Here is a 279,115-nt window from a genome sequence, read left to right on the forward strand (position 1 = left end):
GTAGTCCCAAAGCAAGGGCAGACGATAAAGTAAGGTATTTTTGGGGGGGACAAAACAGAAATCTTTTCGGGATTAATTAAAGAAGCGAATATTAATGCTATTTTAGATGAAAAACAGCAAAGAAACGCTACGGTTTATCAAAAATTACAAAAGAAAACTTATACGACCCCTGGTAACCCTAAAGTAAAAATCAAGTTTGAACCCCTAACCCTAATGTAAAAGCCTAGTTTGAAACACCAACCCTAATTTGAAACCCTAGTTTGAAACCCTAACCCTAATTTGAAACCCTAACCCTAATGTAAAACCCTAGTTTGAAACCCTAACCCTAATTTGAAACCCTAGTTTGAAATCCTAACACTAATTTGAAACCCTAGTTTGAAACCCTAACCCTAATTTGAAACCCTAGTTTGAAACCCTAACCCTAATTTGAAACCCAAGTTTGAAACCCTAACCCTAATGTAAAACCCTAGTTTGAAACACCAATCCTAATTTGGAACCCTAGTTTGAAACACCAACCCTAATTTGAAACCCTAACCCTAATTTAAAACCATAGTTTGAAACCCTAACCCTAGTGAAAAACCCTAGTTTGAAACCCTAACCCTAATTTGAAACCCTAGTTTGAAACCCTAACCCTAATGTAAAACCCTAGTTTGAAACACCATCCCTAATTTGAAAACCTAGTTTGAAACACCAACCCTAATTTGAAACCCTAGTTTGAAACCCTAACCCTAATTTGAAACCCTAGTTTGAAACCCTAACCCTAATGTAAAAACCTAGTTTGAAACACCATCCCTAATTTGAAACCCTAGTTTGAAACACCAACCCTAATTTGAAACACCAACCCTAATTTGAAACACCAACCCTAATTTGAAACCATAGTTTGAAACCCTAACCCTAGTGAAAAACCCTAGTTTGAAACCCTAACCCTATTGTGAAACCCAAGTTTGAAACCCTAACCCTAGTGAAAAACCCTAGTTTGAAACACTAACTCTAATGTGAAACCCTAGTTTGAAACCCTAACCCTAATATTAAACCCTAGTTTGAAACCCTAACCCTAATATAAAACCCTAATTTGAAACCCTAATGTAAAACCCTAGTTTGAAACCCTAACCCTAGTTTGAAACCCTAGTTTGAAACTCTAACCCTAAAGTAAAAATCCTAGTTTGAACCCCTAATCCTAATGTAAAAGCCTAGTTTGAAAAACCAACCCTAATTTCAAACCATAGTTTGAAACCCTAATTTCAAACCCTAGTTTGAAACCCTAATCCTAATGTAAAACCCTAGTTTGAAACCCTAATTTCAAACCCTAGTTTGAAAACCTAATTTCAAACCCTAGTTTGAAAACCTAATCCTAATGTAAAACCCTAGTTTGAAACACCAAGCCTAATTTGAAACCCAAGTTTGAAACACCAACCCTAGTTTGAAACCCTAACCCTGATTTGAAAAACTTGTTTGAAACCCTAACCCTAATGTAAAACCCTAATTTGAAACCCTAGTTTGAAACCCTAACCCTAATATAAAACTCTAGTTTGAAACCCTAACCCTAATTTGAAACCCTAGTTTGAAACCCTAACCCTAAAGTAAAATCCTAGTTTGAACCCCTAATCCAAATGTAAAAGCCTAGTTTGAAAAACCAACCCTAATTTCAAACCCTAGTTTGAAACCCTAATCCTAATGTAAAACCCTAGTTTGAAACCCTAATTTCAAACCCTAGTTTGAAACCCTAATCCTAATGTAAAACCCTAGTTTGAAACACCAAGCCTAATTTGAAACCCAAGTTTGAAACACCAACCCTAGTTTGAAACCCTAACCCTGATTTGAAAAACTTGTTTGAAACCCTAACCCTAATGTAAAACCCTAATTTGAAACCCTAGTTTGAAACCCTAACCCTAATATAAAACTCTAGTTTGAAACCCTAACCCTAATTTGAAACCCTAGTTTGAAACCCTAACCCTAAAGTAAAATCCTAGTTTGAACCCCTAACCCAAATGTAAAAGCCTAGTTTGAAAAAACCAACCCTAATTTGAAACCCTAGTTTGAAAAACCAACCCTAATTTCAAACCCTAGTTTGAAATCCTAACCCTAATTTGAAACCCTAGTTTGAAACCCTAACCCTAATATAAAACCCGAGTTTGAAACCCTGACCCTAATGTAAAACCCTAGTTTGAAACCCTAACCCTAAAGTAAAATCCTAGTTTGAACACCTAACCCTAATGTAAAACCCTAGTTTGAAACCTTAACCCCAATGTAAAACCCTAGTTTGAAACCCTAACCCTAATGTAAAACCCTAGTTTGAAACCCTAACCCTAATTTGAAAAACAAGTTTGAAACCCTAACCCTACTGTAAAACCCTAGTTTGAAACCCTAACCCTAATTTGAAACCAAAGTTTGAAACCCTAACCCTAAAGTAAAAATCCTAGTTTGAACCCATAACCCTAATGTAAAAGCCTAGTTTGAAAAACCAACCCTAATTTGAAACCCTAGTTTGAAACCCTAACCCTAATTTGAAACCCTAGTTTGAAACCCTAACCCTAATGTAAAACCCTAGTTTGAAACCCTAACCCTAATTTGAAACCCTAGTTTGAAACCCTAACCCTAATTTGAAACCCTAGTTTGAAACCCTAACCCTAAAGTAAAAATCCTAGTTTGAACCCATAACCCTAATGTAAAAGCCTAGTTTGAAAAACCAACCCTAATTTGAAACCCTAGTTTGAAACCCTAACCCTAATTTGAAACCCTAGTTTGAAACCCTAACCCTAATGTAAAACCCTAGTTTGAAACCCTAACCCTAATTTGAAACCCTAGTTTGAAACCCTAACCCTAATTTGAAACCCTAGTTTGAAACCCTAACCCTAATGTAAAACCCTAATTTGAAACCCTAACCCTAATTTGAAACCCTAACCCTAATGTAAAACCCTCATTTGAAATCCCAACCCTAATATTAAACCCTAATTTGAAACCTTAACCCTAATTTGAAACTCTAACCCTAATTTGAAACCCTAGTTTGAAACCCTAACCCTAATGTAAAACCCTAGTTTGAAACCCTAACCCTAATTTGAAACCCTAGTTTGAAACCCTAATCCTAATTTGAAACCCTAGTTTGAAACCCTAACCCTAATGTAAAACCCTAGTTTGAAACCCTAACCCTAATTTGAAACCCTAGTTTGAAACCCTAACCCTAATTTGAAACCCTAGTTTGAAACCCTAACCCTAAAGTAAAATCCTAGTTTGAACCCCAAACCCTAATGTAAAACCCAAGTTTGAAACCCTAACCCTAATGTAAAACCCTAGTTTGAAACCCTAACCCCAATGTAAAACCCTAGTTGGAAACCCTAACCCTAATTTGAAAAACTAGTTTGAAACCCTAACCCTAATGTAAAACCCTAGTTTGAAACCCTAACCCTAATTTGAAACCAAAGTTTGAAACCCTAACCCTAAAGTAAAAATCCTAGTTTGAACCCCTAACCCTAATGTAAAAGCCTAGTTTGAAAAACCAACCCTAATTTCAAACCCAGTTTGAAACACTAACCCTAATTTGAAACCCTAGTTTGAAACCCTAACCCTAATTTGAAACCCTAGTTTGAAACCCTAACCCTAGTGAAAAACCCTAGTTTGAAACCCTAACCCTAATGTGAAACCCTAGTTTGAAACCCTAACCCTAATTTGAAACCATAGTTTGAAACACTAACCCTAATGTGAAACCCTAGTTTGAAACCCTAACCCTAATATTAAAGCCTAGTTTGAAACCCTAACCCTAATATAAAACCCTAATTTGAAACACTAACACTAATGTAAAACCCTAGTTTGAAATCCTAACCCTAATGTAAAACCCTAGTTTGAAACCCTAACCCTAATGTAAAACCCTAGTTTGAAACCCTAACCCTAATGTAAAACCCTAATTTGAAACCCCAACCCTAATATTAAACCCTAATTTGAAACCCTAGTTTGAAACCCTAACCCTAATGTAAAACCCTAGTTTGAAACCCTAATCCTAATTTGAAACCCTAGTTTGAAACCCTAACCCTAATTTGAAACCCTAGTTTGAAACCCTAATTTCAAACCCTAGTTTGAAACCCTAATCCTAATGTAAAACCCTAGTTTGAAACCCTAATTTCAAACCCTAGTTTGAAACCCTAATCCTAATGTAAAACCCTAGTTTGAAACCCTAACCCTAATGTAAAACCCTAGTTTGAAACCCTAAACCTAATGTAAAACCCTAATTTGAAACCCCAACCCTAATGTAAAACCCTAATTTGAAACCCCAACCCTAATATTAAACCCTAATTTGAAACCCTAGTTTGAAATCCTAACACTAATTTGAAACCCTAGTTTGAAACCCTAACCCTAATTTGAAACCCTAGTTTGAAACCCTAACCCTAATTTGAAACCCAAGTTTGAAACCCTAACCCTAATGTAAAACCCTAGTTTGAAACACCAATCCTAATTTGGAACCCTAGTTTGAAACACCAACCCTAATTTGAAACCCTAACCCTAATTTAAAACCATAGTTTGAAACCCTAACCCTAGTGAAAAACCCTAGTTTGAAACCCTAACCCTAATTTGAAACCCTAGTTTGAAACCCTAACCCTAATGTAAAACCCTAGTTTGAAACACCATCCCTAATTTGAAAACCTAGTTTGAAACACCAACCCTAATTTGAAACCCTAGTTTGAAACCCTAACCCTAATTTGAAACCCTAGTTTGAAACCCTAACCCTAATGTAAAAACCTAGTTTGAAACACCATCCCTAATTTGAAACCCTAGTTTGAAACACCAACCCTAATTTGAAACACCAACCCTAATTTGAAACACCAACCCTAATTTGAAACCATAGTTTGAAACCCTAACCCTAGTGAAAAACCCTAGTTTGAAACCCTAACCCTATTGTGAAACCCAAGTTTGAAACCCTAACCCTAGTGAAAAACCCTAGTTTGAAACACTAACTCTAATGTGAAACCCTAGTTTGAAACCCTAACCCTAATATTAAACCCTAGTTTGAAACCCTAACCCTAATATAAAACCCTAATTTGAAACCCTAATGTAAAACCCTAGTTTGAAACCCTAGTTTGAAACTCTAACCCTAAAGTAAAAATCCTAGTTTGAACCCCTAATCCTAATGTAAAAGCCTAGTTTGAAAAACCAACCCTAATTTCAAACCATAGTTTGAAACCCTAATTTCAAACCCTAGTTTGAAACCCTAATCCTAATGTAAAACCCTAGTTTGAAACCCTAATTTCAAACCCTAGTTTGAAAACCTAATTTCAAACCCTAGTTTGAAAACCTAATCCTAATGTAAAACCCTAGTTTGAAACACCAAGCCTAATTTGAAACCCAAGTTTGAAACACCAACCCTAGTTTGAAACCCTAACCCTGATTTGAAAAACTTGTTTGAAACCCTAACCCTAATGTAAAACCCTAATTTGAAACCCTAGTTTGAAACCCTAACCCTAATATAAAACTCTAGTTTGAAACCCTAACCCTAATTTGAAACCCTAGTTTGAAACCCTAACCCTAAAGTAAAATCCTAGTTTGAACCCCTAATCCTAATGTAAAAGCCTAGTTTGAAAAACCAACCCTAATTTCAAACCCTAGTTTGAAACCCTAATCCTAATGTAAAACCCTAGTTTGAAACCCTAATTTCAAACCCTAGTTTGAAACCCTAATCCTAATGTAAAACCCTAGTTTGAAACACCAAGCCTAATTTGAAACCCAAGTTTGAAACACCAACCCTAGTTTGAAACCCTAACCCTGATTTGAAAAACTTGTTTGAAACCCTAACCCTAATGTAAAACCCTAATTTGAAACCCTAGTTTGAAACCCTAACCCTAATATAAAACTCTAGTTTGAAACCCTAACCCTAATTTGAAACCCTAGTTTGAAACCCTAACCCTAAAGTAAAATCCTAGTTTGAACCCCTAACCCAAATGTAAAAGCCTAGTTTGAAAAAACCAACCCTAATTTGAAACCCTAGTTTGAAAAACCAACCCTAATTTCAAACCCTAGTTTGAAATCCTAACCCTAATTTGAAACCCTAGTTTGAAACCCTAACCCTAATATAAAACCCGAGTTTGAAACCCTGACCCTAATGTAAAACCCTAGTTTGAAACCCTAACCCTAAAGTAAAATCCTAGTTTGAACACCTAACCCTAATGTAAAACCCTAGTTTGAAACCTTAACCCCAATGTAAAACCCTAGTTTGAAACCCTAACCCTAATGTAAAACCCTAGTTTGAAACCCTAACCCTAATTTGAAAAACAAGTTTGAAACCCTAACCCTACTGTAAAACCCTAGTTTGAAACCCTAACCCTAATTTGAAACCAAAGTTTGAAACCCTAACCCTAAAGTAAAAATCCTAGTTTGAACCCATAACCCTAATGTAAAAGCCTAGTTTGAAAAACCAACCCTAATTTGAAACCCTAGTTTGAAACCCTAACCCTAATTTGAAACCCTAGTTTGAAACCCTAACCCTAATGTAAAACCCTAGTTTGAAACCCTAACCCTAATTTGAAACCCTAGTTTGAAACCCTAACCCTAATTTGAAACCCTAGTTTGAAACCCTAACCCTAATGTAAAACCCTAATTTGAAACCCTAACCCTAATTTGAAACCCTAACCCTAATGTAAAACCCTCATTTGAAATCCCAACCCTAATATTAAACCCTAATTTGAAACCTTAACCCTAATTTGAAACTCTAACCCTAATTTGAAACCCTAGTTTGAAACCCTAACCCTAATGTAAAACCCTAGTTTGAAACCCTAACCCTAATTTGAAACCCTAGTTTGAAACCCTAATCCTAATTTGAAACCCTAGTTTGAAACCCTAACCCTAATGTAAAACCCTAGTTTGAAACCCTAACCCTAATTTGAAACCCTAGTTTGAAACCCTAACCCTAATTTGAAACCCTAGTTTGAAACCCTAACCCTAAAGTAAAATCCTAGTTTGAACCCCAAACCCTAATGTAAAACCCAAGTTTGAAACCCTAACCCTAATGTAAAACCCTAGTTTGAAACCCTAACCCCAATGTAAAACCCTAGTTGGAAACCCTAACCCTAATTTGAAAAACTAGTTTGAAACCCTAACCCTAATGTAAAACCCTAGTTTGAAACCCTAACCCTAATTTGAAACCAAAGTTTGAAACCCTAACCCTAAAGTAAAAATCCTAGTTTGAACCCCTAACCCTAATGTAAAAGCCTAGTTTGAAAAACCAACCCTAATTTCAAACCCAGTTTGAAACACTAACCCTAATTTGAAACCCTAGTTTGAAACCCTAACCCTAATTTGAAACCCTAGTTTGAAACCCTAACCCTAGTGAAAAACCCTAGTTTGAAACCCTAACCCTAATGTGAAACCCTAGTTTGAAACCCTAACCCTAATTTGAAACCATAGTTTGAAACACTAACCCTAATGTGAAACCCTAGTTTGAAACCCTAACCCTAATATTAAAGCCTAGTTTGAAACCCTAACCCTAATATAAAACCCTAATTTGAAACACTAACACTAATGTAAAACCCTAGTTTGAAATCCTAACCCTAATGTAAAACCCTAGTTTGAAACCCTAACCCTAATGTAAAACCCTAGTTTGAAACCCTAACCCTAATGTAAAACCCTAATTTGAAACCCCAACCCTAATATTAAACCCTAATTTGAAACCCTAGTTTGAAACCCTAACCCTAATGTAAAACCCTAGTTTGAAACCCTAATCCTAATTTGAAACCCTAGTTTGAAACCCTAACCCTAATTTGAAACCCTAGTTTGAAACCCTAATTTCAAACCCTAGTTTGAAACCCTAATCCTAATGTAAAACCCTAGTTTGAAACCCTAATTTCAAACCCTAGTTTGAAACCCTAATCCTAATGTAAAACCCTAGTTTGAAACCCTAACCCTAATGTAAAACCCTAGTTTGAAACCCTAAACCTAATGTAAAACCCTAATTTGAAACCCCAACCCTAATGTAAAACCCTAATTTGAAACCCCAACCCTAATATTAAACCCTAATTTGAAACCCTAGTTTGAAACCCTAGCCCTAATGTAAAACCCTAGTTTGAAACCCTAACCCTAATGTAAAACCCTAATTTGAAACCCCAACCCTAATATTAAACCCTAATTTGAAACCCTAGTTTGAAACCCTAACCCTAATGTAAAACCCTAGTTTGAAACCCTAACCCTAATTTGAAACCCTAGTTTGAAACCCTAACCCTAATTTGAAACCCTAGTTTGAAACCCTAATTTCAAACCCTAGTTTGAAACCCTAATCCTAATGTAAAACCCTAGTTTGAAACCCTAATTTCAAACCCTAGTTTGAAACCCTAATCCTAATGTAAAACCCTAGTTTGAAACCCTAATCCTAATGTAAAACCCTAGTTTGAAACCCTAGTTTGAAACCCTAATTTCAAACCCTAGTTTGAAACCCTAATCCTAATTTGAAAAACTTGTTTGAAACCCTAACCCTAATGTAAAACCCTAATTTGAAACCCTAGTTTGAAACCCTAACCCTAATATAAAACTCTAGTTTGAAACCCTAACCCTAATTTGAAACCCTAGTTTGAAACCCTAACCCTAATTTGAAACCCTAGTTTGAAAGCCTTACCCTGAAGTAAAATCCTAGTTTGAACCCCTAACCTTAATGTAAAAACCTAGTTTGAAACCCTAGTTTGAAAGCCTTACCCTAAAGTAAAATCCTAGCTTGAACCCCTAACCCTAATGTAGAAACCTAGTTTGAAACCCTAACCCTAATGTAAAACCCTAGTTTGAAACCCTAACCCTAGTGTAAAACCCTAGTTTGAAACCCTAACCCTAATGTAAAAGCCTAGTTTGAAAAACCAACCCTAATTTGAAACCCTAGTTTGAAAAACCAACCCTAATTTCAAACCCTAGTTTGAAATCCTAACCCTAATTTGAAACCCTAGTTTGAAACCCTAACCCTAATATAAAACCCGAGTTTGAAACCCTAACCCTAATGTAAAACCCTAGTTTGAAACCCTAACCCTAAAGTAAAATCCTAGTTTGAACCCCTAACCCTAATGTAAAACCCTAGTTTGAAACCCTAACCCTAATGTTAAACCCTAGTTTGAAACCTTAACCCTAATGTAAAACCCTAGTTTGAAACCCTAACCCTAATGTAAAACCCTAGTTTGAAACCCTAACCCTAATTTGAAAAACTAGTTTGAAACCCTAACCCTACTGTAAAACCCTAGTTTGAAAAACCAACCCTAATTTGAAACCCTAGTTTGAAACCCTAACCCTAATTTGAAACCCTAGTTTGAAACCCTAACCCTAATGTAAAACCCTAGTTTGAAACCCTAACCCTAATTTGAAACCCTAGTTTGAAACCCTAACCCTAATTTGAAACCCTAGTTTGAAACCCTAACCCTAATGTAAAACCCTAATTTGAAACCCTAACCCTAATTTGAAACCCTAACCCTAATGTAAAACCCTCATTTGAAATCCCAACCCTAATATTAAACCCTAATTTGAAACCTTAACCCTAATTTGAAACTCTAACCCTAATTTGAAACCCTAGTTTGAAACCCTAACCCTAATGTAAAACCCTAGTTTGAAACCCTAACCCTAATTTGAAACCCTAGTTTGAAACCCTAATCCTAATTTGAAACCCTAGTTTGAAACCCTAACCCTAATGTAAAACCCTAGTTTGAAACCCTAACCCTAATTTGAAACCCTAGTTTGAAACCCTAACCCTAAAGTAAAATCCTAGTTTGAACCCCAAACCCTAATGTAAAACCCAAGTTTGAAACCCTAACCCTAATGTAAAACCCTAGTTTGAAACCCTAACCCCAATGTAAAACCCTAGTTGGAAACCCTAACCCTAATTTGAAAAACTAGTTTGAAACCCTAACCCTAATGTAAAACCCTAGTTTGAAACCCTAACCCTAATTTGAAACCAAAGTTTGAAACCCTAACCCTAAAGTAAAAATCCTAGTTTGAACCCCTAACCCTAATGTAAAAGCCTAGTTTGAAAAACCAACCCTAATTTCAAACCCAGTTTGAAACACTAACCCTAATTTGAAACCCTAGTTTGAAACCCTAACCCTAATTTGAAACCCTAGTTTGAAACCCTAACCCTAGTGAAAAACCCTAGTTTGAAACCCTAACCCTAATGTGAAACCCTAGTTTGAAACCCTAACCCTAATTTGAAACCATAGTTTGAAACACTAACCCTAATGTGAAACCCTAGTTTGAAACCCTAACCCTAATATTAAAGCCTAGTTTGAAACCCTAACCCTAATATAAAACCCTAATTTGAAACACTAACACTAATGTAAAACCCTAGTTTGAAATCCTAACCCTAATGTAAAACCCTAGTTTGAAACCCTAACCCTAATGTAAAACCCTAGTTTGAAACCCTAACCCTAATGTAAAACCCTAATTTGAAACCCCAACCCTAATATTAAACCCTAATTTGAAACCCTAGTTTGAAACCCTAACCCTAATGTAAAACCCTAGTTTGAAACCCTAATCCTAATTTGAAACCCTAGTTTGAAACCCTAACCCTAATTTGAAACCCTAGTTTGAAACCCTAATTTCAAACCCTAGTTTGAAACCCTAATCCTAATGTAAAACCCTAGTTTGAAACCCTAATTTCAAACCCTAGTTTGAAACCCTAATCCTAATGTAAAACCCTAGTTTGAAACCCTAACCCTAATGTAAAACCCTAGTTTGAAACCCTAACCCTAATGTAAAACCCTAATTTGAAACCCCAACCCTAATGTAAAACCCTCATTTGAAACCCCAACCCTAATATTAAACCCTAATTTGAAACCCTAGTTTGAAACCCTAGCCCTAATGTAAAACCCTAGTTTGAAACCCTAACCCTAATGTAAAACCCTAATTTGAAACCCCAACCCTAATATTAAACCCTAATTTGAAACCCTAGTTTGAAACCCTAACCCTAATGTAAAACCCTAGTTTGAAACCCTAACCCTAATTTGAAACCCTAGTTTGAAACCCTAACCCTAATTTGAAACCCTAGTTTGAAACCCTAATTTCAAACCCTAGTTTGAAACCCTAATCCTAATGTAAAACCCTAGTTTGAAACCCTAATTTCAAACCCTAGTTTGAAACCCTAATCCTAATGTAAAACCCTAGTTTGAAACCCTAGTTTGAAACCCTAATTTCAAACCCTAGTTTGAAACCCTAATCCTAATTTGAAAAACTTGTTTGAAACCCTAACCCTAATGTAAAACCCTAATTTGAAACCCTAGTTTGAAACCCTAACCCTAATATAAAACTCTAGTTTGAAACCCTAACCCTAATTTGAAACCCTAGTTTGAAACCCTAACCCTAATTTGAAACCCTAGTTTGAAAGCCTTACCCTGAAGTAAAATCCTAGTTTGAACCCCTAACCTTAATGTAAAAACCTAGTTTGAAACCCTAGTTTGAAAGCCTTACCCTAAAGTAAAATCCTAGCTTGAACCCCTAACTCTAATGTAGAAACCTAGTTTGAAACCCTAACCCTAATGTAAAACCCTAGTTTGAAACCCTAACCCTAGTGTAAAACCCTAGTTTGAAACCCTAACCCTAATGTAAAAGCCTAGTTTGAAAAACCAACCCTAATTTGAAACCCTAGTTTGAAAAACCAACCCTAATTTCAAACCCTAGTTTGAAATCCTAACCCTAATTTGAAACCCTAGTTTGAAACCCTAATATAAAACCCGAGTTTGAAACCCTAACCCTAATGTAAAACCCTAGTTTGAAACCCTAACCCTAAAGTAAAATCCTAGTTTGAACCCCTAACCCTAATGTAAAACCCTAGTTTGAAACCCTAACCCTAATGTTAAACCCTAGTTTGAAACCTTAACCCTAATGTAAAACCCTAGTTTGAAACCCTAACCCTAATGTAAAACCCTAACCCTAATTTGAAAAACTAGTTTGAAACCCTAACCCTACTGTAAAACCCTAGTTTGAAACCCTAACCCTAATTTGAAACCAGTTTGAAACCCTAACCCTAAAGTAAAAATCCTAGTTTGAACCCATAACCCTAATAAAAAAGCCTAGTTTGAAAAACCAACCCTAATTTGAAACCCTAGTTTGAAACCCTAACCCTAATTTGAAACCCTAGTTTGAAACCCTAACCCTAATGTAAAACCCTAGTTTGAAACCCTAACCCTAATTTGAAACCCTAGTTTGAAACCCTAACCCTAATTTGAAACCTAACCCTAATTTGAAACCCTAGTTTGAAACCCTAACCCTAATGTAAAACCCTAGTTTGAAACCCTAACCCTAATGTAAAACCCTAGTTTGAAACCCTAAACCTAATGTAAAACCCTAGTTTGGAACACCAACCCTAATTTGAAACCCTAGTTTGAAACACCAACCCTAATTTGAAACCCTAGTTTGAAACCCTAACCCTAGTGAAAAACCCTAGTTTGAAACCCTAACCCTAATGTAAAACCCTAGTTTGAAATTCTTACCCTAATGATATTTTAGGGTTAGGGTTTCAAATTAGGGTTAGGGTTTCAAACTAGGGTTTCAAACTAGGGTTTTTCACTAGGGTTAGGGTTTCAAAATAGTGTTTCAAATTAAGGTTAGGGTTTCAAACTAGGGTTTTACATTAGGGTTAGGTTTTCAAACTACGGTTTCAAATTAGGGTTGGTGTTTCAAACTAGGGTTTTACATTAGGGTTAAGGTTTCAAACTAGGGTTTAACATTAGGGTTAGGGTTTCAAACTATTTTTTCAAATTAGGGATGGGGTTTCAAAGTAAGGTTTTACATTAGGGCTAGGGTTTAAAACTACGGTTTCAAATTAGGGTTGGGGTTTCAAACTAGGGTTTCAAATTAGTGTTGGGGTTTCAAACTAGGGTTTTACATTAGGGTAAGGGTTTCAAACTAGGGTTTCAAATTAGGGTAAGGGTGTCAAACTAGGGTTTTACTTTAGGGTTAGGGTTTTCAAACAAGGGTTTTGCTTTAGGGTTAGGGTTTCAAACTAGGGTTTTACATTAGGGTTAGGGTTCCAAACTCGGGTTTCAAATTAGGTTTAGGGTTTCAAACTAGGGTTTTACATTAGAGTTAGGGTTTCAAACTAGTGATTTACATTAGGGTTAGGGTTACAAATTAGGGTTTCAAATTAGTTTTAGGGTTTCAAACCAGGGTTTTACATTAGGGTTAGGGTTTCAAACTAGGGTTTTATATTATGGTTTGAATTTCAAACTAGGATTTCAAATTAGGGTTAGGGTTTCAAATTAGGGTTTTACATTAGGGTTAGGGTTTCAAATTAGGGTTGGGGTTTCAAACTAGGGTTATACATTAGGGTTAGGGTTTCAAACTAGGGTTTCAAATTAGGGTTAGGGTTTCAAACTAGGGTTTCAAATTAGTGTTAGGGTTTTAAATGAGGGTTTTACATTAGGGTTTTAAACTAGGCTTTCAAAATAGGGTTAGGGTTTCAAACTAGGGTTTTACACTAGGGTTAGGGTTTCAAATTAGGGTTTAACATTAGGGTTAGGGTTTCAAACTACAGTTTCAAATTAGGGTTGGGGTTTCAAACAAGGGTTTTACATTAGAGTTAGGGTTTCAAACTAGGGTTTCAAATTAGGGTTAGGGTTTCAAACTAGGGTTTTACATTAGGGTTAGGGTTTCAATCTAGGTTTTTACATTAGGGTAAGGGTTTCAAACTACGGTTTTATATTAGGGTTAGGTTTTCAAACTAGGGATTTACATTAGGGTTAGGGTTTCAAACTAGGGTTTCAAATTAGGGTTGGGGTTTCAAACTAGGGTTTCAAATTAGGGTAAGGGTGTCAAACTAGGGTTTTACTTTAGGGTTGGGTTTTCAAACAAGGGTTTTGCTTTAGGGTTAGGGTTTCAAACTAGGGTTTTACATTAGGGTTAGGGTTCCAAACTCGGGTTTCAAATTAGGTTTAGGGTTTCAAACTAGGGTTTTACATTAGAGTTAGGGTTTCAAACTAGTGATTTACATTAGGGTTAGGGTTACAAATTAGGGTTTCAAATTAGTTTTAGGGTTTCAAACTAGGGTTTTACATTAGGGTTAGGGTTTCAAACTATGGTTTTATATTATGGTTTGAATTTCAAACTAGGGTTTCAAATTAGGGTTAGGGTTTCAAATTAGGGTTTTACATTAGGGTTAGGGTTTCAAATTAGGGTTGGGGTTTCAAACTAGGGTTATACATTAGGGTTAGGGTTTCAAACTAGGGTTTCAAATTAGGGTTAGGGTTTCAAACTAGGGTTTCAAATTAGTGTTAGGGTTTTAAATGAGGGTTTTACATTAGGGTTTTACATTAGGGTTTTAAACTAGGCTTTCAAAATAGGGTTAGGGTTTCAAACTAGGGTTTTACACTAGGGTTAGGGTTTCAAATTCGGGTTTAACATTAGGGTTAGGGTTTCAAAATACAGTTTCAAATTAGGGTTGGGGTTTCAAACAAGGGTTTTACATTAGGGTTAGGGTTTCAAACAAGGGTTTTACTTTAGGGTTAGGGTTTCAAACTAGGGTTTCAAACTAGGGTTTTATATTAGGGTTAGGTTTTCAAAATAGGGATTTACATTAGGGTTAGGGTTTCAAACTAGGGTTTCAAATTAGGGTTGGGGTTTCAAGGTCAGGTTTTACATAAGGGTTAGAGTTTCAAACTACGGTTTCAAATTAGGGTTTTACATTAGGGCTATGGTTTCAAACAAGTTTTTCAAATAAGGTTTGGGGTTTCAAACTAGGGTTTTACTTTAGGGTTAGGGTTTCAAACTAGGGTTTTGCTTTAGGTTTGGGGTTTCAAACTAGGGCTTTATAAAAGGGGTTTCCAAATAGGATTAGGATTTCAAATTAGGGTTTTACTTTAGGGTAAGGGTTTCAAACTAGGTAAATTGAAACCCTAACCTAAAGTAAAACCCTAGTTTGAAACCCTAGTTTGAAACCCTAATGTAAAAACCCTCATTTGAAACCCCAACCCTTATTTTAAACACTAGTTTGAAACCCCAACCCTTACATTAAACCCTAGTTTGAAACCCTAACTCTAATTTGAAACCCTAACCCTAATTTGAAACTTTTGTTTGAAACCATATCCCTAATGTAAAAGCCCTTGTTTGAAACCCTGACCATAATTTGGAACCCTATTTTGAAACCCTAACTCTAATGTAATACCCTAGTTTGAAACCCTAACCCTAATTTGAAACCCTTACCCTAATGTAAAACTCTAGTTTAAAACCCTAACCCTAATTTGAAACCCGAGTTTGAAACCCTAACCCTAATGTAAAACCCTCGTTTGAAACCTTTACCCTAATTTGAAAAACTAGTTGGAAACCCCATCCCTAATGTAAAACCCTAGTTTGAAACCTTAACCCTAATTTGAAACCCGAGTTTGCAACCCTAACCCTAATGTAAAACCCTAGTTTGAAACCCTTACCCTAATGTAAAACCCTAGTTTGAAACCCTAACCCTAATTTGAAACCCTAACTCTTAGGTAAAACCCTAGTTTGAAACCCTAACCCTAATGTAAAACCCTAGTTTGAAACCCTAACCCTAATGTAAAACCCTAGTTTGAAACCCCAACCCTAATTTGAAACCCTAGTTTGAAAACCTAAGGCGAACTTAAAACCCTAGTTTGAAACCCTAAACCTAATTTAAAACCCTAGTTTGAAACCCTTACCCTAATGTAAAACCCTAGTTTGAAACCCTAACCCTAATTTGAAACCCTAACCCTAATGTAAAACCCTCATTTGAAACTCTAACCCTAATGTAATACACTAGTTTGAAACCCTAATCCTAATTTGAAACCCTTAATTTGTAACCCTAACCCTACTGTAAAACCCTAGTTTGAAACCCTAACCCTAATTTTAAACCCTAGTTTGAAACCCTAACTCTAATGTAAAACCCTAGTTTGAAATACTAACCTTTAATTTGAAACCTGACTTTGGAAACCTAACCGTAATTTAAAACCCTCAGTTGAAACCCTAACTCTAAGGTAAAATCCTAGTTTGGAACCCTAACCCTAATTTGAAACCCTATTTTGAAACCCCAACCCTACTGTAAAACCCTAGTTTGAAACCCTAACCCTAATTTGAAACCTTAATTTGAAACCCTTACACTAATATCAAACCCTAGTTTCAAACCCTTACCCTAATTTGAAACCCTAACCCTAATGTAAACCTCTAGTTTGAAACCCTAGCCCTACTGTAAAAACCCTAGTTTGAAACCCTAACCCTAATTTGAAACCCTAATTTGAAACCCTTACACTAATATCAAACCCTAGTTTCAAACCCTTACCCTAATTTGAAACCCTAACCCCAATGTAAAACTCTAGTTTGAAACCCTAACCCTAATGTAAAACCCTAGTTTAAAACCCTAACCCTAATTTGAAACACTAGTTTGAAACCCTAACCCTAATTTGAAACCCTAGTTTGAAACCCTAACCCTTATGTAAAACCCTAGTTTAAGACCCTAACCCTAATTTGAAATCCGAGTTTGGAACCCTAACCCTAATGTAAAACCCTAGTTTGAAAACCTAACCCTAATTTTAAACTCTAGTTTGAAACCCTAACCCTAATGTAAAACCCTAGTTTGAAACCCTTACTCTAATTTGAAACCCTAGTTTGAAACCCTAACCCTAATTTAAAACCCTAACCCTAATGTAAAACCCTAGTTTGAAACCCTAACCCTAATTTTAAACCCTAGTTTGAAACCCTAACTCTAATGTAAAACCCTTGTTTGAAACCCTAACCCTAATTTGAAACCCGAGTTTGGAACCCTAACCCTAATGTAAAACCCTAATTTGAAACCCTAACCCTAATTTGAAACCCTAGTTTGAAACCCTAACCCTAATTTTAAACCCTAGTTTGAAACCCTAACTCTAATGTAAAACCCTAGTTTGAAACCCTAACCCTAATTTGAAACCCGAGTTTGGAACCCTAACCCTAATATAAAACCCTAGTTTGAAACCCGAACCCTAATTTGAAACCTTAGTTTGAAACCCTAACCCTAGTGTAAATTCCTAGTTTGAAACACTTAACCTAATTTGAAACCCTAGTTTGAAACCCTAACCCTAATGTAAAACCCTAGTTTGAAACCCTAACCCAAATGTAAAACCCTAGTTTGAAATCCTAACCCTAATGTAAAACCCTCGTTTGAAACCTTTACCCTAATTTGAAAAACTAGTTGGAAACCCTATCCCTAATGTAAAACCCTAGTTTGAAACCCTAACCCTAATTTGAAACCCGAGTTTGCAACCCTAACCCTAATGTAAAACCCTAGTTTGAAACCCTAACCCTAATGTAAAACCCTAGTTTGAAACCCTAACCCTAATTTGAAACCCTAACCCAAATGTAAAACCCTAGTTTGAAACCCTAATCCTAATGTAAAATCCTAGTTTGAAACCCTAACCCTAATGTAAAACTCGAGTTTAAAACCCTTACCCTAATTTGAAAACCGAGTTTGGAACCCTAACCCTAATGTAAAACCCTAGTTTGAATCCCTAACCCTAATTTTAAAACCGAGTTTGGAACCCTTTTCCTAATGCAAAACCCTAGTTTGAAACCCTAACCCTAATTTGAAACCCTAGTTTGAAACCCTAACCCTAATTTAAAACCCTCATTTCAAACTCTAACCCTAATGTAATACCCTAGTTTGAAACCCTGGTCCTAATTTGAAACCCTTAATTTGTAACCCTAACCCTACTGTAAAACCCTAGTTTGAACCCTAACCCGAATTTAAAACCCTATTTTGAAACCCTAACCCTAATATCAAACCCTAGTTTGAAACCCTTACCCTAATTTGAAACCCTTACCCTAATGTAAAACCCTAGTTTGAAACCCTAACCCTAATGTAAAACTCTAGTTTAAAACCCTAACCCTAATTTGAAACCCGAGTTTGGAACCCTAACCCTAATGTAAAACCCTAGTTTGAAACCCTAACCCCTAATTTGAAACCCGAGTTTGGAAACCTATCCTTATGTAAAACACTAGTTTGAAAACCTAACCCTAATTTATAACCCTAGTTTGAAACCCTAACCCTAATTTGAAACCCGAGTTTGGAACCCTAACCCTAATTTAAAACCCTCGTTTGAAACTCTAAGGTAAAACCCTAGTTTGGAACCCTAACCCTAATTTAAAACCCTAGTTTGAAACCCTAACCCTAATTTGAAACCCTATTTTGAAACCCTAACCCTAATTTGAAACCCTAACCTTAATGTAAAACTCTAGTTTGAAACCCTAACCCTAATGTAATACCCTAGTTTGAAACCCTAATCCTAATTTGAAATTCTAATTTGTAACCCTTACCCTACTGTAAAACCCTAGTTTGAAACCCTAACCCTAATTTGAAACCCTATTTTGAAACCCCAACCCTACTGTAAAACCCTAGTTTGAAACCCTATCCCTAATGTAAAACCCTAGTTTGAAACCCTAACTCTAATTTGAAACCCGAGTTTGGAACCCTTACCCTACTGTAAAACCCTAGTTTGAAACCCTAACCCTAATTTGAAACCCTATTTTGAAACCCCAACCCTACTGTAAAACCCTAGTTTGAAACCCTAACCCTAATTTGAAACCCTATTTTGAAACCCCAACCCTACTGTAAAACCCTAGTTTGAAACCCTAACCCTAATTTGAAACCCTTACACTAATATCAAACCCTAGTTTCAAACTCTTACCCTAATTTGAAACCCTAACCCTAATGTAAAACCCTAGTTTGAAACCCTAACCCTACTGTAAAACCCTAGTTTGAAACCCTAACCCGAATTTAAAACCCTATTTTGAAACCCTAACCCTAATTTGAAACCCTAACCCTAATGTAAAACCATAGTTTAAAACCCTCACCCCAATATAAAACCCTAGTTTAAAACCCTAGTTTGAAACCCTAACCCTAATTTTAAAACCGAGTTTGGAACCCTTTTCCTAATGTAAAACCCTAGTTTGAAACCCTAACCCTAATTTAAAACCCGAGTTTGGAACCCTAACCCTAATGTCAAACCCTAGTTTGAAACCCTTACCCTAATATGAATCCCTAGTTTGAAACCCTAACCCTAATTTGAAACCCTAACCCTAATGTAAAACCATAGTTTAAAACTCTCACCCCAATATAAAACCCTAGTTTGAAACCCTAACCCTAATGTAAAACCCTAGTTTGAAACCCTAACCCTAATTTGAAACCCGAGTTTGGAACCCTAACCCTAATATAAAACCCTAGTTTGAAACCCTAACCCTAATAAAAAACCCTAGTTTGAAACACTAAACCTAATGTAAAACCCTCGTTTGAAACCCTAACCCTAATTTGAAACTTTAGTTTGAAACCCTTACCCTAATGTAAAACCCTAGTTTGAAACCCCAACCCTAATTTGAAACCTTAGTTTGAAACCCTAACCCTTATTTGAAAGCCTAATTTGAAACCCTAGTTTAAAAACCCTAACCTTAATGTAAAACCCTAGTTGAAACCCTAACCCTAGTGTAAAACCCTAGTTTGAAACCCTAACCCTAATTTGAAAGCCTAGTTTGAAACCCTAACCCTAATGTAAAACCCTCGTTTAAAACCCTAACCCTAATTTGAAACCCGAGTTTGGAACCCTAACCCTAATGTAAAACCCTAGTTTGAAACCCTAACCCCTAATTTGAAACCCGAGTTTGGAAACCTATCCTTATGTAAAACACTAGTTTGAAAACCTAACCCTAATTTATAACCCTAGTTTGAAACCCTAACCCTAATTTGAAACCCGAGTTTGGAACCCTAACCCTAATTTAAAACCCTCGTTTGAAACTCTAAGGTAAAACCCTAGTTTGGAACCCTAACCCTAATTTAAAACCCTAGTTTGAAACCCTAACCCTAATTTGAAACCCTATTTTGAAACCCTAACCCTAATTTGAAACCCTAACCTTAATGTAAAACTCTAGTTTGAAACCCTAACCCTAATGTAATACCCTAGTTTGAAACCCTAATCCTAATTTGAAATTCTAATTTGTAACCCTTACCCTACTGTAAAACCCTAGTTTGAAACCCTAACCCTAATTTGAAACCCTATTTTGAAACCCCAACCCTACTGTAAAACCCTAGTTTGAAACCCTATCCCTAATGTAAAACCCTAGTTTGAAACCCTAACTCTAATTTGAAACCCGAGTTTGAAACCCCAACCCTACTGTAAAACCCTAGTTTGAAACCCTAACCCTAATTTGAAACCCTATTTTGAAACCCCAACCCTACTGTAAAACCCTAGTTTGAAACCCTAACCCTAATTTGAAACCCTTACACTAATATCAAACCCTAGTTTCAAACTCTTACCCTAATTTGAAACCCTAACCCTAATGTAAAACCCTAGTTTGAAACCCTAACCCTACTGTAAAACCCTAGTTTGAAACCCTAACCCGAATTTAAAACCCTATTTTGAAACCCTAACCCTAATTTGAAACCCTAACCCTAATGTAAAACCATAGTTTAAAACCCTCACCCCAATATAAAACCCTAGTTTAAAACCCTAGTTTGAAACCCTAACCCTAATTTTAAAACCGAGTTTGGAACCCTTTTCCTAATGTAAAACCCTAGTTTGAAACCCTAACCCTAATTTAAAACCCGAGTTTGGAACCCTAACCCTAATGTCAAACCCTAGTTTGAAACCCTTACCCTAATATGAATCCCTAGTTTGAAACCCTAACCCTAATTTGAAACCCTAACCCTAATGTAAAACCATAGTTTAAAACTCTCACCCCAATATAAAACCCTAGTTTGAAACCCTAACCCTAATGTAAAACCCTAGTTTGAAACCCTAACCCTAATTTGAAACCCGAGTTTGGAACCCTAACCCTAATATAAAACCCTAGTTTGAAACCCTAACCCTAATAAAAAACCCTAGTTTGAAACACTAAACCTAATGTAAAACCCTCGTTTGAAACCCTAACCCTAATTTGAAACTTTAGTTTGAAACCCTTACCCTAATGTAAAACCCTAGTTTGAAACCCCAACCCTAATTTGAAACCTTAGTTTGAAACCCTAACCCTTATTTGAAAGCCTAATTTGAAACCCTAGTTTAAAAACCCTAACCTTAATGTAAAACCCTAGTTGAAACCCTAACCCTAGTGTAAAACCCTAGTTTGAAACCCTAACCCTAATTTGAAAGCCTAGTTTGAAACCCTAACCCTAATGTAAAACCCTCGTTTAAAACCCTAACCCTAATTTGAAACCCTAGTTTGAAACCCTAACCCTAATATAAAACCCGTTTTAAACCCTTACCCTAATGTAAAACCCAAGATTGAAACCCTATTCCTAATGTAAAACCCTAACGCTAATTTAAAACCCCAGTTTGAAACCCTAACCCTAATTTGAAACCGGGGTTTCAAACTAGGGTTTCAAATTAGGGTTAGGGTTTCAAACTAGGGTTAGGGTTTTAAACTAGGGATTTACATTAGGGTTAGGGTTTCAAACTAGGGTTTTACATTAAGGTTAGGGTTTCAAACTAGGATTTTACTTTAGGGTTAGGGTTTCAAACTAGGGTTTTTATATTAAGGTTTACAAATAGGATTAGGGTTTCAAACTAGGGTTTCAAATTAGGGTTAGGGTTTCAAACTAGGGTGTTACTTTAGGGTTAGGGTTTCAAACTAGGGTATTACTTTAGGGTTAGGGTTTCAAACTAGGGTTTTACTTTAGGGTTAGGGTTTCAAACTAGGTTTTTACTTTAGGGTTAGGGGTTTCAAACTAGGGTTTTATATTAAGGTTTCCAAATAGGATTAGGGTTTCAAACTGGGGTTTTACTTTAGGGTTAGGGACTCAAACTAGGGTTTTACATTAGGGTTAGGGTTTCAAACTAGGGTTTCAAATTAGGGTTAGGGTTTCAAACTAGGGTTTTACATTTGGGTAAGGGTTTCCAACTAGGGTTTTACATTAGGGTAAGGGTTTCAAACTAGGGTTTCAAATTAGGGTTAGGGTTTCAAACTAGGGTTTCAAATTAGGGTTTCAAACTAGGGTTTCAAATTAGGGTTAGGGTTTCAAACTAGGGTTTCAAATTAGGGTTTCAAACTAGGGTTTTACATTAGGGTTAGGGTTTATATTAGGGTTAGGGTTTCAAACTATGGTTTTAAATCAGTGTTAGGGTTTCAAACTAGGGTTTTACATTTGGGTTAGGGTTTCAAACTAGGGTTTTACATTAGGGTTAGGGTTTCAAACTAGGGTTTCAAATTAGGGTTTCAAACTAGGGTTTTACATTAGGGTTAGGGTTTCAAACTAGGGTTTTAAATCAGTGTTAGGGTTTCAAACTAGGGTTTTACATTAGGGTTAAGTTTTCAAACTACGGTTTCAAATTAGGGTTGGTGTTTCAAACTAGGGTTTTACATTAGTGTTAGGGTTTCAAACAAGGGTTTTACTTTAGGGTTAGGGTTTCAACCTAGGGTTTTACATTAGGGTTAGGGTTTCAAACTAGTTTTTCAAATTAGGGATGGGGTTTCAAAGTAAGGTTTTACATTAGGGTTAGGGTTTCAAACAAGGGTTTTACTTAAGGGTTAGGGTTTCAAACTAGGGTTTTACATTAGGGTTAGGGTTTCAAACTAGGGTTTTACATTAGGGTTAGGGTTTCAAACTAGAGTTTTACATTAGGGTTAGGGTTTCAAACTAGGGTTTCAAATTAGGGTTTCAAATTAGGGTTAGGGTTTTATATTAGGGTTAGGGTTTCAAACTAGGGTTTTAAATCAGTGTTAGGGTTTCAAACTAGGGTTTTACATTAGGGTTAGGGTTTCAAACAAGGGTTTTACATTAGGGTTAGGGTTTCAAACTAGGGTTTTACATTAGGGTTAGGTTTTCAAACTACGGTTTTACATTAGGGTTAGGGGTTCAAACTAGGGTTTTACATTAGGGTTAGGGTTTCAAACTAGGGTTTTACATTAGGGTAAGGGTTTCAAACTAGGGTTTTAAATTAGGGTTTCAAATTAGGGTTTCAAACTAGGGTTTTACATTAGGGTTAGGGTTTTATATTAGGGTTAGGGTTTCAAACTAGGGTTTTAAATCAGTGTTAGGGTTTCAAACTAGGGTTTTACATTAGGGTTAAGTTTTCAAACTACGGTTTCAAATTAGGGTTGGTGTTTCAAACTAGGGTTTTACATTAGTGTTAGGGTTTCAAACAAGGGTTTTACTTTAGGGTTAGGGTTTCAAACTAGGGTTTTACATTAGGGTTAGGGTTTCAAACTAGTTTTTCAAATTAGGGATGGGGTTTCAAAGTAAGGTTTTACATTAGGGTTAGGGTTTCAAACAAGGGTTTTACTTAAGGGTTAGGGTTTCAAACTAGGGTTTTACATTAGGGTTAGGGTTTCAAACTAGGGTTTTACATTAGGGTTAGGGTTTCAAACTAGAGTTTTACATTAGGGTTAGGGTTTCAAACTAGAGTTTCAAATTAGGGTTAGGGTTTTATATTAGGGTTAGGGTTTATATTAGGGTTAGGGTTTCAAACTAGGGTTTTAAATCAGTGTTAGAGTTTCAAACTAGGGTTTTACATTAGGGTTTCAAACTAGAGTTTCAAATTAGGGTTAGGGTTTCAAACAAGGGTTTTACATTAGGGTTAGGGTTTCAAACTAGGGTTTTAAATCAGTGTTAGGGTTTCAAACTAGGGTTTTACATTAGGGTTAGGGTTTCAAACAAGGGTTTTACATTAGGGTTAGGGTTTCAAACTAGGGTTTTACATTAGGGTTAGGTTTTCAAACTACGGTTTTACATTAGGGTTAGGGGTTCAAACTAGGGTTTTACATTAGGGTAAGGGTTTCCAACTAGGGTTTTACATTAGGGTAAGGGTTTCCAACTAGGGTTTTAAATTAGGGTTTCAAACTAGGGTTTCAAATTAGGGTTTCAAACTAGCGTTTCAAATTAGGGTTAGAGTTTCAAAATAGGGTTTTACATTAGGGTTAGGGTTTCAAACTAGAGTTTCAAATTAGGGTTGGGTTTCAAACAAGGGTTTTACATTAGGGTTAGGGTTTCAAACTAGGGTTTTACATTAGGGTTAGGATTTCAAAATAGGATTTCAAATTAGGGTTGTGGTTTCAAACTAGGGTTTGGAACACAAATTAGGGTTAATACTAGAAAGATTAAAAAGCACAATTGGGGACACTCATACTGCAAGAGTTTGTTGACCTCTATGAAAAGGAAGTGAAACTTTTGTGTTTCGTAGCGCAAAACCTTGTATATGCACTATTAAACATGTTTTAAGGAACCCTTAACCCTTCTCAAATGTAAATGATTCCACTTAATTTTAAACAGGTATTTGCATAGATTCCCTTATTTTATATTAGTTTCAATGTTACATTCGAGATTTATTGTTCGGTATTTGCAATGCATGATGATGGATTCATATAATCACAGCATACATTTACTTTTTTACTTTTATTTATAACTATTTTATTATATACAGCACTTTGTTTGGAATAATTTATGTGTTGTTAGATGTCTAGTCAATATAAATGCAACCAACATAACATTTTTAAATAATTAAAAAAATAAATACATTAAAACATGTTTAATAGCGACATTCTATGGCCATGGGCGGCTATTGCACCACGTCGAAGTTTCAGTGACGTGTGACGTTCGACTTGTGTCGACGTAAACTTTACTAATCAGGAAGTCAGGGCTTCCCTCTCTTCGTTTGCTGAAACACAAAAATATAAGTGAATACTCCTGATTTACCGCGATATTAAAACAAAAACAAAACAACGAGTACGACCTTTTTGGGTAGGAACTTAATGCCGAACTTAGTTTAGCGACCACTGGTATTTTACCGGAACGCCTGTATTTTTTTTTGAGTGTGTACTTTTTTTAAATCGTCGCGAGGATGGATGTCCCTCAAATCACTGAAGATGAGATGGTGGAGATTAAAAAAGACGTGAGTACGCCTTCTCACTAGCCCAAACGCTCGACGTAAAGTTGAGCATTAGCCAAAACACATCGAAAATGGCCTATTTTTTTCCCTCTCTCTCTCTCTCTCTCTCTCTCTCACTCTTTTCTTGAGTAAAGTGTACGAAGTGGATAGTTTGCCGTTTCCCGTAACTCACTACCGTGCGCTAGTTTGCCGTGAATCGGGAACCCTTACCGAAAATTCTGTCCATAAAAGCTATGAATAGAAACGGTCATCCGGGGCTTTACCACAGAGTGCTCACGGAGGAGAATACTCACGATATTATATAAAATAAAAAAAAACGAATTTGGCATACATAAACAAAATACATACACATACATACATAAACATACATAAAAATTGACATACATAAACAACCTACAATCACTACTAAAACTTGATATTGAGGCACTCGCTAGTGCACACACACATTGTCAATCGAAGGATCTCAAACGTGTTGTGTTCCCTTTCTGGTAATTAATGTGGGTCTAAAAAAAAAAGTGGTCATAGAGTGCCCAATTCAAATTAAACTACACTAATAATTAACCACCAGAGGGTGCTGGAACTGCACAAATGAAATACAACCTAACTTTTTTAACAGATGTGTTGCTTTTAATATCATGACATAATGATGATAACGATATTGTATCAATTTTAAAGGAGCATTGTGGACGATCCCTTTTTTACTCATGACTGCTACTTATGGCCTAAAGCATAACTGCAGCCTCTGTGTAAAGCTAGTGCTACTCATGAATATTTAGAGACATAAAACAAATAAAAATAATAATCCCAATGAGATTTATGACTGCATCTTAATAGAGTTTAATTGGTGATAAGATTATGAGGGGTCCTTGGAAAAGGGTCCCTAAACCCAAAAAGTTTGAGAAACCCCGTTCAAATGATTACCAGAAGAGTACATCCAATCATTTAAAAATGATCTCCCTCAACACCATCCTCCAGGTCCTGACGCGCATGCGGCACTACCTCTGCGAGAAGATCCGGGCCCGGTGCCACCTGGACTACCTACGCTCCCGCCGTGTTCTGACCCGGGACGACGCCGAGGAGATCAACAGCAAGAGCACGCAGACCAGCAGGACGGGGTGGCTGCTGGACATCCTCACCGAGAACCCCCGTGGCCTCGACGTCCTGGTCGACTCCATCCGGGAGCTGCGCTCGCAAAACTTCATCATCCACAAGATCACAGATGAGGTGCAGAAGGCCAAGAATGAGAAGCTGGAGACTCTTAGAGGTTCGGAGGCCATATCTTTCTTGCTGTATTACTTTAGCTAACAAATAAAAAAAAATATATATATATATATATACATGTAATCCAATTTGGGACTGAGTCTGTCTGCTACAAAGGGGCGCAAATTCCCCATACAAAGAATATTCTATTCATTTTTAAAATAAACTAATCTACAATATTCACATTTATTGAGATGCAACGGTCTTTGTTTCTTGTTCTTCTGCAGCCGCAGCTTCCGGTTCCTCACCCAAGAACAGTCCCACCCCTCCATGTTCCACCCAGGATCTCTCCAGTACGTTCTTAAATGACTCCACCTTGGTCTGCTACTTGATTGGACAACAAAGCCCCTCCACATTGGAATTCGGCATCCGCCCCAGCGCGCCGTCACTGCCGAATGGCAGCATTCCGACGTCTGTGGCCTCCTCCTCCACCACAACCTCCTCCAGCCTCCCCAGGCCAGGAGACCCGGGAGCTCCCGCGCTGCCCGAGGAGGAGGAGCAGGAGCAGCTGATGGGGTCGCACTCCAGCATAGACGCGGGGTCCACTGGCAGTGGAGCGAACCCCAACTTTCAACCCCTCCGCTCACGTTGTCTCACTCCTGCGTCGCATCGGAGCAACTTTTAATAAATAGGGTTAGTATTTTTGCATTTAAGGAACCACCAGATACACTGCTGCTTTTTTTTATTACAGTATAAAATAGGGCTGAACAATATTGAAAAGTAATGTAATTGCGATTTTTTTTTCCACCCTTAATATTGCAATTGCAATTTTATATGCAATATTCACCCGTGTTTTTTAAAAACAATTGAAAGCATTAAATTAATCTCTATCACAATAAACAATATCTGATTTATTGTACTGTACATAAAAGTTTCTGTTTTATAGTTGACAGTTTATCTACTTCAACTCTTTGACTTGTAGTCTTTTAAAGTCAACCCCCCCCAAAAAATTATTCACAATAATATGTTCTATGCAGCCCTACTACTAGTCTAAATCCGGTATTCTGGATAATATTGCATTAGTGGAATATGAGTTAAGCAGTAAAATCCAGCAGTTTTTATCAGTATCAGAAGGCGGCCCTTTTGCCACTAGCTGTCGAGTGAAAATGACATCATAGTTGCTGAGGTCTCAGACAACAACCAACCACAGCTCAGCTTCAGAAAACACGTGAGCTGTAATTGGTCATTGCCTGAGCCCTGAGCAACTGTGATGTCATCAGTCGTCAGCAAGTAGCAAAATGGCCGCCCCCTGAGATGGATAAAAACGGCTTGATTTTGCCGCCTAACTCGTATTTCACAAATGTAATATTAATCAGAATGTCATGTTTAGACTGGTGAGGTCACATATTGTCAAGAAAAGTTGACTTCCTTTTTAAGAGTTCACTAACTTCACTCAATTCTACTGAACAAGTGTGGCGTAAACACAAACCAGGAAGTCATAAATCAGACATTACTTCAACATTTCTTGTTTCATGAAACAATGATATGTAAACGTGGACTGCTCCTTTTTTTAAAATCTAGGATATATATCAATAAATTATGCACATTGTAAATATCTATTTATTAAAAGAAGCCTACTGACCGACCAAAAATAAACTCTTTTTTTTCCAAATTGTAGCCTTTGAGATTTGAAGATTGCATTCTATTACTTTACAATGTTGATTTGAATTTGTTTAATTGTTCAGCCCTAGTATAAACATGATGTAGTCACTACACTGTACAATACACCAAAGCACGTACAAATAATCTCTGTGGGGAATTTTTTTTAAAATTATAATCACATTTTGTTTAGTAATGTCTATCTAATCCCAAAAGGACAAGCATAGTGCATTTTTTGCACTTGTTTGCATACTTATTTTTTGGGACACAAAAGACATTGGAGTGAGACATAATGAAAAGATCTCAGAACTGTGAGGCAGACGTGCTAACCACTAGATCACCATGCTGCCCCGAGTCAAAGACTCATTGGCTAATATTAATACTGTATTAATATATACTCACCCAACTTGAATGTATCCAAATGAGCCTGCTTGTTTTATCTTGTGATAATGACTCAAAATCATCACCTCTTAAAATGTTTTTATTCTCTATGTAGAAAATACTTTGTAGGAAATAGGAAATTAGTATAATTTCATCTAGCCATCGTATCAGACTTTGTGCAAGAGGCGGAGTACACCATGGACTGGTTGCCAGCCGGGGCACGTTCACAGTAATGACCATTCACACTCACTGTCAGTCTGTCACACATATGGACAATTTGGGGACTACAATGAATTGAACATAACGTGCATGTTTTTAGAATATGTGGAAGATGGCGTGCATGGAGAAAACCCACATAAGAGGCATTTATTAACTGTTGCAGCTGTTTCTCATATGTCTACTCAGAAATGTTCAATAAAACACAAGACAAATAATACAGTACAGTTATTGAACTCATTATTTACATTAATACAAATCAATAGATAAAAAAAAAATACAAACACTTACTAGGTATCTTTTCTGTCACACTCTTTATTTAAAAAATACGGAAAGGATCAGGAATTATATGACACTTTACACAACCTATTTTTAACCTCGTGCAACGTTTTAAGGGGATGTTGACGTCTCATGCAAATGAGACACAGTGGAACCAATGTCGCATATGGCTTTAATTAGACTACTGTGACGACTGGTGGGGTACACCTAAAAGAAAGTGGTTGTATTTTTCTTGGACACAGCACTTCATGATCATGTCACTGAATTACCGTAGCACTATAGGGGGTCATGGTTGTAGCTCATACTACAGTACTGTATTAGTAAAAATGAATTTAGTCGTGTGGTCCTAAAATTGGTTAATTAAATATTAAACTCATTCATCTATCCAATTTTTAAACCGCTTATTCCTGTCAAGGGTCACAGGGGCGCCTATCCAAGCCTGCTTTGGGCAGTAGGATTAAACTAATTAAAATGCTATAAAATATTTTCAATTTTATTTAATAAAAAATATTTTAGTGCTAATTTAATTAATTAGAGTTGGTTATGTTAAAGTGAATATTAATTTAAGAAACTCTTTATACATTTGATATTTTTAGTATTTTTTTTAAAAGATTTGGTTAGTTGTAATGCAACTATTTATAAATAACACCAAATATTTTTTGAATATTAATTAAAAAGAGAATTCTGTAGATTGGTATTTTCGGAGCAATGCATATGTAAAAAGAATTGATAAAAATGCAAAGCTAGATATAAATCCATTTGGTAGACAGAAGTTGACATCGAGTTTTTTTTTTTCCTTTCCAAACATTGTTTTGGAAATTCCATAACTGGAAAGCATGACATCTAATATGAGTGTCATCGTCGAGGCACTCAGAGCCGATTGTCGTGTAAGCAGCTCCATCGATGCACAGCCATTTTTCATAGGTAAGTCCTATATTATTATTAGTGTTATCATTATTATTGTGTGTTGTGTGTATTGTGTATATTCGCCAACTTCTGGTGGGCAAATTATTGGTATCTTTATTGATTGTCATCATGTGTGATTTTTCTTTTATTATTTTTGCTGTGCAACGCTCGTTAAAGTTTTATTTTTGTATGTCACATTTGTTTACCCTCACTTCTTGTAGTTTAATTAGGCAACATGTTGATACAATTCACACAATGAATATCAGTAATCTAGAGATGACTTTATTGTCAGATGTAATGTTTCTGGTACATTCTTAGGCAGCTACATTACTATTTTTGTCTTTTTTTCTTTTTTTTAAATGCAGATCTGTGATACTTTAATTCAAAATTTTAAAATGCTCATATTTAAGTAAATTTTGCATTGTCTGAAAGCTGGTAAAAGGCTATGTAGGCAAACCAGTTTGATTAACATCAGAATGACTGGAATGATGGCGCCGTTCGTTAACTTGAAGTGCATTTTGTCTGATGCGTGTTGAAGCTTTGGCAGCGTCTGACTGTGCTCGGTCCCATGGACGAGTCCGAGCCCCTTTTGGGTGGCCGCTTGGAGGAGAGGAGAGCCAATAGCCGCTGCAGATGGAGCCTTTGCACCCCCAACATGGACCCCAGGGTGGTTGAGGACCTGAGGCGGAGGCTCAAGTACTTCTTCATGAACCCCTGCCAGAAGTACAAAGCCCGAGGACGCAAACCGTGGAAGTTGATGCTACAAATATTAAAAATCGCCCTCATCACCGCTCAGGTACAAAACCCGGGCTGCTTATGATGAAGCACAAAACATTTTCTCATCTTTGTGATTTCTTTTTCAGCTGGTCTCGTTCGGACTGAGCAATGAGATGATGGTCACCTTCAAAGATGAAAACCTGATGACGTTCCGACATCTATTCCTCAAAGGATACCAAGACCACCAGCTAGGGGGCCACGTTTTGCACACTAAATCCGACGTGTACGACCACATCTGCTACATCATTGACCGGGTAAGTTCAGTGAAACCTTACGAGAATTTGCGTCATGGTAAAGTTTCAGTTTTTGTTGGTATTCTCTTCTCGCAGTATATCAATCTGCAAAACCTGACAGTAGGCAATCTGGCTTATGAGAGGGTTGATGGCGAGTACACGCCTCTGTTGGTCTGCCAAGAGTTTTACAGGAACAGCAATATTGACCCTGGAAATGAGACCTTCTACATCGATCCGCACATTGAAACAGGTAACATATCATTTACTACACACTGTTGCAAAAAATATAAATATATCGTAGTTTGTCGAGTGCATAACAAATGATTAAACCCTGAACAATATGGATTTTTTTTTAAGGCTGACTGAGATTCCAATATTTGGCAGAATAAAATTCCGATAACTTAATTGGGTGATTAATTACAAAAAATTGTAAAGAATAAAATAACTTTTTTTTCTCTTTTTTTTCCATCCAGGCAGAACATTTGACTCTTTTACAATATTTTGTCTTATAGTGTTTAGTAAGAGAGAGAAACTTTTTTTTTTTAAGAGCTAATGCTGGCCAACTAATCAGTCGGGCCCTAGAAATGATTGACACTTTGTCAAGTCACACTTTTGGTCTCTGTTTGATTGCTTTTGTTATGGGTGCGGTGGTTTCTCAAAACTCAAATTAGCTGTTAAAGGTGGGGCCAGAGAGGGCCGGTGTTTTTTTAATAATTTTTTTTTAACACATATGGTTTTAGTCATGCACTACTGTCAGGTTATACGGACAGTTTTATCGAATATGACATTTAAAAAAATATATAATTATAAAAAATATATATAATTTTAGAAAATGTTATAATTTCAATACCACACACCGAATCTACCAAATAACAGAATGGACTTTCTCCTTACTGCCTTTCCCCGTTCTTTTATAATCAACAGTAGGTAAAAAAAAAAAAAAAGTAGGTTGCTCAAAATGCAGCAATTTCTCCCATGGACTCTCAAATTGTGTTGATCTCATGTCTAAAATGGGGCAATGATGTCATCTACTGGTGGCTGTGCATCAGTAAAGTTATTTCCAAGTTTGAAATCTACAGTGGAGCAGAATCAGATGCTCCCACACCGTCCCCATTGAACCCCCCATTATTTGACAAGGATACCAGTCAATGGCAATGAATGAGTAAGTAATAACTGAGTAGAGGTCTCCAACTTTTAAGAAACTGAGAGCTACTTCTTGAGTACTGATTAATGGAAAGGGTTACAAACTTCTTTCAATCATTTCACACTTCACAAGAATGACGGATTATTATGTGTTTTTATTATTAATTATAATATGCAATATTTTATTTATACAAATCTTTGCATGTGTTTCCATTCCTAGGAAGTCACAATGTCTCATTACTGCTGATCTAATTTTAGAACAGGCCCACAAGATGACTGATGTGGTCCTTTTGTGCATGTCGTTGTTGACCCCCGATATCTCCAGAATGCAATCGCCAGAGAAACTGCAGTTAACGTCCCAATATTTCTGAAACAAAAAGTGTTTCGGCTGACAAAAGTAATAGCTCATCCATCCTCAACAAGACATACATTCCATTATTGATTGAGTTTGAATCTCTAGAAAGATGATGCTTTTATTAAACGAAGAAATAAATGACTTGAATGCTAAGAGTCTTGTTTCATTTTGAAGAACAAAATGTTGAATCCAGTCATGCTTTTATATTTATGGAATCTGAGTCAGTGCGACACTGGAAAATAATCACAAAGAGGATTAAAGTGTGGCTTCTGTAAAAACAACAACAATGTTTATCAGAAGAAGGAATGCAGCTGATATCACGATTTCATACTCAGATTGCTTTTCCATCTACCCTGTGCTATCATTGGACAATGGCACTCTGGCGACGCCCCTGAACTTCTCTTTGGATTTTAGGAGGTGATTATGAGTATAGCACATGCCTTCAAGAATGTTAAAATGCCTGCTTACTCATGTGTTCTTTTTGTGTCCAGGCTGCTGTCAGTCAACATTTACTTTACCTTAAAAACCATCAATCTGCAGACCGTCAGGCACCACGAGCTTCCCGACTGCTACGTCTTCCACGTTGTTGTCAGTTCCCACCCACGCCCTTGTAGGATCGCTAACAAAATGCCGCCGACTCACCTGCTTTGCTTTTTGCTACAGATCACATTTGATAACCATGCTCACAGCGGAGGTATAAAGGTGGGGGTCGGTAACGACGTCACCATCAACGAATGCAGAGACTGGAACGTGGAGGGCACTTGTAAGATCACAACCAGTTATGTTGTGAATTTCAACGCAGCTACCATTAACTCGAAGGTCTGTGTTTATAGCCGGGAAAAACGACTATCTCCTGCTCTTCTTCGATTCTGTGGTCATCCTCGCCTGCTTCACCTCGCTGATCCTCTGCGTGCGTTCCGTCATCAATGGCATCCACCTCCAGTTTGTGAGTAACGCAATTCAACAATGATATTCGGGAGGGGCCAAATTTGGTTATTATTGAAACAAAATTTGTCATAATAAATGCCACACGCACTTCGATATTAGGCAGTAGTACCATCTGATTTCTCTTTGCCAATCAGTGCTGAATCTTAATAACAACAATGGAGGAGTTAGAAGTGATAATACTGCACTTCCTCTAGATAGATACCCCTACTCAAATACACTCATTAGTCCTCTTAAAAAAATATATAAATAAATAAATAAACTTTTTCTAAATCTACTCAACAAAAATATATGTGCCATACCAAGATGCTTATTAGACACCATGATCAGTGCACAGGTGTGCCCCACAATAAAAGGCCACTCTGGAAGGTGCAGTTTTGTTTTATTGGGGGGGGTCTGGGGACTCAAAACAGTCAGTTCGACTGTGAGGTGGGATGGATTATCTGGGCAAAGGAGACGTGCTCACTATCACAGATTTAGACTGTTTTGTGAACAATATTTGAAAGAACTGGTGATATTGTGTATGTGGAAAAACTTACATCTTTGAGCTCATCTCGTAAAAAATGGGAGCAAAAACAGAAGTGTTGCGTTTATATTTTTGTTGAGTATAAATGTGTCCTTTGTTTCCATTCAGATATGAAAAGACAATTTTAGTATCTATAAATTATGTAGTTCATAGACAGTATCTTTTAAAAAGTTAATTGCTGATCTAATTGAAACTCTGTTGCTAACCAAAACAGCAGAACCAAAGCAAGTAAATGTATTTTAAGAGAAACTCTGTTGCTAACCAAAACAGCAGCACCAAAGCAAGTAAATGTCTTTTAAGAGAGTCTATCAGCCATTTTAGCTGTTCTACGACTATTTCAAAATTGTAGATTTGGTCCACTTTTAGGTTCAGGTTCTAGTGAATTTTCCACAAGCACACCTGCGAGACTAGAAAGGACAAACAAAACGGTATTTATTCCAGGGGATCTTTTTTCATTCCTTTTGACAGGGCTGCAGCTGTTGCCAAATAGCGGTTTCAACTTGCTAAAAAAAAATAATAATTCAGAAAAGCAAATCAAGAGTTCAAGCTCTATTAGCGGTAGGAAAGCCTATTATACACTGACATAAATGCCAAAAAAACAAAACAATCTAATTTCTTGGGGGGTTGATTTTTGACCATTTTGGCAGATTCATGTTTGTCAGTAAAAGTTTAAAGTTACTCGGAAAAAAAAACTTTTAGATCCAGGAGTGTGTTGAAAGGGCACCCAAGAGCCCTTGGATGAACCCCAAAATGATAAAATAAATAAATGATAAAATTCCGAATTACATTCAGATATGTGGTCGGTCGGTTCATAATCTTCTCATTCTCTCTGGCCTACATCTCTGTAATCTATATTGTTTTAAATGTCACTTTAAATTAGCATAAACTGTAATATACCGTTACTTACAATATTCCACTGAGCATTTCTATTGTTGTTTTTGTTAATGTTTTTAATGCAGATCCTTACCCTTGTATACAGTATGTAAATAATAATCATATTTGTTTATGGCCCTAAATCATCATCATCATAGTAAGTCTTTCTCTGTTTTCCCTGCAGGAGTTCAACACATTCTTCCACGCCTACTACAATAAAATTGTGACCATGTCGGACCGCATGGAGTTTGTGAATGGCTGGTACATCCTCATAATTTTCAGCGATACTCTGACCATCGCCGGCTCAACTTTGAAGATCGGAATACAGACTAAAGTGTGTTTTCATTCATAGACATTTGTTAGTTAGCATCCAGAAATGTCTCCACTGTTGTACTTTTTTTCCCTTTTCTTTCAGTTCATGACGAGTTACGATGAGTGCAGCATCTTGCTGGGTACGGCGACCATGATGGTGTGGGTGGGCGTGATTCGGTACCTCGGTTTTTTCAAGAAGTACAATGTAAGAGCGTTCACTTTTAGACAAAATGCAAGCATGTGTGAGGAGAAGGGGAATTTGTATATTTATTTATTTTTAACAGATCCTAATCTTGACTTTGAGAGCAGCTTTCCCAAACGTGATCCGATTCTGCTGTTGCGCTGCCATGATCTACCTCGGCTACTGTTTCTGCGGCTGGATCGTGCTTGGGCCTTACCACGACAAAGTATGTCCCTGAGTCGTATCATTTCACCTAAGTGGGGTACACGCGCACTGATTAAAAAAAAATAAATCTCAACCAACAAGAGACTCCATACACAATGAGGAAATTTATCAGCATGTGTTCTTCAGGTCTAAAAGAGTGGTGTGGTGTACTCGTGTCTCAAAACCAACACAGCACATCACACAGAGCAATATCTACATTAACAATCCTGCGTCTCCTCCCCTAACAATTTCTGCTGTAGTACCAGCACTGACCTGTGAGGGGCAGTGGGAGGCCACACGGCATCCAGACTATGGCAAAATACAAAGTGGAAAGTGTGTTCGTAGGTAATTGCCAAAATGTTAACAAGAAACAAAAACAAAAAAAATAATGTATAATAAATTTAAAAAAAAAACACTCAACTAATATGAATTGAAAAAAATAAATGAAAAATAATTGTGACTATCAAAATATTAAAAATCACTTAATCACTACAATATATGTTAAAAATGAAAAATGTTCTAAGAAATATGTTTAAAAAAATGCTATAGTAAAGTAATGATTCAAAATTTTGTAAACAATGATAACTAAATGGTTAAGAAAAGTAGGTTGAAATCACTTAGTCACTATTAATCAATGCAGAAATGTAAGAAAATTACTAAAGAAAATTAAATATGTGAATAAAAAATGTATGTCAGGAGTGAAATAACCACAAAACATAGCAAATCGTGAAAATGTTGACGAAAGTGGAGGCAAATAATACATTTACACACACTACATTTTTAAATTTATTAATTAAAAATCAATGCCATTTTGGAAAAAAAGTATATTAAATTATTTGTATTTTATATTTTTTTATTGACAAAACTTAAAAAGAAATTAGTAAAAAACTAAAAGTGTGAAACAACAAAAAATGAAAAAAAAATCTTAATCAAACAATTTGTAAATAATGATAACTAAATGGTCAAGAAAAGTAGGTTGAAATCACTTAGTCACTATTAATCAATGCAGAAATGTAAGAAAATTACTAAAGAAAAAATGTATGTCAGGAGTGAAATAACTGACAACGAAAGCGCCAATAAAACATAGCAAATTGTCAAAATGTTGACAAAAGTGGGGGGAAAATACATTTACAGTACATTTTCTTAACGTATAAATTAAAATAAATGTCATTCGTAAAAAATAAAAAGTATATATTAAAAAATATTTTTTATGTAATCAATACAATATGTATTTTTTGCAAATATAGATAAAAAGAATTGAGTAAGATAACTAACTAGCGCGAAACAACAACAATGAAAAAAATTAATTCAATCTAAGTTAATACAATTATGTGATAACAAAATGTACTGTACTGTATACATAAACAACAAATGGCCATGATAAAATAATTGTAAGTAAATTTTGACCGAAAGTGACTGTCATAAAACATAGTGTAAAAGAAAGAGTAAGAAGTAGATGAACATTTATAAAAAGCTAGGCAACGTGTTGGCTTACCTACCACATTCCAGTTCTACTTTTCATTTTGACGGAAAAAAATCACACGGATAATCACTCAGGATAAATAAATATTCAAGCTTTCTCTAACTGATCAGAAGCGGCTTGAAATGCTCAAATTTGGCCCGACTGTCAGTATGTGTCCCCCGCCTCAAACAACCGCCGTCACAGATCCTCACCAAGCTAACGCCCTGTCCCAGTTCCGAACGTTCGACAAAGTGACCGAGTGCCTCTTCTCGCTGATCAACGGCGACGACATGTACGCGACCTTCCTGAAGATGCCCGACAACGGCTACATGGTGTGGCTCTTCAGCCGCCTCTACCTCTACTCCTTCATCTCCCTCTTCATCTACATGGTGCTCAGCCTCTTCATCGCCCTCATCACGGACACATACGAGACTATCAAGGTCAGACTTCCCGGTTGGCTCGAATGTAATGAAAAAAGAAAAAAGTTACTAAGCACAAGTGAATCCTTTCCATGTTCATTTAACGTAAATCTCACCGAATTAGATGATTACTATTTAAACTCTTAAGTTCTGTTTGTCAAATTCAATTTTGTACTGAACTTTGGAGTTTTTTTTTGAATGACTACAACCTGGTTTTCAAACTGATTCTATTGCAGCATCACCAGCAGGAAAAAGTGCTCGTGTCCGAGCTCCAGGCCTTCATAGCCGAGTGCAGAGACGAGCCCGAGTCCGGACGCTACCAAACGGACGAGGAGCCTCTTTCGTGCTTCCTCTTGTCTTGCTTTTGCTGTAGATGCAGGAAGAAGATTTGACACCTGTTGTAGTAATCATACTACTGTATTTTGGAATCAAATTGTCTATATGAAGAATGTTTTTGTTTTTTTCTCACACTATGTTCATTCATTTACACTACTAGCTATATCTAACTAGTTTTTCTGATATTAATGTATTATTAAATTAGCGAATTATTATATATTATAATTACTCATTTAGTTAGCTAGTGACGATTACTTAAAAAATATATATATATTTTACCTTTATTTATCCAGGTAAGGCAATGAGGCAATTTGCATATTATGTTAAACAATACACATTACATGAGCTGTAAACATGTACAATAAAAAAAAAGAAAGCACAGTACACTGAGCCATAAAAATTTGCATATGACTCGAAAATACTTTTTTTTTTGTAGGTTGCGGACTGTTACATATGCCTCCAATTTCTCGTACTGTAGATCTTGGTGAAATGTATAACCAGGGCTGATTTGTTCCAACTTTCTAGGTGGCACTACAGGGCCATTTTTATAAAACTGCACAATAATCTAATAAAATAATTATTTTTGCAACATCTGATGTGTGTGTAAAGTTTAATGAATTTTCAACCAAGTTAAGACCCTCAAAAACGGCATTAATTTTCATTGCAAACAGCTCATCGTTACAGCAACAGCCTGAGATGAAATAAAAAGTCAGCATTAAGTTTTAATCTTAAACATTTTTAATCTGAAGAAGGTTGGATAAATTCCGTAGAAATAGTTTGTTAAAATATGACCTATAAAAGTCAACAAAGGCGATAAATTCAAAGTGCTACACTTCTTTTTAGGTTTAGCATATGGCTCCGAAATACTTTTTCATAGGTCGCGGACTGTTACATATGCTTCCCAATTCTCATAGGTCTAAGCGAAACATACAATCAAGAATACTTCATTAAGAAGGCATTTTAAAAAAACTAAATTTTATTCCCCAGACCCGACACATAGTATCAAGAATTTCCAGATAAATAAGTAGAAATGATTTTTTAAACATATTTTTAAGTTGTCAGAAATTGAGAAATGAAAGGTAGAAGAAAACGTTTTTAAAAAGTACCTAAAAATGTCAAAAACGTGACCCGACCCTAAACAGTCTATAGGAGGAAAAGCAGAAATCTATCATAAAATGTCCATGAAATTGCCCAAAATGTTCAAAGAGTAACCTAAAATGTCCACAAAAAGAAAAGCAGAAAATTACCATCAAATATTTTTGTGAATTGGCCAAAAAAGTTATATATATATATATATATATATATATTAGGGGTGTGAATTGCTTAGTACCTGGCGATTCAATTCGTATCACGATTCATAGGTCACGTTTCGATTCGATTATTTCCCGATACGAATCTATAAATTGATTATTGTGATTTTTTTAAAACTCAAATTTAGAAAATACTACTCAGTAAACATGTACATGTACACTGTAAGATTTGTATGAAAATGTATTTATCTGAAAATTCAGGCCTATAACTGAGCCACTGCATTAAACAAACAGGTTGCAGTCTGTTTTATGTTTGAAAAGCACTGAAATCAAATATTAAGGCTTAATGTTCCATTAATAACGTTAACATTCTTCCATGCTTAATGTGTGAATCCTAACCCTAAGTAAGACGTTTTGTTGAATATTCCCATAAAAAATTGATGTTTAAAAATCGATTCTGCCGCATATCGAATCAATTCGAGAATTGCGTGCTGTAATATCGCGATATATTGCAGAATCGATTTTTTCTAACCCCTAATATATATATATATATATAAGGTATACAATAATTCCCAAAAATTACAATGTAACGTCCACAAAAATGTTAGGAAATTTCTAGCAAAAATAAAGACAGAAAAAATGTCACAGAGAGAGAGACAGAAAATGACCATATGGCCATAAAGTTGCCCAAAATGTCAGAAATTTAACACAATGGCAGAAAAGTCTAAAATTGTATGAAAAACGAAGTATGAAAAATTACCCCATAAAATACAAAAATGGAAGACGAAAGATAGAAGAAAATGACTATCAAAGCATGGTTGCTGCATATTTCTTATGTTATGGTGCAGCTCTAATTAGTACATTACAAACACACAGTTCTTTGTTCATCACAATGTCCAAATGTCTTGTGGCTCCAGTCAGATTTTGTTATTTATTTGGCCTAAAATGGCTGTTCTGACAGTAAAGGTTGCTGACCCCTGTCCTAGGTCAAACGTACCAGGATCGGGCTCTGATAAACCTCTATAGGGGGCGTTATGACAATTTGTAAATGGATCACATTTTTCGCCAGGTCCTGTTCATATTTAGGCCTTTAAAAATGCAATTCTTTGCTGCCAATAATAATAATAATTTCTACAGTAACAATCAAGACCTTGCGGTGGTCACTGCATTGGCCCTAATAAAAAAGTATTTATGACTATACGACTGTCAATTACAACAATCTCTTGATAGGATGCAACTACCATTATGTTGTCAATGGTGGTAGTCGAATGTTCAATTTTACTGCTTCTTAGAGCTTTGTCTACATATATTGCGACACCCCCCTTCTATTTTTCCTATTTGTTGCAAACAATTCATATCCTTCCAGTCCCATGTCGCTAATTTTTTCATTATCAAGCCATGTTTCTGATACGGCAATTATTTAGAATTGATTTAATATATTCAGGTAATCTTTGATTTTTGTAAAATTTCTGTAGAGACGTCTACTATTGAAATGTATAATTCAAAGTGCATTTTACATTTTTGTTGAATTGATCATCCATATAATAGTTGCAAGCAAAACTGCAGTAATCATTTTTGTAGAAGTGATTGTCTGGGTCCAAATTTTTCTCAGGGTCAAAGGTTTTCAAGTTCATATTATTTGTGTTCATCATGTTCATCTTTCCTTGTGTCACTGTGCTGCTGTTGATATGTACTTGTGGTATATTTTTGTCATCTACAGGGAGTTTATTGTATTGAACGCCCTAGAGATTGTTTATTTCTCATGCTTTTTGTGGTTTATTTGCCTTTACTAAGTTTTGGTGTACTGGTGCGAGCATGAGTAATCAACTTGTCATGTCTTTGCAAATTACCAGTAAAAAAAAAAAAACACATCTGAGATTGTGTTATTTCCCTTGGAATGTAAGAACCAATGTAGAACTGAATCTTTGGGCTTTTAAACCACTTTAGATTTTCAACACATTCATGGATGTAAAAAAAATATTCACCATAAGTAGCAATAGAGTGGAACTACAACGATCTGAACATAAATTGTGACAACAATGAAAAAGTTTTGCAAGTTGAACATTTATTTATTTCGGTAGAGAGCTCATTAAAAAAAATAGGAAAGGTGAAAATCTGAGATTAACAGTACAGTACTGGCAAAAATGGTTGTTCGCTTAATCTTATTGATTCGACATTCTACATTCCCAATTTCTCTTTACAAAATGTTAAGTATATATATATATTTTTTTTTTTGTTTAAAGGGGGAAAAAAAGCAGTAACTTATATAAAAACAGTGCCATGATTATTACACAATGTTCTGTAACCTGTACTGTATATTGGATAAAGAAATGTACTTTGCAAAAATTAATAAGTTTAGAGGGATGTTGGTCTGACATAATGATTGAGTGGAGCAGAAGTAAAGGAGCAAAAAATCCATAGATAATAAAAGTAAAAAGTGATGAGGCCCGTTTGCTCTGAGGCCTGACACTTCTCATGTAATTTTTCACAAAGGTATTGACTAAATAAAAAGGTCTATGGGGGAGGTTTCTTTGCGTGTACTTTAAATGGAATTATAATCAAAAAAGTTATTGCTGTGCCCAGCTGGCAGTGCTTTTTTGTGGATTTATGTTTGGTCCATTTTGCGTCTATTTCAATCATTAGCTCATGTCATGATCGCTGACACTCTGCCGCAGATACTCTTCATACATCTTTTTCTGCAAGGCAAAAGTATCAAACATTTTACTTACATAAATGCTGTTGTTTTTTTCAGTTTTATTAAAAACAATCACTACTTCACACATGCGCTACCTTTTTGGTCTTCGCCACCTCCTGAACAAAGTCCAACTTCTCCTGCAACTGTCTTTTCTGCTTTCCTGACAGAGTTGGTTGAGTCCTGCAAAGAGTAAACCCCAAGAATTACATCAACCACTAAAATGTAAACATGCAGCAAATCCTTAGAGATTCAACTTAATTCACGGTCTTTACTTGCTCCTTGAGGGCAACTTGAGAGCTACACTGGCTGGTCTCTGGTGTGCCATGGATAATTATCCAATTTTATTTATATGGTCTGAATTTTTTTTTCATTTTATTTAGTACAAATTGTAAAAATAAATAAATAAATAGATTTTAAAAAAATAACAAGGATTGTGCTTTGTGATATTATGGTTTCTTAATATAAGAACTGGAATTGAGATGTTAATTGTGGTACCTGAAAGAGAATCGCGCAATGAGGAGCAGCAGGAACGAAGCAAGGACCATCCCGCCACAGCTGTAGAGCTGCTGCTCTGTAGACATGGACTCAAATATACGTACTGCAGGAACCTGGGGGTTCAAAAGGAAACAGCCGGGACTGCTCAGTAAACAAAAACATTGCAAGAAAGAAGACAGACAGTTAATATAGTGAGTAAACTAACCAGATAAAGTGAGAGGGCTTCAATGCCTTGGCGGCCCAAAGCAATCTCCAGAATCTCCTTGGATAAAGTGCCCAATAGCAGTACGGCCACAAGTGTCATGGGGATGCTGAAACCCAGTAGTGTCAGAAAGCAGCTCTTGCAGCGAGCCCGTCGGTTCTCAATACTGATCTGCCTTTCAGATGGAAGGTGGATGTCATTTTCTTTGGCCAAAAATAACAATGTGACAGTTGACATAAAAGATTTGTATTGTCATTTCTCCCTTTTTTTTGTGTAAGTGTGGTACCTGTCATTGCTTATTTTATCAGTGATGGCTTCACTAATGACGTCACAGTCTTTCTCCAGAGAGTTGAGTGTATTCTGGACAGTTTGATTGATGGTCTTCTCAATGGTGCGACACACTTCCTCAATTTGATTGACACAGCGGCTCGGCTTAAAAAAATAATAATAATAAAAAAAACATCAGGCATTTCTAATTATGGAACATTTGGTTGGGTGGACATACAAAGCTAAAAGGTGGACAGCCATCCAAATGTACCTTGTTAGGGTTAGGAATGTAGATGGTGGGCATGTCAAAACCACATTTGTTAAGTCCTGGTCGTTTGCAAAGCTCCTGGACAATCTGCATCATTACTCTCTGGAAGAATAAACATGACAGATACACTGTATGGTGAGATGGCGCACAATGATGTCATTTTTTTAAAATTACTATTTATAGAGAACCATTTGCTTAATCCTTTAATTCTTACATACTGTAACTATTTGAATATGTATAAAAAAAATGATATTGCTGTTTAGACGTGCGTTTGTACCATTAGGGTTCATTTTACTCTATGCGCCTGCCTTTATTAAAAAAAAAAAAAAGAGCAACGAGCAAGAGTTCATGTCATGGCATCAAGAGTCTAGTCCAGTGTTATAAGATTTGGCAATCCAAGCTCTAGTACCCATGTCCTACCCTAAACATAAAGTCCGATGGACCTCAGAAATGGAGGCCCATCTCATGGAGCTGCGGGACATCACCACCAAAAAGTCGGTTTTCACACTGACTTCAGGATTTTTGCCACAGACAGTTTTTTTCTTTTAAGTTTGGGATATTTCCTTCAAAAATACAAAAAATAGTCCCAAGACCATTATGTGTCTTGTGTCACCCATTTGTTGCTACGTTTCTTATTTGGGGTTTTTTTCGATGACATTTAATCAAGTGAGATTTCTGTCTTGAAGACCAGATTGTAGATTTGTGGTAGAAGAAAATATTTTGTTTGTGGTGTGCTGTGCTCATATTATCTGAGCACACTGCACACAGAACAATCACACCTGTAAATATTAGGGATAGACTGATAATCGGCGCCAATATCCAGTATTTTATGAAAATCGGCCTCTTTTTTGGGGGGGGATGGCCGATATATTAAAAACTGTTATTTTTGCTCTGACAGGCACTTTTCTCCTCCGTCTGCTCTGAGTCAGCGGCTGTTGACTCCCTGCAGCATTGGCCCGCCCATAGCACCATCTGATTGGTTGCTCGTGCAGTGCTAACAGCCCATAAGCAGCAATTAGCGGCTATTAGCCTGCGAGCTAACCGGCTAGCTCGCAAATTAACGGCCGTTTTTTTAGCGGTTATTTGGGAGTTATCCCGGTGTTAGCGTGTGGGTGAATGGTTAGCCTGCGAAAATTAGCAGCTATTTGGGAGTTAGTGTGCGGAGGCCACATTATAGTTGGTGCCAAACCTGATGGCAAACAAAAAACCTTTAACATGTTGCAAATCACAAAAGCTGTTTAATAAACATGTACCTGGAGGCATTTAAACAGTAAAGTGCTGGAGTTTTTATTATTATTTTATCATTAAATAAATGATCTTCAAGTGGGAGGTCCATAACACAAAAATAGCTCTTACGATTAAAAAAAGAAAAGAGAAAGAAAGAAAAAAAAGAAATCCTTAATGTGTTTAACTGGCCTAATAGTCAAGGGAGGCCAACCATAGGCTTAAAGAAATATTGTAGACTGGGCCACTTTGATATGTAGGAACTGAGTCAGGTACTGGTAGCCACATTGGCTCTCACAAGTGCGAATTCCCACATTTGAACAGTTACCCAATTAAATGAGGAACCTTTCAATACTCATGTTTGGGATTTTAGGAAAAACAACAGTCAACAAACACATGGCCAATGTCAGTTGTAGAATGAGCCACTAAGATGAAACACATAGCGCATCGGTAAAAACACAAGATTTTCCCACAAGATGCAAGGCCTAATTAAAAGTTTTTTTTATCAACAGCGCTGTGTAAAATGCAAGCAAAATACAAGATCCCATTCATTCAGACTGGTCGGAAAACAAGTCGTGGCATGTCAGTTCTACCAGGACTGACCAATCAGAGGGGGGTATTTTCCCCAAATAACATGATTTTAGGTATAGTACAGCATGTATGGTAAGTGTCTGTATGCTTCAGTATTCTCCCGGGAGATGTTCAAAATTTAATGTGTGATAAAAAAAAAAAATTGTGTGCACAAAAAAATGCTTGATGTCCTTCGTCTCTATATCTTGGTTGGACTGACTTAGACGTTTTCAGCTGAAAAGACTTTTCAAAAATAAACTTTTGACACAATAAAATGTATAGAAGCTTTACAGCCTTGATTAAGATGCTGCATGCAGAAGACCCTGATCTCATCTGGATCTAACTGAGATCCCAGATCATCTGAGATCAGCATTTCTCGCATCAGCTTCAAAGTATTTCTATTGAGCTGAACCCAGGGCAGGGAAAGGCCCGTCTACTTTGCACCTACCTGTCTGTCAGATTCCCCCCCGGCCTCATCCGCCTTACTGAGGTAGAAATGTAGTCGATCCCCGTGTTTGTCATTCAGGGCCTCCACAATGTTGAGGGTACGCTTGCACAACGCCTGACCCATCGGGTCAAAGAAGACCAAAAGCAGGTCACAGACATCACCTGAGTGGATATGGAGAAGGCTATTATTGTACCACACTATACCCAGGGCCTACACTAACTTTTGCACAGGTAGCATCTTTTTGAGGGAGATACAGCAGGACCGTATTTGCTGAAGTATAGTTGCCTCAATTTGCATAGCGTAGTTTCAGAGGACGTAAATATTAACAGCGACTCAACAATATAGCTCCAAAATATTTTACTAGAACAAGATTTGTCTGCAATAAAACTGGTCAATTATTTGATATTACTTTAAAAGAAATGAGGAAAAAATGCTTTGCTTTAGTGAACATTAGTTTGTTCAATGCAGCTGGGCCAGCTCTTATAGCGAGGCCTCCAAACCCTCATACCCTTGGAAAAACCAAAGCTTCACAGCCTGCCTAGTATCATGATCAGTCAAACCTGGCCCTTCAACACCACTTTGGATTAGGTTGTCCGATGCAGTGTTATATAAACCAGGAGTATGTGAGCACTTAGCAGGGGATTATATAGAAACTCAGATGACTGGTTAAAATAAAATTGTTATACTATGACTGAATGAGTATTTATTTTTCAATGTTTTGTTTAATGTCTGTTTAAAGGGGACTATTGTAAAGGTGCTCCTGTTTTTTTATGGTAAATATATATATATATATATATATATATATATATATACACATACACATACATACAGTATATATACATATATATATATACACACACATATACATATATACACACACATATACATATATATATATATATATATATATATACACACATATACATGTATATATATACACACATATACATATACATATATATACATATACATATATACACTGTATATATGCCCTGAAGAAAGATACTGTATGTTACGGGGTCTTGTCCCACCTAGCCAGAGGACAACTTCATCCACGTCAAAGGGATACTTCATATCCCCATCCACCAATCCAGGCGAATCCACAAAAGTCACCAGGCTAAAACGTTTCTGACGCGACGTGCAGATTTCTGTCCTCAAATATTCTGATACACCTAGAGCAGACAAAGTGAAAAATCCAATACAATTCAAATACAAATATCTTATTTTGATCATGTACATAAAATACACAAACAAGATCTAATACAAGAACTGTTAAAAACGTGAATTTAATCTTGTTAATAACATGGAGAGACTGTCTTTGGAAGCTCACCTTTGAACTCTTGCAGAGGCTTGAAATGGGGATATAGATGAAGCGTTGCATTTCCCTAAAAGAACACAGAAAATGGATGTTATTGTTTAAATGTAATTATTTATTGGAACTTGGAACCACTCAGAGTTGCACAGTGAACTGTGCTCCAAAGCGGGTTTGCTTATTTTTGGTCTCATATCAAAACTTTAAAAAATCATTCTTACCGTGAGGGATTCTCTCTTGCGCCCACTTGTAACAAAACTGAATCCCTGGGTCTCGATAGCAACACCAGTGCGCTGAATGTGCTCTTCAACATACCTGGAAGCAAAAAAGACTAAATTGTCACTAATAGAATTAGGAAAAAAACGCACGCACGCACATACAGATACTCACCCACATACAAAAAAAAAAAAAAATTAGAAAAAAAAGTATAAAATAAGTAATGTTATCGTGGGATCAATTTTAGTTTGGAATACCGGGATGATCAAACTAAAAACGCAATAAAATAAAGGGGAAAAAATGTAGCCTGTTTTGTTTGCGCACACAAAAAATAAGATAAATATACCAGTTTATGAAAGAGCTTTTCCCAGCAGAGTGGTTGCCCATTAGCATCACAGTGATCTTCTTCCTGGGGGGCAGCAACTTTACACCCACAGATTCAGCCACTGCAATCAAACCTGAAGACATTCATAAATATGTTAAATTATAAAAGTGACTGACAGTCATAAGAGAATTTGCACAATCACAATTATTTTTTGGAGGAAACATATCCGCGTTATACGCTGAAAATCCATTTGATGTTAAATTTAGCCTATAATCTGTTACATTTATTATTTTGTGTAGAGCGCTAATGTGCACATTTGTTTGTCCATATGTGACGTCACGTCAATCTTTTGACATCTATGCGCACCAAGAAACTCTTGTTAGGGGTGGCTTACTATACCCATGTGAATATCAGGGCAAACTAGTTCTCACTCTTGATTTTCAAATCATTTTCGACAACTATTTCTACTAAACAGTTGATGGTAACAATGAACAGGAGACAGCTGAGGCAGGTACAGGTGATGCTGAGATTCTCTTTGTGAGTGACGAGAACGGACAGGATCAGAAATGAGCTTATCAGAGGGGACAACTGTATGGTCTGGAGACAGAAGCGTCAGACTGTGATGTTTTGATCATGTGCATGTGCAGAGGGGGGGACAGAGCTGCCAGGAAGGTGCAAAGAAGATGAGTAAAGAGAAGAAAAGGGGATCTTGTGAGGAAAGACTTGCAGAAAGCTGGAGTAGAGGACAAAAAGAGATGGAGGATGACGTCACTGTGGCAACTCCTGAAAAGGATCAAGTCAAATGGGAAAACATAGACAACACCACCCCACACAGATTCTTGATCAAGGTTGCAAGGGACAGTTTCCTTTTCCATTCACTAAAGTATTTGTTCATGTTCTTTCTTTTGTTGGTCTGTGTGTTTGTTTTTGTCTCTTAAATGTATAAGGCAACGTGGCCCTGCACCACCGAAATGCAGTAAACTCACTTTTATTGTAATTGTAATTGTAATTATAAAATATATTAAGTGTATAGTTGTGTTAGCGCCTGTCTGCACTCTCCAGATATGCACGTAAGCTTGGACAAAGTATAGCTTCAACAAAGGAGGAGATGTCTCCGATATCTCTTAAATAGCACTTTATACATAGAGATGCAGTTGGTTTTAATAAGGCAGGGTAAACCCGTAATCATAGTTTTACGCCGGCAACCCACATTTTTTACGACGGCTAGCTGTGACAAACTAGCCGGTATTTCGAATTTAACAAACACACAAGAAAATGTTTGCTCATGGGCCCAAACGCGACAAATTACGATAACGATCCCAAAAGAACTGCGGCTTACATTAGCGAGTTAGCCAATTAGCCGACAGCTTTAGGGAACAGCCAACCGGTTTGCTAGCTTGTCAGCCGGCTAACTTTTCACTAAGCGCGATGCTCACTCCGCCAACTCACCACTGTCGGGTTCCGTGTACAGTTGATGACAATCCCGCAAAATTCGCTCATCGCAGTTTACACTGCCAGATATTGAGTGCGCGTTCGCTGCGCTTCTGCTTTTGCTTTTTCCAGACATTGTTCCTTACAAATACTGACGTTTACGAAATATTTTTAATAAACCATATGTAGCAGCAGTTCCAACTTGAAATGTCCGGAGGCTTCTTGCCTAGTTTGAATTGCCCCGGTACGCTGAAACGCAGAAAAGCGACGCACATTAGGCCACGTCGTCTACTTTAGCGGCTTTTTGTCACAATGGCTTGTGGGTAATGTATTTCTTTTTCTTTTCTTTTTTACAGTTGTATAAAGGGTTAGTGTTTGATGAATTAAAGTCAATTCATTTATCCTTAAAAAAATGATGATGATGATAATAATAATAATACATTGACATATTTAAGATATGGAATCGCACAATACATTGTACATAAATTTAAACATGAAATGCTAATTGGTCGACAAAAACATGTAAACTCCAAGAGAAGAAAATTTTATTTTACCTGCGTATATATTGAAAAGGTATGAAATACAAACAAATAATCTTGATACACAGAGTAAAATTCAACAGCAGAAATGTTACATATGAAGTACAGTAATATAATGGTCAAACTTAACAGTGAATAATAAATAACAAGGTGTGTCAAAAGTTCCAGGGCTGGTGTCACAAAAGATATATTCAAACCCAAACAACAAATGCAAGTTTTCCCGTCAACATGAGTAAAGAGATTTTGCACATTTACGTACTTCAGTGTGTGAGAAGAAGCTGGAATTGTAGCAGGATAGCTCATGGCGGTTTCACTATATAACACACCTGGGTGACTACTACTTTGAAGGGTACAACTTGTAGTTTGGGTTTGAACTATGCCTTTTTTTGTGACAACAATTGAGGAACTTTTTGATACACCTTGTTAACTACAGTGTTTTTCCAAGCATTCTCATACATTGAAATGAGTTGTATAAAAACGATCTGCAAACTACAGAACAAATATATTTCTGCTGTGGAATATTGGAAGGTCTTGTATACATATATTTTCTTTGTGAATAAACATTTTCTTCTTTTCAAAATAAAACTGAGACCATACCGTGCAATTCATTCAACAGATACCATCTTTAGATGTGTGTTTAAGGGTTTAATTTCAGATACTTAAAAAAAACACAGTAGTGCACACTGTATAAATTATTTGATTAATGTCCACATTAAAATTTAGGCACAGCTAGAAAAGTAATTACAGGAATACAGTAAGGGATTACTCGTTAATACAATTAATGAATCGCTGGGTTAGGTTACATTGATTAACATTAGAGAATGATGAACAATCCAGATATATTGTACTGTACATGCATATTATGTACATGCATGCATACTAGTATACTACTGTCACTTATTGTATTGGTGAAGATGAAAACATGGCCACTTATTTCTATTTACATGTAAAGATCAACCTGAAAAAGTTAATTGTGATTGTACTCTTATCACATTTAAATTAATGAAGCTAATTGTGTTGTTCTCACATGACCACATTGGGTTAATGTGATCCTTGTACACAATGAATATATTAGCATAATTTTCTGCAACAGAAATAATGTTTGCCTTGTTTTCTGTCGCATGTTAAGCTTCCCCCGGATCAGATGTTGTTGTACAGTTTGTGCGTGTCATGGACACACAGGAGAAAGGTAGACAAACGTAACGTTGTTTGTTGTCAAAGAAGAAATCTATACTTGAGATCAAGTCTTTTATTGTAAGTATACACCTCGAGATGTCAGTGCACAAATGCTTCCTACATTGTTATGTCAGCCCTTTGTCTGTGGCTACCAGTGGGATTTCCTCTCTTTGGCAACCAGCTCCAGTAAATGAGAATGGCTTGCATAGAGTGGGAAGGACGAGTCCACATCAACCCACTGTACTTGGCCTGCGTCATCGCCAGCTTGCAACGGCAGCTCACTCACACTGTTGCCTGTGTATGACCAAAGACGGAAAGATGTATTCACCAAAGATGTCAATTGCTTAAGTATCCTGCAAATTGTTGATATGAAATAATATAGCACTGCATTTGTCATATCATCCATACCATTTTCATCGTGGAAGTTGACTGCAACAGTCTCCATCCAAGCGTTATCAGTGTTTCTAGGATCATCTACATATCCTGTAAAGACCTGCAGAAAAAATGTGTACTTTTTTTTCAGATAAATCACATCCAAGCTGAAAACAGTTTATCACATTGACTATATCTTATTTCTCTTATATCATTAATGTATATTTATTTGAAACTCATATCCACATTTTTCATTTAACAAACATGTTGATAAAATATTGCCCTCTGCCTTTATCAGTTGCAGACCTCAAAACCGGGTGATTTGAAGAGTTGGGTGATACGCTCGTGAATTTTAGATTTCTCTAATGGCGGTACTGCCAGGGAATTCAATGCCTCTTCCGAAAACTCTCGCTGAAGCGTGAGAGAAACCTGCTCCCCTGGATCTACCATCCCCTACAAAAGAGACACAAGGATATAAGTTCCATCCCTGAGAATGTGGCAGAAGTAATGTGGAAAGGAAAAGTGAACAAGACGTATTAATAAAATGTGGAAAAAGCCACCCACGCCTGGAATGGCCCACTCCCCGCAATCTTTTCTCTTGATGGATACAAATTGCAGGATGGGCTTTTTGGAGACATGGTGAAGAATCTTTTCTCCTTTAGCATCTACTTTCCATCTGCCAGACAATAACATACATAGTACAGTACATCCAAGTTGTACCAGGCAGAAGTAGATTCAAACTTTGAAGAGGAGCAATCTAAAAATGTGATGTAAGTAATACTATGTTATGTAAAGGTAGTACAGCAATGGAAAAAAAAAAGTGTTACCTTGTGACAATAGGATCTGCGGCATGATTGGGTCCCCATCGCCCCAGCAAACCTCTACCCATCAGCCCTGTGCGACCATGAGGATTTCTAAAGAAAATGTTGACAAAACACATTACATCTGTGATCAACCGACGACCAGCCAGATCCTAACCAGTCCTATGTCTACAATGATAGGCTCCAGATACTTGTGACCCTATTGAGGACATGCAACATAAAAAATGGATTCATGGATAATATTACACTTCCCAAAGTAATCCAAACTAGTGGTGGGGATTAAAAAAAAGAAAAGAAAAAGTTTTGAATGTTTTCCTTGATCATATTTGTTTTTTGTTGCTTTTTGACAAGGGTGTGTAAACTTTTTGTATCTAATGTCCATATATAGAAACAGACAAATATCCACACTTGCATTTGCACAGTCAGTGAGTGGAAACTGAACCCACACTACCAGCACAAAAGTGAGGAGAGTGACCCATTGCATTATCAGTGACTTTCTTCTAATCATGTTTATCATACATATTTAGCACATTCATACCTTCATTTTCACTCAAAGTGTGCTGTTCTTCAATCTTTTATATATTTTTGCATGTTTCTCTTTTTGTCCTTTTCATGATATGAATAGCATTGGATAGCATTTTAGTGTGTCTTGCCTTGCAAACATTCATAAACCATAATATAGGTACTAATAATATAAACAACAATATATGTAATAGCAAGATTGCACATTTATAATTTGCTTTATATTGATAATATTTGTGTATATTAACTATTTATTACTTGTTAAAAGTGATATTGGACACGGTCCATTAGGGGTCAACTTACAATGGTTTTCCATTTTCCACTTTGTAGCTGCCCTCAAAGCTTCTTCTGTCCACAGCATCATCCAAAGTATTGAACTGTGGAGTGAATGAGCTGCAATAAAAGCAAGAATAAATCATTCCCACCACCCCACACACAAATTTGATAGAAAACTATAGTCACAACTGTTAAAGTCAACTTTAACTTGCATATCTGTCGTAATTTGCAAATATTAATAAATTTAAGAGTCAACATTAACTGGTGATGTATTTTATTTAATTATTTCATATGCTTGGATAAATATTGATTCTGAACAGCTCTATTACATGAGGTATGCGACCCAGGTAGCAAATGCATGGCCTGCCACTGCTCAAAATACACATACGATACACACCCAATTTCAGGATCTGCCCATGTTGGTTTCTTTGCCACTGAAGGATGAGTGTAGTTGACGGGCTCATAACCTGGGAAGCTCTGACTCCAGTCCACCTGTAAATCACTCACTGAGAAGCGCTTGGTTTTGGAGGCTGGGTACGCGGGGCATCTGGACTTAATGTGTGCTGAAGATCTCATTGTGCAGACACTCTTGGAGAAGTTGGACCAACTTGAACTGATGAAGGCAATAGATGGATTGACTCTGAAAGGATGGCCAACTGTGACAGCCCTGCGGGAAAGAAAAATCGCTGAATAAATTGAAAATCCTCCAGGACTACATACACCGCTTTTAGGTAACAAAAAGCCATAAACTGACTAATGGTCATGGTAACTGTAGCAAAAACATTACCCTCCCAATTACACTATTAATATCTGTAATTTATGCATAGTGTATCTCCAGCGGTTTCCATTACTCAAGGCAGCTTTAAGTATTTATGACTACAATACAAACCTGAGTCCGTAAGCGTTGACTGTATATCGGAAGTCCAAAAGAGTGAGCACTACACGAAACGGGTTGAACCAGTTTTGTCGCAATACAAAACATATCATTCCTAGAGCCAAGGATTCAATTAATAAATAGTGAGAGATCCATAAAAAAAACAATGTCACGTACCATTCGCGACGTGACCAGGAAGTGCACTCACTGATTGCGTCATGACGCAACCAAGGGGCGCGGTCACAGTCACTGATCTGGTCACAGTACAACAGTACACTCGTTTCCATAGAGATTTTTGTTATTATATTATCTTCTTTCTTTTTTTAATTCAATGTTTTTATTACAAATGTTTATTGGGATCAAATTTGTCATTTTATTAAATTTTACTCATTCATCTAATGTTTAATATGTAAATAATGTGGATAACTATAGACTTGGTTGATGTAAGTGATTAAATTAATTTGGAAAACTGTTTTCGTTTCTTCCTTAGTCCTCAGTTTCCCAGTTTTAATGTTTGTAGAATTTCAAAATTAAGTGTTTGAATATGTAAACATGAGCGACTGCTATACTTCCCACTGACTGCATACATATTTATTTGTTTGTTTGTTTCTTTCTTTCTTTATTTCTTTCACACACACACACACACACACACACACACACGCACACACACACACACACAGACACACACACACACACACACACACACACACACACACACACACACACACACACACAGACACACACACACACACACACACACACACAGATGTCCGAACGGATTCAGGTCTGGATTCTGGCCGGGCCATTCCAAATCCTTAATCTTCTTCTAGTGCAACCATTCTTTTGTTGGTTTTGACCTTTGCTTTGGGCTATTGTTCTGCTGTAAGATAATGTTCCTCTTTTTCTTCAGCTTCCTATCAGGAGCATGAAGGTTTTATGGTAAATCTGCCTGACTGGTATTTCGAAATGTTCATAATTTCTTCCCTCATCATGAGTAAGGCCCCAGTTCCAGCTTTAAAAAAAGAAATAAAATAAAAAAATCAGTCCAAGATGATGCTGTCAAATGTGTCAATGCTATGTTTCATTTGTCAGTACAAGGTATGATGTTCTTTTGTTGATGAACTTGGATATATTTGTGGCAAACTTAACAATTGTCATTATGGCCAAAAAGTCTAACATTGGTTTCAGCAGATCATATGAAACTTCTCCACATGTTTGGAAAATTTAAAGTGTGTGCTTTTCATCTAGCCATCAGACATACAAAGAAGATGGAAGATTGTTCTCACATGCACTTATTAACCAGCCTTTACTTGCCAGAAATTTGTGCAGCTCCTTTAAGGCTCCTGTTGGCACCTTGAAAGACTCCCTCTCCAGTTCTCTTGAGGACTTTTCATCAATTTTGGAGGGATGTCCAGTTCTCGGTAATGTTAGAGTTGTGTCATATTTTCAGCACTTGATGATGACATGTCTGTCTTCACTGTCTACAATGGTATATTGCCGCCCTGGTATATTTATGACTTTGAAATTCTTTTGCTTCCTTCTCATGCTTTGAAAAATGAGATCTCTTGATGGTGTGGAATCTCTCTGCGGACCATAGCTTGTGCTGTAAGACAGTGGTGTCCAAACTATGGGGGCGTTTTGCAGCCTGCCGTACCATTTTCTAGCGCCCTCAGCATATACAAAAATAACTTTTGACACAGCCTGCAACCCTATTGATTGCAGGCACATCTACAACTACTACTACTAATACATTGATCTTTTAGAGCTTTCAAGAAATGCAAATAAACTAATTCAATTAAAATTATAAAAAACATTCCTCTTTATAATTCCTCATGAATTAAGATATTTCAGTTTTCTCCACTTTCTGCTATCCGTGCCGATCTCTGATTTGTGAACAAATCGCATTAATGATTAAGATCCTCAAGTTATCGCAGCTTTAAAAATTGTCATCTTTATACCAATTACTGTTGCTTGGGTTCTGAATGTGGACATCTGCTCAGAGCAGGGACAGATCTATTCTAGTGGGATACAGAACTGTGGGCCACCCCAATGTCTTGAAAAATACCAAACTATTTTACTCACACCTTAAACAGGTGTTAAAAATAACCAAAAGGAAAAAAACAACAACCCAAAAACGCTAAACCAATTAAACAAACTAATCAAGTCAGACAATTTCAAGTGACCCCTTGCATCCTTCGATTATCCAACGAAGGAAAAAGTTTGGACAACCCTGCTGTAAGATGTGACTACAGAAATACCGACTAGAACATCTGAATTTTATTTGGCTGGATCAAGTTAATTTAAATGTTGGCAGGTGTGCGTTGAGTGTTAATTACCATGAGTTTGAAATGCGATTTATTAATTCTGAAAACAGCCACATCCAGTAACTGTATACGAGGGTGCGCACACTTGTGCAACCCAATTAACTCTGTTTTACTTCCCGTTTTTTTCCCACCCAATTGAGTTTTACGGGCTATAGGTAAAGTTTCAACTAGCAATGATTGCGCCTCATCACATTAATTGTGAATATCTATCTATCTATCTATCTATCTATCTATCTATCTATCTATCTATCTATCTATCTATCTATCTATCTATCTATCTATCTATCTATCTATCTATCTATCTATCTATCTTTATATCTATCTATCTATCTATCTCACATAAACTTAAAATTATTTTGGGTAACGATGAAATCAGAACTAATGTGCAATATCTAAGCAACAAAACTAGTCACGCCCACCCAAGGTTGCGCTATTCAATGCTGTATATCTTGCTTGTTTTATACACACAGATAAGCTCAACAAGAGGTACCTCGTCAAAGAAATTAGAATTGGACGTAACTCCGCCCGGCTAAATAGTTGTGGTCGCCAAATCAAACGCTACTGCATCACCGTAGCACAGCACGCGCATTTACGCTCTGTGCTCAGACCAAATCCAAGCTCGCGCACGCAATCCGTTTACACTCCGGGTGTTGTCAAGAGAGGCCCCGCTTCTCTGTGCCCCGTATATCAAACATTCCAGCTTGTGAAAGCCTCAACTTGAGACGTCAAAGCTTGCCGAGAGCGACGCAGGTCTCTGGGTGAAAACTCCTTGACAGAGCAGGCACAGGCAGGCGCGGCTTGGAGAGGAAGAATGGCGGATTCGAGCAGCACCGCAGCGGTCGGGGCCGCAGCCTCCAACAGCGCTACTGCTGCCGGGGCGGCTGGCACTGTTGCGCATGATGGAGCGCCGGGGGCTGCGGGACAGAAACCCGCGTCCGAGTCTGTGAAGGGCCAGATATTCGACGTGGGCCCCCGCTACACCAACCTGTCTTACATCGGGGAGGGGGCTTACGGAATGGTGTGGTGAGTACAGTACTTGTTCTCTCTAGCGTCTCAATCGAGACTGCCGGTTGTTTTTTTCCCAGTATCGGACAGTTCGTTGCTGCTATGTTCCGCCAGAATTACAGCCGCATTTTCAAGTACACGTCGCCTAGTGTCTGTCGTAGGGCCGTCGCTTGTTCTAAACCAGCCTGTTTTGTGGTTAGCAGGTTAGCAAACTAGCTACAGGCGTGGCTATGAGCTTTACAGGAAACGCTATAGAGAAGCTTGGCGCAGGACGCAGTTTGCTGTCCGATTCCCGAGCACAGTTACCCCCCACCCCCCAAGCAGAATTCAGTCACAGTTGCAAGTTGGTCACCGAATGTCTGCAACTGACACCATAATCCCATGGGGCACCGCATAAAGACCGATTGCTAAAAATAATCGGCTGTGCAGAAAATGGTTTTGCAGGGGATGCAAAGGGGATTCGCCACTCGCACCGAGGCCTAACCTCTCCTGTTATCGCTGTTAGTGATCTACAGCCTTGTGTGGGCACGTTGAGCAAACCTGTTGCGCACGATACGCTATCACTGCCAACTCACTGCTGTGATTGCAGTGGCAAGTCATTGCTGAGCTGCGAACATGGCCACAAGTTACGTGGGGGGCGTTTGGGCTCACTCCAGGATACAATCATCCTCGAGCAGGATTGTGACGACATTGAGTTGTGTTTTGGTTTGTGTCATCGCGATCATGCGATTGATGCTTGTTGCTGTGGATATTTTAGGAACACTGACTGACAGGACTCGCTTGTATGGTGGACAAAGTACTCGCACAAATATTGGGTTGGGGAAAAAAACATTCTGGTAGAAGTACTAATTCAACTTGTTCATGTAAGCAAAACTAAAGTACAGACTATGAAAAGTAAAACATTGAATATGTATTTACTGTAAATTTTGTACAATAACTTTCTTGACAACTTTACAAAATGAGAAGTTATCTGCATACAAAACAGTTTCCCTCATCAACTTAAATTAGTGCTTATTTGGGCTGAATGATTTGGAAAAATCTAATTGCAACTAGCGCTATTGAATATTCTTAGAATCGATCTATCAATTATTCAATTGGTTAATTGACTAATCTGATTCATTTTAATTTTGCATTAAAGTGAATTACAAAAGCATTTTTTTCCCTGATTACTTTGTATTAACCAGTGATGTGTGTTTATTTTGTACTTTGTATTGTAGTTTAAAAACAGGAGTGGGGGAGGGGGTGGGATTGATGTTGTACTATGTTACCAGTTTTGTTATTGTTTTCCCAAGTAAAAAGTTACAACAGATGTTTGCAAATGGCTTATTTTAATTAAACACAGAAGATAATCCGTCGTCTTTTATGAAGGACTACAGAAATCAATGAACAATTACTGTTGGTTTGCTGAAATCAGAGGATTTGGATATTTTTAAATTAAAAAAAAGGCTCCATGTTGTCAAATGTTGTCGATTAATTTGATAATTCGATTGCTTTGTCAATTAATTTTGACGGCTCAAATTGCTACACACACACTCACAGACACAATTTTGCAATTCCAATGTAATATGCAAAAAAAAAAAAGCAGTTATTTTTTCAAGGTCCTCTGCCATGTATTTTTAACAAACTAATAAATAAATAAGTCTGTATTATGTAAACAGTATCAGATTTATCATATATACATGATTTGGTCTTAAAGGCAAATGAACCATGGATTAATATAAAAGAGAGTATCTACTTCCAAAAAAAAAATTGCAGCCTTTGTGATTTGAAATTTGTTCTCCATTGCAATGTAGTGCCCACAGTGAGACAAATAAAAATTACTGGACACACTATCAAAACATGTTCCCGTGGCTTTGCTAATGTGAAATGACTAACAAAAAAAAGGATATTTGGCAAAGTATGTAGGAAGTACAGATACTTTTTAAAGTAAAGCCTAAAAGTAAATTGATTGTCATAAAAATAAATACTAAAGTAAAGATACAAATACATTTAAGAAAAATTGTATTTGATAGTTCATTATGCTTCTCACGACAGCTCACTAATACATGACAAATTGCTTGTTTTTGTTTCCCGAGGGTTCTTACAGAAAATGGATGGTTGGACACCCAAAGAAACGTAATATTTGAATTTGTTGTGCGTTAATGATGCTATGCAGAGGAAAGCAGTCTTTTCCCAAATCAGGTGTAACTCAAGTACAGTACTTGCGAAGCTGAATCAGGAGGACAAAAAATGATTGTGAGTTAGCTTTCAAATCCTTCTCTGTACTGCTTACAGTCAGAATGTTATTTTTGAAAGTAAATAATCATCCTCTTCTGCTACACTTACATTTATATCCTCTTTTGAGGCATAACCCGACTCCAGATGACGTGTGAGATTTTGCACTGTGTTTTCTCAGAATTCCTATGCACATACTGGCACCCAAGTTTGTTACAGAACTCTTGCTTTCTTTTTATGCTAGCGCATGCTTTGGGAAGAATGTCAAGAATGTTTCCGTATCAGCTGCATGGAGCAAGATTAATCCTCAGGTCAAGTTTTAGGTGATGGTTGCAATATTCTTGACGCATCTGTGCACAATCCGGCACTTTCATGAGCTCTACCTGGTCACGTCTTCACTCGTACACCTACTACTCCAAAGGGTGTAGGTGTAGCATACACCTCCGGTTGTTGACAGCAAAGCGATGTGTCACATGCTCATCTCTGCAGATCAGACTTCTCCAACGCCCTTTCATCAGCTCAGCCGCCTTCCTGGTATGGTGTATGAATCCTGCAGTGTGTAACATGAGCCTTGATTTGCGCCTCTCGTCTCCACATCCAGCTCGGCCCTGGACCACGTGACAAACCAGCGCGTAGCCATCAAGAAAATCAGCCCTTTTGAGCACCAGACATACTGCCAGCGCACATTGAGGGAGATCAAGATCCTGCTGCGTTTCAACCATGAGAATATCATCGGTATCAATGACATTCTAAGGGCTCGCCACATCGACAATATGAGAGATGTGTATCCTTTCCTTTCCTGCTCACGTACACGCTTGACTCACTTGTTTTCCCGTCAGTTGCTCACATGTCGTGTCATTATTTCCGATAACAGTTTATCAGCTGTGCATCTCTTTTGGGGTGATGCAGCTAAACTTGGATGAATTATAGAGGCACTTGCGTGAAGCAGAACGCTGGTCGGTAAATCCAAGCAGTCCTACAAAAGAGGAGAGCAGCTACAACACGACTTGCAGCTAATGCATTTCAATGTACACTAATCAGCACTGTGCTAAAAATGCTAAAGTGCTAAAAATGCTAAAGTGCTAAAAATGCTAAAGTGCTAAAAAAAAAAAATTCTTTGTGTGTAGGTTTAAGTGTTCCTCAATGCTACGTTTACATGCAGGCAATTACCCTTTTAAAACCCGAATATTGGCAATATCCGGGTTTTGAAAGGCTACGTAAACACGCGCAATAACCCGAATATGGTCTTATTCAGGTTTCTAAAAACCCGAATAAACCCCTTGGGTTACCCCTTTCATAACTGGAATACTGGTTCATATAAACGCAATCGGAATACCTAGAATCAACGGGACATTGCTTTTCGTCGTGCGCACGCTCACAACCTCTTCTTCGTATCCTTTTCCTCTTCTTCGCTTATTTGCACTCGCAAGGAATCTTGGTCTTTGTAGTAACGACTTGTACGCGCGGCACCGTCCTACACGGGCCTCGCTTAATTACATTGATTTCTCTGCGGCGTTTTCACGTTACATCGTGCCTCTATGGCGAAAATGCCACAGTTTGTGACACGTTAACTATTCATGTGAAACAGACGCGACATCACTCGTAATGCTTAAACAATGTTTATCTCCAGCTTGCAGTGTTCAACAATGCACGTCCGTGTAGGAACATTAGATGACACGCACATAGTTCCGCTTTATCCAAACGAAGTAAGTCCGTGCTTCTGGCGTGTACCGACAAGAACCGCACTTCTGGAGCGAGTAGGAAACCGAGTACTTTATTTAGCATGATGAGTGACATAAATATAATGTATTTTATTGCCCGTTTAAAGTTAGAAGCGGAAATGACGTCTTTCTGCCATGATGGTGTACATCTTCCACCCTCTTACATCGGGTTATTCCAAACGCCATGTATACGGGGGTAACTCTGTCAACTTGCGCATGTAAACTTATTATTCCGATTGTTCCAGGAACCCGAATTCTGACCATAACCCGAATATTGCCCGCATGTAAACGTAGTCAATGTGTCTCAAAATAATGACACTTTGGGAAAGGAATATCAAACTTTTTATTTATTTATTTAATTTTTTTTACAGAATTAGGTTGATGTTCAGAAATCCTGCTCCAGGTCAAGCTCCTTGCACGTCACTCTTTGTGACAGAAAGGAATCAAAGATTGTTAATGATTGATTTTGCCAAATGTATGCTTCAACCCACAGTTTTGTCGATGGGCGTGACAGCAGAATCACTTTTACAGAGCTGCTGCTTACATAATCTATGTGTAGACGCTATACAACTCTACAATGCTCCTTGACTTGAGCGCACCTCCAGTTACATCGTGCAGACGCTGATGGAGACAGACCTGTACAAGCTGCTCAAGAGCCAGAAGCTGAGCAACGACCATGTCTGTTATTTCCTGTACCAGATCCTACGAGGACTCAAGTACATCCACTCTGCCAACGTGTTGCACCGGGACCTCAAGCCCTCTAACTTGCTCATCAACACCACTTGCGACCTCAAGGTTAGCCCTCACCAGCAGCGCGCATACACGATACATTCAACATCCTGTTGTTTAGCTGTGTGCAATAAGGTAACTGGTATGTAAGCAGAAAACGATGCACTTACTGTTTGATAGCAGGGGGAATTAATTTCTGCTTGTCAGCCTTAGTAATAGGTTGTCATGTACAGTATTGGTACCAGAGAATGAATACGCAGGGAATGTTTGTGTATTGGATTATACCTACTGATGTTCGATACCACATTTTTTTTATACTGATTCGATACTGAAACTTCAGTATTCACCGATACCATTTATGATACCAAAAAAAAAACAATGACAATTTTTTGTAAAATAGCAAATTTCATTAAAATTTAATGAAATTAATGGCAATTATATTTTTTCAATTTGCTCATAAAAGTAATTTTGCATAGAGCACACAATAAAATGAAAATTTAAAAAATCAATAAAAAAAGATTAGACAAATAGTCCAGTGGCCAGGGGGAGAAAAAAATCCCAATCAAAATATGTGGTTGTACAACTTATTTTTTAAAGAAATACGGTGAAGTGCAAATAATTCAATTAAATACAATAGGGCTTCAAGTAATTTAGTAATATCCACCATGTTAAGAATTCCTCGAGCTGTTTAGTGTGTGATGTTTTATTATACCTTTTTGAAATCAATGCTTTAAATTTGGAAGGCTGCTCTGTATAGGAATTAGTATACATAAAACCCAAAGGGAAACGAAAAAGCCACATTACAAATATAATGTAGTTTGTATAAGGGCTAGTGGTCGGTTCAGATCAGCCCCAATCCGCGGATTGGTTGTTGGGAGGGAAAAAAAACAAAGTGCGCATTCACAGTCTATACCATTCAGGGAGGCTGAAACATTCTTAACGTAACACGCTAAGCCTAACTTCAAAATAAAGTTGACCAAATACAGTAATACGTTGATGGCAACGCGATTAGCCTTAATACACTTTTACTTTGAAATTCACCCATGTCGTGGCGTGATGGCTAGTTTGACTTACCTTTTAGACGTTACTTTATCGTAGTTGATTGACATTGTAGTTGCGATCAACATAACACTATCCCGAACTCATGTTCAATCGCTAAGAAACCGCTAATTACGCCGTCATTGTATGAAACTGCAGAAATCTCCGACGTAAGTGGCTAGCAGCTAGGTGTTAGTGTTACCAACGAGTGTCTGGCTGCCGGCTGGTAAATTTGACAGTTGGTACCTGCAACCTGGCTTACTTTAATTCTTTTTCAATATTCTGGACCAGGGCTACTTTGTAATTCACTCTCCATGTTTAAAGGAAGGGACTGTGCCATAAAAAGCATGTTGAGGTATTTTGATTCTTAAAATAAATAAATATAAGTTTGTCTTCATTTATTTTATTAAATACTTTTGCCCATTAAAAAAGTAAAATATTCAACTCAAAATGTCAAACTTAGCTGTTTAGATTATAGGAAAACAACTTTAAACCATTAATACCTTGTTATTTTACACATGAACCATGTAAAAAAATAAGAATGTTTCTGCCTCTTATTGCACTTTAAAGTTGTGTTCCTAAATCCTACACGGCTATATTAGACATTTTGAATATATATATTTTTTAATTTAATGAAAAAAGCGCTTTACAAAATAAATTAAGACAAAGTGCTATTTATGTTATTTTTTTGTTGATCCTGAAATACGATCTCATCCGTGTCTCAAATCCGTCAGCCATCCTTGACTTTTGTGATCGTTGCACCACTAATTAGAGCTATAATTAGCGTCTGTGAGGGCCGTAAACAGCACCGTTCTATTTTTAGCACCACAGACGACGTTAACGAGGCAATTAAGTAAGGCGAAATTAGTGAGCTACAAACTCTTATGAACCACAGATAAAGGTGATATTACTCACAACAAGACAAGAGTACTTACTCATTCTCAGTAATGCACACTGAAATGGCGCTGCTGGAAGTAACGAAATGAACAAGTGTAACCTCATAAGGAGACACAGGAAACGAAAGAGACGGAACAACCCCCCCCCCCCTTCTGACAGTTCCTGACCGAAAAGTGGCCACAAGAGCGAGGGCCAATACCAATATCGATATCCGTCGTGAGTACCGATACCATGAAATGTGGCCTGGTATCGGCAGAATACGATAGCTGATATTGGTACTCGCTCGCCCAGCCCTAGTTATATCACAAAATGCTGTCTGAATATTTAATTATTTAAATTTTATGTTAGATTTGGGGCCTGTTAGATCTGGGGTCAGAGACTGTGGGTGGGTTGGATGTGGTCCCCATGCCATACTTTGCTGAGGTCTGGTCTAGTGTAAGGTATCGTTTCAAATTTACAAAACAAACTTTCCTCAGTCTGTTGTGTAGCTTCCAAGCACATTTGCGAGCTCTCATTAGGCAAACTTGAAGCTTCGGATTAGCCGTTCACGTGGGAAGAGGAGAACAAAAGGGGCACCTGTTGCAGTGGCTTTCAGATGTGTTTTACTCTTGCGCAAAAATACATGTAGTCCTCCGGCACAAGTAGCCATAATCACATTTGTATGATGCATTTGGACTAATCTCATTCAATATTTTTCCATGTAATATTTGTGTTTACAATAATGGATTCTCAGCTGTTCTAGATGTGATTACCAGTAAACCATCCAGTAGTTGCAGTTAAAAAACACACTTGTAATTAGTCTCTATGTTGGATTTTTACATGGTGTCACCATGGCAACACAAGAAGCCTGAACAAGCTTCATGTGTTATATTTGAGCCATTTTTTACAGTTTCTTGTCAGCAAAATAAGGCTTGAGCTACATATTTTATTGAAAAAAAAAAGATTGATGATTAATTTCTTCCTAAGATTTGTGACTTTGGCCTGGCGCGGATTGCTGACCCCGAGCACGACCACACAGGATTCTTGACCGAGTATGTGGCCACACGTTGGTACAGAGCTCCAGAAATCATGCTCAACTCAAAGGTTAGTGTGCACGTGCCTGTGCGTGTCTATGACGGAGTAGATGGTCAACTTTTTGACTGTGTGTGCCTCAGGGCTACTCTAAGTCCATTGACATCTGGTCAGTGGGCTGCATCCTGGCTGAGATGTTATCAAACAAGCCCATCTTCCCTGGGAAACATTACCTGGATCAGCTTAACCACATTCTGGGTGAGCTCTCATCCTTGTATGTGAACACGAAATACCTTAAGTAGCCTTTTTAAAAAAATTTCCTGATGACTCCTCTCTGTAGGTGTCCTTGGCTCTCCATCCCAAGAAGATCTGAACTGCATCATTAACGTGAAAGCCCGAAACTACCTGCAGTCTCTGCCCGAGAAACCCAAAATCCCCTGGGAGAAGCTTTTCTGCAGGGGAGACTCTAAAGGTAGAGTGACATGGAAGCAGGGCTCATGTAATAAATGGAATGCAAAGTGGTAAGGATACCGGCTACATTTGTACACTAGAATGGCACCATGTGTCCTTTCAAAAACCACACATTTGGATCAGCAATGAGCATGCTCATATAATGGAGAAGTCATTATTTTACAGCATGAACACTGAAGATGGGTTGTCACTGGGGATGCACTGAAATGAAAATGGTTGGCCGAAACCGAAAATGAAAAATGCTTGGCCGAAAACCGAAACAATTTTTACTATCATTGCATTTATTATAATTAATTAAAATTATAATATTATTATAAAATATATATTTAGCACTGGCATTTTAACTAGGCACACTATAAATTGAAATGTGACCACACCGCAGACATGTCGGCTAATGGTACATTAAACACCAGGGTTGAGCATTTTCTGGTGGTGCGATTGCACTTCATAGTCAATGAAGTTCGCACAGGCGGGCACGGATGCGTGCGGCGCACTTAAAATTGGTACATTCACATATTAGCCAACGTTTAAAAATAAATAAATACATTTGTTCGCACCAGCTAATCGGCTTCGGGAACAGACTGCAAAGTCACACAGCGTCCTGTACAGGTCTGTCGCCACCCGGAGATTGCGGTAAGTGTTTCAGTGTTTAAAACTGTTGATAGCAATAGTGTTAGCATTAGCTAAAGTATTTAGAACGGCCACCGGGATGCCGGTGAAAAAGTGGAAACGTTCGAGGGGCTCTTATTAAATAAAAAAAATAAGAAGGGAAGGCGCTGCGGGAGAAAGCGTGGTGCACCTGTATTGCAGTACACGGCAGTTATGTCTTTTTTTCGACCTGCTTTAATGTTGTACATCAAGCGACGCCCCTCTCCACCAGTGTGCACAATGACCCCGGGAGCTGCTGCGACCGACCGGTGAAAAGCCAGCGAGAAGAAAAGACGGACACTCACCCCCGCGTTCGCTGTTTAATTCAAACAGATGTTTGTTGCAGCGTTTTTTTGCTTGCGTCACCGCAACCTTTTTTAGCCATATTCTTTCGGCGTTAATTTTATTTCGGTGGCCGAATATTCGGTGCATCACTAGTTTCACAAATAAGTACATTAAGTTCATGGAGTGGCCTAGACAGTCAAGTTAGTCTGTCTCTCGTTTAAAAAGCACAAACCATCTTTTTTTTTTTTTCATGACATTGGCCCCTATTTGTAATTATTTCCCCAGCTTCAGATAATCACCACTGGTTGGTCTCTTAAACATGTTTAAGATTCATGCGTTAGTCAATGAGAATAGTAGAGAAGAAAATCCTGAATCTAGCGTTTTCCTGTGACTGCCATTCCTCCCTTTATTAGGTTTCAGGGAAACCGATCAAGTACAGTATTTTATCAGTAATCCTGAAAACAAACAAACCTGATACAACAAAGGAGTACGCTCCTAAGGGTTTACTAAGAGGAAATTCAATCACCATGGCTTCGGTACTTCATGCGCTTGTTCTTAAATGCTTAAATTCGGAGTTAACTTTTTTAGTTTATTGTTTTTTTTGTTTTATTTTTTATTACAGCCCAGAAGTAATATAAAGCAGCTGGTCACAAGGAGTCTTTAAAATTGTTATTTTTTATTTTCTCCCCTCATTTTATGTAATCTGTGATGGTCGATCTAATGTGAGATTTTAACTATCTAATACAGCTTTGGACCTGCTGGGCCGCATGCTGACCTTTAACCCCAACAAGCGTATCAGTGTTGAGGAGGCGCTGGCTCATCCTTATCTGGAGCAGTACTACGACCCCACAGATGAGGTATGCTAAAAAGCAAAAAACACACACACTTTCTTTTTTTAAACTAAACGAATCCACTGCTTAGTCTGACATTATTAGAATGGGCGGACATTTTAGATGATTATCATTTGCCTCAATTACGGGTGGAAGGTTGTTGTTGAGTCAGGAAGAAATTGCGTAAAAGACAGGAAATGCTTAAAGTTTGTGGTTAATAGTTATGAGGTTACTTCACACTTTGACAAAAAGATAAAGAGCAACATGTTTACTGCAAAGTAGAATTGACTAGCGCAACGGCACGTCTATGATCATCAACGCAAGGTAACGTAAACATGGTAATTTAATACAGCCTACCAGCGCTAGTTAGAACGTATTGTAATGCTATCACAAGTCGTCAACCGTTGGTGTACTTTTATTTGCCTTTTTGAAGAAAGTAAACATACTGTTAGTATATTTTAACACGAGCTGCTATAAGACACTACTGACGCAAAGTCACATGCAGACTGGCAATGGCTAATCTAAGCTAAAAACAAAAGCGCCAACTCTACTCATTCACTGCTACACATGTCACTCATAAAGCCTGAACCAGCCTTTTAAAGCCAGACACACTCAAAGCTATAGCTATTATGTAGAACGTGAGGATGACAATTCCAAATGGACAAAAATATCTCACATGCGTGTTTTTATAATAGTGTAATTGTTACAATGCATTGTATATTCTGATTTTGCCAAGTTAGAAATTCACACTGAATGCAGCCACTCCAGAAGTGCAATCAGAAGTTCTTACTTATTCATTCTCATTCATTTGTTAAATATAATATAAAACAAATACTCTTCAATGTAGAATGAAAAGGAGCAGAAAGAAGGCAAGTCTTATTTTCTCTGCCCCGTTTCTCCCCAGAGTTAAATTACAAAATAATGGAATTTTAAAACAACAACATAGTCAAGTCAAGTCATCTTTATTTATATAAACAATAAAAAATGAAAAATATATATGTCAGCTGGTCACACAGAGAGTCACATGACTTTTTAGTTCTCAATTTACAATTCAGTTATTGACATTCGTAACAACAAAAATGATAATGGCATAATGCTCAAACCTATTGTAATTAACCTCTTTTATATTTATTTAACAAACTAAAGTAAGATATTCTTTTAAATCTGATTATTATTATTTTTTACTTTGGTTCTTTGGTTTCTTTATTCAGATTGTTCTAGAAACTGATTCCGTTTACAGAAACACGTTCTTTCAGTCTAGTACTGAATCTTTTTTAAAATCTTTTGACTTATACTTGCTTTCTCTTTTTTTTTCAAATATTTTCTGAATGTTGATCAGCAAAGTTTTCATCACAATTTGCAGAATACTATACTAATACATAAAATTTCAACAATTTTTTTAACTGAATTAAATTCTTAATCAATTATTACGCTTGTTCAAGTCCGCCTGTTTGTTTTTCTTTGTCAGGCTCTTTGTTTTGAATATGAGTGTTCTTCATTTCTTCCCTGCTCTTTTGATTGAAGTTAGCATGAATTTTTCTGCCCCATAAGAGCGGCCGAAGTATCACTAATCACATCTCAGCAGGTTATGTAAACCGATACAAACGACAGCACTGCGCCACACCAATTCAAAATGTAAGCCTCTCAGTAATGAAAGGCTCATTGTCGTGTTGTGCTTAGTCGAGAACAAACGTCACCAAACGCTAACAGACCTCGTCATATAGCGTTTCTTGAGGGATTCTATTTTGTGTGTGTGTGTGTGTGTTTGCAGCCAGTGGCAGAAGAGCCCTTCACCTTCACCATGGAGTTGGATGACCTTCCCAAGGAGAAGCTGAAGGAACTCATATTTGAAGAGACGTCTCGCTTCCAGGAGACCTATCAGGGCTCCTGAGACACACGGGTAAGTTCAAAATGAGGTCCTGGTACACTCTAAAAAGAGAATTGTTGAACCAATTTCAGATTACAAATTGAATTGTTGACCATCTTAAAAAATGCTTCAATTACACAATTGAATTAAGTTCATCCAAAGGGACTATATTAAGTTTAATTTACTATGAGTTCATTAAACTTAATATATTTTATTATTATTTTTGAATTCAATTAATCCAAAGTCTTAAAAGGCACCTTATGGAGATGTTGACCTGGAAGTAAAAAAAAAGAAATGACCTTTTCAGAATGTGAATCGATACTCTCCGACTGTAACGTGATCTTGAAAGTAATTTGGCTGAACCTTGTTTTCGGTCCTTTCCTTTAGTCTAAAAGAGTGTCAACGCCAACCACAGGCTTGGAACCTGCAGACCCCCAGATGACATGCTTACCGTAAATACAAGAAAATGCATCCTCAAGAATCCAAGGAAAATATAAAAACTATGAACATTGGCTGCTTTTCTTTCCATTTCCACTGCAAGAAAGCTAAGTGTTTAACTCTGATTTTTGTGGTTAGACGGGGCCGTCGTGTCTCTCTCTACTCTTTACTCTGACCGCTCCTTTAAAAACATACTTCTGTTTCCTGTGTCCTGCTTCGCCCAGCCCCTTTACATCATGATTACCTCTCAATCTCCTCTTGTGTTTTTTCCAGCTCTTTTGCTATTCTTCTCGTATTAACTACTATTCCTTATTAACCGACACCATTCCATTACTCTGTCTAGCTACATACATGTACATTACAACTTGAAATCGAGGGCTAAAAGAATGGGGGGTACTTATTGTGTGGGTTTATGTACATTACATACAAAAACCTTAAAAAAAAAAAAAAAACTTCTTCTTCTTTTTTTTTTTTTTTAAGTGGGCTTGTCACAGCTTGCATTCGTACACAGTTGTTTGCTTTAAAATCAGCTTTCTTGTGTTTATGTTGTCTAATTCACCTGTGCAAGTCAATTTTAAACATTTGACTTTATGGCAAATCTTTTCACCGGCATGTTTTGTTTTGTTTTCTAAATGATGTTCATATGAATGCATGCATTCCTGAAATTAACCAAAGTGAATGAGAGATGCAAGGAACTAGCGTGGGAAGTGACCACGTGTTATGTTTTTGAACCATTGAAACATTTCTTGAGCTACAACTCAGACAAAGGGCAGACGGATTGAACTCGGCCTCTATGTGCATCAAGTTAGTCACACTAAGGTGTGGTCATTGGAGTCGGCCATGTTGCCAAGTCCCACAAAGCTACAGAATACACTTTCCGCAGATAATGTGCATCTATCTGGTTAATATTCTGTATGAGAGGTTGTATGACCAGTAAAAGCACAAATACTACCACAGTACAGACTTAAGACACCAGGGAGATGCTCATGCTGTAAGACTTAAGCACTCGTTTCCCTCCTCCGCGCAATACTAACAGCAAGGATCCAACATGGCATCCTGTTACTGCATTACATCGCTATCTCACTTGGCTGGCTTATCCGTATCATTCCTCACTTGCATTATGAGGGAGCAGACATTGCTTAAAGTTAAGGATTTTGAGATTTAAGGTGAAATTTCAGGATGAACCTAAAATGCTTTTACAACCTTTTAACTTGCTGTTCTTTAAAAAGGAAGTGAATGGCAAAATTCACAGCAAGTTTGATCCATCAATGACCAATACATTTCCTGGTTCACTTATAATTGCTGTTTAAATAGTCTTCTGTATTATGCTCTCCATATTTTGAGACCAAGATGCCACGGCAGTGACAAAGTTACAGACAGATGGAAGAATCACAGAAACACTTTCCTTAGGAATTTATTTAAAAAAATATATATTAGAAAACCTTAAATTAAAAAGGAAGTCAACCCAAAAATGTGTTTAAAATGTGTTCTATGCAGCCACAGTAGTCTAAACACAGTATTCTGATTAATATTGTGTTTGTGGAATATGAGTTAAGCAGCATACCCACTTTTCTCCATCTCAGGAGGCGGCCACTTTGGCACTTGCTGTCAAATGAAAGTGACATCACAGTTACTCAGCTAACGACCAATCACGGCTCACCTTTTTTCTGAAGTTGAGACGTGATTGGTCATTACCTAAGACTTGAGCATGTGTGATGTCATTTTTAGTTGACAAAGTGGCAAACTGGCTGCCACCTGAGAGGTAGATTTTTCTGATTAACTCATATTTCACAAATGCAATATCAATCAGAATGCCATGATTATTGGGGGCCCACACAACATATTACTGTAAAGAACAATTTTAGGTTGACTTCCTTGTGTCTTTCATGTCACGGTCATCCTGAAATGTACTCAAAATTCAAAGTCCTATATCACTAACTTTATGTGAGTAGTATATATTCTGGAGCATGGCGGGATTGTGCCATCCTACTGCGCTGTTTTGACGTTTACACTGAACTGTCAGAGAGGGCCAAATTGAAACAAGATATCTACTAATGGACTCTTATGAATGAATTGACATCAGGAAGTATTTTCAGGTTTGAATCATGTTTGCCTCAGTAAATGTGTGTGAGTGCGTGTGTTAAAAAAGAAAAGAAAAGAAAGCTGTAGTTGGACTATTTTTTTTCCCGAGAGGCTCCCTCTTGTGACTACTGGGGAAACTGCATGTGATTTATAGTACCAATCTCCACATTGCCCTCAGACAAGCCACCAGTCTTTAGTAGTTGAAGGCGTTCATTTTGTTTTCCTTAGTGCTCCCATCTTCTCCAATGTTTGTTTACCCAGTCGCCCTAGTGACCATGTCCTAACAAGTGGCATTGTCTCCCAACAACGGCTTGCGCGCGTGTTTTTTTTCTATGCATTGTCGTTTCCGATCTGTGTCATTACTTGCTGCTGCGCCCATGCGCCCGGCTCAGTAACTGCACTGGCGTCAATGTAAAGAGAGCGGACCAATGTGCTCAGGTCCCGGCCCTGGACCGCCTGCTGGCTTCAGCCCCCGTGTTTTCCAAATGTCGTCCAAGGCATCGCTCTTCTCTCAGAAGCCATAGCCAGCTATGACTGTCCCTGCAATGGGTGTGAGGTTTTTTTTTTTTTTTGTGCACAGCTGGTGGAATCCATTGATTAATTCGCCTTCCCAACACTTGCCACGCTTTACTCAAAGGGCTGCCTCCGTCCCTCCCTCCCTTGCGTGCACTTCTTTTCCAGCCACGAATTCACTTTTGCCACTCGCCGCCACTTTTTCAACCAATCACGTGACCCGATCAGCACAACAGCACTTTTTGGTTTTGGTCCTCAGTCTTTCCCTCTGTATCTGATCCTGCTCGCTCAGCTTTAAGTGTCATGGTGTGTGTGTGTGTGTGTTTGATTTCTGTCAAGTTGTACAGTATGATTCAGCCAAGATTTTTGTTTTCCTAACTTTGCGTGTTGGCTTGGACGCCATCCCTTTTTGTACATTTTCATAGGTGAGAGTGTATTTTTTTTTCATCCACTGCAAAGTGGGTCTTACAAAGATAATGTTTGTTTCATTGAAATATTCATCAGCCATCAGTACACCAACTCTGCTTGCTTTTTCTCTGACGTGATATCAGATTAGGTCGCCATGGTTTCCAACCAAGAGGACTCTTTTTTTGCAATCACACGCGCATACACACACTTTGACTGAGTGTATCTGTGTGTGTCTGTGAAATGTTGCACTTGAACATGCCATACACATTCACACAGTATTGATGATTCGAGTGGCCCGTCTGTCATGCGGCCTGGTTCCAGATATCGTTGTTTTTAAATGGTTGTTCTTATTATTACGCGTTGTTATACTGGTGAGTTGTATTTTTTTTTTTACTTAAAAGGGAATTAAAGTTGTATCTTTTTTTTTTTTTTTTTTTTATAATTAGGATGTTTTCATTTGTATTTTTTTTTTCTTCCTAATTTCTCTTATGGGTGTGATAATTATTGACAGTCTTGAGATTTTTTTTTCTTCTTGGATTTTCCCTCCAAGTTCTTTATAAGGAATTATTTTTAAAGGAGTTATTTGTCGATTGTCAAAGAAATATGAGTTAAGGGTTGTAGTATGTATATTGTATGGATATTAATTAAATGATTAACAAAGCAACAAAATTATATTACTTATAATTGAATAAAAATTTCCTGATACTGTTGCTGTTTATGATTTGTTCTTTCTTTTTCTGTATTTATCTTATTCTATTTATGAAATTAGTGTCATTTAGACCTGAGATCATTATGTTCATAATTCATCATAATAATCATTGCCGTCAGATTTTTTTTCTTTTTACACTTTGAACAACAGTTTTAACATAATTAGATATTAACTCATATTTTCATTATAAAAGTGTCTTATTTTTGGATACACAATATTTATGATTCTGTTAAATTCAACAAGACGTGATCGCCAACCCTTACTGGTTGAGTCTCAAGTGTCCGCAGGCCATACTTTTCCCCACCCATGCTCTAAATCAGCAGGTCTCAACTGTCTGCATCTTCATATTAATTTGCAACCTACTTTTATGCAGGTTTTTTTTCTTTTAAAACAGCCTCTAAAATACATTTACAGTAACTTGCATTTCTAAATGCAGCTTCAGATGAGTATGACATACTGCCATATTGCTAGCTATGATGTCCACTAGCCAAAAGCGGCGATGCATTGTATTTCTTTACTGAGTAGCAAATATTGTATGTTCTGTGAAAAACTCAGAGTACAAATGCATGTCTTTTTCTTTCTTTCTTCCTTTTTTTAAAATATATATATATATATATATATTTTTTTTTTAAATAGCTGTCGGCATCCCACTTTTGGGTCCTGGCCCACCAGTTGAGAATAACTCAAATCAAACATGTCCGCTTTAATAAAAAGCAGTTTTGCACCAAACAACAAAACACATCTCTCTATAAAACCAGTGTGTTCTTTTTATTAAGGTGAGCTTGACATGCCGCCTCTCACTTTATACCAACTTGATTTTCCAGCTTTGCCACTTTCACATCCTCCTTTACAACACGTCTGTCTCGGCATGCCGCCGCCCTTTATCTCGGTCATTCCATTGCCTGGGAATAGAACAACATCACCATATTAGTAATTAAAATGATTATTTATACAGAAGTAAACATTGCTTGTATGCAAAATAACCCAGATTTGCACATATGTAGCTGAAGTCTAAAGCTGCTAGTGAGGCAAAATGGTAGTCTTATTTAGCATTGGCTAGGTTGCTCTATGCAAGTGAAAAGCAGGCTTGTTATGCTTCAAAAGCTGTGTCACACTCTTGCTGGTCACATTCCAGCCTTCTGGTTGAATATCAACTCTACAGTCCTGTACTGCACTCTGCCGACTGTGGACTGCATTAATGGAGAAATGTACCTGTCTGTCAGACATCTTGCACATAGCAAATCAAAATGTACTCAAATAGCGATTAACCTGCAATTAGTTGGCTGTTTTAGACTGTACAGTACGCTATATAATCTCAATTATAGGACATGCCTTATGCTGTTGATTACAGAAAGCAAGCAACTCTCTATTTGCGGATTGGACACAAAAATAAACAGTGAGTTTATGTAGTGGCGCTTGCAACAATAGTGGACATTGTCCTGTTTTGATAGTGAAGAAAAAACAAAGGTGTGATACTCAAAGCTGCCCTGTAAAACAGAGAAAATATGCTGTCCCGGACTAAGGAGAGACTTTCAAGGTAAAGGTAGGCTGTGGGTCAGCCCTGGTGCTTCATTAACTCATTTTTACAGCTCCACTGCTCGCAGGTGTCTTTGCAGCCAGCCAAGCTGAGGCGAGGAAAGATTGTGAAGCGACACTGACAGCAATACCTGTCTGTCAAGATTTTCTTAGGGAGCTACAGAGAAAAAGTAGCAGGTAGTTTTCTACTGAGGTTTGTGGGTCAAATCATTCAGAGGGGAGTTCTTGCGGAGAGTTTCAAAAGGAGATGTGCAGTTTTTGGTATGTCCTTCTCCCAGCGTTGGGAGGGTACACCCTCACCTCGTTATACCTGCTGAAGAACCCTCACATTCTTCACAAGAAGAAATGCACGAGCTTCTACTGTACACACATCTCGCACAGAGGAGGTAAGAGAGCGAATGATTTCTCGGAGGGTTTAGCTGGAGCCGATGAGATGTTTTCCTGCAAAAATGTATGACTAGCGCTAAAAGCAGCTCGTAAAACAGTAGTCAGTCTTTAAAGGTATGCAGTGACGCTGTAACTAAATAAAAGTGATCCAATCTTATCATTTAGTCTTGTAACAATGATTAAGGAGACGCTTGTTATTATGATAACTTGGCTTTACTGCTTTACCAGGATGTGGTGAGCGGATAGAAAGCACCATGGAGGCATTCACTCAGTGAGTATGATATACTGAAAAAATATACTAAAAATTCATATATGAGTACATTTTCTATCCATCTATCTCGCATAAAGATTCATAGGTTCCTTGATGAAATATAATATATATAAAATGACTACAATTACGAAATATTGGTTTGCCATATTTTGCAATTGGTATTTTAAAAAGGCAAAATGATCAAAAATACTCTTGGACCTAACTTGAGGCCATAGTTGTCAAAAGATTTTAATGCAAATTCTTGAATGACAGTATAGTCCGTTGGAAAACTTGGAAAAGTACACGTATTGCAAGCATTTACATTGTTTTCCCTCATTTGCAGCGCAGTGGCACAAGGAACGCAGATGTTGGAACTGGATTGTCACTTGACGCATGACGGATATGTGGTTGTGTCACATGATGAGAATCTTTTGAGGCAGACAGGCCATGACATCACAATCTCTTCAGTCAGCGTTCAGGTGGGAGGAAAGAAAGGACTGTCACTGACATACTGTGGTCTTTTATTGATATATTTCTAATACCAGATAGGTTTGATTTTTGTTCACCCTTTATTACAATCAACATTTAGAACATTTGTCATCACGAACAAAGATGAGACAAAAATGACATATTTTGTAAAATCCTGTGATTGTGCTAATCTGTCACTCTGACACTGTCATGTGACACACATCCTTTCAAATCTGCAGCTAGCAAGTGCAACATGCACAAAAATATGGGGCAGAAAGAAGGGGGATTCACGGTGAAAGTTTTTTTTTTTTTTTTAATTTATAGTCTTAATGTCACATTAATCCAACAATAATGTTAATCTGACCGCTAATTGATGCTGGCTAATTTACTAGCTCATAGCATGGAGCCATAGTAGCCACTTGGTGATATACTGTAATAGTGTGTGAAGTTGTTTTTCATCAAAAAGATGAGAGAAAATGTATGTGAAATAGTGTTAGATCCAAAATGCTCAACATTAAATGCTAAAAAAAAAAAATTAAATAAAACTGGGGGGAAATGATTGTCCTGACTAAAACTAGACAAAAATGTTGACAGTTTTTGTTGACTAAAACTAGATGGATAAAATTATATTTTCTTGAACTAAAATAAACTAAAATGCTAGATTTGTAGATGACTAAATAAAAACAGGATGAGGTTGACTATGATAAAAAAAACTAACAAGTGTGATTGAAACTGGACTAAAACTGAGACAAAATTGAAAAATGGCGGATCAAAATAACACAAGTGCAGTGCTACACTGTTTAATACTACAACTACCGAAAAAAACATGATCATATATCAATAAACTCTGACTTTGCGTATCACAGTTGAGTGTGCTCTTTGTTTTTGTATACAGCTCTTGTATTGAAACACATTAAATGTTCTTCCGATGGCTTTTTCAGAATTTACCTTTGTACAAGGAGAGGCTTGAGTTGACTTTTTACAAAGGTGAGACAACTCCTGTAGAGTAAATCATTCACAAGTGGCAACAACAGCAACAATCCAAATTAAATGTTTTTTTTTGTTTAAAAATATATATAATTTAGTATCTGCCCACTTGTGTGAAATGTCACCATCTTTTTTTATGCCTTCTGTCCACCAGGTCACTACAGCAGTGGTTCCGACAGGAAGTTTACTTTGCTGGAGGATGTGTTCAGAATGTTCCCAGAGATCCCAATCAGCATTGAGATTAAAGAGAACAACAACCAGTTGATAGAAAAGGCAACACGCTCACAATCAAAAGCAAACACGCGCCAAAAAAAGCATGCACACATCTAAACACTGTCGTCCGTCTCAACTGTCAAAGCATTAAATACTGTACTGTGCTGTGTTCTAGGTCTGTTTTATGAAAAGTCTAATCTTATGACAAAAACACTGGCACCATTTAGAACTTGTATCATTTAAGAAGAGCATATTAAAAATGCTAGAATTTGTATCCATCCATCTGAACCTCATATCCGTACAAACAAAAACCCAAAGTAGCTCAAAATGCGTCATTGTAAAGCCACATAACCTTTAGTGTCCCTTAGCATCTATTTAGTCAAAGTTCCATCTGTGATAAGCTTTGTAGTTTGTATTCTCACAGTTGAACATTTGCACTTTTCACAAGGAACGTGCAATAAAATGTGCTTAGAAACCAAAAGGCTCTAATGGTCAGATATTTTCCTTATTTTAACTGTAAACCTGTCCGTGTAGGTGTCTGAGCTGGTGAAACGCTACCACAGGGAGGAGATCACTGTCTGGGCATCTGTGAGCTCAACAATCATGAACAAATGCCGCAAAACGGTGAATGAACATTCTTTCGCAAGTACTTTATATATTTATTATGTTTTCACTAGCATAAGTCTTCGACTATATTACCCTCACTGGCCACAACATTAGGTACATCTGCACAAATGAGTCAGTACAAGAAGAGACATTAAAGCTGCTCAATGCATACAATTTCATTTTGAATCGCTACTGCCACGTGTGGCCGAAAAATGAAACCGCACACTCCCTTCTCGTGTATACAATTTGCACATGACGTCACATATGCAGACAGAGGGCGGGATATTTATGCCTGAATCCAGCTAAGGTGTCAATCTGTTAATTAAAAGATGTTTGAGTTAGAAATGGTCAAATAAAGGCTATTATAAAGATATTTTGGGGCAAATTCCTCCATAGAGCAGTGTTTATGCTGTCTTTTGATTATTTTAATCATGTGTTTATTATTGTCATTTGTTCACAACATTTTGCAACGATATGGGAGTATTGTTTTGGTAGCATAAAAGCGGAGCCAACGCAAGCTAGCTCTTAAACGACGACAACAATGTACCTAATAAAGTGTCCTGTGAGTGTTATGTCTCAGTTGCAAATTGTGTGCATCTACCGGTAAATGTCTTTTGGTCTCTCCCCATCCAGAATGGAGTCATGCCGTACAGTTTTTCCTTATACCAAGGTGTGATGCTGCTTATCCTCTTCTACAGCGGCCTGCTGCCCTTTGTGCCGCTGGGAGAGAGTTTACTGCAGTTCTACCTGCCGCGCGTAATCAACAGGTTGTGACTTTCGCCAAGGTGTTTTGTGTGAACCATCTTTGGAATTACATCATACATTTGTCTACTTTTGTCCTGTTTTTTTCTGTAGTGGAGCATAAACTTTGCTACAGGTTTCATGTGTTACTTTGCAAATGTGCCAGTTGTTTCTGTCTGTGTGCAGGAAGTTTATTCCTGAGAAGAACATTTTGAGGAACCGATTCGTCGTCACTTTAATAGAAAAGTGAGATAATGACTTCCCTTTGCATTTCAAATAGTGGGCCTTTATAGGGAAAGGAAACATACTTGGTAATGTAAATGAGAGTTGAAAAGTCATTTTTGGGCAGAAGAATCATTTGGACTTGGTTTTCATCTGCATACTGTACATTGGTGGTGTCAAAATGGCTAACTTGGAATTTTTCACGATTGTAGAGTAACTATGAGGAAGAGTCTCTTTAAACATCTTGCAGCCCGTGGAATTCAGGTATGAGTGTTAACTTTTACGTGAACCTCTATTGGGTAAACTTTCTTATTCCCATATACAACCCAAGCCAAGTTGTAGCAAATGTGTGACCTTATTAAAAAAATAGAAATAAAACAAAAAATATATAATAATATTAATAATGATAAAGTTAATCCAAATTATATAATCAGAATGAGATTGCTTCAGGAAAGCTAAAAAGGGGACCCATAGCTTGCTAATAGGAAGGATTAGATAACTTGTGAGCATGTGATTCAAATGACCGAATGACGCTGGTAATCATCAGTGATACAGCAACAGCTGGTGTAACAAATGCTCATATTATCTATGTACTATTGTTTATGAATTTTAATCAATCCATTTGTTTTGCTCTATCCCTGTACTGTACTGCTGAATATGTCACAACACTCCAGATAACTTTTTTTTTTAAACATTTACTGTAACTTTGCAACTTTGTAGGTGCATTTGTTTGTGTGCAACACAGATGAAGACATAAGAGCGGCATTCGAAGCGGGGGCAACAGGGGTGATGAGTGACTATCCCTCGCTTCTGTCAAGCTACCTCCTCAGAAACACTCAGGAGGAGTGACTTTTTTGCCTGAATGCAATACTTCAAAAATGGCAGCTTTTTTTGGTTTATTAAGATTGAAAAAGACTGAAAGCAAGAAGCTCATATTAAGTGTCAAAACAGTTTGACAAATCTTTCAAAATGACTCATCTATAGTATGACTGATTCTTTCTCTCCACCATCAATCTACCAGACACAGCCCAGTACTACGTTAACATTTCCTAGCAACCTGACCTAACAACTCATTCCTTTTGATAAGACTGTGATTACTTTGTCATGATTTGAATGGATTATCATTTGTACTGGACACATGATTATCAATTGTATGTTTCAATGTGATATATTGTAATGAGAATGTTAACAAAGGAGCAAATATAGAAAGGAAAAAACGAGTGTGTTCATTGTGCCAAGGCATGGTCAAAGTCTGACCACATTGTTGTGGTACTAATCAAACAGCCTCTAGAGAGAGAACAAAGGCTGTATTTTCTGACCCGATTAGCTGTGCCTTGCAATGTAACAAATGGGTTAATGGAATATGAATGGGCCATTGCGGAGTCGCGTCAACATTTCAAACAGAAAAGGTGTTCTTCCAGCAGGGGAATTCAGCTTGTGGCCATAGCTTTTGAAGTATAGAATTACACACACATATATTAAATATATATATATACAGTATATATACTATATATACAGTATATGCAGTATATATACTGTGTATATACTGTGTATATATATAGAGAGAGGGGGGGGGGCGGAGGGGGGATACAGGTGTATATATATATTAGCTTGTAAGCTCTGATCAAGACCCCAGTGGTTTAGACAATGTGGCATGATTGATTCTTTGAGAAATGTAATTTGCAATGGGTCGTTTAAGTAATGTAGCATACAACATAGAAAATTACATTTGTTGGAAAATAAATAATTTGTGTCTGTTAGTCTAGGGCAGGTGTCAACAACACCGGTAGCCCCCCCAAAACCACATGAATATCTCGTGGACCTGTTCTAAAACTAACTTACAGGTTATGGGACATAGTAATATTGTAAAAATGATCATTTAAAAATGTCAACACTTGCAGTTTTTTTTTTAATAAAGTCTTACATATTGAAATAATTTGAGGAAACTCGTTGTTTCAGAAGCGTGTGTCAAACTCGTAGCCTTTCTCATTAATCACTACCCAAGAAGTAGATCTCATTTTCAAAAAAGTTTACTTTCTGGTCACATCTTAACGCAAGATCACAATTTACGTGGAACTGACCTACATTATGCAGTAATTTAACATTTCAAGTAAATAAAAAGCCCTGAAAAATATTTTAAAGCCAATGCATTACCTTAACTATGTAAAACTAGGGGTATAGTTCAGTAAATTACAGTAAATTGGATCCAAATCCCCAAACCAAAAGCAGGAAATGATAAGCCAGTGCTTTGGGAACAGTACGAACGAAGCTCACGTGAAGGCCAATCTGATTGGTTGACCCACATTCTACAGTTTATTCCACAGCTTCTATTGGTCCAAATCTTTTGTTTTGCCCTCCCATGTGCTTCAGACATCCCCCCTAAGTGTGTTTTTATAAACAAACCTCATTTTTCATCTGTCCGCGGTGCATCTAGTCACGAACTTGACAAATTGCCAGCTTGGTCGAATTTAGCTCTTTTTTAACGAAGAAATATTCGTTGGAAACTATTACATTTTTGCAAAGAATCGCGGCACTGCATGTCATAAATAGAAGCCTTCCGTATTGTCTTTATTGTCCGAGACGTCAACGCGTGGTCGACTGCTGTTGTGAGCCTACAGGCGCTTCGTGTCGTTTTAGTCCTTTTTTTCTCCAGGTGACAATCATATCGATCCACCCTGTGTAGAAAAAGAAGAGTCCTGACATCAGGAGGTAAGTGTCTCCGCGCGGGAATAAGCTGCAGTGCGCATTTGAGCTACTGCAATGTTGTGACTGTGCGTAGCTAGCCAACATGCTAATTTCAAACAGGCTAGGTCCGAGCGGGTGCTGATCGATCTGATCAGGTTTCTGTACTGTATTTTAGACCTGGTGTTGTAATGTATAATACTAAATTTTTGTTGGTGCTTTCATACTAAGTCGAGTTGGGGTGGTGATCATTGTTAACAGTTTTTTTTTGTGTTGAAGGAAGATGCCATGATGATAGACATGTCTGAACATATAATTTGAGGGAATTTAGATTTGGCCATGCTGTACGTGTTTTGACTTAGCCAGTCATCCATCCATCCATCCATTTTCCAAACCAAATGTGAAGAAATATATACATTTAAGATCATTGTTTTCCAATAATATCTCTATTGCAGATGGCAATAATCTTTGCTTTATGATATGCAAATGTTAATTGCTTAAACTCAGAAACCTCAACTTTAATTTTGTTGCCAACTTGCCATGTACAATATTTGTAAATCAAAACCAAGTTGCTATCAAATGTGATTTTACCAGTATTCCCCAACCTTTATTGAGACAATGCACATTTATTTGAGGAAAAATGCCATGGCATACCACAAAAAAACAAACAAATGCATGATTCAATTAAGTACCTAATAGAAAAGCATTGAAGATTTATCGTCAGCCTAACAGCATAATTGCATTGTTCTTTTTGAAAACAAGAAAAAATTAACAAGCAAGAAGAGTCTAGTCTGGATTCAACCTTTGAGATTACCATGACCCAGAAGAATGGGAATCTACACTGACTGAAAGTAAATTAAAAATGACTTGAACTGTTATACTATTTGGCTAACAACATTATTTGTAGTTAACCATTTTTAATCCAGTTAAGTAAAATTGGATGCAGTGCATCCCAACCTTTCTTCAGCCAAGCCACAAATTTAAATTTGAAAAATCTCACGGCACATTGCCCAACAAAAACATCACAAAAAGTATTACCGTAATTAAGAAAGTGGAATGAAGTAATTTCCTGTCGTGCACGAGATGACTACTGTGGCATGGCACCCCAGTAGGAAATCACTGCTCTATACAATAAAATAGTCCTTGTCTAATCAAATGTCATCAGTACATACTATGTTGTTGACATCATCAGTGTTGCAGGGATCGGTTTCTCAGAAAGATCCCGCATGAGCAAGAATAATGTGGCAACCCTTTCTTTCTTCAGAAATGGTGAAGCTGACAAAAGCCAAAACGTTCCAGGCTTACCTGGATTCGTGCCACCGCCGCTACAGTTGTGTGCACTGCCGCGCCCATCTGGCCAACCATGATGATCTAATCTCAAAGGTCAGCTGCCACCTTTTTGTTGTATTTATCACTTCACGTGGCCATTGCATTTTCATATGCATCTAAGGGCACTACTGCACTATCATCATCATCAACATCACACTCATGCACTACTAGTGTAATGTAAACAATGTGCAAGAAATATAGTATGACTTTTTCATAGCCTTTTCTCTTTTTTTTTTTTTTTTTTTGCTTAAATTGTGAACATGAGAAGTAATAGAAGTGTAGACTGCTACATCAACATCATCAGAGACTAGGACATCCCTTACTGTACCAGAGATTCATTGTCATGTGAAACTGGTAAAACTGGACTGACACAAAACCCTAAAGATCTGGTTAGGTTCCAAGATAGTCTTGAAATATTTTCATGATCTGTGATTTTTCTCCTTTGTGTCGTCTAGTCTTTCCAAGGAAGTCAAGGCAGGGCTTACCTCTTCAACTCTGTGTGAGTATTTTGACTTTTTGATGACTTGATGTTAAACTAATTTACTTAAAATAAAAATTAAATCAGTCACCTTTAGAATCAAAAGGGTTATCAAATTAGGGTTAGAGATCGAATTGTTAGGTTTTTTCCTTCCATTATTATGTTTTAGTTAGTCCAGTTGTAGCTTCAACATTTTCTAGTATCAGACATGTTGACACAAACCAGATCATTTGATTTACTCATGAGTGGACCTTGAAGTCTGGTGTCAGCCATGCTACTGTTGGGTTAGTAGGTCAGTAATACACTGGCTCTGATCTGAGTTAGTTTCATTTTGTTGAGCCCTGAAAAATGTCTTTGTTTCAGTGAAAGCATGACTGCATTGTTGGAGCAAATTGGGACATCTGATTATTTTCAGAGTGAACATCGGCTGTGGTCCTGCAGAGGAAAGACTGCTGCTCACGGGACTTCATGCAGTGGCTGACATCTACTGTGAAAACTGCCACACCACTCTGGGCTGGAAATATGTAAGTGTCCATACATGCACATGTTAGAATTAATTTGTCCTTACTTATCTTATTTTGATTTAAAGACACAATGAACAAATAAACAGTTTTCCTCACCTGCTTATTTTTGTTGTTGTAAAAAAAAATTAAATAAAAAAAAACTACTGCGATAGATAATTTTGAAATTGCAAAACATTGGAATTTACATTTGTCTTGTCCTAACTGACATCTCCTTTTCACAGGAACAAGCCTTTGAACTGAGTCAGAAGTACAAGGAAGGGAAGTACATCATCGAGTTGTCCCACATGATAAAAGACAACGGCTGGGACTGAGAGGGAAAATCTTCATTGCTCTCCATGACTCTTTTTTTCCAAGTTGCATCCCCTCGTCTTAGCAGGGTTCCAGTGTAGCTTCCTCATCCCGCGCTCGAGTCATCGCTGTGCCACACTTTCACTCTCTATGGCTTTGCCATGAATAGCATGTGATGCCTTATCTTCCTCCTTTCTCCGTGTGTTTTCCAGCAGCCACAGCAAGGTTTCTGATAATGCAGTCCCAATTGCAAGCTGTGCTTAGGGCAGGTGTGAATGACTGTAAGGTTTGTGTGTGGAATAACTCACGGGCACGTGTGTGGTTGTTGGATTTTTAGACGTGTGCTTGAGTGATGAACCTGGTATCATTAATCGATAAGCAAGACTGGCTTGGTCGGGGCAAGGTTGGTGCAAGTCAAAAAATGGTGACCTTGCACTCGTAGTCCTGTTTTTCCCCCACTCCTAAGTTTACAATGTCGATTTTAGATATATCTGGCCAAAAATGCAGATTTTGCAAGCCGCGAAGATATTTTTATTTTAGAACAATTATGATAATTTGTTTTATATAAAGATCAGTAACTTCAGAGTTTTCAATTATACAAGTTGTTGAATTAGTAATCATGCCCATACACATGTCCAGCTGATTGTAGGTTTGTGAGTGTGTATGTACGTGTGTACTTGTTCATTCAGCTTTGTGGGGAATTTGGAAGGCCAAAGAGCACATCTTTAGTTAATTCTGGGTGTGTCAATAGTAGAACTGGCTCTCTGGTAGGTGTCAGCTACTTGGTTTTGAGTAAAATTGTCCTCGCAGGGACTGAATTTCAAGTTTGTGTTTGCAGTGTATGCCTGGAGTTTTACCTGCACAATTAGGATATCCACTACTTGCTGACATTCTAGAGATCGACCCTCTACGTGTTTGTGTGTAGTGTAACAATGAGAGGCCCTTTGCATCTCCATTTACTCAATCATGTTTGAGCAATGTGTGATTAGAATTATGTAGCATATTTATGGTGATTTTTTTATTGTCTGCTTCTTTTCATTAAAGTATAATTTTACTCTGATCTTTCATTAAAATACAGTTCATCTGTAATGTGTGGTGCAGCTTTTCTCTTTTTGGCATGTATGGAATTTGAGCCAATTAATGTATTCATTTCGCTAAGACTGTAAGATGCACTTTTTTATTCTGTTCTAGAGTAAGGAGGAGCACCGTACTGTACAAGGAAATGGAACAAGTCAAATACACAGCTACAAAATATACACATGCACCTAATAGGTTAGTCACAGGTCTCCCAGGAATTTGGCTGGCACATTTTGGCCCATGAGAGGAAGGCTGATTCAAACACCCCACTGAAAGGCCAAATTGCTGACTAGAACCCAGAACCTTCTTAGTGAGTCAACACTAGGCTACCAAACTAGAAAGCTGCTTCCATTGAGTTCAAAACAAAATCTTGTAGTTTGAAGAAAGGCACAATGTATGATGAATTGGAAACAATCTATTTGAACAGTATTGGAATTAGGTACATGACTACTACTCGTGTGAACAATATTCGAAAAGGATTACAGTATTGAAATATTTTCCCAACACGAAGGCCTGCAACTGAAAGGTTGGCCCTAATTTAAAAATGTCACATTTTTAATAACGTGGTAGTTTTATAGAGACTATTTTATTTCTCTTCAGCGTGAATGTACATGCTTTTTTGAGGGGAGGGTCAGTAACGAAATTTTGTAGCTAAAAGTATATTTAAAACAAATGTACACTACTGGCCGAACTTCAGGTACCACATTTTTAATAACGTGGGAGTTTTATAGCGACTAGTTTATTTCTCTTCAGCGTGTATTTACATGCTTTTTGGGGGGAGGGTCCCTAACGAAATATTGTAGCTAAAAGTATATTTAAAACAAATGTACACTAATGGCCGAACTGCAGGTACTTGCAGCAGAATATACCACTTTATAAACACGGTTCATTATACTCATAACGTTTAATGTCGTCCATAAAACTGCTGTAATCAAAGGTGTTCATTCAAATTAATTCAAAACTCTATTATTATATATAACGACTCGCAGAGTGTGAAATAATGCCATCAAAATAGTTTATTTCCATAATTATAGCGCCAAGCACCCCCGAATCCACACAAATGGTTCCTTCCGAGTCCGTTGGTCATGTGACTTTTTCCGTTTCGCCATTTTCCTCTTCTGCACCGGTCCTCTAGCCCGCTGTAGCCTGTAGCTACACTCCGTTGTAAAACCTGTCCGAGGTTGACGGTGAGATAGAGGTAAACGGTAAGATAACCTTCTCCCGTCGCTTCTTGGGCCCGTAAATACTGCGAGAATGTCATCCGAGGAGAGCCCCGAATACTCGCCTTTCTTCGCTGTGATGGGAGCCTCTGCGGCCATGGTCTTCAGTGGTAACTACAGCTGCTTCTTCATTTTTTGACATTTGATGTTCGTCGTTAGTTTTGGCTGTGGTGGACTCCGAATCGCAACCCCCGCAAAATAGCGCAGTCGAATTGAAAAAGAAGTGGTCACGCTTCGTACACTAGCCGGGGATGCGTGTTATTAGGCGGGGGGCGGCTTGCTACCACCCGGCCGTCGTCGAAGGAGCGAGCGACCATCAGTTGACGCTAGCTCGGCTGTCATCGGATGGAACGACGCACAATCAATCGGATATCATAGTTTGAAATACTGCAATCGTATATTCCTATTAAAAACCACACAATTTGTCCTAGCAGTTTTGAATGAAATGAGGGAAAAGACTGTTTGAGGCCTGACATCAGTGTGTGACAGTGAAGGAGAAAAGCACACATCCACTCATTCATTCGTGAGGGCCTGCCCTGCTTGACATGCATTGGGCCAGGAACACCCTGTGCGTTTCTTCCAAATATCTCGAAAGGTGGAGGGCATCACCTTTATGTCCACTTGGACTTTAGATTAATATTTTGATCCCGGGGGTGTCAAACTCAATTGTAGTTGGGGTTTAACTCGAAGGTGCTTTATTAATAGAATAGAACCCATCCATGCATGCATTTTCTGCACCGCTTTTCCCTCACTAGAATCACAGGTGTGCTAGAGCCAGTCTGTCCCATCAAATTTTTGGGCGGGGTGCAGCCAGGACTAGTCACTAGTCAGTCGCACCATCATTATTATTACATGTAGACAACAAATTGATGCAAATCAGATTTTGAAATCAGACGGCAAGGAAAATCATGAGTTCCATTTATTTCTAAAAGGGGTTTGGAGACAGATAAATGTGCCCAATACCTTTAATGTTATCAAACGTGAAGACAATTTTGCCAGGTGATGAAGTGGCGGGACATCCACATGTGAAATATCATATTAAATTGGGAAAAAAATAAAATCATGTCTACAAATCTATAGCGTCCCGTGTTTTTGTTTTTTTTAAGACAAAAAAGAGGTTGTGCTTTACCTTGACTAGTTTCGACCGTATTAAATTGCTTGGAGAATGTATTTAAAGCCTAGCTGTGGCGTATAATTAAGGCCTGATGCTTGTGAAACTCCTAAGAGTGGCCTTATCAAGAACGGGTGTGATTAAATGTAACTCTTTACTAAACTATAAGCTACATATACTTGTATGTGCTTTGTAAATGTAAGTAAACCATGTATATTTTATTTAGTATTTTTCACAGAGAGGACTCAATGTTTCATATATTTAAAATACAGTTATACAGTATATATCGGACCAAAACCTCATATGTCACAATTTCCTGAAAATGGCTTACTTTCTTTGAGGATGCAATGTTAATAGTTGAACGAACATGCCATTTTTGGGGTCTCCTAAAAAGTGACTATAGAGGTACAAGGTTTTGGCCCGGCGCCAGCAATATATATATAGTTTTCGCATTATAAGGCGCACCTTCAATAAATGGTCTATTTCAAATCTTTTCCCATATATAAGGCGCACCTCATTATAAGGCGCATGGAATAGAAGCTACTTTAGTGGCTAGAGTTGTTAAGCATCCACTAGATGGAGCTTACTTAATCAATATTGATCCCCTTATAAAGCGCATCGGATTATAAGGCGCATTGACGTTTTTTGAGAAAATAAAAGGCTTTTAAGTGCGCCTTATAGTGCAGAAAAAAACGGTAAATTTTATAATAATAATAATTTTATATCATATAATAGGGTTTATGCACTAACTCAGAAAGCGTTCAACTAACCGGAATGACTCACTTCCGACGCTTCACTCAGCCCTGACAGTAAGCGTAGGAAACCTGGAAAATTAGGGTTGGCCGATGTGATCATACAACGCATATCCACGTTTATTTTGAAAAGCATTCGGAACTCCGCTTTCTAACGCCGAATGGCGCTTTTCAAAAGTAAACGCAGATAGGCGTTGTATGATCACATCGGCCAACGGAACCCCATATTTCAGTGCTGCTCAGTCGATGGACAACCGACACGGTCAAGCTTCGAAGTTTGGAAGAACAGAATTGTTGCGACAATGTCTCACACATGACGGGAGAATGTTAAGACTTGAGGAGACAAACGGATGAATGATTGTTTCTTGTTCAGTATGAGATAACATGGGCCTATGGTTAAAAATATTTCGTGGAAAATAACAGGAACATACCTAAGGTGTTGTTGCGTTGTATTCATTTGCTTCCAATGCGTCCGAGTTGTAATTTCAGTTTTCACACTTAAAACGAGAGCTCGTGATCACACTGTGTTGTTGCATGGTTAACATTGGAAAGCAAAAGGCTGTGTTAACAGCTATCCACATCTTTCTCCCTAAGCTCTAGGCGCGGCGTATGGAACAGCGAAGAGCGGCACTGGCATCGCCGCCATGTCCGTGATGAGGCCAGAGCTCATCATGAAGTCCATCATTCCTGTGGTCATGGCGGGTATCATCGCCATCTACGGGCTGGTGGTGGCAGTGCTGATAGCAAACAACATCTCAGAGAGGGTCACGCTCTACAAGTAAGAATCATCACAATCTGCTGTCTCTTCTGTCCGCTTTTGTATGCCGGAGTCGAATACACTGTAAGAGTCAAGTTCCCAAAGTCATCTGAAAACCCAAGAAATCAAACAACACTCATGAATTAATTCATTCAAGATGTGTCTGGCTTTCTTTCTGTTTTTGATCGTGACAGTTGAGTCAGACACGGGGAAAAAGGGCTTTTGCTGTGACTTGGTGAGTTCAAGTGCTTGGCCCTTCACTGCTGAATGGAACATAGCCACAGCTTAATGCAGGCTGGAGCCCTCGCTGTTAGCTTGGCAATGTCATCCAGGATACAATTCACTCCAGTCGACGGCAGAGAAGTCACACAATCAATTACGACCTCCCGTCAAACTGCATTTGTTTGCTGTTTCACCAAATTAAATAGAGCACAGTATGTAGTAAATAAACATCTGGGACGTCATTTCAACTCCCAAGTTGTTCCTTTATTAAGACAAGGGATGGGTATTTGATGATCAGGGTTGGGAGGGTTACTTTTAAAATGTAATCTGTTACAGTTACAAGTTACCTGCTAAAAAATTTAGTTAGTAACGTAATCCAAGTGCCATAATATTAAAGTCATGTAACTGGATTACTTTTGGATTACTCCAATATTGAGTATGCTCATGAAGACAAAATAAAAAAAATATCACCACAATATTCAGGGTGTCCATAAAGTCTCTACCATTTCAAAAATTTATAAAAAATGCAATTGATTCGATATTTTATTTAGATTTGTTCTATTGTATTCAGCGTTTATTAAAGTTTTTTATTACACTGCATTTGTGTGTTTCAGGGATCCTGTTTGTCAAAGGTCGCCCATTCCTTCCTTTATCTAACACTGTCCCTGTCTCCATAAATTTCTTGTGCCATGCACGAATTAACGGACGTGATGGTGGATTTCTTCCATACTTAGTTCTGTAGTTTCGCTGCCTATCCGATTTTGTTTCAATAAACCATAAGACACATTGCGCCTTCTCTTGAGGGGTAGCCATTTTGTAGGGGTTCATTCAACATCACCTCTTTGGTTTCGGCACCAAAGGATGAAACGTGGATCACCGTTAGCAGGAGGAGTTCAAATTAGTCGATGGATAGATAGATGAATCGATCGATCCAATGAAGATAATGATGCGTGACATCAACTGCAAAATGAACTTTTATCCCAGTCACAAGTTTAGCCGTGTATATGTTGTGCGTGATGTTTAAATATTGAATTGGTGGGAGGAAGATTTGTTTGGAAGGTGCAACTCATAATATGGTTGTAGGCTAGCGGGCTAGCTAGCAAGAAGCTACAGCGCGTAGCATGCCGCTGGACTCTCAGCTCAAACTTTCGCTCCGAGTAAGTTCCAGTAAATACCGGTCGTCATTTCCTCCTCCCTTTTTCAAACTGCCCACGTGTGGAGGACACGACTAGTCAGTTTGTTCCCACCTCCCCGACATGTATCAACGGTTCCACTCGCGCACGCTCCCTCTTGCTCTTTCGCTCTGTCCCTCTCTCTCTCTCTCTCTGTCCCTCTCTCTCTCTCTCTCTCTCTCTCTCTCTCTGTTTCTCTCTGTTTCTCTCTGTTTCTCTCTCTCTCGTACTCTTTCGCACGCTCTCTCATCGTAGAAATTGTAATCCCTCCAAGTAATCCCCATTTTTAATAAATGTACCTGTAATCTAACTACATGTTTTTTTCCTGTAATTCTAATGGAATACAGTTTAAAAAAAAAAATGTAATCTGCAGGGATGTGATTTTTCCGCTAATTCGCGGAATTCCGCTTTTTTTTATCTCCCCCCCCTCCAAAAAAAAAATCCGATTTTTATTTTATTTTTTTTAGTAGTTCATTGTGTATGCACATGACTCCGACAGATAACATCTTCTGCTATAACAAAGACATTTGTGGTATGCTCTAATATGAGTTACTTTTCATTTGGTCATGATACAATTATTTGTTCATGAAATTTGAACTCTTCAACATTATTTATGTGTTAACTTAGTAATCACATTAGTTAGATATGATGATATTTTCAGTGATAGTTTTTAAAAGCAAAGGCAGTCCAATGTTTTTGAATGTGACTGATTTTGAGTTGACTAAAACTGCCATTTTATATGGGATAGTTCAATATACATTGAAAATTTATGCTGTTGTTTTGTCTATTTCTTTGTCATGTGAGTGCATTGAAAGTACTTAAAAACACGGAAAACCCATGAGCTCCAGGGGGGCGAAGAAGCCCCCCTTGTCCCCCCACCAAGGCACTGCCCTGGACCTAGCTGGGTGCCAGCGGCCCCCAGACCTCCGGCTAAATTTTCAGATAATTTCACTTTGGTCAAATCACATCCCTGAATCTGATTACGTAACGGCGGTACATGTATTCCGTTACTCCCCAAGCCTGTTGATGATAATTACCGATACAAGACTGATTGCCAAATGATGCCTCACCGCAAAATGTACTCTCCCCTGCCACGACATTAGGCACACCTGCACAGTCTAACCAAATTCCAATACAAAACCTGTCTCCCCAAAAAATCTGCCTTCACAATTTCACAAAGGTAGTAGTTTGGTTACTCAAATATTTAGCGCTTTCAAACAGTCGTAGTAGCTGTCACAAAATACATCAAACATGAACAATAATGCCTATCATAAAGAAATCATATCTTTACATTACGCTTTGAAGTTTGAAGCGGTTATGGATGAAAGTGGCGAAATTGCGTCTCCTTTCAACAGTTGATCAGAGATGTCATGATCACAGCATGCTGTGCGTGACGTCACACATGTCTGCTACAAGCTAAATTGAAAGGTAAACAGCCTTCCGTTGATGAGTAACATACATTCATACATCCAGAAAGAATGCTTGTATTCTCCAGCCCCATTTAGATTTGCTTCATTTCCAAGTTCTCAACTCTCTCTTTTAATGGCATATATTGTGAATCAGCAATTATTGCCACTCCGCTATTCACAAATTCACCCTTTGCATTTTTTTCCTATGGAACCTTTCCTCAACCGTTTGCTGAAAAACTTGCATATTGGCAAAATGTCTGCATATTTTGAGGTTGTCCCTAGAGCATACTTAAGATGCCAAAAAATGGTGCCACTGCCCTGCCTAATAGGAAAGTAGTAATTAGTGTCTAGTATGTTAAAAAGATGCATATCAACAGTTCCAACATCTTTATGTTAGGAGCTACTAGTAGGAAGTCGTTAATGCTTGAACAAATGCTATCTTTGTGTTGCCATGGCAACATACATGCACACTTTTAGTACTTTATTTTTATTTTTATGAAATCATCTCTAAGCCATTTACTTTTAGAAAGCAGAATATTACTTTAAAAATGTCTACAAAATTGCAAAAAATCTCAGAAAACTGTTAGAAAAAAACGCAGGACAAAAATGTAAAAAATAGCCATAAAATGTCCCCCCAAAAAAGGAAGAAGAAAGGCATGAAATTACCATATGTCCATAAAATCGCCAACAATCATAAATTTGACAGAAAGGCAGAAAAGTCTAAAAATGAAGTATGAAAATTGCCACCAGAAAAAAAATCTGTTTTTTATATTTTTCTGTATTGGTGCAATTAGCTCTTGGGCCCTCAGTACATTAGACTAACACCAACACACGGTTTCGTTAGTCACAATGTTTCAAATGTTTTAAATTGTTGGTTATTTATTTGACCTAAAATGGCTCTTTTGACAGGAAAGGTTGCTGAATCGTCTTAGTCAAAACTAAACAGTATGAGATGCAGCTGTTGTATGGGACCTCGTCCAATGTTTCGGACACTTGTGCCCTCACACACAGCACAGCCCTGCTGTCAGTCTGCTGCTTTCCAAACGTTCCCTTCTTTTCCTTGTCACTCTTAGGTCCGCCGCACACCAGGAGGCCCTGACTGAAATGATCAATTGTAAACCAAAAAAAAGCTAGAAACAGCATTTTAGTTGTGGAAGCTCTTGTAATGCACGATGGATGCCACACCTCTTTGTGACAGTCACGTGCATGGCGAGCTTTAAGCACATCAACTTTCTTGGTTTGGACATTTTGTTCAGTGTTGTCACCTTTTTGTTTGTGTTTCCTTCACCAGGAGCTTCCTTCATCTAGGCGCCGGTCTGAGTGTGGGCCTGAGCGGTCTGGCGGCCGGCTTCGCCATCGGCATCGTAGGCGACGCCGGCGTGAGAGGCACGGCCCAGCAGCCCCGCCTCTTCGTGGGCATGATCTTGATCCTGATCTTCGCCGAGGTGCTGGGGCTTTACGGCCTGATCGTGGCTCTTATCCTATCTACGAAATAAGCGTCTGCATCCAGCACCATTTCATTCATTCCACATCCAAGCAGCGAGAACAAATAGATTTTCACCAACTTCCATGACACCAAGAGGGCCTGACAGGATGGGATGGCAAACTGAGGCGAGTTGCCGTTGGACCTGGCAGTTTTGTCATCACTAGTTGTGATCTGTCCAAATTGTATTTTCCAAGCCATCCGGTTGTGTCAGGTGCGGTGGTGTACAGAGCGGGCATGAAGATGTGTTGGCTGTTGTGGGATGATGTGTGGACAGTCTGCCTGATGTGTTGTCTGATCTTATCCTGTACAGTGGTCACCCCTTGTAAATGTAGTAATCAGTTTGTGATGTGCTGAGTATCAACGTCCACCCCCCGTCCCCCCTTAATTTCTGCTTTTGTCACTCTTATCCGACACTACAGCGGAATTGTGCACATCAGTGTTTTTGTTAATGTTTATGTTCTTTTTGAGGACCATTTTTGAATCACAGCAGTGAAAAGCTGTCTTTTTTTTCTTTCTTTTTTTTTGTGCTATTTATGGAACGCTGTGAAGACTTGATGAAACTATCTAAATGGAGTACTGTTTATGAAATACCCTATATACATTAAAATATATAAATTATCTGTGTATAGTTAGAGTAACTGCACTGTTGGTAATTGTTCTAAGTGCTTGAAATTCCTCTGGATGTAGTGTGATTTATTATGGAGGATGTCCACATGTTACAATGAGGTTGAAAATGCGTGCGTGATCTGAGTGCATCATGTGTGCAAGTGAATTTATGTTTACTATGACATCCTCAGACACTTATTGTTAACTTGTAGTTCTGCTGTCTTGATTTTGTTTGTTTTAAGGTCACTGTTCAACTGTGCTAGTCAGATTTCCAAATAAAACTCATCCTCTAGAACCTTGTGGTCAAGCTATTTCTTAAAAAATAAAAAAATAAACGAGTCAAATAAAGCCTTCTGTAATTTAAAAAGGTTTTTAAAATGAAAAAGATAATCCCCCCCCCCCCCCAGATGGAAGCTCCCAAAAAGTAGTTCTTGCTGTATGTAGTGCGTGACGGGAAGTGTAGTTAAAGAAAACATTGGTTGAGCAACTTGTTTTGCTTAAATTGCGACACGCACGTTCACTTTAGAGCAGAAATACGATACACATTAATGTAATACTGTCGATAATTTATTAATATTGCTGATTTCTCTGATATTAACACTTGTACTGTTTGCTAGTTTTGTATCGTATTTATGGTACTTTGTTCAGAAAATGGGTGGATTGTTTTATGAACAGTTTTTGATGGCATAATATATCTACATAAAATATGTAATGTAATAGTATACTGCACATATAATTAACTAACAGCTTCCTTTATGTCTATTTGTATCGTTTCCATTGAAAACTTCCGGAAAGGGAATAGGCGCAAAGTGGGGATCGCTCCACATCTGCTTGCGTGTTATTGTTTACGATCACACTAAATAAATTGTGTCAGGCAAAAATAGAGAAGAAGAAAAAACCCTTGACAGTCACACATTCCTCCGCCGTCTGTGGATCTGCGCCTTTCATGAAGATTGTCTGTTACGTTGTCAACGGGCAGGTAACGTTGATGCTACAATGCTACAAACGAAAGCTAACTAGCTTGTATGTTTGCTCTGCATTTTCATGTTATATGGGAAACTAACAACGCGTTCGCTGCCAGTTAAGTCTGCGTTCAACAATTTCGCATAAGGCAAGAATAATTTTTGAAGTGTGTAAATTTAACATTTAAGAAAAGCTAATATGCTATTAAGCGATAGCTGGTCACTCGGTTCGATGACTTTAAAAAAGCGTCACATGTTAAGGCATCGTTGTTAGAGCCACGATGTTGCAATCATCCAGCATGTGAACATTTTGCTAATAGTTTTTGATGATAATCTAAAATTACATAGTGAGTTACGTACATGCAGGCTAATCATACAACATATGATTAATAGTCACTGGCTTCATTAAAAAAAAAACATTTGTGCCCTTGCGGCAGCTGGGCAGATGCTGTTTGACACCTTCGCATCTCGATTCAACGTGACGGCCAAGTGAGAGTCAAGATCGTGGTTGCTGCCATGTCCAGGCGAGGCAGGAGCAGCCGCGCGTGGCGGTACGTCTGGGGTGGAATACGGCGAGATGCTGATGCAAGAGCGCTCGTCTTGGCCTCTGAAAGTGACGGATGGGGCTATGAGCGCCTGGAGGTTAGCGCTTATCTGCAGTTTCTTTTGAGCATGCAATTCAAACACTGAAGAAATGTATGGCATTTATTATCTCTGAATTCCTGTTTGTTGTTTTCTGCTCTCAAGTACAGCGATTCTGATTCGGAGGCCGACTACTCGACGGTGATGGTCCCTCCGGTGCCCAGCGCTGTGCCCGTGACTGGAGAGTCTTACTGTGGCTGTGACTACCAGACTGAGACCATCCATCATCGGAGAGGTTTTTACCAAGTCAAAGACTGTCACTGTGGAGAGGATGATCAAGGTCTGGTATAGTGTGAGCTACATTGTTATTGTATCCCGCCAAATGTTTGACTCTTGACTCTTTTGACCATTTTTAGACTTTGACTGGGTTTGGGATGCCGGCAGCCGATCAACTGCAACATCACTCAGCTGCGACAATCGTGAAGTCAACTTTCACTCCGAATACAGCTGCGGCACGGCTGCAATCCGCGGTTCCAAGGAGCTGGCGGAAGGGCAACACTTTTGGGAAATCAAGATGACGTCCCCCGTTTATGGAACAGACATGGTATGCGCACTGGATGGAAAAATAGAAACCAGCTTTGTCGTTATGAAGCTGAAGTGGATGTGTTCTCTGAATTGTCACTTTTCCCAGATGGTTGGAATCGGTACTTCTGATGTCAACCTTGACAAATACAGGCATTCGTTCTGCAGCCTTTTGGGAAAAGATGTGGACAGCTGGGGTCTGTCTTACACTGGTACGAGACTCCATTTTGCACAAAAATAATACGAGCAAACACCTTTAAATGTAAGATATCAATAGTTCTCAATACAGCTGCAGGTGTCTTCATGTGTTGTTTTTTGACAGGCTTGTTGCATCATAAAGGAGACAAGATGAACTTTTCCTCTCGGTTTGGCCAGGGCTCCATCATTGGGGTTCATCTGGACACGTGGCACGGCACGCTCACATTCTTTAAGAATCGCAAGTGCATCGGTAAGTTTAAAAAAAAGCCAGTGGAATATTTTAACCACACATAATCGGCAAAATTGAGTTTTGCTGAAAAGATACACAAAATAATAATAACAATAAAAATGCACTAAATCCAAGGGGGGCAAGGTTATAGTTAAATGGACAGTGTGTATACTTTAGCGCCATCTAGTGGTGAAAAAAAAATCATTCATAAAAATAAAAATAGACACTATTGATTTCAATAATATGAAAGAACAAAAAATGTTTCTCTCACTTCAATGTACTTTTTTCAAATATGTAATATATAAAATCGTTGGTCTGGTGATCGCTAATTATATTACATAAGTCGTGCCGTGCCTTACAAGAGGCTGACATGTTTTGCAACCATCTTTCTGCTACAGATGTCCGAAGGAGAAGAATTTTGCAAAAGTAGTTAGCCTCTTGTCATGTGGTACTTGCAGCTAATGTCGGACCCAATGGGTCGACCGCGACTACCTTATTCGGGCTCCCGCCACGTGTCGCCGTCTGCTTCGCTCTCGCTAGCATTTGCTAGCTTCTCCCGCTAGCCGCTCTTGTTAGCCTCTCCAGTGAGTTCTTGCTCGTCGCACATGCTAGCTCGTGGTCGCCGGGCTCATGCGTTCACTCCAAATAATAAATGTTAATAATAATTGGTGGTAGGCTAATTGTAAAAACATTTTTGGTAACAAAATAAATAAAAAGGAAAATGGTTTTACAAAAATGAAAACTACCAGTAACTGAAATTACATCTGACGTTTATACAACTAACTGAAACTATAATTGTTGTGAAAATGGCCTTCCCTTCATCTTTGATATCTTACATGAGCCTTAAGAGGTTTTTTTTTTATATGTATTTATTTCGTATTGCTGTATGTCCGTACAGAAGAACGAAGGTCAAACAGCCATTTGAGAATTGTATTTTCCTTTATTACACCAATGTTTCCCAACCCTGGTCCACTGGGAACACTATCCAACCTGTTTTCCAAGCTTCCCTTCTCCAACACAGGTGAGGATGATCAATATCAGGCTTCTCCAGAGCTTGCTGATGAGCTGATCATTGGAATCACCTTTGTTGGAATAGGGAGACATGGAGAACAGGCTGGATAGTTGTCCCATGAGGACCAGGACTCCGAAACACTGCATTACACAATAATAGTGAACCACCTGACAAAAAACTAATACTAAACCTTATTAAAAAAACAATACTAAAGCAAAGCATTAAACAAAGAAAAACAACTAAAAATTAAGAAGCTTGCTCTAAAAACTAATTCAAGTTAACTGAATTAAAAACAAAACAAACTATAATGAATAGTCCAAAACTATTATAACCATGCAGGAGACACATTCCTAACCACTGCATAAAATACTGGATTATATTTTAGAACAGTTATGGCTCATTTCCCTAAAAAGTGATGATAGATTCAGCCTTTATTATTGATGTCAAAGTGAAAGCGTTAACTGATTAATTAATCACAAAAAAATATCGCATTAATCATAAATTAACGCAGATTAATCGCACTATTCATTTTGACCATAGATTATCCTTTAGCGTGACAGCGAATGGCTACGTTTAAGGTAGCACAGGTTTTTTTTTTTAGCAATAAGCATAATTACATGCATTAAAGTAAAGCATTGAATAAATGTTTGCGTATGACATTTAGAGTATTTGTTCATGTCAAAATATTTGAGTCATTTTTTCCCCATTTTAAATTATGCAAGTAATTAACTAATTAGAAAAAAGGAGGATGAGCGTCCTCATAATATTAAATGTCAAAAGAATTAACACATAACCGGTGCTCTTCAAATTTTGAAAAATTATTAAGCGATTAATCCAAATTCTACGATGTGATTAAAATGTGTGATGCAGGTGGATAGTTTGAACGCCTCGTTTGTCAAAGCAGGTATCGCGGCCACAGATCTGCAGAACAAGAGGTTTTACCCCATGGCGTGCTCCACAGCAGCCAAAAGCAGCATGAAGGTGATCCGATCCTGCTCTGCGCCCACCTCCCTTTTGTACCTGTGCTGCGCTCGCCTACGCCAGCTCCTGCCAGACTGCACAGACACCCTGGATGTGCTGCCCCTGCCGCCGGGACTCCGCCACCTGCTGCACAACAAACTGGGTTGGCTGCTCAATCTCCACGGCGGCGCCGCGAACGAAATCGCAGACGTCCCCGAACGTTCCCCGCGCTCGGCCGTCGCCCCCTCGGCCGGCCCGTCGTCTTCCGAGAGCGACTCGGAGGGCTGTACGTCCGACCCCGAGGCCTGCCAGAGGAAGAGGTGCCGCTGGACTTGAGGTCCTGCGCTGCCTTAAACCAAGCGGATGTTACTGTTACGACAAGATTGAAATACCTGCCTCAAAACCTTCCCTTCAAGTGTGTCGCAGTGTTGCAGAAAATAACCGCAAGGAAGGGAACGGTCTTCTCATGCCACGAATACGACTTTGTTACCATCATACACTTGGGATCCAAAGCAGGACTACTGTAGCAAAAAGACATCAGCTGTAGATATCTCTTGCCATTCGTCAACATGGATTTGTTTTTTAATATGAGTGCAACACTGAAGTCTCTAACATGGCGGCCATTTTGAGTGTTTTTCTGGAAAAAGTGGGTCACTTAGAATGAGCTATGTTCTTAGTTGTTTTGTATGCAAATAGTGCATATTCTTAAACTTAATGCAATCTCAAATATCACAAATAATCTTGCCTTTTGCAGATGAGTTAGATTATTTGTCAAGATTATGAAGAAGTGGGCTACTTTTGAGTGCACTTCATAAAATGCTCCAAAGGAAGGACCAAGTCTTTTTTCCCCTCTGGTTATAAGTGTTGCATTCAACTGCCTTTATTTACTGCTGCATCATGTTGAGATTTAAAAAAAAAAAAAAAGGAAAAAAAGTTTTTTTATATACTTTACAAACATCTCAGTCAACTTTTTAACATTTAGAAGAAGGTCATTTTTATTAAAACACCAAAAAACCTACAATATTTGTATTTTTTAGATTTGTTGCCTAGAAACATTCACCTCTTTGGGATTAAAATGATTGGAATCATAGTACATGTTATTTTGTCCAAATATGATTGGACAAATTACGTATTTCTAATTCTTGTCTTATTGAGACAACCAGTTGGATTCAGTTTGACTCCACATCTGGGCTCTCATGACCGCTCATGTTAATGCCTCAAGACCATCATGACTGAAGTTACAAAGCATACAAGTATTTTGTTCTTTCTGAAAAAAAATTGTCTGTTACATTACGGCAAAAGTGGCGCTAATACCGCAAGGCCTCTGTTTCTAGTGCTAAATACAATTTTCCCCTGCGGTTATGATAACTTCAATTGCTGTTAATTTTGTTTGCTCTTTCACACTATTCATCTATTATTGATGTATAAAAGCACTTACTATTGTGTCGTTCCATGAAGAAGACATGTACCATTTTCAGTTTATTATTAATATATTATTTGAAGGCTTTTCACTTGCTCTTTTTCACCAGCATGATTTTGCGATGAAATTAAAGTGAATGCTGAATCTGCAGAAACATGTTTTGTTTTGTGAAAAACACAGTTCAAACTTTCCCACACTACCTTTTATAGTTAATACAAACAGTATGGAGGCTGAGCACATGCACTGAAATAATTTACACTCATTACACATAATTCATTGAAATCTGATAATATATGACTGTTGATAGATAAATGGACCGCCATTATGCAAATGAGATAACTACATTTTTGGAATTAAATACTTTGAACATGTTTTGAATAGGCAGGTGCACCTCACACAAGGAGTAAAATGATTCCTGATAGTATTTTTGTTTAATATATTTTAGGAGCCATTTCGTGTTCACGTGTTCCAAGATGGCCAGTTGCTAGGTGCTACCCCCCCCAGCCTGTCTAACTTCAAATGTACAGAACATGTTGGCATAGTACATTGTTAAATATCCCAAAACAACAAAAAACACATAAAAACTACAGCTAGGCGATTATCAGCAAGGTTAAATTCGTCTACTAAATTACACAATTTCACTGCATTTTTAAAAATATATATATTTCTAGGATTAAAAATAATGACAATTCTTTATGAAAAACAGGTTTAGATTTCAAAAATACCATTAGGTGTCATTAGAGTTTCACCTACTGCTACGGCTGGAACCAAAAGTTCGCCAAGGATTCATACGGAGCATTTTACTAACGGACCAACATAGCGGAAGTCGCGTGTTATGTTTGCGGAGGTCAATTGAAATTGTCTCGTCTATTACAAACCTTCAGGTAATTTGTTTTTAACGGCGTCTATATTTGATTAAAAGATCACCATTGCTCCATAACTAACCGACAGCCTCTGATAGGAATTGCTTCACGAGGGTTATTAACCGAAAGCGCAGCATGGATTTGCAATTGACAACATACACTGATGTCAGGCATCTCTTCCGCAGGTCCTCAGAGAGCCATGGTGAAGAAAAAGCGGATTCGTCTCATAGCAGAGATGGCTCGGAAGATCCGCGCCTACCGGGAGCTTAAGAACCGACCGCGGGACTCGCAGAAGTACGCCCTCGACTACGACACCATGATGCGACCTCACACGGGGAAGATGCTGCCCGTGCTGGCTTGGCAGGATGTCCGTCGCGAGAGCCGCCTATTCTCTCTGCTGGCCGGTATGCGGATGTTCGGAGTAGGGCGCATCTTCACTCGCAAGTCGTGGCTGGAGGACCACACGGAGCCCAGTTACTGGCAGATCACCAAAGTCAAGGTGGACTACACATCTGAGGTAAGAGCTTTGTGCGCTTTATAATATATATTTATTTTCCTGAGTATTGGTCTCCCCCTGGCTATATCCTCCTGGCTATATCTATTTATATATTAGGGGTGGGAATTTTTGAATGTCTCACAATTTGATTCAGATTTTTGGGGTGTTCGATTCAGGATCGATTTTCGATTAAGAACGATTTTTGCTTCAATTTATAGATGTTCAAGGAGTCGTAATGATCTACTCCAGTCTGACTCGCTAATGCTAATAAGTGCTCTACTCGCGGCACTTTTAACACTCAAAAGAACCGCGCCACGTTGAAAAAAAACAACAAACTTTTATTGGAATAACTTGATTGTGACTTTTCCTTTTGAGGGATGAAGGATTCTTACTATTTGCGTGTTCATGCCGTTGATTAATAAAACATACAATGAGATCTGTGAAAAGAGATATTTCCTTAAGGATTTATTACACAAATTTGTGGACAGACGAGATTGGAGTTTTCAGCCTCCATCTCCTTTCTCATCTGTGTCGTTTCTCACTCCGCCCGTCGGTAATATCCTTTGTCGTCAAGAAGTCCCTCCCAGAATCACATGATATCTCAATACAGTTGACCAACTGCCCCCCCCCCCCTTTTGTCCCAAGATGGAAAACAGGTAATCAGATAAGGGTCGACGTTGTTTACAGAAGAGACAGAGAGAGAGACTCTGAGGAGCCATCTTATAAACAAATGGTCTAATTAACACATTCGCCTTCCCCCATCTCATGCTCTGTAGGAGAGAACAAAGAGAACCAACACCCTCACATCATTTGAATTCTCACACAAAACTATACTGAGTAAATCAAAGCAATTTTGTCCAATTCTAAATAGTTATAACTAAATCAAAAAAGTTATAATTAAATTGAAACAGAATATTTACTTCACTTTCTACTCTCTTAACAGTGTATCAGACCGCTTGGAACCACACTGCCCCTAAGTGGCTAAATCGGGTACAACATGAACAGCGCTCCCAATAAAGGCACATATAAACAAAAGGTAGATAGTATAATATAATTTAAATAAAATCGATTCTGAATCATACTAAATGAGAATCGATTTTCTTGGCACACCCCATAATATATATATAATATTATTGTTTGTTCAATAAAAAAAGGTAAGAGCAGTCTCATCCCGTCTTGGGGATTGTATGGCAGTGATGGCATAAACACTATGAGAAGCACTGAGCCACATTTAGAATTTCAATTCTAATATGTATTCAAAATCTTCTCTTGAAAAAAAATCTAGAACATGGATCATGGACAAGCTTGGGGAATCCTCACCTATAAAGGTAAGACACCGGAATATCTTAAATTTATCAGAATTTTTTCTGCCAAATATTAGAATTGGCATTAACCTAAAAAAAAAAATCCTGATTGGTCGGGCCCTACTTTTAAAACAACTGAGTCACACATCATTATGTGTATTTGTCAGGAAAAGAGGAGAAAGAGGTCAAAGAAGTCGACAAAGTGATGTACCACGACTGGCGCCTTGTTCCCAAGCATATGGATCAACAATTCAAGGACTTTGTGCCCCTTCCTGAGCCACCCGTGCGCTACGTGCTTTACCCTCCGCTGCTGCGTGCCATGAAGCTGGCGCTACACAAGCAAACGGAAGGTGCCGTCCTAGCAAAGGAGCCTCTTCTGCCTTTAGAAAGGGAAGTGGTGTTCTCCAAAGAATATTTCCGCAGTCAAGACCAAGGGAAGAAGGCGGCACAGGAAACAGCTGTGTGATGTCCAGATTTGCAAAAGTGAAGGACAAGAGCCATGGTGCTTTTATCTTGTGATGGACAAATGAAGCTTCATGAAACACTTGTGATATTTTTCGACTCCTCTAAATGGAACTCTTGGTTTGTGGAAATGTAAATCATTTCTATTGCACTAGCCTTAATCTTTTAAACAAGAGCCCAATCTAGAGGAGTCAAAAAATATTGCAAGTGTTTCATGAAGCTTCATTTTCTCGTCGGTACTTCTATCAACTGATGATCTGTTTCTGTGTTTAAAATGACGTGTTAAATGTATAATTAAAATTAAACAATTGTATCATGTGTATTGTTTTGTTTTTATCTCACTGCTATTTCTCGTAGACAAATTACAGTAGTATGGTTGTGTGGTGTATTAAGCATTTTTTCCCCTATGATGTGGTGTAAGCAGATCTCAATGCAGACATGACTTTTCATACTGAAACATTCCAAGAAGCTGTGGCTATTTCATTGAGAGGTTTGGCGTAGAACACACAAAAAGCAAGCAGATATGCATGCAAAGTTAAACTAATATATTCTTTGATGACTGATTTATGCATTCATCTGTAATTTCACAGATTTTTTTGTTTTGTTTGAAAAGTAGTTATTTCAATTAAGTGCTTGTGTGAATTCAAGGTGTCAAATATTTTTCCATCACAATTTAAGCAGTTTAACTAACATCTTTGCATTAATTCCAGGACTCGGGATCGATTCCTGCTTTTCTCCTCACAATTGGCATATTTTGTATTATGTTCAATTGCACTAATTTTCTTACTGATCTACGTGCTTTAGGGCAAATTATCCTAACTCTGACACAATTTGTAATACAGTAAGGATTTTTTATTTATTAATACAATTGTTAATTTCCCAATGTTTCAAACGTCATCCAGTCATAGGGTTCGTTCAGAGAAGTCATGTATTCATAAGATCAGTTTTTCAGGGTGATTCTGAAATCTTATTTATAGATGATGGTGGACACTGGGAACTTCGAAGCAACATCCCCCCAGCCTCCATCTGTTCCTTTCCCTGGAAGATGCCTCGATCGGGAATACTGTAATCCTGTGTCTGAGGTCAGTTCAGTGATGAAGTCCTGACATGCACTGTCATGCCTTTAAGAATTTAGGATAACTGTGATAAAGGTAAAAATTCCGCACTGTTCTTTAACCCGTTTTACGCGTTTAGAGCAATTTAAAAAAAACGTTTAAGGTCCTGGAAGATAGCAAAAATATAATGTCACGTTAAGGGACTTTTAACTTGTAAGACACGTGTATTTCTAATTACATCATAATTTCTTTATAATTGAATTTTATTGACATATTAACTATGTAAATCATGGACAAATTCAAAGAAGTAGTCCACGTGCGCTTATCTTGCTGCAAGGACTCTGAAGTCACGTCGACCACTCTCTCTGCTCATATAAGTATGCGCGTGTTCTGCTCAACTCCGCTAGTGCTACCTCTTGCTCAAAGTGAACACCGTCCACCGCCACCATGATATGCTTTATTCTCTCTTTGTTTTCACAAATCTTCCAGTCAGGTCGGTGTTTTTTTTTCAGTATCTGCCTCGTGTACTTGTTTACATCAAGTGAAAGGGTCGCATTTACGCCGGACGCTAAAGGGGGTGTTTGGCTAGCCGTGGGGACTGAAGTTAGTTGGGAACCGCGTGGCATTATGGGATGAGTCGGCCATTTTGGGTATAGCGGTTTCCATGGTGAACGTAAACAAGGCTTTGAGGCGTTGTCTGAGGTTTATGTAATATACGGCTCTGGTTTATGTATTAGTGCACTGCCCCTGTGCTGCTGCAAGGGGGCAAACTTTCTAATACAACCAAGGATGAAATAATGTGTGTTACATGCTAGAAGCCTTTTTAGCTCATGCGTTTTCGTAAAAAAAGAAAAGAAAAAGCATGAAATAAAATTTCCAATGATGTCAAGATCAGTTTGTTAGGTTTGAAACTGACAGTTGTTAGTTTTTTTAATTTCGTAAATGAGGGGCAATTATTCTTTGTATTTCATTGAAACAAAATAAAAAGTAAGATGTTTTTTGTCCCAAAAAAATCTTGCAACTTTCTTCATTATTCTGATATTTACATGATACATGATTGATTTGGTATTAACCCTTACAATGATTACCGTATCAAAATCAAGCCTGCATATTTAAATGCGATATCGCTGCTGTTCACAAGTTGACAATAAATTTTGATGGAGGCAAAAAAAAAAAGTTGAGTAGGCCTACACACCAAATTAAGTGATATTTTCATAGATCAAAACATAAATGCTTCTTTAAAATATCTTAGATTCTTACTGCTGCCATTTCATAGTCTCCCTACTATTGCTTGTGAAGTTCAAATTGAAGGCACATGTTTGCTTTCTTAGTTGTGGTTGCTTTTCCTCTAGGCTGGACAGGTGTGAACGAGCGCACCTTTATCGCTATAAAGCCCGACTCCGTGCAGCGAAAACTGGTAGGCAAAATTGTGCAGCGTTTTGAGAGGAAAGGCTTCCAACTGGTAGCAATCAAACTTGTGCAGGTACAAGAAGAGAACAAACAGTATGTTGTGCTTTATTTATTATTATTTTCTTTACGCCAAGTGTGTGTGTATGTGTGTGTGTGTGTGTGTGTCCCAGGCGTCAGAGGATCTTCTTCTGGACCACTATTGGGATCTGAGGAACAAACCTTTCTTCAGTGGATTGATTCACTACATGAAGTCTGGTCCAGTGGTTGCCATGGTGAGATGCTGTTGTGTTAGAATGGTACCTGCATTATATTACATTAAGTTAGTGGCTCCATTTTGTTTTTCACTTCACTCAAGTGGCAGCGGATGAAACAACAACCTCAACAAAGCAACAGCTTGTGCCATTGTATTTTCACAAGTTCTTAGAATACAATATTTAAAGTTACTGTTGAACACGTGCAGTAATGCTTTTCGTGTACATGACCATGTGTTGACACAGGTGTGGCAGGGTCTTGATGTGGTCAAAACAGCACGCAAAATGTTGGGTGAGACCAACCCGGCTGAGTCTCTCCCCGGGACCATTCGTGGAGACTTCTGCGTGGATGTGGGAAGGTCAGAACAACTGATGCACACTGACTGTGCTTTTGTCAACTAGCATATACTGTATTTAAAAAAAAAAACATCAAGACAAATGATTAATCAGATGATGTGTTTGTGTGTGTGTGTACTGGCAGGAACGTGATCCACGGCAGCGACTGTGTTGCGAGCGCCCAGAAGGAAATCTCCCTGTGGTTCAAACAGCAGGAGCTGCAGCTGTGGGAGCGCAACAGCACGCCCTGGATCTACTGAGGACAAACACTCGGCTTCTGCATTTCAGCTTCGTTATCAAGCTTTGGCGTCGGTCGCCTGGTCCAACATCATAAGTGTACTTGATGCTTGTTTTTGACCAAAACATGTATTTTTATACTTCATTTACAATTTTACGGGGACCTCAGGTATGTCTTAAATTGAACACCAGCTTTGTTATTAATAAATTACTAAGTTTTTTCTCTCTTTTTTTTGCGCACGAGATAAGAAAAGGAAAAGTGAGAATATCAAGAAAGAGTTAATACTTTCTAGCAACAGTAATACTGTAAGCCAATATTTGTCTTTAACACTCTTCAGTTTGTTCTTTCAGTCTTGTAAAGGAGATTTATACCCATTTACAACATCCAGCCCGCTTAAAATCGATTTGTTTTGTTCATGATGACACACGATTGGTTTGCTTTGCAGTCGCCAGAATAAAAACATATTTCTTCAGTCATCTGATGCTTTTGTATTGTGATATATTGCATACACACATGCATCAACCTTTCTGTTCATCGGCACACGTATGTTTAATATTTTATTATCCACACAGAGATCGATGCATGAATTTCCATATTGAGGATGGGCTTTGTAGACATTTACAGTGACCTGTACACACAGTGACAACAAATCCACCTGCTTGATGTCACCCGAAGCACCGCAATGACCTCAGATCTTGAATTTACATCAGGCGGCTGCAGGTTCACTCCCAACAGTTTCTATGGACAAATATCTCTAAGGTTGAGGTGAACATGCCTTCACCTGCTAATCCATCAATTAGTAATCACTTTGTAATCAATTGTTAATATTCTGATGGATGAAAGAGATCTAATAGCAACTTGAAATGTAATTTGTCATTCTCAGCATCTTTAAAAAAAAAAGAAAAAAGTTTTTGGTACATATAATAGATTTTAGGGATGCTTCGAGCTGCTTTGAGAAGGTTTTTGGGTTCACCAGCTGGCAAACGAAAGGAAGAGAAAAAACTGTAGGGCGGATGCAGGACAATATAGAAGGAGATGGTGCTTGAAGGGCGACTACACGACAGATAAGAGGGCTAGGGAGGTAGTTACAATATGAAGCTGAGTCACAAGGCCCACAATGATATTTCAAATGCCCCGATGGGGACGGTAATAGCATGGCAGGCAGATTAGGAACGTACGAGGCGTTAAAGTTAGTATTTGATGGGGCATGAGGGAGGATGCACAGCTTGATGCACAATAATGAATTGATATGGGAGAACTTATACATGACCAGGGATTTACATTACAGAGTTAGGGAGGCTGCAAGGAGATAGTGATGGAGAAGTCACTCGGGTATGTAAGACACCTGCCACACGATGATGTGGCTCCGCTCCGCCTTGCACAACGCGGGTTTGACCTGTGAGGCGCCGTCACTTTCGCCTTCCGCTGTCTCATCATCCTCACCGTCCCCTGAGGACAACGCACAAAAACAGCATGTAACAGATGTGAAAACCACTTCTCTACACTGAATTGTATCTATTAATTATAAAAGCTAAAAAAAAATTTAAAAAAAGTCCAGGGATTCCTTATAAAGGATACATTTTTCCAATGACTCTCATAATCCTAACACCAAATTAACGTAACTGCCATTAATACCCCTCCAAGAGTCCAATATAACGTCATAATCTTCGCGGGGGGGAAAAATTACCCTTGTCATCCTTCTTTGAATTGTGATAACTAAGTCATTTATGAATATTTGTTTACTTTCGACCACTCAAAATGTTCGGTGGCATCAGACTTATCCACGCATATATAGTTTTTATCTATTTATTTGTTAATTCATTATTGATGCCCTCTATGGACAATAAAGGCAATAGTGTGCAATGAGAAAAACTAACTATGATGTATATAAAGCACATGTCAGAATTGTCCCTTTGACCACGCACACGCATGCACACGCTACACACACATGAGTGTGCACGTGAGTGATGCTGTGTCCACACACACACACACACACACACACACACACACACACACACACACACACACACGCACACGCACACACACGCACGCACACACGCACTCACTTGGCAAAGACAGTCAGCAAAAAAAAAAAGTTGCTCTCCAGCACCACCTGGTGGATTATGGCTTTTAAGACTCTCAACTCACATTCTTTTATTTTCAATGATTAGTTTAAGCTTAACTGAACGGATACATTTATTTGACTATAACACATCTGGTGTACAGTGCATCAAAAATATGAAGAAAAAAAAAAGATTTATAATGGGAGTCAGTGGGTCCAAATTTTATAATATATAATAAATATTTGTCTCCCTCATATATTAATGACAATAATAATTAAAAATTGATGGTTGGAACCATTTTGAACTTGAACATGTTTGGACAATCTGGGTGAAATTTTAGCTGAGTGATTTTTTAACATAAAATGTCAACAATTTCATACACTGTACATAATGGGTCTATTAAAATCAATCAATCTATCTATCTATGAAGCTAGCTAGCAAGCTATCTATGAAGCTAGCTAGCAAGCTATCACGGTATCTATCTATCTATCTATCTATCTATCTATCTATCTATCTATCTATCTATCTATCTATCTATCTATCTATCTATCCATCCATCCATCCGTCCATCCATCCATCCATCCATCCATCCATCCATCAACATATGGACGTCTTCGGGGGGTTTTCGTGCTTAGTGAATGCTCACCTATACGGAAGTCAATGTAACCCTCTCCGCCGCTCAGCACCAACACATTCTGAACACTCTGGGCCTCCGTCTCCGGGGGGGCCGTGGAGCCCGGACCCTCTGTCGGGCTGTCCAGCACGCTGCCATTCAGCGTGGCCAGAACGTTGCCTTTCACAAAACAATGAAATGGTATAAGAGGAGACCTGGCAAAATGATGGCGTAAAGTAATATTTGTGCTTGTGTCTTACTTCAAACCCTACGAGTAAATATACACCAGCGTGCCTTGATTCAATAACGGTTGGGAAACACTGACCGACCCAATTTACACGGGCGTACCGCAGAATGATTGAACTCAGCAGCAAGCAAACCCACCGGGGACTGTGACGAAGAACTTAACGGCATCGCGGTGTCCATGGAAACAGAGCTGCGCCTGTGCCATGGAGCAGTAGGGGATGAAGCTTCCGTTGCTTTTCTCGGAGCCGTCGTCGCCGTACACATGGATCACGCCCCCGGAAGATGTCGGAGACACCTTATTGGCTGAAAGGACCACAGAACAAACGTCATGCACTTGAAAAGCGGTACGTGTTTGTTGTGAGAACAGAGGCTGGAAAATTTGAAGTCATTGCAAATTCGAGTGACGCACATCTTGTGCATGCAAAAGATGCAAGCCACACCAACATATATCACGGAGCTCATCAACACAGTGTGGCAAAGATGAATAACATGCAAAGCAACCAGCAACCAAGGGAGTGTCATGAAGTTCCGCTAGGAAGCAAATCAACCAGCTTGAAGAGAATTGGACTTTTAGCATTGTTGGACATGAATGCTAACATGCTATCATATGGTCAATGCTGAGTTATAGCCCATAGCATTGACTTTTGCTACTTTTTAGTTAGCATGTTAGAGAGCTTAGTCATTTTAAATATCAAATTATTATAGACAATGAACACAAAGATTATACTTGAGTACAAATAAAAAGGGCAGGGTTACACTACTCACTAAAAGTTTGGGACTTTGGGTGAAATTTCAGGATGAGCCTAAAATGCACATGGTCCTTTACAGGTGAGCCTGATTTGACCTTTTCAAGGATTACTGAAAAAAATACTAACTACATTCCAAAGTTTAGAAAAGGTCAAACAAAATTCACCTGGAACGTTTGTAGCACATTTTAGGTTCATCTTCTTTTCGTGTATCCCTCACTTTTTGCGAGTACTGCACGTGACTTTCTCTTTTTGCTTATTAAAGGGGCACAAAGGCAGGTGAAGAGGAGGCCCAGTAGCGGGAGGAAGGAGCACTCCCACTTACCCCTCAAACCCAGGAGTTGTCCCCGGTGAAGGACCACCGCTACAGGAGGAAGAGGCGGAGGAGATGGTAGAAGAGGAGGAGGAGAAGGAGGAGGAGGAAGGAGAGCAGAGGAGAAAGTAGAGTGACAGAAGCCGAAACAGTTAGAGGAGGCAGACTGTCTGAGGAAGTGGGGAACCCACTCAGGGGGCAACACTGACGACGGGCCTTTCGTATGGAACACAGGAAGGAAATGGAAGGAGAAGGATTTGATTCTCTTTGTGATCGCTAATTAGAATAAAGCCGCCACATGTTGTTGACATCTAGACAAATCAAATTATTAAATGCTCTTCCACAAGCCGTCAAAGGGTTAACGTGTAGCCACCTGTTGCCATTCATACTACAGAGTAAAATCATCATTATTTCACTACATTGATACTTTTTGTGACATTTCTGTTTTGGTGGTGTGCCTTGTTTTTTTTCCCGATGGTAAAATACTGTATTTGCCTCGTCTCAGTGCAGTTTGGGAAACACTGCTGATACACAAACAATTCTGCTGCAAATGAGAATATTCCTCAATTATTCTTAGGAGCTAAATGATGGCGCTGCAATGTAAAGACACTAAACTCACAACAAACAAATGACAAAACAAGGATTGAAAGGCCCCCAAAATGTGAACAACTGCAGTGATGCTTATTTCCTGTTCCCAGTCAACTCATACAACACATTTGATGCGAAGCACACGACAGCTCTGTGTGAGCCAAACTCACTCTCTGTTAGCGGGATGGAGATGATCACACCATTTCCAGTCCCCACCCACAGGCGATTTCCACCAATCAGGAGAGCTGTGATGCGCACGAATGAGAAGCCCAACTTGCCGGTGCCTGCCAATCACAAGTCGGCAGTCAGGCAGAATGTGACAACATTAGTCACACATTTACATCCCATTAAGTTTCTCGTATGATTTCCTTCAAGTTTCATGGAGGAATAAAATGTCAACAGTTTCATACACTGTACACAACGGGCATATTAAAATCAATCCATCCATCCATCCCCCCTCCCTCCATCCAACCATCCCTCCCTCTCTCCTTCCATCCCTCCCCCTCCCTCCCTCCATTCATCCATCCATCCCCCTCCCTCGCTCCCTCCCTCCATCCATTCATCCATCCATCCATCCCCCCTCCATCCATCCCTCCCTCTCTCCCTCCTTCCATCCATCCCTCTCTCCCTCCATACCTCCCTCCCTCCCTCCTTCCATCCATCCCTCCCTCCCTCCATACCTCCCTCCCTCCCTCCTTCCATCCCTCCCTCCCTCCCTCCCTCCATCCATCCCTCTCTCCCACCATACCTCCCTCCATCCCTCCCTCCATCCCTCCCTCTCTCCTTCCATCCATCCGTCCCTCCCTCCCTCCCTCCCTCCTTCTATCATCCATCCCTCCCTCCATCCCTCCTTCTATCCATCCATCCATCCCTCTCTCCATCCATCCATCCATCCCTCCCTCCCTCCCTCCCTCCATCCATCCCTCTCTCCCACCATACCTCCCTCTATCCCTCCCTCTCTCCTTCCATCCATCCATCCATCCCTCCCTCCCTCCATCCCTCTCTCCCTCCATCTATCCATCCATCCATCCCTCCCTCCCTCCATCCATCCCTCCATCCATCCATCCCTCCCTCCCTCCCTCCCTCCCTCCCTCCATCCATCCAGCCATGAGTCTCTAAAGCAGACGTTCTCTGACCGAGCATCTTGCTGACGTAGGGCTCGATGTCCACATCCTGCAGGTGTTGGTGCGTGTGGGCGTGGTAGAGGCGCAGTGTGGAGTCCAGCCGGATGGACACCCACACGCCGTCGCCGATCCAAGCCAGCTGCCGCACCTGACTCTCCCTACGAGGGTGGGCGTCAAAGGACTTCTGTCGGAGGAGAAAGCGGCCACGTGACGACAATTTCACGCGAGACAGCCCAAGAGGGAAAAGACGAGACTCGCCTCGATCTGCATGCTCTTGGGCTGGATGACGTGGATCTTGTTCTTGTAGCCGCACCACACTTTATCGTACACGACGGCCATGCAGCGGATGGAATGATGAGGTCGGCCCAGGTCCATGAGGTGGTAGTTCGACAAATCCCATTGGCCGTCTGCATGGAGATGACAAACTCATTCATAGCAATCAGTGGTTTCTTTAACCAATCAGATTTCCATTTTATGACAGACGGTTTTTGCGAGCTGGCCAAAAACAATGTCAGCATTTGTCTGTCCTATGATTGGTTAGTCAGAGCAAGCCAAGTCTGACTAGCAAAAACTATCTGTAGCGATCTTCACACATAAACACATTTAATAATCAGCATCTCTGGTGAGCCGCATGTTTTTTGTTTTAACATCTAATGTTTTTGTCATGGTACGAGATAAATAGTATTGATTCTGAACTACCCAGATGACGTGTGTGACACAAATGTGTGCTTTCATATTGTGTTTTTGTATAGTTTGGATACTTTTTTAAAATGATGACTTGACAGTCCCCGCTGAATGTTTACAAATTTGACGGCACAAAATCTGATAGCACTTTTGAGGAAACTATCATAAAGAAAGGAAACTCATCGAACCATCCATAATTCCAATGAATTCAAATTCTTGTGAAAAGCTTAGGACAGAATTTGGTGATTTAACACATGCATCATTATTTACCCTCTGATCTGTGGAATATGGCGAGGGTCCCGTCAGCGAGGGCCACCAATACACGACCCTTCACATGCCTGCAGTGGAGCAAAAGCACACCTTTGGAGATACTCAATCTCACTTGGCAAAAAAAAAAAGAAGAGAGAGAGAGAGAGATGTCCTTGAACTACCAAACAAGGAAATGTTGTGGCTCTTACACTAGACTGAGTACAGAGTCTTTGAGTTTGATGGAGTGGAGACAATTTTTCCAGTTGCCAACCGCTGAGTGGACATAAAGCCTGCAGGGTGACAGAGATGAGTCATACAAACAGAAATGTACTTTAGTTTTGCAATTATCCTTATTTGCATGTGTGGATTTGTCTGAAAGGGGAAGAAATGATGTCGTTTTATTTCAGTAAACCCTTTATTATATTGCACTTTTCTCGTGAACAGATCTCAGAAAAAAAGATTGGCTGATTAGAGTTTATAGGCTCTTTTTATTTAAGATATCTTTTTATTTAACTGCACCTTGCAGAGATTTAGTGTAAAAATAGTAATGCAGCATTTATATTTACATTTTATAATTTGAACAACTGAGCATTTTCATGAACCAGGTGAAGAAACCCATTTATTATTTATTTATTTAGCCACTATTCACTGAAATATTTGCTTTCAATAAACTAATTGTGACATGCTATATTTGGCTTTGACTGAAAATTTTCTTGCGGGGAAAAAAAATAAAAAATATCGTATATCGATATTAAGCCAAAAATGAATCGGGATTATGTGTTTTGGTTCATATCACCCAACCCTCACTGAACCCTCATTTTATAGAGCTCTGGTGACAAATTGGCCTTAAAATCTGAAAATATTAACCGAGCAGGTTTTAATGTTAGCGAAACTTGGTGTACTTGTTGATAATGATGGCACACCACAAAATTGCAAATTTTAGGCCAATCGGAGCAGGGGTTTGTGAGCTACGGCTCGCCAAATTCTGACATTTTCAGCAAAAAGGGGCGTGGCCACCTTACTTTGTACCCTTATATCACAGTCTATCTTCACAAAACAGGTGGTATTGCTGGAAAGGGAACTAAACAAGGATTCCAAATTTGCAAAAAAGTTCAAGAGATTTTTAATAAGGAGTATCCATACCCTCAGATATTTATTGAATATTAGCCTGAAGGTATGGATACTTTGACTTCTTATTGATATTTAAAAAAAAAAAACATGTCTGAACCTTCTATATGTTTTAGAGAACGTAAGATTACATTTCATGAAGATTTATTTTTTTTTTGACCAAGTGTTCCAGAAGGTCAATTTCAAGGTCAACTAAAACAAAAGGTCAAAAGGTTAGTGAAATAGGCACCGATCTTCTAAATGACTGCAGATTTTGAATCCTGCTTTGTGACTCAATAGTTCCTAATATGTAAGGGTTCATTGGGAGGCGCCCATGCCCCTTTTTGCAGAAAATGTCCAAATTTGACTGGCCGCAGTTCCCAAACCCCTGCTCCGATTAACCTCAAATTTGAGATTTAGTGTTCTACCACCATTATCAACATACACCGAGTTTCATTCAAATCAAAATTTGATGAAACCCACTGCGTGATTGAACGACCCAAAAACAGATTTTTCCATTACATCCCATTTCTTTGTGTGTCATGTTTGACATAAGATAAATTAAATTAGTTAGCTGTATTAGTCTCAGGGCGAGTTTCTTTGATTCGAATATGTAATGCGTCAGAGGCAAGGCATGAAATTGTTGCTATAGAGAATAATACATGTGCATACTTACCAGCCATTCTGGGCGCCGAGCCACATAGTTGGTGCCATGCTGGTGTAATTTTTGGCTTCTTCACCAGCATCTTCTACCTCCGGAGGTCCTGATGTCTCCTCTTTGGACTGTGCAGCAACCCTGTGTCAACAGAGAGCATGCAGAGTTCTGTTTCCTCTTGACTGCCTACTGATTTTTGAATCCACCTGTCAGAAGCATCTGCTGGACGAGGCTGCGGATCGGTGAAGACGTGCTCCATGAACGGCCCCGACGGTGCGGATCCCAGTTGGGTGTGACTGGATGTTGACTCTGGGACTTCGGTGGCCTCGGTGGCCTCCTCGGCAGACTGGGCTGGGGGAATCTTACTGCTTGTGGGGGGAGCGACGGGGGCTAAAGCACAACATTGTTCAAAATGAACATGACGCCTGGTAGAATTGACACTGTCTCGCCTCTCTGTGTTCAGAGTATTCAGGATGTGCCCACCTTGTCCTTTGTCCATTATGGGAGTGTCAGTGCGTGAGGAGCAGTTGCTACGGGCAACACTGCAGTTAGTGGCGCAACCCACTAACGTGATACCAGCCAACATACCCTCCACGCTGCCGGCGTCCTCGCCTCCCCCTGCACCACCATCACCTGGATCCAACACAATCTCACCGGCCGCATAGTCGCTCTCACTGGCAGCTGGATACAAAGGAAATGAAATGAACAATTAACATGCTTTTTGTCCGTGCGCAAAAGAGGGGGAATACATTTGTCGATTATTCTGCATTTGTATTCTAAATAGATTTCTCACAGGTTTTGTATGGTGAAGGTGTAGCGGTGCATGCAGCTGTCTTTCAAGCATGGTTCAATTCAAGCATAGTATCAAGTCACGGGAGGAAAAAAAATATATATTTGAGTGAGTGGGTTGTGACAGGAAGGCGGCATAAAAAACGACCTAAAAAAAAAGACCTAACCAGCAAAAGAAATGACAAACCAGTTGTCGTGTAACATGCATGTTGCGTGACATGAACAAGTCGTTTGGACTGGTGGAACAACGTGTTATCACGTTTGAGGGTGTTACTAGAAATTAGGGGTGTGCCCAAAAATCGATTCTCAAAAGAATCGCGATTCTCATTAAGTACGATTCAGAATCGAATTTAAATGTCCCAAAATCGATTTTATTTAAATTATTTTATACTGTCTTGCCTTTGTCTGTGTGTGCCTTTATTTGGAGCGCTGTTCATGTTGTACTCAATTTGGCCACTTAGGGGCAGTGTGGTTTCACGCAGTCTAATATACTGTTAAGTTGTAGCCACATTAGAGAGTAGAAGGAAAAAGTCACCATCAAGTTATTCCAATAAAAGTTGTTTTTTAGCGTGGAGCCGTTATTTTGAGTGATAAAAGTAGCGCGTTAATTAGCATTAGCGAGTCAGACTGGAGTAGGACATTTCAATTCCTTGCACATCTATAGATTGAAGCAAAAATCACTGTCAATCAAATCATTTTGAATCAAAAATCGTTCTTAATCGAAAATCGATTCTGAATCAAATCACAGACCCAAAACTCGAAATCGAATCGAATCGTAAGACATTCAAAGATTCCCACCCCAACTAGAAATGTATCATAAAGTTGATGTAACAAAGTTGTGACGATTGTGAAAATGTCATGTCATGAGAAAACGATGTATAGATGGAATGTATCATGCATTGTATTTAGTGGGTTGAAGATTCCAGAGTGAAGATTCAGATTTTGTTGAAGCCTCAGAACAAACAGCCAAATTTAATTGTACGTTGCCACTCTTGATGTAGCCCTATAGCTAATATAAACTATGTAACAGGTAAGACAGTATTCATGTTCAACATTTATGCAACATATAGTTTATTACGCTTTGTACAAGTAGGACTAGAGCGAAAGGAGGGGTAAGCGCAAGGTTTCAGTATTTAGCCATTGTGACAGCTTGTAAAAAAGTCAAGAAGGTTAAAACCTTTAGATTTCTTAACACATGAGGGTTTGGAGAGAAGTCAATTATTGTTTAAACTTAAGCAGAATAGGGGTACAAAAGCATCAGTAAGGAAATAATATTAATAATAATAAATATAATATTTCCACTCTCAAAAGGATAACTTTGACTTCTTCAAAGTCAATGCCATCTGTGTATTTATTGGGATTCTACTCTATTTTCACACAGTGAGTACAAATTGTCTGTTCCTAATGAGTAATGCTAAATTCATTACTTTTTACTTACTTTTATTCTTAAGTTGAATTATGACCAAATTTACTGATTTTATTTATTTAATTAAATTGTTAACCATGTATTTTATTTTTTCACTGTAATAAACTCAAGAAAAGTCTAACCAGTTTTTAGTTTATTCCTATTTGGTATAAATATAAGTTTTATAGTGAATCTACTATTTCTAGTTATAAAATTAACTATTAACTCATTCACTGCCATTGACGGCTATAGATGTCAAAAATTCATTTGAACTATTTCTATTAGTTTAACACTTTTTTCCACTTTTGTTAACAAGAGTATGAAAACCTAGAATTTTTTTTTATTGTACATTTAGAACAGATATAAAATTTGTGATTAATCATGAGTTAACTACTGAAGTCATGCGATTAATTACGATTAAAAATGTAAATCGCCTAACACCCCTAATTTTTAATAATCTTTTCTCTTTTTCTTTTTTTTAAATCGATACTTTTTGGGGGGGATACTTTTTCCACTAAAGCACATACATTTAATATATTATATACTTTTATATATTAAATAATATTTAATACTTTAAACTTTTGAATCAACACTTTTACCATTTAACCTTTAAAAACCTCTTTTGAGTTTTTTTTTCCATTTTGACTTTTTAATTAGTACCGGTACCTGTCTTTACTCTTTTTTTGGGGGGTACTTCCATGGGCAATGGACCATCCACCCCCAGACCCACGACTGCGGTGCCTTTGAGCAAGACACCAACACCCTGAACTGCTCTGCCGGCGCCCCCTGCTCCACTAACTGCGTGTGCTTGTGGCGTTGACTAACTAAAGGTCACGTTTGCTGACTATGTACGTAAGGGTTCATATCATCTTCTACTTCTTTTGCTATTGAATATGGTGGCCGACAGGTGCAAACGCGCTGTAAAAAGAGGAGTGCTACAAATGTGGTAATTTGTCACATATCTAGTTGTTTTGCATCAATTAACAACTTGATAATCCACACAACTAGATATGTGATGAAGTACCACTTTGACTATCTGCGTGCTATTTATTGCATTCTGGGAACGGGAATTAATACGCTTCGGCTTCATCCCGTCAGCCTTTTTTCTTTTCGGGTATGGCAAAAGTGAATGTTGTAAATTGTAAATAAGCGAGTTGAGGTCACAAAATCCGAACAAACGCAAACATAGAATGTTGTTTTGTCGTCAGGCTCGGTTCAAATTGTCGCAAAGGCGTTCGCCAACAGTTTTTTTTTGCGGTGGGAGGCGCTTTCCTCACCTGGCACACTGGAGATGCACAGCACGTGAGCATTGCAGACATTGAACTGGTCCACGAGCGAGCCCGGCTGGTTGGCATCGATGATCACTACCTTGCTGGCAGAATGGGTGCTGGTGAGGATCCAAACACGGCTGCTCATGGTGTCTGTTTCCTGCAGCTCCTTGGACTGGAGGACGAGAGGGATGTTAGAGGAGCTAAACTACCTGTTTCAAAAACAGTCTGGAAAAAGTAGAGGTACTGATTTAACTTGAGTAACAGTAAAAAAAAAAAAAAAAAAAGCGCAAACTTTGAGAAAGACTAAAAGACACTAAAAAGTGATGTCGGGTGGTGCTAAGTTGGTATACCACAGAAAGTGTCTGTGGCTTTGGTATGTGGCTTTCACTCTTAGCTCTTCAAATATCAAGTCGCCATGAGAGGGTTCGCTAAGGCTAATCGGAACACAATACACAACCGTTTCAAACACAGTCAGCTTGATTGCGGTTTATATACTTATATTATTGCTATGCAAGTATTCAGTAACTGCTTCAAATCTCGTACTGGAATGATGGCAACAAAGCCCATGTCTCGCTGGAAGTGGATGGAACATACATTGCTTTTATACGACATTTTTACAATTTCCATTCGCATTTTTAAGTATAAGTAGAGGTTTTTCTATAACTCTTTTGTTATAGCCTCACAATGGCCTGAACCTCTCAATTCTTTCCAACGGGCGTAGTGTACAGTGGATGCTATGTAGACGTTCAGATTTCTCCTTTCTAGATCTCTGCGTGAGATGCAAGACAAAGTGGATGATTGGAATTTCATTTCAACACCTTTAAAACAGTGGGAGGCACGTTTAAGGAAAAGGGGAGTCAGCATAACAATTCATTTCCTGAAGTTGGAGCTGCTAATTATGACACTTTTGAAGAAGAAGCTACCCTAACACGGAGTTGTCATTCTGATCAAACAACTATTTCACCTGTAGGAGCAGATTATGTGCGTTATAACTGACGGTTAATGGACCTATCGTGGTAGCGAGAACCTAGAAGAATCATTCTCTACACGGGCTTAACTCATTCACTGCCATAAATTCTTTTTTTTTAAAGATTATTAAAAATTTGGGGCAAAAGGCGATTACATTTTTGAATTGTAATTAATTGCATGACTTCACTAGTAAACACACAATTAATCACAAATTTTATATCGGTTCTAAATGTACAATAAAAACATTCTAGGTTTTCATAAACGAATAAAAATAGTTCAAATGAATTTTTGACGTCAATGGCAGTGAATGAATTAAAAAAGAAGAAAATATAAAAAAATTTGAGTGGGTCAGGCGATTAAAGTTTTTAATCGTAATTAATCGCATGACTTCACTAGTTAACCCGCGATAAATCACAAATTTCATATCTCTTCTAAATGTACAATAAAAAAATTCTAGGTTTTCATACTCTACTTTTTTGACGTTTATAGCCGTCAATGGCAGTGAATGAGTTAAAGCCATATTGACTGAAAATGACATCACAGCCGTTCACAGATCACCTGTTTTCTGAAGTTGTGCTCCGATTGGTCGCTACCTGAGCCCTAAGCAACTGCGATGTCATTTTCATTCGACAGCAAGTGGCAAAATGGCCGCCATCAGAAAAATAAATACCCAAATAAAGTACAGAAAGGCGAGAAATGGACTTAAATCTCCTATTATATTTCCAAAGTGATCACTAGCAATCTCACCTTCCTCTTCTCAGGAGAGTTGTGGTTGCTCTTCTTGCCTCCTTCGTGCTCCTCCGCTTGCAGCGGGTCGCTTCCGCTGGAGACAGCTTTGAGTGATTCTGACTCTTGGCTGCCGGCTCTCCACCCTGTCAGGTCCACTCCGGCGGCACACCATAGCTGAGGCGGGCACAAATACAAGCTATTGAAGCTGAACAATCTACTGTAAGTGGAACATCCTATCTCATTCTCCCTGAACTAGTAAGTTAACAAAAAAACAAAAACAGATTGGCAAATGGAAATGAGTATGTCAAGGTACCACCGTAATTGATTTCAGATCATTCAAATCTGGATGTAGTTAATTCAAAGAAAAAAAAAAACACATTAACTAACCTTTCTGTTGGGGTCTTTCTCGACCAGGGGCCGACAGTAGACCGGGACAGGAACGTTCTTCATGCGGTTGTCCTCTTTCTCGCTGGTGGTCTGAAAGCAAAAAGTAGCATGCAGGCCAAGCAAAATATGTCATTGCTGTGTGGTTCCCCCTCCTTCCACCACACTCATCCTGTTGATGTCTTGTTACTGTACTCACTAAAAGTTAGTAACATTGTTCATTTCGGCTGAAATTTCAGGATGAACCTAAAATGCACTATGATAACCTAACTTGTCCTCTAACAAGGAAAAAGATCCATCATTTCCAAAGATGTCCACTTAAACAATATGTCTTTTTGTGACTCTATCTCTTGCAAAAACTACTGAGACATTCTCAAATGTTTCTGTCTTAGTTGGCACGTCTGTCTACGTTGCTCTCCTGTTCCATGAGTCAGCGCCGTGGGGATGGTTGTTAAAAGGACACTCAAGCTGGGACTCCGTCCTCACTTGCCTGTTGTCTTTTCAGCTGGCTGTCCTGAGCGCTGTCCGCCGTCTGGCCACCAGTCTGTGGGAGACCAGAGTTAGAGCCGCCTGCCTCCCAACACATTTGGACCTTTGGCCCTTCACAAGTATAACCAGCCAGCCAAAGTGTTTGCTTAATTTTGACACTGTGACATCTCTCATTTGGGGGAAAAAATGAATGTCAGGACTCTCATATGGTGAAGGAGCCTGAAATCATTATTGTAATATAATGGAATTGATTGCTGGTATTAGGTAGTAGGTAATTTTCTGTTTTAAATGTTTACATAAAATATTTCAGTCTCTCATTTGCTTAATCCGGCTTTAGTTCTAGTTTTACGGCTCTAAAAGTAGCTTATTCTGCAAGATCAGTATTAGGGTGGGGTGTTTAATCGATTTGATAGATTTATTTGAGATTATTGGTCAATGATACATATTAAAAATAACACATAAAATATAAATTATTGTCTCTATTTGTAAATTGTTAAAAATGAAAAATCTTCACCCTCTTAAATTAAAATTATTGCCTAAGTCGTTTTTTGCACACAAATTTATTATTATTATTTTTTTGTCTAAATCATCTCATGATGCAAATGGTTCGATTTTTTGTGTTTCCTGAAAAATCTGAAAAAAGGACTTTGGCGATGTTAATTTATTAAAGGATGTAGAATTTAGTGCCATCTTGTCTGTGAACTAATATAATGCAATGACCTAAATTCGAAGCATGTGCTTCACTACAGTGACGGACCACACTTTGAAAGCCTACCACCAATTACTACTAGGGATGTTACCAATATCCAAATGCCATTTTACGTTAAATATCACAATATCAACCTCACAATATATTGTGGGGAGGTTGCCGATATATATATATATTTTTTAAAAAAAAAGCTCACGATACTGTATAACAACACACAATATTGTAAAAAATTAAATAAAAAAATAAATGGTACTAACAAACTAACCACCAGAGGGTGCTAGAACTGCACAAATGGAATACAACCTCACCTTTTCAACAGAATAATCTTATATAATAGAATAATTAATATCGCCGACATGACAACAACAATATCGTGGCAAAAGTTGCGTTTGCAATGGCCTCGTCATTTGCTTTGGCCATATTACATATTATATTGCTCTAGTATAGTAACTCATATTATAATCATTAGTCACTAAAAATAACAATTTGTTGATATGGAAAGGCACCTTGTTATGTGATGTTCCATTGTATTGTTTCTTTGTATCATCTCAAATTAATAATTAATGTAACTCACAATGCACTTTTCATCAGCACTATCTCAAAGTGCTACAGACATTTAAACAAAAATTAATAAAAGCAAACAAAACCATACTCAGTAAAAAAAAAAAAAAAAAAATCAATGTCCTTTTTTTCTATGTTGGTAACTTGGATAAAATGGCCATAAGTTCATGTTGACCATGACTGGCTCATGAGGCGGCACAGAAGGAAGTGGGATCCTGTGGCTTGGGGTGACGTGTACCTGTTTGAAACGCGGCGGCACACTCCAGCCACAGGCCTGCATGATGCCGTCGTCGCGACGCATGTGCTCGCGCACCTGCCGGTACTGTTCCCGCCGCTGCTCTCGGCGGGCCAACAGTGCCGAATCACTGAGGAGAGACGCAACACCGTTACTGGCCAGTCTGGAAGCAACGGCCAGGTGGGAGGGGCGAGGAGAGAGAGAGAGAGAGAGAGAGCCAAGCGTTAGCGGGCAGCCAGCAGCCAGCAGCCAGCCACACACACACACACACACACACACACAAAGAAATAGTTTGCCTCGCCTTCTTTGTACAGTGCAGTAATCCCCTGCTATATGATGGCTATACAATCGTCTTTTACAGCACAGTACATCTTTTAACTGAATTTTATTCATTATTATGAAATTACTGTATCACTGGCTAAAAGATGCAGCCATATTTCTATTAGTTTAATTTTTTTTCCACTTTTATGTTAACAAGAGTATAAAACTGATGTGTGAAAAATATTGTACATTTAGAACAGATATAACATTTTTGATGAGTTAACTATTGAAGTTATGCAATTAAATACGATAAAAAAAAATTAATTGCCTGACACCCCTAATTTACACTGCACTTAAAAAATATTTTTGAAAACATTTCAATGTGCTATTTAAAAACCTGACCCCCCCAAAAAAACAAAAACAAAAACAAAAAAACAACAACCCGTCAGTATGTGGGGTGTCTACGGTATTTCATGACTGAAATTATAAAACAAATGTTCAAATTATTTATTTTATTATTATTATGTATATATATATATATATATATATATATATATATATATATATATATATATATATATATATATATATATATATATTATGTTTTATATGTTTAAAGCTTGTGGGAGGGTATATTAAAGCTTAAACTGTAATGTAAAAATGTTTCAATATGGGCTCGATACTGTATTGATTTTTCTTTCATTGTGGGCATATCTGAAAGGTACAAAATTCCCTCAATCAACGGGGATCACTTTAAATGGAATTATTTTCTCTTTGTCGTGAGGGGGTTGAAACGAGCAAAAAGCGAGCAAAGCGGCGAGGCGTTGCCACGGAGTGGGAAGCAGCAAGGGGCTCACTCTTCTGGGAAGAACTCCAAGGTGCGGTTGGAGGTGGAGATCTGACACATGGTGTGGCTGCGGCGTTGAGGAAAGCCCGCCGGCGAGGGCGACTTGTAGTGAATGTTGACGCTGTAGTACGGACGCTTGACGGGCGGCGGACTGGATGATGAGCTGAAGAGACGTGCAAAGCTGGAGGGATACAGAGGTATTGTCAGTGCGCTCCATTTTGGGTGGCAGGAGATTGTAAACAATTTGTTTAAAGCAAAAACGCACAACTGCCAGATGGTAGACTTCTTTTTCTCTTGAATTGCAGGACTCTCACGGGAAGCTCTGGAGGATGGAATACAGCACATTGACATTAATGCAATATACAGCGGGAGCTCAAAAATTGAAAAAATCTATTGCAGGTTTTGTTGGGATTGAGAAGTAATTCTAACTATTTAAAAAATCATAATAAAACTTATATATAGAATAGTATTCCTTTACACGTTTTTTTTTAAAGCATCTTCCTTACTAAAAAAACTCAACTATTTATTGTTTTGCTTTGTTTCTTGCACATGGCAAAATTCTGATACAATAGTATTGCTTTGGCGCCATCTTGTGGCGTCTGGATGCTGATTACTATCTTCAAAGTTCAGCTGTGAATGTGAGCAAATCATTTTTCAGGTGTATATGTGTATATGTTCGTTAGAACATCTCAGTAGTGTGTGTGAAAATGTTCCAATAGTGTATTTGAGTGACATTTTTTAAGTTGGTTGTGTGAGAGTGTTTCAGTAGTGTATATAAGCAAATAAATGTTCAGTTGTCAACTTGACAATGTTTCCATAGTGTCTGTGTGAAAGTATTTCATTGATGTATATGAGTGAGTAAGTGTTTCAGTAGTGTGTGAGAGCATTTTAGTTGTGTATGTGAGCAAATAATTTTGCAGATGTACTAGTGAGCGAGTTTCAGTCGTGTGTGAAAGTGTTTCAGTAGTGAATGAGTGATTTTTTTTAGTTGGATGTGTGAGAGTGTTTCAGTAGTGTATATAAGCAAATAAATGTTCAGTTGTCAACTTGACAACGTTTCCATAGTGTGTGTGTGAAAGTATTTCATTGATGTATATGAGTAAGTGTTTCAGTAGTGTGTGAGAGCATTTTAGTTGTGTATGTGAGCAAATAATTTTGCAGATGTACTAGTGAGTGAGTTTCAGTAGTGTGTGTGAAAGTGTTTCAGTAGTGAATGAGTGAACATTTTTGAGTTGAATGTGTGAGAGTGTTTCAGTAGTGAATGTGAGCAAATGATTTTTCAGGTGTATATGTGAGAGAGTTTCAGTAGTGTGAGTGAAAGTGTTTCACTAGTGAATGAGTAAATATTTTTGAGTTGGATGTGTGAAATTGTTTCAGTAGTAAATGGATGATTATTTTTTCTTGTTAGACATGTGAGAGTGTTTCAGTAGTGTATATGAGCAAATAAATGTCAACTTCACGACTCTAGCTGGATTTTGAAGTCTTCGGTTTAGGTGAACGGTATGGGATTTTTAATAGATTTCAGGTGAATTAATGAGCACAAACTCATACGCATGCACATATGCACACACAAAAGAAAGAGAGCAATGATGATGACATGTTGAATTGGTAAAAGATTACAGATGAACAATACTGAGCTTTCTCTAAAACATTATTTTTTTTGTATTACCTGACTCTCTTCTTTGCTGTACATACCTAATCATCTCTGTCCACCGCACAGCCTCCTGCAGCTCCATCAGCCTCTCCTTGTACTGGTTCCTCTCCATCAGCACCCTCGCCATCTCGACCCGGGTAAACCGCCGCCGCTGGGTCATGGTCATATCGCCATCTTGTATGGGGGATGAAAACTAGGCAACAAATGACAGTTGTTTAGATAGTGAAGCTAGTGGCTATATGTAGTTTGATTGCCTTTAACAAGCCTTCGCTATTTGACAAAGCTTTTTTCTGTTTGACGTTATTCGTTCAGGTAGCAAATGAGATCATGGTGAGAAATAAGCAAGACTCACATCATCGTTTCCTTCATCCTTGGAGTCTCGAGATGCTCCAAGGGCCTCTGCTCTTAACCTGCGGCCAAAAACAGGAGATGGTTTCTCATGTGTACTACGTGTTAAGTGTTTGGTAACTAGGCAGGAAATAAAATATAGAGGCTCATTCTAACGTAAAAGTTTATCTCTCTCTTGTCAACTGTACATTCACTGAACTGAAAATCACACAAACATAATTCTCTGACTGATCAAGCCCAATGCTGAGTGTATTTTCTTAACTGAGGATTTTGTGGAGGGCTTTATCAGCAAATCCATCTGGCTAATTGGTTCATTCATGGAATAATTGATGATAATAGATTCTAAAATGATTTGTCTGTCTGTCCAATAATATTCTTTCTTAAGATTGACATTGGTTTATAATCATTTTCACCTTCGTAGTTCTTCTTCCAACTCCTTGACCCTTGTGTCCACTTTGTTCTTGGACTGCCTCACGGCTTCTAGTTCTTCCCGTAGCACCTCGTGCTCGCTGGACAGTTCGTCCACTTTGGCGATAAGATCGTCTTTAACAATGTTGAGCGCATTTCTGTGAAGGAGAAAGGAGTGGAACTCAAAGTCATTTCATAACAGCACGTTCGAATCATATGGAAAAATATCACTCAGAATTCCATAATAACCCATACCAGTCTAATAGCCCAAACTTTTTTATGACTACCGCCCATAATGCTAACTTTCGTGCATGAAGGACAATTCCATGTTTCTTACTTGGTCTCAAGGAGCTGTTTGTTCTCTGTCAACAGGTTCTCCACCTCCTTGCCCATTCCTGAAACACATACTGTACATGTTACTCATCACATCACCACATGTGTTTGTTAAGTTAAAATTAAAATAATTTCCCGTCTTTCTGCATGAACCTTATTTGGGACAAATGATTAACTCATTTATTGCCATTGACGCCTATAGACGTCAAAAATTCATTTTAACTAATTAATTTAACATTTTTTCCCACTTTTTTTAACAAGACTATGAAAACCTAGATTTTTTTTATTGCACATTTAGAACAGATCTAAAATGTGTTATTAATCGTGAGTTAACTAGTAAAGTCATGCAATTAATTACAATTAAAAATTTTAATCACCTGACGCCCCTAATTTTTAAGAATCTTTTCTTCTTAAAAAAAAAAAGATTAAAAAAAAAATGATTATTAAAAATTAGGGGCGTCAGGCGATTAAAATTTGTCATGACTTCACTAGTTAACTCGAGATTTTATATCTGTTCTAAATATTTCCCCCCAAATTCTAGGTTTTCATACTTTTGCTAACAAAAGTGGAAAAAAATGTTAAACTAATAGAAATAAATTATTTTTTGACGTCTATAGCCGTCAATGGCAGTGAATGAGTTAAAAACCTCCACAGAGTACACACCGTTTTATTTCAGCACTATAAAGAAGAACAAATCAGAATTCAATGTTATGTGTGAATATTGTGAATCTATGACTGAATAAACCCTGGAGAAAAATAAGCATTTTATGTCCTTATGATGATAAGTGCTATAATTTGTGTGCGTGTGTGTGTGTGTGTGGGGGGGGGGGGGGGGGGGGTATTGCCTGATATCACAAAATTGCCCAGTGTGCACCACTGCATGTTTAACAAGCAAGCTGCAGGCACATGCAACACAAGTCAAACACAACCAATGTGGCTTTGAAGGAAACATTAAAATAGCACTAAGGAACTTTTCAACCTTAATAAAATATTTGCAGAACTCCAACTTAAAACTAGTTGAATGTTACCTTTGCCATGGCCCGAGGGTGTCTGTATCATTTATACTGGCATTAAGCAACTTTGAGGAGGATGGTAGGAACACTGCCACACAAAAAACTACTAATGTGCTGACTGCTTTATGGCATACGTCACTTCCCACTTTCCCCATTCGTTAAGACGGAAGTCAATTTGAACCAAAAAAACGACGCAATGTGCTTGTCCTCATGGGAAATACGATCTCTCTTCAGGCGTAACATTACTGCTTTTGTCCATATGGTGCCACCATAATCAACATAAACTGAAAGTTCCTTAGTGTTGCTTTAAGACAAGGCAAGAAAATATTTGTCAAAAGAAGCAAGTGACTACTTTAATGAACATAATGGTAATGTGCTTTTTTTTTAAGCTAAAGCACATCATAAAATGGATCAACATGTAATTTCATTAAACAAAATAACAAAAAAAAACCTTTTTGCAGGTTCAACTAAGTGTCACTGCCGCTGCTGGCAGAATTTTCTTCAGCCAGAAACAAACTGATTTTATGAAATTAATATTTAATAAAATATTATAATAATAGTAATAATAATAATAAAAACAACAACAACAAAGTCACCTGACAAGTACCACCATTGAGTTTTTACACAAGCAAAAATGATATAACAAGCAAATATGAGCAGAGGCAAAGCGCCTTACCGAAGAAATCATCTCGCACTGCAGGCAAAAGAAGAAGAGAGAGAAGGTGGAGGAAGCAAAGATGACAGGTAGAGAAGAAGAAAAAGGTTTGAACAGGACCAGGGAAAGCAGGCTATTTTAAAATATATCATTTTAATAATAATATCATCAATAAGATCATATACTAATATAATAAATCCTTTCACATATACTATTTACACATATTTTATTTAGCAATAAATATCACAATGACATAGAGCACCAGTTTGAGAATTTGATCTGAACTTCTGATGTTAGTTTTCAACTTGAAGTAATAGCAACTCATTGAGAGAGTAGGCATTTGCTGAGCAGCAAGAGGTGAGAGCGACAGGAAGAAATGTAAGAACATGCTCCAATACACACCTGAGAACTCGCCTATGGGTATCACCAGCAGAAGCACAAAAAGGGACAAAAGAAAAAAAGGGTGAGATTAACAGAATATAAGGTCTTTCTTTAATATTCACATGTAAATTGGAAATTAATTTAAAGCACTAAATACGTATATATATTGAGATATTGAGTTAATAAAAAAGAAAGTGGAAATATTGTGTTGCCTACAAAAAGGAAATGAAGAAAGCAAGAACCTTACTGTCATACCCTCGTGAGCGCACACCCGCTACTAACTTGGATGCCGTAGATACTAATGCGTGCACATGGGTTACTAACTCTTGCACACTGAACACTAACTCATGTGCAACCAACACTAATGTGTGCGTACCATATACAGTAGAGTACTAACTTGTGCACACCTGACTCTAACTCAAGTGAACGAAATAAAAAAGTGTGCTACCAGATACAAACTCCGGCGCATCAGGCATGTACATCAGATACCAATTAGTGCTCTTGAGATGCTAACAAATCTAGCTCTTTTGTGGGGCGGGCCTTTGCTACAGTAGTCTGAAAAGTTGCTAAATGTAGCAATAAAAAAATGCTAAACTGGCATCAATGTCTGGTATCTGGTGCACACATGTTAAAAATTTACTTATGAACATTTGAGATCAATGTACAACGGCGTAATAGGGCCATGTATAAATATATATATATATTTAGAGGGCAGGGGCAATATTCAGAGAAAAAAACTCGCAAATTTGCGAGTTTAGAAAGTGGCAGATTTGCAAAAAAAAATAAAAATACTTACGAGAAATACACGCAGCGTACTACTCAACTGTGTGCCAATACTTTTCGGTCTGGTTTCCAAATAAGGAGATAGTAATTGCTTTAGCATAGATTAACTATATCATGTTAGGCATTCACTATTTGAACCGTACTTCTGGGGTTGTTGTCTTTGCACAAGATAAACATAAACAAAAAAAATAGAAGCAGCGCACGGATTACGAAAGCTGCCAATCAGAGGATCCCAGGAAGACTGCAGTGATGCGTGAGCTGCTGAGCAGTAGCCGCACAGCCGTGTTCCAGCCTCAGCCATGCGATGTCAAATACATTCACACACGCATGCCTCTGCTTTTATTTCCCATTCTGAACACTCACGTTAGCATGTGAGCATTCAAGTGGTCAACTCAAGAAAGTGTAAAGGGGGCGACATGTTTTGTTGTGGTTTTCATACCAAGAAGCTCTGCTCCGGCATCGACGTCTCCAATGATGTCCGACTTGGCGTCTTTGATCTCGTGGTACAAAGAATCCGTGTTGATTCCGAAGGCCTCGTTCACTATTCCCTGGGAGGGGCTGCAACACCAACACATGGCACACTTTTGTCATTTGAGCCCAACTAATTGTACCATTTCATGAGATCCACTACAAGAGCTTTTACTAAAATAATGCCACTGTTTTTATATTATATTATATAAGAAATAATTTTGTTTGTTTTAAAAACTTGTTTTAATATTTAAAGGGAAAATTACATGTGACCTCACTAATCTAAACATGACATTCTGATTAATATTACATTTGTAGAATATGAGTTATGCAGCAAAATCCTGCCGTTTTTATCCATCTCAGGGAGCAGCCATTTTGCCACTGGCTGTCAACTGAAGATGACATCATAGTTGCTCAGGTCTCAGGCAACAACCAATTATAGCTCGCCTGTTTTCTGAAGCTGAGCTGTGATTGGCTGTCACAAAATGGCCACCTTCTGATATTGATAAAAACTGCTGGGTTTTGCTGCTTAACTCATATTCCATTAACGCATTATTAACCAGAATACCATATATAGACTAGTGGGGCTGCATAGAAAATTTTATTGTCAATCATTGTTTGGGGGGGATTGACTTCCCCTTTAAAGTGTATTGGTTGGTAAGTAACATAAATGTAAACATACGACATCACATTAAAACTAAAAGATAATTAGTGTTGTTCAATACCACTTTTTCAAATCGATACGTGCTAGTACTCAACTCTTGAGTATTCACCAATACTAATACTAAGCAACGATACTACTAGTACTTTTGATACATAAAAGTTGCCAAATAAAACAATGAAAGATCATTTTAAAGAAAGACCTATACATCCCATTCCCAATATATCATTTTTCCTACAAATTTTATGAAATTAATGGCTATTTTCTAGTATTTGATATTGTAATTTCAAGTTCCTGATTGTAAAACAGCTACAAGAGGGCGTCGTGAGTGCCGATACCTTGAAATAAGGCTGGGTATAGAGCCGATACCGATACCTGGTATCCGCACATCCCTAAAAATAATGAACTAGTTTTGTCAGAAGCATGCAAACTATTTTTTTTTTATTAAAAATTAAAATTTTTAAAATCTAAAATAAAATCAATAAATACATTGAAGATTACATCACCTGTGCTGAGTAACGACCAATCATGGCTCACCTGTTTTACGAGTTTGGTCAGCAAAATGAGCCTTGGTTATGTTATCTTGAGTTGACAGCAAGTGAGAATATTTTTATTTTAAGGTATTAATGAAAACATTATTGCCATCCATCCATCATCTACCGCTTATCCTTGGATCGGGTCGCGGGGGCAAGCAGCTTTAGCAGGGAAGGCCAGACTTCCCTCTCCCCAGCCACTTCAACCAGCTCCTTCGACGGGATCCCAACGCGTTCCCAGGCCAGCCGAGAGACATAGTCTCTCCAGCGTGTCCTGGGTCTTCCCCGGAGCCTCCTGCTGGTGGGACATGCCCGGAACACCTCTACAGGGAGGCGTCCAGGAGGCATCCAAACCAGATGCCCGAGCCACCTCAACTGGTTCCTCTCAACGTGGAGGAGTAGCAGCTCGACACTGAGTCCCTCCCGGATGACCGAGCTTCTCACCCGATCTCTAAGGGAGAGCCCGGATACCCTGCGAAGGAAACTCATTTCGGCCGCTTGTATCCGCGATCTTGTTCTTTCGGTCACGACCCACAGCTCGTGACCATAGGTGAGGGTAGGAACGTAGATCGACCGGTAAATCGAAAGCTTTGCCTTTCGACTCAGCTCCTTCTTTACCACAACGGACCGATACAGAGTCCGCACCACTGCAGACGCTGCACCGATCCACCTGTCGATCTCCCGCTCCAACCTGTTCTCACTCGTGAACAAGACCCCAAGATACTTGAACTCTTCCACTTGGGGCAAGATCTCATCCCCGACCCGGAGAGGGCACTCCACCCTTTTCAGGCTGAGAACCTTGGTCTCGGATTTGGAGGTGCTGATTTTCATCCCAACCGCTTCACACATTCGGCTGCAAACCGCTCCAGCGAGTGGGGAGATCACGGCTTGAAGAAGCCAACAGCACCACATCATCTGCAAAAAGCAGAGATGCAATGTTGAGGCCATCAAACCGGACCCCCTCAACGCCTCGGCTGCGCCTAGAAATTCTGTCCATAAAAGTTATGAACAGAATCGGTGACAAAAGGCAACCTTGGCGGAGTCCAACCCTCACTAGAAACGAATTCTACTTACTGCCGGCAATGCAGTACAAACTCTGACATCGGTTGTAGAGGGACCGAACAGCCCGTATCAGGGGGCTCGGTACCCCGTACTCCCGAAGCACCCCCCACAGGACTCCCCGAGGGGCACGGTCAAACGCCTTTTCCAAGTCTACAAAGCACATGTGGACTGGTTGGGCGAACTCCCACGAACTCTCGAGGACCCTGCCGAGGGTGTAGAGCTGGTCCACTGTTCCACGGCCGGGACGAAAACCACACTGCTCCTCCTGAATCCGAGATTCGACTTCCCGACGGACCCTCCTCTCCAGCCCCCCTGAATAGACCTTACCAGGGAGGCTAAGGAGTGTGATCCCTCTATAGTTGGAACACATCCTCCGGTCCTCCTTCTTAAAAATGAGGACTACCACCCCGGTCTGCCAATCCAGAGGTGACAACCACGACAGCCCCACAACATCCAGAGCCTTTAGGAACTCCGGGCGGATCTCATCCGCCCCCGGGGCCTTGGCACCAAGGAGCTTTCCAACCACCTCAGTGACTTCGACCCCAGAGATAGGGGAGCCCACCTAAAAATCCCCAGACCCTGCTTCCTCAAAGGAAGACGTGTCGGTGTAATTGAGGAGGTCTTCGAAGTATTTTCCCAACCGATTCGCGATGTCCCGAGTCGAGGTCAGCAGCACCCCATCTCCACTATACATAGTGTTAATGGCACACTGCTTTCCTCTCCTGAGACGCCGGATGGTGGACCAGAATTTCTTCAAAGCCGTCTGGAAGTCGTTTTCCATGGCCTCACCGAACTCCTCCCATGTCCGAGTTTTTGCCTCAACGACCGCCAAAGCTGCATTCCGCTAATAATGAAAAATAATGAAGTTACCTACCAACTTTTTGCTGCTGAAAATGTCTCACTGAGCCAAGTATCTCTTTAAATTAATACCTCTTATAACACTGTGTAAAATAAAAAAAATCTTTATTATCTTTGTAGAGGAACACTTTTTAATACAGCTCTATATTGGATCTCACTATCGAAGCATTGCTAGAACTTTGTGTCAACTGTGATGGCCTCATGTCTGCTGGAATGATACCTCAAACATAAAAATAATAATAATAATAATAAAGTGCAAAGTGACTTTTGGGACTTGCAGTGTAATATTTTTCAGTATGCTATGTGCATGCTATGGAGCCAGTAAAGTAGAACCTGTTTCCTCCTCCATACACTCGAGGGTCCACGCACATGTCCAACTCAGGAGTCGAATCAATGATCTCCTGAAACTCGGACCACTCATCGCTGCTTCCCATACCTGCAAATGAAAAGATGCACAAAGCAGGCGGGGTAGGCTGGTTCTAGTTAGCCTCAGTGACCTTACCGATGCTCACGTTCCGGGTTTCCTGTGAAACCTGGACTTCCATATTGCGGCTGAGCCGCTTGGCGCTTTTCCTGCCCCGGCTGCCTGCCCGCGTCACGTCAAACTCCGAGGGAGGGAGGAAGCCCTCGTTGATAGGGGTGACAGTGGCAGAGGGTACGGAGGAGGTGGGTGTGTTGGACTTGCTTCCTGTGCTGCTGGGGGTGGCCGCCACAGAGTCAGACTCCGATCCATCCTCCTTTTGTGTGTGTGCCAGTGGCATGAGAGGAGACAAGTACGTACATTATGAGCATCACAGGCTGCAGGTGATAGCGTCAAAGATGGTCAACCATGTTATCTTAACAACTGGAGTTTTAACAGATATTATCAACAATAACTATCTATATTTGGGTCATTGGCGGATAGGTTTGCCCAATGATGCTCATTTTATGAATTATCATGTGGTGCGACCAAAAAGAAATAACCAATTTGGGACATTTATTTTGAAATACATTTAAAAGACAGGAGTTTTTGCATTATCCACAAGACAATCAAGAAAAGTGTTGCTATTGGTTGTCGTAGAAGTCGCTAAATGACGACATTGCTAACCTAATTTGCATAATTGTCCATTTGCATGTAATTGTAATGGATGCTGTAAGGAGAGAGGAATAACGGCATGGGAGAGGCAAAAAGTGAAAAACAAACAAACCTATATATGTTTAGAACTCAATCTTGCCCTGTATTGTTAAATGCTAGTATATCAAATTTATTCAAAAGGCTGTTATGTGCAAAGTCTCCAGAACACCAGAAAAAAATTGCTAGATTTGTCGCTAGTCTCTTTTGACAACAACAAAAAAGTCGCCAAGAGGCTTTGGAAAGTTTTTAGGGAGAAAGTCACCAGTTGGCATTGCTGGTCAAGAACCCATGGGAGCAGCTTGTACTGGCTCACAAATATCTAAAAAATAATAATAATAATAATTTTTTAATTACCCTATTATAGCAACTGGTATGTAGTGGTCATATTTGGATATCATGTGGTATGACCTGAAAAAGCCACACCACTCCCCCACCTTAAAAAAATTTGCTCACTCTTTGACTGGCCATTCCACATATTTTGTTTTAAGTGCTTATTGACATACTTTGTAGATACAAGTCTAATGAGCTCAGTTAAAGAAAAGAACATTCAATTTAAAAAAAGTCATAGCCATAAAGAAGCATTACTGTTCTCCCTCCTAGTCTAGTCTGTTTATTTCTGCATGTTTTCAAAAGCTTAAACTACATTTTTATTTATTTAATAACACTGCAGAACATTTCAAAAAGAAGCCTTGCATTTTCATCTTACAGTTATTCGCATGCCACTGGTAATGTGGTGTAAATCTTAACAACAAAACAACAACAAAACAAAAACATACGGTACATGAGTAATAGGCAGTCAAAGAGTGAGTAATGTCAGCCGTTCTATATGGATTATTTCCAACATCGATTAGTATTACACCTCTGCAATCTACATATTCATATAAACCAAAAACATTTAAAAGCATAAGCCTCGACAAAACTAAAAAGACGAGCACACAAGGCTGAAGCTCCATGATCACAAAGTTAAAAGGAAAGCCATCAAAAAGGACCCCAGCTTGCTTGAGTTGGCACACAAACATCTCAAATTGTATTTTCCATCAAAATGAGAATGATATTATTGCATCAAAAGTGACACAAGCAGGCATGATGGGTGGTCCTTGGAGGTGTGGCTTTCCGGATAGCTGGCCACGCCCCGCAACCACTCCCCAGGCAGCGGTTGCCAGAGGTGGGAGTACAGTACCTACAGTATTTGCAAGTCATAAGTTTCAAGTATTAACCAAGCAAGTTTATTGAGGCAAAAATCAAGCACGTCAAGTTGGGACCAAGCTAAATTTTAACAAGTTGAGTCAAGTCATTACTTCGGTTAAACCAGTCATGAGTCAAGTTATCCACTTTACTCAGTTACGACATTCAGTGTACTTACTGCACATTAGCCGCTTTCAATCAGTATCTGCACTTGTGTTAGTTAGCTCAACTTAGCTGTACATAAATTCACAAGCAAGTTTTAGTAATGCTCACAAACCAGCCTCACTATTGTCCGTTACTTTATTGTTTTCACAATTAAAAGATTAACAAATAACCAACCTGAAGCTTAGCTAATGTTTGACCAGCTAGCTACCGGTGAGCTAAATAGTGAAGTCAACATAGCGTACATGTCTTTGTGAGTTTTATATTGAAAGTGAATTAAGAAATTGTAGTTGTGTTCAAGTCAAAGCTGAGTCTTTTATAAGTCCCAAGTTCTGTTTCACTCGAGTCAAGCCATGTGACTCAAGCCCCCCACCTCTGGCGGTGGCGGCTGTGGAGGAAAGTGATGGCCGCTGTCTGTCCCACCTGATAGGCCAAACTGAGGGTGGACTGGCCGAGCTCGCTGACCTGCCAGATGTCTTTCCCGGGCATCATCCTAGCCCCCCCGAGACCCCCACGTACCATGCCCTCGCCGCTGGGGTACAGGCTCAACGATGGCGGCCGCTCTGCTTTGCTGTTGGCAGGAAACACATGCACACAGACAAAAATACAAAGATTAGTTGTCCATTCAAAAGATTTAGATACGTTTTGTGTTCATTTTCAGAAAGTGACTGAAGTCGAGCCCAGTTTGCAAATAAAACCACACAAATCTGATTAAAATTGACATCCGTTTAAACAATTCCCTTTGTTTTAAAGGGTAAGTCAACCCAAACATTTTCTTAACATTGTTTTAGTCTAAACTGATTAGTATTGCATTTGTGCAATTTGAATTATGCAGCAAAATCGATTTTTATACATGTCAGGGGCGGCCATTTTGCCACTGACTGTAAACAGAAAATGACATCACAGTTGCTCAGAACTCAGGTAACAACCAATCACGGCTGAGATTGGTCATGTGACATTTGTAAGATGAGCTGTGATTGGTCGTTACCTGATCCCTGAGCAACTGTGTTGTCATTTTCACTCTACAGTAGCAAAATGGCCGCCCCCTGAGATGGATAAAAATTGGATGGATTTTGCTGCTTATATCATACTCCTCCATAAACGCTTCATAGAACATATTATTATAAGAAAAATTGGGGGGTTGACTTCCCCTTTAAGAAGCTACACTTGCTCAACGTTGATCTTACGTGAACTTCGTTTGTCTAACAATATTTGAAGCTGCCCTAAACACTTCAGTTCTACGACATGAAATGCTAAATTTATGTCAAGCATATTCTTCTCTTTCTCTATTTTTATGTGTGAATAAAACATAAACGTCTAATATTTGTAGTATCAATCAAACAAGCATTCACACTCAAACACACCTATGGACAATTTAATTTAGTCATCGATTCCCTAACTTGCATGTTTTTGGAATGTGAATCCACTCAGAGATTCAAACCCAGAACCTCGCAACTGGGAGACTGGTATTCTAGCCACTAGTGTGCCATGCTCATAGTATTATTATTAGTGCTGTCAAAGTTAAAGCATTAACTGATTAATTAATCACAAAAAATATTGCTTTAATCATGAATTAACGCAGCTTAATCGCACTATTAATTTTGACTATAGATTATCCTTTAGCGTGACAGCGGATGGTTGTAGCACAGGTTGTTTGAGCAATGAACATAATTACATGCATTAAAGTAAAGCAATGAATAAATGTTTGCGTATGACATTTAGAATATTTGTTCATGTCAAAATATTGGGGTAATTTTTTGCCCATTTAAAATTATGCAAGTAATTCATTGATTAGAAAAAGAGGAGGATGAGCGTGTGCAGTAGATCAAAAAATGTTGATGACATCCTCATAACATTAAATGTCAAAATAATTAACACATAAACGGTGCTCTTCAAATTTGGCGAAAAATATTGATTAAAAAAACTTTTTTATTAGGTGATTAATCATGATTAATCAAAATTCTAAAATGTGATTAATCCGATTAAAAAATGTTATCGTTTGTCAGCTCTAATTATTATCCTTACATTATTAGCATCATTAATGCTAATTAGAGGATGTTTAAGCAGTTCAACATAATGTTAGACATGTCTGCCTCTTCATGAAAATAATCTCTGTAAAAAATAATCACATAGAAGGTAACATACTAAAAAGACAGACCAATTAAAGGAACACTCATCATGAATCCACACGCCACTTGCAAAATTAGTATTTTTAGCTTCATTTAAAACAAATGTATAAGCATGAGACCAAGGAGGCAAGAAGAAAATGTACATTGATGGACACAACCACATGATGAGGCAAAGTCAATGGAGGAACGTGATAAACCTGAGCACATTGTTGTTTGCTATCAGAATGCAACATAACCAAGAAGTTACAATACTTTAAACTCATTATCAGCATTGGACATTCTGTCCTTTAAACAACATGCTGAGAATTTAACAGGGGGGAATCCGGAAAGTCAAATCCAAGCAGGCAGGTTTAGGAGTTGAGAGAAAAGGTGGGGAGGGCAGTTGCATGACCATGTTGGATTTACCTTTTCCTCCATGTGTGACGATGACTGTAGCACAGACAGCAAGTCAGCAAGACACATAGGACACACAGTCTCAGGTTAGCAAGAGACACAAGTTTGGAAAATGAGAAGACACATGAAACCACACTCTGAAATGACAAGTAACGTTGATTTGTTCATACAGTTCTTGTTAGTTGTCTTTTTAGAGTTCAGGGGATTTTATATATTTTCTTTAACATAACCAATGTCTGCTCTATCCATTGTTTATGATGCAACTCTAAGGGGGAAAAAAAACATCATCACAATCACAGGTCAGCGCTCAATTTCTCTCTGTTGCTGCATGTTGCAAGGATTAGGATTTGTTAGACAATCTGTGCTTGAAGAGGTTTTAGGCAGCGGTCAGGACGTGATTAATCTGTAGTTCTGCAACACAAACTGCATCAGATTGTCTCATGCTCAAAAGTATTCGCAGCTCATTTGCTAGAGACTTCAAGGAGGCAAATAATAATGTTTATTTTGATTTTCTTTTCTTTCTTATTTTTTTTAGTCTGGCAATAGCCAGATTGATTTGTGTTTCTCTCAAGGGAGTTCTCCACAATATCAGTCTGGGACTGCTCCGCGTTGATTTGCTTGGGAAAGGCGGGGCATGCTGTACAACACTTCGAGCTGATTGGACGAAGCAGAATCGTGTGCCCGTCTACCTAACTTTTGTTTCGACCAATCACGGCAAAGGATGAAAATGTCGTCACTGACATGCGACTGTTGTGACTAGCTGATATCATGGCGTTGAGTTTATGTTTTCGGTTTTGCAATGTTGATATGCGGATACAAGAGACTAATTCAGCGAGAACAGAATTCATTGCAGCGTCCATGCATTCGTCCACCGGTGTCGCCATGTTTGGCACCAGAACCACCAGTGGTTCGTATCGGTGGAAATCAATGGGAGCGGTACAAGATGGATTCTCTGGAGTTCGTGAACGCACAAATACCGCGAGAATACATCTTGCGAGAGCAAGGTTCATTTTTTTTAAGAAAAAAAAAATGAATTTGGGGAGTGTCCTAACTAAGCCCTGGGTGATGGACTAACAAATGGCAGCAGCAGTGCAGTGAAGAAATAAGAGGCCTGATACATGAAACATATGATGATGCTGACACGATGAAACATAAAAAAATCAATTGCGTGTGGAAGTCACATTTGAAATCTTCACACCCAAACGAGCTACTCACGTTCGTCCACTGCCATCTGATTGGCTGCTTCCAGTCTGCTGCAATTTGGAGCGCTCGATATGCTCGACGTATGTCTGGATCATCTTGAATACCAAAGTGTGGGATCAGAGAGAAGAAAAAGTTGACAAGTTGTAGTTATAACCTTGATAGGACAATATATTAATTCGTGCAAAAGCGTCCTTCAAGACACAAAGATAACATCCTCCTTACCCTTTTGAGATTCAGGAAAAACATTAAGAGTTTTTCTGAGGTATAATCTTGCTCACTACTAGCGTTAGCACGTTAGCATTTCATCGACTAACGTTTTATTGAAACAGTTGTTCTATGACCTTTATGATGCGTACAGTCAAGTGGATTTGGGCATAGTCACGCTTTCAGTTTGCACTTACCTCAGTGTGGCGCTGATGCAGGGCGTTGTATTCTTTCTTCATTTCAGCCTCTCTTTCCTCCAACCGTGTGACTTTAAAAACAGACAAATCATTTGCTGCACATTATATCTAAGTCAACACGATTACATGACAAGTGACTAATTCTTTTTGGGCAGATTTGTTTTTCAATGTTAAAAAGAGGACATAGGTATTAAAATGGAAAACTATGGTGACAACTTGACAAGCAAAACCTAATCTAAAAATACTGTTGAACTGTCGCCCTTTCTTGATGTTTTCAATTTTTAGTATTATTGCTGTCTATTGTAGATTTTCAAAAGTGAACTAAATCACTTATAATCATTAACCAAAGCAGAAATCAGTTGAATTAGTATTGTGTTTGTTTTTGTTATCAACGTGGCTACAAGCTTGGAGTGAGCTTTTTATTCAACTCACTTTGATCCGCATAGTTCTTTGACTTGAGCTCCAGTTGTTTCCCCTGCAGCTCCAAAGACTCCACCTGGACCTGCAGGTCCTTCTTGTCTTCCTCTAACTCATCCTCAAACTCAATGAATTTCTAGTGGAGATGACAAATCAACACAACAAGAGATTTTGATCAAAATGTGCACAAAGGTACAAACGCCTGAAATGACGAATAAAATAAATCATATAATTTATTAGCACATGAACACAATCTAATATGATTAACACAGCAATGGCCAGTAAATGTAATTGTACTGGGAAAGCAGCAGGACAGTAGGCGTGCTTCTCCTGCTCTAATGCAGTAATCCTGTGACTGCAGGGAGATTGTTATATAGGGAATTGGTTTCAGAAATCAAGAGGTCACTAAATTAATTGACCTAGACAGAGATAAATAGATGGATACTTTAGGGAAATTCCCAAGCAATGGAAACTGGAAACTACCTGCTCTCAAAATGCTGCCTTTTGTAAATATAACAAAAGCTGTTTTTATTGACACTATCAAAGACTGGAGTATGGAAATAAGACAATTGTACAGTTTCACATTCCAAACCCAGTCACAATGTCTGCTATATGGTCTAATTCCAATTCATCCCTTCACTCATCAAACAAGCAATATGCCTGCTAACTGTATATACAACCCTGCATCATGGCACATTTTCAACTTCAACCATTCCTTATTTGTCCCTTACTCATTTTATATTCTATTAGCATATATTATCGTATCATCTAGCTGCGTGTAGCAGCTACGCGCTAGCTTACGGCGATCGAACTTCTTGTTCTGCAACTGAAATGTTGCAAATTGTTTGCGTTCCAGGGTAGTATGGCCGTAAGCCGAGAAAAAGAAAACAGTTGACTGTTTTAAATGATACACTCGTCCCAAATTGGGACGGAAAAAACATTTTGACTGCATGTCCAGCTCTCATCCTGTCAGTTTAGCGTGCGTCTGTCCGCTAGCAAACTTGAGGTCTTTTGTGAAAGTTGACTTTTGCCATGGAGGTGCAAAAAAAAGCTTACAGCACCTGGTATTCCCAGGCGGTCTCCCATCCAAGTACTAACCAGGCCCGACCCTGCTTAGCTTCCGAGATCGGACGAGATCGGGCGTTCTCAGGGTAGTATGGCCGTAAGCCGAGAAAAAGAAAACAGTTGACTGTTTTAAATGATACACTCGTCCCAAATTGGGACGGAAAAAACATTTTGACTGCATGTCCAGCTCTCATCCTGTCAGTTTAGCGTGCGTCTGTCCGCTAGCAAACTTGAGGTCTTTTGTGAAAGTTGACTTTTGCCATGGAGGTGCAAAAAAAAGCTTACAGCACCTGGTATTCCCAGGCGGTCTCCCATCCAAGTACTAACCAGGCCCGACCCTGCTTAGCTTCCGAGATCGGACGAGATCGGGCGTTCTTTTTTTTTTCTTTTTTATTATCAAAATACAAACACAGAAATACACATTCATTTACAAACCCACAAAAACCACACCAATAACAACTAGGCAAAAAAATATCAAAGTAACCAAAGTCACTGTCATAATGACAGGGGAGATTCGCTGAGGTTTGGGGGCAACCACCAGTGGGCGGGAATCCCTCAAATGTTCAGCTGGGGGAGTCCAGATGTATCCCAAAAAAATAAGTCGTTACGTTGAAAAAAAGTGTTCACGAACTCGTGCTCTCTGACGGCATGGAGATGGCGGATATGGGCTGCCAAAAGTCTCACAAAGACAGCCCAGTGGTCAGCAGTCCTGGCGTCATAGAGGTGTATGTTGCGCACCAAGTATACAGCATATCTCCCGAAAGACAGGCACAGATGAAGAGCCTCCCAGTTTATTCCACCCGCCGAATCAGCTCTCTGGACATCCCGACAGATGGGGCCGAAAAGCAGAAACCAGGGCTCGTCCATGTCCTCCACATCAACCGCCGGCGGTGGGAGTCTCAGACCCAATCTCCTGACGAGGAGGTCCTGCAGCCTGGTCCAGAAGCACCGCACCGCCGGACACCGGAACATGAGGTGGAGCAGATCTTCTGGCACTCCTCCGCACACTGGACAGTCCCGTCTAAACCTGTCGGGCTGAATACTTTGCAACATACAGCATGTGAAAACGAGACGATGTCTCAATTTAAAAGCAAAATTACTAACCTGGGGGGGGGTATACCAATTATAAATGTTCGCCCAAATGGACGCAGTATCTTTCCCAGGGAAGACTTGTGCCCACCTATGTTCGGCAGTGGGACGCCTAACTACCTGGGTCAACAGCAAATGATATAGAGCACGAGTCGGTGTCTCTGCCACTCCCATCAACCCCTCCCCCTTAACCCAAACGAAAATTAGGGGCGAGTCACCGCCAAGCCCTCCCTCATATGCATCCTGAACTGGCGGTACCCTCTCATAGAGTGTGCCCCACCTTCTCAAGATACAACCCCGTATATCACTCACTTTCCTCACCACCTCGGTCCTCCTAAACCGAAGACCCGCCCTACTAAAACTACCCTTAATAGCCTCCACATCGACCCTACCCTCAAAATCTAATAACTGGCCAACCCGTTTGATACCTGCTCTATCAAAAGACCCGCTAAACATGCTTTCCCTCCTCCCAGGAGGATCAGAGAGCATGTCAGGGTTAAAACGTAAAGGCATTTGCCCTAGCTGCCACAAGGAGCAAGGGGCCGCAACTACAAACGGCCGCAGTCTAGCCCACGCCTCAAACACTTCCCTCTCAAAAGGCGGGACCCGATCCAGGGCAGTCCGCTGGGGAAGCATACACAAATTATAGACACCATACTCACCCAACTTTTCAACATGCGAAGCGAAAAAATCCTTCCACGCCGCATCGAATCCGGTGTCGAGGAACTTTTTTATCAATTTGAGACGCAGCGCATTCTTCCTAACTACCAAGTCGATCAGTTTAAGCCCTCCCCGATCATACTGACCAACCAAAACATTGTGTGCCACAGGTGCCCTCTCTCGCCGCCAGATAAATTTACTAACAGCAATGCTAAATTTATTTGCAAACACCCCCGGTAAGTCATACACAGCAAGAGCATGAACAAGTTTAGACAAACACAGTGCATTTACCACCAACACCCTACCTTTTAAGTGAAGACCACGCATTTTCCACAGATTCATTCGGGTGCACACACTGCTATACAAGCCAGACCACAAACAATCCCGACAGGTCACCTCATCCCTACCCAAGGGCACACCAAGAACCCTATAAGAATCCCCTGCATCCCTGACGCCCCAAACATTCGGCGGGGCCACGATGCCCCCGCAGTAGGACACAGACGTCTTTTCGAAATTTATCTTTGCTCCTGAGGCAAGGCAATAAACGTTCAGGGTGTGGAGAGCAACATTGAGGCTCCCCACATCGCGCAAAACCAAATTGGTGTCATCCGCATATTGAAAGATCTTATATTCCTTACCAGATGGACTCACAATTCCGTGCACAGCCCCATCCCTCTTGAGCATAGCGGCCAAAGGCTCGGCCACTATACTATAGAGGAGTGCACTCAAAGGACACCCCTGCCTTACCGACCTCCGCAAAGGGAAGCTATTCGACAGGAGTCCATTGCATTTTACACGGCTGACCGCACTGGAATACAAAAGTTTAATCCAGTTCACGAAGCCATTTTTAAAACCAAATTTCTCCAAAACACGGTAAAGAAAACAATGCTCAACCCTATCAAATGCTTTACTGAAATCAACTGAAACATGAATCCCCCCAGAGACATGCATCTCCTTCAACAAAAACTTTAGGGAGAGTATCGTGTCAGAAATGTCCCGTCCCGGGACACAATACGCCTGTGTACTGGCAACCACTTTACCAATCACACCTTTCAACCTATGTGCTAATACTTTTGCCAGTATTTTATAATCGGTGTTAAGGAGACTTATTGGTCTGTAATTGGCCAGGCACCGCTTATCACCCTTCTTAAAAATCAAAGTCACAATACTAAGAGAAAAGGAGTCCGAAACCCGACCCTCTCTCTCAATATCGCCATACAGAGTATGGAGAATCGGGGCTAACCTGTGAGCGAAAGCACTATAAAACTCTGCGCTCAAACCATCCTCTCCTGGACTCCTACAGGCATTGAGACCCCTAATTGCTGCAGAAACCTCTGCCAAAGAAATAGGCGCGTCGCAGCTGTCAGCGTCACTAGGGCTCAGAGACCCTTCAAGCGCACCTAAAGCCTGACTACAGCTTACCTCGTTAATCCCTTCCCCATCAAACAAATCTGCATAAAACCTACCTACAATATCCAAAATCTCATCCAAATCATTATGACACCTGCCTGACTCATCCAACAGGCCATCCAAGTATAGCTTGCTCTGCCTGGACTTCTCTAAACCAAAAAAGAAAGCTGTGGAGCGCTCGCCCTCTACCGCATACTGGGCCCTGGATCTAAGTGCCGCCCCTCTAGCACGACTAACCTGTATAGTCCTGAGCTCTTCCTGCAGCACCAGATACTCAGGATCTACCGGGCCTAAACCAGAGGTGGCGGCAAGCCTCTGGAGGTGGCTCCGGACCGTGTGCTCCCTGATGGACTCCTCCCACCTCCTCTGCTTACTATAACGTAGGCACAGCTTTTTAATTTTAGCCTTTGCCTGCTCCCACCAATCAACCAAAGAGTCACAAATTCCCATTTCATCATCAAAACAATCAAAAAGGTGCTCCATCTTATTTACAAAAGTGGGGTCGGCAAGCAGCATATTATTAAAAACCCAGACCCCCCCATTCCTCTTACCACCCAGGAAGTCAAGTTTGACGGAAAAAAGGGAGTGATCGCTCCAGCCCACACATGCATAGGAGCTGCCACCGATGTACTTCCATAAAGCACTTGAAACAAAACACAGATCTATCCGAGACTGGAGGAGGACCCCCTGCACCACCTGACGCCGGGAATAGTCCCTTTTCAGGGGGTTGAGACCTCTCCAGACCTCGGACAAATCAGCAGCCACTGCAGCATCAATCAAAAAACTTCGACTAACGTCATTCCTGAATGTGTTGTTCGGACCGAGATCGATTTTTGACAACGCTATATTAAAGTCGCCAATCAAAAACGAGGAATCAGTAACATAAGGAAAAACAGAAACGAAGAAGGTTTTCCTCTCCATCTCCTCACTAGGCGCATAAACATTTATAAGGCGAAATTTAGTGGAGCCACGCAGAAAATCAATCACTATAAAGCGGCCATGTGGGTCCGCATGCACTAAAGAAGACCCGCCGAAAACACCCGGCTTAACTAGGACAGCCACACCACGGGAGTGTGCAGAGCCCAAAGCACAGTACAAAACACCAATGTCCATATCCTCTACCTTGCGATGATGCTCCGCCTCCCACCACGTCTCCTGGATGCACAGCACGTCCCAGGTGGTGTCGTGAAACACACTGTGCATCTTTTCCCTATTCCTCAAGCTCCGGGCATTAATGGAGACTAGGGAGAGCGTCATTAGGAAGAAAAAAGGGAGTTGAACCATCATCCTGATCTAGACTACCGTTTAGACTTCCTGTTCGTCTTTGTCGGGGCGACCTCATTCCTTTGGGGATCGACGCCCGTAGGAACAGTTGTGGCATCTACAGTGGCAGACTCAGAACGGGCAGTGCCGCATGAGACGGGGCCCTCACCCTGCAGCCCTCTCCGCCGATCACTACCAGGCTGGGTCTCACAAAACCCATCGGCATGTTTCGACCCAACCCTCCCGGTCGGTGATCTGGACCTGTCACTACTCTTAGACAGTGGCCGCCTATGCGGCACCTGACTCCTGCTGCCCGCTCTCGAGCGCTGAGACTTGGGAGTCTGGCCTGAATTCAGTGCCTGCTCCCCCGCTTCAGGGGTAAGGTGTGGAGCCAGATCCTCACCCATCCCCCTCCCCGGTCCAGCCCCTGCCACCACGATATTAGAGGTAGGGCAGGACACTGCCCCCCCCTCCTGCTCGGGGGCAGGACTGTGAGACATTTCACCAGCCCCCCCCACCACAGGCACCAATGCCACTTGGTCAGGTATACCCGGTTCCACATCCCGATCTAACAGGGCCTCTCTCGATCCAGGGCCGTGCTCTACTTCAACCGTAGGTGGGGGACCCCCACCTCCTTCCTCCGGGTCAGAGGCGAGGTGGCCGGAGCATCCACACACAGAGGGATACTGATGACAGTCCTTACATTTAGCGGCCCTGGGCTCTGTACACTCCCGCGCATAATGGCCTTGGGCCCCACACCGTCTGCAACAAAAATCAGGGCATTCACGCAACACATGGTCAGGCTGGAGACACCCCCTGCACACCTTCACTTGCCTGTCATGAATGACCCTAAAATATTCAGGCCCCCCCGCCGTGTTAAACCTGACGGAATATGGTAGAGAACGCACTTGGTTTGTAAAGCGGACCTTTACAAACCTCGTCCCATCGGCTATGTTTGTCCCCGGCCACATACGTCTCCTCACCTCGGACACGGCCGAAACACCCCAAGCGAGTAGCTTCTGCAGGATTTCCTCATCCTCAATGTAAGCTGGCAGGCCCAGGAAAGACACAACAAGTTCATCCACACAGATATCCCTCCCGTGAACCCTAGTTTCCCCGATCTTAAACCCATCTAACAACTTATCCTTGGCCACCTGGGATGCCACAGTCATTTCGAACCTGTCTTTGGTAATCATTCGACAGGCCAGAATTGTACCACAGACTTCCTTGGTAGCCCTCAACAGAGCCAACGGAGACAGACCAGCACCACCTTCGAGCTCCAAAAACACCGTCAGCTCTTTATCGAAACACACTTTACGCTTGTGCACCACACTCATACCACTTCGAACATCATTCGCACTCACATCACTGCCAACCATCCTGCCAGAAAACTCACCATTCACCATTCCAGACATCCTGGGCCCAGCAAAGGCCACATCCATTCCAACAGTCGAAACAGAGCAAAAAGCTCTGGGGGGGGGGGAATAAACCCTCCTCCACAGCCAAGGAAGCTGGGAGGAGAAAGAAACTGAAAACTAACACAAAAATAAAGAAAAAATAACCAAAATGAATTCAAAAACAGACAAAGAAAGAACACAAAACCACATAATGGGGAGCACACAGCCCAACTGACACACACAGGCACAATCAGCTCAGCTGCAACCAATCAACCACACCTGGGCGTTCTCAGGGTAGTATGGCCGTAAGCCGAGAAAAAGAAAACAGTTGACTGTTTTAAATGATACACTCGTCCCAATTTGGGACGGAAAAAACATTTTGACTGCATGTCCAGCTCTCATCCTGTCAGTTTAGCGTGCGTCTGTCCGCTAGCAAACTTGAGGTCTTTTGTGAAAGTTGACTTTTGCCATGGAGGTGCAAAAAAAAGCTTACAGCACCTGGTATTCCCAGGCGGTCTCCCATCCAAGTACTAACCAGGCCCGACCCTGCTTAGCTTCCGAGATCGGGCGTTCTCAGGGTAGTATGGCCGTAAGCCGAGAAAAAGAAAACAGTTGACTGTTTTAAATGATACACTCGTCCCAAATTGGGACGGAAAAAACATTTTGACTGCATGTCCAGCTCTCATCCTGTCAGTTTAGCGTGCGTCTGTCCGCTAGCAAACTTGAGGTCTTTTGTGAAAGTTGACTTTTGCCATGGAGGTGCAAAAAAAAGCTTACAGCACCTGGTATTCCCAGGCGGTCTCCCATCCAAGTACTAACCAGGCCCGACCCTGCTTAGCTTCCGAGATCGGGCGTTCTCAGGGTAGTATGGCCGTAAGCCGAGAGAATACACACAGTTGACTCTTTTAAATGATACACTCGTTCCAAATTGGGACGGAAGAAAACATTTTGACTGCATGTCCAGCTCTCATCCTGTCAGTTTAGCGTGCGTCTGTCCGCTAGCAAACTTGAGGTATTTTGTGAAAGTTGACTTTTGCGATGGAGGTGCAAAAAAAAAAAAAAGCTTACAGCACCTGGTATTCCCAGGCGGTCTCCCATCCAAGTACTAACCAGGCCCGACCCTGCTTAGCTTCCGAGATCGGACGACATCGGGCGTTCTCAGGGTAGTATGGCCGTAAGCCGAGAAAAAGAAAACAGTTGACTGTTTTAAATGATACACTCGTCCCAATTTGGGACGGAAAAAACATTTTGACTGCATGTCCAGCTCTCATCCTGTCAGTTTAGCGTGCGTCTGTCCGCTAGCAAACTTGAGGTCTTTTGTGAAAGTTGACTTTTGCCATGGAGGTGCAAAAAAAAGCTTACAGCACCTGGTATTCCCAGGCGGTCTCCCATCCAAGTACTAACCAGGCCCGACCCTGCTTAGCTTCCGAGATCGGACGAGATCGGGCGTTCTCAGGGTAGTATGGCCGTAAGCCGAGAGAATACACACAGTTGACTCTTTTAAATGATACACTCGTTCCAAATTGGGACGGAAGAAAACATTTTGACTGCATGTCCAGCTCTCATCCTGTCAGTTTAGCGTGCGTCTGTCCGCTAGCAAACTTGAGGTATTTTGTGAAAGTTGACTTTTGCGATGGAGGTGCAAAAAAAAAAAAAAGCTTACAGCACCTGGTATTCCCAGGCGGTCTCCCATCCAAGTACTAACCAGGCCCGACCCTGCTTAGCTTCCGAGATCGGACGAGATCGGGCATTCTCAGGGTAGTATGGCCGTAAGCCGAGAAAAAGAAAACAGTTGACTGTTTTAAATGATACACTCGTCCCAAATTGGGACGGAAAAAACATTTTGACTGCATGTCCAGCTCTCATCCTGTCAGTTTAGCGTGCGTCTGTCCGCTAGCAAACTTGAGGTCTTTTGTGAAAGTTGACTTTTGCCATGGAGGTGCAAAAAAAAGCTTACAGCACCTGGTATTCCCAGGCGGTCTCCCATCCAAGTACTAACCAGGCCCGACCCTGCTTAGCTTCCGAGATCAGGCGTTCTCAGGGTAGTATGGCCGTAAGCCGAGAAAAAGAAAACAGTTGACTGTTTTAAATGATACACTCGTCCCAAATTGGGACGGAAAAAACATTTTGACTGCATGTCCAGCTCTCATCCTGTCAGTTTAGCGTGCGTCTGTCCGCTAGCAAACTTGAGGTCTTTTGTGAAAGTTGACTTTTGCCATGGAGGTGCAAAAAAAAGCTTACAGCACCTGGTATTCCCAGGCGGTCTCCCATCCAAGTACTAACCAGGCCCGACCCTGCTTAGCTTCCGAGATCGGACGAGATCGGGCGTTCTCAGGGTAGTATGGCCGTAAGCCGAGAAAAAGAAAACAGTTGACTGTTTTAAATGATACACTCGTCCCAAATTGGGACGGAAAAAACATTTTGACTGCATGTCCAGCTCTCATCCTGTCAGTTTAGCGTGCGTCTGTCCGCTAGCAAACTTGAGGTCTTTTGTGAAAGTTGACTTTTGCCATGGAGGTGCAAAAAAAAGCTTACAGCACCTGGTATTCCCAGGCGGTCTCCCATCCAAGTACTAACCAGGCCCGACCCTGCTTAGCTTCCGAGATCGGGCGTTCTCAGGGTAGTATGGCCGTAAGCCGAGAAAAAGAAAACAGTTGACTGTTTTAAATGATACACTCGTCCCAAATTGGGACGGAAAAAACATTTTGACTGCATGTCCAGCTCTCATCCTGTCAGTTTAGCGTGCGTCTGTCCGCTAGCAAACTTGAGGTCTTTTGTGAAAGTTGACTTTTGCCATGGAGGTGCAAAAAAAAGCTTACAGCACCTGGTATTCCCAGGCGGTCTCCCATCCAAGTACTAACCAGGCCCGACCCTGCTTAGCTTCCGAGATCGGACGAGATCGGGCGTTCTCAGGGTAGTATGGCCGTAAGCCGAGAGAATACACACAGTTGACTCTTTTAAATGATACACTCGTTCCAAATTGGGACCGAAGAAAACATTTTGACTGCATGTCCAGCTCTCATCCTGTCAGTTTAGCGTGCGTCTGTCCGCTAGCAAACTTGAGGTATTTTGTGAAAGTTGACTTTTGCGATGGAGGTGCAAAAAAAAAAAAAAGCTTACAGCACCTGGTATTCCCAGGCGGTCTCCCATCCAAGTACTAACCAGGCCCGACCCTGCTTAGCTTCCGAGATCAGACGAGATCGGGCGTTCTCAGGGTAGTATGGCCGTAAGCCGAGAAAAAGAAAACAGTTGACTGTTTTAAATGATACACTCGTCCCAAATTGGGACGGAAAAAACATTTTGACTGCATGTCCAGCTCTCATCCTGTCAGTTTAGCGTGCGTCTGTCCGCTAGCAAACTTGAGGTCTTTTGTGAAAGTTGACTTTTGCCATGGAGGTGCAAAAAAAAGCTTACAGCACCTGGTATTCCCAGGCGGTCTCCCATCCAAGTACTAACCAGGCCCGACCCTGCTTAGCTTCCGAGATCGGACGAGATCGGGCGTTCTCAGGGTAGTATGGCCGTAAGCCGAGAGAATACACACAGTTGACTCTTTTAAATGATACACTCGTTCCAAATTGGGACGGAAGAAAACATTTTGACTGCATGTCCAGCTCTCATCCTGTCAGTTTAGCGTGCGTCTGTCCGCTAGCAAACTTGAGGTATTTTGTGAAAGTTGACTTTTGCGATGGAGGTGCAAAAAAAAAAAAAAGCTTACAGCACCTGGTATTCCCAGGCGGTCTCCCATCCAAGTACTAACCAGGACCGACCCTGCTTAGCTTCCGAGATCGGACGAGATCGGGCGTTCTCAGGGTAGTATGGCCGTAAGCCGAGAAAAAGAAAACAGTTGACTGTTTTAAATGATACACTCGTCCCAATTTGGGACGGAAAAAACATTTTCACTGCATGTCCAGCTCTCATCCTGTCAGTTTAGCGTGCGTCTGTCCGCTAGCAAACTTGAGGTCTTTTGTGAAAGTTGACTTTTGCCATGGAGGTGCAAAAAAAAGCTTACAGCACCTGGTATTCCCAGGCGGTCTCCCATCCAAGTACTAACCAGGCCCGGCCCTGCTTAGCTTCCGAGATCGGACGAGATCGGGCGTTCTCAGGGTAGTATGGCCGTAAGCCGAGAGAATACACACAGTTGACTCTTTTAAATGATACACTCGTTCCAAATTGGGACGGAAGAAAACATTTTGACTGCATGTCCAGCTCTCATCCTGTCAGTTTAGCGTGCGTCTGTCCGCTAGCAAACTTGAGGTATTTTGTGAAAGTTGACTTTTGCGATGGAGGTGCAAAAAAAAAAAAAAAGCTTACAGCACCTGGTATTCCCAGGCGGTCTCCCATCCAAGTACTAAACAGGCCCGACCCTGCTTAGCTTCCGAGATCGGACGAGATCGGGCGTTCTCAGGGTAGTATGGCCGCAAGCCGAGAAAAAGAAAACAGTTGACTGTTTTAAATGATACACTCGTCCCAAATTGGGACGGAAAAAACATTTTGACTGCATGTCCAGCTCTCATCCTGTCAGTTTAGCGTGCGTCTGTCCGCTAGCAAACTTGAGGTCTTTTGTGAAAGTTGACTTTTGCGATGGAGGTGCAAAAAAAAAGCTTACAACACCTGGTATTCCCAGGCGGTCTCCCATCCAAGTACTAACCAGGCCCGACTCTACTTAGCTTTCGAGATCGGACGAGATCGGGTGTTCTCAGGGTAGTATGGCCGTAAGCCAAGTAAATGCACACAGTTGACTGTTTTAAAGGTTACACTCGTCCAAAATTGGGACGGAAAAAACATTTTGACTGCATGTCCAGCTCTCATCCTGTCAGTTTAGCGTGCGGCTGTCTGCTAGCAAACTTGGCGTCTTTTGTGAAAGATTACTTTTGCGATGGAGGTGCAAAAGCTTACAGCACCTGGTATTCCCAGGCGGTTGACGAGTGACTCTCCAGATTGTTACGTCCAACAATATGCAGAAAAGCACTGTGTTATAACAACAACTTTATTTATCATAGAACAACAAACGCAATGACATGACACTGTGACTGTGTGCTTATCGTATGCTAGTGGTTATTCTCATTCATCCACCACATTTATTTCTCAATCATTACAAATGTGGAGTGGACTGTAGCTAAAGGTGAATCTGAGTGATACTAAACATTGTTTTTTATTTTGATTTAAAAAATATATATATTTTATTTATTTATTTATTTTAAATATTATCATTCTTTTTTTCTTTCTGCGTTTCGGTTATCGGTTTCGGACAAAAATGTTCATTTTGGTGCATCCCTAAAAATTTGCTCTAAAATGTCCTTTTCAAAAAATATTTGATTAAATAAAAACTGTTTTTTTTTTATTCAACACATTCTATTTAATTTTAAACAAAATATTAAATATTTATATAATAAAATATGTACCATGCTATGTTTAAATAAATAAACGTTGACATTCTTTTTTGTTTTAATTCTTCTTAGCAAGTCACAGTGTGCCATAACTGTTGAGCTATTTTTAGAACAGACCCCAGTTACACATGTTGTCCTTGGGTACACGCTTGCACCTACACATGTATACTTATTTATTAATGTATTCATATTTTAAAGAAAATACGCATCTCCCCCTATCCCTAACCCGCAGCCCTCTCCCTCCTTACCTCCTCCTGACTTTTTAAAACCACGGTAAATCGTAAAACTGGTTATCGGCCCATGTCTATTATTCAAAGCAGGTTTTGATTTGATTGCACCCATCTCACTAGAATTTGATTTATTCCCGTGCTACTAAATAAGCTTTCAAACATTTTTCCCCTACAAGCAACTTACTGCAAAAATAATAGAAATAAAATGGCTTTTTTTATTTCTTCCTGTACCGACGTCATGAAAATGAATAAGCTCTTGGGAATTTTTTCTTAGCCAAAAATGTAAACAAGGACCCTTATTAAATGACAATTTTAAGTATTCAAGTTCAACCATTTAAAAACATTCAGATGAGACAACAAACTGTATAACTTGTTTGGTGCAGATGTCAAACATCAAAATATTTGCCGTTCAGAAGCACATACCTCCGGTCAAAAGTTTCTAAAGTCAATAAACCACTGCTTTTGCAACTTAAAAATGGGAGCCATGTCTTTGGCAATGTTCAGAGCAACTGACGTCCCGATTGACTTTGTCATTTGTTGTAATATGGAAATAATGTTGAACTGATTCCGTTTATGCTGCCTAATTTTCGCTTAAAAAAAATGTCACTAATGTGTCGGCAAAGTTACTAAAAATAGCAAAAAAAATGCTAAGTTGCCAACACTGCATGCATTTTCTATATTGTGGATGAAAAAAATCTACTTTACAAAAATGGTCCTGACAAACTGAAAATAACTGATAAAATGGGTTAATCTTCCAGCCTGTGACAAACGTGACTAATCCTTGTGCATATCTTGGAAACTTGGTGTCAAGCAGAAGACGGTGAGTTGTTGTCTTCTTTTAAGCATTAGCTTGAGTCTAATAACCTTGTAATCTGAGCCGCTCTTTGTTGCTTTTCCTCCCAGTGCGAGCCATTGTTTTTCTCTGACCCCTTCTTCATACACAACACATTTTTCTGTGAAATTCTATGAACTGCGTGGCTTTCTAAATCTGTTTTTTCTTCGTTCTCTCAGCTTTTGTTGCTCTGTTTCTACTCCTTGCAAGCACAAATCAGGTTACAGTGCCAGACCCAGCTGTTTATGGTATTGATTTCACATGATCATGCCCTCCCCTCCTCCTCCTGTTTTTTGGTCTTTCCGCCAACAAAGTGCTGCGGCATTATGGGAATTGTAGTTCTCAAATGTCACACAACAAACAGTTGCTAAGCTTAGGCGCTTGTAAAAGATAGGTTCAAAGGTGCAGAGTACATTTATATGATTTTCACAATCTTCATGGCCTTCTGATGCAAACTATATGCCATGTGGCCCACGACAAAAAAAGAGTTTAACACAACAGATGGAACCAGACTCTCGACACAAGGTGAAGGTTCTAGTGGTTTTGCTGACGGTGACTCACCTCCTCCGCCTGCTTGCGCAGCGCCTTCTCCCTCTCGTACTGGGTGATGAGCTGCTCGTTGTCCTCCTTCAGGAGCTCCAGCTCCACTTCGTGTTCCTGGTTCTCTAATAGCACCGCATCCAAGTTCTCCAGGACGTTCACCACCAGCGGCATCAGCTCTTTCACCACCTCCTCGTCGTAACTGCGGATCAGCCTCTCGAACTCCCGGTAAATGCTGTTGGCCAGGCCCGACACGCGCTCCGACATGACGGTACAAGAGCCGTAGTCATCCTGGCAATAAGGGAATTCATCATTATTTTGATAATTGATTGTTTTGTGCACATCCTCGGCATTTCAGCCTTTCAACAGTAAATATTCTCAAATTTCTGTAGTTGTATATATATATATGTGGGGATTTTTTATTTTTATTTTTTTCAAAAAAAGACATTTGCAAACATCTGCTTTTACTTTGGAAAACCATTATCAACATTTTTGCCTATTTTGTCACATTACAAACCAAATCAGTAACTAAATCACAATCAATTTAGCATTTTCCACACTGTCAATTAAGTAAATTCCATTTTTTAACCAAAGGTATTGATTTTTTTTTGTCTGATTAATTGATTAATAATAATCTGTGCAGTCCTGGTTGGAAACTCTCTTAGGAATTTATGGGAATAAACCAGGAAGTTACAAAACTGAAGGTTGTATATATCTTATATTTTAGTGTAATCCTGTCAAAAACAGACACATTTAATTTAAGAACCGTGCTACACTGTCTTACAAGTTTTTAGTTTTTTTTTGTTTCATCTAAAAATTGTGATTGGATTTATTTATTTTTAAGAATTCAGCTTGTGGTCAATATGGCCAAGGATAATTGTCTATTTTGAATGATTGTTAATGACAAAAACAGAAATGTTTTCTTTTCTTTTATATATACAGCACCTTGCAAAAGTATTCACCCCCTTCAGTTTTTCAACATTTTGGCACGGCACGATCACAAACAAATTTCATGTGAAAGTTAAACACAAAGTAGCACACAATCGTGACGTGGAAAAAGGTGGATATCTTATTTGAAACTTGTTTTACAACTAAAAAACTGAAAAGCACTGTGTACAAAAGTATTCAATTAATACTTTGTCAACCCCTTTTTGCTGCAATTACAGCAATTGCAGCTTCAAGTCTGTTGGGGTATGTCTCTTTCAGTTTTGCACTTCTAGGGACTGAAATTTTTGTCCATTCCTCCTTGCAAAACAGCTCAAGCTCAGCTAGGTTAGATGGAGAGGTCTGTAAAAGCACACAGCACAGAAAAGAGTATTATGATAACTAAAGAGCACACTAGGTTGGTCCGGGACAAATTTGTGGACAGAGGACAAGGAAACAAAAGGATTTCAAAAGCTTTTAACATCACAGAGTACTATCTAATCAACCAGTGAGAAGTGGTACCAAACAACCACAAATCTCCCAAGACAAGGCCGCCCCTCCAAAGTTTCTGACCGAAGGAGGGCACTAAATCAAAGAAGTACCCAAGAGGCCTTTGATCACTATAAATCAGGGCCCCTGATTTGATATGGACAGATTGGGAAACTGTCCATAGAACAATCATCAGCCGAGTACTGCACAAATCTGGCCTGTATAGAAGGGCAAGATAAAAGCCATTTCTAAAAGGGAGCCACAAAAAGTCACCAGTCACAGCCATGTAGGAGACACCGCTGACAAGTGGAAGAAAGTGCTCTGGTAAGATGAGACCAAAATGGAACTTTGTGGCCTACATGACAAACACGATGCTTGGTGTAAGAACAACACTGCTCATCAGTCTCAATACACCATCCCCACTGTCAAACATGGAGGTGGGAGCATCGTGCTCTCGGGGTGCTTTTATTCTGCAGGGACAGGGAAGATGGATGGCACCAAATACAGGTCAATCTTGGAAGAGAACCTGTTTTCACAAACGCTCTTCATCCAACCGAACTGAGCAGAAGCTGTTTTGCAAGGAGGAATGGGCAAAAATTTCAGTCACAAGAAGTACAAAACTGATAAGAGACATACCCCGAAAGACTTGAAGCTGTAATTGCAGCAAAAGGGCACTTTTGCACACCCTACTTGTCAGTTTTTTAGTTGCAAAACAAGTTTGAAATGAACTTCACGATTGTGTGCTACTTTGTGTTTAACTTTCACATAAAATTTCAATGAAAAATATTTGTTTGTGGTCTTGCCGTGCCAAAATGTTGAAAAAGTGAAGGGCGATGAACACTTTTGCAAGGCGCTGTACAAAACAATAACTTTCCATTCATGTTTCCCCATTTCCATCCATCTATTTAGATCGTTTACCCTCAGCAGGTGACCGGTGAGCTAGACCCTTGCACTGGTCGCCAGTCAATCGCACGGCACATTTAGACAAACAAATATTCACACAAGGGGACATTTTAGAGTCTTCAGTCAATCTAATATCCATGGTTTGGAACGTGCGAGGAAGTACTAGAACCCGGTTTTGAACCCCAAACTTCAGAACTGTGAGGCAGATGTGCTAATAGCATGCCTGTGTGGAGTGTGCTTGTTCTCTCCCCATTTTCTCCAGGTATTTGGGCTTCATCCAACATTCAAATAACACGTTCCCATGACAAAATTTCCAATTTTGGTCGTTCTTCAAACTCCCGACTCTCATTTGCAACCCTACCTACCTGGTAGACCACCTCGTCTATCTGTAGCTCCATCATCTTGGCGGCTGCAGCTGGCTGCGTAAACCAGATGAGGACTTCCAAAGGCCTTGTCGACTGTCGAGGTGTTTTTGGATCAAGTCAGCGCAGGAGAAAGGTGTAATTCCGCATAACAGTCACCTCGGTGAAGGAAATATAACCGTATGAATATACAGAGGGCCACTCCTCCTCCTCCTCCTCCTCCTCTGCCAGCTCGTCGTGTCACGGCCCAGCTAGAAGAGTCCCCCCGAATAGCACAATACAACGACCTCAGCGATGGTGGAACCGTGAGGCTGTCTCTCTAGTGGATGTGGCCTCTCCGGAGCCATGCCGAATGGGGAGAGAGATGCCTTCGTCGATAATGCCGCACCTGCCTCTCAGCAGCCGCAGCCCCCGAGCCAAGACATTGCTGGCTAGGAAAATAAATACTTTAAATAATAAATAGAATAATAAATAAGATAACCAACGTCGATTGATGCCGCTATGAGGAGGTTTGTGACATTTTTCCCCTCTTCGGGTCGGGAGGTGATGGTGATGTCTCCCAATGGGAGAGGTTCTCGCAATCGTCAGATGGAGGAGCCAGCTGACCCACTGGGGATGACGTCACAACGGCTGCATCAAGTTAGCACAGGGCACCGGAAATCCGGTTGAAAGCTATGAGTTAAAATACTGTACACGAATCTTAGCAATAACATCGACTTCTGGCGACGTAGAAGTATTAAGTGTTGACTTGACCTCTCTATTTGTTATATTTACACCGTGTCATCACCTGCGAAGTACGAATGTAACATTGGTACTTCATGAATTAGCGCCACTTAGATTTGCAATTTTGATTTGATTTTGTAACGTGAAAAAATAAACTCGTGTTTTGTTAATGATGCACCAATTACAAAAGCAAATGTCATAAGTACACATATTACTCGTATATATATATATATATATATATGTATTTAAAAGTACAATTTTTGGTGAGATAAAATCACCTGAAAACTGTGTTTTAATTTTGCAGGCTAAAACCGGAATTCGACTAGCACATTAGCCTTAAAAGTCCCTAGTGATACATTATAATAATAATGACGATGCACTCTGAAACTGATGCTTCACTGGTGAGAGACAAAGACAGCCGATGATACACAGCTAAAAAGGCTAAATGATAAGCCACGTTGTTCAGAATTGTACAGTATGAAAAAGCAACCTGCAGTCATTGACGGAAGGGTTTAGTGAATCACTTACGTAGAAGTTCATTATATAGGCCTATGCCTATTGTTTGGATCCATTTTAACAATCATATCTGGTTAATTCACAATTCAGCAAAATAAAATTTGATAATGGTATCAAAATGTTTCATGAGGCTGAGTCTAATAAAAATACGGTTTTCCTTTACGCCAATACAATCAATCAAATAAGTTTCACTCCTGCCTGTGTCCATTTAACCAAAATAATTCAAAATGTGGCTACAGTGGTTGTACTTTGATGTGTCTAAAACTCACATCTAAAATATGTCGATGTTAAAAAAGAAACGGGACAGTGCAACAGAGTCAATATTGAAGATGTGATGTAACATCAATTTCACAGAAAATGATTTGAACTGATGAGAGTCAGAAGACTTGACACTGAAGCGCATTGAGTGAAGCTTAGTCAACTGTGTGATATGGAGTAAATTATATACATATTAAAGGACAGTGAAGCAGAAAAAAAAGTTTTTTCCCCCCAGTAATTAAAAAAAAATGTTTATCTCATCACTCTGTGTGAATCTTTAGTGCTCAGTGACCACTCCCTTTGCACACAGCTAGTCTGGCCTGTATTGCGCACAACACTGGGGAGGAGGCCCATCCCATCATTTAATTCACGGCAATTTTCATTGAGCAAGGCTCAAGAAGTAACAGGAACACTAAGTAATAGCTTATATAGCTCAGTGCAAGGACATCAAAAGTGTCAGCCGGTTGTCAGGGAAAATGGATCTAACAGCGGACAGATTGTCAAACAGCATAATATGCTAATCATTTAAATAAAACGGAAAACATGGTTCTCCCCCCCCTTTATTTATTTTTTTTACTTAAATTGTTTGGAACAATTTCAGTGTTGTGTAACAATAGTTTGCATTGAGGCAAACTAATGGATTGTCAACTGTGCAATATTGTACTGAAGATGTAAACAAATTGCCTTGGTGACAAGGTAAAACCCACAATAAATATTCATGTTATTTTAAACGTGAAAGACGATGGTAATGCTAATCGTTTACCCTTGTGACCCATATTTAGATCTGAGACAGGGGAACAATGCTGTAGCATTTTTGTGCAATATAAATAGTTACCTCAAGGTGGCAGTATCCATTAATCAAATACTGTTGTAGCTGGATAAATGTAGTCATGATACTTTCATCCCAGGAGTGCTGCAACCATGCCTAAAACGTTTTTTTTTTGTTTTCTGACTGCAGTTAAACAGGCTAGATTTTGGCCAGGGATAAAGGGTGGCAATTCTGCGAGGGCAAGAATTGTCAACAGCAGTAGAAAACAAGTCCGGCTTTGTATGCTAAATTTACACTGCTGCAAACATTCAGGGCACGCGCAGTGCTTGTTTAGAAAGTATGTCACCATTTTATTAGCTAGCAGTGAAGCTCAACTATCCACTGAATGATGCTCAGTCAGTCATCCAACTGCAAAAAAACATTTTATTGCAATACACAGGGTTGAATTCTGCTGCACTCATTGCTGCCAGGCACATCAACACACAGGGGGGACGGGCCGGTGCCAAAATACTTTCAATGTGCATCATGAAATGAGTGAAGAGGTGATACCGAAAAAGCTCACCTGAACTCGGGTGAGCCACAACTTGTCCAGAGTTCTCCCCCGTCTCCAACTGTTTTAATTTAAAACATAAACAGAGGCCAACCCCGAGGAGGAAAAACAAACAGCATGTTCTCAGATAAAGCAAGCAATGAGGGCAAAGCAGAAAACACACATTCGCGTAAAATCAAAATGGAATTTCTTTAGGGACCGCAGAAACATTTTTGGGGTAAACAACCACATTCATCTTTGATTCAATGGCAATTATGGGGGGGTATTTTCTTCCCTGAAGAATCAGTTGTGACAGTAGGCCTTTATGTGACAGGCACGTTTGGATGATGGGAAGAAAAAGGCGAAAGATCACAGATGACAGAACTGCTCTAACTGGTGGTCTGAAGTAAGCCAATGGTGAAAACAAAGGTGATTTTGAAGGCCACCATGTTGCATAAACTAAAGGAAGGGGTGGGTGGGGGGTCAAACTAGAGGGCTTATGCACCTATACAGTATTGAGAGGAAACCATTTCACATTGGTAGTGACAATTGATTGAAAAGGCGGCGATTGTATTATGCAGGTTGAAGGGTCAAAGAGGGATGGAGGGGGGCGAGGAGATGGGGCGGCTGAAAATCAGGCTGAAAGTGCAACGAATTGAGAACAACAGATCAGTCCGCGTTTGCTATCGAGAACAACAGATCTTCTCATGTACATGTGAGACAACCATGAGGGGTGATGGGTGTTGGAATGAAAGGCGATGCATGGGGGAGCAGACAAAACATGTGGAGGGTAGACCCACACGAGGAAAAGGGGTGGGGTCAGCGGCTCAGTAGAACACCACGCTGGACTTTCCTCCTGGGGGGTTAAGGACCCTGTTGTGAGAGCGAGGCTTGGGTCCCAGGTGAGGCTCGTGTTTCTTCAGGTCATCAGTGGGTGGGGTGGACGAGGGGCAGGAGGAGGGGGCGGGCTTTGGGGTAGGCGGAGTAGCAGTAGGCTCCTCCTTAGCTGGCACAACGGCTGGTGTGGCAATTTGCTCTTTGGCCTCAGGCTGGCCGACGTTGACTTCGGGCTGGCCGACGTTGACTTCGGGCTGGCCGACGTTGACTTCGGGCTGGCCGACGTTGACTTCGGGCTGGCTGACTTTGACCTCTAATGCTTTAACAGGAACCCCGACTGTAATGAAAACAAGGCTTAAAGCTGTTAAATGCCACTCCAAGTTTACTGTCAGTCATTAAACAAAAATGACACCTTGTATATTTAAAACAGCAAAACACCAATCTAAAGAAAGACTGCTAGCTTAATGCTAACACTAATTAGCATCTGTTGCTGTGCCCTATAGTTTTGAACAGAAATGGTTCGGCAACATGTAGACATACAGTATTAAAGTACACGCTATCATCTGCCTAGAATGACTAATATTAGATCCATACTGATGAGCTCAAAGACGAGTTGAGACGCTATGAATTCCACTGAGTTTTGGCAGGACAGGCCTGCTGCAACATGATTGGCTGCTGTAAGGGCTGTCAAGAAGTACAGTAGGATAGGATTAATAATAACGCGACAATAAATAGTATGAAAAAAACTAGGGCTGTGTTTTTTGGGGGATTTTTCTTTTTGAGCCCGATATCGATTAATTAAACCATGAACCGATTTTAATATATCTTTTTTCATAAAAAAATTCATAAGCAAATAGCATTGTAAAGGCAAATCTTTTAAATTTATATTTACAATTATTGAATTAGAATTATGAAAATGTTTTATCTCATCCTTGCTGATGGCAATGCTTGTGTAACATTTAAGTGATTATAACGTTACTTTTATAAATAAACTGAATCATTTAACCAGTTACTGCCTTTGCAAAATTTTATTTGGAATTTAATGTTTGTGTTGTTTTTATCATGTCCTTGATATTGAAAAATAATTATTGATCCATAATTAATATAAATTGTAGTGAATCGAATCTGAAAAAAAAAAAATCAAAATCAAATTGAACTGAACTCGAAATGGAATCCATTGAGGAAATTAGAATAAATACCCCGCCTGAGAAAAAAAAAAACTGTCTCCTATGCTGCCCCCAGTTGGCCAATGTGGGCACAATTGATGCAAGGCACTACTAAAGAGTAAAAAAAATAAAATTATGTAAATACCATTCTTAACAAAACACTAAACCTTCATCCTTGTGTGCATCCCACATTTTGACATTCTTTTACCAAATGGAGAATCGAGAGAGAGCAAGCAGTAAATCAAAGTGTGTCGAAATTTCTAAAAAGCTCCACCCCCACCTCCACTGAACTAACTAATCTGCACATTCATTGTGAATATTATTTACTTTTGTAATTTCTAGACACTGGCAAGAACATAGTGACGAACCTCATCTTAATGATCACACCGAGGTTTTAAAATGTAAAAAAAAAAATAAATCTCTGAGTAAGATGCTCACCTGGTGATGGGGGTTCAGGTCCTGCGGTTAGATTGTCCTGTAAAAAAAATAAATAAATAATAAAAACACACAATCATGGCCATTTCATTTTGCAAGATCAAACTATCGACTAAGGAAGCCTGCAGCACTGCACTTGGACACTCAGCATATTTCCAATCCACTTTCAATAGTGTATCAATGCAGACCATGGCTGCACAAGCTTGTTGTGCCGAGTCAGCAGAGAAGGAAATTAAAATAGAGTACACTTCACCTTTGGCTTATTTGGGTGACTTCTGCTTTGGCTGTGGACATCTGCACTGTCCCCTGAACCAAATATGTCGCTGGTTGGTCCACCTGGAGGAAGGGGTCTCTGTGGTTGGACTGGAGGTTCAGGTTCCCCAAATATCCCACTGCTCTTACCTCCTACATGACACAATATCACAAAGTATTAATGTATTAATTCATTTGTTTTTCTCTTCTAAATGTGTTGTCCATCATACACGAACATGTCAATATCACGTTTGAGTCCTTGGTTTATTTACGGTCGCGACATACGGCGTCCCACGACAAGAGAGCACACAAGTTAGCATACTTTCTTTTTTAATTTATGTTTTTTATATATGGCCTAGTCCTATATTTTTTTCATTCAAGTATTTACTGCAGTAAGACTTTACTACTACATTAACGTACGTTAACTAGTACAGACAATGGCCCATTTTAACATACAAATACAGGTTGCATCACTGCAGTAGGAAGGGAACTCCCTCGTAAATAGAGGACCCATGGTACATAAACTGTAGGGGTGTGCCCAATTTTTTTTTTCAATCTAATTTAGTATGATTCAGAATCGATTTTAAATGTCCCAAAATCGATTTTATTTAAATTATTTTATACTGTCTGCCCTTTGTTTGTGTGTGCCTTTATTGGGAGCGCTGTTCATGTTGTACCCGGTTTGGCCACTGAGGGGCAGTGTGGTTCCACACGGTCTAATACACTGTTAAGTTGTAACCACATTAGAGAGTAGAAGGGAAAAGTCACGATCAAGTTATTCCAATAAAAGTTGTTTTGTTTTTTTGCAGCGTGGAGCTGTTCTTTTGAGTAATAAAAGTGCCGCGAGTAGCGCACTAGTTAGCATTAGCGAGTCCGACTGGAGTAGATTATTACGATTCCTTGAACATCTATAAATTGAAGCAAAAATCATTGTCAATCAAATCATTTTGAATCAAAAATTTTTGTCATTCAAAAATCGATTCTGAATCGAATCGCACACACAAAAATCGGAATCCAATAGTGAGACATTCAAAGATTCCCACCCCTAATAAACTGCATTAGATTACACCCAACGCTAAATCTGAATTGCATTTTTGGCATTAAAAATATGTCTCTAATATTCTTACAACATGTTAAAATAGTAAATGCAAATTATTATTATTTTTACAGCCCGCATTTGTACATCTCCTATTTGATATGACTTATTGACCATTCGTCATATTAAGTCACATCTTGCACAAAGTGTCATATTGATGACGCATGACTCAAAAATAGCATGCTTAACTTGGAAAATGCTTAGCAAAGAGGGGGCTTGCATTCAAGAGGAGAACAGTGGAGATGTCTATGAAGAAATTATCACATGAAAGTAACAGTTTTCACACACCCTCTTTTCCCCCACATCCATTACACGCTTGTCTCACCTGGAGGGTTGGAGCGCCTGGGTGCAGTCTGGGGCTCCTCTGGTGAGGCAAACAAGTTAGATGCCATTTTATTTGGTCTTCTAGATTGGGGGGCTTCCTCTTCATAGCCACCAAACAGATTACTGGAGCCACCGCCGGGAGGCCGCAGCACCCTGCAGAGGACAGATGTACTTTGCTCAACTTTAATAGGAATTAGATTTGCAATCCAATTATATGAAGTCTAACCTCTTTATAATGTGGAATCTAGATATAAATGAGAACTATCTAAGCCTCAGCGAGCCATTTATTTTGGCTGACGAGAGGATTATGAGTTACAGTACAATAGGAATATTTTTTTAGAGCAGTTTGGTCATCATAAATTCAGCTATTTCATTTATTTTGGCACCAATCTTCCATTATTGACTAAAAAAATTTACCTACTCGTAGTTTCTTGTAATCATGTCTATAAGCGCTTAAAGTTTACTTTGGTACCAATAACCTAAGGTGAAGGGAGTTGAGGTGCTTCATTTAGTCAAATGTATGGATGGATGGTTGTTTGCTGCCATCTTGGTGCCAAGGACCTATATAGGAAGTTGAAGTGAGTTGAATTTCAGTTAGACATAAGATATGCTTTGCCACCATTTTGTGTCAATTATTCATGGATTTTTGCAATTCACGGTCGAACCGGCTCTCATTCATAAATTTAATTTCAGTACATAAACTATACATTTTTCTTACATATTTGTTTGGTGGTTTGTGGTTAGATTATTCTAGAGTGAAACGTATGCCTAGACTTAAAGGTTGTGTGAAACACTGCCGTATGCTACGTCGTAATGCTAATGGGCAGTTAACACTGCAGACAGTCCACGCTGACAGACAACATGATCATATGGTCGGAAAGGGCGCCATATCGCAACAAAATTTGCGAGACTTACTACATACTAAGTAACTATTTTAATCGGACTATTCTATAGTAGACAACAGAGCTGGACAACTTAAATTGATCTTAAGCATCAGTTGGATGAATTCGCATTTCATTAAAGGGAACAATTTAGTCGTGTAGCATAGGTGCTAGCACAAAGACGAGAAAGAAGCTTCACACTTCCGCAGGCGCAGCAGACAACGCCTGCTCGATTAGCACAAAAGCTAATTCTCAATTTATTCGCCAAGACAACTTGTATCACGGCAGCTCAAGATGAACCAAACAAGATATCATGTACAAAGAGGCTACAACTGTCATAACTGAAGATGAAAAACGACACCAAAAGCTACCACGTATGTTTAATTCGCATGACGAGATCGCCGAGCAGTTACCTAGGCTTAAAACAATCTTCAACATAATGTTTATTATTCACCTGGAGCTCGGTTTTGACCCAGTATCCAGCCCTTGAAACACGTTGGTCGAAGTCATCGTGGATTTTGTTGGGTGTTCAAGTTTGCGAAGACAACTTAGTCACTCTGCCAACTGGACGACTTGTAGGTTCCTCCTTCGTCTCGTTTGCTCCCACCCAAACTCCTTTGCGAAGAGTGTCAGTCGGAGCAAGAGTGACACTACAAGATATTACTTGTTTTGCATGACGGGATAGCCCGCAGACTATTTTATTTTATTGAGCGCAAAAGTAAGGTTTATAAAGTCCAGATATTTGTTTTTAAATGTTGGAAATGAAATTAAAAGGTCGTCAGAAAAATAAATAATACTATTTGCACTTCCCACCACTGATTCTCAACAACACTACAAGCAGAGGCCAGGACAAAAAAATCGAGGCTTGTGATTAACCGAATATATTTTATAGTTGTGTAATTTTCTCAAATGTTGCTGTTTATAACACAATATCGAATCACGTTGATTCGTGGCTGTTACATCAATCATTTTGAGGCGTGGCTCTTCATCATAGCTTTAAATGTCGCCACTATATCACGAAAGTTGTGGTCATATAAAATTATATGACAAACATTTTACCGTTTGTTCGTTTTGGTACGATTAAGAAACTTGAAAACACGAGACCGGAAAAGAACTACAATTGGTCAGTCCCCTGGCATTTCTGATTGCCAATTGGTAAAGCTTTACGTCAATCAAGTTTTAACCGCACACCTCGTGGATTTCCAAACCAATCACAGGGTTTGTTTTCGAGTTGTAGTGGGCGTGCCAAAGCGCGTGGAGAGCAAGCCACATGAACTGTCATATGCAGCCAAGTTGAAGGCAAGCTTCTAGCTCGAAAGGCTAGCTTGGACCTCAAATGGAAACATCACATTTGGGCCTTTGCTGCAGGTAATTCCTAAACATTAACCTATGGGACCCGACGGGGTGTACTTCTTTAATGAAATGCTTTACAGTAATGGATTCTGTGGCGGCATGACTTCTTATAGTTAAAATGTGTTACGATAGCTGGCAATGTTAGCAGTTCTGCTAGGACTCATTTTCTGAATTGAGATTACTGTAGCATACTAACACAATTTTTTATTTTTGCCAATGGGCACGTCAACTGATAGTCTGTCTCCCTTAAAACACCGTCTTGATTGCAAAGTATTGTTTACCCAATTATTAACTATCGTTTGCCATTAAACTACGAGGTAATTTGGATTCACAAGTTAGTATTACTGTGGATACAGCCAGTACGCTAATGTAAGAATGCCAGATTTAAAGTCATCTGGAGTTACAAAGAGCAGATATTGTGAACGTTAAACAAAAGTGCATGTTTTGCACGTTTTTCCTGCTTATTACACAATTACTCGAGTGGAAAGAGTTGTGTAAGAAGCACTAAATAGTAGGTGTTTTGGGAGCGATGTGATTTTTTAAAACGCTGTTATCTTTTAGATGACAACAGGAATTTAAAAGCCTTTCTAATAAGGGGCTATTTCTGATCATTTTCGAATCCAAACATAGCCATGCATGGCCATATCTGCCTTGATCTGTTATACGTTCTTGTCAACATTAATATGTAATACTTAATCATCAGAACTTTCACATCTCAGTTAAATAGCATATTTAGTAAAAGCTTGAATGAAACTGTATTCGAGAACAAATTGCACTATGATAACTTTGTAACAATGTAACAATAATTGCAGGATGTATATAAATGAAATGTGATTTGTAGACTGCACGTCTTCAAACAGTGTGTGACGTAGCGACTCGCGAAGTGTACTAAGGTTTATTAAAGTATTATCGTGGTAAATGAGCTCAAGTGGCCGCACAAGTGAGGAATATTGTCCGCGGCATTGGGCAGATATGACATTCTAGTGGTGGGTCGAAAAGTTTGATGAGTTGTATTGTCGAAGCATTGAGTAATATTTCTGATAGAGAACAGTGGAACTGCGCAGAGTTCGCCTCAGTCGAAGCTGGACACCGACAGGGCAGCAAAGAGCGACGAGACCGTGGTGGATTTATTATGCCCAATTTGATGACTTATTGCCAGTCGAACCGGTCGGATCCATGGTGAAGAGAAAGAAAACGTCGCCCACTTCCGAAGAGCATGAAATTTGGTAAAATTGCGTTCGAAAGAAACACTTTAAATAGAGGTCGAATGCACCGACGGGTTCTCGTTGTCGTTTCTGCAGGGCGCTAAACTGAAAAGCGCTCTCATTTGAATTTAGTTCATATTCAACCTTAATGTTGGCGAATTTGAACGCTACGAATGCTAGTTAACACCTCAGCCAGTCCTTGTAATGTATCGGTGGTTAAGTACAATTTATTTGAAAGCTGTAAATGGATATATTTGGTGTTGTTTTGTCGGGACTGGAGAGGGGATTTGAAACAAACAGCGGCGGCCATGTTGAGAGACAGCAAACGTCGTGTTTAGAAGTTAATTTTGCTCATCGCCTTGCTTCTCATGTGTCTTTCTGGACTCTGTGTGTTGTGGCAGCATGACACCGGGCTCCAGGGAGGGTATCGGTGTCGATGGGACGACGAATCCGTCTAGAAAAGCCGACGGTTGCGACGAGGAGGAGAGCGGAGAGCAGGCGAGCGAGGAGCGCAGTACAAAGGGAGACGAGCGAGTGGAAATTCTTAATCCAGCACCCGCTACTCTCAGCCCCGGTTCGGCTCAACCCGGACCGGGTTCTAGCCAGCAGACCCAGCCCTCGGTGGAGCCTAGTAGCACCCCGTGTCACGACCAACATCATTTTCTCCGATCGAGCGTTCGACCTCCAAGCAAAAGGATCCGGAAGGATTCCATCGGCTCGACCGTCAACGGCCATGGCGGGGCCAAATCGAAAGGTAACATAAACAGGACCGTGGCTCAAGTGTTTATTATCTGTTAATCCCGTCCACTTGCACTGGTTCTGAACAGGTTATCTGTTTCGGCACCATCTGTGACAAGTCACTAATCCAAAACTTGCATTGTCACCACACTAGTTTGAGTCTACAAGTTAAAGGGGGGCTGCCTCTGTGTAGGAAAGGCAGTCATTTTATCAAAGATTTGACACGATCATTTTCATTAAAGCAAAAGATCAACAGAAAGAGAAAGGTAGAAAGGCAGCGTCTTCGTCCATACGGTGTTGGCAAAATTTGCTAGCAAATGCGAACAAAAAGTATCTTGGAAAAGATATGCAACTATGCTGCAATTTCCTACCACACTTTTATAGATTCCAAAAATAATTTTACAGCCACGTGTTTGTATTGTAATGTCAAAATATGAACTGTGTACTCCAACATTTGGACCCGTAGCTCAATGAATGAGATTCAATACCAAAAATATGTCTACAATGAAAATATGCTGTGTTGATTGTCAGAGTGGTGTTAATGTAACAAGTTACACGACTGTGATTGTAGTTTGCACTGCTGTAGAAATGTAAACTGAGTGTTGAGTAATTTATTAACTCTCATGTCACAAAAAGTAGTAACTGAACTGCTCAACAAAATTGTTAAAAACCTCTCTGACAGTGTCAATTGAAGGTAATTGTTATTATCTTTGTAACTGTAGTTTTGTTGTGCTTCATATTTTATTGCACATAATTATACTTAGGGGTAGCCAGATTAGGATAAAAAAAATCTCAATAATAATGAATTTGTAAAGTCAGATAATGCATTTAAAGCCTAACAGTATATTGTCTTATCTCTTGAGTTGCTGGTAAAAAAAAAATAAAAAAAATTTTTTGACTGCTCAGACGTCATTAATTGACCAAGGCATGTACATTGATGCTATATTCGTGCTCCTCTATTTTGAGAGCGACGCATCAAGGTTAGTCTTTCTGAGGTGCACAACGAGCAAGCAACTCCCTCTGTGTTTGTTTTGATGCCTTCTGGCACAATTGTGCTTAAAGCTTTGGTACCATTGGTCATTGTAACCCACCTGGAGTTGTTTTTGGTCCTGTGAGCCGGAGTCTTGGCCAAAGAGACTGATTTGCTTTTCTTTCTTCTCTGCCAGAACTCAACACCAGTTAAAACAAATCTCTGCAGGTTCTCTGCTTTAACTACCTCACACAAATCCACCATTTTGTTGTAGTCAGTTATAAATTTGGTTCAACCTTGAATGTTCCATAATGTGTGTGCATCACAGGGGCAGAGAACGGTTCCTCTTCCCAAGGTGCAGCGGGACAGTCTGGACCCGTGGCTGGCTCTTCGGGAGGAGTCTCCAAGACCACCAAGGGCCAAGGATCGGCTGAGAAGGAGGAGCAAGCTGGTAACCAAAAGCGGGCCCGTCGGCAGTGGGAGTCTTGGAGTGCCGAGGATAAAAACAGCTTTTTCGAAGGGCTATATGAGGTAGGAGGTTGAGCTGTCGTTTTACATGAAATGGACTCTCATATTCATGCAATCTACACCACAGAATGGCAAGGATTTCGAGGCCATCCAGAACAACATTGCCATGAAGTACAAGAAGAGAGGCAAACCAGCTAACATGGTGAAAAACAAGGAACAGGTCCGCCACTTTTACTACCGCACATGGCACAAGATCTCCAAGCACATTGACTTTGCCAATGGTACGTTGACAGGTGCTACACTAATCGAGTGCAGGATTTTCATGTCTTTTGCACGATAGACCTATGAACTGCGTCTGCACAACAATAAATATTATTTTATGCATTATTTTGTGGGTTGCCGTTTTGAAAACTTGCGGTTAGGGTGAATATTATCCCAAACACAGTTTAGTTTTGTTCATACGCATTTATAATTGTCTTAAATGGATGGGATTATAGAACCACCTGCTGCTTTGGCATGGGGTACCCTATTTGGGAAGACATTTTGACCATGTGTCTCATGTGGTGACATACGCGTCACTTAATGTTTAGCAGACTTCCTCGTTAAAAAATCATCAGTATTTTATTACTGTCATACAAAGGCTTTGTGTGTTGCACGTAGCATCCATGTAGTGACTTGTGACTTGTCCTCTTCAGTGTACACCCGAGTGCTGAAAAAATCCTCTCAGGAGCTGTACGGTCTCATCTGCTATGCCGAGCTCCGCAAAAAAGTTGGAGGGCGTAAGTAAAGTTCTGACACAATTCCTGAAACATGTTTTGAGCCTGTGGGGTTAGGGCCATGAGGGATGCAATTAAGTGCGGCATGCAAACAACCTGCTCCACCCAACCCCCTACACACAAACGCACACCTTTTGGTCTTTTGGGAAAGTTGCTGTTCTAAACAATCCTTTGGCTTTGCATTTTGTTTCATACAGTCATGGATGATAAGAATGTGGCAAAGCTGAATGAACTCATCCAACAAGGGTAAGTTGCAGCATTATGTTAAATAGCTCAAACAATGTAATCTTTATATATACTACAAATACACAAATGGTTAGATTTACACTCTATAGTTGTCCCCCAAAAATCTGTGATTAACAATGTTAGGTAGATGACATTTTATATTATTATTGTAACCTGATTGTTTCGTTGAACAACTTTCAAGACCTAGACAGTTGCCAACTCTTGGTCCATATGTTGTTTGCAAAGGCATTCCAGTAAGTCCTGTTTGTTAAAACGCTACAGATGTCACAGTTAACTAATTCACTCCGACTCTCATCACTATTCCCTCTATTTGATCAGGGCCACCACTGTGCGCTCCAAAGGGAGGAACTTGCGAATTAAAGCACCCATGTGCCGCGCACTGAAGAAACTTTGCGATCCGGATGGTGAGTGTGTACAGATATGCATGCATGGACAAAATGCCTAGTAAACAATGCTGGCAAAAATGCAAAGTGTGTCAATCATGAGGCACAGGGTTTTGTTGGGGCGGGTTTTAAGCAATAACAATAGCAATGAGGGGGCTGTTGGTGTTTCCATGGTAACATTACATGAGGAAGAGGCTGTGCAGGGAGACGGTGTAGGTAGGTGATTGTACCGATGAATTGTTAGATGATCAATCGCACTCACTAATGGTGGAGTAAATGTGTCGCGACTCTCGAATCTGTATTTGGATCACCTGGTTGGTGTTGAGTTTCAGGTCAGGGAATTCAGATTTTGCTCTACTAGTGTGTTTAGTCTTCTAGTTCTAAAATGTGAAAGCGCCTCAGGCATTTTACGTGGCGTCACTGTCACAGAATCCTTTTTGACTTTCATTTCCCCTCTGTTTGACTCTGCTCTTAATGTCCCTGCAGGGGTAAGTGATGAGGAGGACCAGAAGCCGGTGCGTTTACCCCTGAAGGTGGAGGTGGAGCTTCAACCACGCAGCAACTATTCCTGGGCCCGCGTTCAGAGTCTAGCGCACAACCCTCGCCTCAGGTCAGTAATCCTGGTCAAATAAGACAGAAGTCCACATATGCAGTACGTCACTGCAAATAACACAACTGACTGTTTGACCTTCGATCTTCGACCTCTCTCAGCGGCGAATCCAATTGTGATGGCTTGATATCGGTTGAACAACGAATTGGCACGTTGGACACTGGAAAAAGTTCAGGCTCAGGATTTTTTTTAACTTTAAGCCCTGCAAAAGGCAGCCATTTTGCCACTTCGTGTCGAGTGAAGAATGACATCATAGTTGCTCAGGTATCAGGTAACAACCAATCACAGCTCAGCTTCACAACACAGGTGAGCGCTGATTGGCTGTTGCCTGAGCCCTGAGCAACTGTGATGTCATCTTCAGTCAACAGCAAGTGGCAAAATGGCCGCCCTGTCCATCCATCCTTTTTCTTAAACGCTTATTCCTCACAAGGGTCGCTGGGGTGCTGGAGCCTATCCCAGCTGGCTTTGGGGAGTAGGCGGGGTACACCCTGAACCTGGTTGCCAGCCAATCCAGGGCCGCCCCCGTGAGATGGATAAAAATGGGTGGATTTTGCTGCGCAATTCATATTCCACTAATAATATATATTAATCCGAATGTCATGTTTAGACTAGTGCAGTAGTTCTCAACCCCGGTCCTCAAGTACCCCTATCCAGCCTGTTTTCCATGTCTCCATCAGCCAACACAGGTGTTTGAAACGATCAGCTAATTAGCAAGCTTTGCATGAAGCCTGATAATGATCCTCAGCTGTGTTGGCTGAAAGCGACATGGAAAACAGGCTGGATATGGGTACTCGAGGACCAGGGTCGAGTACCACTGGACTAGTGAGGTCACATAACATATTATTGTCAAGAAATGTTTATGTTTGACTTCTTAAACTCTTACTTGTCTAAACATTCTGATTAAAATTGCATTTGTGGAATATGAATAAAGTATCAAAATCTAGGGATGATCCGATCCACTTTTTTCATTACCGATTCAATACCAATAGCTTGGGTTCAGTATCTGCCGATACAGATCCGATCCATACTAAATTTAAATTGTCTTTACACTAGTCACCCCAATAATATCCAATATATTTCCACACACAAAAAAAAACCTCAAATGCATTTAGATGTTCTTTAATGTCTTTTAAATATTTTTTGAACATTTATTGGAGTATGACTTTCATTCAATAATTTCAATACATGTATTGAATGTATGTTGAATGAATGCAATCATTACTTAATTGACGGTACACTTTTATTTTCTTCATTCAAGTTTCAACTGTGCATAATGTTGCCAAGGCTCGCCTAATTCCAACCGCTCCTGTTTACAAAATGAGTTAAATGTGGCCAAGGCTCCCGCACCACTTGCTTCTGTCTACACACTGTCTTTCATAGCTGCACGTAAAGAAATATTCATAGGCTACATGCTTTTTTGCTCTTCATAGTTTAAGAAAATAGATGATCACCAAATGTCACCTTTATGTACAATGCCATTACAACAGGCATAATTAATTACATTATTATTTGTCTGGCCTGCCTCGGCAAACTCTGTTGCTGCTTCCCACACGGTCCTCCTTTTACGGATCCTGCCGGCTCGCCACTTGCGGAAGCAGCAAGGCAGGCCCCGATCGGGCGGCGGTGGACCATTGAAAGAGAAAGAGTGGAGGTCCCCGCTTGGCCAGCGGTGAGACCAACCAGTCCCCGCTTTCTCTCTCAAAGGTCCCCCGACGGCGGCGGGGCAGCGAGCCGATGGCAAGGTCTTCTCGCTGCCGAACGGTAGTTGGCGACGCGGAGCCCGCCTTCCTGCCAAATGGCTTCCGGTGTTCCCCCAGTGCAATTTTGACAGACATTGGCTGTGCCAACGCAGCAAAGGGGAAATATTTACCTCACCATTCCTAGGAGAAAAGCTGCTGTGGATCGGGTGTGGATCATTTTGACAGATACCAGATCCATTTTTCTCCCCAATATCTGGGCAGATACCCGATCCAGTATCGGATCGGAGCATCCCTATCAAAATCCACTCGTTTTTTATCCATCTCGGGTGGCAGCCATTTTTTCACTTGCTGTTGACTAAAAATGACATCACAGTGCTCAGGTAACGATTGTCATGGATCGCTGGTTTTTGAAGTAGAGCAATGATTGATAATTAGCTGTGCAACTTGATTTCATTTTAAGTCGACAGCAAGTGACAAAATGGCCGCCCCCTCAGATTGATAAAAGCAAGTGCATTTTACTCCTTAAATGATATTCCACAAATGCAGTGTTAATCAGAATGCCATGTTTAGACGAGTGAAGGCACATACAGCATATTGTAAAGAATTTTTTTTTGTTGACTTCCCCTTTTAAGTGTCAAGTAATTTGCTGCTAAATAATTAAGAGGCAAACAAAAATCCCTATACAGGTGGCATTCCGTCTCATTAAAGGCATTTATTTACAAGTAAAAGCAATAATTGAGCTATTTTAGCCAGTGAGCAACTTTGAAAAAGAACTTTCTGGAAAAAACACCACAACATAAAAGAAAACTGGAATTATATTTATAGGCTGGTAAATAGACTGAGCTTATGTAGCGTTTTCTACACCATATGGTGCTCAAAGCACTTTAAAAATGCGTTAAATTCACCCAAAACAGTATATACACTAGTGTCCAACAAGGGAATCTAAAATGTAGACGTTCTGATCAATATTTTAGCAAATGCTGTTGATATCCAGAAGTTCTGTTTATAAATTGATAATGATGATGATGTTTTTATTTGCACCAGGATGGTGGTGGAGCTTCACAGAAAAGTTTCCAGCCTCATCGAGTACCTAAAACGGAAGTGGGCCTATCACGACCAGAGAATTGTATCCGTCACGACTGTTGTTTGGTTTGGTTATAACACATTTGGATTTTCTGCACAATACCAGACCTTATTTCAGGAACCTGATACACATCTCACAGTCTAATCAGTCTATTAATCAACAGAAACAGCAATGTTGTTGTACACAAGACATTTCCTTGACTCTGCTCTTTTTAGATCAAAAGTCTGATGGAAAGAGAAGCATTAGAAGGGACTCAGTCCAGTGCCACTTCTCCAAACAAAGCCCCGCCTGAGGAGCTCTTTCTTTTCCCGGCCGAGAGCAGCTCGCTGACCACGCTGCCTGGCGTGGCTCGCGTGGTCCACTCCAAGGCCTTTTGCACTGTACACTGGCAAGAAAGTGGCAAGGCCCGGCCCAACGCCAAAGAACTACCCGCCGCCCAGATCTTGGGTATTCACACAGCTCCACCTCCACGGATAAGCACCAAGTCTGGGCGAGGGAACGCGGCTTCAGCTGTTTTCGTGACCCCACAGAGTGACCCTTGTCAAACAGAGCCCCCCAGCCATGAGACTTCACCCGATGCTTCTGCCAAGATAGAGGAGAAGCGGCCGTCATCTCTACCTGCACTTCCTCAGCAAACTGTCATTCCTCAAGAGGATACAACTGAGGGAGGATTTGGCGAGGGGGGCAAAAATTGCAGCGCTAGTGTGGAGTGCAGAGGCGCTCAAGCAGGGACCAAAACGACAGATGCATCATGTGGCGGTGCCGAGAACTCACTAGAACAGTGCAAGGAGGAGCAGAGCGTGAGCTCCTCCTCCTCAGACGCCATCCAGACTGCTCCAGCCAAGCCCACCGTGGTCAGCCCAGAGGAGGGAGTAGCGCAGAGCTCGCCCCCCGCGGCCAAAGAGCGAACCGTTGAGCAGATCAGAGGGGAAGGCTGGAACATCCGCGACGCAGAGAACGTCACGCTGGCAGAGTTGTACTTGATGTTCGGGAAGCCCGGCAAGCTGCAGCTGGAGTACGAATGGCAGGCCATCTCGCATCATCACGAGAGAGGCCAAGCGCCATCGCAGCACAGACCATACGGGAAACAACGAGTACTACGTTGTCTGCTAAGACTGGTCACCACAGAAGTCAACCCCAAACCTTTGGTAGGCATTTGTTGAGTCTACTTGATGTTGTCATCTGCCTCAAAGTGCAGCATGTGTGATGCTTCTTGCCGTGTATTCTCTTCCAGGCGCCAGAGCTTTGTTCCACAGCCACGTCACCCCTCAAGACTCCTCAGGAGGATCAAAATCAGGCCCTCACGCCTCCAGCAAAAGGTCCCATTGCAGGGGTCCGTAGTCCAAGTTTTGGCCGGCAGCCGGCCTCTGTCCGAGGAGCCAAGTTACACCTGCCAAATGTCGGAGGCTCAGGTATCAGCAGACCAGATTGACTCAGTGGATTGTACTTGGAATCACTCCTTATCTACTATATTAGTAATTCCCAACTTTTATTGAGCCAAGGCACCCAAGTTGGTGAATGATTCCAAACACAACCAATGGCTACTTTATAGATTGTGTGGGATTGAATAATTCAAGTGTAAAATATCACATGACAGCATGAAATTAAGTCATCGTCTTTTAGGGGTGGGAAACTTTGACTCTCACGATCCAATTCAGAAACGATTTTTGATTCAAAATTATTTGATTGACAATGATTTCTGCTTCAGTCTATTGATGTGCAAAGAATAGTCATGATTTACTCCAGTCTGGTTTGCAAGACAGAATGACAAATTCCATCCATCCATCTTCTTCACAAGGGTCGCGGGGGGCGCTTGAGCCTATCCCAGCTGGCTTCGGGCAGTAGGCGGGGTACACCCTGAACTGGTTGCCAGCCAACCGCAGGGCAAGAATGACAAATAGATTTAAAAAAAAAAAAAAAAATTAAAATATTTTTCTTACATTTATTAAGCTTTGAATTGTAAGGAAAGTGCTTCATTCCTGGCTCATAGAACATGCTCGGTCTACCTCACTTCCTGTTGTGTGTTTCCTCACTCTAATCAGCCCCCCAAGCAATATGAACTTAAATTAACAATACTATTGTTACAGTAACAAGCCGTTTATCACGCTCCAGTTGAGGTTAACTGTAAATCTAAACACACAAAATGAAGAAAATTACACACAGTGCACATTTAAATGCAAACACACTTTGCTAGCTAGCTCAAGGCTAACGCACAACGGAAAGCGCCATTGACACGCTAACATTAATAAACGCGCTACTTGCGGCACTTTTATCACTCAAAAGAAAGGCTATTCATACAAAATCGCTCCAGGATTGTATACAGAAAAACATGCAAACATTTTTTTTTTTTTTACTTGATCGTGACTTTTCTCTTCTACTCTCTAATGTGGCTACAATTTAGCAGTGTATCAGAGCATGCAGAAACACACTGCCCCTAAGTGGCCAAATTATGAACAACATGAACATTACTCCCAATAAAGGCACACACAAGACAGTATAAAATAATTTAAATAAAATCGATTTTTGGGACATTTTATATCGATTTTCTGTCGTAGTAAATGAGAATCGCGATTCTTATGAAAATCTAGTTTTTTTTTGGCATACCCCTAATCGTCATGTCTTACCCTCCTCAGGTGCACGCAACTTTCCCCGCTCTCTTCTGAGCTCATCAGGTGCAGCAGCCAGCGACTCCGAAGGCAACGTGTTTGCAGTCCCCACCACACTCCCCCCGAACAGTTCCCGCCACAGCCGAATGTTCTCGCCCAACAAGGAGGCCGAGCTGGCCCTGAGGCAGCAGCTGGACTCCATCAGTGTAAGACGCGTGCATTTGGCACCACCAAATTGCAAGCCCACATTCTTATGCAGTCAAATTGATCGCAAATCGCTCATATTCATAGATGCAGTCGGATCTTTTCTTCTCACGACCAAGAAAACCTCGAAACAAACTCCGGAAACCGCTCGTGGTGCAGGTGAGTTTCTTTGTGTTCCCGATGTTAAAGCTATCAGCTGAGCTGCTTGTGTCTCGTCCATAGCGAACTCTTCTACCGCGAACTACAGGGGACACGTCGCAGCACGTCTGCTCCTTGTCCATTCTCTCCAACTCCGCTGCCACAGGTAATACTTGCTGCGGTGCATCAAGAGGGTGGAAGTGATAGATAGTTTCACTTTTAAATGATTAAACACAAACTGACTGGGTCACAATTGTCCAATTATTGTTCGTCTATCTCACTTCCTGTTTTTCACCTCAGGAACTGGATCTTTCCGGCCAATTCAAACCCGGCTTGCCCCTGCCTCCCTCCCTCTACTGTCCAAAGCCTCTTCCTCGGCTGCTTCCGCCGGCTCTGCCGTAGCCAGCCAGCTCTCCAGTGTGTACTATTTTGTTTTTATTATGTCATAGTATAAAGTGCCGTTTGTCAGGTTTGCATAAACAATGTAATACTAGCACATTGAAAGAAATGTTTTACAGAGAAGAATCACTTATCTGTGAAGTAAAAATATGTACAATATTTCTATTATTTTTGGAAAAACAGAGCAAATCTTGAGTTCAATCATTTTTATTGTCATTTGCTTTTTTTATGAGCTAAGGGGAAAATGTTAAAATCAGGAAAAGGCCCCATTTCTTAGCCCTACACTATATTAATACAGTCCTCTCAAGTCCGTGTGTTTTATCCAAATAGCCATTTCCTCCTGCGAGGTGCTGACTGATTCGTTCTTTTTTTTCTCCCCCAGGTGCAATTGACCTTGCAGCTAAGACTGCAGGCATCATTCCAGGGAGTCCTTGTCGGGAGCCGGAGTCTCCTGCGCTGGCCACCCCTGCACCGATTGTTGATGCTGATCCAGAACCTCAGCTCTTTCGGCACAATGTCTCAGAGGTCAGGGGAGGGAAAAAAAACACACACCTGTCCTTTTTTTTTTTTAATAAATCGACAGTTGTGTTGCAAAGTAATTACATCAAATAGAAAAGAGATTTTTACAAAGATAAACTTGTTTGATTTTGAAGCTGTTGAGAGAGATCCTAATTTGCCACGATGAAAGATTTTGCTAATATATATGATAATTGTATAACATGCAAAATACACATAACAACATGAAACTGTGCCACGCACATAATCTGCTAGTCAAAATTGGTTTTGCTCTGACCTACCAATCAGAGGACAGGAAATTTCTCTGGCCCTGTGAGACAAGTTTGTAATCTAATTGGTTAAAGAAAGAGTCACATGGCACATAGTTGTTCCATCAGTGTGGTTCCATCAGTGTGCACTACTGCTTCTGATGGCCCTTGGCAAATTCATTGGCATGGCTGAAATCTGATTGGACCAAAAAAAAAAAATCGAACCTTCATGCTACAAAATGAAGAGAATATACAGTTGGGGAAAAAATGAATGCAATTTCATTGATCAAAAATGACAACTGAGGTTGTAAATGCAGGTTCATTTCAAAAACAAAAACTGGTTATTCTTTCCACAGAATGGTCTGCCTCCACCATCTCCTGGAGCAACAGGGGGCGGAGACTCGCTCCTTTCTCCGCCCAGCGTAGCTTCATTACTGGACATCTCTTTGCCGGGCCCCCCTGAGGAAGCTATGACCCCGGGAGAGAATCAAACACACATCAGCGACTCCATCATCGAGCTCGCCATCAATTCTGCCCACTACGGTGCGTTGGCATGGAGAAGTAGCCTTGAATAAAGAGCACGGCAATAATGAAAGCGTTGCGTAAATCATTTGATTGCTGTTGTGATGCAGGCGAGGAGGCGGCGCTCTCTCCAGCTAAACTGAGCAGCAGCGACGGCTCCAAACTGCTGGCCTCGTCCCCCTCCGTCAGCCCGTCCCGCGGCTGGATTCCTTCGCCCAGCCACGACCCGCAGTGGTATCCCAGTGACTCATCCGACTCTACTTTGGGATGCCTTCTCTGTGAGTCTGGCTTCACTGAGTCTCCATTTTATGACATTTTTCTAAAGGCTATTTTTGAACAATATGAATAGGAAAATGCCTGGTCCCAGGATGACAACATTTGAGAACCACTGTGTAAAAAAATTAAATAAATAAAAAAACACCAGCATTTTCTTTGCTCATTCTGGTTTTGATCAACTTGAGCTAATAAGAACATCGACTTTTTGATAAAAGAAAATCTTGTCTTATAATGTTGTGGCCTGATGTCATGTCATTGCAGCCAGCATGGTGTCTTCTGATAAGGGCAGGCGGAGCACCCTCATCCCCTCCGGCCCCTCCAGTGGCACCGCTTTGCTGGGTCCCAGCCTGCTGGACTGCAACTCCCATGATTCCTTTCAGTCACGCGGGCTTCCTGATGTGGCCGAGGTATGCTTTGTCATACATTCTTTCCTGTCTTACAAGAGTAAACAGATGAAGTGTTTTGCAAACTCAACCTTAACTTTGTTGATGTGACACGGGGACAGACCTGCAGTAAGAGATTCCTGCTTGTGTGCTCGTCGTTCATAATTGTCGACAAAGTTCAAATGTTTTGGTCATCATTTAATTTCCTCTCTTTGCCATCAGTGGTTCTCAAACTTTTTACGAGGAGCACCTCAAAAATGACTTGCTCTCGCCATCTTGACCAACATTAAAATTAGTGCTGTCATTGTCATGTCAATTCATGCATTAAAGAAAAGCATTTAATGAATGTTTGCGTATTACATTTAGAATAGAATTGTTCATGTCAAAATATCGGGGTCATTTTTTTCCCCATTTTAAATTATGCAAGTAATTAACTGATTAGAAAAAGAGGAGGATGAGCATGTGCAGTGGGTCAAAAAATGTTGAAGACGTCATCATAACATTAAATGTCAAAAGAATTAACACATATCCGGTGCGCTTCAAATTTGTGTAATGCAGATAAAAAATCTATTTATTATTAAGCGATTAATCGTGATTAATCAAAATTCTAAGATGTGATTAATCAGATTTTTGACAGCTCTAGTTAAAATACAATAACAAAATGTTCAGCAAAAATGAGGCAGCGGTTTTAATATTAGAGTTTGAACCTTATCAATCTACTTAACCCATTTAGACTTAAAGCGCTTGGCAAAACACACCTCTAAAACCTATGGGAATCTTTAGAATCACTCTGAAAACCTGAAGTTATCCTGGAAATTTAGCAATATTGTCAACGTCTACTAAATAATGGATATGTCAGCCTATGTAGCAAATAGAAACATATTTGAGAGCTTTTACCTGACACCATTCACGTGAACCTGCGTTTATTATTATAAACCATCTTTTTTTTAAGTCACAAACTTTGCACAAGGAAAGCCAATAAAAAATGTGTGCATAACAAACAAAATAATGTGTGCATAACAGATATTTCATTTTAGTGATAACAGTTCACAAGAGGTTGGCAATTAACTCATTTGTTCCCATAAACGTATAAATATGTGTGCCAAAGACGTATTTATACGTTTTATGGGGGGGGGGGGTTATGCTAGAGAATACAGACGGTTTTGATGCAGCTTCTCAACTGCAAGTACAATTGAAAAAATGGTAGTTATTACAAGAAAGGCCAGCATGTGGCAGCAGAGCAAACAAAATCAACCAGGGCCATGTTGAAAAAAGCTCATTTACCAACAGTTCTAAATAGATTTGTGAATAATAATGAAACTTGGCTCTATTCTAATGCTTATTGCTGCAAAACGGAAACAGATAGAAACTTTTTTTTTCCTGATGAAAGAAGAGACGCTAATCTTTATTTTGGAAGATTCCATGTTTTTATAGTAATAGAACACAATATTCTGTGGGCCCTGCAAAATCAGTCAAAATCCAATAAAACAGCCGGGAGGAAAGGGGATTGCTTCTGTGAAATTGACTGTGATTGAATGAGTTAAGTGGCACTTTCCAAAAGCTGCACTTGCTTCAATCCAAAATGTAAAAAAAAACTAATAAAAAATAAATTAATAAATGTACAAGTGCATCATGGGATGACTAACAATTTGTTGAGCTCCCCCTCCTGCTTCATTCCCCCAAAAATTGTGTCCATGCAAGAAAAGCACAATTTTCTATTAAAAACAAAGTGTCAATATAAATCAAAAATAGTGTCAGTGCAAGAAAACCACTATTTTTGATTTTTTTTTTTTTAAGTGTCAGTATAATAGCAGTATGTGATGACAATTGATAAAAACATTTTTTTTTTTTTAAAGACCAAAAAAAAAACATTCACGACTTTAAAGTCATTAATTTAATAATATGCTGTGCTCCTGGCTCTAGAAGTAGAAACGTGCGATTGTGCTCTCGGCCTAAATGTGTTAAATGTGGAAAAATAAAGAACTGTACTTAAAGATGCATTGTGCCGTTTAAAAAGGTAATATTAAAGCTGTTTCTACATCATGCTCCACCAATGAGTACGAAGAGCCCTGACAGTTTTACTCTTTTTGCACATATCAGCACACTCTACTATTTTCCCTTTATAGTAGAGTGTGCGGACCCTGCACACTCCACAGTTTCTTTGGGGAGGGGAGGGGCGGGGCGGAGTGATGGAGGGTGACGTCATGCACGTCATTGCGGAGTAGCGGACATGTGGCGTTGTGCATTAGCCTGTGGTGTCAACTAGCGTACGACACTGCGCGCATGAGCTGCTAACTTGCCACAGTTGGGATGCTGCAGTTACACTTTGGGCCAAAGGTGGCAGTCGCGAGTATAAAAAAAAAAAGTGACAAACTGTACAAAGATCTTTTAAATAAGGATTCAACATTGTATGAATTGAAGAAGCCTCACATTCACCCATTCACACACAACGTCTTGTCACTAATTATTAGTCATTCTTGTCAGAGGATAAAGAATCTACGACTGTGTGCTGATTTATTGTCTTTCTACCTGTGTTATAGCACCTCAACGTCGATGTGTTTTTAGCATTAGCATTAAGCTAGCGGACTGAAAGTCTAATTAGGCATGTAACATATTCTGTGTTGCGCCTGCAGGTGGACTCTCAGCTCGCTTGCATGATGAGCGAGAGCAGCGTGGACTACATCGCTCGCTTCAATGACCTGGCTCAGGAGCTTGCCGTGGCCGAGCCCTGCATCACGCCACCCTGAGAGGGAGGGGGGGGGGGGGCATCTGGACTGAACACGGCAGCGCGTTTGACCTGCTACCTATGTGCAAAGACGACTGTGGAAAGGGACCAGTACCAAAAGCCATCCCTGCCCTGTTTTCGTTCAAGTGCAATAATTATCTTGTGACAGCCAGATTGTTCAGACAACGTCAGCTTCACCGAACTTTTTGCAATGAGATATAACGCCCTTTAAAGACGCTTGCATTTACAAAACACAACCTCATGTACAGGAAAATAATCTTGCCATATCTGAACAAAAAATATGTCACTGATCCTTTATTTTCGTGCTTTTTTTTATTTTTTATGTTTGTCTTCAACGTGTAAAGTTAGCCCCTAAAATGTGCAGTTATACGGCTCACAAAGTCTAAGGATGTTTGGCTTTTTGGTGAAATTCTAGGATGAACCAAAAATGCTTTCTTACCAGTACCTTCATTTGATCTTTTGAATGCACATGTCCAATTATGTTTCAATGTGTTTTATACATGTGTACATGTTATTCGCAGGATTTGGCATCCTAAGGTTGTAGTGCATTTTCGGTTCATTGTGAAAGTTCACCTGAGAGCTCAGTATCCATTCCGTTTTTTGTGAGTAGTATATACATACATCCCGACAAAAGGTGGTTGATAAAGAACGCAACACTAGAATGTCCATCATGCTCTCGTTGAAGTCGCCTCGCCGTTCACATTCATTTCATCTCCCATCAGTTCTGTTGGATCAATTTACTGAACGTTTGCAGCACGCATTCAGTTATTCAGGCAGTTTGCAAAAAACGGCAGCTTTTGGTTGGCAGAAAGTTTAAAATCAACACGTTGGTGACTTAATTTCAATTTGGTGCTAATATTTGAAATCCGTGTAAATATCCGGATGCTTGTTGAACTAATTGTATCTGTGATGAGCAAGTATTTCAGGTTGCATGGACTGAACGAACATTCTATAACTTATAACTACGGAAACCTTTTAATTTAACCAAGTACACATACACTCATTTTACTCCATACATAAATGTTTTTGGTTTTAAAATGGATCCGTAACACTCCATTTAACGTGACAAAAAAATGAGTTTAATCAACTTACCTTTTATGACATAACGTTGGACTGGTTGTGTTGAATGAAATGTTGACTGAAGTGAACGCTTGTGCCAAAGTCACTACAAACAGCTACCACAGTTTTAACGTCAGGCTGCTCTTCATATGGCGACGTAATGAGATGAACCGACACTTTCCCCATTTTGGTGCTCAGTCATTTACTGCAAATGCATCTGAAAAGTCCACTGTCATTGCATCGAGTGGTTTTCTCCAACCAGCATCATCATCATCCCGGTGTGAATTTGTAGTTTGAGTTGATTGGAGTTGAAATATCCCGCTTGCGGGAAATGTGGGGAAATAGGAATATGAGAAGGCATCATGCTATTTAAAACATTTAAATTTCAGATGTATTTTTTTTTTACTTCAAAAAAAGAACCAACAGGTTTTAAACTAATCTGGTATGGGTTTTTTTTTAATGTCTGTTTCATTCTTTGAAAGACTTATTTGTACAATGGTTCCAGTATTCACTGCGCTTTTGTAACATAATGTAAATTATTTGGAATATTTATTGTTAACATTTCTTTTTTCTTTTTAAAAAAGGTTCTCTTTAACTTAAGACAATATCTAAAAATGGAAGAACCTGTTAAAATGTTTCCATTGGTTAAAGGTGTTTTTATTATGTGTATAAAGTTCGCTATAAAAAGCTTTTTCTTTTGTATTTGTGTGTCAATTCTTTTGATGAACAATGAAGTGAGCTAGAATTTTTTGAATCTTGTGACAATCAACTCGGATATGTGAATATTATATATGAATTTGCTTGGGGTCTGACTGAACTGACTTACGTTTTCTTCTTTTCTGCTAAAACAGGCTCCAGGGTATTTCGGTGCGCAATTTAGTAGAATAGACCTTTTCTAAACATTTGACGGCCAATAAAAGATCTATTTAAAACTTTTAACCACAAGGGGGCTAAATTAAAAAAAAAAATTCACTTTATAATAGATGCTGCTGACCCTGGGAACGCTCTGCACGTTTTTGTGATTGTTTCAAATTATAACAATAAGTAAAAACTTGACATTTTGAAATTTTGGAAAACTTTATTTACTGGAGAAAATAATACAGAGCTATTTACTTACATTTTATTTAAGCTTTTAAAGATGCTGATGACCCTGGGAACTAGAATTTTAAAACAAATATGTATTGTCTAGTTAAAAAAAAAACATTTTGCAAATCTAAAAAGTTGTTCAATAAGTTCAAGTTAGGAAATTGAATTTTCATGCCAATATTATTTTCCCTTTTACTGAAAATGAATATCGGCTCCAAATATCGGTCAACGGCCTCCTTCACTCCTAATAATCGGTATTGACCTTGAAATAAAACATATCGGTCTATCTCTACAATTTAGACCGATGGTGACAATTTTTTGTTGTATTTTGGTACAGATTTAGCATGAATCATTAAATACACAAAGGACTACTGCCATGTTTGTAAACTTTTCTGGACCCCAATTACTGAAAATGAAAACTTTTCTGGACCCCAATTACTGAAAATGAACCCACAATTTTTTTAAATTACACTTCACAAATGTATTTAATTGTTTTAGGTACCCAAAATGTAGAGTTCAGAAACAAAGTGACACAAAAATTACATGTGTAAGATCATTGTCAGTAGGCTTTTTTTTTTTTTTAAACATTGATGCTGACAATGTGAATGAGGCGATAGTTACAAAAGCTATAAAAACCAACAACTTTATTTCACAATCAACAGCCCGTGTCCATTTTTGTCTTTTGTGGGCTCAATTATTTTTGGGTTTGTGCTCCTTGCGAGCACGAGAGGACATAAGTTTAAAGAAGAGGGCGGGCCACAGTGTGCGGAGATAAATGGCCAGCGTTGGCAAAGGTCCTGCCAAAACAACATCTTTGCTCTTGTGACGCACAGCTTTCAGAACTGCCTGCGCCACATGCATGGGATCCCGACCCGTCGCCGTGGTCGCGTCCACAACTGAAAAGAAGCGACAAGCAACAAAAGATGAGTCAAAACCTCTCACTACGAGATTTTTGTCTCAAGACTATCATGCAATTGTTTTTTTTTTCTTTCCGTCATGTAAAATGAAGTTTGGTCCCATTTGTGCATAGCTGATGCAACACTGGCAGCCGATATTCCAGTTAAGCCCAAAATGGTGACGCAAGTGCGACTGGAAATGAATGTTGGCGGATTTCTTAGTGGAAAAAGACTGTTAGCTCTATGCTTTAAGGCATAAGTGTGATAAGTGTTACAACTGATCCCACATTTTTGCAGTTTGATTTTTAGTTGATAGCAATTCTAAAATTGAATTGAAATTTGGCGACGGTACGAATATTAGCCTCACCGCCATACTTGGAGCCGTCTCCCGTGACGGCATTGACGGAAAGGTTTGTCCTGATGTATCCAGGACTAATGACGGTCACTGGAATCCCGTAACGCTCCACCTCTGCCCGTAAACAATCAAAGTAGGCCTGGGTGGCGTGTTTGGACGCTGCATCTAAGGATACAAATCCCAATCTTGTTTCATTTCAATTCAATATGGGGTAAATATTTTTGCTTTGGCAAAGAAAGAAAACTTACAGGCTGATCTGTAGGGAATCGCGATCTTGCCTTGAACGCTGCTTATCACAACAATATGGCCACTGCGCTGACGAACCATGGAGGGCAGGAGAGCTGAGGAAAGGAAAAGGAAGAATTACAGAAAGTTTAAATCTACTCAGAAAATCTTTGTTCAACTTGTGTAAGCTTCTGAGTGTACTTGTCCAGCTGTTCAATGTAAAAAGTTGCATCTAAATGGACCAATAGCAGACGTGCTAGCCACAAACCAACCGAGCTAGCTTCATGTTACTCACTGACCTTGCGTAAGAGCGACTGGCCCGAAGTAATTTGTTTCCATGACGTCCCTCTGAACCGATAGGTGAGTGTCTAGTATGTTGCCACGGTAACTGATTCCGGCATTATTGATGAGGACGTCCACTCGTCCGTAACACTTCAAGATGTCCTCTGCCACTTTGTCCATCGAATGTGTGTCGCTCAGGTCGAAGATGACGGTGCTAGGAACATACGTCTTGGAACACAGAAGAGCGGTTCATCCATAAAGACGTCACCACATGAGATAATCAATTAGGTCTTTATGCGGGAGACTCCGACGAGCATATACCTTCTGCTTTCTGTCCCTTGCACTCGCGTTCAGCTCCTCAACCACCTGCTGCAGTCGACCTGCATCCCGACCACACAGTACCAATCGAGCCCCTGCGCTGTGGAACACGCGTGCGCATTCTGCAAAGGCAAAGATCACAGTCGAGCAAACTCATTATAGGTCGGGGTGAGAAGGAAACGGAGCTGACCGCTGCCCAAGCCGGAGCTGGCGCCCGTGATGACCACCACTGCATCCTGGAGAGCAGCTCCGGTTCGGAGGCGGCCAAGTAGGCGATAGAGAAGTAAAACCCCCACGCTTGCTAGGATCAGCGCTGGTAGTGCTCCTCCTCCGGTGACACGCTCCATCACCTACACACACACACACACACACAGCAATATCATATAGTGTAGGTACAGTATGTGTGTATAAAAAAAAATTTGCTTGTTAATTTGTCTTTTTCATACATAGCAGTTGGCACCATTATAAAAATGCCGGGAAATGTGTGCATTTTCATTGCTTAAAAAGAGTCATAACTTTAATATTTGTCACATTCAGGAATACAATCCTTGCATGACCGGAATCGTCTGATAATGCTGGTCGTGCCTCTATGCAGCGACGTACAAAGATCTACAATCCTACTAAAGTAAGGAATTTGACTTATCACTGTAGGAGTACCTTTGCCACCACTGGAAAGCGGTACATGGGTTTGCCTCCTTTCGTCTAGCGCCGTTCGTAACTATGAAAGGTAATCTAAAGTTACGACGCTGCGTACTGTGCTACAGTACCGCGATGACAGAAAACGTCAATTAGCATCGTCCGGTTATTGCTGACCTGAGCCACCTCCACCAGTGCAACAGAAAAGGGTTTATAACAATGTAGTTCTCACCTCGATTTACTTGAGTCTAGAGACTGTGTCTAGTTTTCTCATATATAACTGTGACATTCTTCTTCGTTTTCTATAATGTACTGCTGGATTACCTACTTTCAGTGCATACCGCCACCTACTGTCTAGGAGCTTGACAAGCTGCTGGAGATCGTAGGAGAAATACACGCGCGCGTGTGTTCATTTAGATGTCCTGCCTTTCCTTTTAAACAATTCTAAACAAACATTTTTATAAATTTTACTCAAACATATGCAAGACTAAAACTAAATATTTTGATTCCATAATGTTCTCATGCTGTTTATAAATTAGGCGGGTTTATAATTCCTTGTCTCATCCAATATGTGAAGGACAATACATTTTAAATGTGGCTTACTCAGCTGCCATTATTATTGTTATTAATATTACTATATAATTTATATTATTCTTACTCACAATGGTCGCCGGTCTGCTGGTGCCTATAATTTAAATCGCCCCCTTAACCAGAAATCTCGCACAAGACGCCCAAGGACCACAAAATTTACTTCCGGGTTGTTTCTCACATAGGCTAATGGGAATTGAAGTTTTGTTCGGCCTGCCACTGGCAGCTCAATAACACGTTATTGTTTGTATAAAACGCGTTCATTTTGTGAATGTGTGCTGTTTAGTTTTACATAAATGTTGATTTAAAAAATATATTTTAAAAGGTGGATGTTCTGATTTTTACATTTTAGTGCTTCTGAAAGATGTGTTCAAATAACCCTAATTACACATTTAAAGTATTCCACTATTCCTGGACTTTACATTTTCTCTAGCTATAATTGTTATTAACAGGTGAACTTATAATTTTAATTGTTTTTTGCTTGAGCAGCTCCTGCTTTTTGAAAATGAACTATCTATTTTAAAACTAAAGAAAACCAACAATGAAAGTTGTTGACAATTATATTTTAAAGTGAAAGATATTGCCAGCTCCATAAGGTGAACATGATTTCCATCAACATAGTTCAGTCTTTAATAATTATCTCTAAAGTTGTCATCAAAGCTAATCAGAGATGTTTTCTTAATGTTTTTGAAATTGAAATTGAAGAAATACTGTACTCTATGTACAATTTGCTCAAACGCATTGGGAGTATTTCAAACTATAGAGACAAAAAAAATCTTCATACTTAAATTGGTTCCAATCTTCCTGTTGTCAAAATGATAATCTGATAAAACAGGCATTTTACTCACCTCTGCCTTTCATTAAGAATTAAATCAGGTTATTGCCGCAACAAACCAGAAAACACTTGCTGGACAGTTGGTTTCATCACAATTGTGACAGAACCATTGGGCTTAAGGTTTCCCATCCTTTCGCCGGAGAATACTGTTAGACACAGGCACCGTTTATCGCTTACCAAGATGCACAGAAAACCCAACCAATCTGGATTTTTTTTTTCTTCCAAGATTGGTGCTGATTCCAACATCAATTAATTAAAAAATATATTTAATGAATCAACTTTTTTGTCCCCATCTTACAGCAATAAAGATATAAATTACAGGCAGAACACTTGTATATTTTACAATAATTTTTGGAGAAAAATAGGCCTTTGGGAGGGTGGGGGGTCGGGAGGGGTAGGGGCGCTCAAATGTCATTCATTATCTTTGTCTTATGTTTTATTGTGTTAATGCGGAAACAAAAGAAAGGACATTCAGAAACAGCATTCGTCACCACCAATGCAGCGAACCCGGCTATATCATGGTCCACTGTATCAAATAAGTCAAGTCAAGAAGGCTATTACTGGACATCTGTTTGCTTGGGAGAAAGTCAGATATACAGAAGCACGCGTTTGAAATAGCCTAATGTTTAATGAAAGGTGAATTACTGATCAGCAAGTAAGGGAGTACAGTAAAACTACGAGGGGAAGGGTAAAGCTCAAATCACACGTGTCCATCTCAACCAGAGCCTTTACATGAAATTCATGTGTCAGAATGCAGGGAAGGAGGCGCAAATGTACTACAGAGATTGCGCGTGCTGTGGTTGTCACTTAAAGAAAATAAAAGGGCGGGGGTTGAGACTTCCTTTGCGTTTTTAACTATATCCCTCTGATCAAAGTTCAACATGGGAGCAGCCACCACAAGTGCTGTGGGCCCCATTGTGACCTTCCACTTTTCTTACACCAGACTGTGGATAGGTTTGCTGCTGTTTTATTTTTATTTTTTATATTTCATTTAAATTTTTCTGTTGGTTCTTAAATGGTCTTCCGAGTGCACTCATACAGCATAGAGTTCGTAGATCTTCTTGGCGCAGTACGCCAGCGCGGCCAGTGCTATCGTGTTGTGGAGTCTCTTTCTGTGGATGTCATCCCTGCGCACCAAGACCACGGGCGTGGAGGAAGTGAGCGTGTGCAGGGGCAGCCGCGACAGTTTTTGGCTGTCATATTCCACCTGGTACTTGCAGCAGGGGTCAAACTGCCAGGAAATCCCGTAGAGGGCAGAGCAGGCCACGCTGAGGGCGCCGGCGGGCAGCGCCACGTAGCGCGAGTATTCTGGAGGCAGCGAAAGCGGCGTCAGGAGGCAAGCGGCGCCCGACAGCACGGCCGTCTTGTGCAGGCAGTTGCCCACCGTAATCCAGCGCGCCGTCTCATCGCCGATGCGCGTGGGCTCGATAACAATGTATTTATACTGGGCCTCCAGTGCTTGCTCCAGCTCATACTCAAACTGGTCCTGCGCGTTCTCCCCGTTGTAGATCTCGTGGACAATGTAGCAGTCGGTCGCCGCCATCACTCCCCTGCACACAAGGGCGACAGGTAGGGAACATTGAGGACAAAAAAAAGGGTAAATATTGCTTTGGGTTTTTATTTGATTCCGTTTCAGTCTTTCTGGCATGGTTGAATCATGAAAAACGAGATTCCACTGTATTTATAAATTATTAGCATCTCTTTTCAAATGTGTTCCTTAATGTATGACTTTTTATATTAAATATACACGAGTTAGCACTTTGCTTCAAGTTTCATTTAAAAGTTGATACGAGCAGCAGAATTTGATGCCAGCGTCTTGAGCCATCCAGGAATCCTGTCAACTGATTTCATCTCTTTATTATCATTATTGTTTTGCCCCCTGGTGGCTCAGGCACACACACCAGACCAAGTAGCACAATGCCCACTGAATTATCAAGATGTTTAAAGTTCCAAACGATTTCTTCTGTACATTCTTTTAAATGATGTTATCACTGTATGTTATTCAAAGTACAACACTAGTATCCTGTCCAGCGCTATTTTTCTTACTCAAAAATATGCAACATTTTTTGTTGGTGTTTAGGGGGGCTAGATTGGAGACACGTGTGTCTCACAAGTGTTTTAAGTTACAGGCATGGTCACTAAGTGAAATAAGCATGTAAATAAAATGTACCATTGTACATGTGAGACAGGATTAATGCAAATATTAGTATTTATACATGTTGGATTTTTCATGACTATTGTTCCATAGTACTTGTGCTCATATATATATTAAGGGGAGGGAATGAGAGCTATAACTACGAAATGTTGAACTTAATATAACAGAAACAGAGTCAGAAAACCGCATATTACTGTTCAGCACATGAACCATAATGATCAGTTTGTGAAGTATACTTTTACAGCATTCAATGATCTGAAGCTGCTGATGCGCGGATATACAGTGCAACAGCTTGAAAGTATTCTTGAATCAACTATAACGACAATCGAAAGCTCAAGGTTGCTGCGGTAGAATAGGAAACAGGTAGGGTTTGTAACACACACAGGGCACAGTGTACCCAAGCGAGGCTAACTGGCTGGCATGCAACAAACTTGTGGTGATTGGCCAGCTAAGTTAGGAAGGATCCATGTCATTAGTGGATAAACATAGCATATTCGGGGCAAAACACATCATTTAGCGGATCAATGAAATTCTATTGCGAACATTCCAGCCATCGTAAACAATTCTCCAAGTCGCCGAACGGCTGATATGAAATAACCAAAACATCACATGAGCACCTACATTGCTTCCTCTGCTAACACTTAGCTAGCAGACACGTTAGCAACTTAGCATGCTAATGTTAGCTAAGCATTAGATAAAATTTAGATTCTCCGTGCGGGCTTTTCGTTTTATACTTGAAAGATAACTAAGTTATTTGTTTGGCGATAGGAGACACGGACAAACGTTTCAATGAGAGCGAAACATTTGCGTTGAATGGGCAAGATGTAAAGTAACTGACCTCTCCCTGCTTACTGGGACACCGCGCCTCCTTCCCAGCGACGCCATGTTGGAGATAGAGCCGTGATGGCAAGTGACGCACGGCGGTACAAAGCTTCCTGGGTAATGAAGTGTTCGGAAAGTGACTTGCACGAACTTGTGCGCGAAATTAAACTACAATTCCCACAATGCACATGAGACGCGCGTCTAAGTTACGTATTTTACACGAGCGTGTTGACGTTACGTATCGCGAGGTCAGAACTCTGAAGAATACATACCTATGACGCATTTAACGTAGTTTGTGGCCTTCGTTTTCCTCTTGAAATACAGTATATTATCAATAGGAAAATGGGGGCCACCAGATCCCAAAACAAAGACCTGACACGGCTGACAGCAAGCAGGGTTAAGGGCTTCCAGGACCACCAGGCAATGCCACAGCGCATGGAGGCAGTGATTGGCAAAGGGATTCTCAACCTACTACTGAAGATTGACATATCGTTATGAAAACTCCATCCATTCATTTATTCATCCTCCCCCCATGCAAAACACTGGGAAGTATGCATGTTGATGTGACTGATGTCTTCACAGTATTAAAACAATTTTTAATCCTGTTTTATGAGCTGGAAGCCCAAACAATGTAAAGATAAACAAATAAATACTTGAAATTGCTTAAATTATGAGCCCTGAATCTGTAGTATATGAAAGTTTGACTTTTGAAAGGAATTATGGAAATTGTTAAAATTTTCGAGGATATCAAAACATTTTGACGAGCACCTGTATATCAGTTGAAAACATATGTATCATATTCTGTTATTTTTGGACAATGATATTGTAGTGGACTCTCGGGTGGTTGCCACGGAGATGTGAGCGGCCTTAGCGTAATGCAGGGTTCACCAATTCCATCATGTTTCTGCCTACCAACACACCCTATACTAAAGATCAGGATAGTTATCAGGCATGCCGATGAGCTGATTATATGAATCAGATGTGCTCGTGGGCGGAAACATCGAAAAACCTGCAGGACTCCAGATCTTGAGGACCGGAATTGGTAAACCCTGGCGTAGTGGGTTAACTTTCACCTGTGGCTGGAAGTGAGCCCACAGCTGCCGGTGATTGAGACGCTATAGTAAATAGAGTGGTAGATAAGACTGGAGGGTTTGTGTCTGGGGAGCGGAGTGAAGGGCAGTGGAGCACCTGGCAAAGCGAGATGAAACGAGGCAAGGCAAGAGCAGCAGGAGGCAGGTGACGGTAGTGCACTCACAGCCAGGTGTGGTTGCCGTTCGTACCCAGTAGGGCTGCTGTCAATGAAGATAAGGAAGTGTAGGTTTGGTGGTTTCAGCGTTAGGGGTCCGTGCAGAGGGCGAGTGGTAGTCGGGAGAAGTAAGAGTGCTGGACCACTGGTTGACCTTGAAAGAGGCTAATAATTTGTCCTCTTTTGTGTTCCAAAAGACTTGAAGACAGATTTTTTTGTAAGAAAAAACACCTTGCAAGGATGATTTATTTTACAGAGAATTCTCCAGTCACCGGCAACAATTCACATCACGTAAAAAGATGGAATGTGCCCCTCCCTTTGCGGAATCCAGCTTTTAAAGAATCGAGTTTTGAAAGTAAACGCCCTTTCTCCTCCTACTAAGAATGAGTAGAACAGATTGGTTCTCACACAATATGTTACATAATATTATTTTTGTACACAGACTGCACCTGTTTTTCATTTTTAGACAAAATATACTCTCAGGGTACTTTTTCTCAAAACAATATCTCACAAACAAGTTGAACCACATTTAGAGTGGCCGTGAGCGATGGCGCAAACAGAGTGTGTGTGTGTGCTCTCTCAAAGCAGATGCTGTTCTCAAGAACAAAATGTGTGTGTGCAACACTGAGAAGGAATTTTAGACCAAACAAGGTGTACCAGCTTAGGTTAAAGTCAAATTATACTGAGTTCAACACTATTTCACTTACTTTACACATCTATAAAACATTTCAACATGGTTAATATATGAAATAAAGAATTAAAATGTTAATAATGTCTAACAACCTGCCTAGAGCCAAGCCTCTGCCCTGCCCAGCTGCGCCGCTGGCCCTGGTGCGCCCTTCACGGATCGCGTCCCAGACCGGACAACGAGCATCTGCCACGTCGGTAGCTGGTGGTGGATATGTGTGGTGTTTTCCTGTAGTGGAACAATAGATTTCATTACATGGCCTCCTAAAAGGTTATGGAAGACATAGTGTTTCACTGGTTCGTTGAGGGAACACTTTCCCTCACTAAGGAAGCAGCCAGTGAAACTCCTCAGCATTCAATTTCAGTTTAGCCTGGCCTTAAGTCCTCACTGTTTTGTGTTCGTCCACCAGCACCAGCATGATACCACCACTGGAACAACATGATATTCTTTACAGTGATACTGCAGAAAACCAAATGGTGGCCGGTCAACATTGCCAGGTAGCCCAGAATATATCCCAGGAGCAGGCAATGTGTGCCACCCACGGAGGTGTTACAGAGATCGGCCAGCTTCCGTATGAGCTTGGGCACCTTCTTGGCAGCATCCATAAAAGAGGAGACCTGGAGTGTGATTAGCTGCATGTCACTTTTGGCTTGGAGGACACGCTAGCAATGAGGCTGAATACGGCGTTGCACATCAGACAGCAAACGTTTAATTTTGTAAAAATACTCATCAAACTCCCCGTGCTTAATCTTATTCTGGTTGAAGAAACAGTTGCTAACATGCTTCATGAATCCAAAATAACTGAATAACATGTTTTTGATAGTTGTGGGTGCATAATCCTTGGCAGTCAGGTGGGCAGGATACCATCGTAGCCTCTTCGTATCTGTGAGAAAGCGCAAGTCCGATAAGCGCTTTGCATTCAGCCCGTAGGCCATTAATTTACATAATTAAAAGCTATGGCTGTTCGATTGCCGTTCATTTTGTTGGTCCTTCTTGCCTGTTCGTTTTCCCAACCTGAAGCGCAGGAAGTCCTCCAACATCTTTTCATGTGCAGGCATCAGGATCAGGCTTTTGTGCAGACAATGCGCTTCCTTGCTTAGACTTCCACCCGTTGAAATGTGTTCTTTGCTTTATGAAGTGTAAATGCATTTGGTCAACATTTTCTTGCTTCTCCAACTTTGCCAAGCGCCGGTTGATTTGAGGCAGACTCATAGGAGGATCTGTTAACAATTTTGTCCAACCATTCCAGACTTGCACCCCAGTCCTGACATTGACTGCATAGCTCACAGCATTGGGCATCCAACGTAAAAATGTTGACCAAATCAAACATGCAGATCAAATATATGACTTCCATACCGGATCAGTCGAGGCCCGGGTTAACAACGACCGCCCTCTGTGCTGTTGACCTACAAGGTGTTGGTGGAAACTGGACAACTGTTGGTCAAAGAAGGAGAGGAGGAAGGTGTGTTCATAGGAAGAAAGAGAAGAGGAACACCAAGAGTCTAGGACTGAGAGTAGGGACTTTGAATGTTGGAACGATGACAGGAAAAGGTAGAGAGCTGTTTGACATGATACAGAGGAGGAAGGCGGACATACTATGTGTTCAGGAGACCAGGTGGAAAGGGAGCAAAGCTAGAAGTTTAGGAGCAGGGTTCAATTTATTCTATCATGGTGTAGATAGTAAGAGAAATGGAGTAGGAGTTATCGTGAAGGAGGAGTTTGTTAGGAACGTCCTGGAGGTAAAAAGAGTGTCAGATAGTGATGAGCCTGAAGCTAGGAATTGAAGGTGTGATGATCAATGTGGTTAGTGTGTATGTGCCACAGGTAGGATGTGAGCTGGAGGAGAAGGAAAACCTTTGGTTGGACCTTGATGAAATGATGCAGAGCATCCCTAGAAGTGAAAGAGTTATCATTGGTGCAGACTTCAATAGTCACTTTCGTGCAGGAATCAGAAGTGATGAGGAGGTGATGGGCAAGTTTGGTATCCAGGAGAGGAACGCAGAAGGACAGATAGTGGTTGACTTTGCAAAAAGAATGGAGATGGCTGTTATGAATACTTTCTTCCAAAAGAGACAGGAACATACAAGAGTGGAGGTAGGTGTACACAGGTAGACTACATTTTATGTAGATAGTGTCATCTGAAGGAGATTAGCGACTGCAAAGTAGTGGTAGGTGAGAAGGTAGCCAGACAGCATAGGATGGTAGTGTGTAGGATGACTCTGGTGGTGAGGAAGACAAAGACGGCAAAGGCAGAGCAGAGGACAAAATGGTGGAAGCTGAAAAAGGAAGAGTGTTGTATGACTTTCTGGAAAGAGTTGAGACGGGCTCTGGATGGTCAGGAGGTGCTTCCAGATGACTGGACAACTACAGCAAATGTGATCAGGGAGACAGATAGGACAGTCTTTGGTGTGTCATCTGGAAGGAAAGGAGATAAGGAGACTTGGTGGTGGAATGTGGAGGTGCAGAAGTAGATCCAGAGAAAGAGGTTAGCTAAGAAGAAGTGGGACACAGAGGGCTGAAGAAAGTAGACAGGAGTAACAGGGAAATGCAGCGTAAGGTGAAAGTAGAAGTGGCAAAGGCCAAACAATTGGGTTACGATGACTTGTATGCTAGGTTGGATAGTATGGAGGGAGAGACTGACCTATACAGGTTGGCAAGGCAAAGAGACAAATGGGAAGGACGTGCAACAGGTTAAGGTAATAAAGGATAGGGATGGAAGTGTGTTGACAGATGCCAGTAGTGTGATGGGAAGATGGAAAGAGTACTTTGAAGAGTTGAAGAATGAGGAAAATGGGAGAGAACGAAGCGTAGAAGAGGTGACTGTTGTGGACCAGGAAGTAGCAAAGATTAGTAAGGATGAAGTGAGAAGGGCATTGACGAGGATGAAGAGTGGAAAGGCACTCGGTCCTGATGATATACCTGTGGAGGTATTGAAGTGTCTAAGAGAGGTAGCAGTAGAATTTCTGACTGGGTTGCTCAACAGGATCTTATATAGTGAGAAAATGCCTGAGGAATGGAGGAAAAGTGTGCTGGTGCCCATTTTTAAGAACAAGGGAGACGTGCAGAGTTGTGGCAACTACAGAGGAATAAAGCTGATGAGCCACACAATGAAGCTATGGGAAAGAGTAGTTGAAGCTTAGACTGAGATTAGAGGTGAACATTTGTGAGCAGCAGTGTGGTTTCATGCCAAAAAGGAGTACCACAGATGCAGTATTTGCTTTGAGGATGTTGATAGAGAAGTACAGAGAAGGTCAGAAGGAGCTGCATTGTGTCTTTGTAGATCTGGAGAAAGCTTATGACAGGGTGCCCAGAGAGGAACTGTGGTTTTGTATGAGGATGTCTGGCGTGGCAGAGAAGTATGTTCAAGTGGTGCAGGACATGTATGAGGACTGTAAGACAGTGGTGAGGTGTGCTGTAGGTGTGACGGACGAGTTTGAAGTGGAGGTGGGACTACATCAGGGATAAGCTCTGAGCCCCTTCTTGTTCGCTATTCTAATGGAGAGGATGACAGACCAGGTTAGACAGGAATCTCCATGGACTATGATGTTTGCAGATGACATTGTGATCTGTAGTGAGAGCATGGAACAGGTGGAGGAGAAGCTAGAGGCATGGAGGTTTGCCCTGGAAAGGAGGGGAATGAAGGTTAGCCATAGCAAGACGTAGTATCTGTGTGTGAATGGGAGGGACCCAAGTGGAAGAGTGAGGTTACAGGGAGAAGAGACCAAGAAGGTGGAGGAGTTTAAGTATTTAGGGTCAACAGTCCAGAGCAATTGAGAGTGTGGAAAAGAAGTGAAGAAGCGTGTGCAGGCAGGCTGGAACTGGTGGAGAAAAGTGTCAGGTGTGATGTGTAATAGAAGAGTTTCAGCTAAAATGAAAGAAAAGGTTTATAAAACTGTGGTGAGATCATCGATGTTGTTTGGTCTGGAGACAGTGCCACTGAGGAAAAGACAGGAGGCAGAGCTGGAGGTGGCAGAGATGAAGATGCTGAGGTGTTCTTTGGGAGTGACCAGGATGGATAGAATCAGGAATGAGTACATCAGAGGGACAGCACATGTTAGAGGCTTTGGAGATAAAGTCAGAGAGGACAGACTGAGATGGTTTGGACATGTCCAGAGGAGAGATAGTGAGTATATTGGCAGAAGGATGGTGAGTTTCCAAATGCCAGGCAGGAGGTCTAGAGGAAGACTAAAGAAGGAGGTACATGGATGTAGTTTAAGAGGACATGAAGTTAGTTGGTGTGAGAGCAGAGGATGCAGAGAACAGGGCTAGATGGAGGCAACGGATTCGCTGTGGCGACCCCTGAAGGGAAAAGCCGAAAGGAAAAGAAGAAGATAGAAGACTGGAGGGACTGTGTCTGGGGAGTGGTGTGAAGGGCAGTGGAGCACCTGGCGGGCAAAGAAAACGAGTGCAGAAAGAGGCAGGCAACAGTTGCGGACTCACAGCATGGGGTGGGTGCCATTCTTAGTCAGTAAGGCTGCTGGCGGTGAAGATAGGGAAGCATAAGTTTAGTGGTTCCAGCGTTAGGGGCCCGTGCAGAGGGGCAAGTCGTAGTTAGGGCCAGGAAGTAAGAGTGCTGCACCACTGGTTGACCTACCTGGAGTTGAGCCTCTGCCCTACCTGGCTGCGCAGCTGGCCCTGGTGCGCCCTTCACGAATCACATTCCAGGTCTGACAATGAGCGTCTGCCACGTCGTTTGCCGCTCAGTGGTTTGCTGGTGTTTCCTTGCGACGGCTTCCTGTCAAGAGCCAGGGCTGGACTGGCCATTTGGCATACAGGGCAGATTCCCGGTGGGTCGGCCTCTTTTGGGGCTGATGCAGTGTTTTTTAATTGTAATTTTATTTCCTACATTTTGTCACAAGAGACAGGCTCACAATTTTGAAGGACCAGTCCATTAGAATATAGATAGCAAACTGACGCATCATCAATAAACATCAGTGGTAGAACACATGTTAGGCAAGAGTCAGGTCGGGCCGGCGGGCCTAAGTTAAAATGCCAGTTTTTTTTTGTTTTTGTGCCAGTCCTGTCAAGCATAAGCCGAGACCCGGGGGAAGGGTCTTGGTCAACGGGTCAGTTAATTAGAAAATTTGGTTTTAGGTGGGGTGGGGAGTTGATGGTTATGTTTGTTGTTGCTGTGATTGGCTAGTCGGTATGCATGGTGTTTTCCGTCTCTGATTCCGGACCTGACCGGTGAAAGGTGGTGGCAGCATACAAGTAAAGTGAGGTACACTTAGACTAGGAAGGGTTTGTTGCAATATATTAAGTGCCAGGTACTCACGCATGCTGTTCCTCGCGTGCTACCTCACCATTCTGTTCCTGCGCTCTAGGCTGTGTACGTGCTGTAACCTGACACCAACATTTTGGATGTGACAACAGCTGCCACAATGTGCTATATGTGCTATATGTGCTACTGACTGTTGCATCTATGCAGTGCAATGACAGAGTAAATCAACAAAATACACAGTATAGCCCATGGACGACATTGTTTTTATTTACTATTACCTCATATTGTTACATATACAAATTAGCACACAACAAGTTGATGGATAACTAGTTTTGAATTCAGACAAAAATAATTGTTAAACTATTGTTCAAGTTGTGATTTATGACATGACAATTAGAAATTTTGGTTCAGATTTTAGCAAGCATCAAATACAATGACGTACCGGGCTGGATGTGGATCCTGTACATTGAGTTTGACACCTGAGTCCTGAAAAGGAATAACACTTTTTTAAATTTTATTATCAAATCCCATCCTTTCTCTCCAAATTCTAGTTTACTACCCTCTGCATGTTAAGTGTCAGAAAAGTTCCAAGACCAGTCTTACCCCACCCCGCCAAAAAAAACAAGCAAGGTTGCTTCACCATAGCTTTGTTATTCTCAGCTAGGAAATGTCAGCTGCTCAGGCTAAAACTCTCGCTGCTTCTCGCATACTGAAGAAAGTCGTTCTGGTTGACCATCCGGCCTGGTGGCAAGAACTCCCAGTGGATGATGCCCCTCACCTGTGAAGAACTCCATCAACATGACTGTGAATTTGGACTTTAGACTGTATTGCTTTTCTCAGACTTGACAACTTTTGGGGTTTTCTACTGGGGGCTCTCACGTTTGTTCTCTGGTTCATCCTTCTCATCACAGGTGATGACTCTCCCTAGAAAGTCTGGTCTCATTTGTGACATCACTCTATGACCACTTTGTGTGTTAATTATACGGCACAATCGTACAAAATAAATGATGACATTACTCATGTTTGTATTTTTTTATTTTTTTCAGACAATAGTGTCAAGCACAAAACAATTTCAGTCAAGTGAACATTTGAAAGGGTTAAGTCATTTAGCGTTCAAGAAAATGCACACATACATATAAACAAGAAATAAAATATTGCCTATTAATAGGTGATTGCCACCTAGTAAAGTAGTATTTTCTGCATTTCAAGCGGTCTGTAGGCCCTACATTTGAATGTAGTTCTGCCAGAGTGTAAGGAATTTCCTGAGGTTTGCTGCTCCTCAACACCTAGATTGTCAACAGCAAAGGGAGCCAAACTAGGGGAAAACCACAGTGAAACATTTGAAGGATTTTGATTTTACAACACAATGATATCTATCATTGTGAAATCCAAAAGCACAATTCTTTGTGGTGCAGAAGAAAGAAAATGACACGCAACAATAGGAACGTAGTGAGTAAACTTCAGCCATCCAGTTTCAAGTTCTAGAATCAACAAAGGATGCGGTTTGACTTGAATAGAAATGCCCTGAATGCAGTTGAGCTGTTTTTAAAATGCTGGTTTGTCCATTTGCACACTTCACAGTGACAAGGTTATCTATCATGTGGGTGTCGTAAATAAAAAGGGTTGTGTCCTGTAGTTTTCATCTGTATTCTTTCCAAGCCAATGTATGGCCAACCCTCTTTGTTAAAGTGGTGACATTTCTGGGAAGACCAGATCTCTACAGTGTAACGGGGAAAAAAATTGAAAAAGAGTTGGGTAAATATAGAGGAATCACATGGCTATATGCTGTATATTGTTTTAATTAGAACAACCAAGTACCCCAATCTATGTATTTGCAACAATATGTCAGAACCCCCACCACCACCATTAAAATGGTGTGTTCGGATATTAGGTTTGATACACTTTTAAGCATGGATTTGTCTGACCTCTTTTAAACTAGTGCAAGGCTGTCTTGCTTCAATTCAATGTCTCTGCCAATTTTCATTATTACACAATGTAAGTAAGAACCGTCTTGAACATGGTGGCAGCGGGAAGGTCAAACGAAAAAAAAGTCAAATATTTTTGAAAAGTTGAATTCTGTCAACAGAAAAACAAAGCTGCAGACACATAAGCTCCGTCTTCTACCTGTAAGCAAATAAAGTGTGACTCCCATTTCTTTTGTTACACAAGGGTGAAGAATTTGCATCCTGAATCTTTTCCATCTGATAGAGACAATGGACTCAGGTCTCAGCTGACTGGTGTCCTGTTTTCAGCTGAAGGAGCTTTCCCACTGTTGTGAACAGATGTGACCAAGTCAAGTCAGCATTAAAGTTTCTTGCAAGGAGATGGTCTGCCTCCTGCTAAAATTGCCTGGAAGGTCCGTTGTTGTATAAGCCTTTAAAATCCAAACCATACCTCACTTATGAGAGTCTCTCTCTCTCTCTCTCGTTCTCTTTGCTGTCTTTTGGTACCGTGTGAGGTCATTGGTAAATATGTTCCAAGTAATGAGGTTGAGGATTTTCTTTGACGTATTTCTGGATGTACCAACAGGTCAGATGAGCTTTCAGATCTTCTTCCACCACAAAGTCCATGGCCGCCTGTTTTCACAGAAACATATTTGTATTACTCTTTGAAACTCTGCAGTAATGAGGTGGATCTTGTACATATGTTGGTGGACTTAACCTTGGCCAGGTGTTTGGCAATTCCTCTCCCTCTGTAAGCATCTGGAACTTCAGTATGCTGCAGGTCCACCGTCTTCTTCCCAACGTATTCATACAGAAGAACTGCACGATCGTGAGACCCTGAGGGACGTCAAAGTCAATATTGTTCCTAGTTTCAAGCCACTTATTTCACTAGTTTACATAAATTGCCCTTCCCCAGCTCACCGGCAAACAACACAGATGAGAATAAGGACTAACGTTAAACCGGCAATTTGGCCATCAACAGATTGATGCTAACAGTAGATTTATTAACATGAGAATTTGACAAAGAGGACAAACAAAAACAGTACTGGATTATATTAGCCCAAATCCAAAATCTCCGATATTAGCAGTATATATATATATCCATATACGGGGTACATATACACTGAAAAAAAAAAATATCGTATCAGATTGATAGTATGATATCGAGAGTATTCTAGACTGCAATATCTGTAGTGAACATGTATCAGGATACCCCAAATCATTTGTATCAAACTGAGAAGTGGGGAAAATGTCAACATATACAGTTCACTTATTGAGTATTTTCAGAGATGAACAAGACTGTTTATCTTGGAAGATGGTATATGTTGGTAATGCAAACAAACAATGCAATTATTTAAAGGGTGTTTTTAATGGCAGCAAGTAGCAACTTTTTATTATCTGTTGTCTTTCCTAAATCATGTTTGATTAAAAATTTGCACTGTAATTAATTGCATTATACTAATATAAGAAAATTATTATTCCATTGATTTGAGAGTTCAATCTGTTCATATTTTCCCCCCTAAACAATATAACGAAGCCCAAAAGAATACAATATTTAAAAATAAAGTTTAAGTGTGCAGGCTGAATCTATAGATTTAATGTGTGTTATTAACCAAGTGTCGATTAATCGTGTTTATAGAACCAGCAAACACAGGTCATTTCGTCTTATTTCTTCTATTTGTTGTATTAACAAATGTTCCCATAATATGCTGTTTCATTTTTGTTAACTAAATAAAAAATGATTAGTTAGTTCTATGCAAGTTTTTTTTTTTTTTGCTAACAATTCCTTTTATCCTTTGTATTGGTCTCATACGTGTTTCCCCATACTGAAACACAGCAAGTAATGTATAAGTGGATACTATACGTGTACCGTACAATGATTTCTTGTTGATGAAATATTGCGCTTCCTACGCAAAAAGAAGCTAACTTAACAACAAGCTTTGAGCTAACATTAGCCAAAAGCTACCACCACCAACATCACGTTGAACATACCGTTGAGTCTTATGACAAATTGTCGACGCTTTTTGTCGTGTTCCACCTGGATTTGAGGGTTGTTGGCATCGAAGGCATTTGCTTGTGCTGTGTGAGCCATAGCGACGGGCTTTTAAAAACCAAGACGACGATGATATAAACACGTCTGTGCAACGATGCCAAGCAGAAATGGCTCCAGACTACATGGAAAGCAAAACACTTCATGCAACGAAATCAGCTGGAAGATCACGTGACACTCGACCAATCAGCACCTGGTTTGTGGGCGGGGACTAAAAATGACACATGTCTAGCATTTTGTTATTATATTTGTTTTGTCTCGGAAATGGCGAAACGAGAAGCGATGAGGAATTGCTGGTTATTACTTCCCAACATTTCATAGTTTTTCACTGAGCCATGTAGAGGATGACGTCATAGCTCTCCGACGAGTAAACGCCGAGTCGTTGCTGTGATAACACCATGACATCATTGCTCCGTCGTTACCTATTTGTGTGTCATACTCACAGACTTCATATGTAAATCCGTGGACATACAGCACTAGCTAGTTCTCCCCAACTTTTATTGACCGAGGCACATGCTGTATTTTTACTTAAATAAAATCAAATAAAATCAAATAAAATCAAATAAAATCAAATAAATCACAGCACATCACCAAACAAAATGTCACAAAATTAGTGATGTACCTTTACTGACGAGTACACTAATTTACTGGCGCCATCTGTTGGCATCTTGGTGCAACTGTCTGTAAGATAATATGTAGTATCAGATTTATTGTATGCAAATGTTTTGTCTTCTTTGGTCTTCTAGGTTAGGTTTACGATAATTGCCCAAGTTGAGGAATTCCATTCAGAAAAACGTATTTATTTGCCACCATCTTGTAAAATACTTAATTGTATTGATTATTTGCAGCTATGCTTAATGAATTTTAAAGTATGTTTTGTACAATTAACATGGATATACTGTTATAAAATGTATGGTTGTTTTTAAACGGTAGTGAGTAGTTTTTGATAGAATCTTTTCAACGTGTTTGTACAAATGTTTTTCTCTAACAGTGACTCCAAGTTGGGTGCAGACATTGTTGTGATTCATCTTATTGGAAACGTATTAATGCATTTATGGAAAAAGAAAAAAGAAAAGAGGAGGCATTGGATCATGAATGTAACTTGAACCGATTAAATCAAGGCTCCATGGCTCCCACTTAATGTTTCATTTAACATGTTAAGACCTTCCTTTGACAAAATGTGATTGCTTATATATATAAAAAGTTTTATTAATTTCCTGCAGGTCAAACCTTTGTAAGCAGCAATGTTTCTCCCAATATAATGATTTATTATTGTATTTATTTATTACAAAACTCCCACTTGTGTCAAAAAGTCATTGTATATAATGCCAGATAAAGTACCTGTAGTAACTTTTCATACTTGTGCAAACTTTTTACAATAGTGCTTTCAAAATACTTGCTCTTTCTGCCCAGCACTTTGGTCCAGCTGTGATTTATTTCGAATTTCATCAACATTTCAGGCAATATCCTTCACTGGCAAGACCATCTTGAATGGCGGATCCATCCTTGAGCAGCTGCGACTTCGATTTGGTTATAAGCCTCTTCCATGGCCTGAATGAGGTTCAACTGAGCCTGGAGCCAGAGATCATGAACCACTGCCATTCTGAGAAAAAACTATACAACGAGGTTTAGAAAGAGACTATAAACTGTGGATGGTCTTAAAACCAGTTCTGCACCAGTGCAGAGTGATGACACATTGTCCCACGTGTTGCATATGGTGCAGGTAATTATTTAGTTTTTTGAGTTTCTGCAATCATTACAATTTTTTTATAAATATATATATATATATATATATATAAGTGAGCTCATGTGATGACTATTCAAGTGGCTCATAGCCAAGTCAAACAGTTATTGGCTAAAATATAATAAACTTTGCAGACATTTGGAGGATTTAAAGGAAGATGTTCCAAGTGACGGCGTAGTAATCCTGTTAATCTTTTGACCTCATTCCTCAAAACTAATGGAGTTTGTCAACTCTGTCGAGGATTACGCATGTCCAACACACTTCTCCGCACTGCTGTGTGTGATTTGTTAGCTCATTTTGGGAGCGATAGGACAAGTGATTTTTTTGTAGTTGGATGAATCATTTTGCCAGACCTCCATTTTGCCTTAACATTTTTATGTATGAGTGCTTTCAGTTTTTTTCCCCCCACTCTGATGTAAAAAGTTGGATTTTTATTCACTACATTCTGCATATCTTCGTTGAAAATGATGTCCAAGGCTCCAAGGTAAGGAACAATTTGGCATCACCTTTTTGGTAAATACATAAATAAATACAAAATGGGGGGAAATGTCGTGTAAATGACAAATTGCGCTGGCTTTTATTTGTTTCAATTCTTAGGTGGCTAAAAGTGGTTTGTGACCTACAAGAATGACGTATTAATTTCCTATGGATGAAAGTCTTTTCATCTAGAATATTTGTAAGGAAAAGCCATTTGTCATGGCAATTAATTGATGTGAAACTGTGATTTAATAGATTTAATATTCTTTGCCTTTATCTGTACTTTAAAAGGTTGTTGATCCACTTTGTTTGAATTTCAGGTGGCCTGAGGTCCTGCTTAACACAAAGCTTCATAAACCTACACAAAAGAAAGGAGGAAAGGTCGGTTGCCATGATTCAGCCTTGTTTTATTGTATGAAGACATCATGTGCAAGCTTACACTTCTAATTTTACCACTGAACTGTATGTGGCTGTTAGGAATGAAGCACAGTTCTGTGAGTGGGTACAGTGCACACATTTGTGTAGCCACATCTGTTCTAAATGTACAATAAAAAAAAAATCTAGGTTTTCATACTCTTGTTAACAAAAGTGGGAAAAAAATGTTAAACTAATAGAAATAGTTCAAATAAATTTTTGACGTCTATAGCCGTCAATGGCAGTGTTAATGGCTCAACTCAATTTCAAAGAAGATTTTTTTTGTTAGTAGGTCATGTGTCCAGACTTGATTGCCTCTGTAGGTGAGGCTGAGTGAGAGACCGTCTATATATTTTCAATGTGTGTGTGTGTGTGTGTGTGTGTCTATGATCACTGAGTTAGTCAGATGGTACTTAAGCAAATTAAGAGATCTTGTTGGGATTTAACAGTTTGCCACACTGGTCATCGGATTGAACAAGTCAAGAGTCCAAATTGGCATGTGGGTGAGCACATGCAATGCCTGACATTTCTAGTACAACAGCAATAGCAGAAAGCAGTATACACAACAAATCAATTTTAGTTTTTTCTCTGTGTTTATATTGTTGAGTTTTATCCCAATTGTTAGGTTAGTATGTTTCTTTTCTTTCTCCGTATTATTAATAAAGCAAAGGTCTCCCACTCTCTCTCTGATGGACTATTGCGTTTGATTACTGTTAAATTGCTAACTTCAGTTGGAGATGAATGTTGAGTTTTTGATCCCCCCCCCCGATTTCATTTCATTTCATTTCATTTCATTTCATTTCATTTGAATAGGGACACACTCTACAACATAGACAATTTTAAGACAAATCCCTAATACGCAGCATCACAGCGTTTATGCTAATATCCGATGCCTTTGGGCCTTTCTTTCGCCAAGTAAAAAAAAAAGTATCAATAAAATGTTTGAAGCTTGTATCTGTCTCTCTGTCTCTCTCAAAGGAGGCATCATCATTAACAGTGCCCGTATCTAGTAGAGGTAAACAGGCTGGCAGTGGTGGAGCGAAAGCCACTTTAAATGGTGCAAGGAGTAACAGCGTCAGCAGCAGCAGCGACAGAGACAGTAAGTCTGCTGTCACTTTGAAAAGAAGCAGCCACCAAGGTCGCGGTGGTCACTGGGCTTCCAGGCCATCGTCTCGTCCATCCAGACCTGCTCTGCGGCTCTGTAGCAGCCGGAGCTTTTCGTCACTGCACACCACCTCACTCACTGCTGCTCCGTTTATGAAGAGCAGTCGCTCTCTCAACAGACTTGACCAGAGGGCTCCTGGAGACGGTAACGTACAGGAAATATACTTTTTTTTTTATTGGCAATACACCAATAGAACTGAGCCAGGTGATATTTCTTAAACAGACTCTGATCTGGACACCAATGTAAGGAAAGAAACATCCTCTGGAAGTAAAGCCCTCCCCTGTGGAGTGCAAATCAGGTTTGTTGTTTGTTTAGCAATATGTGTTCAAGTGCTCATGATGCAAGGGATATGCATTGTCTTTGCCCATTAATTCATGTTTTCCATCATTGAAGGAATAACAGAGAGCTGGGCCATGGTGACAATGATAAAAAGAAGGAATTGAGCAGCTCATGTGAGACACTGGAATCTTCTTCGGAACTTTCTAGAACTGTATGCCTTCAACATGGGGACAAAGGCAAACAAGAGGTAATGGACAAATACACCCTAAAAGCTCACAACATGCACATTCTATGGCACGGGAAAAGTATGGCCCGCTTCGTTTAACCAGGCACTGGGCATTTACATATCAAGAGTCCTGTTGTCAGGTTTGCGTGGGGGGTTTAGGGGAGGTAGACCTGAATGAAAGGAAGCAAAGGTAGCTAGTCCAGTTTTTAATTAAACAAAAGGTGGCAGTGGCATGCAAAACAAAAACAACAAAGTCCATAATCAAAGTACTAGACAGGAGACATAGCGACAGCAGGACGTGGGTAAACAACAACGCACCAACAACGACCGAATGAAAAACAAGACCCTAAATACACACTCACTAATTAAACACGAAGACACACCTGGACAAGGCAAGCGTGGCTGAGGGAAATGATTGGCTATACAAGGGGAGGACAAGCACAGGTGGAATTGATTATGCTTGACGAGACAAAGGAAGAAACAAGGAAAAGCTAACAAAACAGATCGCGACAAAAACAAAAGGAAAGAAAACAAAATCAACCAAAACCCAACCCAGAACATGACACGTGTAACATTTTTTATTGGATCTAACGAAATACTTGGTTAATTGCTTTATTGTCCATTAAAAACTAGTATAAACAATTCACTGTACATGTAACTGTACATTTTCTATTGTTTTTTCATGAAAATGGTTGTCTGTTGGATTGGATCTTTATGGATCTTTATCGAAAAACAATGACCAACAGACAGCAACAGAATGGGAAATCCTGTCGATTCGCTACTATTTGTTGAATTGTTGACACATGTCTGAGTAGTTCCAGATGATTTCCATGTTAGCAAATTGGCCTGAATTGTTATGTAGTTGTAAACGAGTAAACATTTAAAATAAATATTATTAAAAAAAGGGGTGGGGGGTGGGGGTCACGCTGATGAGGAGAATCTCATGTACACTTTAAAAACAGTTGGGTCAAAAATACCCAACTTGGGTCAACTTGGTCAAGAATGGACCGATCTAACTTTTTCAGTTATTTGATTCCAAAATTTAGGTGAAAATTAAATTAATAACCCAAAAAGCAAAAAACAACCCCCCAAAATTGGTTGCTTTGTGGGTTATTCATTTGACCCAACTTTTGGGGTTAATTGAATAACCTAAATGAATTGAGCAAAAAGAAAAAAGAAAAAAAAGAACTGCTCGACTGAGTTATTTAACCAACAAAGTTAGATGACAAAAATATTTATTTAACTCCAAAAGTTGGGTCAATTAAGCAACAAAATTTTGGGTGTTGTTATATTTATTTAACCTTCATTTAACCAGGTAAAAATGTATGAGAACTAATTCTCATTTACAAATTTTGTGGGGTGGTTCATTTGACCCAACTTATTGGTTTATTGAATAACCCAATTGACCTCGGTCAAAAATGAACTGACCCAACTTTGAGTTATTTAAGACAAAAAGTTGGGTCAAACTAAATTTATAACCCACAAATGAACCATTATTTGGGGTTGTTTTGTAGGTTATTAATTTGACCAAACTTTTGGGGTAAATTGAACAATCCAAAAAGTTGAGTCAGTCCCTTTTCAACACATTTTTTTTTTTACCTAACTGTTCTTAGAGTGTAATATAAATGGTGCCAACATCTTTTCTCATTAACGAGTATGTGAGAAATAGATGTTTCTTCATAGGGGGAGGGTAGCCTACTGGATTCTGGAGATCCAGAAAACAAATCAGTGCCGACCGGTTTTCTGAGTCCCCAGAATCCCCCGCCCCCAATAAAACAAAACTGCACCTTTCAGAGCGGCCTTTTATTGTGGGCAGTCTACGACACACCTGTGCACTAATCATGGTGTCCAAACAGCATCTTGATATGCCACACTTGATAGGTGGGATGGATTATCTGGGCAAAGGAGAAGTGCTCACTATCACAGATTTAGACTGGTTTGTGAACAATATTTGAGAGAAATGTTGATATTGTGTATTTGGAAGAAGTTTTAAATCTTTGAGTTTATCATAAAAAAAGTTGTAGATCTTTGAGTTCATCTCATAAAAAAAGGGCAGCAAAAACAAAAGTGTTGAGTATAGATTTGGACCTCTTAACTCATACTAGTTTTCTTTTCTTATTTTATGTCCAAAAACATTTTTGGGGATATTTGTTTCACCGCACCCAATTGGAACTAACCACTAAGGATGATTCTGAAGTGGAGCATCAAGCCGTGCGCTTTCAAGGTAACACATGTCGCCAAGGTGCAGAAGACTCAAAGAAACCAAAAGAAGATGAGATCAAAGTGCAGCAAAAGATGGAGGAAACATCAGCTGACATGAGCTCCGTGTCGTCTCCCAGCCTGTCGCCAACCTCCTCACCCTGCACTGACTCGTCATCTCCTTTCAGTCCTACACAGCAGGTGGAAGAAGGCAAAGGTACGCTGAGCGTCAACAATCAATGTTTTTTTATTATCGACTCTTCCCAAGGAGTTTTTGTCTGATTTTGTTTATGGAAACTTCCTTTGCTGCATCTACCTTCAACTTTTATAATGCTGTAATTATTCCTGTGACAAGGACTTCACATTGATTTGAATGTAAATTTATCAAATTAATAATTTGTTTAATCCAAATTTGATCAAATGAAGTTGCATTGGATGATATTTTTAACCTGAATGTTGGCTGCTCTTGTAGGATTAATAAGGTACAAGCTTTAAAATGTACTTTGAATTTATTCTGCAACTAAGGGAATAATATATTCAGGTTCTGCTATAATCTGTAATTGATTCTCTGGAAGATCTATCTTGATACATTTTCCATTACTTACAGTCAAGATTTGTATATTCACCTGAATGGCGAATACCACAACCATTATCCGTTTTTCACTTGTATTATTTTGTCTAATCTTTGGCTAAACTTAAACGGCAAAGGCAGACTTGTGTTTGATGCCAGGATGAATCTAATTGTGTGTATGATGTTCCATGTAGTCGGCTGTACATTTTCACCATCATGTAAGATGCAGTCAAACGAAGACAGTTCTGATCAAGAGCGTCGTCCTTCTGACGCCGAAAGAGGGCAACTTGTCACTGAGGTCGGACAGACGTGCACATTTATTGAAAAGTCTACATTCGAATGAATTTGAGTGCTTGTTTCCATCTACAGCTGGAAAGAACGCAGATGGAACTATCTCAGCTTCAACAGTTAAACCAAAAACTGCAACATGAACTACAACAAGAGAGGGAGAGTCATTTAAGAGAAAAGGTTATTCAAGTTCATGTATGGGATATACAATTTTTCTTATATTTTGTCTTTATCCTTGCATCTCTTTACGTAAATATGCACATTATCGAAGATGATTTACGCTTAACTTGAGACAGAACAGCACCGTCTATTGTCGATACCCTGGGCGTTATTATAGTTTGATTAAATTCTTGTAATTTTTGCCAAAATCTGGCATTTCCTTTGAAGTGAAATAACACTTATATATAAGTCATTTATGAATATTTTTTCACTTTCCACCGCTCAAAATGTTCAGTGGCATCAGACCTATCTATACATATATAGTTTTTATTATTATTATTTTTTTAATGCCACCTATGGACAACAATAGCAGTATTATGCTAATAGCAAGACTAACTATGCTGTATATATATATAAAATAAAATAATAATTTATATATTTCATATGACATAGTTAGAGGCTCAAACAAGTCCATAAGTCATAACAATAGAATTTTTTCTATGCATGCATTTTGTATTCATTTATTAGCCTTTGGCGCCACCTAGTGGATTTTTGTGTTAACACTCTAAACACACAAATTCCTCTATTTTCATGTTTTTGACTTGTCAAAGAAGCGATTGCATCAGTAATCACGGAAAATGCATTATAACACATCAGGTTTACAGCATATCAAAAACTGTGATTTATAATGGGAGTCAATGAGCCAAAATCGGGCATTATTACAACAACTTCGTGTGAATCTCTCCCTCCTGTTTGATAATAATTATAAATTACAACATGGCGCCAATTTGAACTTCTACATTTTTAAACAATCCTGGTAAAATGTCAGGTCCCTAGTGTATTTTTTTCAAATGCTTTTTCTTTGATGAAAAACAGAAAAACAGTAAAACAGAAAAACAGAAAAAAGCCAGAAAATGGACAAATAACGCCCAGGGGTTAATCTTTTTTTCTTTGCATCGTAGAATGATCTTCTATTCAATTCTAACTCTGCATCGGAGCCAGTTTCGATGCTGCGTCAACTACAAAAGTTGAACCACGAACTCCGTGCTGAGTTGGAGGCACAAAAGAGAATCCAGGAGGAAACCAGGGAAACCGAACTCCGTCAAAGAGTTGATCTCTTAGCCCAACAAGCGCAGCTGCTTGTGACGGGGGATGCGACAGCGCTTGCTCAGGCCCATCTGGAGCAAGAACGCAAATGGTTCTACGAACAGCGGGTGGAGTGGGAGTGTTCCGTCACCTCTTTGAAGACCCAGCTGAGCTTCAGCGAAGAACAGAGGAAAGAATCAGAGCTGCGCACGACACGGCTACAGGAAGAGGAATCGTGCAGTCACCGGGCTCTCCGGGAGGAGGCCGAGGCGCTGAGGAAGGCTCTTCAAGAGGCCACGACACAACTGCGCACCAATGAGGATGCACAGGCTCAAAAAGAGACTCTCCTGCAGAAGCATCTCATGCTCCTTCAAGCAAGCCAGGACCGAGAACGGAAGAGTTTGGCATCCAGCTTGGCAAGTGCAGAGCAACACTCGCAAGAACTTCAGGAGAAATTGGATCAGGCTGAGCAGCAAGTGGAGAGCTTGACTACAGCGCATATGTGGAGTAGAGACATTGAAGACGCCCAACAACAACTCCAAGAGGCGTTAGCTTCTTCAGTGGCTGCCGTTCAAAAGTATCGCAATGAAAACGAGCAGATCGAGCAACAATGTCAAGAGCTTGGCAATCACCTGTCGGAGGCACACGAGGAAATGAGCAGGCTGCAGAGTTGCTTGAAAAGAGAAGAGACGCACTATCAGGACCTTAAACAGTCATATGAGAGCATCTCAGAGGAACTGTTGGCAGTTTTGGAGAAGGCGCAACAAAGGGAGGCTGAAGCTCAGGAAATGCGAGACGGCTTTGAGAGGCTCCTCGACACGAAGGAGCGAGAGCTGAAGGAGGTTTTGCTGAAGCTGGAAGTCTTAGGTAATAGTCTGGAGGAGACGGAAGCACGACTCGATGAAATGCTCAAGGTTTGCCCCTGTGCCTCTTCTCATGTGGAGGATGAGTCTCTGGAGGCCAAGGAGAAACTGGAGCCCCATTTAAGTGACAGCAAACCAGAGGAAAGAGACACGTTCTCAGATCAGAACAACCACCATCACTCAAGAGTCCGCTCCCATTCACTCGGCCCGTCGCACCAGTACATCATCACTTCAGGAGACGCTCCGGAACACTTTACGTCAGCCATCCAGTTACTTGAAACCAAACTTTTCGTAACAGAGGAGAAACTAAGGGAAATCACCGAGCGACTGGAGGAACACCAGGATCACAAGGCCTGCCAGGACCCCCAGCTTAACTCCCAGCTCACCCGCAGCCGAGCCTGGGCCCGGCATCTCGCTCTGCTGCTTGACAGCCGGGCCAGGCAGAGCCAGCGTTTCGCTGAGGAGACGGAGAACCTTTGCAGGCGGTCGGCCGGCCGCTTCCAGCTTGCGCTAAGCATCATACGAAGCTGCCGGGAGAGACTTCAAACCAGCACCACTATTGAACTGACGGACTTTGAGGGGAGACTATCAGCTGTTGAGACATGTCTTCAGCAAGGACGGAAGGATACGGAAAAACAACAACTTGCATCCATTAATGCCTACAAAGTGGAGGAGAAAATCCCCAGTGATGTATTGGCGGGAATTGAGAGCAGCATTGATGCAGAGGTGGAACTCACTCACGCAGTACATTCAGAGGACATCATAAGTGTTGGCGAGTGCTTAGTGAGAGAATTAGTTGTAGTTGAAAAAATGTTGGCAGCCCTAAAGGGTCCAAATGAGCAACTCAAGTCTTTAGTGCCAAGAGAAGATGGTATGACTGTGGCACACAGGTACAAACTCATCGTCTCCCAAATACTGACCTTAAAAAAGGCTCAACTAGAGGAAGGAGCTCGAGAGGACCACAAAATCATCGTTAGAGCCTGCGCTGAAGCAGAGTTAATCTACACTGCCTTTAAAATCCAACAACAATATCAGAAAAACTCCCAAGGGCACAATGGCAAAGATCATGCAGATACCAACGCTCCAAAGTTTATTTCCTATGAAGAGCAGGATGTGGTATTGGACAAAACAGCAATATGTCTTCAATCTGAAGACATCACAGATGAGAAAAGGCCACCCTGGTTAGAGCGACTTATATCCAGGCTGCAAAGAAGAGCTAAGGTCGTATGGCAGCTCAGCCAGGAGGTCACTTGTGAGGAAAACCGTGACCCCGCGTCTGTGGTGGACCTGAACTGGATGCAGGAGCAAGCAAAGCTGGTATATTTGTCAGACAGGCTTTACTTAGACTTGGAACAGGAGCAGCAGCGACGCGTAATGTTGCAGGACAAACTTCAGGCTTTGTGCAAACAGCAGGACGCCTCATTAACAGATGAGCGGGAGGCTTTTAATCACACCTTAAGTGAACTCCAGGAGGACAACAGAGCACTGAGAGAGGAACTGGAGCATGCTGAAGACAAGATAATATCCATGGAGACCGGAAAACGGAGACTTCGAGAAAACAAGCAGATGATTGAGGAATACCATAAGGAAAGAATGCAAAAACTAGAAGAAGAGTTTCAAATGAAGATAAACGAACAGCAGCGGATACACAGAGAGGAGATGAAACATTTGCATGAACGCCACATGAAATATTTTGTTTCTAAAGAAAAACTAACTGAAAACTTTAAATACAAGCCTCCTTTGCTTAAAGGCAACTCACCCCCAACAGAGCAGCGAGAATCCTGCCAGAATGACTTTGAAAATCATCAGGTAATGATCATGTCTAACATGCTGAACAACTTACAAGCTGTTCCTAATATTTTGACTCCCTCGTTTATATACTGTAATGCAATTGGACTGAATTCTCAATATGTCAGAAAGGTTCCAGGACTAGTACCATAAAACATATACAGATATTTTCAAATCCAAAGTTGTCCTTCCACAAGTCTAGCCTCTTCTCACACACTGAATTGGGCAAATGACGCAGGACGTAACGACATTAGGGGTGTGCCCAAAAAATCGATTCTCATAAGAATCGCGATTCTCATTTAGTACGATTCAGAATCGATTTTAAATGTCCCAAAATCAATTTTATTAAAATTATTTTATGCTGTCTTTCTTCCCTTTGTCTGTGTGTGCCTTTAATTGGAGTGCTGTTCATGTTGTACCCGATTTGGCCACTTAGGGGCAGTGTGGTTCCACGCGGTCTGATACACTGTTAAGTTGTAGCCACATTAGAGAGTAGAAGGAAAAAGTCACGATCAAGTTATTCCAATAAAAGTTTTTTTTTTGCAGTGTGGAGCCATTCTTTTGAGTAGCGCTAATTAGCATTAGCGAGTCAGACTGGAGTAGATCATTACAAGTGCTTGCACATTTATAGATTGAAGCAAAAATCATTATCAATCAAATCATTTTGAATAAACAATCATTCTCAATCGAAAATCGATTCTGAATCGAATCGCAGACCCAGAAATCGGAATCGCATCGTGAGACATTCAAAAATTCCCACCCCTAATAGACATGTTAGGCTGTCTGGCTCACACTAAAGGGAAAAGTCATAGTTTATGTATGAAGCATTTATTTTCTGACAGCAGTCCTGGAACTTTTCTGACACACCTCATACATGTCCCATATTTTATTTGGTTCCAATAACTGTATACTAGTGCTGTCAAACAAAAATCTTAATCACACAATTTTCCATAGCTAATCACAATTAATCATGATTATTCACATTTTTCTACTTCTGCTTCTACTTTTTTCTTCAAAGCTAGAAGCCTAAATCTTGGAATTAATGTAAAATCTTTGTCATCACAGACTGTTCTAATGCTACATTCAGACCAACAGCGGGGGAGGCATGCTGGAACGCTTCCTTTGCTGATCGTTTTTAAAACCTTTTTTGTTTAATGAGGCTGGCCATGTTGTTGCCAAAAGACAGGACGCTGTGTGTGACGTAGTGCGTACCCGAAGCTGTGAGGTTCAAATTTCAAGTTCAAATTTTTAAACTTGGGTGAAAAGGATTTTTGCCAAATGTTCCAAACGCGTCCTTCGCACTGTTCGGCGCAAAGTACATTGACCACATCGTAATCACATTGTATTTTATTTTTTAATTGAATATTTCTGTAAAATACAGCGGTTAAACAAAACAATCAAAATGGTCTCAGCCTTACAGGCCATCTTCTTTCTCATAGAAACAATCTCAGAACTTCTCGCTTACAGGTTTAGTTCTGCCCATGAGCACCAAACTTTGCTTTGCGAGGCCCTGTGTAGGTAAGTTGAGCAGGGAATTTGACTCTGAGCTGATACGCCATTTGGCTCTGCAAAATGTGCAAGTTGCTTTAGAATTCTCCAAAAAGCATCAAGCAAGTAAATCAGAAAGTAAAACTACCTAGTCAATGTTTAATAAATAATAAATAACTGAGTTAATTTTTTTAACTCGTTAATAAATTTAAATGAATCCCCAGAGTTAACACTTTAATTTTGACAGCCCTACTGTATACTCTTGTGTCTTAACGTTTGTCTTTAAAACCTACCCTTTACTTTTCTTCATGTGTTCTATTCTTCACAGGTCTTCTGCGGTGAACCTTTCAGTGGCATGGAGGAAATGCACGGGAGGTTGATAGCAGAGCTGCAGCAGCAGCACGAGAAACAGGTGGAAGAACTTATAAAGGAGAAGGAGCAGCTGATGCAGGAAGAGACAGCTGCCTCAACAGCATGTAAACAAACAATGGCTTCAAGATGAAATGAGCAAATTGGATCTAATGACTCAAACAGTAAATTCTGTGGGGTAAATTTGACTCTATTTAGAGTGGGACCAAATAGACTCAGTTTTAGAGTCATATTTACATGTGGAAGAGAGGAAAATTAAGAATTAGAAGAAAAAAAGTCACTCAAGGGTTGAGGAACGAACGCACGACCTTCAGCTTGGGAGACTGCCACACTAGCACTTGAGCTATGCCCCTCCTAATGCTTGCTTGTCTCGAAGAGGAGACCAAAAACAGCTTTTTGGGTGTCCATTTATTAAGATTTATCCGTCAATTCTTTATTTTACTCTCTCCCAAGTGTAAATATGACTCTAAAACTGAGTCTATTTGGTCCCACTCTAAACAGAGTCCAATTTACTCTACAGACTTTACTGTGTAAGCAGCAATTCACAAGCTGCCATATGCTGCTGTCTTCCAGCCATTGCTGCTATGAGGAGAACCTATAAAGATGACCTGGAGAACAATCGAAAGCCTCAACACATCTGTGAGAGTGACGATATCACACAGATCCACAACGAATATCAGTAAGTGGCTGCTCAGGTCAGCAATGAGAAATGGTTTTCGTAGAAGGTGAATGGTGTGGGTTTGATATAGCTCTCTTGACTGTTGACAAAATGTTGGAATTATAAAATGAAAAAAAACAAGAGATTGTATGGAAACATTCTCTCTTTCTCTCCCTCTCTCTTTTAAAAATTACAGAAAGGCGATAGAATTGCTGAATGAGTTGCTGGAGGAGTTGTCATTTCAGCACACTCAAAAATGCCTCGAAAACTCTCAGCTGAGAGGAGAGCTGCAATTTGAGAGAAAATCCTTCAGAAAGCAGAGAGAAAATGCAGACATTAAACTGGAGCAGGTCTGTGCTAGTTAATGTGTGTGTTTAATGTGTGATAATTAAGAAAAAAAAAGACATTTTGTCCATTTCTGACAAAAGGCAGATGAGTCACTGTGCAATACAGGAACAAAGAATAATACACAAAAAATTGAACTCAATCTTATTCAGGATTCATTTGTAATAAATTAAAAAAGGTGCAAAATAAAACTGACCACTCACTGAGTTTTAGTTTTTGTTAAAAAAAAAATTGAAGGGCAAATACAGGTTCAACTATTTACTGTTAAGCATGATACTATACAGGTAAAGCTGGTGCAGTGGCCAAGCGGTAAGGCGTTGGTCTTGTAAACCAAAGATCATGGGTTCAAATCCCATCTGTACCTTAACAGAAGAAGAATCCTTCAGTAGTGGATACTTTGTGTTTTGAGAGCTTGTAGAAGTGGTGCTAAAAGAGAAGAATATGAAGTCAGTAGAAAAATCCACTAGTTTTTACCCATCTCAGGGTGCGGCCATTTTGCCACTTGCTGTCAACTGAAAATGACATCCAAGTGAGACGCCACATTTTGATGTAAGTACTGTATTTTTGATTTTGACATGTTGCAGGCGAGGGAGGCTGAGATACACTTCCTAAGACAAGAAAGCGTTTCTCTCAGGGAACAGTTAAAGATTGCTCAAATGGTATGGCTGTCTCTCAATGCATGGTGAAAAAAAGAGATCATTTTAGTACATACATTTTTGATGACACTGAATGATAGGATAAAATGCACACCCAGAACAAGATGAAGGACTTTTATAAAAACAGCCGTGATGAACCCTACCAGGATGCCAAGGCACTAAGTGAGGATGTCGGGTTTGCCACGATGTCTTCCAGTTGGGTCGCGCCTGGACAGAACCCTGGTAAGAGATGACTGGCTAACCTGTCATTAACTATTAATAATTAAGGGTGTGAATTGCCTTGTACCTGGCGATTCGATTCCTATCACGATTCATAGGTCACGATTCGATTCGATACAGATTAATCCCTATGCGAATCTATAAGCTGATTTTTGCGATTTTTAATTTATTTTTTACTCAAACTTTGAAAATACTAACCAGTAAACTTGTTCATGTACACTATAAGATTTGTATGAAAATGTATTTATTCATCTGAAAATTCAGGCTTATAACTGAGCCACTGCATTTAACAAACAGGTTGCAGTCTGTTTCATGTTTGAACAGCACTGATATAAAATATTATGGCTTAATGTTCCATTAATATAACATTCTTCCATGCTTAATGTGTAAATCTTAACCCTAAGTAAGACGTTTTGTTGAATATTCCCATAAAAAATTGATGTTTAAAAATCGATTCGGCCGCATATCGAATCAATTCGAGAATTGCGCGCTGTAATATCGCGATATATTGCCCAATCGATTTTTTTCTTACACCCCTATTAACTATGTATTGAAGTGCATCTTCTGTATGATACAATGCACATTTACATGTGATTTTTAACGTATTTATTCTTATTTTGTCAGATGTCAACACAGCAAATACAAGCAACGTTGCGTTAGTGAAGAAAACTGACAAACCGTCTCTCCTTCGTCGGATTAGAGCAGTCAGGTCAAAGGTAAACTGATGCTGCAGTACATAGCATAGAGCTATGCTAAAATTAGGGAGCAGGAAAATTAGCTAGAACAAGTTACAATGTTGAAGCCCTGTTTCCATTGTTCTTTTTTATTTTAATTCTTTTTTTTTTTATATTCTGTTTACCTTGCAGAGTTTGAAAGAGGGCATTTCTGGCCAAGAAAGGATGAAGCTGTTTAATTAATTCTGATTAATCATGGATGATTACCGGTACTTCAGCAGGGGTGTCAAAATCCGGCCCTTGGGGATAGAGAACACAAACTGCCATTTTTCCACAAAAATAACTGTTGTTGCTAATCCTGTTGCTGGAGTTTACAATGATAACTATTTAAATGATGACATTGTGAAATTGGCTGTTAGTCAGCATTTGATGCCTGATATTGATGCACCGAAGACTAAAAGATGCCAAGTTTGAGGAGCAGAAGCTGCCACCTTTTTACTAGAGTTCTGTGAAAATGAATATCTATATGCATTTATATGGACATTTACAAAGCATGAATGCGGACAACTGCAGTCTCTTTATGACAAGTTCCCACCCTAATTTGTAAGGTGCGGCGAGTTACTAAAGGTGGTCAAGATTTCCAAATGGATGTGGAGATTTGTGGTAATTCCAAATATTTTCTAGATCTTAAATTATTTTAGTTTTTTAATAAAAGGTACATAAAGTTACACATATGTAAATGAAACACTGATTCAAAATATTGCTGAAATTAAATTTTAAAAAATGAAAAATACTCATATGATTTGCAACAAGACAATCAATAAATGTGAAGATATTTCCCAGTGTATACTTAATTATTTGTACCAAAAAATGGGGAAAATTTGGATCAGTCACCAATATACTGTAATGGTTAAAATGACTATTACATTACATTACTACTACTACTAGCTACATTAATGCACTGCTTATAGTATATGCATTGTTACAGTATGTGTTATGGCACTGGTTGGGAGGGGGGGCTGTGATGAATATATTTTACCACTAGATGTAGCATGATACAAAATGTTGTTTCCTAACTGGAGGCTAATTTGTAATACAAAATTGCTACCACAGCAGGTAACCATCACCCGCACATCAATCTGATATACGACAAAGACCCTCAATTGCACTGTATGTAATTTTATATAAAATATAAATATAAAAATGTCAATGCAACACAGGCACTTAACTGAGTAGCATGTGTTTGTAAGCAACTGGATATTTTGCTACAAAATGCTGTCAGCTGTCACTTTTATTTGATAAACTATACATTGTGAGAGACTCAATTTGTGAGCATTATTAAAAAAGATTTTGTAAAGTAAAAAGGCTTAGCTTGGATTGACATTGTTGTCGAGGCATTGACTGAATTGTTGTAGTGGAAGCATTATAAGGAGCTCCAGAGCTGTTAACAGCTTCAATTTTATGAGATTCAGTACAAGATAAACAGGGTTGGGAGGGTTACTTTTAAAATGTAATCTATTACAGTTACAAGTTGCCAGCTAAAAAAATGTAGTTAGTAACGTAATCCAAGTACCATATTATTAAAGTAATGTAACTGGATTACTTTTGGATTGCTCTTATATTGAGTATGCTCATGAAGACAAAATAAAAATAAATATCACAATATATATTCTATACAATGTGCCCCTGCTATTTGCGGGTGATAGGGACCCGGGCAGCCTACAAATAGCAAAAATCCAAGTGTAATTAAAAAGCATGTCGGTGATTGATTGATTGATTGATTGATTGATTGATTGATTGAAGGCCATATGTTGTTTTCAAACTGTCGCTGAAAGCAACCACACCTCACAGTTTGATAGATAGATAGATAGATAGATAGATAGATAGATAGATAGATAGATAGATAGATAGATAGATAGTCATCCAATGAGAATGACGATGCGTGACATCAACTGCAAAATGAACTTTGATCCCAGTCACAAGTTTATCCGTGTATATGTTGTGTATGATGTTTAAAAAGTGAATTGGGAGGAAGATTTGTTTGGAAGGTGTAACTCGCATTATGGTTGTAGGCTAGCGGGCTAGCTAGCAAGAGGCTACAGCGCGTAGCATGCCGCTGGACTCTTAGTACAAACTTTCGCTCCGAGTAAATTCCATTGAATACCGGTCGCCATTAGTCAGTTCGTCCGTTTCCACCTACCCGACATGTAGCAATGGTCCCACTCTCTCTATCTCTCTTTCTCTCCCTTTCTCACCCTTTTTCGCACTCTCTCTCATCATAATTGTAATCCCTCAAAGTAATGATCATTTTTATTAAATGTATCTGTAATCTGATTACATGTTTTTTCCTGTGACTGAAATGGAATACAGTAAAAAAAAAAAAATGCAATCTGATTAAGGAACGGCGGTACATGTATTTCGTTACTACCAAAGATAGAAGATAAATATAACGAATTTGCCTATACAAAGATAATTATGATTTCATTGTTTGGAGTCTTAACTGGAGCGTTACAATGAGAGCTTTAGGAACAGGTTTTCGTAGTGTAATGATTAAGATCACAATTTACAGTAATTAACAATTCAGAAGTGCAGAGCGCTCATTAATTTGCATGTTATAAATCATTGTGCCCTTGCAAAGGTCTTGAACGCTGCTCTCTTCCACGGAGTGACATTTCTCAAGAGGAACATCGCACCTCATTAAACCCTGCGCTCTTTTCCTGTGACTCCAATGTGAGGAGCCCTCGTCATGTGAGGCAACATTTTCAAAAGAGCAATGCTGGCTCTTAATGCTATCCATCGTCAAGAAGACTACACGGTGAACTTTACTTGCTCGACCATGCACAGTATTTCCGATTTAATTGTATTCATTTAAATTATTTTACATATATTTCATACGTTACCACAATTTAGCTTCAACTCAAAATAGTTCAGGACAAAATATGTCAACAAAAATAACAAGTGAAACGTGTCGATTATCTTGGTAACGTGACTTAAGCAGACATGGAGGAGGACAGTGAAATGTTAAATAAAGAGCAGGAGGAGGCATCTCAGCCTACACAAGATGAGGAAGATGAGCTTGCTTTTGTGTTTTTGTTTAGATGCAACATATCTGATATGAGAGGAAAATATAATAAATGCAAGAAATCATCGTTAGTTCATGAGCTTAATTTAGGTGATTTCTTGATTGAACAGGTCTGGAGGCAATGAGGCTTGGGAATGTCCGTGAAAGTGAACTAAAAAATGTGATTAGCCACATCCATTCATCCATTTTCTTAACCGCTTGTCCTCAAAGGGGTCGCGGGGGGCACCGGAGCCTATCCCAGCTGGCTACGGGCAGTAGGCGGGGTACACCCCGAACTGGTTGCCAGCCAATCACAGTGATTAGCCACAATAAATCTATAATATGGGGGGAAGAACTTTTTCACACGTGGTCAGGTAGCTTTGAATAGTTTTTTTCCTTAAGAAAATCATCATTTAAAAACTGCAAACACATCACGCACACGTCACGTCACTATGAGCTGATTTTTGCACATAGTAAGATCAAAATTAAAAAAAAAAATCTGGAGAGAAAATTTGTCTGAGAAGTCAGCAAGAGCTGTTTTTTGTGTGTGTTGTTTTTGTCTTATTATTATTTTGGGTAGGGTTAAATAAATAAATAAATGACTAAATAAAAATTAAAAAATGACTACAAGTGAAAATTAAAACGGCTATGAAAAAAATATATATAATTTGAAAATTAAATAAAAAATATATAAATGGGGGAAAAAAAATATATGCATTAATAAATACATTTATATAAAATTTTTGAATTATATTTTTAATATAAATTTCTATTTTCACTTTTAGTCATTTATTTAGTCAATTATTTATTTTTAATTTTGGCAGTTTTGGTTCATATTGCCAGGACGAAATGTTATTCAAATGAGGGGGCGGTCCGTTGCAAACTACCTTTCATTACTCAAGTGAGCGGCTCGGCGAACAAGGAAGTCCCGCCGGCTTCCATTAGAGAGCTCCAGCAATGGACGACTATCTTGTCCTCTGTCACCACAACTTTCTAGGACCGCCCCCTCATTTGAATAACATTTCGACCTGGCAGTATGGACCAAAGCTGCCCAAATTAAATATAAATAAATTACTAAATGACCAAAAGTGAAAATAAAAACAAATATAAAAAAAATATTCAAAAATTAAATACACATGTATTTATTTAATATATATTTTGCTGTTTTGATTTACATTTATATTTATTTTTTGGGGATTTGATTTTCAAATTTTATTTTTTTATATCCGTTTTTGTTTTCACTTTTAGTCATTTATTTATTTTTGAATTTTGGCAGCTTTGGTCCTCCATAGGTGTCAACTTATCAGTTCAGGTTTTTTTCAGTTAATGTTCATTAAAAAGCGGTCTTTTATACAGTTCAATAGATGCTCTTATTCAACTTGTTTGCAGACTTATCCAAATATGTTTTGGGCATGTGTCCAGATAATGATTAGTCATGATAATGGTTCCAACCTACGGTAAGCTACTTTGGCGATATTAATACACCAGAAAAATGATTGTGTTATCAGCATGCAAACAGGCAGAGTTTTTAGGGTTAGCATGGGTTATATTGTTCCGTAACTATTGAAATGTGAGACAGGGTATACCCTGCGGGACACCTTTAAGAAGTAGTCATGGGTCTAATAGAAAAAGAGCCTCAACGCTTACTGGCTGCAAGCCCAACAAAGCAATTTCTAGTAAACCAAGTGACCCAGCTCTCAGATTTCGTAACCTTTCAAGCAGTACAGAATGATAAACAGAATCAGATACCAGAAATTGCAGATATACAAGAACTGCAGCACAATATTGTCTGTTGTCTCTGGCAGCGGGCCCCAAGCTTTTTTGTACCAAGGACGAGTTTCATGTGTAGACATGTTTTGATGGGCCAGCATAGAAACAAAGAAAATACATGATTAAACACCACTTGGCATCAGATCATTTAAGCCATTCACAAAATTCAAAAATGTTCAAAAGCCAAAATCAAAAAACAACTTCAACATATTCAGCTCATTTTATATCATTCCACATTATTCAATATCATTAATATAAACCATTCCACAAGTTTTCATTCAGCCTTTCAGCCTTCACACGCAATTTCTCCAGAAATTGCATTCTCTATTTATCATTATAATGATTATATGTTTGTTTGTTTTTTAAACACCCTCCTTGACTGCGGGCCAGCTAGCCCGGGTGCGATGTTCAAACATGGACCCAAATGATCAGGTTGGAATGTCGTTTCCACTCCACAGCTGCGATCTGTGATCGCCCTGGCCAATTTGACATCATCCACCCGTGGAGGTCTGCTTGCAGTTCCTTAGAAACGTATGTCATTTGTACACTTCGATCTTCTGCAAGTCTATTTCTTCTTCCGCAATGTCCGAGATGTATGCCTCTCGCAAGCTGATTTGAAAGGATATGAGAGGAGCTGCTTCCATTCCAAACGTGTTCACTTTTGTCTTGTGATATATTTAAATGATATTCAAATATTCTTTTTTTTTCTTACCGTGTATATGATGCTTGCTTATGTACATGGACTGTAAAACATGTTTGCCTCCAAAAAGGTAATAATGCTAATCAGATATTTATTTTTGAGTTTTACTGTGGTTGTAGTTTGCAGTAATGTAGAACTGCACTGCATCAGACTGTAAGCTGCTTTGGTAAGATATATTTTAACTCTGAATTAGGTGAATGATTGTGCTGCAGGTGTACCTTCGAGGTTGAGTTTCCTCGTCTTGCATATTTTGTTTGCACTTCTCTTGATATTTACACACATAATGAGCACAAATGCCTATTCCTATTGGCAAAAGTGTCACCCAACTCAAAGCTGTTTTTCTGCATTCCCAATGCGCGTGCGACGTTACATACTTCTGTGTATGGGCGCCCATGGGATTCGTTCTGAGCTGAGTTGGCCCACAAAAGCTCCCAGGCCTCATGACTGATCATTGGCTAATACAGAACCACCAGCACACAGGCGCACCTGCACAGGCTACAAAAATAAATGTCCTATTTAGTCATGCAAAGATCAATGACTGCAACCAGCAACAGCACTAGAACAACACACTCCAGTTGCGTGGCCACAGAATGAGTTTACGGACAGGGGCTGATCATAGACATGTGCTCTTTACACAACCCGCGTGACCCACATGCATCCTCCCAGTGTTACCATGACAATGGATGGAAATCCTACAATGTTCACCAGAGCCAAAAAAAAAGAAACATTTGGCAGGCTTCAACATGAGTTTAACATCTCCAACCTGAGCATGGAGGATGATTTGATATTTGGGGAAGACAACTGTCAAAGAGCCAACTCACTCCAGAGGCAAACAAACAAAAACAAAGGTTTGTTTTCAAGCACTCACATAGCCAAATAAACACAGCCATCACTAGTAGCCTTGAACCTCACAAATGTTGTTGATTTAATTTTGATTAGATTTTTGTTTTTTCATGTTTTTATTGGGTCCCTTTTCCCCCATGTCTGTCTTGTTCACCTGTTCTCATTAGCCCGGTCCCTGTGAGCTGCTTGTGTCTTGTCCAGGTGTTTCTCTGCGTCTCATCAGTTTGTTTTTTATTTATGTTGCGTTTGAGGAAGGTTGGAAATCGGACATATCCAACTTGGAATCTCCTCGTTCTGACCTCAAAGCTTTCGAAGCGAATGTAAACAACAAAGATGGATGATTCCAAATCACATTGGGTTACGTAGTTACTTTTTTTGAATAACTAAATTAATGTTATAATAGATAAATATATTTAGAATCGTGTAAATTATGTTTTGGCATTCACGGTCTTTGTCTCGACGTGGTTCGTCCTTGTAGAGGTCTTTTTTTCCCCTTCTCTCTTCGCAACTTGGATTGATGAGTTCAAAGTGGCATTCCTGTGCATACTTCTTGGTATGAAGTGGGAAAAGTCCAACTTCCCACCTTCCTCAAACGCAGTATTACTTTCCTGCTTTCGTTCAGTCTTGGTTGGATCATTGTTGCTGTTGCTGTCATGCACCTTGTCCAATCATTGTTATGAGTTGTAGTGAGTGTTAATTGTGCAAGGTAAAGTCAAGCAGACCCAGAATATACATACTACATGTTTCAGCGTATGTAATGTTCTTTTCTAAAGACCAGTTTCTGAAATTTTATGCATTATATAGTGATGTAATGAAAGCGTTTAAGAAACCCGCACTGAAAGGTCAAGATTAAAATGTTTACCATCTGAACCAGCTCCTTTTATTTATTTATTTTTCTTAATGTGTGCTTAATTGGCCATGTTAATTTGTTACTGTCCAATGAATGGGTCTCTAAATGTACGTATTAATTTTTTACCAAAACAAACAAACATGCTTTTACTGAACACAACATTTTTGTTAGACAATGGTACGAATAAAAAATCTAATGGAAATAAGTCACAATTTTTCCATTGTTTGAATAGGAAGGGGCACATTGAGCAATTAATCCAAAAATGATTCATATCGTTTCCAGATGTTGTCATTTGTCTGTTGAATCTATTAGCTGGACATGCCAACAACTTAATAGATATTAAGTGTATTGTTGCCACATTATTTATTTATTTATTACATCTTGACAGAAAGTTCCATGACCCAAATTAGTCATAGGCTTTATCAATACTGGTATGTTTTATGTATAATGAATTTCTCCATGTTATAGATTATACTGGAAAATATCTCATCTTTGTACAAAAGACAGTACTCCCTCAGTATTGTCAAATAAGAACAGTGAATTTGATACGTTATTGGCAGCATTCATACTTGAGAGAACATTAAACGGCAAGATATACACTTTTTCATAAATTCAATTTTCCAGCCTGAAGATACATTTAACAAAAAAACCTCAAACTCTATCAGCTAAACTGTGTTGCCAAATATGACAACAAGAATATTAGAAGCTACAAACATACTGTTTCGGTAATCACTCTGACAGAGACAAATGGAGAAATCTGAAAGATCTTTGTACATGCTTTCAACTTGAATAGATTCTGTACATGAGAAGTTAATGAAGTGCCTAGAGAGTGTATAAAATAGAACAAAAGCAAAAAAATACACAACAAACGTGACAAAACATGACCAGCATGAAATTTGCTCAGATGGGCTAAAACAGATGGTTGTGGCTCACATAATAGTTATTGTATACCTGCCATATGAATGCTGCCACAAACAGAGCCCCTCACCACTAAAACATCAACACGATCGACACAGTTCAAACCACAACATGCCCTCACTGCGGCTGTAACACAGCTGTGTATGCTATCCATTTGAAAGGTGATCAGAATGTGATCAAATGCAGCCCAGGTCCCGAGCGGGGTCCAGGCTGGCCCACTTTGCAGACTTTAAATAACTTGCATGGCTGTAACCCCCACATCGGATCTGCAAAATATTGACAGGATTTCTAACCCATTTACAAGTTGAGACCATCACTTTCACAAGCCCACAGCTTCACTTTAATTATAGCTCGCATATGAAGCATGACCATCTTTTGTGTTACAAAAATAGTTGCTTATGAAATTACAATAAAATAAATTCAACACATGATCTTTTTTGCTCTTTAAGATAAATGGTCTAGTGTAAAAATGACTGCATACTGCCAAAAATGTCCACGAATGTCAAATTTGATTGATGCTGATCTAAAAAATGACACTCACACACGCGTCCCACAATGTTGTGTGGAAGCCCCCGCTGAATGTGAGTTAGGGCTTATCCTCAAACTATCTTGTAAACCTAATCAAGTATTGAGAATTTTACAAATCTGATGAGTTTTCAGTCTTTCACATTCAAAAATAGGTTGAATTAAAGGATCTTTGTGCAGTTTGTGACATATTTTTACTCATGACTGCCACCTCTGGCCCAAAGTGTAACTGCAGCATCTGTGTCAGGCTTGTTCATGGTGCGCGTGTGAGTATGTGCATGATCTTAAAGCGCACAGTTGACAAAGGAAGACATGACTTCAAATGAGGTAAGAAAAACTCCGCCCCTCCCCTCCCCCAAAAAACTGTTGCATGTGAGGGTCCGCACACTCTACTATAAAGAAAAGATAAAAGATGATAGGTGCAGTCAGAGTAAAACAGTCGGGGCTCTTCATACTCATCTGGGCATTGGTGGAGCATGCATGAAGTAGAAAAAGCTTTAATATTACTTTTTTTTAACTGCACAATGTATCTTTAAGCTCTTGACTCAATAAGCATGCATTAACCAAACACAGTATTAGGTACACCGCCATTAACTCATTCACTGCCATTGACGGCTATAGATGTCAAAAATTCACTTTATTTCTACAGTATAAGTTCATTTAAAAAAAATCTACTTTTGTTAACAAAAGTATGAAAACCGAGAAAAAAATGTTTTATTGTACATTTAGAACAGATATAAAGTTTGTGATTAATCGTGAGTTAACTAGAGAAGTCATCCGTGATGACGTCATGATTAAAAATTGTAATCGCCGAACGCCCCTAATTTTTAACAATGTTTTTTTTAAGAAAAGATTATTAAAAATAAAAACAATAATTTAAATAATTAAAAAAGATTTAAAATATATACATATATATATATATATATATATATATATATATATATATATATATATATATATATATATGTTACAATTTTTTTTAAGGAAAAGATTATTTTAAAAAGAAGAAAAAAAGAAAAGATTACTAAAAATTTTAAAATATAATTACAATATTTTTTTTAAATAGAAAAGATTATTACAAATAAAAAAATATATATATATTTTTTAAATAGAAAAGATTATTAAAAATTTGAATCATAATTAATTGCATGATTACACTAGTTTCCTCACGATTAATCACAAATTTTATATCTGTTCTAAATGTACAATAAAAATTGTTTCTAGGTTTACATACTCTTGTTAACAAAGGTGGAAAAAAATGAGTTCAAATATAAATAGTTCAAATGGATTTTGACGTCTATAACCGTCAATGGCAGTGAATGAGTAAAAGATAGTGTGTAGAATTTTTCAACTTTTCAACATTCATTCATTTTAAAAACCCTCTATTAATTAAAAAAATCCAATTGCTCACATCACAGGCGCAGCTGGTCACATCATGCAAAGGGGAGGATCTTGCAATTTGTTTACATAAATGCACGCCAATCTCATCTCTCCGAGCCAGCAAGTCTATTTGCTTCTGTGATGACAAGCACGCTCCGGACCGCCCTGATTTCGACGCAAATGAGGGACTCCATTACAATTGGCCCGGTTTTAGCTATATTCCATCCCATAACGGCGCACAATGCCGCAAACGAAAGAAGACTCTACCCATCCATTTGCCCTCAACTTGTGCTGGGAACAAAAATAGGTCCCAATGTCTCACATAGTTTTCAATCTTTGCACATGTTTTCAGCAATTCTATTCAAACATAATGTGTTTAGAAACCAAATCTCAGATTCGCTTCATATACAATCCAACAGAGCCAACATACCTAACCCACTTGAACAAGCTATCACCACATCTAATCAAATCCAGCGGAATAATCACCGAGGTCAACAGTGCACATTCATCTTGTATAACCAAGTAACTTTAAATATTTCCGACTGATGCCACACTCGGTAAGGTAAGACCACTCTGTGTCCAAATGCCAAGTATGTACCATGCCACAGTGGAAGGGAGGGAAGGGGAGGGCTGAGCAGTGCGCATTAGTTCTGTGGATGTGGGATACAGAGTAGGATCTTCAGCAGAAGCAGCAGACTTGGCAGATTTACCAACAAAGTGCGGACACATGGAAGAAGATGACAGATCGATTTGTATTCGCCTTTATATTTCAAAGGCTACGCAAGCCAAAATATATTTAATTTAGGACGACAGAGAAGCTGCGTTCACCTTTTTGTAAGAACTCAAGCTGGAGATTTCAAGGCTTTGATCCGAGGTACTGTTCAGTTGTTTTCTTTTGCGCTCAACCAAGCACTAACTTGGTTACGGACTTGTGGTTGTAATGCTGTCCTCAGTGAGCAGAGGAAGAGGAACAGGTGCATTCAAACTTACGGAGATGAGCGTGGTGTGCGGCAATGCACTTTTTTGCCTCACAAGGATAGAGTGGCTCTACCCATAAAAGAACAGCAGAGAAACATGCAGCAGTTTGGCCAAAAGTTCTGCAAGTGATATCAACATTTAAGCCACACACAAGGTAAGCAGCATCTTTTACTCATGGCCGCACAGGATTAAATTAATTTCTGCTCTGGCATTAAGATTACAGAAGCAGGCGGACTGTTATTATAGCATATATTAGATAATAGTGTGCCTCGGTCACTCATCATCATCATCATCATCATCTTGACGCCTAGCAACTAGAGCAGTGTGAGGCAGCAAGTGTGAAGTAGCTCGCATACGTATACACAAACTCAACTTGGTAATGCACGCCAATAAACTCAATGACTTAAATGATAAAGAGCTATAAATGAAGAGGGAGAAAATCAAAGGGTGTAGTCCATCCCTGATTGATGACCTAAGCAGCCATAAATGATCAAGATCCATGTCATGTATTTGAGACTTTCATAAGCTGCTTAGGATGTAACCAAATGATAGCCAAAGCAATGTGCTTGCAGCTAACTGCCAAGCATCGTGTCATTTTGCGCTGACCCAGTTAAAGTCGTGTCCTTAAGGGCACTGCAGCTTAACAGAGTAAAGTTTTGATGACGTCAAAAGAATGCAATTTCCATGACAGGTAGTCTGTGACTTTATCTTATAACACCAGTTTAGTTCTACATTAACATAAATGACTTTTGGATTTGTGTCCCAAACCTTCAATTTCATGCTTCCCTGATTTTTAATCTTGTGACCGTCCAATTATGACCAAACAGCAGACAAGTAATAACATTAGCCTAAATCCTTTATCAGGAACCAGGGGGGCAGAACTGTTTGATTTTCTTCAGCCAATCAGCAGAAAAATAAAGAAAAACATAATGACATGCAATGATATCAGTGCAAGTAAGGTACAGTATTGAATATTGGACAACATTGAATTGATAACTTTTTCTCAAAGCACTTGCATAAAGTATGTGTTTGATGCTCTGGTGTCTTATCTTTTTTTCAAGCCGCAGTGTTTTCCAGCACATTCTCACAAGGGAATCACACGGCCTCATCAGTGGCTCCAGCTGTGAGAAACAAATGATACGTCACATAAAGTGGCAGCACATTAGATTAGCTGGCTATTTCTGTACCTTGTTCAACAGAAAAACATATTTCGTATCACTGAAGTGAAGGTAACTTTATTTTCCATTTGTATCGCACTTTCCCATCTCGACTGCTGCTCCGGTACGCATCCATCTTCGGACGACTTTATCAATTGCTACAAACACAAATGTTGTTACTGAGGAAACCGTTCTGGAATGTAGATCATTAAATCATCATCAACCATTATGTGTGGACAGTATAAAGAGGGCTGTGACTTGAAGCTGTTTAAGCGCAAGGAACCATATTCGCTACATTAACTCATTCACTGCCATTGACGGTTATAGACGTCAAAATTCATTTGAACTATTTCCATTAATTTAACATTTTTTTCCACTCTTGTTAACAAGAGTATGAAAATCTAGAATTTTTTTTATTGTACATTTAGAACAGATATAAAATTTCTGATTAATCGTGAGTTAACTAGTATAATCATGCAATTGATTACGATTACAAATTTTAATTGCCTGACGCCCCTAATTTTTAATAATCTTTTCTATTTTAAAAAAAATGTATTTTTTTTATTTTTAATAATCTTTTCTATTTAAAAAACATATTTTAATTATTTTTTCAAATTTTTTGTAACCTTTTCTTTTTTTTAAATAATGTTTTCTTTAAAAAAATATTAAATATATATTTTTTTAATTATTTAAGTTATTATTTTTTAATCATCTTTTCTTTAAAAATATATTTATTTTTTAAAAAAAATTCAATAATCTTTTCTATTTAAAAAATACTTTTTTAATTTTTATTTTTAATAATCTTTTCTTTAAAAAAACATTATTAAAAATTAGGGGCGTTCGGTGATTACAATTTGTAATCATGACGTCATCATGGATGACTTCTCTAGTTAACTCACGATTAATCACAAACTTTATATCTGTTCTAAATGTACAATAAAACATGTTTTCTAGGTTTTCATACTTTTGTTAACAAAAGTAGAAAAAGAAATTAAACTTATAGTAATAAAGTGAATTTTTGACATCTATAGCCGTCAATGGCAGTGAATGAGTTAAAGGGCAAGTCAAACCAATTTTCCATTTTCTTTACAATAGTATGAACAGGGCATAATTATTAATATTGCGTTTGTGGAATATGAATTAAGCAGCAAATCCACCCATTTTTAGCCATCTCACGGGGCGGCCATTTTGTCACTTGCTGCCCACTGAAAATGATGTCACAGATGCTCAGTGCCCAGTTAACAACCAATAACAGTTCAGCTTGTGAACATCACTTTGCCAAACTCAGAAAACAGGTGAGCTATGATTGGTCGTTACCTGAGCCCTGAGTAACTGTGATATAATTTTGCGTCGAGAGCAAGCGACAAAATGGCCGCCCCCTGAAATGGAATGAAAACGGATGAATTTTGCTGCTTAATTCATATTCCACAAACACAACATTAATCAGAATGCCATGTTTAGACTAGTAAGGGCACAAATACAACATATTTCGGGTATTATAAATACATTTTTTGGGGGTTGACTTATACTTTAAAGCATTGTAAGATGTGGTGCTAAATATCTTTACAGTATATTTAGTTATTTTTGGTACTTTCACTGTAAAATAATAATTATTCCTTGACAATATTAAAATACAACATAACTGTTATTGGATTTGTCCCATCAAGGGTCAATACAAAAATGAGACAATTGAAGTGTTTTTTGAGCAAAGATATTAAACTAGTTTCACTCACTAGAGCAAAGACTTCAATCAAGGCCCAACTGTTAACAAAAGAAATCAAGAAAAGTGTCCGTAGGTAGGACAGCGGTTCTCAAACTGGTGATCTATGATTTTTGGGAGTCTTCCAAATACTTTCAGGTACATATCATTTTATATCATTTTATATATTTATATAAATAAAAGTTTCTACATATGGAGACTACTGCATAAATAAAACAAACATACCAAACCGATTACTGCTCGCTGCTTTGGGCCAATTAAAAGCACTGATATGATTGTGCAATAGGCGCCATGCATGTATGTAGGCACTTTTTACAAAATGATACAACATAATTTATCTGAAAGTATTTGGAAGCAGAGTTATACAGGTGAGACAACGCGACCTCTGCAAAATATTTATACCTTGGAGGCACATACCTCGGATTAACAGTTTCCAGCATGCCAACAAATCAAAGTATTAACAGAGACCTTGTCTTTGGTAATGCTCAATGTAATGAAATCCGCTTTCGCCTTCATGGAAAACATAGTGAAAGTGATTCCGCTGTCGTCGGTTTCTTAGCGGGAATTAGAAATGTTACTAAATATAGCAACCATATTGAGTGACAACTGACATATAAGTTGACAACAGTGATAGCGCTGAAAAGTGAATGTCAGCTATCATGGATGAATAGTTCCTTTCTAAAAAGGTCATCATTAGTTGAAATGATCAAAAATAAGTAAATCATTGCCATGGCAATTAGGGGATCTGTCTTTATGTTTAACTGCCGTTAGGATTATGAGGCCATCTTCTCTAAAACAGTGCTTCTCAATTATTTATTGTTAAAAGAGGATGAATAAAATATTTTTTCCCCCAACTCTCCGCCGTAACTATAAATAGTAAAAAAATTCTTTAAAATTGCTGTAAATATACCTCTGTAGTGTCACCTAGTGTAGTGGATGTGCAAATCCCCTTTATTCTACTACGGCAAATAGAAAACGTTAGACATTAAACCGTATCCGGACCCCAACATTTGGAGAATCCCTGAGCTAGAAGGCCACTTCCTGATTCATGAACATTGACAAACAAATGGACGGTCCAATGGCTGAAACCTCGAATGTTCTTAAAGCCCCTAAATGATTTGGTTGCGTAAAAAAAAAAAAAAAAAAAAGTCAATATAAAGTATTAAGAAAATAAAATTCAATAACTATTTAGCTAACCTATTATTATTGGTGTATATATAATCCTAAATCTGGGGTTTCCTCTTTACGTCCTAATGAAAGGTAAACAGCCCTTGTCGTGTGACACGATTCAATCCATTCCACTTAATCATATAGAATGCGTCCTTATTGGTAAAAATTCAGTCCTATTTTTTGGGGGGCGTACAGTTTTGCACACACTGTATACAAAGTATACAATTTGTGTGTGTGTTTTTTTTGTGGTTAATTTTGTAATAATACTTCCTGTGTTTGTGTACCATATTAAAATCAGACTGAAATAACACTTCAAATCTCAGTATTGCATTTGTTAAATGTGTCCATTGTTGCATCTCCTGGGGGGCAAAGTTCACAAAAAGTAGTAACATAGCAAACTTGGAGGTTCAATTGATGTCATCATAAGTCAAATGATTCAAATGAATTCCTGTAGTCACACTTTCTATCCAGATCCTCAAAAACATGTCATGGGTTCGGGGACTTCTAACTGTATCTGATCTGCCCTTACTATTTTACTGTATCTAAAAAAAGGAATAGAATCATACTGACCAAACATAGAAGAAAATGACCTGCGGCTTATAACTAATTTACACGGAGGACGCAAACAGCAGTGAACAAAGTACAGTTTCATTAAGCAATATAAAATGTGAAATTGTGAAGTAAAAAGGTTGCAGATAAACAAACAAGACTTGATGTGCTAGCTTTGCAACGTTGATTTTTAATGCATCGTGATGAATGACCCCATTAAGGGTTAAAATGCTTTTTCTTTTCAGAACGCTATCAGTCTGCATCGGACGGACCCAGCCTGTCGTGTATGTGTCGGCGTGACCGCGTGAAAGCCGCGTGGCCGTCCTCGCTGAGGCATGAACGTGGGAAGAGCCCACCAGCACAGTTTCCTATCGTGTGAAGAAGAAGGCCTGAGACTGACCAGCATGCCCGCCGTGGGGAGCTTCGGCAACGGCAAGATCCACACCAGACGTCAACGACACGGCCGCTTCGTCAGCAAGTCGGGCCAGTGCAACATTCACTTCTCAAACATGGACGACAAGTCCAGTCGTTACATTTCGGACATGTTCACCACTTGCGTGGACATACGCTGGCGCTACATGTTCCTGGTCTTCAGCCTGGTGTTTGTGGTGTCCTGGCTAATGTTTGGCTTGGCCTTCTGGGTCATCGGCCTCCTGCACGGCGACATGGAGCATCGCGCGGACGATGACGGTTTCGTACCGTGCGTCACGCAGGTGAACACCTTCGTGGCCGCTTTCCTGTTCTCCATTGAGACCCAGACGACCATCGGGTACGGGGCGCGCTGCGTGACAGAGGAATGTCCCGCTGCCGTCTTCTTGGTGGTCTTCCAGTCCATCGTGGGCTGCGTCATCGACGCCTTCATGATCGGCGCCATCATGGCGAAGATGGCGAGGCCTAAAAAGCGAGCAGAGACGCTCCTGTTCAGCCGAAACGCAGTCATCGCTATGCGTGACGGAAAGTTGTGCCTCATGTTTCGGGTGGCCAATCTGAGGAAAAGCCATATCGTGGAGGCTCACGTGCGAGCCCAGATGGTCAAGCCTCGATACACAGAGGAAGGCGAGTACATCCCTCTGGATCAGATCGACATGAACGTAGGCTACGACAGAGGCACCGACCGCCTCTTTCTGGTCGCGCCAATCACCGTCATCCACGAGATCGATGAAGAAAGTCCCCTGTTTGGCATCAGCAAACAAGATCTGGAGACGTCGGACTTTGAGATTGTCATCATACTTGAAGGTCTGGTGGAGGCCACCGCCATGACCACGCAGGCGCGCAGTTCCTACCTGTCGTCGGAGGTCCTTTGGGGTCACCGCTTTGAGCCCCTCATCTTCGAGGAGAAGAGTCAGTACAGGATAGATTACGCCTACTTTCACAAGACTTTCGAGGTGCCGTCCACGCCGAGGTGCAGCGCCAGGGACATGGAGGACAGGAAGTTCGCAACATCAGGCGCTAACTCCTTCTGCTACGAGAACGAGCTGGCTTTCATCAGTAGGGACGAGGAGGAGGAGGCAGACTTTGACAAAGACGAAGACAGGCAGTGTTCTACGGCCCTGCTGGATGAGCACAGCACCTCGGAACGGGATCGAAAATCATCCAGTTTAGAATCAGAAATTTGAACGAGACATTTAGTCAACTTATGTGGATTGTTTTGATGCCTGGTGGAGAAAAACACCACACAGACTATTTATAGCATCGTTGTGTGCATGAATGCAATCTTAAATGAATGGAAAAGTCAGTGGAGAACTTTCCATGGGAATCTATGTGAATAAATAAGTTATTTACAAAAGCGCAGGTTGGAACTTAATATGAAAACTAAATGTAGTTAAGGAAAGCCAGTGGAGTATGAGTTAAGCAGCAAAATCCAGCCGTGTATATCAATATCAGAAGGCGTCCATTTTGCCACTCGCTGTCGTGTGAAAATGACATCACAGTTACTCAAGTGACAACCAATTACAGTTCAGCTTCAGAAACCGGTGAGCTGTGATTGGCTGAGCCCTGAGCAACTGTGATGTCATCTTCAGTCGACAGCAAATGGCAAAATGGCCGCCCCCTGACATGAATACAAATGACTGGATTTTGCTGCATAACTCATATTCCACAAATGTAAAATTAATCTGAATGTCATGTTTAGAATAGTTAGGTCACATATAACATATTATTGTCAAGAAATGTTTAAGGTTGACTTCCCCTTGATTGCTGGAGAAGTAACTTTTAGCTTTTGCCCGATGGGGATCGCCACATTGCCTGGAGATGCTGAAAGATGCCAGCAAGGCTCCACTTTTTTTTAAATGGAACTCTTCAAGTCACTTCAACAGTTCCTTTGCGCCAAGATGCCAAACGATGGTGCCAAAGTACAGTACTGTAATACTTTTATTGCTGTGTTCTGAGCACAAAAACAGTGACTTGTTGAGTTTTACTGAAATGAAGAAGAAAAAAAAAAGTGCATAGGTGAACTGCGACTTTGCAGGGGCTCACTGTAATCGTAAAATTCCCATGGAAATTTACCTGAAATGTTCTCGCCCATTGAACCTTTAATAATTTACTATTAAAAACGCACACATGCACCATCGCATACAGCGTGTATCTGGTTTTGGCCCTTTTGCTTTCACATAGCACACACAACATTAGGTAAACATGAACAATCACACTTGGACGTGGCCTTATACTTGGCCGTTTTCATATATTGTAGCTATATAACAAAAATATAGCCACTGTAATATAGCAATATAGCAGGGTAGTCAATTGCGGCTAGCAGAGCCTTCTCCGCTGACCTAAACAGTATGAAGCAGGGACCTACATTTTATGTCCCCCCCCCCCCATGAAATCATATTAATTTATTCCCAACAGTCTATTCTCTTTATTTGTCACATTTTTTGACTGCACTGCTTTAAGTGTATATATGTGGTTGTTGGATGTTATTTTTTGGTACAATAAGATTTCAGCTACCATGTTCTGCCGTGACAATCTAATCTCCCCTGGGCCTTCAAAATCAGTACTGAAATGGTATTATATGTCTGTAACGATCAGCTAACACGAATACATCAAATAATCAGCATCTTTAGTGAGTATGATTTACATTTATTGAAATGTTTCTGTATTGATTTAGCTGATAAGTGTTCATTCCGATCTGTTTTACATTATTTCTATAACTGCCACGTGACAGTGGTATTAAGAGGATGATTTAGTCGGGTAAGTCCCTACTGAAGGCCGAAGATAGCAAAAAATGTACTTGGCTCAACATTGCTGACTCCTAATACCCATCATGTAAAAAAATAATAATACCTCTCTGACAGTGGCAATCAAAATGTTTTCTTTGTGAAGTTAAAACTTAACCCATTCACTGCCATTGACGGTTATAGACGTAAAAAATTCATTTGAGCTATTTTTATTAGTTTAAATTTTTTTACCACTTTTGTTAACAAGAGTATCAAAACCTAGAATTTTTTTATTGTACATTTAGAACAGATATAAAATTTGTGATTAATCGTGAGTTAACTAGTGAAGTCATGTGATTAATTGCGATTAAAAAAAATTATCACCTGAAGCCTGAATTTCCTTGTTAAAATAGCATTAGGCGATTAAATTTTTTAATTGTAATTAATCCCATGACTTTAATAGTTAACTCATTATTATTCACAAATTTTATCTGTTCTGAATGTACAATATTTTTTTTCTAGGATTTCATACTCTTGTTAACAAAAGTGGAAAAAATGTTAAACTAATAGAAATAGTTCAAATGAATTTTTGACGTCTATAACCGTCAATGGCAGTCAATGAGTTAATATTGTGCTTGTTGGATTGTTCAGGTGTACCTATTGTTACTAGTTTGTATACAAATACATAACCGACGATATAAATACAGGGGGAATATAACTATGGCAGATGCATGGCAAGGTAGTGTTTCAAAAATAAATGGAGCTTCATACTGTAAATTAATTCCTGTCGTTTATGCATAGAAACTGAGGAAATAATCCATTGCCTAATCATTACTGTCGATACATTGTAGCAGATTTCATTGTGGCTGTGGGAGAAGCAAATAAATATTTATGCTCCTTTTCTTGACTGAAGGCCATTATGTTCCTGGCAAATGTCGCCCATTCATGTGAACTGTGGTTGGAGTAGAAAATACAGCAGAGTAGCAACGTGTTATGCTTTATTCCGTCGTTGCCGTCAGCTCTGAACCAAAAGACTGAGATTGTAAAAGTGTGGCAAGAATGCACGGGGCTCTTTTTTTGTTTTGTTTGTCATTTACAACTGCATATCTGTAGCTCACCTATATACTTTGGATGCATGCTGTAGGGCTAAGTACATTTTTGAGGCACAATGGACTTATTTGAATGAAAAATGTTGGTCCTCTATGCAGCTTTAAGGCACCGTAGTATAGAAAAGCTGCAAGCAAAGGCCATAAAGGACAAGCAAGCAATGAGAGTGCAACTGGAGAAAAAGTGGAAACATCACATTGTGAGCAATGACCTTTTCATTTAATAAGGCTCCAAAAACATGTACTTTACAACACTGCTAGCAAATATCTCAGGTAGTGTGGACTTTTGCTGAACATGGTTGATACAACCACATATAAAAGCAATGCTTTTTATGCTAATATTAGCTTACATTCTGTATATGGAACTCTGACATGATGAGTTGTCATTTTCAATATATAAGACCTATCCAACCAATAAAATGTCAAAGGTCCCGGCCCCTCCCTTGTTCCATGTGAGTTGTTGTGGTCTGTGCGCACCTGAATGTCATTTTAGCACAGCTGTGCCCATTTTGCATTTGGAGCTTGCGCTGTGCTTGTGCTGAAAATAGTAAAGGTTGTCTTTGGAAAATGAATGTGTTTGCCCTTTTTGCTAAAAGGAAGAATCCAGGAGGCGAAAACAATGAATATAACGTTAGTTAGATCTGCACTGTAAATAAACATGCTTCTTTTTTGTTGTTGCCTTTTTGTTTTTGGTCATTGCCTATTTTACAACAGTGGTTATAGGAATTGCATTCTTGAGGAATTGGACTAAAACATCCACAAAGTTGGAGCCATGTTAGGTCCTTGACTAAAATAAGAATATGGCAAGTGAAGCCCTTGGTTTTGTTTTGACCTCATAGGGCGCAGACAAACAAGCAAGAGACTTTTTGGGTTACAGTTTCTGATTGAGGTCAGAGGTTTTTTCTTTCACTCTTATGCAACCTTTCAGAAACATCTTTGCTATGGACACACTATACTCGGAAGAGCTGCGTCAGTTCGCTAACCTGTGACCTTAATGGCAGCCCTGAATGTAAGAGTAAATAACTGACTACTGTAATATAATATATGATGAGTATTCCTATTTTAAACTCTTACCTTTTAACAAAAGTTGTAGTATAGAGGTCTCCGAGACGTAAATGTCGAGGTAACCTAGCTTATAATAAGGAGAATGTGATTCATTGGCAACACTGGCTACTTAATGCTCAAAGTTGTGTGTTTTATTTGTGTCAACTCAAACTTAGAGTAGTCAAATGACATTTCATATCGCATTTTGAAATTAAAATAATCCTCACAAATCAAATAGCAACAATTCAAAGTCCAATGCTTTTCAATGAGTGCAGCTTGTTTTCACAGAGTAAGGCCACCATTTTGACTTATGTCATTGTGACGTTGGCTTGTCCATAAGGAACTTCATCCAGCTAAATCCAATATGTGCCGTTCCATAGATTAGTTAGCACTCTACTTGCTGGTTCATGGACGAGGACAAACTGTGACGTTAATATAGCGGCGCAGAAATAATCTTGTCGCTAAACATTTCCTTTTTAAGGGTTTCTGCTACACACAATATATTATATTTCATTCACAAAGTTCGCTCTACTGCACTGTTTCCGCATTGCTCTTCTTCGCTGCAGATTGCGAAGCTCTTTGCCAAGCACGCTGTCCTCTGCTGGTTAGGGTTAGCCACTGCAAAAATTAAGCAAGCTCGGAATACGGGCTTGCTTAATATAATATCCGCACTAGAAGTTCACAATATTATTCTAAACAATTATGACTATAACTCTATGCCACATTAGGATTAGATGGAATTTTTTTTTATGTTAACAAATGTGTCATACACGTCATGCACCACATTAAATTTGTGACTAAACGCTAAAATGGAAAATAAAAGTGGAAATATTTTTTTTTATTAAAGACTCCCAATAATGAATTTTACAATTCCATTTTAACAGTTTAATCTGTGAATCCTGTCATGAGACTGTTGACTGTATTGTCCGACATGTGCAGTGTGATGTAAGCATAATGTGGAGAAAATAACGGGATGCATCCCACCCACTCCACAGAGTTGGAGGAGGAGAACCTGTGGACAGTCAGTATCGCAACGTGAAGAGTGGGCTGCAGCCTTAATTATCACAATCCTTCTTCTTCTTCACTGGCTGTCCGCAGGTCAGAAGGAGGTGGAGGCTGAGAAAAATAACATTACTCGACTGAAATACTACTTAAAACTATTTTATTCTTATGCAACCATATTGAATTATATCATCAATACCTACTATCTGTTTAATTTAATTGTACTTTATGACTTTTTGCATGATGATGATTAAACTCACTGGCATTTTGATAGCATTTGGTCCAAGCAAAGACGTTACATAATAATATCACCCTGGAGATGACGTGAGCACAATTCTTCTTTGTTGTGGCTGCTGGAGTACAAATCACACCTTCCAATGAGTGAGAACAGACCTGCCAAAATCTCTCACAAGTTCAACAATAAGAAAGGATGGCGTGGTTAGAAAGTTTGATAGATTTTGGATATTACACTGTCCAAAAGCTCTAATGGGAATTGACAGACAGCATGTTGGTAAAATATCAGCCAGTGTTTTGGGAAATGAATGCCCTTGTTGAAAATGTCAGGGCAACGTCATTTTTGGCCTGTGGATGTGAGACGTCGTCAAGCAATCAATCGTCACATCTTTTCCCATGTGAGAGACTATTCTCAATATAATATGGCACTTTTCTTTTCCATCCACATCGACTAGCTTGCCCATCACCCCCCCCCCCCCAATTCTTCCTCTCAGGGTGCAGACAGTTTTAACGTTTTGACAAACGGGAGCATGGGAATGGAAGAAATCTTGAAATGAGATCCAGTTGGACAGGGCTGAGCATGGAAGTCAAGTTTGGGAGCTGTACTTGCATGTCAGGATACTGATACATAGGACGAGAACCCTCTAAAATTGCTTTTACTAAAGGAATCAAGTGTGAGCAAACACTGCATCGCCACAACAACAGTATGCGACAAAACAAAAAGCTTTCAATAACTTTCATCTCAGACGACTTTAGATGAAATTCCCAGAGTTTGAAGACAAATGGATATATTCATTAATGGTCCCATCATATGAAAATGCCCTTTAGTGGGGTTTTCTATCAATAATATACATACCGACCTGTCACAATCCAACCAGGTATGAAAAAAGTCTGTCCGCGACATCTTTGGTTTTCTTCTCCTTTCTAAAAAGTGTGCTTCAAACAGGCAGATTAAATTTGCGTGACTTGGTGACGTCGAAAAGACACGGAAGTGCACTTGACCCAGCCCCCTCGGGTTAGTGGCACCACCTCTGGTAAAGGTTTGTCACGCCCACTGAAATTCGAGAAGCTGGCTGCTTCCTTTCTTTTTCTCCCGCTGCTTGCAAATGCTTCGTGGAGAGGGGAAACACTGATCAGGAAAAAGTGGTTGCTTTCTTCGTCCCAAGTCTTTGAGAAGACAGTGGATTAATTTTATTTTTGAAGGACGTGTACCAACATCATTTCTCAAAGGACTGTTTTGTTAGTGAAAGAGCTGGATTTGCAACACGTTTAAACATGATGGATCGGTCCCAACAGTGTGGCACGACTGCAAACAGGAAAGATGTAAGTATAACATTTTTGATTTAGCCTTCCTTCCTATCCTTTCTAATAAGAGATGTGCACCTGCTACCATATTACTGGTGTATTTTTAGTGCCTAAAGTGGGAGCTTCATTTGTCGTGTGGAGGTTGTTTGGTCACAAGAGGTCAGATATAATAAAGCAGACGGTGGTTGGATAATATGAAGCGGTTGTGTATTGTTTTATCAAGATACAATCTGCGGTGGTTAATTTGCCGTGACTGGCAACTCGCCAACTAGTTGACATGACTTTGTGATGCTAACCGCGCAGTGGCCCAAATGTGCACATTTGTGTTATTCATAACCGCTCGCAAATGTCTACAAGTATTCATGGCAAATCGGAGACATTCACGGCAAAATAACCATTGCCTAAACAATCATAAACTAACGCTACAACATAGTCTGTGTAGTAACGTTATGCTACTTTTTCTTATGGTAAAACGTTATGCTACTTTTCCACATATTAAAATAGTTCTCAAATGTGTAAAAGACATGTCTGTATTTGTCTTTTCTTCTGCTTCTTTCCCATGGCCAGTCGTTTCCATTCACAACATTAGCACATGGCTATCATGACCAAAGTCACTGCCCCTATGTATGGATTAGGGTGGCCTGGTGCAGCTATTTACATAAAAGTGACACACTCCTAAAACAGGCTGTTTTAAACAGAGCGTTTTTTGGCTGATTTAGGGACAGCAAAAATATTAAATTCAAAGTCAATTTTGACGAATGCATGTCACAGACATGTCTTTTACACATTTGAGAACTATTTTAGTAGGTTGAAAAGTTGAATAATATGAGACCTTTAAAATATAACTATAAAACGTCAACAAATCCCAAAATAAATTCAAAATGGCGGACATTGTTCTGTTTCATTGAAATCATCGCTGTCCAAAGATGACTCTGCAAAAGACGGAGCCACCCACGGAGCAGCAGCTCCGTACAGTTCAGTCAACCATCCACTCAGCAGAAGAACCAAGGTCACTAAAACTTTGGCATGTTTACCATCTGGTCATATCGATTTACATTGTCGTTCCGAGGCAAGCTGACATGCATGCAGCTGAGCACATCACTCACACGTACTGGTTGCGAGCAGTCAACGCTTACAATATGTGATTACGACAACAAGCCGATTGGATTACAGGACGAGGCGCTGACTCGAACACTGCCCGTAAACACAGTTGACCAACTTCCTGTGTAAAGTGCAGAAGAGGTGACAAAAAAGAAGCCAGGCTGCGTTTGAATGTGCGCACTATTCCCAATATAGTGCACTACAAAGGGGTCACGCCATTTTGTAGGAGTGTCTGAATATCCAAAAGAAACCATTCTTCTTCAGGTCATTGAATCGGTGGAGGCTGGTGTCTGTGGATCTCACTCTGCTTCGTCTGTCCTTCCTTCCTTTCCTCAGTTTCTCCTTTGGGCCGTTGAGGTCTCCCTGATTTGTTGGAATTCAGATGTCTCTGGGGTTGGTGAAGGACTCTGGTTGGTGGCCTGGTGGGTGATGTCTGGTCGGTGCTGGACTTCACTTTCCTTTGGTCCTTCTTCGGGTCTCCTGACGGCCCCACGAATCTGGATTCTGAAGTGTTCGGTTTAGGTGAACGGTATGGGATTTTTTAATAGGTTTTAGGTGCACTAATGAATACACGCACGCACACCCACATACAAAAAAAAAGAAACCATTTAGTGCACTCAAAATGACCCACAATGCACTTGGAAAAGTAGTGAACATCGGATGGTCGCTCAGCAGGTTGAGTGAAATCAGTTCTATTTTGCTACTGTTCACACTCTAGCACGTTGTTTAGCATGTAGAGGAATTCTTAGTTTAACTGATCCACACCATGAACGCCTACTGTAATGGAATCACTTGCTATCATTCTAAAAAAGCCTCTTTGCTGCCCTCATGTGTTAGCTTAGTGCAATCATTTGTCCTATTTCATGTGGGAGGGAAAAAATAAAAAATAACTAATGCTGTTGTTAAATACATTTTATTACACAACTCACATGAAGCAGTCTGGCACTTTACCAAAACTACAGATTTCATAACTTTACAAATATTTTGGTAGAATGGAATATCGCAACATAATGGATGACGCTGTGTGTAATGTATGCTGTGTAGGATTAGCGCATTTCATACAGACAACCACCTGCCCTTAAATCCCAGCCGTAGACACCCCCCGCCCCGCCCCTCCATACACTTTATTACTCCATCCAATGATCTTCCTCTGCCATTGTCAGGATGTCTGTCACCAGGCCTGTGCCGATGGTTTTGTTGCCGTCTCGGAGAGTGAACCTCTGACCTTTCTCCAGGACCATTGGTTGTCGGAGCGTGAGGGTCAAGGAGGTGTCCTCCCCCGGCATCACCATTTCCTAAAGGGACAAGATCAGATGGCAGGTTTACAAGGGGGTGTGCATCTCTAGTAGGGGTGTCAAAATTAGCGCGTGAATATTGAGTTAAAGTTCCTTCATTTTTTGTAACGCTCAAATAAAGACCGCCCCTATTTGGAAAGCCTGTATTGGGGAAATTCCAGTGGCAACGCAGCAGACACGTCCACGTCAAAATTAGCCAATAGAAATGCACTGTGCTGCACTGGAGCTAAAATACACAATGTTTAAGGAGCAGAAAGTTAAGAGTGGAGGAGTCATTTGGACTGTGTAGCACCAGCACCGGTTCCCTGCTTCGAAAAGGACGCACGCACTAGTGCCAGTTAGCGGTTAGCACCGAGCTAGGTTGCTACAGCTCTCACCAGAGGTCTCCATGGGCACTTTAAAGGACCCGTTTGAGAGCCAAGAGCCAAGTGGATGCCGTCTTGTCACTTGGTGTTAGCTCGTGTAAGTCTAACACATCCATGTTTTCTGCTTCGTTTGCAGTAAAACTGTGTCACTTTACAATGTGCGTCCGTATTAAACTTTAACAAAACATTCAACGTTATGCAAAGGAGTCACCATAACACAATTCAGCAGTAATAAATGTAATAATATTACATACATTTGTGGCCACCAGGGTCAAGTTATATTTTACCATTTTAAAAATGTGCAGGTGTTTACAAGTTACTTTGTTAAACATTAGACAGCTCTTGATATGAAAATAAAAATGCACTCAGCTGTCACCAATGCCTAACAAATGCAATTATGCCATCTAGTGGGAGGAAAAATGACCTCAACACAAATCAATGTCACACACTGCTTTTACAGTACTTTTTTTTTTTATTTTATTTTAACTTCAAACAATGTTATGAATTATTATGAAATTACTGTATCAATAAAATAAAGATGCAACCATATTTATATTGGGTCAACATTTTTTTCACTTTTATGTTAAGAGTATGAAAAATTAGAGGGGGAAAATATTGTACATTTAGAATAGCTATACAATGTGAAATTTGTTTTCAATGAATTGTGCGTTAATTATTGAATCATGGGATTAATTACATTTTTAAAAAAATATATTGACTGACACTGCTAATTAACAAACAAGTGCAATGTCTCCAAAGCTCAAACTAACCAGATTAATAAGATCAAATAAAAAATCATTAGCAACATCCAACCCATTTCTCATAAAAGATACATCAGTGGACATATAAGCACACACCTTTTCGGGGGGCAACGTGACTCTGCAGGCCATGTCCCACGTTAAAGAAAACATGACCGGCTGGAAGGTGGTGACAAAGGGCTTGTGTCGTCCTCCCTCCTCTTTACTCAGAACGTACACCTGCGACACGCAAAGCAAAAAAAAAAAAACGGCTCACCATCATGGTGAAAAAGGAAATCATCTTAAAGCAGCATTTTCCAAACCTGAGCCTTGACTTTCTGATGAGGCTTGATGGCCCCCGGCTTGCACATCACCATCCCCCTCCTCATATCCTCCCTCTTCAGGCCACGGACCAGAGCGCCCAAGTTGTCTCCAGCCTCGGCCCGATCCAGAGACTTGTGGAACATCTCGATACCTGGCAGGACATCACAGTTACACTCAAATGCTACGCTAGCCACCACTGAGGTCTTGAATGTCTTTCCCCTTTGTTTCTTCCACTTACCTGTAACCACAGATTTCGAGCTGCGACTGTGACCCACAAACTCACACTCGTCCCCTTTCTTGATCACACCCCTCTCCAAGGTGCCCGCCACCACCGTCCCCCTGCCTGAACGCAGGCACAAACGAGACAAATTAAATATTTTTCAAACCAATAACATTGCACAAAATGGAGCTTTGAGTCAAATGATATTATTTGATGTTCTCCTTTTTTAAATTATCTAGTTATTCCATTAAAAAAACAAGTTCAGTTACAGTACAGCCACTTGCACTAGAAGAGTGGTATTAAATATTTTTAACGCTCACTTTTGAACGACATTGTCAGATTTACAGCGCTGTAAAATACTCGTAAACATTAATAATCATATAAGTAAATGAATCTCTAACAACATCAATCTAAACAGAGTGCTTTTCTCTTTGTAAAGCTATAATATAGGGGTGGGAATCTTTGAATGTCTCACGATTCGATTTGATCCCGATTTTGGGGTCTGCGATTCGATTCTCGATTAAGAACGATTTTTGATTCCAAATGATTTGATTGACAATGATTTTTGCTTCAATCTATAGATGTGCAAGGAATTGTAATGATCTACTCCAGTCTGACTCGTTAATGCTAATTAGCGCGCTACTTGCGGCATTTTTATCACTCAAAAGAACGGCTCCACGCTGAAAAACCCCCGCCCCCAACTTTATTGGAATAACTTGATTGTGACCTTTTCCCTCTACTCTCTAATGTGGCTACAACTTTACAGTGTACTAGACCGCATGGAACCACACTGCCCCTCAGTGGCCAAACTGCGTACAACATGAACAGCGCTCCTAATAAAGACACACACAAACAAAGGCAAGACCGTATAAAATGATTTAAATAAAATAGATTTTGGGGCATTTAAAAACGATTCTGAATCGTAGTAAATGAGAATCGCGATTCTTATGAGAATCAATTTTTTGGCACACCCCTACTATACTAGTATAAATAGCGATTGTATTAATTTGACAGCTCAGTTGTACCTTATGTTCTGACCTGCAAGAGTAGGTTAACCTAGATTAAAAGTAGACTACTGTATATTTCTTCTTTTTTTTAACCTTAAATAATAATACTTCCACTTGCTTTCTACACCGATTCCAAGCGGACTTCGGATGAGAAGCAGGTACAGTAAGTACACAAATTGCATTGCATGTACAGACAAACAAACATACACTCTCACATTCGCACTTATGGACAATTTATGGCCTTTTAAATAACAAATAGCATGCATGTTCTTGAATGTGGAAGGAGGCTCTAATAATATATATATTTTTAAACATTGATAACAATTAAACATAAAATTACATGGCACAATAAACATGGATAAAAGCTTGACAGTTTGAAATTGGGTTCATACAGGGATGGGTGACATGGCAAAAAAATACATTTTTATTATTATCATCATCATCATCATTTTTACAGTCTAATCTTGATTTATCATTATAGATTTTTTTTTTTTTTTTAAATGCCAGTTTTAGAGCATCTGTACTGAAAACTAAAGAAACTAGATAATACTCACTTCAACATTTTATTAATGGTATAAGTATTATAAATATTTTTTTATGAAAAAGATTAAAAAATATATATATTTTTTTAAATGTACTCAAAAGTACAACAAACGTATAAAAATTATTTTAAAAATGAAGAAAAACGTTTTCGGTAATGTTGTAAAATGCAATGTCTATTTCCGACCAGCAGGGGTCAGTATTCACTTCCTTACAAGAGGCTCTAAAGAAGAGGCAATCTAAACACTAAAGCCTCGTTTCCACCGCCGGTATCTACTCTACTCGCTTTTTCTGGTACCTGCTCCTTTGCGGTTCTAAAAAAAAAAAAAAGGAAAAAAAAAGGCCAGTTCCAAAACGTGACGTAATTATTTTGGAGGCCAATGATTAGTTCGAGACATGTCGTCATTAATGTGCAGCTGCGCAAACCAACACCCCGGGAAAGCAGCTGCCATTAACGATGAAGAGAGGCCAACAATGGCTTCCAAACAGATTAATGCTCAGACTTTTGAGGAGGTGCAAACCTTTTTAACATGACTGAATGCAGTCTTCTGGTTGCTGCAATATTCATTTGATGTCTTCAGGCTGAAATAAACGGTCACAAACCATTGTTTGCGCTCTCCATTGGTTTTGCCTGCGTGTGCAGTGCACGCTAGCTGCGGTCGCTTTAGCATGACATCACTGGCAAGGTGAGGAGGGGCTCTCGGGTGGTGGCTGTGGGCCAGTGGAGAAGCACTGCTTTTTTGGTGTAGAGCCAAGTAGAGTCGAGTAGAGTAGATACCGTCGGTGGAAACGTGGCTAAAGAGGAGCCAAACACACTTTGGTGGAACAGCTGTGTGACAGGGAACGCACACTTGCCAACTTTGGATTGCGTAAAATATTTTTTTTCCCCCAGAGGCGTATCACCCCCAACTGAAATCGGATAATTGGGTATTTGGAAAATAAAAGGATATATTGCTTGGTGAAAGAACAATTGTGAATACAATCAGTCAGAAGACAAAAAAAAAAAACAGCACATATTTCCACTTAATCATGATCAACCAACTAGTTTTCATTTCTAGATACTGTAATCAACATTTGTTTTCTTTAATTAAAGGGACAGTAGGGGTGTGCCCCAAAAAATCGATTCTCATAAGAATCACGATTCTCATTTAGTACGATTCAGAATCGAGTTTAAATGTCCCAAAATCGATTTTATTTAAATTATTTTATACTGTCTTCCCTTTGTGTGTGCCTTTATTGGGAGCGCTGTTCATGTTGTTTGTTAAAGTCCTCAGTAGGACAGGCAACTGTGACAGGATGTCAGCATCAAAGTGTGCAGTCATTTACATCGATTAAACTGCCTTTGAAAAGTACTGTAATCCAATGGCTCTACCGTGCAATACAAAGTCAGGATAATTAAGTCTTTTTTTTGCGCTCTTAATTGGTGGTTGCACATGATTTTAAGTCAAAGTTGTGTTGTTGTCGGTCGCAATAGTTTGTTGCGGCAATATGAATGGCTGAAACACATTCCGCATGACAAGTCAAGTCAGCCATTATGACGCGAAACTGCCGGGAATAACTTCATAATAAAAGAGTTTCAAGGCATTGATCTCCATATATTAATTGGTACCGTTTATTTTTTAGTTTTATTTTGAAGTTGTCCTTCTCACTGCGTTGGCGACATGTTGCCAGATACTGTGTCAAATATATCCTAAAATATAGTGTTTGCGTCACTGTAAAATCAGATTAGTGGGAGAAATGGTTGAAATTTGGGGGTCTCACGTATAAATTTGGCATGCATGGGAACATTATAAATAAATGTTATTGTATTTTACTGATAAAATTCAATTAGATCTGACTTGTTCTGGATCACCGGAAGTAAGATGTCATAGGAAGTCTATATTTGGACATCTCCCGCACACTTTGGGAAGCGCACACACGTCAAACGCAGTGCGCAGACGAAAACAAACATGGATGATGCCAACCTTGCCGTGAGATCCAAAAAGCTGCTTTTAATTTAAAAGCACGTTCACGTGACGACAACAAGATCAGTCCACATTCACTGTGATGGCCTTATCGATCATGTATGTAGCATGTATGGGAGCATTTTGCATGACTTGTGACTACTCTGTGACTTGTCAAGAAAGCTAAGAACATTCAATAACGTACTATGCCGCCTGAACAAAGGCTAAGTTCAAAATAAAGCTCAAGAAAGAATACGTTAATGCCATGCAATAGCCTTAACATGCTTTTATTTTGAAGTTGGCCTGTATGGTGGCGTGACCAGCTGACGGCTAGCTTGACTTGCCTTCTACACATTTTGGCTTGCCTTATCGAGGTTTTTCATTCCCGAAATCATATCAATTGATAATTTAGGGCGCTAAGAAAGATCTAGTTTATTACACAGTCATTGTGTGATTGGTCTCCGGTGTTAGCAGCTAGTCGTTAGCTGCTAGCAGTGAGTGCACAGCTGTCTGCTTTTAAAGTACCGGTAGTCCGACAACTGTGGCTTTGTTATCTTTCTTTGCCTCTTTTTCAATGATGTGAATATATGCTAGTTTGTCATTCACTCTCCACGGAGAAGGAGTATGTGTTTTAAATTGCAGTTTAAGGTATTTTTGAAAGAAAAAATAATCAGAATCATTTTCTTTAACAAATATTTTTTCCTTTAAATAAATAAAAACACTAATCTTAAAATGTCAAAAATGGCTTGTGTTCCTACATTCTAAGTGGACATATTTGACAATTGAGTTAAATCTTGTTATTTAATGGGAACAAGTGTTTTATAAACTAAAAAGACAAAATTCTATTTTATCTTTTTTTTTTTGCTGATCCCAAAAATGATCAGAACCGTGATTCAAATCCGTGATCTGACCGAACCGTGAGCCTTTTTTTAATCCATTGCACCAAGTGATCAATACTTAGTGAGATGGCTAGAAATGAGTAGTGTAAAAAAACTGCATCAATACCCATAAATTAAAAATTGATCAATAATCGTTTCATAATCGAATCGTAGCACCTTAATTGTAATCGAATCGTGAGGTGTCCAAAGATTCCCACCCCTAATGGGAACATTATAAACAAATGTTATTGTGTTATACAGATAAATTCAATAAAAACTGAGACAGATTTTTAAAAATCCTTTCTGAAACCACACCACTCAAAAAAAAAGTGGAGAAGAAAAAGGTAGATGGATTGCCCATTGGCACTCACATTTCCACCACGTTTGATTGACCTGAAATTAAATGAAAACTCCCCCCGCCCTGGGTTCATACCTGGGATCGAATAAACCACTTCGATAGGCAGAAGGAAGGCCTTTTCCAGTTCTCTTTTGGGCAAAGGAACATACGAATCCAAAATCTCCAGCAGTTTCAAGATTGAACTGACGCCAAGCTCCGGCTCACGACCCTGACATGACGCATGACAAATATTCAGTCAAAACATCAAAGTGCCCTGCGTGCGATCAATTACTCAAGCCACGTGCCGCCTTCACTCACCTCCAGAGCACAGAGGGCAGAGCCTATCACAACCGGCGTAACGTTGCCGTCATAACCCAGTTCCGTGAGAAGCTCGCGAATCTCAATCTCCACCAACTCCAGCATCTCCTTGTCATCCACCGCATCCGCTTTGTTGATGAACACCACCACGTGCTCCACGCCGATCTGCCTCGCCAGCAGCAGGTGCTCCCGCGTTTGGGGCATCTGGCCGTCAGTGGCCGCCACCACCAGGATGCAGCCGTCCATCTGAGCAGTGCCTATGATCATGTTCTGAAAAGGGAAAATAACTGCAATTACAACAAAGCACAAATATACAGTGGTACTTTTTTTTTTTCTCCCTTTGAAGTAAAATGTCATTAATCCATTAAAGCCACGTCACAATTTTGTTTTGGATTGAAGCGGTGGCATGTCTGAAGCTGCTCTGAACACAAATTTTGTCTTGCAACAGAAAGAAAAATGAAAATCGGAACCCGAAAAACGTGCAAGTTGGGGCGCCTGTATGTCAAAGGTGGTTTGTTCTCACAGGCAGAAAAAAAACAAAAGTTCACCTTAACATAGTCAGCGTGACCAGGGCAGTCTGTGTGAGCGTAATGTCTGTTGGCTGTCGTGTATTCAATATGAGAGGCGTTGATGGTGATTCCTCGGGCCTTCTCCTCAGGGGCGTTGTCAATTTCCTCATACTTTTTAAAGTTGGCACCACCAAGATCAGCGAGTACTGAAGATTTAAGACAAACAATACAATTTATCTTCTAACTTCATATACCAATCCCGGTCATTTGAAAAAAAGAAAGAAAAAGAACCATTCAAAGCCTTGGACAATTAGAAGCAGATATGCTGCGACAATAAGAAAGTGGTTACCCTTTGTGATAGCTGCAGTGAGGGTGGTCTTGCCATGATCGACGTGTCCAATGGTCCCGACGTTGACGTGGGGCTTGTCTCTGCTGTAAGTCTTCTTGGCCTCTGCAGCGAAAGTCCGCTGACTAAGGGGTACAGTGCACTGTAACATGAAAGACTCAAGATCAATATACACCAAGATTTATACACTTACTGTAGTAGGCTATGTATTCTTTGTACAGGGGAGTTTGTGTGCACACTCACTATTTTAAAAGAGGTCTGCAGCAGTCTTGGTGAGGTCAGATGAAGAGCTGAAGGCAAGAAAAGTGAAAGCACAACATGAGATAAAATTGCGTTCAATAGAAAGGGCAGTGCTGCAGAATGCAATTTAGTTTCAATCAGTGCATGTGCAAAAATCACATATCTTCAGTCAATAAATCTGACTAGAAAGCATCATCACACCAAAACGCTAAGCATGGCTTCGAAAAGCTATTAGCTTACCAAACAAACGGAAACGGGACGTTTATTTAAAACATGACTCCGGTCCAAGCCACACTAGTTTATATATCGGACTATTTCCTGTGAATACGATAAAAGAATAAATTCCAATTTAAGTCAATAATAATTGATACATTTTTCATTCAATTTAGCTGTACGGATTGTTAGCATACGATCGTGTAACGTGACCTTGCTCTACTATAAGTACAGAGAGCATCATTCCCTTTTGTTTAGGTTTGCGATCACAAACTAGAGCATGTTCACAACTACACAGAGTGGCGCAAATGAAAATCAGAAACACAAATACAGAATCACACGACAGAAGAATTCGAATATTAAACAATTTTACCGGAGACACAAGCACGCATTCCTAAAAGCGCTGCCATCTTGGTCAGTCAGAATATCCAAAGACGAACAGTTCTCCAAGAAGGTAATATCGCATTTACTGGAATACTGTCAACTTTTTCTCGCTCCTACTTCCTAGTTCTGGTAAAGCCATTTAATCCCCCTCCAAAATTTAATCCACACACTGTTTAATCATTCGATATCAAAATATTATGGGTGTAAATATAATGTCAAACGTTGAGTAAGGGTGAATATTACAAACGCTCTCGCTTCCACAAGTACTCTCTGAACGTCCCCAACTCTGACGTCATTTCTTTACCTTAACTCCGTTAATAGCCAATCCAACGATTTACTTAAATTCTCATTGAATATAGGAATTATATAAATCTTGATTACGACGTGTCGCTTCTTTTAGATTATAAACAATTGTGACTCCTCACCCGACTATAGTCAGGCTGGAAAGACGGCTGTAAATGCCTAATGACGTTTGCGGTTTTAGTTTTACCGTTACGGTAAAACATGGCAGCTTCCTGGCCACTCATGCGCTTGTTTTAGATAGAATGTTCTAGTGCTTACATGTGTCTTCTGGTTTAAAGAGGCGTCAACTTTCTTGGCCATCAAAAAGGGGTCCGCGATCTCACTTGTTCAGTATCATTTCGTGATCCTTTGAAGGTAAGTTGAATTTAAACATTTTCATGGAAGTTTTTAGCTGCGATGTACCTAGCATGATTTTGGTGCTGTATCAGTGATTCTTGATTAACGGGTGGGTCTGGACATGAGACCAAAGCGCCGGGCCTGTGCCCAAGTGGTCCTCAGTACGACGATCAACTAGTTTGCACACTGCACAGCTTAACATCTCATCACGTGGTATTACTGGTATTTACTGCTTTCCATTCTAATGTTTTACATGCTTATGTCCTAAAAGTGTGTTTTGTTTTGATTTTTAATAAACAGGCCGACTTGTGTCCTAACTCATGTTATGTATGTCAAATGTATAGATTATAAGCACTTTTTAACAACTGTTGAGAATCCCTGATTGAATTTGAAATGGTAATAATATAGACGGTGTTTTTAAACATTGATTAACATGACATTTGAAAATGAGTTTAATAATGCGCATGAACTTGGGTCCTAGTTTTACCTGATGTATGTTTCCCCTTTCAAGCGACATGACGGAGGACAGACAAAATAGAAGATACCCCCAGAATCTTCAGGGGGTCTTGCAGTTGGCAATCGATGCAGGGTCCGGTGCAGAGGGGCCTGCTCCTGTGGAAGCCATTTCAGAGGAGGTAGGTCCTGGGAAAAGTGGATTTCGGAATACTCTGACAACACACACAAATTGCATATTGAAGCCATTGCAAGCCAATGTTTGTACAATACAGTGAACCCCCGTTTATCGCAGGAGATGCATTCCAGGAGCTGCCCTGTACAAAAACGTGTTTTTTTCCTTAAATAGGTTTACCTCTCCTGCATGCTTTTAACACATTCCAACTTTTTACAGTATTAGTGGTACGAGTAAATGATATGAGTTGTACGTTTTGAAAGCGCTGTATTTAACTTCTCACTCTGTCACTTACACATTTCTCCGATAAAGAGAAAAAGTGTGCTTGCTTAACTCATTCACTGCCATAGACGGTTATAGACGTCAAATATTCATTTGAACTATTTCTATTAGTTTAACATTTTTTTCCACTTTTGTTAACAAGAGTAGGAAAGCCTATATTTTTTATTGTACATTTAGAACAGATATAAAATTAGTGACTAATCGTGAGTTAACTCGTAAAGTCATGGAATTAATTACAATCAACAAAATTAATCACCTGACGCGCCTAATCTTTTCTTCTTTTTAAAAAAAAAAAAATCGCGTCAGGCGATTAACATTTTTAATTGTAATTAATCGCATGACTTCAATAGTTAACTCACGATTAATCATAAATTTTATATCTGTACTAAATGTACAATCATTTTTTAAGGTTTTCATACTCTTTTAAACAAAAATGGAAAAAATGTTAAATAGAAATAGTTCAAATGAATTTTTGACGTCAATGGCATTGAATGAGTTAAGCTGCTTATTTGCGGCCCATGATTTCTATATAAAAAAAAAAAAAGACCTATACATCCCATTAAAATATATATTTTTATCAACTAGCATGTACTATTTTGGCATTTATGAGTTATATCACGTGGGTTTGTTATATCATTATTATTGACCATTGAAATCTTTAAATACCGTCTGATAGTCTTTTCTTTGTGTTTCCCGTCTTTCAGAGGAGCGCGTGGCTCAGGAAGGCTCTTGCAGACGTCTGCAAAGAACAGATGGATGAGGTGGAGCAGATGAAGCAGTGTTTGGCTTTCTTGAACAAGGAGGAGGTCAACGGCGAGGGGGATGGGGAAGATGAAGATGAGCGTGAATCAGTCTTTGAGTTGCTGTCGGATTTGTGTGAGAACCTCGACAATGCCAGAGGTCACTATTATCATTTCATAGATTATGAATGAATGAGTGAGTGAAAGCAACATGTAACCTAATTGTGTGCCCACACCTCTCACAGATCTGATGGTTCTGGGAGGCCTGGATGTGTGTGTGTCCAAGTATTTATGTCATGCCCAAAGTCGGCTGAGGTGGAACGCTGCTCAGCTGATTGCTGTCTGCGCCCAGAACATGCCACAAGTGCAGGCTCACTTGCTAAAGATAAGTGCTTTGCCAAAGCTTCTACAGCTGACAGACTCGGACCCCCATCCAACAGTCCGAGTCAAAGCCCTTTATGCGGTCTCATGTGAGTGCCGTGACTTTAGTGCTCGCTGTGAAACATTTCAAATGGATTAGTGATTCGCGTTATCCCGTCTCTTGTTGTAACTGCAGGTCTGGTTCGAGAGCAAGACACAGGACTGGAGGCTTTTCTGTCCCACGATGGCTTCTCGATGCTGATGAGAGGCATGCAGTCAGAACATGAGAAGCTCCAGACCAAGTCGGCCTTCCTTCTGGTCAATCTGCTGACGTCACATCCTGAACACAAAGGTACAAGATGAGGTTTTCAGGAGATACTGTATTTCACATTCAGGGAGTAAAAGTAAAAAAACTTTTTTTTTTTTTTTTTTTTTTTTTATGATTAGGAATACTGTATTTGTACTTTACGTTTTTCCTGCAGACACGGTGGTCTCCATGGGGATGGTGCAACAGCTGGTTTCGGTGCTGCGCGCTCCACACTCCCCTTTTCATGAACACGTCCTTGGCGCCCTTTGTTGGTAAGACAATTTGTCAATCTTTTGCTGTCTTCAGCATGTAGCAGCCGATGATTGGGTATGTGGGAATGTAGCCCAAGTCAGCTAGGATAGGCCATAACTGAATAATACTGTATTGCCGTGCCTCTTGCGTCTGTCTAGCCTGGTGGAAGACTGCGTGAAGGGGCTCACAGATTGTAGGGATCCGTCTCTCGGTCTCGACGAGTTACTGCGACTGCGAGCCAGAGAGCTTCATGGGAAAGAGGAAAGTCGGGTATGTCTCCTACTGTTTCCAATTCGACTAGAATGGTATTCAGTGGTAACCTGGCAATAGCCTGATTGATAATTGTGGTCCGCTCAAAGGAGTGCTTCACAATATCAATCTGGGACTGCTCCACTGTGATTTGCTTAGGAAAGGCGGGACATTCTTTCCAAGACTTTAAATTGATTGGACCATGCGGCAACTTCTGCACGGCTGCAAGCCTACCAAACTTTAGTTTTGACCATCACAGTAACGGATGTGAACGTCTTGGTTCTCATCATAGGGGAAGAAGAAAAAAGCATGAACATCTTTAGCAGCTAAATATGCACGGAGCGCCTCTCGGTGTTCTTCAAAAAGGAACTGTAATTCTGCGAGAACAGATAATTGACTCAATCACTGCCATTGGGTATAGACGTCAAAAATTCATTTTAACTATTTCTATTAGTTTCACATTTTCCCCCACTTTTGTTTACAAGAGTATAAAAACCTAGAATTTTTTTTATTGTACATTTAGAACATATATAACATTTGTGATTAATCGTGAGTTAACTATTAAAGTCATGCGATTAATTAAAATTAAAAATGTTAATCGCCTGACGCAATTTAAAAAGAAAGAGAGAAGAAAAGATTATTAAAGATTAGCGTCAGGTTTTTATTTATTAATCACATGTCTTCACTAGTTAACTCATGATTAATGACAAATTTTATATCTGTTCTAAATGTACAATAAAAAAAATCTAGGTTTTCATACTCTTAACAAAAGTGGAAAAAAAAGGTGAAACTAATAGAAATGGTTTAAATGAATTTTTGACGTCAATAGTCGTCAATGGCAGTGAATTAGTTAATTGCAGCATATGGCGCAAGAACCAGATTTTGGAGAACATAATTTTTAGAATGCTTTGAACGATAATATGTATGGGAAAAGAGCATAGTTTTTAACTTGAATTGAAAAGCATTTAAACTTTATTGGTATGTTTTGAGTCTTTGTTAATATTATCCATTCTGATAACACAGGATACCAGACAAGCACAGAGAAAGGAAAAAAAACTTTTTAAGCATGAATTATGGAGGGTATGTGTTCTACAGAGGTGTGTGTTATTCATGGGATTTTCCGGTACCTGTACATGCATTTAGAATTTATATTATCACTTTTTTTGTAATGTGGCGACCACTGTCAGTGATACGGTGGCGCACCAGCGCCCTCTGTTGACTAGTGTCATTTTCAATCTATTATGGTAAAAGGACTGCTTTTTATATAGCGCTTTATCTACACCATATGGTGCCCAAATAGTCTTTATTAGTTTCGGATGGGTTGGCAAGAGAGCAATTCCTGCACTTAATTTTTTTCCCCTCTTGCAACAGGAAGAAGTGGAATTCTGTGAGCGCTTAAGGATGGCTTGTTTTTGTGGACACCAGCCAGATGACCATGTGATGGATCGCTGACCTCAAATGTGTTTTGTTCTCAAATGTTAATATGCTAACGGACATTTAGCATCGGGATTCGTCATGTAAACGTGAATGTTTTTGTCTTTGTTAAGTCATTTTCTGGTCATCCAACATGTTCTAAATAACTTTGAGAAATGAACCTTCAACATTTCTTGACGATAATATATGTGACCTCACTAGTCTAAACATAACATTCTGATTAATATTACATTTGTGGAATATGAGTTATGCAGCAAAATCCAGCTATTTTTACCCCTCTCACGGGGCAGCCATTTTGACACTTATTGTCAACTGAAGACATCAGAGTTGCTCAGGGCTCAGGCAATGACCAATCACAGCTCACCTGTTTTCTGAAGCTGAGCTGTGATTGGTTGTTACCTGAGCCCTGAGCAACTGTAATGTCATTTTCACTCGACAGCAAGTGGCAAAATGGCCGCCTTCTGATATTGATATACTCATATTCCACTAACGCAATATTAACCAGAATACCATATTTAGACTAGTGTACATATAAGCAATGTGCGCATTATGTTTGCGCATGCGTGATAAAAAAAAGCGAGGCTACCAACTAACTGTCATTTGAATGGCGGAGCTTAGAGGTGACAGTCTTTGCGTAAGGTGTACAACCTTAAAGCAAGCTTGCCAGTCAACCCCGGAAGTCAGTTAGCTAGATGCTAGCATGTTTAAAATACATTAAATAAAAAAAAAGCAACTTTCCAGCGGTTGAAATGTTAGAAATCAGAGGTCATTCCATTGGATCCAATTCATTTTTAATGACCATATGGTAGTTTAGCCTACCCATAATGCACCACGCCGCTACCCATAATGCACCGTGCAGTCGAGATGCACACTTTGCTTATTGTTGTCAGGAATGGGTTGTGTGTGTGTGTGTGTGTGTGTGTGTGTGTGTGTGTGTGTGTGTGTGTGTGTGTGTGTGTGTGTGTGTGTGTGTGTGTGTGTGTGTGTGTGTGTGTGTGTGTGTGTGTGTGTGTGTGTGTGTGTGTGTGTGTGTGTGTGTGTGTGTGTGTGTGTGTGTGTGTGTGTGTGTGCGTGCGTGCGTGCGTGCGTGCGTGCGTGCGTGCGTGTGGGTGTGTGTGTGTGGTTAATTGTTTGGTCATACATTCCAAGTAGTATGTAGTAAAAAAAAAAAAAAAAAGTATTTCAAATTGGCAATAATCAAAATCATTACCTGTGTAATCCTCAAATGACTTTTTCAGTGACTCAAATGCTGTACGTAGATGTCATACATTTTCTTTACACTGTATTTATGCATAACAAAAACAGTATATTTGTACATATAGCAACCAGTTCACATCGACAACTTTTGCTTAAATATGGATTTTTTGTAGTGTCACATTAAAATATCAATTAAATTATTCCAAAACAATTGAAGCCATTCATCATTTTATAATACATACAATACATACATTTCAGTGTCATTGTCATCCAGCAGCTACACATATTACACATTGGTATGTTATTACAGATGTTTAAAACATTACGAATGCTGCATGAAAACTGGCTAAGACCGCTTCCATTTTGCAAAGTCGTTTTTGGGTTTCACTGCCATCATGTCCCCAACACTAATTAATAGCTGTGCTAAGTAATATGTCACCATGACAACAGTGGTACCGTGTTGCACAGGTGTCACCTTAAACTGCTGCACAGCCAACGCAAGGTCAGACACCATGAAGGACAAACTTCCCAAGAGTGTAAATGTGCGACGGGTTCTAATAGCTAATATCGCCATCAGCGTGATTAAGACGATGTAAACCCCCACAGCGGGAGTTAGGAGCTCTGAATTTGGGTCCTTGCGCAAAAATGGAAACAAGTATGTGTAAAAACCTCCTGCAATCACAACCAGGATCAGATAGAACAGGCCGTTCCATGAGGAAGAGGAATGTGCCTCATAACGAGATGACAGGAAGGTCAGCGAGTAGAATAGGTGAGCCAAAGCAAATGCAGCCATTCCTAAAACACATGAAATACAGTAAGAGGTCCAGAAAGCTGATTTACTTGCAACTATGTTTCCTTGACATTATTTATCATGTAAATGACATTCGAAAATGAAAAGGTAACAATTATTTATGTGTTTCTTACCGTGGAGGAAAAACTCAGTCCACACCAGGTAACAGTCGCCCACGGCCGAGAGGACGAGTCCTCCCGCCACACCCAGTACACTCTGACCTCCGTTCCAACTCAGCACCGCCATAGCCAACAGGAGTGTCGGGGCCGATTTGACAGCCGCCAGCATGATGGACGCTTGGGAGTCTGGAGTCCACATGTAGAAGTACGCGGTTGAGGCCAAAATGAACGGCGTGAGGGAGAAGAGCAGAGCGCAGGACTGAAAGAGAAGGAAAGAGACACTGCTTATAAAAAAATGGGAACAAATCAAGGATGATACTAACATTTAGAATGATGAAATTCATGTAAATGAGATAATACCGTGTTTCTTCTCTGCCGTCTGTCGTAGGCATCGGTCTCAAGGATGTCCATTGATCTACTGAGTAGAGCACTGCCTCTTGTTCTGCCGCTTTGACTGACCTGCAAAAAACACAAAAAAACTAATTTAAAAAAACAAGCCTCCCTGTTGTTTCTGTTAGAATGAAATCTGTGCTGTGTCTACTGACGTTTCTGAGCCATGAACTTTAGACTCATCCTTGCTGTGTGATTACACCCTGATTATTACCCTTCTCCCTGTTTTGAGTCATTGTGAAAGGAAATTTGACCTTTGACCTGTCCAGGGGGAATACATCGGTGACATCAACACAGTGCAAAGTTGAAGAAACTTGTCAATGTAAAATTGCAAGTTATCACACCTTGGATTTTGGCGTATAAGACAGTAGGAAAAGGGGGGAAATGTATGCACGGCTGCCTAACAGTTCAGAGGTTCTGGGTTTGAATCCAGGCTATGGTATTCCTATGTGGATTGCATCTTCTTCACAGCTTGGGTTTTTGCCAGGTCCTCAGGCTTCTTCCCACTCATTCCAACAAAAACATACTTGTTGGGTGAATTGTTGACTCTAAATTGTCTTTATATTTGTTCATCTCAGTGTTAATGGTCGTTTTGCCAGCATGAATGCGGACAATAAAGTTCTGCTTGGATGAGTTAGTCCATTTTTGTTAGCAACCCACGGCATGTATATAGGTAAAATTCTAAATATCATCCAGCCGCGGCCACAAATGGGCGTTCTCGTTTTCGTTTGTATTGCTTACTTTGGACGCTAGGTGGCAATGCAGAAGAAGAGAAGAGGAAATTGATTTTAATCTCTCACTCCCTCGTTTTCTGCCAATCACACGCCATTCAAGTATTTTACTAACACATCAATTGCGATTGTTTTGGGTTAGGGCTTTGCTTTTAATGATGCCAGCTTGACACTGCAGCTTCAAACGATCGACGCAATGACGTAGATTTGGTATGACGTAAGCCACACACCCAACCTATGACATATTTTCCCAGAACTAATCACTAGCACAAAACACACGTTCATTATTTGTAAAAATAAATAAATACAGTAATAATAATAATAATAATAATAATAATAATAATAATAAAATGCATGTTGATTGTATTTTATATTTAGTTTGTGTGTGTGTGTATTTCATCGCCTTGGCGGCTTTTTTTTTTTTAAATAAACGATATACATTTTCACATCTTTACCTGCAGTAATGGATTGATTTTAGAGTGTTAAATAAATGTTTCAATCAGTCCATTCTCTACCGCTGATAGTTTGGTGACACGTGGGGTTAGATGCGGTGTGCACCCTAGACTGGTCGCCAGTCTAACACAGCGCAAACACAAGTCACACGCAAGCGCAGGGAGAACAAGTCATGCAAACCCATTCAGAAACTGAGAACCAAGACTTCAACCTAGAATCTTTGACTATGAGGCAGACCGTTTGAAAATGTGTAAAAAAACAAAAATACATTTGTCACATTAAGTGAATCAGTTTAAAGAGTGATAATTCCAATCCAATGGCTAAGGAACTAACAATGATTAACTTTGGCCTTTGCAGGTCAAACTTTGTACTATGCGCTCTCCCATAATCCCTTTGTCAGACATGCTTCATTCAGATTTGGAGACCCAGGAAAAGTGTGGGATTATCGGTGAGTGGAATAATAACACTGATTGAGGGAGCGCTAATATGAAGTTAAATTTACACATGTGTTTATATATGCAGGTGAATGTTCTGCATCTTTATGAGCCTGTTTGCACCCACTAGGAAAATGGCAACAAGGTCGTCTCCCCTCCGTATCGGAATTGTAGGGTTTGGACATCTAGGTGTGGAATGCTTCACACATCAACACTCACAGTTGAGGAAGCTATAATTCCATTTGTTTTGCTCTGCAGGACAGTACTTGGTGGAGAGAATCATCAAAGATGGCGCCCCTGTTGGCTTGACGTTGGCTTTTGTTTGGAACCGAAATCCTGAAAAGCTGAAGGGTTTAGTCCCATATGACCTTGTATTGACTAATCTGTCTTCCTTCACAGACAGGTGCCAACATGAATATTATAGCAGGAATTAATTAAAAAAATATATTGTCATCACAGTGTCTTGACATTGTGCATCAAATGCTCTGCAACATTTTTCAGGCCATGTGATGTCATTGTGGAGGTGTGTCATCCTCAGGTGGTAAAAGAATTTGGTGTCCACTTCCTGTCTCACTCAAATTTTATGGTGAGACGTTTCCTTGTAAAATATTGATGTAATGTATAATATACAGTGTATAGTAGTAGAATATTTAAAAAAAGTAATTCCATATTACAGTCAGAACACGAAGAAACAGATCTGTTCTGTAGGGGAAATGTATTTATGGCATGTTATTTGGATTAGAATGCTTTGTGTGGTATAGTTTTGTGTTCCTCCTTCCTAAGGTTGGTTCCCCTTCCGCCCTAGCTGACCCCAACCTGAATGTGAAACTTCGTCAGGCGGCGCAACTGAATGGAAGAACCCTTTACATCCCCAGTGGTGCGTTATGGGGAGGTCAAGACATCCAGAGGTTGAATGATAGCGGGGCCTTGCAGGTAAAACTAGATCAGGGGTTCTGAGACTTGTTGGGTCCTGGGACCACTGACCCTCAAGCCAGAGAACCCCTGGATTCAAGTCATGTGATTTTGAGTGTGAGAGTGACCTCTCTGATTGTCTGCAGGGTTTATTCATAAGAATGTCCAAGCATCCGTCCTGCTTCCGGCTGACGGGAGATGTCCTCTCTGAGTGGACAGAGGGGGAAGGCAGACGGCTTTTATTCCGGGGCTCGGTGGCCGAACTGTGTCTCCTCGCTCCCAACAACGTCAACACCATGGCAGCAGCAGCAGTGGCTGCGGGGAAGCTCGGTTTTAACAACGTTCAGGGAGAAATCGTGTCTGACACGGCGTGAGTCTCCCACACATCATTTTGATGGGAAAGCAGACTCACAACCCGTTTCACGTAACCACGATTGTTCTCGGCCCAGGTTGAGTGACTGTCATGTGGTGGAGGTGCAGGTGACAGGGCCTGATGGTTTCTCAGTGCACACAGTGAGGAGGAATCCAGCCCGACTCGGCGCCGTAACCGGTAGTGCAACATACAACTCGTTCTGGAATAGCTTGCTTGGTAAGTTGGAGAGTTTCTCAGGGTTCATTGCAAACTTTCGTTTTGGAACAAATAATGGCAGTTGATAGTCACCAAGCGTATAGATACGCTACATCAACATTCACGCATTTAGAACATACAAACTCTGCTTTCATAAAGACAACAATTTGGATCCCAGCTGACAAATAACCTGACCAAATAATTTACCTGAATGCTGGCATGCCGAATGGAATCCGCTCGTCCTTGATTTTGATTCCGCATGTTGTGACAAGATTCTAGAGTTGTGAAATAATAATACAGGTGTGCTTGTGAGTCACTGTGCATGCATCGTCTATTGTAAGAAATCAGGGTGTCCAATCTACAGCTCGGGGGCCATTTGCGGACCACCATCCATTTTTAAGTGGCTCACAGCATATACTAAAAATGACATTGGACATGGCCTGCAAGAAGAAGAAAAAAAGAGAGAGTGTTAAAAAAGGTGCCACTACTACTAATAAATTGGTTTATATACTGTTTAATTCAGCTTCAAGGGGAAGCCCCCCCCTCCCCTTCCCCCAAAAAAATATATTGACAATAATATGTTCTATGCTATGGAGGACCAAAAATGCCAAAATTAAAACAAATAAATTACACCAAAAAAAGACTACAAGCGAAAATAAAAACGGATATAAAAAATTTAATTTGAAAATTGAAACATGAAACATATAAAAAAGAAATGGAAATAAAAACAAAAACAAATGCTCTCCAATGCAAGCCGACAAGACTTCCTTGTTCGTCGAGCCGCTTACTCGACCAATGAAAGGCAGTTTGCAAGGACGGAGTCCAATCCAAGACACGCTTAGGACCGCCCTCTCATTTGAATAACATTTCGTCTTGGGAGTAGACCAAAACTGCCAAAACTAAAAATAAATAAATGAGTAAATAAATAAATGAAAGTGCAATTAAAAAACGAATACAAAAAATATAATTCAAAAGTTAAATACAAATGTATAAATTTATGTGTGTATATGTACACATAAATATATATATATATATATATATATATATATATATATATATATATATATATATATAGTTGTTTTTATTTCCATTTATGTTTATTTCGACTTTTATCTTTTTTTATATATCCGTTTTTATTTTCACTTTTAGTCATTTATTTATTTTTAATTTTGGCAGTTTTGGTCCTCCATATTATGCAGCTCCACTAGTCTAAATATGATATTCTGGTTAATATTGCATTAGTGGAATATGAGTTAAGCAGCAAAATTGAGCAGTTTTATCAATATCAGAAGGCGGCCATTTTGCCACTTGCTGTCAAGTGAAAATGACGTCACAGTTGCTCAGGGCTCAGGTAGCAACCAATCACAGCTCAGCTTCATAAAAACAGATGAGCTGTGATTGGTCATTGTCTGAGCCCTAAGCAACTATGATATCATCTTCAGTCAACAGCAAGCGGCAAAATGGTGCGGCTGGTGAACGACTATCATTCACCTGATAGCAAAAGAGCTTGTTAAGGCTACTCATACTGCGAAAAGAGACGATTTTGTTACCCGAGCCTGAGGATAGAAACATGAAACAGAATGTGATGGCGCCTTATTTGCTTTAAGAAACTGAAGGATTTTCTCCATATCTAACATACTGATGCATTTCAATTGCACCAACACCATCTGACAAATGCTCTTTCGCCCCAAGTACAAAATCCAGACAAGCAAAGTCAAAGTGTGGTGCAACGCACAGTAGAGGAGAGTAATAAGTTTTTATATTGGAAAAACCAAGCAGCCTTTACTCATCATCGGAGGGAGGACCACTGATTTTAAATGATTTAAACAGACATGTTTACAAAGCCTTTAAAAAAGTCATTATTTAAAAACTAAATATTACTTTGTCATTTATTGTTTTCAGTCTGCAAAGGTCACGGGGGCCGAGTTTATTTGTGCTGAACCATCTAATGCCCATGGAGGACATCCTGCAAACCCAGGTGAACATGTTATTGTCCTGTCGACAACAAATGTGGCACAATAAAACACATGCAAGCAAATAAGAGTGAGCAGTTATTGTTTGTAAACCTTTGACAGGTTCTTTATATTGAATCTTTATTATATGTTCATATGGTGCAAGATTGGAAGAAATGATAAAACTCTCACAGGGAGTATACATACATCTTGCAAAATGCCTTTCCTTCTTCCATTTCCTATTCTAGGCTCAATTCACACATGCAAACACAGTTGCAATCACTAAGACACGTTCACTTTTTTTTTTGTAATTCCAGCTGTCTCATGATCCTTTTCTCCCCTCAATAATAAATTACTCGTCAACACACAGGTAGAGAAGCGGGAGCGTGAGGCGGTTCACAGTAATCATGGCAGAAAACTTTATAAGGCTTGGCAGTAAAATTCAAACACAAAAAGGCCGAAGAGCTTTTTGGTGCTATTGTTGTTTAGCGTATGAGTATTTTCAACATTTGTTTTCCATTTTGATTTTTGAGAAACAAGGCATTTGAAAGATAGAAAAAGTGCTACAATTGAGTGTGAAACAGTGTAATCGGGATACTTGAAGTGTTTACTGGCTACTGGCAGAAAACCATGTTTTCCAATTCGGAAAAAAGAGGGTACTGCCTTCAAGTAGAAAGATGACAAGACAGTAAAAAGGATTTAGTTTTTTCTACTCTATTAAAAAAAAAACTAGAGAATCCTTAAAGTTATTTTAACTTAGTCCAGTTTTAGTAAAATACAGCATTTGTGACGTTTTCAATGTGTGTGTGCTGTTAATCTTTCAAAACAAACCACTTGTAACACTGCTGGTTGACTGGCAGGGAAGACATAGATTCACATCAATCCTGTGTTAAATTATTTTTTAAATACATAGATATAATTAGTTCTTGAAACGCATGGTGATTAGTAGTCATCCAAAAATCTCCCAAGCGACATTTAGCATGTTCTGGCTTGTTTCTGCGTCAGTTCTTCTCGCTTGCGACCCCGTTGCCGTTCCCGTTGGCCCTGTAGACAGCGGAAATCTTGTTTTTGAACGGCAACGTGAAGGGCTGGCGAATGTTCACTCGGTCCTTTTCGGCCTCCAGATCTTCGTCGTAGCGTTCGTCTTCATCGTTGTCCTCGACGTCGCTGTGGTGGGGGGAGGAGTGGCGGGAGAGGGAAGGAGACGGCGGCACGGAGGCGGGACGGGGGTAGCGGAAGCCTGACGTCTGAAGGGGAAACAGACAGGAGAGGTTCAGCGCTGGATATAGGAAGGGATTGTCTTCTAAAATTTAATTAAGAATTAATCAAGTCAACTTACTGAGGTGGGATCATGAGGTTCGTACAGGAAGGTGTCAGGGAAAGCCTTAGCCAGGGCCATGTGACGTGCAGCTACATAATACTATAAAGAAATACAGGATTGGCTTCAAAATGATCACAGGATCAAAACCAATCACGCTCCCTATCTGAACTCGTACCCTGCCGAGGTATCTCCAGTCCAGGAGGTCACTTAGGCGCTCCGTGCGGTTCCTCTGGATGATCCTCTGGCGCCGGCTCTGCTTGCAGAACTGGAACAGGAAGGAAGTGAGCTGGTTACACGACTCGTCCACCCCTCGGAACCGCCGGTCCAGGATGTAAATCCCTGCAAAGGTAAAAGGTGTTAGAGGGCGCACACCTCGCACCTTGTTTTGAATCATTCCCATGCTGAAATCCAAAAAAGAAAAACCCACCATATGCTGAGGGATCTGCTATGTGTTCCTCCATGAAACAACCAAAGCCTGAAAGGTTTGTTGAGATGGAGGGAATTCCCATGACCGTGCACTCGGCTGAAAATGACATCATAGACTGTAGTTGACTTTCATTTAAAATATCCGCATCTTGTTAGCGTGCAAGGGTCAAACCTGGTGTGTAGCCCCAAGGTTCATAGTATGAGGGGAAGACACCCAGGTGGCAACCTCTTACAAACTCCTCGTAGTCCATTGGAAGCAGAGGAGAAGTGGAGGACAGGAACTCGGGATGGAATATAATCTGCATGGAAACACAAAAAAGGCATTACGATTTTAAACTATCAGCAAGCAGGAGACCTAAATGGTTTGTGTGCTAAACACAGACTTTATTGAAAGTTGGATTTAACGAACTTAAAGGGGAAGTCAACCTTAACCATTTCTTGACAATAATATATGTGACCTTACTAATCTAAACATGACATTCTGATTAATATTACATTTGTGGAGTTATGAAGCAAAATCCAGCCATTTTTATCCATCTTAGGGGGCAGCCATTTTGCCACGTACTGTCAACTCAAAATGGCATCACTGTTGCTCAGGGCTCAGGTTAATGCCCAATCACGGTTCAGCTTGCAAACATCACATGACCCAACTCAAAAAAACAGGTCAGCCGTGGTTGGTCATTACCTGCGCCCTGAACTACTGGATGCCATTTTCAGTTGACAGCAAGTGGCAAAATGGCCGCCCCCTGAAATAGATTTTTTTTTTTTTTACTATTGGATTTTTCAGCTTTATTCATATTCCACAAACATAATATTAATCAGAATGCCATGGTTATATTCGTGGAGGTGCATACAACCTATTATTGTAAAGAAATTGTAAAATTTTATACAGTGCAGTTCTATATTATTAGACCAACACAACTCCCACAGTAATGAGCACAACTAGAATGGGCTAACTAAATCACAGACACAGCCTAACCAGGATAAACATCCGTGACACCTTTTTGATTGTAAAATTTGCTTGGCCGCAGTTCAAGCCCTGTCCTGTAGGTGACAGTAGTTTGCATCACAAAGTGGATGCCGTGCTGGGTCACTGAACTCTAGACCAATTTTGAATGGGTTCTTAAACATATCCTATATAAAGTGTAAAAACAGGTATTTAATCAGCGAATCAAACATGATCACTCAGTGTACTTGATGGAGGACATTAAATGACCACCTCTCTGACCAAATCTATTGAAACTGAGGATTATTATCTTTTGTAGCATCATTACTTTTGCAAACTGCTCACATACGGACTGTGCCGGTGTTCCTAATGATGTGTTATATTATGTTATTGTGGCTGATGTCAAGTAAGCATACCTTGACACGGTCAGCAGAGCTGTTGAAAAGGCCGATGCGGCGCACCGAGTTGAGAATGGGGTCGCCGCTGTCCTCCAGCATGTTATGAGTGCAGACCGGAGGCTGGCACTGCCTTTGAGTGGCGAAGATGGCGCGCTTCATTATGGTGAAGTCTTCTTTGTCCAGCATCTTTGACACATCTGGCAGCTGTCCACTAATGAAAACGCACAATAACGTACAAAAAGTCATCGAGGAAATACACAGCACGGATAATATGTTACAAGATAAGAAAACGTGAAAGAGGCCAACTTACACAAGCAGAGACTCATAAAGTTTTTTCCCGAAGCGCTCCTTTACCGTTTGAGCCGTGTCCCTGTCAGTGAAAAGAACAAGACAAGCAATTAAGAGTATCTTAAAAGTACATCCACATATAGTGCGCGCGGTATAGCGAAAACTACCCTTAACGTTATAGTTTTAACAGCTAAATTTAAATAAACAATATGGGCATGTATTCAAATTTATAAATCAATCCCCATTTTGTAAGTGTAATGGCCTAGTGTCCCAATACTTTTGCCCATACAGTCATCCTCACCACAGTTGCTTCCTGACCGCTTGACCCTTTAAGGTCTCCACATTGAAATTGTTTGTCCGAGCCGGCATGATGAAAAATGCAATGACGGTCACGTCGCTGTGATTGACCTGCCAGAAAAATGTCAAACATGCGCATTTGTTTCTTATTGAGAGGTGAATAAATTAGCATGCCGCTAATACAAGGCACCAAACACACACTTACTCTTAGCAGATAGTTGAGTCTGGCCAAAGACTCCAAGAAGATGTCAGCTCCTTTGTTGGAGAATTCATATCTTCCGGCAATGAAGAGGAACAAACACTTGTCCAGGTTGAAGTCGAGGTGCCTGGCGGCCATGAAAAAAAACAATAACGCCAGTCACATGACTTCCATAGATCACTGCTCAACACGGGCTTTCACAATGACAGAAGCAGAATTATAATAACTGGACTGACCCGTAAAAGTGTCCCCTGACAAACTCCTGAATCCGATTCTTGCTCTGCGCGTGGAGGTTCTGAAACTCATGCACAGCTGAGAACTTCTTTACGTTGAGTCCGTTGGGCGTGACGATGTCTGTGTGGGATGTGAGGAATACATTACGTAAGGCAATATACACAGTGGCTGTGTTGGAATGTCCACCCTTATGCCCTAACCCAGGGGTGTGAAATTCATATTAGCTCAGGGGCTACATGGAGGAAAATATATTACCAAGTGGGCCGGACCGGTAAAATCATGGTGCATAACTTCAAACACAAATTTTTGCTATTTGCAGGCCAACCCTAAATAGCAAGGCTCAACTGTAAATATATCGTTCCCAAAAAAATAACACAAACAAAAAAATGGAACGCGGCAGCACTTTGCCCATATGAGTTCTGTGTGTGTTATATCTACCTGTTTTGCATCGATATTGTTCCCAGAATGCATTGTGTGGCATAGTTCTTGAAGTTATGACGTTAATCCTTGTCCCATGTGTTTGCGTTACCAGTAGTTGAATTTGTGTCGTATGTAGCACATTTATGTTCGTTTTATTTTTCTAATTTTAAATAAACCGTAACTTTAGGTTGTGTGTAAAATAATGACATCCGGGGCAATTTTGTGGAAGGATTGCTTGCAAAATCACAAATGTATGTGTTTTGATTGTGGTTGGCTGATTAATTAGTCTGGAAATACATTTTTTTTTATTTTACAAAATCATCTCACTGGCCGGATTAAACCCCTTTGTGTACGTTTGACACCCCTGCCCTAACCCCTCATTCACTACACAGCCCCGCACTCTATAGTCACCTAATATGTAGTGCCCTCATTCTGTTTGGCGATTCGGACAGCCAGCTCACTACTTTCTCCTCGCCGCATATCACGTGACCGCCGTACCTGTCACGACACACCGGTGCATAAATCGCTGATTATTTATTGTGAATGAAAATGTTTTAAAACTGTACTCTAGTTCCTTTGTTGTACATATTTTCAACTAAAACTAATTATTTCCGTAGTATACATTTAATGCACCGCTTTGATTCTCGCGCCATGTTTTTTTCCATACTCGCAATGCATTGTGGTCTATATCAACCCGTAGCATCGATGTTCACTACTTTTCAGAGTGCATTGTGGGTAATTTTGAGTGCCCTACATTTTCGCTCCCTGGACATTCAGACACCCCTACAAAATGGCGTGACCCCTATATAGGGAGCAGGGTGCACATTCGGACACAACCGATGAATACGTCAAAGACCCATGCAGCAACTCCGAAGTAACGGTGCATTTAATACTGCTGGGAAATTAGAGGACTCTCACTTAAGGTATAGGAATGCTCCAATTCAATGTAAAAAAAAAATAAATGGCTCGTACCGGTACTTACTTTGCTTGTTTTGGAAACCTGATCTTAAATGCCAATAACTAGCATAACCAATACATACAGAGCACATTTAGTGCATACGTTGGTGACATCTGATTACAGAGTCTCTGGGTGGTCTTTATCAGGTGTCAAAAGACTTCCCAACTAAATTAAATGCAGGATTAGGGCCGCGGTGATGGGGCAGCGATTCAAAAGATGGTGCTGTTCTTCTATTACTGTAATCACTCACATTGAATACAGAGCGAACTCCTCATTTTTTGTGCCTCCCCTATATTGTGGATTGTCGTTTTGTTTTTTAAAGCATTTTTATACTACAAAGGCCAGTACCAGCTTTTACAATTATTTTATTCTCTATTTTCGTGTTGCTGCTCCATGTATGTTAAAGTTATAGTTGCTTAACTCTTTGACCGCCAAAAACGTTTAATGACATATGCTAAAATCCTAATGAATGCCGCCATTTGCAGTGCAACGTCTTGTGCAGCACTGCCTTGTCATTGGGGTTGTAAAATCCCAAAACAGCCACTAACTATGGTCAGCAGATGGCAGCATTGTATCTCTTTTCAATGGGCTCACGGTGTATGGAATTACAATGAAACATGACGAATCTGATGAAATAGAATGTTTTCAAGGATGACGCAAATGATCAAAGCCTTTGTCACATTAAATCTAATTCACAGAGCGTCACTAAACAAAAAATATGTTGTTAACTGGAAAAATAAACAAACTCTGAATATCGACCAATGGTCGAACCTCCTCATAAATCACATTTTAATGGAAAAAATATCTGCCTCAAATAAAAACCAAATATCAAAATTTATAGAAACATGGTCTACGTATATAGAATTTTTTAACCTAATTCTGGTTACTTAATTCGGCCTGTTAACAAGAGCCACCACATCGTGATAACTTACATTGATGTTTCTGCATTTGGCAATCTATTATTATATTATATTATTAGTATGGGATTTTTTAAAATAGGTTTTAGGTGAACTGATGAATACACGCACACTCACACGCTCGCACACACACACACATACACATACTCACCCACATACAAAAAAATAAATAAATATATATATATATATATATATATATATATATATATATATATATATATATAAATTATATAAAAAAAATTAAAAAAGGAGAGCAATGATGACATGTCAAATTGAATGAACAATACTGAGCTCGCCATGAAAAAAAAAAATTGTGTCAAAGTCACTGTTGTGGAGAAAATGGATCTTTTCACAAAAAGCTCGTTCTCTCCTTATCTTTTCAATTTTCTCAATTTTTTCAATGTCACTCAAATGACCTATTTTCGAATGGTAATTACAAAAGAACGGAATAAGGTAGAAACTTTTTTTTTTCTAATGAAAGAATAGAACGCACCATGTATATGTAGTCAAAACACACAATATTCTGTTTGCCTTGAAAGATGAGTTAAAATACTCTAAATCGGCTGGCATTGTCGGGGTTGGTTTTTGGATAACGTTTGGCAGTCAAAGACTTAACGATGACATTGATGATCATTTCACTGGCCCAAGAGGCACAACATATTCCTCCTCAATCTGTCTGGGTGACCAATAAAAAGAAGCAAAGCAGTCCAATTTCGTTTCACACAACTTGACGTTAATAGCATGTAGTTCATCGTACTGGTTGGTGGTTCTCTAAATGTATGTTTCTAAATAAAAACTACACTTAACCCATCTCACACACCTGGTTTCCTTTTGAGCAGGCTTTCTGCCTCAATGGCTGTGATCTGGGACACAGTGGTGAAGACGTGTGCACAGTGGGCAGCCGCTCGCTCCAAACAGTAGCGGTGGTAGATCTGTCTGTCGCCTGCTTCCTTATCCACGTTGAACTGAGACACAGACAGTTGCGCGCACACGCACGCATGCACACACGCCAGTAAGAAAGACACCCTGACAGAATGCTTTTTTCTTATTGTCTAGCTGTCAAAGATTAATTTCACAAAAAAAACGATTCACATTTAAAAAGCAAGCGTGTCGGGTTGACTGAAGACTCTAAATGGTGCTTGGGTGCGAATGCGCATGGTTGGTTGTTGTGGTTATTCTCAGCGTGGAGTTATCAATTGTGTCATGCTTGGAGGACATATTGAAAGTGAAATAAATGGTTTTGTCCACATATACATAATAAGCATTGTAAAATGCCGTTAAAAAAAAATCCTACTTGATGAACCTCGTTTTGATTTGAAAAGTTTTCCCATATTTATGCCATCATAAAGTAGCAGCTTTATATTAACTCATTCACTGCCATTGACAGCTATAGATGTTTCTATTAGTTTCACATTTTTTTCCACTTTTGTTAAGAGTATGAAAACCTAGAAAAAAAATGTATTGCACATTTAGAACAGATATAAAATGTGCGATTAATCGGGAGTTAACTAGTGAAGTCATGTGAATAATTACAATTAAAAACCACCTGATGCCCATAATTAAAAAAAGAAGAAAATGCTATTAAAAATTAGGAGGATCAGGCAATTGAAAAATTTTATTGTAATTTTGAATTGTAATTAATCGCATGACTAGTTAAAAAAAATGCTAAATGTGAAACTAATCAAAATAGTTCAAATGAATGTTTGATGTCTATTGCCGTCAATGGCAGTGAATGAGTTACTTGGTGGACTACAAATAAAAGCATATCATTGTCTGACGTAACATGATTTGAAAATAATCTTTGGTCAGTTACTCTACACTTGACTAAATGTTAAAGTCTCCCATAGCACATGTTAGATTATTTTCTCGCTCTGATAGTTTTAGTGTTATTTCCCTTCAATTTATGAAGCCTAGAGGGGGATACCTTTGTGTACACGAGTAATGATCTTGTTTGCTCCCTGTAACAACATGCACCATCGGTTGGGCAATTACCTTTCATGCACAAGAAATGTATTTGTTATCTGAACTGAACCCAAACAATACTTTAAACCACAGGTCCACAAACATAAAGACCTCAACGGCCAACTCATTCATAAATGGCTGCACAGAAAGAAAGAGCAAAACATAATTTATTGATCATCAGAGTCGGAAAGACAGTTTATTCTGAAAGTCAGGCGCAACAGCCTGTACCTCTGGAAACTTGTCCAACCACTCATCTCAGTCATGTGATGTAGTAGTAAGAAGTAACCGCAAATGAATTTTTTGAATGAATTATTATTTGGAAAGCCTCTTGGGAAAGGGGGAAATTAATGCAACAGTAGAAGAACCTACAACTTCTAAGAAAAAGAAAGTTGCATCTAAGGAACAATATTAGCCGTCATATGGGTTTATCGCCACATGTGATTCTCATTCGCCAACCCTGCTCTTTGTAAAATGTGGCGATAGGCTTGGAAATGATTACAACAACTACATTCAGCATAATGGCAAGTTGTATTTTCATATTGATAACTTTGGATTTCTTTCTCTGCTGGTTCTTCAAAATGTCTTTACGTGAAACCGGCCCACGTTGTGGAACATTGCTGTAAGTGTAGTACAATAGCATTAGCGATGTGTGGGCTTTCTAGTGGTATGCAAAAGAATCACTGAAAAAAGTACATTTTAAAACATGAAATATAATCAATAGGGGTGTTAGAAAAAAATCGATTCGGCAATATGTCGCGATATTACAGCGCGCAATTCTCGAATCTATTCAATATGCGGCCGAATCGATTTTTAAACATCAATTTTTTATGGGAATATACAACAAAACGTCTTTCTTAGGGTTAGGATTTACACATTGAGCATGGAAGAATGTTATATTATTGAAACATTAAGCCTTAATATTTAATTTTCAATAACAGACTACAACCTGAATTTTCAGATAAATAAATACATTTTCATACAGATCTTACAGTGTACATGTACATGTTTATTGATTAGCATTTTCAAAATTTTAGTAAAAAAAATAAAAATATCGCAATAATCACTTTATATATTCGTATCGGGATTAATCAGTATCGAATCGAATCGTGACCTATGAATTGTGATATGAATCGAAAGGTACTAGGCAATTCGCACCCCTAATAATCAAACATATTACATTGAAGTTTGCACTTTTTAAGTTAGTAAAGTACATTTTTTAAGGACACTTAAGTTGTATTGAACTTTTAAGTACTATACAATCTATTTGGCTTTAATCTTTAACAGCAGTTTGTTATCAAGCATCTTAGTAAGATTTTTATGTGCCATTCATTTGAATTAAATTATTAAAGCTTTTTTTCCCCCCTCTTCCAGTAGTTCAGCGCAGTGTTATTGTCCAATGTGTACATTTAGTGGCTTACAATAAATATACTTTTTAGGACTAAATCCTGGCCATTATGTTAGTACTTGAGAGCTAACAATTTGTTATTATTGTTAAAAGTTTGCGAACCACCGCTGGCCATATCTCTCATCCCCTTCTGTGTCAATGAAGATTCAAATGTGAACACGCTCAAACACAAACCTCCGAGAGTCTGTTGTAGAAGTCAACATTTCCGGCGCACAGGTAGCGTCCCAGGAGCGTGGCGTGCGTGGTGAAGATGGTCGCTATGGGCAACTGCCTGTGTCTACACAAAACCAAGCCCAGGCCGGCCAACCACTCGTGGAAATGGGCCACCACGTGAGGCGTCTCACACTGGGCCGCATACTGCAGAGTAGGGCCATGCACACATGCGTTAATGAGGTTCACTTTTTGACGACTTGTCAAATGTTTATGTAGCAGGACTCTCTGACCTCTCCTAGGAGCCAGACTGTCAGGAAGCCAAATAGCACGGCATCGTTGGCCTCGCGGTCGAACCACGGAACGCCGATGTCACACAGCTCCCACAGCTCGCTCTTCCAGGTGTCCAGAGACCAAGCAGTGAAGGCCACGTCGATGAGAACCACGTAGGGGCTCCCCTCGATCAGCCAGCGACCGAAGTACACCTGCCAAAAGTAAATGTGCTAAGTGGGACATTTACTTAAGAGTTTCATTTGTACCGTGACTTAGCTTGTAACTCAAATTACAAAAACCGTTGTGCCTTAACTCGACTTAAAAGTGATTCAAGATACAAGCCATCCTACGGTTGATTTTTTTGCTTGCGATACCAGCGCTGTAACTAAATTCACTTCGCAACAAGCATCAATTCAGCCAATATTTAAAAATGAATCAACCAAGAGGTTCTACACTGGCGAAGAGCACTCCCAGTTAAAGTTTGCCATCTTATGAAACATAAAACAACGACAATTACACATTGTGTATTTCAAACAACCACACGGCTGTGCATCTGCTTGGCATAATGCTAGCAAACAATGACATGCTAACGCTTAGCATTGATAATTGTGGTTTTATTTTTTGTATATGTACAGTATATATTATTTATTTATGTGTTTATTTATATAGTGTCTAGATAGGTCCAGTGTTTACAAAGTACAGTTCGCTTGTTTACATATCATTGTTTTATGAAACATGACAAATTAAAGTGAATCCAGCCACAGATTTGTTTGCATTATTGTTGTAATCTGATTGATGACGCACTGACGCATGTTTACGCCATTTTGGGGTATAATTTTGTGAAGTTGTTGCAATGAATCCTGCAGTAGTGTAGTGAAAGACTGCAAGTCAAAGTGGTTCATAAGTTAGCATCTGTAAATGGCAGTGAATGAGTTAAATTTCATGCCTTTTCACTTACAAAAAAAATGAAGGGAAACCTCGCCCTCACTTGCAATGTTAAAGATCTTCTTCCTTGGTCTTCGTCACACATTCCAAAATATTTGGTGGAAAACAGTTTGGTCCTTCTTTTTGCTATAGTCGCATGTTACTCTAATACTGGTGTGGCTTAAACTAGTAGAGACAAATGTGTGTGTGTGTGCGCGTGTTGGAGTGAAGGGAACTTCATACAACCTCTAACCTTTGCAAGGAAATGTCACGAGAGTTTTGAAGTATGATCTGGGACAGGAGGCCGCGCACTCCCACTATAGTGAGTGAGTGGGCCTGTTCTCCAACGGGACATTCAGTTCTAACTCTGGCATGTGTGTGTGTGTGTGTGTTTGTTGTGCATGTGTGGTGATACTTCACCTTACACCCACTGGAGTTCATCTTGTCAATGGTCCTCTTGAGTGCCGGGTTTGTGGGCTCGATGAGCTCCACCTGCGTGCGCACGTTGCTCTCCACGTAAGGGCCCACCAGGAAGTAGTTCTCCCCCCATTCCTCCGACGTCAGGCGCGCTTTGGTCTGGATGACTGTGTAGATGCCTCCGACTGCACGCATGCCGCGCCAAAAGACGGAACGTCAGCGTCCCCACAATCACGCCAAATGTGTGCTTACCTTTGTTGGCGACCTCCCAGGCAATTTCGAAAAGGACGGCGTCCTCCAAATCAAAATCCTCGTCCCACTCCTCCAGCCCAGGCAGGGACGTGACGGACAAGCTGCGAGCCAGCGGCATACTGGGAAAACACAAAACACCACAGCACAGATAAGTCGTGTCTAATAGGGCTGAACAATTCATCAGATTCGTCAACATTGCAATGTGGCAGAAAGCAATGTTTAAAATGTAAAGGCTTCATATAAGACCAAACATTCATTTGTAGAGATGGGTGAGTACTAGTGATACTAGATATCGGTATCAGTGTCGATACCAGCCTTAGTTTTAGGGGTATCAGTACTCGCGAAGGTTGCCAATACCGCTTGTTGCCATTTTAAGATTGGTAGAAATTTGAATAATAGAAAATTGCCATTCATTTCATGCAATTTTAAGGAAAATACTATATTGAGATATACAGGTCTTCATAATCATCTATCACTGTTTTTTGGGGGAAATTTTATATATCAAAAGTAGGGGTGTGAATTGCCTACTACCTGGCGATTCGATTCGTATCACGATTCATAAATCACGATTCGATACTGATTAATCCCGATACGAATCTATAAATTGATTATTGCAATTTTTTTAAACTCATATTTAGAAGATATTATCAGTGAACTTGTACATGTATACTGTAAGATTTGTATGAAAATGTATTTATTTATCTGAAAATTCAGGCTTATAACTGAGCCACTGCATTTAACAAACAGGTTGCAGTCTGTTTCATGTTTGAACAGCACTGAAATCAAATATTAAGGCTTAATGTTACATTAATATAACATTCTTCCCTGCTTAATGTGTGAATCCTAACCCTAAGTAAGACGTTTTGTTGAATATTCCCATAAAAAAATTGATGTTTAAAATTATTATATTGATTTTAAAAATCGATTCGGCCGCATTTGGAATCGATTAGAGAATTGTGCGCTGTAATATCGCGATATATTGCCGAATCGATTTTTTCTAACACCCCAAATCAAAAGTACTAGTGGTATCGGTATCAGTGACTACTCAAGAGTTGAGTGCTCGTACTGGAATCAGTTTTCTAAAAAAGTGGTAATGAACATCCCTAATTTTCTTGCAATACTGTGCAGAATTATTTATTGCTTGCGTTTGCTGGAAAAAATTAATGGGAAGAGGATCATAATAAATAAGTTTAATTAATTTAATCAAATCAAATACATTTTCCTTTTTATAGCCTGAAATTGAATCATAAAACCATAAATAGATCAGTTTAATAAATTCATGCAAAAATACAATTTTAATTAAAGTGTTTGTTTTTTTTTACTTAAAGGCTTAAATGCTTTTTTGGCATCTTATTTTTTTTCTTTTATGTAACGTGACAAAAATTGGTTCTGCAAGAAATCCTTAACTGAATTGAAAATCAGTGAATCAAATCGATTTAGTGAATTTTAATTGATACCCAGTCCTACCGCATACTAAATCAAAATCACAATATTGAGGGGAGACGGTGAATCACAATTTGACTATTATTCAAAATCGTTAAGGCTGCCCTAGAGTCTATTCACACTCACATGGAGTGGTGGGAAGTAATGACGTACATTTCATTACAGTGCTTAAAGTACAATTTGAATATTCAGTACTCGATATTATAAGTATATTACAATACTCAGTATTATTCATTTGTATTATAGTATTTATTTTTCTGATGACATTTTAACTACTTTTATTACATTTGAACATAGAAAATTGTACTTTCTACTCCTTACATCATTAAAATAGGCTTGTTTCAGGGTTTTTCACTTTCACAGAATATGACACGATTTATATGAAATTTTATGTTTTCAAAGATGTGAATAAAGACAGGTAAAGTCAACTGTGGTGATTTTAATGGATTGATAAGGAGGAAAATGTCAATTTTTGTACTCCAAGTATTTTTTGGACTAGGTTTTCATTCATTTAAGTGCAAAAGGTGAGTCAGTACTTTTCCATACACTTTTTTTTTTTTTACACACACACACACACACACACACACACACACACACACACACACACACACACACACACACACACACACACACACACACACACACACACACACACACACACACACACACACACACACACACACACACACACACACACACACACACACACACACGTGTACGAGCACTTCTGCCACCTCTGACGGTTTCTTCTACACTTGACTTTGACAAACTGTATATTAACTCCATGTTGCACAGGAAACACTCAATGTCAGCCAATAACTGCCAGCAGTATCTTCTTGCATGGGCGAGAGAATATAGATTGCTCAAATGAGGATTATGCAAGGTGCTTTTGAAAGTGCAACTGTGCTAATTGATGACACACCGAGTTTGCATATGAGAGAGGAAATGTTTGTCAAGAGATAATAACGCCAAGCTGTCATTGCCCTTGAGGGTTTACCTCAAATGACAGAAACGATCTTCAGTCAATACTTGTGAGAACGAATTGGAATCCTCCAGTTGGTGAATGATTGGCAGCATGGGCAGCACATCGTGTGTCCAATGGATTACATTCAAAGCTATATACCTTATCAATCAACGTCTCATTCCAAAGATATGAAATCTTAATTCTGTCTACATGAGCTGTCATGCCACGTGCAGCACGTATCCCAAAACAAAAAAGACTTTGGTGGCAGTAGCTGAAAATGAGTATTTGAAGGTGTCTAATTTTGGCCCATTTTTGCACATTTACAGGGGTCATACTATTGCCCCCTTGTCCAAGACGGTTAACCCTATTGACTTCAAACTTGGGCTGTACCATCTCAACCTGGGACAACATCAGGGGGGGATCGTACAGACTTGGAGCCTTAAGCTAAACATAACAGGAAGTCCCCAATTTTGAATTAACTTTGGATTTTGCCACCATTTTTTTGGACCTTTAGTAGAGCTCATATTTTAGCTAATCCTACAGAATTTATCAGTTCGTCTACGAACTTGCCGTGTTTCATCTTAACTCATTCACTGCCATTGACGGCTATAGACATCAAAAAATCATTTTAAATATTTCCATTAGTTTAACATTTTTTCCCACTTTTGTTAACAAGAGTATGAAAACCTAGAATTTTTTTGATTGTACATTTAGAATAGATATAAAATTTGTCATTAATTGTGATTTAACTAGTGAAGTCATGCGGTTAATGATGATTAAAAAATGTAATCGCCTGACGCCCCTAATTTTTAATAATCTTATTTTCTTTATAGAAAAGATAATTAAACATTTAAAAAATAATAATTAAAATTACTTTAAAAAAAGAACAAAAGATTATTAAAAATTAATTAATCACAAATTTTATATCTGTTCTAAATGTACAATAATTTGTTTTTTTTTTAGGTTTTCATACTTTTGTTAACAAAAGTGGAAAAAATGTTAAACTAATAGAAATAGTTAAAAATAATTTTTGACATCTATAGCCATCAATGGCAGTGAATGAGTTAAGATGTTTGAAATGAAAACTTATCAAAAACTTTTTATTTCGTTGCACGCCATTGCCGTGGCGATGCATTGTTTGCACACAAAAAAATGATGCTGTCTAAACATGGGCGAAAACTCATGAAAGTTTTGCACGCACATCAGACCTGGCATGAGCATCACTATTTTAGACATTTCTAGTGCAATTTTCAAAAAATGCCTTAAAACCCTAAGACCTAGAAAAAAGTATTCTGTAGTCATATGCTGCTAAACCTAACAGGAAGTCCTGCATTTTGAATTTATTTTGAGAATTGCGCACCAATTTGCCCTTTTACAGAGGCCACATTTGAATGAATACCCATGAAACATTGCCCTCGCCCTAGTCGTTTAAATTGCGTATCCTCTTGTAGTTCATTCCATCACGATAGCCTTGCTGAAACAACAAATGTAACAGTAGCCTAAGACGATTGCACTGTGCTCTACGCGGAAAGTTAGTGCATATCGGACTCAAGGTAAAAGCTCAGCTACAGTTTGTTTTCCCCATAGAGTTCATTGCGCAATTTAGGGCCACCATTGTGTCTGTGTGTGCATGTTTGAGCGGGAGAGAGTCTTTTATAGAGCTACTTGGGAAGGCAGCCAGAAGAAGCCCTTTGACCATCTCAGACAGATTATATAGAGTGCAATAGTGCAAACACATACACATGGTGTGCTCCAACCCCCACCCCAACAGTCCTTCTAGGGTTCTTTTGAACGACAAAGAAAAGCTATATATACCTAACTGGGTTCTACACTCTAAATATAAACCATTGTTTTTGTTTTGAGCCCTGATCAAGTATAAACTTGATCTACTTTTATTGACATGACAAATGTGAAATACTCCTAATGTGAAGTTGGGACACATTTGGCATAAACAAATGGGTAGTTAATTTTGGAGCTGAAATCAGCCCGCTGTGAGGCAGCACTAAACAAAGGGGACACATGAGCAAACAGGCTTGATGTAGTTCAGGTGTTCTTGAACATGATCTCTTACAAACTTACCTTTAAATAGATGTTGCCAGTCTCCTTTAGAGCCACATTAGTGAGGATGTGGAAGGGGGGGGGGGGGGGGGTATATATATTTAAAAGGTAACCGATACAATGGTATCACTTCATAAAGAAATGGGGGTTCACTGGGACTTCATTGACGCCACCGCATGGGCAACGTTTCATAATCAATGCCCTGCTTTTGAATAAAGGGATGGGAATGAAAACATGTTTTTATCGATTCATTGATTAATCAACAAAACAATCGACAGATTAATTGAGTCTTAAAATACTTGTTGCAGCACTAGCCTGAATCATATTAAATTTCCTTCCATTTAAAATGTCAATTGTTTTAATAAAGTTATAGGAATTAAATATGTTTTTTTTTCTTCCAGATACCTTGACTACTCCAAATAATCCATAGTATAATCTATCAAAAATAATAATTTTTTGCATGCTGCAGCCTAAATAT

General features: G+C 39.6%; 24 protein-coding genes, 13 non-coding genes and 4 pseudogenes across 67 annotated transcripts in view; 15 read left to right on the forward strand and 26 right to left on the reverse strand.

Moving 5' to 3' along the window:
* Window positions 1–24,163: 24,163 nt before the first annotated feature.
* On the forward strand, window positions 24,164–28,463 carry bcl10 (BCL10 immune signaling adaptor). The gene is made up of 3 exons (XM_077557143.1): window positions 24,164–24,785; window positions 25,758–26,046; window positions 26,270–28,463. The coding sequence occupies exons 1-3, from the start codon at window positions 24,735–24,737 to the stop codon at window positions 26,665–26,667; spliced, it is 738 nt and encodes a 245-aa protein (XP_077413269.1). The 5' UTR covers window positions 24,164–24,734; the 3' UTR covers window positions 26,668–28,463.
* Window positions 28,464–28,604: 141 nt separating this feature from the next.
* Window positions 28,605–37,780, forward strand: mcoln3a (mucolipin TRP cation channel 3a). The gene is made up of 13 exons (XM_077557140.1): window positions 28,605–29,441; window positions 29,962–30,219; window positions 30,287–30,454; window positions 30,530–30,683; window positions 32,267–32,348; window positions 32,423–32,519; window positions 32,595–32,694; window positions 32,765–32,877; window positions 34,460–34,609; window positions 34,691–34,792; window positions 34,872–34,994; window positions 36,668–36,874; window positions 37,090–37,780. The coding sequence occupies exons 2-13, from the start codon at window positions 29,992–29,994 to the stop codon at window positions 37,243–37,245; spliced, it is 1,680 nt and encodes a 559-aa protein (XP_077413266.1). The 5' UTR covers window positions 28,605–29,441; window positions 29,962–29,991; the 3' UTR covers window positions 37,246–37,780.
* A 2,704-nt stretch (window positions 37,781–40,484) lies between these two features.
* On the reverse strand, window positions 40,485–48,203 carry LOC144043475 (uncharacterized). Its single transcript, XM_077557141.1, has 12 exons — window positions 47,911–48,203; window positions 46,483–46,594; window positions 46,142–46,235; window positions 45,939–45,993; window positions 45,640–45,780; window positions 44,609–44,769; window positions 42,370–42,468; window positions 42,118–42,263; window positions 41,835–42,006; window positions 41,630–41,742; window positions 41,230–41,314; window positions 40,485–41,135 (listed from the first exon to the last, which is right to left on the reverse strand). Exons 1-12 carry the CDS (start codon window positions 48,026–48,028, stop codon window positions 41,079–41,081), a joined length of 1,353 nt encoding a protein of 450 aa, XP_077413267.1. The 5' UTR covers window positions 48,029–48,203; the 3' UTR covers window positions 40,485–41,078.
* Window positions 48,204–49,665: 1,462 nt separating this feature from the next.
* On the reverse strand, window positions 49,666–52,716 carry nudt9 (nudix (nucleoside diphosphate linked moiety X)-type motif 9). 2 transcript variants are annotated; one of them, XM_077559891.1, is made up of 9 exons: window positions 52,650–52,698; window positions 52,488–52,587; window positions 51,996–52,265; window positions 51,626–51,715; window positions 50,807–50,893; window positions 50,544–50,655; window positions 50,286–50,432; window positions 50,016–50,100; window positions 49,666–49,901 (listed from the first exon to the last, which is right to left on the reverse strand). In XM_077559891.1, exons 1-9 carry the CDS (start codon window positions 52,690–52,692, stop codon window positions 49,756–49,758), a joined length of 1,080 nt encoding a protein of 359 aa, XP_077416017.1. In that variant the 5' UTR covers window positions 52,693–52,698; the 3' UTR covers window positions 49,666–49,755. The 2 variants fall into 2 exon arrangements, with proteins under 2 accessions (XP_077416017.1, XP_077416018.1); XM_077559892.1 differs by lacking the exon at window positions 52,488–52,587 and having other exon boundaries at window positions 52,650–52,716.
* A 2,654-nt stretch (window positions 52,717–55,370) lies between these two features.
* On the forward strand, window positions 55,371–71,663 carry mapk3 (mitogen-activated protein kinase 3). The gene is made up of 9 exons (XM_077556437.1): window positions 55,371–55,819; window positions 58,617–58,799; window positions 60,342–60,531; window positions 63,367–63,483; window positions 63,555–63,669; window positions 63,752–63,883; window positions 65,563–65,672; window positions 67,417–67,545; window positions 67,900–71,663. The coding sequence occupies exons 1-8, from the start codon at window positions 55,608–55,610 to the stop codon at window positions 67,534–67,536; spliced, it is 1,179 nt and encodes a 392-aa protein (XP_077412563.1). The 5' UTR covers window positions 55,371–55,607; the 3' UTR covers window positions 67,537–67,545; window positions 67,900–71,663.
* A 1,195-nt stretch (window positions 71,664–72,858) lies between these two features.
* Window positions 72,859–78,292, forward strand: gdpd3a (glycerophosphodiester phosphodiesterase domain containing 3a). 3 transcript variants are annotated; one of them, XM_077557863.1, is made up of 11 exons: window positions 72,859–73,375; window positions 73,477–73,584; window positions 73,814–73,856; window positions 74,184–74,314; window positions 75,245–75,290; window positions 75,445–75,563; window positions 76,038–76,127; window positions 76,743–76,876; window positions 77,037–77,096; window positions 77,285–77,336; window positions 77,793–78,292. In XM_077557863.1, coding segments are annotated over exons 3-11 (762 nt in total). In that variant the 5' UTR covers window positions 72,859–73,375; window positions 73,477–73,584; window positions 73,814–73,855; the 3' UTR covers window positions 77,922–78,292. The 3 variants fall into 3 exon arrangements, with proteins under 3 accessions (XP_077413989.1, XP_077413988.1, XP_077413987.1); XM_077557862.1 differs by having other exon boundaries at window positions 72,860–73,375; window positions 74,179–74,314; XM_077557861.1 differs by having other exon boundaries at window positions 72,860–73,584; window positions 74,179–74,314.
* Window positions 78,293–79,448: 1,156 nt separating this feature from the next.
* On the forward strand, window positions 79,449–83,462 carry ypel3 (yippee-like 3). The gene is made up of 5 exons (XM_077559640.1): window positions 79,449–79,781; window positions 81,019–81,137; window positions 81,539–81,582; window positions 81,977–82,085; window positions 82,307–83,462. Exons 2-5 carry the CDS (start codon window positions 81,021–81,023, stop codon window positions 82,394–82,396), a joined length of 360 nt encoding a protein of 119 aa, XP_077415766.1. The 5' UTR covers window positions 79,449–79,781; window positions 81,019–81,020; the 3' UTR covers window positions 82,397–83,462.
* Window positions 83,463–84,542: 1,080 nt separating this feature from the next.
* atp6v0ca (ATPase H+ transporting V0 subunit ca) lies at window positions 84,543–92,480 on the forward strand. The gene is made up of 3 exons (XM_077558655.1): window positions 84,543–84,780; window positions 87,128–87,311; window positions 91,385–92,480. Exons 1-3 carry the CDS (start codon window positions 84,705–84,707, stop codon window positions 91,587–91,589), a joined length of 465 nt encoding a protein of 154 aa, XP_077414781.1. The 5' UTR covers window positions 84,543–84,704; the 3' UTR covers window positions 91,590–92,480.
* A 184-nt stretch (window positions 92,481–92,664) lies between these two features.
* On the forward strand, window positions 92,665–98,284 carry spsb3a (splA/ryanodine receptor domain and SOCS box containing 3a). Of its 2 annotated transcripts, none has more exons than XM_077559503.1 (7): window positions 92,665–93,164; window positions 93,585–93,789; window positions 93,895–94,069; window positions 94,146–94,333; window positions 94,421–94,523; window positions 94,634–94,759; window positions 96,652–98,284. In XM_077559503.1, exons 2-7 carry the CDS (start codon window positions 93,664–93,666, stop codon window positions 97,044–97,046), a joined length of 1,113 nt encoding a protein of 370 aa, XP_077415629.1. In that variant the 5' UTR covers window positions 92,665–93,164; window positions 93,585–93,663; the 3' UTR covers window positions 97,047–98,284. The 2 variants fall into 2 exon arrangements, with proteins under 2 accessions (XP_077415629.1, XP_077415630.1); XM_077559504.1 differs by having other exon boundaries at window positions 96,655–98,284.
* Window positions 98,285–98,874: 590 nt separating this feature from the next.
* mrps34 (mitochondrial ribosomal protein S34) lies at window positions 98,875–101,573 on the forward strand. The gene is made up of 4 exons (XM_077557730.1): window positions 98,875–99,014; window positions 99,179–99,510; window positions 100,775–100,817; window positions 100,961–101,573. The coding sequence occupies exons 2-4, from the start codon at window positions 99,193–99,195 to the stop codon at window positions 101,257–101,259; spliced, it is 660 nt and encodes a 219-aa protein (XP_077413856.1). The 5' UTR covers window positions 98,875–99,014; window positions 99,179–99,192; the 3' UTR covers window positions 101,260–101,573.
* A 1,095-nt stretch (window positions 101,574–102,668) lies between these two features.
* On the forward strand, window positions 102,669–105,021 carry nme3 (NME/NM23 nucleoside diphosphate kinase 3). The gene is made up of 5 exons (XM_077556546.1): window positions 102,669–102,803; window positions 103,663–103,793; window positions 103,891–103,992; window positions 104,218–104,330; window positions 104,453–105,021. The coding sequence occupies exons 1-5, from the start codon at window positions 102,758–102,760 to the stop codon at window positions 104,565–104,567; spliced, it is 507 nt and encodes a 168-aa protein (XP_077412672.1). The 5' UTR covers window positions 102,669–102,757; the 3' UTR covers window positions 104,568–105,021.
* Window positions 105,022–105,089: 68 nt separating this feature from the next.
* On the reverse strand, window positions 105,090–154,917 carry mapk8ip3 (mitogen-activated protein kinase 8 interacting protein 3). 18 transcript variants are annotated; one of them, XM_077556540.1, is made up of 35 exons: window positions 154,298–154,917; window positions 151,638–151,907; window positions 137,759–137,879; window positions 137,327–137,397; window positions 136,938–137,020; window positions 135,735–135,758; window positions 133,720–133,771; window positions 131,242–131,476; window positions 131,073–131,175; window positions 127,597–127,715; window positions 126,396–126,407; window positions 126,015–126,032; window positions 124,330–124,387; window positions 123,998–124,150; window positions 123,589–123,646; window positions 123,278–123,429; window positions 121,848–121,904; window positions 121,593–121,763; window positions 120,478–120,604; window positions 118,971–119,024; window positions 118,484–118,573; window positions 118,115–118,270; window positions 116,405–116,570; window positions 113,417–113,614; window positions 113,140–113,323; window positions 112,955–113,074; window positions 111,381–111,461; window positions 111,193–111,260; window positions 110,497–110,645; window positions 110,251–110,422; window positions 109,285–109,398; window positions 108,539–108,577; window positions 107,606–107,770; window positions 107,255–107,401; window positions 105,090–105,994 (listed from the first exon to the last, which is right to left on the reverse strand). In XM_077556540.1, exons 1-35 carry the CDS (start codon window positions 154,331–154,333, stop codon window positions 105,870–105,872), a joined length of 3,948 nt encoding a protein of 1,315 aa, XP_077412666.1. In that variant the 5' UTR covers window positions 154,334–154,917; the 3' UTR covers window positions 105,090–105,869. The 18 variants fall into 18 exon arrangements, with proteins under 18 accessions (XP_077412666.1, XP_077412658.1, XP_077412653.1 ...); XM_077556532.1 differs by having other exon boundaries at window positions 133,624–133,771; XM_077556527.1 differs by having other exon boundaries at window positions 120,478–120,637; window positions 133,624–133,771.
* LOC144045743 (5S ribosomal RNA) lies at window positions 138,793–138,911 on the reverse strand. Its single transcript, XR_013292068.1, has one exon. It is a non-coding gene; the product is annotated as a 5S ribosomal RNA (ribosomal RNA).
* LOC144046665 (5S ribosomal RNA) lies at window positions 145,114–145,222 on the reverse strand (annotated as a pseudogene).
* Window positions 145,398–145,506, reverse strand: LOC144046666 (5S ribosomal RNA; annotated as a pseudogene).
* Window positions 145,689–145,807, reverse strand: LOC144045373 (5S ribosomal RNA). Its single transcript, XR_013291714.1, has one exon. It is a non-coding gene; the product is annotated as a 5S ribosomal RNA (ribosomal RNA).
* Window positions 145,983–146,101, reverse strand: LOC144045861 (5S ribosomal RNA). The gene has a single exon (XR_013292179.1). It is a non-coding gene; the product is annotated as a 5S ribosomal RNA (ribosomal RNA).
* On the reverse strand, window positions 146,284–146,402 carry LOC144045982 (5S ribosomal RNA). The gene has a single exon (XR_013292296.1). It is a non-coding gene; the product is annotated as a 5S ribosomal RNA (ribosomal RNA).
* Window positions 146,578–146,686, reverse strand: LOC144046870 (5S ribosomal RNA; annotated as a pseudogene).
* Window positions 146,862–146,980, reverse strand: LOC144045975 (5S ribosomal RNA). Its single transcript, XR_013292290.1, has one exon. It is a non-coding gene; the product is annotated as a 5S ribosomal RNA (ribosomal RNA).
* On the reverse strand, window positions 147,156–147,264 carry LOC144046667 (5S ribosomal RNA; annotated as a pseudogene).
* On the reverse strand, window positions 147,440–147,558 carry LOC144046092 (5S ribosomal RNA). The gene has a single exon (XR_013292402.1). It is a non-coding gene; the product is annotated as a 5S ribosomal RNA (ribosomal RNA).
* On the reverse strand, window positions 147,741–147,859 carry LOC144045164 (5S ribosomal RNA). The gene has a single exon (XR_013291508.1). It is a non-coding gene; the product is annotated as a 5S ribosomal RNA (ribosomal RNA).
* On the reverse strand, window positions 148,035–148,153 carry LOC144046210 (5S ribosomal RNA). The gene has a single exon (XR_013292514.1). It is a non-coding gene; the product is annotated as a 5S ribosomal RNA (ribosomal RNA).
* Window positions 148,336–148,454, reverse strand: LOC144047527 (5S ribosomal RNA). The gene has a single exon (XR_013293095.1). It is a non-coding gene; the product is annotated as a 5S ribosomal RNA (ribosomal RNA).
* Window positions 148,630–148,748, reverse strand: LOC144045212 (5S ribosomal RNA). Its single transcript, XR_013291553.1, has one exon. It is a non-coding gene; the product is annotated as a 5S ribosomal RNA (ribosomal RNA).
* LOC144047593 (5S ribosomal RNA) lies at window positions 148,932–149,050 on the reverse strand. Its single transcript, XR_013293160.1, has one exon. It is a non-coding gene; the product is annotated as a 5S ribosomal RNA (ribosomal RNA).
* Window positions 149,227–149,345, reverse strand: LOC144046031 (5S ribosomal RNA). The gene has a single exon (XR_013292342.1). It is a non-coding gene; the product is annotated as a 5S ribosomal RNA (ribosomal RNA).
* Window positions 154,918–156,963: 2,046 nt separating the features above from the next.
* Window positions 156,964–162,820, reverse strand: jpt2 (Jupiter microtubule associated homolog 2). The gene is made up of 5 exons (XM_077559521.1): window positions 162,535–162,820; window positions 161,201–161,352; window positions 159,781–159,932; window positions 159,531–159,567; window positions 156,964–158,263 (listed from the first exon to the last, which is right to left on the reverse strand). The coding sequence occupies exons 1-5, from the start codon at window positions 162,588–162,590 to the stop codon at window positions 157,917–157,919; spliced, it is 744 nt and encodes a 247-aa protein (XP_077415647.1). The 5' UTR covers window positions 162,591–162,820; the 3' UTR covers window positions 156,964–157,916.
* A 524-nt stretch (window positions 162,821–163,344) lies between these two features.
* Window positions 163,345–181,400, forward strand: cramp1 (cramped chromatin regulator 1). Of its 2 annotated transcripts, none has more exons than XM_077559278.1 (20): window positions 163,345–163,448; window positions 165,040–165,392; window positions 166,675–166,877; window positions 166,942–167,095; window positions 167,510–167,593; window positions 167,788–167,836; window positions 168,155–168,240; window positions 168,706–168,829; window positions 171,574–171,655; window positions 171,829–172,761; window positions 172,848–173,025; window positions 174,247–174,425; window positions 174,511–174,582; window positions 174,646–174,727; window positions 174,862–174,978; window positions 175,343–175,485; window positions 176,081–176,267; window positions 176,357–176,524; window positions 176,784–176,929; window positions 179,539–181,400. In XM_077559278.1, the coding sequence occupies exons 1-20, from the start codon at window positions 163,417–163,419 to the stop codon at window positions 179,650–179,652; spliced, it is 3,486 nt and encodes a 1,161-aa protein (XP_077415404.1). In that variant the 5' UTR covers window positions 163,345–163,416; the 3' UTR covers window positions 179,653–181,400. The 2 variants fall into 2 exon arrangements, with proteins under 2 accessions (XP_077415404.1, XP_077415403.1); XM_077559277.1 differs by lacking the exon at window positions 163,345–163,448 and adding an exon at window positions 164,394–164,659.
* A 1,023-nt stretch (window positions 181,401–182,423) lies between these two features.
* On the reverse strand, window positions 182,424–185,232 carry dhrs7b (dehydrogenase/reductase (SDR family) member 7B). 3 transcript variants are annotated; one of them, XM_077557834.1, is made up of 8 exons: window positions 184,686–184,751; window positions 184,530–184,590; window positions 184,063–184,222; window positions 183,876–183,994; window positions 183,572–183,782; window positions 183,296–183,388; window positions 183,060–183,212; window positions 182,424–182,692 (listed from the first exon to the last, which is right to left on the reverse strand). In XM_077557834.1, exons 2-8 carry the CDS (start codon window positions 184,554–184,556, stop codon window positions 182,487–182,489), a joined length of 969 nt encoding a protein of 322 aa, XP_077413960.1. In that variant the 5' UTR covers window positions 184,557–184,590; window positions 184,686–184,751; the 3' UTR covers window positions 182,424–182,486. The 3 variants fall into 3 exon arrangements, with proteins under 3 accessions (XP_077413960.1, XP_077413962.1, XP_077413961.1); XM_077557836.1 differs by lacking the exons at window positions 184,530–184,590; window positions 184,686–184,751 and adding an exon at window positions 185,171–185,232; XM_077557835.1 differs by lacking the exon at window positions 184,530–184,590 and having other exon boundaries at window positions 184,741–184,882.
* A 1,307-nt stretch (window positions 185,233–186,539) lies between these two features.
* On the reverse strand, window positions 186,540–189,012 carry tmem11 (transmembrane protein 11). The gene is made up of 2 exons (XM_077559787.1): window positions 188,925–189,012; window positions 186,540–187,481 (listed from the first exon to the last, which is right to left on the reverse strand). The coding sequence occupies exons 1-2, from the start codon at window positions 188,969–188,971 to the stop codon at window positions 186,965–186,967; spliced, it is 564 nt and encodes a 187-aa protein (XP_077415913.1). The 5' UTR covers window positions 188,972–189,012; the 3' UTR covers window positions 186,540–186,964.
* Window positions 189,013–197,080: 8,068 nt separating this feature from the next.
* Window positions 197,081–200,201, reverse strand: natd1 (protein NATD1). Its single transcript, XM_077559875.1, has 3 exons — window positions 199,999–200,201; window positions 198,725–198,843; window positions 197,081–198,639 (listed from the first exon to the last, which is right to left on the reverse strand). Exons 1-3 carry the CDS (start codon window positions 200,096–200,098, stop codon window positions 198,523–198,525), a joined length of 336 nt encoding a protein of 111 aa, XP_077416001.1. The 5' UTR covers window positions 200,099–200,201; the 3' UTR covers window positions 197,081–198,522.
* Window positions 200,202–202,060: 1,859 nt separating this feature from the next.
* LOC144044447 (uncharacterized) lies at window positions 202,061–216,947 on the forward strand. Of its 5 annotated transcripts, none has more exons than XM_077558861.1 (16): window positions 202,061–202,284; window positions 202,598–202,658; window positions 203,670–204,000; window positions 204,079–204,154; window positions 204,250–204,382; window positions 206,546–206,777; window positions 207,326–207,429; window positions 207,501–207,599; window positions 208,541–211,336; window positions 213,132–213,279; window positions 213,746–213,851; window positions 214,027–214,180; window positions 214,760–214,834; window positions 214,912–215,053; window positions 215,675–215,766; window positions 215,917–216,947. In XM_077558861.1, the coding sequence occupies exons 1-16, from the start codon at window positions 202,265–202,267 to the stop codon at window positions 215,965–215,967; spliced, it is 4,620 nt and encodes a 1,539-aa protein (XP_077414987.1). In that variant the 5' UTR covers window positions 202,061–202,264; the 3' UTR covers window positions 215,968–216,947. The 5 variants fall into 5 exon arrangements, with proteins under 5 accessions (XP_077414987.1, XP_077414989.1, XP_077414990.1 ...); XM_077558863.1 differs by having other exon boundaries at window positions 214,930–215,053; XM_077558864.1 differs by having other exon boundaries at window positions 214,978–215,053.
* trnat-ugu (transfer RNA threonine (anticodon UGU)) lies at window positions 214,468–214,539 on the forward strand. Its single transcript has one exon. It is a non-coding gene; the product is annotated as a tRNA-Thr (tRNA).
* A 9,504-nt stretch (window positions 216,948–226,451) lies between the features above and the next one.
* On the forward strand, window positions 226,452–233,230 carry kcnj12b (potassium inwardly rectifying channel subfamily J member 12b). 2 transcript variants are annotated; one of them, XM_077557477.1, is made up of 3 exons: window positions 226,452–226,645; window positions 226,725–226,903; window positions 231,591–233,230. In XM_077557477.1, the coding sequence occupies exon 3, from the start codon at window positions 231,681–231,683 to the stop codon at window positions 232,959–232,961; it is 1,281 nt and encodes a 426-aa protein (XP_077413603.1). In that variant the 5' UTR covers window positions 226,452–226,645; window positions 226,725–226,903; window positions 231,591–231,680; the 3' UTR covers window positions 232,962–233,230. The 2 variants fall into 2 exon arrangements, with proteins under 2 accessions (XP_077413603.1, XP_077413602.1); XM_077557476.1 differs by having other exon boundaries at window positions 226,452–226,903.
* A 7,959-nt stretch (window positions 233,231–241,189) lies between these two features.
* On the reverse strand, window positions 241,190–250,202 carry tufm (Tu translation elongation factor, mitochondrial). The gene is made up of 10 exons (XM_077555850.1): window positions 249,938–250,202; window positions 249,355–249,401; window positions 249,115–249,253; window positions 248,805–248,971; window positions 248,257–248,526; window positions 248,035–248,167; window positions 243,252–243,356; window positions 243,013–243,164; window positions 242,810–242,929; window positions 241,190–241,587 (listed from the first exon to the last, which is right to left on the reverse strand). Exons 1-10 carry the CDS (start codon window positions 249,972–249,974, stop codon window positions 241,420–241,422), a joined length of 1,338 nt encoding a protein of 445 aa, XP_077411976.1. The 5' UTR covers window positions 249,975–250,202; the 3' UTR covers window positions 241,190–241,419.
* Window positions 250,203–250,435: 233 nt separating this feature from the next.
* On the forward strand, window positions 250,436–256,247 carry hspbp1 (HSPA (heat shock 70kDa) binding protein, cytoplasmic cochaperone 1). The gene is made up of 8 exons (XM_077555851.1): window positions 250,436–250,605; window positions 251,099–251,222; window positions 252,202–252,397; window positions 252,483–252,707; window positions 252,794–252,949; window positions 253,080–253,176; window positions 253,315–253,426; window positions 254,777–256,247. Exons 2-8 carry the CDS (start codon window positions 251,103–251,105, stop codon window positions 254,855–254,857), a joined length of 987 nt encoding a protein of 328 aa, XP_077411977.1. The 5' UTR covers window positions 250,436–250,605; window positions 251,099–251,102; the 3' UTR covers window positions 254,858–256,247.
* A 5-nt stretch (window positions 256,248–256,252) lies between these two features.
* On the reverse strand, window positions 256,253–260,687 carry tmem86b (transmembrane protein 86B). Of its 2 annotated transcripts, none has more exons than XM_077555854.1 (4): window positions 260,641–260,687; window positions 257,306–257,404; window positions 256,961–257,204; window positions 256,253–256,831 (listed from the first exon to the last, which is right to left on the reverse strand). In XM_077555854.1, the coding sequence occupies exons 2-4, from the start codon at window positions 257,354–257,356 to the stop codon at window positions 256,383–256,385; spliced, it is 744 nt and encodes a 247-aa protein (XP_077411980.1). In that variant the 5' UTR covers window positions 257,357–257,404; window positions 260,641–260,687; the 3' UTR covers window positions 256,253–256,382. The 2 variants fall into 2 exon arrangements, with proteins under 2 accessions (XP_077411980.1, XP_077411981.1); XM_077555855.1 differs by lacking the exon at window positions 260,641–260,687 and adding an exon at window positions 257,491–257,551.
* aspdh (aspartate dehydrogenase domain containing) lies at window positions 258,224–262,456 on the forward strand. The gene is made up of 9 exons (XM_077555852.1): window positions 258,224–258,276; window positions 258,877–258,967; window positions 259,042–259,142; window positions 259,212–259,356; window positions 259,455–259,539; window positions 259,737–259,886; window positions 260,012–260,235; window positions 260,315–260,454; window positions 262,336–262,456. The coding sequence occupies exons 3-9, from the start codon at window positions 259,046–259,048 to the stop codon at window positions 262,371–262,373; spliced, it is 879 nt and encodes a 292-aa protein (XP_077411978.1). The 5' UTR covers window positions 258,224–258,276; window positions 258,877–258,967; window positions 259,042–259,045; the 3' UTR covers window positions 262,374–262,456.
* Window positions 262,457–262,489: 33 nt separating this feature from the next.
* The window catches only part of gys1 (glycogen synthase 1 (muscle)), a 17,291-nt gene continuing 665 nt past the window's right edge, over window positions 262,490–279,115 (reverse strand). The window contains exons 2-16 of the mRNA XM_077555849.1: window positions 274,173–274,291; window positions 273,924–274,105; window positions 272,600–272,791; window positions 272,331–272,513; window positions 269,610–269,754; window positions 266,497–266,614; window positions 266,267–266,387; window positions 266,066–266,172; window positions 265,787–265,846; window positions 265,495–265,687; window positions 264,305–264,431; window positions 264,134–264,229; window positions 263,882–264,045; window positions 263,725–263,805; window positions 262,490–263,632 (exon numbers count right to left, since the gene is read on the reverse strand). Of these exons, the coding sequence (XP_077411975.1) occupies window positions 263,387–263,632; window positions 263,725–263,805; window positions 263,882–264,045; window positions 264,134–264,229; window positions 264,305–264,431; window positions 265,495–265,687; window positions 265,787–265,846; window positions 266,066–266,172; window positions 266,267–266,387; window positions 266,497–266,614; window positions 269,610–269,754; window positions 272,331–272,513; window positions 272,600–272,791; window positions 273,924–274,105; window positions 274,173–274,290 (2,133 nt within the window). The 5' untranslated portion in view covers window position 274,291 and the 3' untranslated portion in view covers window positions 262,490–263,386. The remainder of the gene's footprint in view (window positions 263,633–263,724; window positions 263,806–263,881; window positions 264,046–264,133; window positions 264,230–264,304; window positions 264,432–265,494; window positions 265,688–265,786; window positions 265,847–266,065; window positions 266,173–266,266; window positions 266,388–266,496; window positions 266,615–269,609; window positions 269,755–272,330; window positions 272,514–272,599; window positions 272,792–273,923; window positions 274,106–274,172; window positions 274,292–279,115) is intronic.

Source organism: Vanacampus margaritifer, chromosome 2, assembly GCF_051991255.1.
Source record: "Vanacampus margaritifer isolate UIUO_Vmar chromosome 2, RoL_Vmar_1.0, whole genome shotgun sequence".
Classification (NCBI taxonomy): Eukaryota; Metazoa; Chordata; class Actinopteri; order Syngnathiformes; family Syngnathidae; genus Vanacampus; species Vanacampus margaritifer.

Coding starts and splice junctions, on each gene's coding strand:
- bcl10 (XM_077557143.1), top strand. CDS start 24,735: ATGGATGTCCCTCAAATCACTGAAGATGAGATGGTGGAGATTAAAAAA. Junction 24,786..25,757: donor TGGTGGAGATTAAAAAAGAC/GTGAGTACGCCT, acceptor ACCATCCTCCAG/GTCCTGACGCGCATGCGGCA. Junction 26,047..26,269: donor GAAGCTGGAGACTCTTAGAG/GTTCGGAGGCCA, acceptor GTTCTTCTGCAG/CCGCAGCTTCCGGTTCCTCA.
- mcoln3a (XM_077557140.1), top strand. CDS start 29,992: ATGGACGAGTCCGAGCCCCTTTTGGGTGGCCGCTTGGAGGAGAGGAGA. Junction 30,455..30,529: donor TCTGCTACATCATTGACCGG/GTAAGTTCAGTG, acceptor CTCTTCTCGCAG/TATATCAATCTGCAAAACCT. Junction 32,520..32,594: donor GCTACGTCTTCCACGTTGTT/GTCAGTTCCCAC, acceptor TTTTTGCTACAG/ATCACATTTGATAACCATGC.
- LOC144043475 (XM_077557141.1), bottom strand. CDS start 48,028: ATGTCTGGAAAAAGCAAAAGCAGAAGCGCAGCGAACGCGCACTCAATA. Junction 46,236..46,482: donor AAAAGCTCTTTCATAAACTG/GTATATTTATCT, acceptor TTTTGCTTCCAG/GTATGTTGAAGAGCACATTC. Junction 42,264..42,369: donor ACATTCCTAACCCTAACAAG/GTACATTTGGAT, acceptor TATTTTTTTAAG/CCGAGCCGCTGTGTCAATCA.
- nudt9 (XM_077559891.1), bottom strand. CDS start 52,692: ATGACGCAATCAGTGAGTGCACTTCCTGGTCACGTCGCGAATG. Junction 52,266..52,487: donor GTCAACGCTTACGGACTCAG/GTTTGTATTGTA, acceptor TCTTTCCCGCAG/GGCTGTCACAGTTGGCCATC. Junction 50,894..51,625: donor GTGGAAAATGGAAAACCATT/GTAAGTTGACCC, acceptor CATTTTCTTTAG/AAATCCTCATGGTCGCACAG.
- mapk3 (XM_077556437.1), top strand. CDS start 55,608: ATGGCGGATTCGAGCAGCACCGCAGCGGTCGGGGCCGCAGCCTCCAAC. Junction 58,800..60,341: donor ATCGACAATATGAGAGATGT/GTATCCTTTCCT, acceptor GCGCACCTCCAG/TTACATCGTGCAGACGCTGA. Junction 63,884..65,562: donor CTGCAGGGGAGACTCTAAAG/GTAGAGTGACAT, acceptor TATCTAATACAG/CTTTGGACCTGCTGGGCCGC.
- gdpd3a (XM_077557861.1), top strand. CDS start 73,446: ATGTGCAGTTTTTGGTATGTCCTTCTCCCAGCGTTGGGAGGGTACACC. Junction 73,857..74,178: donor ACCATGGAGGCATTCACTCA/GTGAGTATGATA, acceptor CCTCATTTGCAG/CGCAGTGGCACAAGGAACGC. Junction 74,315..75,244: donor TCTCTTCAGTCAGCGTTCAG/GTGGGAGGAAAG, acceptor TGGCTTTTTCAG/AATTTACCTTTGTACAAGGA.
- ypel3 (XM_077559640.1), top strand. CDS start 81,021: ATGGTGAAGCTGACAAAAGCCAAAACGTTCCAGGCTTACCTGGATTCG. Junction 81,138..81,538: donor ATGATGATCTAATCTCAAAG/GTCAGCTGCCAC, acceptor TGTGTCGTCTAG/TCTTTCCAAGGAAGTCAAGG. Junction 82,086..82,306: donor CCACTCTGGGCTGGAAATAT/GTAAGTGTCCAT, acceptor TCCTTTTCACAG/GAACAAGCCTTTGAACTGAG.
- atp6v0ca (XM_077558655.1), top strand. CDS start 84,705: ATGTCATCCGAGGAGAGCCCCGAATACTCGCCTTTCTTCGCTGTGATG. Junction 84,781..87,127: donor TGCGGCCATGGTCTTCAGTG/GTAACTACAGCT, acceptor TTTCTCCCTAAG/CTCTAGGCGCGGCGTATGGA. Junction 87,312..91,384: donor GAGAGGGTCACGCTCTACAA/GTAAGAATCATC, acceptor TTCCTTCACCAG/GAGCTTCCTTCATCTAGGCG.
- spsb3a (XM_077559503.1), top strand. CDS start 93,664: ATGTCCAGGCGAGGCAGGAGCAGCCGCGCGTGGCGGTACGTCTGGGGT. Junction 94,334..94,420: donor CCGTTTATGGAACAGACATG/GTATGCGCACTG, acceptor CACTTTTCCCAG/ATGGTTGGAATCGGTACTTC. Junction 94,760..96,651: donor TAAGAATCGCAAGTGCATCG/GTAAGTTTAAAA, acceptor CGTTTGTCAAAG/CAGGTATCGCGGCCACAGAT.
- mrps34 (XM_077557730.1), top strand. CDS start 99,193: ATGGTGAAGAAAAAGCGGATTCGTCTCATAGCAGAGATGGCTCGGAAG. Junction 99,511..100,774: donor AGGTGGACTACACATCTGAG/GTAAGAGCTTTG, acceptor AAAAAAATCTAG/AACATGGATCATGGACAAGC. Junction 100,818..100,960: donor GGGAATCCTCACCTATAAAG/GTAAGACACCGG, acceptor TGTATTTGTCAG/GAAAAGAGGAGAAAGAGGTC.
- nme3 (XM_077556546.1), top strand. CDS start 102,758: ATGATATGCTTTATTCTCTCTTTGTTTTCACAAATCTTCCAGTCAG. Junction 103,794..103,890: donor TAGCAATCAAACTTGTGCAG/GTACAAGAAGAG, acceptor TGTGTGTCCCAG/GCGTCAGAGGATCTTCTTCT. Junction 103,993..104,217: donor CTGGTCCAGTGGTTGCCATG/GTGAGATGCTGT, acceptor GTGTTGACACAG/GTGTGGCAGGGTCTTGATGT.
- mapk8ip3 (XM_077556527.1), bottom strand. CDS start 154,333: ATGATGGAGCTACAGATAGACGAGGTGGTCTACCAG. Junction 124,151..124,329: donor AAACAGCTCCTTGAGACCAA/GTAAGAAACATG, acceptor TCTCCTTCACAG/AAATGCGCTCAACATTGTTA. Junction 108,578..109,284: donor CTCCATCCCGCTAACAGAGA/GTGAGTTTGGCT, acceptor TTCCTCCTGTAG/CGGTGGTCCTTCACCGGGGA.
- jpt2 (XM_077559521.1), bottom strand. CDS start 162,590: ATGACTTCGACCAACGTGTTTCAAGGGCTGGATACTGGGTCAAAACCG. Junction 159,568..159,780: donor GTCACCCAAATAAGCCAAAG/GTGAAGTGTACT, acceptor TTTTTTTTACAG/GACAATCTAACCGCAGGACC. Junction 158,264..159,530: donor ACCTGAACCCCCATCACCAG/GTGAGCATCTTA, acceptor TTTTCATTACAG/TCGGGGTTCCTGTTAAAGCA.
- cramp1 (XM_077559277.1), top strand. CDS start 164,610: ATGGTGAAGAGAAAGAAAACGTCGCCCACTTCCGAAGAGCATGAAATT. Junction 167,594..167,787: donor CCGCAAAAAAGTTGGAGGGC/GTAAGTAAAGTT, acceptor TGTTTCATACAG/TCATGGATGATAAGAATGTG. Junction 176,930..179,538: donor GGCTTCCTGATGTGGCCGAG/GTATGCTTTGTC, acceptor TTGCGCCTGCAG/GTGGACTCTCAGCTCGCTTG.
- dhrs7b (XM_077557834.1), bottom strand. CDS start 184,556: ATGTACCGCTTTCCAGTGGTGGCAAAG. Junction 184,223..184,529: donor GCTTTCCAGTGGTGGCAAAG/GTACTCCTACAG, acceptor GTGTGTGTGTAG/GTGATGGAGCGTGTCACCGG. Junction 183,213..183,295: donor GATTCCCTACAGATCAGCCT/GTAAGTTTTCTT, acceptor TTGTATCCTTAG/ATGCAGCGTCCAAACACGCC.
- tmem11 (XM_077559787.1), bottom strand. CDS start 188,971: ATGGCGTCGCTGGGAAGGAGGCGCGGTGTCCCAGTAAGCAGGGAGAG. Junction 187,482..188,924: donor GTCCCAGTAAGCAGGGAGAG/GTCAGTTACTTT, acceptor CCTTGTGTGCAG/GGGAGTGATGGCGGCGACCG.
- natd1 (XM_077559875.1), bottom strand. CDS start 200,098: ATGGCTCACACAGCACAAGCAAATGCCTTCGATGCCAACAACCCTCAA. Junction 198,844..199,998: donor ATTTGTCATAAGACTCAACG/GTATGTTCAACG, acceptor GACGTCCCTCAG/GGTCTCACGATCGTGCAGTT. Junction 198,640..198,724: donor TTGCCAAACACCTGGCCAAG/GTTAAGTCCACC, acceptor CTGTGAAAACAG/GCGGCCATGGACTTTGTGGT.
- LOC144044447 (XM_077558861.1), top strand. CDS start 202,265: ATGATGTCCAAGGCTCCAAG. Junction 204,383..206,545: donor GGGACAAAGGCAAACAAGAG/GTAATGGACAAA, acceptor CTAACCACTAAG/GATGATTCTGAAGTGGAGCA. Junction 211,337..213,131: donor ATGACTTTGAAAATCATCAG/GTAATGATCATG, acceptor TATTCTTCACAG/GTCTTCTGCGGTGAACCTTT.
- kcnj12b (XM_077557476.1), top strand. CDS start 231,681: ATGAACGTGGGAAGAGCCCACCAGCACAGTTTCCTATCGTGTGAAGAA.
- tufm (XM_077555850.1), bottom strand. CDS start 249,974: ATGGCAGCGCTTTTAGGAATGCGTGCTTGTGTCTCCG. Junction 249,402..249,937: donor AATGCGTGCTTGTGTCTCCG/GTAAAATTGTTT, acceptor TCTTGCCTTCAG/CTCTTCATCTGACCTCACCA. Junction 242,930..243,012: donor ATCAGAAAGTCAAGGCTCAG/GTTTGGAAAATG, acceptor TGCGTGTCGCAG/GTGTACGTTCTGAGTAAAGA.
- hspbp1 (XM_077555851.1), top strand. CDS start 251,103: ATGACGGAGGACAGACAAAATAGAAGATACCCCCAGAATCTTCAGGGG. Junction 252,950..253,079: donor GTCACATCCTGAACACAAAG/GTACAAGATGAG, acceptor TTTTTCCTGCAG/ACACGGTGGTCTCCATGGGG. Junction 253,427..254,776: donor ATGGGAAAGAGGAAAGTCGG/GTATGTCTCCTA, acceptor CTCTTGCAACAG/GAAGAAGTGGAATTCTGTGA.
- tmem86b (XM_077555854.1), bottom strand. CDS start 257,356: ATGGACATCCTTGAGACCGATGCCTACGACAGACGGCAGAGAAGAAAC. Junction 257,205..257,305: donor GACGGCAGAGAAGAAACACG/GTATTATCTCAT, acceptor CTTCTCTTTCAG/TCCTGCGCTCTGCTCTTCTC. Junction 256,832..256,960: donor GACTGAGTTTTTCCTCCACG/GTAAGAAACACA, acceptor CATGTGTTTTAG/GAATGGCTGCATTTGCTTTG.
- aspdh (XM_077555852.1), top strand. CDS start 259,046: ATGTTCTGCATCTTTATGAGCCTGTTTGCACCCACTAGGAAAATGGCA. Junction 259,540..259,736: donor TGTCTCACTCAAATTTTATG/GTGAGACGTTTC, acceptor CTCCTTCCTAAG/GTTGGTTCCCCTTCCGCCCT. Junction 260,455..262,335: donor GTTCTGGAATAGCTTGCTTG/GTAAGTTGGAGA, acceptor TATTGTTTTCAG/TCTGCAAAGGTCACGGGGGC.